General features: G+C 33.5%; 31 protein-coding genes, 2 long non-coding RNA genes and 2 pseudogenes across 61 annotated transcripts; 17 read left to right on the top strand and 18 right to left on the bottom strand.

Moving 5' to 3' along the window:
- Nucleotides 1-10,462: 10,462 nt before the first annotated feature.
- Nucleotides 10,463-14,594, bottom strand: LOC8281776 (ADP-ribosylation factor). Of its 2 annotated transcripts, none has more exons than XM_015720719.3 (7): nucleotides 14,435-14,594; nucleotides 14,161-14,318; nucleotides 13,782-13,852; nucleotides 12,854-12,973; nucleotides 11,375-11,493; nucleotides 10,855-10,936; nucleotides 10,463-10,683 (listed from the first exon to the last, which is right to left on the bottom strand). In XM_015720719.3, exons 2-7 carry the CDS (start codon nucleotides 14,306-14,308, stop codon nucleotides 10,678-10,680), a joined length of 546 nt encoding a protein of 181 aa, XP_015576205.1. In that variant the 5' UTR covers nucleotides 14,309-14,318; nucleotides 14,435-14,594; the 3' UTR covers nucleotides 10,463-10,677. The 2 variants fall into 2 exon arrangements, with proteins under 2 accessions (XP_015576205.1, XP_002521452.1); XM_002521406.4 differs by having other exon boundaries at nucleotides 14,161-14,315; nucleotides 14,435-14,576.
- Nucleotides 14,595-17,026: 2,432 nt separating this feature from the next.
- Nucleotides 17,027-20,974, top strand: LOC8281775 (peptide deformylase 1B, chloroplastic/mitochondrial). 4 transcript variants are annotated; one of them, XR_001535372.3, is made up of 8 exons: nucleotides 17,028-17,377; nucleotides 17,462-17,600; nucleotides 18,265-18,457; nucleotides 18,797-18,907; nucleotides 19,506-19,568; nucleotides 20,313-20,445; nucleotides 20,544-20,702; nucleotides 20,847-20,974. XR_001535372.3 is itself a non-coding variant. In XM_015720665.3 (7 exons), exons 1-6 carry the CDS (start codon nucleotides 17,116-17,118, stop codon nucleotides 20,412-20,414), a joined length of 870 nt encoding a protein of 289 aa, XP_015576151.1. In that variant the 5' UTR covers nucleotides 17,027-17,115; the 3' UTR covers nucleotides 20,415-20,445; nucleotides 20,549-20,974. The 4 variants fall into 4 exon arrangements, 3 of the variants coding, with proteins under 3 accessions (XP_015576151.1, XP_015576150.1, XP_002521451.1); XM_015720665.3 differs by having other exon boundaries at nucleotides 17,027-17,377; nucleotides 20,549-20,974; XM_015720664.3 differs by having other exon boundaries at nucleotides 20,544-20,974.
- A 117-nt stretch (nucleotides 20,975-21,091) lies between these two features.
- LOC8281774 (polygalacturonase At1g48100) lies at nucleotides 21,092-24,361 on the bottom strand. Its single transcript, XM_025157770.2, has 7 exons — nucleotides 23,532-24,361; nucleotides 22,821-22,952; nucleotides 22,490-22,660; nucleotides 22,322-22,366; nucleotides 22,008-22,215; nucleotides 21,664-21,854; nucleotides 21,092-21,584 (listed from the first exon to the last, which is right to left on the bottom strand). Exons 1-7 carry the CDS (start codon nucleotides 23,820-23,822, stop codon nucleotides 21,213-21,215), a joined length of 1,410 nt encoding a protein of 469 aa, XP_025013538.1. The 5' UTR covers nucleotides 23,823-24,361; the 3' UTR covers nucleotides 21,092-21,212.
- Nucleotides 24,362-31,906: 7,545 nt separating this feature from the next.
- LOC8281773 (DNA (cytosine-5)-methyltransferase DRM2) lies at nucleotides 31,907-42,373 on the top strand. Of its 6 annotated transcripts, none has more exons than XM_015720688.3 (17): nucleotides 31,907-32,104; nucleotides 32,261-32,312; nucleotides 33,250-33,314; nucleotides 33,464-33,523; nucleotides 35,903-35,941; nucleotides 36,070-36,207; nucleotides 36,589-36,688; nucleotides 36,824-36,870; nucleotides 36,988-37,087; nucleotides 37,167-37,213; nucleotides 38,236-38,349; nucleotides 38,555-38,654; nucleotides 38,874-38,962; nucleotides 39,077-39,823; nucleotides 39,949-40,306; nucleotides 41,777-41,880; nucleotides 41,977-42,373. In XM_015720688.3, exons 5-17 carry the CDS (start codon nucleotides 35,939-35,941, stop codon nucleotides 42,028-42,030), a joined length of 2,001 nt encoding a protein of 666 aa, XP_015576174.1. In that variant the 5' UTR covers nucleotides 31,907-32,104; nucleotides 32,261-32,312; nucleotides 33,250-33,314; nucleotides 33,464-33,523; nucleotides 35,903-35,938; the 3' UTR covers nucleotides 42,031-42,373. The 6 variants fall into 6 exon arrangements, 5 of the variants coding, with proteins under 5 accessions (XP_015576174.1, XP_025013539.1, XP_015576177.1 ...); XM_025157771.2 differs by having other exon boundaries at nucleotides 32,210-32,312; XR_007215783.1 differs by having other exon boundaries at nucleotides 31,910-32,104; nucleotides 41,740-41,880.
- A 131-nt stretch (nucleotides 42,374-42,504) lies between these two features.
- LOC8281772 lies at nucleotides 42,505-47,024 on the bottom strand. Of its 3 annotated transcripts, XR_001535379.3 has the most exons (4): nucleotides 44,465-47,022; nucleotides 44,142-44,373; nucleotides 43,441-43,640; nucleotides 42,505-43,346 (listed from the first exon to the last, which is right to left on the bottom strand). It is a non-coding gene; the product is annotated as an uncharacterized LOC8281772 (long non-coding RNA). The 3 variants fall into 3 exon arrangements; XR_007215784.1 differs by having other exon boundaries at nucleotides 43,441-44,373; nucleotides 44,465-47,024; XR_001535378.3 differs by lacking the exon at nucleotides 43,441-43,640 and having other exon boundaries at nucleotides 44,465-47,010.
- Nucleotides 47,025-47,275: 251 nt separating this feature from the next.
- On the top strand, nucleotides 47,276-54,184 carry LOC8281770 (DEAD-box ATP-dependent RNA helicase 46). The gene is made up of 9 exons (XM_002521400.4): nucleotides 47,276-47,472; nucleotides 48,199-48,533; nucleotides 48,772-48,924; nucleotides 49,865-49,933; nucleotides 50,458-50,727; nucleotides 51,223-51,573; nucleotides 51,759-52,036; nucleotides 52,583-52,972; nucleotides 53,339-54,184. The coding sequence occupies exons 2-9, from the start codon at nucleotides 48,225-48,227 to the stop codon at nucleotides 53,862-53,864; spliced, it is 2,346 nt and encodes a 781-aa protein (XP_002521446.1). The 5' UTR covers nucleotides 47,276-47,472; nucleotides 48,199-48,224; the 3' UTR covers nucleotides 53,865-54,184.
- Nucleotides 54,185-65,133: 10,949 nt separating this feature from the next.
- Nucleotides 65,134-68,415, top strand: LOC8281768 (transcription factor MYB98). The gene is made up of 3 exons (XM_002521398.3): nucleotides 65,134-66,250; nucleotides 66,418-66,544; nucleotides 67,692-68,415. Exons 1-3 carry the CDS (start codon nucleotides 65,277-65,279, stop codon nucleotides 68,262-68,264), a joined length of 1,674 nt encoding a protein of 557 aa, XP_002521444.3. The 5' UTR covers nucleotides 65,134-65,276; the 3' UTR covers nucleotides 68,265-68,415.
- Nucleotides 68,416-69,923: 1,508 nt separating this feature from the next.
- LOC8281767 (phosphoenolpyruvate/phosphate translocator 2, chloroplastic) lies at nucleotides 69,924-73,589 on the bottom strand. Of its 2 annotated transcripts, none has more exons than XM_002521397.4 (9): nucleotides 72,749-73,589; nucleotides 72,420-72,542; nucleotides 72,155-72,307; nucleotides 71,341-71,426; nucleotides 71,089-71,173; nucleotides 70,808-70,927; nucleotides 70,613-70,690; nucleotides 70,203-70,332; nucleotides 69,924-70,111 (listed from the first exon to the last, which is right to left on the bottom strand). In XM_002521397.4, exons 1-9 carry the CDS (start codon nucleotides 73,109-73,111, stop codon nucleotides 70,029-70,031), a joined length of 1,221 nt encoding a protein of 406 aa, XP_002521443.1. In that variant the 5' UTR covers nucleotides 73,112-73,589; the 3' UTR covers nucleotides 69,924-70,028. The 2 variants fall into 2 exon arrangements, with proteins under 2 accessions (XP_002521443.1, XP_015576210.1); XM_015720724.3 differs by having other exon boundaries at nucleotides 70,658-70,690.
- Nucleotides 73,590-73,931: 342 nt separating this feature from the next.
- LOC8281766 (tRNA (adenine(58)-N(1))-methyltransferase catalytic subunit TRMT61A) lies at nucleotides 73,932-77,415 on the bottom strand. 3 transcript variants are annotated; one of them, XR_007216036.1, is made up of 5 exons: nucleotides 77,257-77,415; nucleotides 76,094-76,589; nucleotides 74,854-75,098; nucleotides 74,316-74,666; nucleotides 73,932-74,203 (listed from the first exon to the last, which is right to left on the bottom strand). XR_007216036.1 is itself a non-coding variant. In XM_002521396.4 (4 exons), exons 2-4 carry the CDS (start codon nucleotides 76,540-76,542, stop codon nucleotides 74,425-74,427), a joined length of 936 nt encoding a protein of 311 aa, XP_002521442.1. In that variant the 5' UTR covers nucleotides 76,543-76,589; nucleotides 77,257-77,415; the 3' UTR covers nucleotides 73,932-74,424. The 3 variants fall into 3 exon arrangements, 1 of the variants encoding a protein (XP_002521442.1); XR_007216037.1 differs by having other exon boundaries at nucleotides 73,932-74,198; XM_002521396.4 differs by having other exon boundaries at nucleotides 73,932-74,666.
- Nucleotides 77,416-89,680: 12,265 nt separating this feature from the next.
- Nucleotides 89,681-90,704, bottom strand: LOC8281764. The gene is made up of 4 exons (XM_002521394.3): nucleotides 90,548-90,704; nucleotides 90,317-90,422; nucleotides 90,151-90,225; nucleotides 89,681-90,058 (listed from the first exon to the last, which is right to left on the bottom strand). The coding sequence occupies exons 1-4, from the start codon at nucleotides 90,605-90,607 to the stop codon at nucleotides 90,003-90,005; spliced, it is 297 nt and encodes a 98-aa protein (XP_002521440.1). The 5' UTR covers nucleotides 90,608-90,704; the 3' UTR covers nucleotides 89,681-90,002.
- A 7,705-nt stretch (nucleotides 90,705-98,409) lies between these two features.
- LOC8281762 lies at nucleotides 98,410-100,036 on the top strand (annotated as a pseudogene).
- Nucleotides 100,037-102,797: 2,761 nt separating this feature from the next.
- On the top strand, nucleotides 102,798-103,901 carry LOC8281761 (germin-like protein subfamily 1 member 16). Its single transcript, XM_015720682.3, has 2 exons — nucleotides 102,798-103,005; nucleotides 103,148-103,901. Exons 1-2 carry the CDS (start codon nucleotides 102,879-102,881, stop codon nucleotides 103,699-103,701), a joined length of 681 nt encoding a protein of 226 aa, XP_015576168.1. The 5' UTR covers nucleotides 102,798-102,878; the 3' UTR covers nucleotides 103,702-103,901.
- A 6,340-nt stretch (nucleotides 103,902-110,241) lies between these two features.
- On the top strand, nucleotides 110,242-118,946 carry LOC8281760 (B3 domain-containing protein Os07g0563300). Of its 2 annotated transcripts, none has more exons than XM_015720709.3 (14): nucleotides 110,242-110,652; nucleotides 111,750-111,831; nucleotides 111,950-112,048; nucleotides 113,098-113,419; nucleotides 113,572-113,911; nucleotides 114,083-114,179; nucleotides 114,777-114,951; nucleotides 115,227-115,306; nucleotides 115,586-115,633; nucleotides 115,728-115,988; nucleotides 116,475-116,524; nucleotides 116,923-117,036; nucleotides 117,479-117,549; nucleotides 117,777-118,946. In XM_015720709.3, exons 1-14 carry the CDS (start codon nucleotides 110,516-110,518, stop codon nucleotides 118,544-118,546), a joined length of 2,646 nt encoding a protein of 881 aa, XP_015576195.1. In that variant the 5' UTR covers nucleotides 110,242-110,515; the 3' UTR covers nucleotides 118,547-118,946. The 2 variants fall into 2 exon arrangements, with proteins under 2 accessions (XP_015576195.1, XP_048229699.1); XM_048373742.1 differs by having other exon boundaries at nucleotides 110,519-110,652; nucleotides 111,718-111,831.
- A 525-nt stretch (nucleotides 118,947-119,471) lies between these two features.
- On the top strand, nucleotides 119,472-121,307 carry LOC8281759 (syntaxin-124). Its single transcript, XM_002521389.3, has one exon. It carries the CDS (start codon nucleotides 120,236-120,238, stop codon nucleotides 121,142-121,144), a length of 909 nt encoding a protein of 302 aa, XP_002521435.1. The 5' UTR covers nucleotides 119,472-120,235; the 3' UTR covers nucleotides 121,145-121,307.
- Nucleotides 121,308-121,906: 599 nt separating this feature from the next.
- On the bottom strand, nucleotides 121,907-123,959 carry LOC8281758 (vacuolar protein sorting-associated protein 28 homolog 1). 2 transcript variants are annotated; one of them, XM_002521388.4, is made up of 2 exons: nucleotides 123,736-123,959; nucleotides 121,907-122,938 (listed from the first exon to the last, which is right to left on the bottom strand). In XM_002521388.4, the coding sequence occupies exon 2, from the start codon at nucleotides 122,823-122,825 to the stop codon at nucleotides 122,196-122,198; it is 630 nt and encodes a 209-aa protein (XP_002521434.1). In that variant the 5' UTR covers nucleotides 122,826-122,938; nucleotides 123,736-123,959; the 3' UTR covers nucleotides 121,907-122,195. The 2 variants fall into 2 exon arrangements, with proteins under 2 accessions (XP_002521434.1, XP_015576218.1); XM_015720732.3 differs by having other exon boundaries at nucleotides 123,607-123,743.
- A 583-nt stretch (nucleotides 123,960-124,542) lies between these two features.
- Nucleotides 124,543-131,166, top strand: LOC8281757 (pre-mRNA-splicing factor SYF1). Its single transcript, XM_002521387.4, has 5 exons — nucleotides 124,543-126,401; nucleotides 126,894-127,078; nucleotides 127,171-127,341; nucleotides 128,756-129,208; nucleotides 130,515-131,166. Exons 1-5 carry the CDS (start codon nucleotides 124,916-124,918, stop codon nucleotides 130,968-130,970), a joined length of 2,751 nt encoding a protein of 916 aa, XP_002521433.2. The 5' UTR covers nucleotides 124,543-124,915; the 3' UTR covers nucleotides 130,971-131,166.
- A 2,122-nt stretch (nucleotides 131,167-133,288) lies between these two features.
- LOC8281755 lies at nucleotides 133,289-135,115 on the bottom strand. Its single transcript, XM_002521385.4, has 2 exons — nucleotides 134,402-135,115; nucleotides 133,289-133,996 (listed from the first exon to the last, which is right to left on the bottom strand). The coding sequence occupies exons 1-2, from the start codon at nucleotides 135,018-135,020 to the stop codon at nucleotides 133,599-133,601; spliced, it is 1,017 nt and encodes a 338-aa protein (XP_002521431.1). The 5' UTR covers nucleotides 135,021-135,115; the 3' UTR covers nucleotides 133,289-133,598.
- A 6,216-nt stretch (nucleotides 135,116-141,331) lies between these two features.
- Nucleotides 141,332-146,339, bottom strand: LOC8281754 (ADP-ribosylation factor GTPase-activating protein AGD5). 2 transcript variants are annotated; one of them, XM_015720681.3, is made up of 11 exons: nucleotides 146,046-146,339; nucleotides 144,503-144,561; nucleotides 144,209-144,299; nucleotides 144,034-144,088; nucleotides 143,833-143,923; nucleotides 143,500-143,731; nucleotides 142,790-143,006; nucleotides 142,515-142,687; nucleotides 141,854-142,087; nucleotides 141,711-141,769; nucleotides 141,332-141,624 (listed from the first exon to the last, which is right to left on the bottom strand). In XM_015720681.3, exons 1-11 carry the CDS (start codon nucleotides 146,094-146,096, stop codon nucleotides 141,474-141,476), a joined length of 1,413 nt encoding a protein of 470 aa, XP_015576167.1. In that variant the 5' UTR covers nucleotides 146,097-146,339; the 3' UTR covers nucleotides 141,332-141,473. The 2 variants fall into 2 exon arrangements, with proteins under 2 accessions (XP_015576167.1, XP_048229974.1); XM_048374017.1 differs by lacking the exons at nucleotides 144,503-144,561; nucleotides 146,046-146,339 and having other exon boundaries at nucleotides 144,034-144,105; nucleotides 144,209-144,282.
- A 3,012-nt stretch (nucleotides 146,340-149,351) lies between these two features.
- On the bottom strand, nucleotides 149,352-152,182 carry LOC8281753 (transmembrane protein 184 homolog DDB_G0279555). Its single transcript, XM_002521383.4, has 5 exons — nucleotides 152,025-152,182; nucleotides 150,936-151,229; nucleotides 150,722-150,844; nucleotides 150,327-150,617; nucleotides 149,352-149,894 (listed from the first exon to the last, which is right to left on the bottom strand). The coding sequence occupies exons 2-5, from the start codon at nucleotides 151,197-151,199 to the stop codon at nucleotides 149,688-149,690; spliced, it is 885 nt and encodes a 294-aa protein (XP_002521429.1). The 5' UTR covers nucleotides 151,200-151,229; nucleotides 152,025-152,182; the 3' UTR covers nucleotides 149,352-149,687.
- Nucleotides 152,183-156,094: 3,912 nt separating this feature from the next.
- On the top strand, nucleotides 156,095-162,627 carry LOC8281752 (beta-galactosidase 8). 2 transcript variants are annotated; one of them, XM_048374015.1, is made up of 20 exons: nucleotides 156,095-156,517; nucleotides 156,773-156,878; nucleotides 156,997-157,278; nucleotides 157,377-157,489; nucleotides 157,867-157,933; nucleotides 158,097-158,189; nucleotides 158,379-158,522; nucleotides 158,724-158,812; nucleotides 158,916-159,021; nucleotides 159,139-159,226; nucleotides 159,410-159,528; nucleotides 159,697-159,861; nucleotides 160,221-160,420; nucleotides 160,577-160,671; nucleotides 160,848-160,957; nucleotides 161,046-161,153; nucleotides 161,249-161,359; nucleotides 161,534-161,745; nucleotides 161,840-162,167; nucleotides 162,347-162,627. In XM_048374015.1, the coding sequence occupies exons 3-20, from the start codon at nucleotides 157,255-157,257 to the stop codon at nucleotides 162,455-162,457; spliced, it is 2,283 nt and encodes a 760-aa protein (XP_048229972.1). In that variant the 5' UTR covers nucleotides 156,095-156,517; nucleotides 156,773-156,878; nucleotides 156,997-157,254; the 3' UTR covers nucleotides 162,458-162,627. The 2 variants fall into 2 exon arrangements, with proteins under 2 accessions (XP_048229972.1, XP_015576173.1); XM_015720687.3 differs by lacking the exon at nucleotides 156,095-156,517 and having other exon boundaries at nucleotides 156,536-156,878; nucleotides 156,997-157,092.
- On the bottom strand, nucleotides 162,553-165,346 carry LOC8281751 (quinone oxidoreductase PIG3). 2 transcript variants are annotated; one of them, XM_048374018.1, is made up of 6 exons: nucleotides 164,994-165,346; nucleotides 164,474-164,653; nucleotides 164,233-164,290; nucleotides 164,009-164,116; nucleotides 163,719-163,877; nucleotides 162,553-162,978 (listed from the first exon to the last, which is right to left on the bottom strand). In XM_048374018.1, the coding sequence occupies exons 1-6, from the start codon at nucleotides 165,243-165,245 to the stop codon at nucleotides 162,782-162,784; spliced, it is 954 nt and encodes a 317-aa protein (XP_048229975.1). In that variant the 5' UTR covers nucleotides 165,246-165,346; the 3' UTR covers nucleotides 162,553-162,781. The 2 variants fall into 2 exon arrangements, with proteins under 2 accessions (XP_048229975.1, XP_002521427.1); XM_002521381.4 differs by having other exon boundaries at nucleotides 164,209-164,290; nucleotides 164,994-165,344.
- A 2,464-nt stretch (nucleotides 165,347-167,810) lies between these two features.
- LOC8281750 lies at nucleotides 167,811-171,491 on the bottom strand. Of its 3 annotated transcripts, XR_003079422.2 has the most exons (6): nucleotides 171,163-171,488; nucleotides 170,778-170,857; nucleotides 170,421-170,478; nucleotides 170,191-170,326; nucleotides 169,927-170,070; nucleotides 167,843-168,555 (listed from the first exon to the last, which is right to left on the bottom strand). It is a non-coding gene; the product is annotated as an uncharacterized LOC8281750 (long non-coding RNA). The 3 variants fall into 3 exon arrangements; XR_007215859.1 differs by having other exon boundaries at nucleotides 167,811-170,070; nucleotides 170,677-170,857; nucleotides 171,163-171,491; XR_007215858.1 differs by having other exon boundaries at nucleotides 167,843-170,070; nucleotides 171,163-171,487.
- A 779-nt stretch (nucleotides 171,492-172,270) lies between these two features.
- Nucleotides 172,271-176,279, top strand: LOC8281749 (endonuclease 4). Its single transcript, XM_002521379.4, has 9 exons — nucleotides 172,271-172,590; nucleotides 172,771-172,945; nucleotides 173,074-173,184; nucleotides 173,288-173,343; nucleotides 173,705-173,788; nucleotides 174,252-174,344; nucleotides 174,715-174,782; nucleotides 175,265-175,338; nucleotides 175,818-176,279. The coding sequence occupies exons 1-9, from the start codon at nucleotides 172,474-172,476 to the stop codon at nucleotides 175,934-175,936; spliced, it is 897 nt and encodes a 298-aa protein (XP_002521425.1). The 5' UTR covers nucleotides 172,271-172,473; the 3' UTR covers nucleotides 175,937-176,279.
- Nucleotides 176,280-176,359: 80 nt separating this feature from the next.
- LOC8281748 (endonuclease 1) lies at nucleotides 176,360-178,793 on the top strand. Of its 3 annotated transcripts, none has more exons than XM_048374019.1 (9): nucleotides 176,360-176,494; nucleotides 176,979-177,149; nucleotides 177,248-177,340; nucleotides 177,412-177,467; nucleotides 177,542-177,625; nucleotides 177,769-177,864; nucleotides 177,941-178,005; nucleotides 178,092-178,165; nucleotides 178,278-178,793. In XM_048374019.1, exons 1-9 carry the CDS (start codon nucleotides 176,386-176,388, stop codon nucleotides 178,400-178,402), a joined length of 873 nt encoding a protein of 290 aa, XP_048229976.1. In that variant the 5' UTR covers nucleotides 176,360-176,385; the 3' UTR covers nucleotides 178,403-178,793. The 3 variants fall into 3 exon arrangements, with proteins under 3 accessions (XP_048229976.1, XP_002521424.2, XP_048229977.1); XM_002521378.4 differs by having other exon boundaries at nucleotides 176,969-177,149; XM_048374020.1 differs by lacking the exon at nucleotides 176,360-176,494 and adding an exon at nucleotides 176,501-176,689 and having other exon boundaries at nucleotides 176,969-177,149.
- Nucleotides 178,794-179,427: 634 nt separating this feature from the next.
- On the top strand, nucleotides 179,428-184,230 carry LOC8281747 (internal alternative NAD(P)H-ubiquinone oxidoreductase A1, mitochondrial). Its single transcript, XM_048374016.1, has 9 exons — nucleotides 179,428-179,755; nucleotides 181,154-181,821; nucleotides 182,191-182,404; nucleotides 182,617-182,777; nucleotides 182,878-182,943; nucleotides 183,024-183,187; nucleotides 183,272-183,386; nucleotides 183,471-183,650; nucleotides 183,754-184,230. Exons 2-9 carry the CDS (start codon nucleotides 181,237-181,239, stop codon nucleotides 183,907-183,909), a joined length of 1,641 nt encoding a protein of 546 aa, XP_048229973.1. The 5' UTR covers nucleotides 179,428-179,755; nucleotides 181,154-181,236; the 3' UTR covers nucleotides 183,910-184,230.
- A 6,715-nt stretch (nucleotides 184,231-190,945) lies between these two features.
- On the top strand, nucleotides 190,946-191,583 carry LOC125370005 (annotated as a pseudogene).
- Nucleotides 191,584-200,682: 9,099 nt separating this feature from the next.
- On the top strand, nucleotides 200,683-204,535 carry LOC8281743 (PAP-specific phosphatase HAL2-like). The gene is made up of 3 exons (XM_002521373.4): nucleotides 200,683-201,344; nucleotides 203,107-203,794; nucleotides 203,984-204,535. The coding sequence occupies exons 1-3, from the start codon at nucleotides 200,975-200,977 to the stop codon at nucleotides 204,285-204,287; spliced, it is 1,362 nt and encodes a 453-aa protein (XP_002521419.2). The 5' UTR covers nucleotides 200,683-200,974; the 3' UTR covers nucleotides 204,288-204,535.
- A 2,402-nt stretch (nucleotides 204,536-206,937) lies between these two features.
- Nucleotides 206,938-207,724, top strand: LOC8281742 (5'-3' exoribonuclease 2). Its single transcript, XM_002521372.4, has one exon. The coding sequence runs from the start codon at nucleotides 207,108-207,110 to the stop codon at nucleotides 207,549-207,551; it is 444 nt and encodes a 147-aa protein (XP_002521418.1). The 5' UTR covers nucleotides 206,938-207,107; the 3' UTR covers nucleotides 207,552-207,724.
- A 1,174-nt stretch (nucleotides 207,725-208,898) lies between these two features.
- On the bottom strand, nucleotides 208,899-214,538 carry LOC8281741 (secretory carrier-associated membrane protein). Its single transcript, XM_002521371.4, has 13 exons — nucleotides 214,242-214,538; nucleotides 213,416-213,481; nucleotides 213,100-213,207; nucleotides 212,931-212,993; nucleotides 212,130-212,163; nucleotides 211,696-211,818; nucleotides 210,809-210,871; nucleotides 210,605-210,698; nucleotides 210,198-210,243; nucleotides 210,041-210,108; nucleotides 209,833-209,881; nucleotides 209,372-209,437; nucleotides 208,899-209,217 (listed from the first exon to the last, which is right to left on the bottom strand). The coding sequence occupies exons 1-13, from the start codon at nucleotides 214,299-214,301 to the stop codon at nucleotides 209,131-209,133; spliced, it is 927 nt and encodes a 308-aa protein (XP_002521417.1). The 5' UTR covers nucleotides 214,302-214,538; the 3' UTR covers nucleotides 208,899-209,130.
- Nucleotides 214,539-216,918: 2,380 nt separating this feature from the next.
- On the bottom strand, nucleotides 216,919-217,512 carry LOC8281740 (secretory carrier-associated membrane protein 5). The gene has a single exon (XM_002521370.2). The coding sequence runs from the start codon at nucleotides 217,510-217,512 to the stop codon at nucleotides 216,919-216,921; it is 594 nt and encodes a 197-aa protein (XP_002521416.2).
- A 752-nt stretch (nucleotides 217,513-218,264) lies between these two features.
- On the top strand, nucleotides 218,265-219,242 carry LOC8281739 (cationic amino acid transporter 1). The gene is given in 3 exon segments (XM_025157762.2): nucleotides 218,265-218,923; nucleotides 218,925-218,986; nucleotides 218,989-219,242. Coding segments are annotated over 3 exon segments (975 nt in total).
- A 1,076-nt stretch (nucleotides 219,243-220,318) lies between these two features.
- On the bottom strand, nucleotides 220,319-226,275 carry LOC8281738. Of its 2 annotated transcripts, XR_007215953.1 has the most exons (16): nucleotides 225,833-226,275; nucleotides 225,137-225,223; nucleotides 224,913-225,023; nucleotides 224,781-224,816; nucleotides 224,385-224,579; nucleotides 224,191-224,309; nucleotides 223,474-223,575; nucleotides 222,869-222,985; nucleotides 222,726-222,791; nucleotides 222,213-222,279; nucleotides 221,763-221,816; nucleotides 221,576-221,606; nucleotides 221,380-221,475; nucleotides 221,263-221,289; nucleotides 221,108-221,143; nucleotides 220,496-220,653 (listed from the first exon to the last, which is right to left on the bottom strand). XR_007215953.1 is itself a non-coding variant. In XM_015720701.3 (15 exons), the coding sequence occupies exons 2-15, from the start codon at nucleotides 225,182-225,184 to the stop codon at nucleotides 220,513-220,515; spliced, it is 1,215 nt and encodes a 404-aa protein (XP_015576187.1). In that variant the 5' UTR covers nucleotides 225,185-225,223; nucleotides 225,833-226,246; the 3' UTR covers nucleotides 220,319-220,512. The 2 variants fall into 2 exon arrangements, 1 of the variants encoding a protein (XP_015576187.1); XM_015720701.3 differs by lacking the exon at nucleotides 221,576-221,606 and having other exon boundaries at nucleotides 220,319-220,653; nucleotides 225,833-226,246.
- Nucleotides 226,276-229,491: 3,216 nt separating this feature from the next.
- LOC8281737 (bromodomain-containing protein 8) lies at nucleotides 229,492-234,673 on the bottom strand. 3 transcript variants are annotated; one of them, XM_002521367.4, is made up of 5 exons: nucleotides 233,258-234,673; nucleotides 231,942-231,991; nucleotides 231,748-231,825; nucleotides 230,719-231,331; nucleotides 229,492-230,238 (listed from the first exon to the last, which is right to left on the bottom strand). In XM_002521367.4, the coding sequence occupies exons 1-5, from the start codon at nucleotides 233,405-233,407 to the stop codon at nucleotides 229,708-229,710; spliced, it is 1,422 nt and encodes a 473-aa protein (XP_002521413.1). In that variant the 5' UTR covers nucleotides 233,408-234,673; the 3' UTR covers nucleotides 229,492-229,707. The 3 variants fall into 3 exon arrangements, with proteins under 3 accessions (XP_002521413.1, XP_048229607.1, XP_048229606.1); XM_048373650.1 differs by having other exon boundaries at nucleotides 231,942-232,005; nucleotides 233,258-233,374; XM_048373649.1 differs by having other exon boundaries at nucleotides 231,748-232,005; nucleotides 233,258-233,374.
- An 873-nt stretch (nucleotides 234,674-235,546) lies between these two features.
- On the bottom strand, nucleotides 235,547-244,539 carry LOC8281736 (katanin p80 WD40 repeat-containing subunit B1 homolog KTN80.1). Of its 2 annotated transcripts, none has more exons than XM_015720715.3 (18): nucleotides 244,104-244,539; nucleotides 243,357-243,487; nucleotides 242,880-242,997; nucleotides 242,329-242,555; nucleotides 242,142-242,244; nucleotides 241,765-241,835; nucleotides 240,868-240,942; nucleotides 240,642-240,785; nucleotides 240,303-240,483; nucleotides 239,128-239,652; nucleotides 238,275-238,352; nucleotides 237,625-238,184; nucleotides 237,368-237,493; nucleotides 237,059-237,133; nucleotides 236,830-236,942; nucleotides 236,572-236,688; nucleotides 236,395-236,463; nucleotides 235,547-236,043 (listed from the first exon to the last, which is right to left on the bottom strand). In XM_015720715.3, exons 1-18 carry the CDS (start codon nucleotides 244,126-244,128, stop codon nucleotides 235,983-235,985), a joined length of 2,799 nt encoding a protein of 932 aa, XP_015576201.2. In that variant the 5' UTR covers nucleotides 244,129-244,539; the 3' UTR covers nucleotides 235,547-235,982. The 2 variants fall into 2 exon arrangements, with proteins under 2 accessions (XP_015576201.2, XP_015576202.2); XM_015720716.3 differs by having other exon boundaries at nucleotides 238,275-238,331; nucleotides 244,104-244,533.
- A 2,319-nt stretch (nucleotides 244,540-246,858) lies between these two features.
- Nucleotides 246,859-254,727, bottom strand: LOC8281735 (protein STRUBBELIG-RECEPTOR FAMILY 3). Of its 2 annotated transcripts, XM_015720730.3 has the most exons (17): nucleotides 254,181-254,727; nucleotides 253,854-253,980; nucleotides 253,694-253,765; nucleotides 253,296-253,361; nucleotides 253,079-253,150; nucleotides 252,906-252,977; nucleotides 252,751-252,822; nucleotides 252,601-252,666; nucleotides 252,327-252,392; nucleotides 251,762-252,126; nucleotides 251,271-251,674; nucleotides 250,503-250,774; nucleotides 250,097-250,235; nucleotides 249,823-249,959; nucleotides 249,577-249,733; nucleotides 249,232-249,343; nucleotides 246,859-247,650 (listed from the first exon to the last, which is right to left on the bottom strand). In XM_015720730.3, the coding sequence occupies exons 1-16, from the start codon at nucleotides 254,272-254,274 to the stop codon at nucleotides 249,281-249,283; spliced, it is 2,244 nt and encodes a 747-aa protein (XP_015576216.1). In that variant the 5' UTR covers nucleotides 254,275-254,727; the 3' UTR covers nucleotides 246,859-247,650; nucleotides 249,232-249,280. The 2 variants fall into 2 exon arrangements, with proteins under 2 accessions (XP_015576216.1, XP_015576217.1); XM_015720731.3 differs by lacking the exon at nucleotides 246,859-247,650 and having other exon boundaries at nucleotides 249,010-249,343.
- Nucleotides 254,728-264,431: the final 9,704 nt, after the last annotated feature.

The raw sequence follows: 264,431 nt of genomic DNA, 5'->3' as shown, positions 1-264,431 counted from the left end.
TTCTCATGAAGCATGATGATTGTAAGTTTTTTGAATGGTTATATTGTACCTTGACTTAAAGCAGTTGGTATTGCATAACTTGGGACCTGAGTTGTAGGAGCATTTGGTGTCATTGCTGCTTTACCAGTTGTTTTTGAACGAGTTATAAACTTGATTCTCTTATTCTCAGGCATCTATACGGAGGTGCATAACATAATAATTACATATAGAATTTAAATAAGTTACAACCAATCTCAAGAATATTAAGATATCAAAGATGCATACCCTTATATATATGTTACCACTTTCTTCAAAAATTCTAACCCTATATCCTTGTCTGGTTTGTAATTTATATATCATTAAAAGAAATCAATATCCAAGCTTATAGAACTCACTTAAGTAACAAAAATGAAGCAATTTTAGTACACTTACCATCCTTTTTTCTTTTTCAATTGTTTCAACCTTTGTGGCAGACATTTGAGCAGACTTTCCCTTGGTTGATTTTCTACCTCTCTTAGTATTGGTTTGTGTCGCATTAGAAATTGTAGAAGTTGAACTAATTTAACTAGCTGTAGCATTAGTCCCCTCAACTCCAATCATTTTAGGTGATCTTTTTCTTCTTACCTGTACAAATACTTATATTCGAAAGAACTATCCAATGCAATTAAAAATGACAAATTCATAGCAATGCAAACATACTGGCAGTTTTGGGGGCCTTTGGAAAATAGGACCATTTTTCATTTGACAACTTCTTTTTTTGTGTCCAATTACACCACAAATTGTATAAGTCATTTGAATTCCATATCTAGACAGCTTAGTTAGATTCTTGGGTTCTCAGCAATATCCTTTCTTCTATTTTTCTTTGGCCTTCCAATCATTTTTTTAAATACAAGAGGCTTGATTGGAAGGCCTTCAGCTTGTGGCCACATCTTCTTCCCATTAGGTGGCTTTAAAGCTTGTTGGTAAGTGTTAATGTAGGATTAAACACTAAAAAAAGTGTCCACATATGTTGCAGAATCCATATTCATCTAGTGTATACTTGAGCAGGCATGCATGCATGGAATCTCTAAAATTTTCCATATGCCCTACAACTATAAGTTCTCTTACTCAAATTAACTACAAATTGGTCTTCCCCTATGTGCACTTAAAACTTTCCACCAACAGCTGGTTTACATGTGCATAGCCTACTGTTATACTTGATTTCCACTAGCTTAATCCTAATTCTTAGGCAAATAGAGTCTATAAGACCACTAGCACGCATTAACTTTGTATGCATCCTCTCCATCAAAGCACCCCTAATCTCCTCTAACATATCTATGATTGGTCTACCTCTAGCTTTAATAATATAACCATTAAAGGTCTCACTCACATTATTACCAATCATATCATACTTAGAGATCTCACAAATAAAGGACTTACAAAACCTAGAAGGACCTCTTTCAAGAAAATTGACATAAGCTGCCTCATTTCACCCTTAATTTCGTCCACTACTTCTCTATATGCAGCTTCATTAGTGGCCCTAGCTGCTCTTTAAAATATGTTTTTCAAAACCTGTCCCTTGTATTCTTTCTTCTAATTGTAGTATACATGGCGTGCACAATTTCTATGTTTAGCACAAGGTGACAAGTTGATGATAGCATTAATTAGCCCTTGTGTTTGAACAAATAAAATCATAAATAAAGAGAATAAAGAGAACTATGTGATTAACAAAAATAAAAAGAGTTAAGGTTAAAAGGCAATTTACCTTCTATTGATAAAAAATAAAGGTCCAACATAGTCCTTGCCTAATTTTTAACTCCTCGAGCACAATATTTAAAAACCAAGTCCAGTAATAGTTATTTTCAAATTCAACCACAGGCTAAAAGATGGGGAACATTTGATTGTTCCCATCTTTAACCACAATACATAACAGTGCACCACCTAAGAAAGTCTTTAAAAAGCACCCATCAAATCCAATGATGGGTCTGTAACCTTTTAGAAAACCTTCCCTCAATGCACTAAAACCAATAAAAAAAGCCTTTGAGAGTTTGGTCATCTTCAAGTAAAAAATCAAATCTACCATGTTTATCAAACCTCTTTAATTTAGCCTTATAAGATCTCAATTATGAATAGTGTTCATGGATGGATCCTCTAAGCATATACAATGTCTTCCAGTTAGACCTATAGCATTTAGATTTAGAAATTGAAACACAAAACTTATCAAGTAAATCATCTTTTGAATCCTTCACACTCTAGTTAGCATTTTTTCAAAATCTGTGAACATTATTCCTTAGCTATCCATCCAGAAGTTGTTTGTTTATTCTTCATCACCCTATTACATTTGTGCTCACGATTAAGTGACACAATGTCAAATGTTTTGTCACTCTTAATCATGCTGCCATATAGTCTCCATATACAACCCTTGTCACACCTCATCTCTAGTTGTTACTTGCTACTCCTTATTACTTGCACATTATGTCCATTATTTATTATCCACTTCTGTACTGCTGCTTTGCACTAGTGTGCATCTTTAAAACGTATGCCAAGGACAAGTTGTAAGTATTTATGATCACACCTTGAATCATAAACCACCCTCTTTTTTCTCTTAATTTTTTCCTCTTCCAAATCATCCTCATAACTACAGATAGAGTTCACATCACCTTAAGAGTCCTCATATTCACTTATAAGACCATATTCTTCCCCAATAACATCATTTTCTACCCTATTACCAGTACAAGTAGTTTGTTTTCCAAATTGCAAACTAATGTTGTTGTGTAGTCGATCAGCAACCTCATCAACTGGTACATAGTTCATGTACTTTGCTCTATTTTGTTTTGCTTTATTATATTCTTCATCATTTGAAAGTTCATTATTCTCAAGGCCATCATTCGTGTCACTCTCATAAACTCGTTGATAGTCAGAATCCTCCTCTTCCTCACTAACATCCACACCCAAATTTTGTACATGTACTTCATGTTTAACACTTACATTAAATACATTATTCATACAGTCATCACCATTGTTTTCAGATGTAGCTTCATCTAAGTTAATCTCATCCATTTCATTATTTTCACTTATAACACTCATTCCAGGTCCCTCAATATTCCCAACACCTAAGACTTCATTACCCTTATTAGTACTAGGTGATGATTCCACATATAGTTGTATAACCCTATCACCAATATATTGCATCATTTCCATTAGTGTATCATCCACCATGGTCCTCAAATCATCATTTAAGCTTAAACCAGGTACTTTGTAGCTCAACTTAGCTCTAGGGAATCCTAGTTTTTCAATCTCATCCTCAAGGTCTAGAAATCCTATCTTATATGGATCTATGTCGTGTTTAGGTTTAATGTCTTCTCCCACGTAAACTACATTACCACCGACTGAAGCAAATCGACCACCATAATTAATGTACACAAAAACGTGCCCATTCTGTTAAATGCAACAAAACTAATCACAATGTATATAGAAATCCTAACTAATAAAATAAACAAATATATTTTTGCAATCTTCTATGGATCACTAACTATATAAACAATGTTTAATACAGAACCCTAGAACCCTCCAAAATCAATTTTTTAACTAAAAACCCTAATTAAAAATCATTTGTAATCACAACCCTAAATTAAGAATTCATTTTATGCCTAACCCAACATTTATAATACAAAATGTTGATAATGTCAAAGCATTGTCATATACTTACTTATTAGTGGCAGTACAATTAGTTGCTCAGGACCATACAAATACCCACTTGCTTTAACCAATAGCTCTAAAACAAGAAGGTTTGTCCTTACCAAAATGTGAGTCAATATAATAAAGGGGAAAACGTCTATTATGAAACACACAGATGTCCACTTGCTTTCACTCTCTTACTCCTTTCAGAAAACGGCTATCTCCTTCTTTTCCCATTTTCTCTTTCAATTAGGTTTAGTTGTTATGAAATAATTACAAACATCTTTTATTTGTTGATTTTTATTCTTAAAGAATCCCTAAATAATGAAACGTATCGTTTATGACATGTCTTTATATGAGTCGTAAATGTTTAAGTTATCAGAGCTCCGATTGCCACATCAAATCAATTTCACCAAAATCCTCTTTGGTGTATTAAATTATAAAAATATTAAAAATAGTATATAACATTGTTACAATTAAAAAGGCATGATTGAATTGAAAAAGAAACGTCAAAGGTCATATATTTTTATGTAATTAAGCCTTAAATCAATAACGTAAGAAGAAAAACCACTTATTTAATGGAAGAAAGTGTTCTGACTTTTGATGATGTTGAGATCATATATATATGTAGAATGGTGACAAAACAAGTAATGATTACACTATGATTTATGATCAAAGCCATAACTCCTAGGGTTTCCTGTCTGCGAATAAATAAGGATGATTTTGACACATTTCTAGTTGAGGAATTGGAATTTTTTACGGAAGTCGTGTGAACCCAAACTTTAGAGCATAGCAGTTTTAATTAATTAGAAATAAGACCATCAACAAAGTAAAATCGAAATTAGAAAAAGAAAATCCTTATTTTCTAAATGGGGTTAGTTTTTAGAGGTGGCAAACTGCCAATCAATTTAGAAATGAATGCTTTGTTTTTGTTTTTTTTTTTTTTTTCAAATTATGTTGAATTTAAATACCTCCAGAATTTATAATCCAAGTTATAAATTCAGGACATTTTCCTTATTTTATGATTATATTATGATCTTTATGACTTATTAAAAATAATCTCTGTGTACTAGAATAATGCTTAAATTGTAAAAATTAAAAAGTTTCATGTATAATATTGTCAAAAGTGAGAAATCATATTGAATTTACATTAAAAAAGCACATATCATATAGTATATATTTGCAATTAAAGAAACAGTACAACACATTTTTATATATAAATATATTACAAAACGCATAGCTATAAAAAGAGCAATATTCATATATCTTGAGGAAGAATCTGCTGCAGACAGCCATAACTCTGCTGCAAAGTAAAGTTTCTAACCCAGTTAGACCATCTCTACCTATTATTTTATTTTAATTAGTCTATTTTGTTTAATATAAAATAAAAAGGATTTTTACTTGTATTTAGATATAAAAAATAGAAATTCTTTTTAGATCTAATAATCTCTTTATTTTTATTTTATTTTATCCAGCAAGTATTAATATTTTAAATCTTTCTTCTCTTTTCTTAAACAAAGGGAAGCAAAAATTATTTTTAAGGAAAAAAAAATTAAAAATAATGGATACCAATTAATAAAATATATAGAAATTTATAATATATTAATTACAATAAAGATAAGAGTTAAGTTTACTCTCTAAAGATAGAGAGTCAAATCTACTTCTTATTTAGCTCTTTATATTAAAAAAGTTTAACTTATACCTCTTTAGAGATGATAGATATAATGATTGTGGACTAATTAGTATTATATTGAGTTTAGCACTCATTTTATTTTATACTTATTTATTTATTTTTTAAATAAAAAGTTTGAATTATTTTTTTATTTTTATATATTCAATAAGTCATTAATTTTTTCTTTTTTTATCTTATTCTTTGTTTACCCGATTTATAATTGATTTTAAAAAAATTTATAAATCTATGGAAAGGTGTAGAAAATTTTAAAAATTTTATAGAATAGTAATTTAGTCTGATTTAGCTTCTTTTCTTTTTATAATTAAGCTTATTAGATATATTTTTAATAAATATTAAAAGATGTCAATTAATGTGTAATGGGTGAAGTAATTATATTATTGTTTAATGAATAATTTTATTTTTCTTAAAAGCAAGAAAGTGAGAATTACAAAAATAAAAAGAAAGGGTCACAAGTGGAACAAAACGCCACTTAATCATAGCTAATATGTTTTAATAAAAACTCTTTCCATAGCTGCTACCATTCAATTATCTTACTAAAAACGGAAGTCTTTGAAAAAAGTGGCAGCCAAAGGCAACTTCCACAGTTCTATATTAAGTGGAAACACTACACTGGAATATGTTATACGCATGTATTGTAATAAACAAATAATACGAAAATTGTTGTGTAAAGTGAATAATTTCGAGTTAAATTGAATACAAATTAAATAAGTAAGAAATGTGTAAGGAGAAGAATTCCTAAACTTGATTTTGAATTCATGACTATCATTTTCTCATAAAACCCTGATCCTGTATTTCTGTTTAGCATATGGTGGGTTGTATTAATAAGATAATTAGTTTTAATTACTCAAAAGTAAAATAAATTTAATATAATTTTAGTTATAAGTATTACAAATTAATAAAAAGAAAATTGTGATTTGAGAATGTTGTGATCCCCTTTTCCTTTTTTTGCTAAGCCACTCCACTTTTCTGAAACCCATATGATATAACTTCTTTTTTTCCTTTTCATAATGCTATTTACGCTTGAATTCAAGATATAATTTGCCAACAAATGCGAATTCAATCTTACATTATAAAAAAATTAACAAACTAAGCTAGAAAAATGAGCCATGATTATCAATGCTTAATTTGAGCTAAAGTTTTATATATCTATTAGAGCCGCATCGATATTTTAATAATATTATTATTTTATTATTTAAATAGTTATTAAATAATTTTATTTTAAAAGTCATCATTTGCAGTATAGGATAATTTCGGATTGTTGATAATGCTTGTTATCGTTCGATCGAAATATTCAGGAAAAATTTACTTTAATATGTTTGAGATATTGTTAAAGATAGGGATTGACCCTCCTTAATCCTTGTTAAAAAAACATAAAGTATAAGACCAATTGATAATGAAAACGACTCAAATAAATAAGTGGCTCATAGCCCACTTAAAACACTCCTCTCGTTAGATGATGCCATATGTCACCAAGAACCAGTGTCATCCACTCACCACTATAAATACCTCTTCATTTTCTTAAATAAATGGTTTATCTTTCCAACTTTCTCTTTCTAAGTACATTACATCCAAAGTGCACCTCTCCTACTGCTACTATACTGCCCCTACTGTTTTCATCTATCACTTGGGCTATCCCTTTAAAGGATGTTACTACATATATGTGTGTTTTCAGATATTGCTTACCTTTTCTCCTTGTGTAATCTTTTTATCCCAGTTTACTCTATCTAATAAAAATATTATGGTAAAAGCATGGGCTAAAGACACTAATTCTCGCCTCACACAAACTAAATCACCTGACAAATCTCCTCTTCTACACGTACCAAATAGGGTTGTCGAAGATTTAAAAACTAATAGTAAAGGCATGCCGCGGGGTAAATGTATATATTATTTGCAACAATCATTGACTTTTAGAAATGGAATAAGACCTTTTCTAGCTAAAAGAATATGTAACAGTTGGCATAGATAAGCCAATAGTTTGAAAATTCTAATATTATTTTCATCTCAAACATAATTAATCTCTTCAATTAAAAAGCGAGAAAGATCCTTGAAACAAAAAAAATAATAATATAACCAGAAATTAGATCATTTGATTCCAAAAGATAAGAGAAGTTTGAACAAAGAAAACGTACACTTTCATAAGTAAAAAGATTCGAGTCTCCAAACTAATATGCAATTTTTAATAAGTATTATAAATAAATATAAGAAAATCACTAAATCCAAATGGAACCAGAATATAAATTGTAAACATTCAAAAGTAGTGTCAAATTAAATCATTAAGATCGATTAATTATCATTGAGAGAAAGTTTTGGAGCCTAGGGCTAGCATGGCACATGATTAGATATAAGATAAAGTAGAAATTAGGTATGGCATTGGCAAGCTCTTATCTACACAAATCTTGAAGGAGTTCAAGAATGGACAAAGAGGCAAATAAGCATGGAGTCTTTGGCTTTGTCCAAAACACTAAAAAATCTCAACAAAAATAAGACCAACTCCTAACCAAAAAAAAAAAAAAGAAAGAAAGAAAGAACTAAAAGCAATTAATGAATTAGAACCACTCATTATCAGATTATGGAATTCCTTAATTTTCCATATTCATAAGCAAATGCAGTGTGACACTTATGCTAAAGCTACACTTGGTTTATACTAATCATAGAAAACCCATGTTGTGGCCATTATCAGTACATGCTTAGCTTTTCAAAGTCCTTAGGAGAAAAAGGAAATTAACCCTTCTCTTAACTTAAGCTCCTATAATCTAGTGATTAGGTTCCAAGTACATGGGTCCTAAATTTTCCTTCTTTTTTTTCTCTCTTTATGAATTAAGGGAAAGGCTTAAAACAATCATCTAATCTCTCTGCTACTTAAATTGAGAAAAAAAGAATGTGATCGTAACTAATTAATAACCTGAAACATTATTTTCAATCCGATTGCCAAACTTTAATTCATGACCACATATAATTTTGTGCCTAATATGTTTGGATTAGGTTGTCCTCAAGTATGAAAAGTTCAAGACAAGTGGACAACACCATAATATCAATTAATGATTTTTGATGATTAAGTACATACATTTCTTAATTTGTACATTTTGACCTTGTGAGTCATCACATACCCATAAACACAAATAGATAATTAGTGCCCATGTGCTTTAAATGCTACTTTTTTTAGTCATTAAAAGCACTCACCATGTGGCTATAGGCATTCAAATCCCTTACATTAATTGTTAAAAAAAAAAAAACCCTTACATTAAGTTTTTCTTTAAGTTATTTCAAGAATTAATTTGACATTAAGTTTGGTGGGATTCTAATGAATTTAGAGTTTGTTTTGGTTAAAAATTTAAATTTGTAAATAAATCTTGATATTTAGTTGTTATATAATAAATTAGATCATTTTTCTTCCCTTTCTTGCTTTCTTTCCCAAAAAAAGAAATAATTTTTTCTTTTTTAATTAATATTCTTTTTTTTTTTAGAGAAACACCAAAGTTGTGACATAATTTATACAATTGTATACCAGTTACAAAATTGACTTCATCTTAAATTATCTCAAACTTATTATATAATATATTGAAAACCAAAATTCATTTATAAGATTAGTTCACTAAGATCTCATTTGTAATTGAAATAAGTTGCTTACAAGGTTTGAACGAAGCACAATATGATAGAATTTAGTTTACTAATTTTATAAATTTCATGAGAAGGATTTTTAAAATAAATTTTATTTATACAAACACTAAATTTAAAATTAAAATAGAACCATATGAAACTTGTTTATAACAATTATAGCGTAATTCTTTCTAAAGAGAAAAAAGAAAAATACATAACCTCTTATTATACTCAGCAAGAAAAAGTTGCATTTATTCAATTTTGACTGAAGACATATAAAAGCTTAGATTTGTAAATTTTATAACTCTTAAATATTAGTACTAATTTTAATAATAAGCCCCTTTTTTTTTCAACCCACTTGTCTCACCTTTAAAAAAAAGAAATCCACTCCCGTACTGCTCTGAGAATAAATTAAAAAAAAAAAAGAAAAAACCACCCTCCTCTGAGAGGCGGAAGACAGAAGTGGATAAGACTGTTTTGCTATGGGCAGACATCATCAATTTCTTAAACTTCTTTCCATTTAAAGAGCGGAAAAGAAAAAGAATTTTGAAGTTTAATTGCGAAACAACCTTTCTTATATTAAAAAAGAAGTTAGAAAGTAGAAGTTATAATAAAATTTAATTAATAAGGTAAGATTTTATGATGATAAAAATATATTTAAGGTATCGAATTTAAATTTTAAATAATATTATATACACTAAAAAAATTAAACGGAAATAAAGGCAGTTTTGGCTAGAAGCACGAGCCAATTAATTAGAAAATCTAGGAATATAAGAAACTTAATAAGACTAAATTGGTGCATTAAGTGGAAGGTTTTGAAAAAATGGGTCAAGGAAGGAAGGAAATAAGGTCTAGGAAGGAAGGAGGAAGGTCAGGTCACTGGTTGTTGGCATCCAACGCTGAGGCCTGCTACCTGCATTCATCCAATCCGGATGTGATAGAGGAATGCTAACTGAACTGATGGAGTATGCTTAGACTGAGAAGCCTCCAACAAAACTAAATTAAACCCATGAATTTCTTTACTTTATTACCTATAAAGATTCAGTACTCCACTCGTTCCACAAAATCAGACTATTTCTTGCCTTCCAATGATTATCAATTAATTTTAGGAAAATTCCTTCTTCACCAGCTAAACTACTGGACCCGCAACCAATCCTAACGAGTTTATAAATATAGTAAAAGAAAAATAAATCTCTTTAAAAATTGACTCTCCATTCTCTCTTATTTCTATTTTCACTTTCAAAAAAGAAAAAGAATAAAAGAGTTTTCAGTTAAAATTCAAAGAAAATTTTTCTTTACAGTAGGAACTGAAAAATTAAAGGGTTTGCGCCAGAGCCAACCATAAGAAAAAGCCCACTCTTAAAAAATTTGATTAACTAAATAGGACTTAAACTAATTCTCTATCTATCTATTTGTTTCCCTCGCATCAACCTTCATCCATACTGTAAGAAAAATAATCAATGAAATGAAGCCCGTAACCAGACGTACATGTGAACCATTCGAGGAAACACTCAGTCTAATGACTAATACCTAAAATAATCCTCAAATAAGCCATGATATATAATATTAAATCTGTTTATAAGTAGTAGCTCAGACAAATTGCACAAACCCATATAGAATATAAGCAAATCTAAACCAACATTCTGCTATTACAACGCCAATCTCTGAACAAAAGATGAACCAGGCTTCCCAGAATTGCAAGTATTACAAGTCTAGACAACGACCAAAATTCCTTAAGAAGAGTTTATTTTTCAAGCCTGTAGAAATGAGAAAAAAGAAAAAAGGCGGTCACCACATAGGACGAAAATAAATTCAGCATTCAAGCTAAAAATTATCACCTAGTTTTATTCTTTTCATCCACTATTATAACTTCCAACAACTTCACAACATTATTCTTAACAAAACTTGGGGCGTTTCACATTACTTACCTTGCTAGCAATGTTGTTCGACAGCCATTCCAGCCCCTCATAGAGACCCTCTCCAGATGTTGCACATGTGCTCTGAATGTACCTGATTTCAACCACCAAGATATCAACATAAGTTCCAAGCCCATAGTTCTTCTCCATTGTTAATAATATTTAGTAATCACAATAGACTCTTCACATAAACTTCACAAATATGTCATTCAAAATTGCTATTTAGCCAATTCCAGTTTCTGGAATTTGCCAAACCTCCAAATTTAGCAAAGAGAGACGCTGTAAATTTTTCTACCAAGCAAAACAAATAAGAGGTGCATGTGCATCTTGGGAAAACAAAACAGAAACGGATATACAGAATAAACCAAAAATGTAATGTGATTAAAGCACACTTGCACCATTGCTAATTTATCAAAATGTTAAAACTAGTCAATTAACTTGAGAAATGAAAAATGATCCGCTTTGTACCCTACGTAGATGCAGTAGGCAACCTGACAAGCACTTAGCTATGTAAATCCAGAAATGTATTTACCAGTGGCGTTGACGGAGAGAATTAAGCCCAAGCTTGTCAGTTATTTCTGCAGCATTCATTGCATTGGGAAGATCTTGTTTGTTTGCGAACACAAGCAAGACAGCATCCCTCAGTTCATCCTACAACCAAAATTAAACGGGCTCAGACCAGAATAGTTCTTTCCATTAATACTTACGCTAACCAGTATGATGAAATTCTGATTAGTTAATATAACAGCTTCTAGAAGCTTAACGTCAAAGGATTAGCAGACAGACTATAAGTAAGCTAGTATAATGGAAGAAATTCGAGCATTAACCTTGGTAGCACATAGATCTATATATGTAAGGAAAAAAAAAAGAAAAAGAGAAGGAGATACTGTGATTACTCGTCTTGGTTTGAGCAAATTCATTCATCCTTTCTACAACGGATTCAGCTCATTCATCAGAATCCATATCTACCTGTGACCTTTAGCATGACCATTAACATTGTACTGATAGTTTTAGCCACATCGACCAGCATAAACTGTAGCTATATGTATTCTAGTTGTGGCAACGCCCAAATCCAACACCAAATGGAACATTCCCCCGTTTATATAATAACTGGTAAGTGGAGAAAGAAAAAAAGAGTGCACACCAAGACTAACATGTGGCCTGAAGCATATGTCCACCGGCCAAGATCATCAATGAATATTTGCGGCAAGTTACATTATCACTCAAGGTATAAGAATATTAAAGCATATTTTAAAATAAGAAAGCAAACCTCTCTCTAGTCCTTTATCTATCAAACGCAAATCTCACTCAACAAAGCTTAAACTCACTAGCCCTTTATCTATCAAACTGGAATCTCACTCAACAACTACCACCCTCAAGCTTCCCTAATTTTGCTTGTGATTTTACTCTCAACCATGAGTTTTTGCTTTTTTCTCATTTCATTGCAGACTTTTGGAGCTGTTCCCCAGGCATGCTTAAAGCTATAAAAAGTGTAGCCTGATAGCTTTAATCAACATGAGGCTGCCCAAAAATGTCAAACTATTGTGGCAACCCAGATGGATTTGTCAACATGTGATGTAGCAACAAGTCTACTCTTTCATTACAAAAGTTCAAATCCACTTTCACAATAGCATTGATCTTTTGGAAAATGGCCAAGGGAAAAGGCAACAAAAAAACAGAATGCTTGGGAAAGCTGTAGTTACCTTTGCAATGCATCGACAAATAAGATAGAAAGCATTAGTTATTATCACTTCTTAAATTAAAACAATATAGAATCTAATCATAATTTTGACTTGAAAAGGAATCAAGACAAGTGAGTTAAATGTAAGGCGGAGATGAAAGCCACTTGGAACTCGGTGAGTAAAATGAACAATAACTGTAATGGCAGATGCCATATCAGCATATTAGTTAAAACTCATCTACTGTTGATATCATGTGCCATTCTAACTGAATGTATAAAAGCATAATGTGCAAAGTTACAGAAATGGAGACATACGAAATGGTATCATACCTCATTCAACATTCTATGCAACTCATCCCTGGCCTCAACAACACGATCCCTGTCATTACTATCCACCACAAATATAAGACCCTGAGTGTTTTGGAAGTAATGCCTCCACAAAGGGCGGATCTGTACTTGTAAAACAAAATAAATATATCATATTCAGATACAATAGAAACCAAGTAAATAGAAGATTGTAACGTGAAGCAAAAATACCAAAAACATATGGAGTATGCTCTTTCATAAGCCAGTGCAAGTCGTGCCATCAGTTCTCCAAAGAGTGTAATCTCATTTGTTTTTGCAAAATGCTAAATCCGAGTTTCAATTTTTCTCAATGCTCCAAAAACAAACAATATCATGCTAATAATTTAAATCAGTATAACCTAAATTCAAGACCACTTCTGGCAATTTCAAGAATCTCTACTCTTGATGCATGCTGGATAGTATTGTTAAGAAAAAAAAATGCCTCTTCCTGTTTTACTCGAGGCGAAATAAAGAAAAAGCTTTCAGGCAGAAAATTTCAATCATCTTTAAATTAAGAGCTTAACCAAATCAAGGAGGTATACACAGTATCTTCCAACTAAGATGCCATTTTCAACACTAAAACAAAATTCTCAAGGGACTACCAGTTCCAATATAATTGTAAGGTTTATCATCAGACAAACAATAGAAAAGATCAAGAAATATCCTGAAAACCTACACACATATTGACAAAGCAATCCCTCAAGTTGAATATTTCATTACTGAAGTACAGAAGCAGTACTCACGTTCAGTAATCATGGAAGGAAATCAAAGGCGTGTTCAGATAGATTTCGAGGATATGCAAAATTTTAACATACGAGTACCCTAGTAGCATAAAGGTTTTTGTCCTTTTATTTTATTTTGCCTTCTTCTTTTTCCCTTTTTATTATTATGTATTAGGGGTAGACGAGCATACCTTGTCTTGACCACCAACATCCCAAACAGTGAAGCTTATGTTCTTATATTCCACGGTCTCCACATTAAATCCTGCAAAGAAGAAAATCAATTTAGTTATAAATATCAAATGAAAAAAATAAGATCATATTGGATGCAATTTTGATAAAAGAAGTGCATATAAAGAAATCCAGATTGCCCGCATTTAAGGAAAAATCCTAGAGTGTGATATAACTAAGAATTCCTTGTTTGGAACAAACCATTTGCAGGAATTAAATTCAAACGCAAATTACAATAGGCTCAAATAGAAATCTTGAGATTTTAGACTTTCCAGAGGAGAAATAAAGATAATTAATTTGTGAATTCCTCAAATACTGAATTAACAAAGCATAAAAGCTCACCGATGGTAGGGATAGTAGTGACAATTTCACCAAGCTTGAGCTTGTACAGAATAGTAGTTTTACCAGCAGCGTCGAGACCTACCATCAGAATTCTCATTTCCTTTTTGGCAAAGAGCCGGCTAAACAGTTTTGTAAAGCTAAGCCCCATTTTTTGGCTACTGCACACAAATAAATCAAATAATATCAAAACATGAAATAATTTTCGTTAAAAAAATAGAAAATATCGAAATTGATAGATCGAATGCAAAATTAAAGGATCTAGAGAGGCGATTACCTGATTTGAAGAAGGATGTAAAAAAATCTCTCACCTTCCTTTTCTCTCTTCTGAATATTGCTCGATTTTCAAAGGGAGGGAGAGGGAGAAGAAGAAGGGGATGATACGCCAGAAGAGGTTGTTTTTATTGTGTTAAGGTGGTGATTATTGCGCCACGTAGATTAATACGTCAGCTATACAAATATGTATGATTTATATGTATGTAAGAACTTGTATGTTAAATCTCAATTTTATCTTTTATATTAAAATTTTTAAATAGATTATAGTGAATTAAAAATATCGGTTTCCTTTTATAATGTTAATTTATAAAATGGTATCATTTAAAATGGAAGCCTTTTTTATTAATAATATTTTTAATTTAGTCTTGATTTATATAAATTAAATATATAGTAAAATACAAATATAAAATATAAAAATAAAATTATTATTTAATGGCATATAGTATTAATTTCGTTAAAATTTTATCTATAAAAAAATTAAATCAAATATATTTTTCTCCTAAACTTATATAATCAATAGAATAAAAACAACCATTTTTTGTAATCTTGGTGTATCCTTGTCCTCCGTCTTTCCTCTCAAACGGTTAATTTTTACATTTATTATCTCATCACTTCGGAATTAAACTACTCAATTATATTTCTTGCTAATTTTTATATTTAATTTAATATAAATAATGGTAAAAATGAGTTTAATTCTATTCGATTAAAGTAAAATTTCTATTTCTAGAAAGATAATTGTTAAAAATAAAAAAAAAATTATTTAAATATTATCTTTATTTTTTATATTAAGATATATTTATTAATTTTTATTAATAGAATATTTTTTTTCCAAAAAATTTAATTATCTGATCGAATGAAAAAAGCTACTCACAAATATTATGAAAAAATTAATTGAAATACTTTTCTAGATGCAGTTAACAAATTTCAAAGAAGAAGATTTCTACACCTAATTAACCTTCTGGTCAGTTTAATCCTATGCTTTTATTTCTTTTTGTTATATTGTTATTATTTGGCATTGATTTAAAAAATAAACTATATGCCATTTGAAGTTCACAATAATGGCTTCTTCTTCTACTCCTTTAATACTATTATATAAATTTTGCTTTTCCAAGTGTTTTCAGTATTGCTGGATACCTAATTTATATTGCTTATTATTTGTGAATAGAGTAATTTATATTCCATTAGCATTAAATTTAATAATTTTTAACAATAATAATATGTGTTATATTATATTAAATCAATCATCCTATAGATAATAAAGGAATAATTTTATAATTACTCTGTTTAAAAATAAAATAATTATATTTTATATGATAAGTAATTTATTTTTATACAATTAAAATTTTTTAATTTTAATTACTTGTTGTTACATGTTATTAATTACAATAAGATATGTTAAAATAATATAACATAGTTTTAAAGATTCATACATTTTCAAAAATTACAAAAATTAGTATAATTTATAAAGAAAGGCAAATAAATAGTCACTTTTTATAATTTAGCAATTATGAAAAATATTTTTTAAAAAAACTTCTCAATTTTCATAAATTATTAAATTTTATAAAAATAATAATTTTCATAATATCATTTATTTACTCACAAATAGTAACATTTATGAAAAACTAATATAATTTATAAAAAAATATAAAAAATTATCATTTTTTATAATTTTACAATAAATTTTACAATTATAAAAAGATACTATTTTTTATAAATGATTAAATTTCACAAAATTAATCATTTTTTGCAAGTAATAACACTAAAAGAAAAATACAATTCACAAAAATATATGAAAAAAATCAATCCTTTTATATTTTAGCAATAAATTTTACGATTATAAAAAATTAGTATTTTTCTTATAAAATTTATCATTTTCTCATAGATCAATAAATTTCATAAAAATAATTATTTTTTATAATATTATTTATTTTTCTCGAACAGTGACACTTACAAAAAAAGATTAATATAATTTTTTTAAAAATATAAAAAAATTATTATTTCTGTAATTTAGTAATAAACTTTACATACAAAAAACTAATATTTTTATAAATTTGTCAATTTTATAAAATTATCAAATTTTATAAAAATAATTATTTTTTATAAGATTATTTATTTTTCGTAATAATATTTACAAAAATAATATAATTTATAAAAGTAAGAACTTAATTGTTATTTTTATAAAATATTAATTATTTTTATATTATAAAAAAATTAAAAAATTTAACAAATTACCAATTATTTATAAGTATATATTGTAATGGATAAAAAGTTAAAAAATAATAATATCTAAAATTAAAATTCAATTACTTATTTAAAATAAAATAATAGCTGTAGTTATTTATAATTGAGTAAAATTAGGTCATAAGAGGGGGTAAGATAAAATAATATTATTTTAATTTTTTATTTTTATTTTTGTACTACGATATCTTTCTTTTTAAAAAGAGCTATGGAAAAATAATGATTTTTAATCTTAAACAATAGAAATAATTATGATAATAATAATAATAATAACTCTTATCAATATTATTCTCTTTTTCTGAGAATATAAATATTATTCTCTTATTACTATCATAACTTAACCAAAAAAAAAATGGCATTATTTTCTACGATAAAAGGAGAAGAAAGAAAGAGTGAGATAATTTCGTCGCTGAAAGACTTAGCTCTGCTATACATTGTGGTGCCATGGCGGCTCGTGCAGCAGCGGCAGCTGCTTCCCTCCACCATCGCAACCCATCTTTACTACTGCCACGAGCTCTTCTGCTTCCAGTTCTCTTCCGCCAAACAGGTTTCTCATGTAACAATTTTCGGTTCAACCAATTATCCTCAACTGCCCGGTTCTCTTCCATCGCTAAACCTCCTTCAATTCCGGTTCGTGCTCAAGCTAAGCGAAGCTTTTCATTTAAAGAAGAAGAAATAGCTACACGTAAGCACACCTCAAAAAAAAGTACTAGGCTTTTTAAATTCTTTAAATTGGCTGTGTTAACTAAACTTTCATTTTTATTTATTTATTTGCTCTGTTCTATAATAGCTGCTGATCTTTGTTTCGAGGAGCCGCTAAAAATCGTGGAATATCCGGACCCAATACTGAGAAGGAAAAACAAGAGAATAGATACATTTGATGATAATTTAAAGAAGCTTGTTGATGAGATGTTTGATGTTATGTACAAGTAAGTGGTTTTTCTTTTTCGAGTTTTGATACAAGAATATACTTTTTTTAATTCATCATTAGGGATTCTTGCAAAAATGCCTTTGATTTCTATTTAGGCAATTCTCGTGTTTTGGAAAGGTTATAGTTCTCTAGAACTGTCAACTGAAAAAAAAGCAAGATATGGTATTAAGACAGTTTGAAAAACTAAAAATTGAAATTATGCAACAAATGACATGAGTGATTCATTCCAAGCAAGACTTAAAATTATTTTTTTCTAAAAAGAGCTAAAAGAATTAAATTCAGCGACTATAATATTTACAAACCTGACTAAATAGAATTTAATTCATTTGAATTTCTGCAGTTTTAGACTTTCCAGAGACTATGCAAGTGTTCTTGGATTGCAAGACTGTTATTTATTAAGCTGCTATAAGACATTCTGAATTGGAAGTTAAGGTTGGAGTTGCTGATGGTTGGCTAGTTATGCTTTGTGGTTTGTTGAATAGAAGAGTTTTATTTATATTTTAGTTGGAAATTTTTTTGATTATTTAGGAAATGAACATTACCGTTAAATACTGTTACATTAAAATTGAATGGTTCCATAGTCGGAAGTTAGATGATTATTAGAGAAAAATCATTGCCACTTACGGGTTGTGAAAAATGGTTTTTGGCTTCCTTTTTAACAGAACTGATGGGATCGGACTCTCAGCACCACAAGTAGGAATTAATGTTCAACTTATGGTGTTTAATCCAGTTGGTGAACGTGGTGAGGGAGAGGAAATTGTTCTCATTAATCCAAGGTTAAACAAATATTCAAAGAAAATAGTTCCTTTTAATGAAGGATGCTTGTCTTTTCCTGGGATCTATGCTGATGTGCTGGTACTTATATTGCAAATTTTTTTCTTCAAGTGTTTCTTTTCCAGTTTATCCATTAAAATTACTAATTTCTTGCCAAAAATGTAAAGTTTGAATTTTCTGCCAGATAATTATTGTGTTCTAATTTTGCTTTTGCCCTTCTTCTTTTGTTGAAATCATCTAGCTGTATTCTTATTTGAATTCTTACTCAAGCTTCTATTTTCAAAATACTTGTTATTTTTTAATCAGTTTATATACTTAAAAAATAGTCTTGAATGCAATTTACTTTGTCTTAAATTGTCATGTTTTGATTCAGTATAATCTTCAAATTAATTAATAATGTCTCCCATTTTATGCTTGCAGAGACCAGAATCTGTGAAGATTGACGCAAGGGACATTAATGGTGCAAGGTTTACTGTTAACTTGTCCGGTCTTCCTGCACGGGTTTTCCAGCACGAATATGATCATTTGGAGGTCATCTCTTAACTCTAGATCTTACTCAGAACTGCAGATTAGATATTAGGATTAGCTACCTTCCGAGTTTTGCATTCTGATATCTTTTTTTTTTTTATTTATTTAAATTTAGTTAAATGCTGATAATTGGGGCATGTGAAATGAATGTGGTTACACTAGCATGCATATATTACCGGTTTCAGATCGATTGCTACCTAAATGGTTGGCGTTCTATGAGATTATGTATAAATGCAAGATCATTTTATTTCGTTCAGTAGAGAACATTTCTTGCAGCATTAATTTATAGTTATACTTCCAAATATCATGATTTCACACCTGTAGTGTTCTCATTGCCCTTTGTCATTCAAAACTTTATTCCAATCCTACCAGAGAAGCAAATTCCATGTTACAAGAAATACGATGTCTGACATAGGAACACAGTTATATAGCTCAAGGGATTGCAGTGTAGTTCATCAAGTCTTCATATCCTATGGATGCAATATTGTATTTGTTGTCTATACCAAAACCAAGCTTCTAATTGATGGGAATCTGTGTTATTGTCTCTAGGTATGGATGTCAAGCGTAATTCTTTTTGCTAAAGTATTTCATGATCTTGCAGGGCATTCTGTTCTTTGATAGAATGACTGATGAAGTTCTTGACAGTATTCGTGCACAGCTACAGGTGAGTGGAAGTGACACAGATCATAACTGCTAATCCTATAAGAGAAGTTGGTTCTTTTCTTTGCTATCCATAGAGTGCAACAAAGCTTGTACATGCCTCCCAGTTGTTTCTGGGAAAAAAACTGCAGCTATAGCATAACAATCACACAGTGACCACCTAAACTACTAATTTCCATTTTAGCACTGACCTTTGCAATGTAGCATCTTGCCTGCAATTGCAAACTGATTTATAATGGTGAATCGAGCATCTCGGTTATTCACTTTCTCCATTTAGTTGAATCTAAAATATCTGTGATATGAATTAAAAAGGCTAATATTAGTTTGTCCATCCCATAGGATATGGAAATATATAAAAGAACAACATGAAAATCCTGTACTTCATTGATATGAAATAAGAATGTTTTAGGAAATTGATTAGATTTCAGGAGAAGCAGTTAATGAGTGCTTTGAATTATGAGATTTGCACTGCAAGTGGTTCATGCCATCAGTTGCTCATTGTTTGAGCCTAGATAGTTAATGTTTGTATCTGCTGCAGCAAGACAAAGCATTTCTCTATTCAAGTGAAAATACAATTGGATTTTTTTTCCTATTTTGACATTATGCAAATAAAATGTGTTATGATGATTTTTCCTTTTTGTTTCATGATACATTTGGTTTGTCATTATTTTATGTTGAAGAATTGCATACTGGGTTCTTACTGGCTCTTTTAAGGACTGGGTAGACTATTGCTTATTGGTGATGGCAGGCTTTGGAAAAGAAATTCGAGGATAAGACTGGATATGCAAGCCCTGAAAAGATTGAAACGCGCAAAACAAAGAAGGCTGCTGCTGGTTTTGGAAAGTCATGATTGCAGACATTGGCTTCTTCAGATGCATCAGGTACCAAATTATGGAATAATTGATTTTCTTGGTTTCTCATTGATTCATTCTTTTACTAATTGGCCTCTTTTTATGAAATTTTGATGCATTATTTGCAGAACAGATGAAAGTTAGGGCAGTGCTGCATATAATGTGCTTCTTCGAATTTGCTGAGCTAAAGTTTCGGGTTGAACATATGAACATGTATTTCAAGGCAGCTGTTGCACTGGATTTGGATGCTTGCTTTGGCGATTATTGACAATAGAAACTTAAGAAATGTGTGTATAAACATGGATATTTAATAGAATGTTTTGTTTGTAGAGATAAGATATCTTCCATTATCATTGCATAAACATGTGCTGAAAAATAATTTCTGTTTTTCTACCCTATTTCTGGTTCCTGATGTCATGACACTTGTTCAGGGTTGCAGAAATGTGGAGCTTTAAGTGTTGGTGTATGAAGATTGGTTTATTTGGCAATTAAATTCAGCATAAGTTGTCTGGAGACAATCTCAGTTCCTTAAATACACTTCTGAAGTTATTATTTTGTATCTCTTGCTCATGCTTCAATTTTTATTTTTATGCAATGACTTTTTGTGATTAAGACCGATTCAGTGAGTACATTAAACCCATAAGTATGTATTTAATTATATTCAGGTAAAATGAAAAACACTAAACATTGTTGTATATATTCTACTGGAATTGAAATTGAGCACTTGTTACATGTCTAGAAAGTAGTTCTTCTCCTGAGGACTGCACGTATTTGTCGTTGGCTACCTATGTGAAGGCTCAGCAATTGACAATATATGGCTTCCTTGATTTTCCAGTTTGCAAACAGTTGACTGGAGGGACAGTTGCACTTCTCAATTCTCCATATGTGTTCCAGCAGAAAGGTTGGCTGTTTTCACCAACTGATTTTAGCTCTATAGTTTCCAGGGAGACACCAGTGCAAGGCGAGTTATCACTGCATGCTAGATGTAGAGGGTTTCTTGTGTATGTGCCTTTTATGTTCATATAGTTTATGCCAGAAACAGCGACAGCTGAAGATTCATTTCGGCACTTGCTTCCATCACAGTAGAATTGATCGATCATAATTGGAGTTTCAACTCCAGAAACTTGAATGTTTGAGAATGTTACTCCTTGTACTGAGCCAGAGCCACCCTGCAGTTTGCTAACCAAAAGACTATTAGATAGTTTGAATCTTTAAGAAGAAGGATCAGGTAGTTACTAGTATTCATGCCTGCCAGGTCTTTATTCGGACACCAGTTAATGTGTTCTGCATCTGAACATCCCGGACAGTAACGTTTGAAACGCAGGCCTTGGTGTTATCTTTTCCCAGTCCTCCAATGCTAATGCCATGTCCAGGTCCACAATTTACATTATGTATATAGACATTTGAGCATCCAGTCTGAATAGATACACAATCATCCCCTGCAGAAAGCAACAGGATATAATCATTTAATGAGTTCCTTATGTTCCTTTCAGTAGAAATATCCTAGGGAAGCTTAGCATAATGGGGATTGCTTCTTGTAAAGACTATACTCCTTATGTATAAGTAAGCTAGTTTGATTTTTGGAGAATTACCACAAGAAAGATCGCTGCTGTAAATGACCACATCTCTAGAGTTCTGCAGGTGAATTCCGTCGGTGTTTGGGCTGTTCTCAGGTGATGCAGCAGTGAATTCTGAAACCTGAACGCCTGTGCAGTCATCAAATTTGAGGTGGGTTTGAGGGCTGTTTTGAATTGTTATGCCGGTTACCGTCACATCAGTACTTCCATAAAATCTCAGAGCCTGCGTAGTACGTAGATCACGAGAAACACCACAAATAAGAGAAATTATTAATCTCAACACCACTAATAGACTTTAAAAGGAGGCCTTATAATGAGAAAGTACTTACTGTCGGTTTGGTGCCTGGCATTTTGGCATTGAGCTCACCAGCTACCTGATAAATATCATTTGCAAGAGAGGGTTAGTCTTGGAGGAATTTCAAGCAGTAACGAGAATGAAATAAAAAAGGATTGAAGATGAGCACTGAGCAGTGGAGTTGTCGGATTTATTAATTTACCTCCGAGTGTGGACTATATGCGGGCAGGTCATTCCACCAGACTGAACCCTGTCCATCAATGATTCCTTTTCCTTTGATTGTAATACCTTTTAGTTTTGTAAATTCAATCCACTGTAAAAGCCCTGATCCCCAAGCAGTAGCACTAGTAGGAGCTATGATCTTGCCATCCAACTGCATCGCATTTGGTAAAATTATTTCTGACAAAAATATCAAAGCATGCAAAACAAAATCTTATTCCCAAGTCTAAAGTAATACGATTTTTTGTCTTCTTTTGGCAATTTATTTTAAAAAAGATGGGCGGTCATAAGATAAGTCGTTCATCGAAATTAACCTGAAATACAATATTTTCTGCACAAGCAGGACCTGAAAAAGATATTGGATGCACAAGGAACATAGACCCGGATGGTACCACTATCGTCGATGCCTCTACTTTACAAGCAGCTATCCATGCAGCTTCAAATGCCTGGATCACATTAGCTCATAGTAGTTTATTTTTTGAGGAAAGAATTGCAATAAATATCAATATTAATAATGTAAATAATTACATATCCTTCCACTATTACTGTCTAGGCTTAAGTGCCTCATGGATAAAGCAATAGTTTTGGTCCCTCGATAACTTTTAGCGCTAGTCTACATCTTAAATTATTAAAAATAATTTTATCCGGTTTAAATATATATTTTTATTTATATACTAGAATGATGGTTACATAATTATGTATCTGTCAATATTATATATATTATTGCGGTGTATATATCTAATACGTAAAATATGATTTGTGAAATATTTGACGTCACTGACTGACTGCTGCTCACGTTCACAACAGGTGCTGCTAACAAATTGGCTATAGTGACTGGCATTTTCCATGTATGGAAGTACACGAAACATGTTTCCTAATTAAATTAATTGGCCTTCTGAAGACTCATCAAACTCGACACCTCAAAACTAATGACAGAGAATCTAAGATATTAAGCGTACAGCAGATTCTTTCAATGCAACTTATAGGAAAACTAAGCATATGAAAAAGCTTCAAGAAATAATCACCTTGGTATCATCAGTGCGCCCGTCACCTTTAGCACCATAGTCAAGTACATTAAAGGTGGCAAGGCTTTGTCCTTTTTCATCAGACCAAGTGTAATTAGAATCCATTACCATTGACAAGCTGCGGCCATCGTGAGCTTTTTCTTTATTCATCATCAGTACATCTCTGCTTTGCCTCCAGTATTTCCCTTCTCTTGCGTAACAAGTTTCAAATTTCGCTGACAAAAGAAACAAGGCGATGAGGATAATGATTAGTGAAAGTTTTTCAAGAGTGAAGCAGCCCATTTTGATCATGGGGAAGATGGCTCTTTTCTTTCAGCTAAATATTAGATGGCTAATGAAGAGATTCTTGGGGCTTCTATTGATAAATGTACAAAGTTGGAGTAGTATTTATAGGGAGAAAGCAGGACAAGGTCATGACATGGTATTATTATGCCTGAAGATGGACTTTGTATAATGCACGAAAATTGGTCTGTGGTGGTACTATATTATTTGACCATCAAAATTATACTATGCAGACATATGACGAACAGTTATATGATTTGGACTTATTCTTTCTTACATCTTCTCTCAGGATTGATTTAATTAGCTGGAGACTTTCTTTTTTTTTTTTTTATACAAAATATATATATTTACAATTTCAACCAAATATTAACTGGGAAGTGTCCGATTTCAACCTTCTATTGTCAATTAGTTAACACTATTTCATTCATTTGCGGCCCGAGTAAAATAAGTGTGTCCTTGTTGAGGGTTATTGCTCAATGGATCTAATTTTCTTAATAACCGAACAGTCCTTATTGGGACCATCTCACACATATAAATGACTATAGTACATAAGCTATTTATTGAGATAATTATATTTTTGATGTCTAAATTTGTCAAAAAAATGACAACCGAGTGATTGAACTTGTAAGAACTAATAATTAAGTGCGGCAGTCTGTAAAAAAAATAACAAAATAACATTATAAATACTGATGTCGATATTTTCTTTTATGTTAAAAGAGATGAGAAATAAAAGACATGTAGTAAAGATGTCTTGTAAAAATAATAAAATAATAAACTTGTTCGTTATATACAAACATGCTTTTATTAAGTCATTAAAATTTTATAGTGCAATAAATATTAGAATCATGAATTGGGGATTAAGAATTAAGACTACTAAATTAAGGATTAATAGATGTTAGAGAAAGAGAGTTATATAAAATAAAATTTATCTTAAGGCTATATCAATAATTAATTTGTTATGAGTTATTTTTTGAAGAGAGATATATTTAATAATTATACATTGATATAAAAAATTAAATTACATATCAAACACATAGTGTATATATATATAATCATTAATTATATTGTCCAAGAAATACATTCCACTTGATGATACCAAACTATATATCAACTTCACAAGTATTTTTTAGTGAGTCCAATTATTTGAATATTATATCTTTAAGAGGAACTCATTGCCTTATAAAAGAATGAACCATATAACCCTAATTAAAAATGTACCAATATTTATTTATCAAAATTGATTAATATATAAAAAAAAAGGAACTACTATTTATTCAAGAGAATATCAAGAGTGGGCAAAAAAATAAAACTTTAATGAAGAATAAAAGAAATAATAAAAACAAAAGAAATGAGTCATTTCCATTAATAATACGTACTTAATGGGAATATTTGTGGTTTATTAGATTAATATTATCAGTGACGCCACATATGAAAAATAGCATATGCTTGAATCATTTGCGTAAAGTAATTTCCATACTTAAGCTAGCCATCATTGGATGAAATGAGGAGTTAATTTAGGAAAATCACATGCAATTGATGACTCTTAAGTAAAAAAAGTCCATCAATTGGCCGTAATGTCTGAAATTAAGCCTTAGTTTATAGCCTTGAAAAGTGGCTACAGAAATGGCAAAATGGTTGATTTTAACATTAGGGATATAATAAATTGCTGACATGAGACAGATGGACCCAGAATTCGTACCATGGGATTGAGAATGACTGGAAATGACAGTTACATGCGGATGTTGTTCTTAACCGTTAAGTCAGTTAATCCCAGATTTCATGCCTTGGCTTTAGGGATTGGCTGGCTGCTCCATACTCAGAATTTTACAAGTGTGGAGTGTTGGTAGTTTTATATTTCGAAAAACCCATTTATATTAAAAAAATAAAGCTGCAATATTTGAAAATATAATCATCCAAAATGTCAATTCTCACTGTATCTGCACATGAGAAGGATAATCCACAAGAATTAGAGGAAACATGTGAGAGAAGTACAGAAGCAAAAATAAAATAGAATAGAATTGGAAGATCATTTTGTAGAAGACATGGAAGTTGAAATCAGCCATAGATCATCAATGGCTATAGGGTTTGTAGGTTTGCAGAAAAAGTCAGTGTTTCTTCTAGCAGTAGCCCTCCCTTGCCCCCTGAGTTCTCCATCTCCTGTTATGCATGTGTAGAGAGATGTAGAAATTTTCTGCCAAATTCATTGGTGATGTCGACTCTTCTCATTTTAATTTAAGCTTTAATCAGCATATATTAAATAAGAGTTGGCTGGCTAGACAGAGTGAGCGACTTTTGTAATCTATATCCACTGTTTGTTTGTTTCCATGGATTCTAAAAGAAAATATAAAAATAATTCTGCCAATCTCACTCTTCTGCCTCTGTTTACTTTGATAATGATCCAATATATGACTTCCTCCAGTACACAAATTGATTTTTAATTAAGCAAGTGATTACCCTTTTTTTTCTTAAGCTTTTATTTGAGTTCAACTTTTGAAGCCCTGGAATTGAAACATATTTTATTATTTAAAATTAATAAATATATATTAATAATAAGATTGCATAATATATTACACTGGAGCGACATACATAAATGAGAATGTAGGGAAAAAAAAAATTCTTATTTAGAATTTATGCATACATAAAAATAAATAGAAAAATTAACACATATGTTTATGATCAGAGTCATTAATCATATATTGAGTTGGTGTATAGGGGATGACATATACCAAATATTTCGGACAAGATTTTTTAAAAAAATATTATTAATTATTGCATGTACAGCTGTTTTCTCGAGAATGATCAGAGTGATTAATGAGGTAAGTTATATTATGGACCCGACTAAACTGTGCATTGTATATTCAGTGTCCAAAACACAACCATTTTATTTAAATGAGAGATCTGAATTTTAAAATATATGTGTGAGAGAGTTTCATTTCAAATATAACGTATACATTTAAAATAAAATCATTAGCTTTTTTCAATAATTTGATTTGATTTTGTCTTTTCTGTTCTCGATTCTTCATCGTTTAAAGCTTCAAATTGAATCCTGCAAGCCGTTTTATTAAGCATCTAATATAAACTGGATTTAAAATTTGATATATATGTATGTATAAAATATCATAATTTTATGTCAAGGTTGCATGCAGGTTATAGGATCACCTATTTTGATATTTGAAAATGCAGTGGTTCGCATACTTGCTTCCAATGCAAGTTTGGATATTCTAAATGATTGATAATTTCCCTAGTTCTTGTTCTAATGCTTTGTCATCAGATTCTATTAATACAACGAGCATTTTATAGAAAAACACTAAAAAGGTTCCAAGATTTTAAATAAGCTTAGTATCACAAAACTTAGACATATGTTGGGCATATTTCTGCACATGAAAAGGCCTGGCTTTGCCCAAAATGAGATGGATTGTGACATTAGGCATTAAATTTAAACATATAATATTCAAGATTCAAGGTTAAAAATATAATATCGGTTCATTATATGTAAGATGCAATTAAATCCTTTTTCTTTTTATGATTGGTTACATAAGATCTTTTATTAAAAAATTATATTTATACTAGAAATAGGAATAAAATAATTTTTTGAAGTTTTATTAGAAAACATAGAAAAATTGATTTATTAAAAGAATTTATTAAGAGAATAGAAACGAGAGTAGAATTAATTTGTGATTAATAAATAATTGCTAAATCATAAAATAAATTTTATAAGTGAAGCCCAAACAATTTAAATTAGAGTAGCCTATCGTCTTATTTAATTAGTAACATATTTAGCCCATTTAATTAGTCCAACCCATATTATTTATTAAATTAGTCATATATTATAATATAAATAGGACCCACTATAACTTAACCAACTTACTATACATGATATTTATCTTCAATAGCATGTCAATCTCTAATTTAATTAGTAACATATTTAGCCCATTTAATTAGTCCAACTCATATTATTTATTAAATTAGTCATATATTATAATATAAATAGGACCCACTATAACTTAACCAACTTACTATACATGATATTTACCTTCAATAGCATGTCAATCTCTAGCTGCATACTGCACCCAGGTGCAGTACGGGAAAAGCCTAAAATTTTAGGGAGAAAAACCATCATTATTCAAAGAAAATCAAGAATTAATAAATTAATATAAATGTAAAAACGTATCTAAATTTATAGCGATTAATTGCTTTCTAGAGGCTATCAACACTTATTTAGCAAAAAGCTCTTTAATTTTTTCTATATTTTTCCAATAGACGATGGAATGCCAGTTTAGAATAAAACTATACTTGTGACATAAAGACTATATATATATATATATAACAAAATCCTAATTTTATTTTTAAGTATTTCAATTTTAGCTTATTATAAAAATAGAAATTATCTTTATATCTCTATACATTAAAGACTTACATCTTATCAGACATATTAAAACTCAAATTATTTAAACCTTATTAGACTATTTTTAAATTTTAATTGAATTCAATTTTATATGACAACATGCAATACATAATTATTGATATATAAACTCAATATTAGATTAAGAATCCAACAGTCATAGCTAGAGGCTCTTATTATCTTTTTTTTTTTTTTTCCTTTTCCAATCAATTATATGATCCAAATGGCCGTCTCCCCTAATGGAATGCCCCATTCCCTCCAATTTTTTGTTGTTCAACTTTTATTTATTTATATATGAATTGTTTTCTTTAAATGTATTTTTGAGAAAAAATTTATTTTTTTTATTTTAAATAATATTTAAATTTTAAAAGTAAAATTAAATAAAAATTAAAGTTGAGAAAAACATTTTTCTAACTTTAATGGCAAACCATCATAATATTACTATTTATGAATATGATTTTGTGAGCTCTTGGGGAAACCGAAACCAAAACCAAAACTAAAACCAAGACATATATGCTCGAAAGCAATGCCTTCGTCTTGGTTTCACTGCTAAAACAAGGGACTTATCTTAACAAGCTTTTCCTTTTCTTTTCTTTTTTCCTAGCGACGCCTTCTAAAACAACTCATTTTTTTGGACGCCACAAAAATTGACGCAGTGCATTTGTGTTTAGTAGCTAGTGATTACGGGTGCCGGTAAGGGCTGTTTTTCCCGAGTTAGGGCTTTCGAGTTTGAATTTTTTTTTTATATAAAATTAATTTCTATAAAGTAGAGATTAAAATAAAAAGTATAGAATTTATAGTAGCACATTTAAAATTTTTTTGTCTCCTTTAACAATAACAATTGATATTTACTAATCATGATTAACAAAAATAGCTAGATGTATGTGTAACATTTTTAGAACCCTTTACCCACTTTCATCGAATTTTTATTTTTATATTGAGTACTATGTATTTGTATATATTTTTAACATTTTTTTAGATACTTATTATATTTTTCTCATTTTTTGTAAATATAAATATTGATACAAAATAAACTTTTAATAAAATAGGTACTTTTTAAGTAAATTAACATATGGTTAAATACTTTGTGGGCCAAAAAAATAATTTAATTAGATATTTTTATTTTTAATTAAATTCAGAAAATAAATTTAAGTAAAATAAGTATATTTATAAACCTAATAGTGCATTCTTAGTTCCCATATTACTTGTTGAATTATATTCTAGTGATGATCTATGTTAGATACATGTAGAATTAAAAAAAAAAAGAAAAAGAGCCAAGTATAGTGTATACCTAAAAGTACAAAAGTGATGTTTGATTGAGAATTTTTTTTAGCTGATAGTTTTTTTTTTAGTAAATAGCTATATTAAATAATTTAGAATGTGTTTGATCTAGCTTATCATACTGTATGACTGATAAATTAACTATTTGGTAAACTGTTAATGTATTAAATGCTATTAAGAGTTTAATTTTTTTTTGATATATTTTATTTTATTTTATTTTATAGTTTTCAATGATATAAATTGATAAAAATAATTAATAATAATTAAAGATATTGTAATTAATTTTGTTTAGCTCAATTATTTTTACTATTTAAAAATAAAAATAAAAATTTAAATTATACTAATAGAAATTTCCAATTGTAAATACTATAATTATTTAAATATAATTATTAATCATGAATTATAAAAATTAATTATATAAAATCAACTTAGAATAAGTTACGGTTAATAAATTTTAATAAAAGTAATAGTTTCTAAATAAATAAAGATAATATCAGGTATTCGCTGATAACAAAAATTTTAAGATAAGGTTCAAACGTCTTACTCAATTTACTCTAAATTAGTTAAACTAGCTCTAAATATTAGATAAAAAATATAATAAAAAATTTATCAGTTTTATGATGAATTATAAAAAATAAAGTTATTGTGCGGTAAAATAAAATAAACTGCAATAGATTTCCAAATCTCTAATGTAATTCCTCACATAATGATTTTCATTAATTAATATGTATATTATTATTTACCCGTAATTTATAAAATCTTGATTAAGATTCACAAGATTCATTTATTTTTAAGAATATTTTATTCTTTATATATTTAATTTTATTATTACATTTTTAAAATGAAACAATAGTATAATTCATTATTTTAAATTTTATTATAAACAATCAAAAGTTGTATTCTTGGAGTATAAAAATAAAAATTAATGTATAAACTCAAGTATTTTGAAGATAAATGCAACATAATTAATAAAATGAATTGAAAAAAATAAATGATTTTATAAAATAACAAAATCAAGTATTCAGATTTGTAATTGCAATTTATTCCAATTTAGTTAATCATAAATAATCAATTTAGTATTCTTAACATGTAAGAATAAATGTATTTTATATTTTTAGTTTAGCATTTATTAAAAGTTATTATATATAATTACAGATGAAAAAGTAATTACTTCCATTACATTATTCCATATGATTTAGTGCAATTTGCTTTGTCAGTCTACTCTGTTATATTCTTCCAAGTCAAATAATAAGACAAAAAAGTTGAATCATTACTTTATCAATTCACGTGATATTTAAAAAGTTAAAGGTATGTTTGGTTAAGAGTTTAAATATCGAATAATTAAAATATATTATATTATTTAAATATTTAATTATATTAAAATAAAAAATTTTTAATTTTTCTTTTTTATAAAAAAATAGTACATTTTAGTACTTTTTATCTTTCAAAAGTTATTTCACAAGTACCACCATCAATTATGCTATTATGAAAAGTAGTTTCCTTTCTAATTTATAAATGTGAGATGAAATGGTTATAAACATAGTTATTAATTATAAACATATTAATTCGTAGTCATTAAATTACTTCCGAACACATTTATGGTATTTGGAGTTTCCCCGTCTTAGATTTTTTTTCTTTATCAAAATAATACTTAAAATTATAAAGCATTAAATGCAACATAAACCAAAAGAAAGTAGCAGTAAAATATTTCACTTGAAATTAATTCAATTTAAACTTCAACTTTTGCCATATAACACGTGTTTAATATAGAATTAGATTCTTTTATATTTATATTAAATATAATCTATCATGTTTTACAACTTTTACCATTAAATGCCAATTGAATGGTTGAAATTTAATAAAAAATTAATTTAAATTTTTTATAATAGATGATTATTTATTAAATAATAACATTTCAATTATTAAATATAAATTTAACAATTAAAATATAAAAAAAATCTCAATTCTGATAATATATTTATTTGCTGGAAATTTCATTTAATTTTTTACATTAATTTTATAATTTTTGACTATAAGATTTCTACGATAAAATCTAAATAAAAATAGAATTTATATATATATAATACTTAATATGGTGTTGTTTGTTTGGTAAACCAAACAGGTCCAAAACTCACCATAATAACAAGTAAAAAAGTTATATTAATAAATACACTGTATTATTATTTATATAATATCCGAAGTAAAAATTATAATAAGAATTTTAAAAATAAAGTCAGATATGCTAATTTAAACTAAAAAAAAATAAGTAAAATACTTTTGTGATTTTCTTTTATGTTTGAGCTGGTGCCAGAAAATAGAATCAGGATAAAAGAAAACAGAGAAATAGAATCAGGAAAAAAGAGAAACGGCAAAACTAGATTGCGCGGCCTCACTTAGTACGCGCAGAAGCGAGTGAATGTGTAACAGAATGAAATATTGGCGTTAAATATTTATTTTTTAATAATTCTGTCATCATAATTTCTTAAAATTACGATTTCTTACTATCTTAAACTTCACAAGTTCTATCGCTTTCACCTGCCTCCCTCGCTCTTTCTCTCTAGAATTTGTATCTTCCTCTCTCTACTGTAATCTGCCTCACTTCCTGCATGTAAATTCCTTTCTATTAATTTCTTTCCATTTTATTCTAACCTTCATTTTTGTTTTCAAATTGAGGTTAAGCGACTTTAATTTGTTTTTTTTTTTTCTTTTTAAGAACTTTCTCGATTCATGCTAGAAGCGATTCCTTTTTCCTTATTACTTGCAGGCAGGAGGTATAATGTTTATATCGGAGTTATGATAAAATAATACTTGTTGAGGTAATTTCTTTTGAAATTTTGAATGTTTACAATCTTGATCATCGTGTTATATTTAACTGTTTAATTCATTAAGTTTATGATTCTATTTCTGTTTGGTTTATTTGGCTGTATATTCTACTTACACTTATTTATTTAGAATTTGATGTTAAAGTTTCTTTCTTTCTTCGACTTCCCATTCCTTCTTATAAAAATGACACCTTTTTGTGTTTCCTTTTTTTTTTTTTTTTAGTCTGTTGTTTTTTATTTTCCTGTTCTTTTGCTTTAGCAATGTCGATTCTGAGGTTTAGGGTTCTGCGATAAATAGACTTGTTGCTTTATGTTCAATGATAAATAATGCCTGTTTGTTGCTTTTCTTCCAGAATGGACTGCTATATATATGTTGAGTTATTATTTGTTTTGTATTGATTTGATTGTCATTGCTAATTAAGGCATTACAAACCACATATTCTCTCCATAAGTGCTCTCCAAGTTATGCATCTTATTTGTCTGTTTCTAATGTATGCTGCTAATAGGTGAGATTTTTAACATTTGGCATGTGAAGTCTTTGTTAGTTGATAATTTTTTGCTAGGAAAGTAATATTTCTTGATCTGTTTTATATACGATGGCAGTCTTTAAAAGTCCAGTTGTCAGCAGTGCTATTAATTTGGTTGCGACTTATATCATGTCAAAAATCTTAATCTAATTATTTTGAGACATTTGAAGTTTATAAATGTAAAATTTTGTTGGATAGGTGGAAAATTTTAGTAAAATCTTTTGTTTCCAAAGGTTTGAATAGTACAATCTATATAGTTTAGAAACATTATATGCAGCAGTGGCGAATATCAAGTTTTCTGATTTTTCATTTATCTCTTTTTAGCCTTAATAAATCTTTGTTGTGCTTCCTTACTTTAACCATCCACCATCATCAGCTCTGATATCTCGCTCTTCCTCTTTCAGATCCTCTATCATAAATTTCTCAGATTCTTTTTCTTTCACAGTTTTATCTACCTTGATTCGTGCCTGTAAGTTCATTTCCTCTCTTTGTTTCTTTTGACCTCCAGTTTCATTTGAAAGTAACTTTTTTTTTTTGAACACAAGTAGCTCTAATTTGATTTCCAGTTCATGCCATAAAGACTTCTTCTTTTTCTTTTTCTTTTTCTTTCCTCCAAAGGAGGAGGTATATCATATGTAGTATTGGAGGCAGTTTTGGGATCAGAGACTACTTGTAGAGGTAATTTTCTTTGAACTTTTGAATGTTTATAATCTTGTTTGCGCTATAATTCTATTCTTATTGTTCTTTGTTGATTATTGTTATATTCCACTGTTTAATGTAAGTTTATTGTTTTTCCTTTTTGCGTCTCTGTTTGGTTTATCAGGCTCTAGATACACCCTATTTATCTAGGATTTATCTTAATGCTTTTATCATTTTTCTGTCCCTCTTCCTTCTTATACAAATGGCATCTTTTGTTTTCTTGGAAATAATTTTGGTTGCTTTCAGCATTTTCAGTGTTTTATTTTCCTTATAAAGTTCTTGGTCTTCTGCTTTGGTTATGTGGATTGTAGGGTCTAGAGTACTGGTATAAGCTGATGTTGTGCTTTGCTCAGGAAGAGCTGGGAGGTGTTTGTTTTGAAATTATTCAGTTGTTATATATGGAATCTGTCATATGGAGACTGTGTTTTCCAAATAACTGTAATATTTCTTTATTAGAAATGTTGCTTTACATTGTATGACAAAAAGAGTATGAAAATAAAGAGTTTGGATGAAATTCTAACGACTGTTTTTCAGGAACATGCTATTTATGAGATTGATTTGTTTTGCAAGCTTTTATTGGTTAGGTGTCATTGTTAATCCATAATAAGCTCAGGTCCTCCACATAAGCTTTCTCTAAGTTGCACAATTTGCTTCTCTGTTTCTTTAATGTATCCTAATAATCTGAGAGCCTTTTTACAATTGGCTTGCGAATTTTTTTATTGGAATAAGGTTCAATTTGCCCCTCTTAACTTTTTGAAAAAGATCAGATCAACCATTTTGACCTTTTTTATTCAAATCAGCCCAGAACTTTACTAAATTAGATCATTTAACCTTTTTTTTCCCTATACATGAGTACGTCTAAACCACTCTCATTTAAATAATTAAAATAATAATAAAAATACTATCTTTCTTATTTAGTTAGTAAAGAAATGATAAACAACAACATCAAAAACAAGAACACCACCATCAGCTGTGACCCTCACCATCGATGCCTAACACCTTTTGCAACATCAGAAACAACATCAACTACAAGAACCCAACATCAGTATTAAAACATAAACCAAAAAAATTATATCATCTTTCTATTTTCATCTTCTCATTAATCATATTTCCCTAAAACACCACAAACACATCTCCATTGCCATCAACCTCCATCTCCATCGCAACATTTATGATAACAGTAAAAGCTACACCAGGTTTATGCTTTCTCGAAGTGCAGCTTGTGATTTGCTGGACAGGTGTAATGCCATTAAGTGATATATGGATAAGGCAATTTGCTATCAGTTCAAACGGGTATCTAAAGATGGCAGCCTTAGTTATTTCAGAGACTCATCCCATCACCAAACCCATGCCAATATTACCATCTCTTTCCCTCATTCCTTCCTCTTCTCCATCTTTACTAAACTGAGTTTAAATTTCAGATTTGGGTTTGATTTGGGATTGAATTGATTTAATAATATCAGGTTTTATTTTAATTAAACAACTAGAACTTTGAATTGATTTGGGATTTCATTTAGATTTCCAGAAGCAAGGATGAATTTAAATTGACAATTGTTGGTTTGTTGGTTTGTTTTAAAATTGAAGATTGTTGTGTTGTGATAGTTGTAAATTAGAGGAAGTGGAATAAGATGAAAAGGAAATGGGATATAATGGTAAGAATTATTATTTTACACAACTCACGCACTATCTACCGAGATTGTCAAACACTCCTTGAATTGTCTAAAATAGGGGTTATTTGAGCCAAAGTGCAAGTTGTGTGCTAAATTGATCCAAAAAGCTCAAAAGGGTAGATTTGATCTTTTTAATAAGTTTAGGGGGTAAACTGAACCTTATTCCTTTCTTATTTGATAACTTTTGCTAATAAAGTTTATTTAGTGATCCTCTAATACATGATTGGGGTTTAAAAAGACTGTCGGTTGTTACCATTGCTTGGATTGCCAGACTGGACTCTATGGGCAGCCCCATCGAATTACATTAGGGGGTTTAGTCAATGTTACTGTACTAAAGAGAAGTCATTGACTTGGAAGCAGCTTCAAGAGGCCCGAAGTCCTCCCCAAAGTCCTAAGCAGAAAGACTGATTGTATGATTGCGGTTTAATTTGTTGTTAGCTTCCTGCTGTATAGTTTTTGAAAAATTGAGTAGAGTCTATTGTTTCCAAAGTCCTTTGTTGTTTTTATTGCTTCCATGGGAGTCATTGTTTATTGTTTTCGGATCACTACTTGTAAGCCAGTCTATATGGAGCACAAGACACTCTATGTACTTAATAGTTAATATTTTGTGTTGCTTAAATATTAATAATAATAAGGTTCTAGCAATTGGTTTTCTTTTGAACTTAATCCCTCATTTATCCTTGAACAGCTTGAAATCTTGGGCATCGCTGTAGCTTCCAAGGAAATGGTACTTGATTTTGTACCTGACTCTAATTTTATATTCTTATTCTTGTTTATTTGTTGGCATTTCTTTTATATTCTGGCAAACCAAATCTTTGTGGGTAATAAGTATGTGTTTATGCATATTTTGTATAGGACGGGGATTCATTTTGTGGCGAGGGTGACAATTTTGATTGGGACAGTGAAGATGAGCGGGAAATTGAGAATTTTGGATTGACTAACTCTTCGTGTTTGGCAGTTCCCGCTGTGGAAGCTACGGCACGCTCAGTAGAGGTAATGATTTGTGTTTACTATTTCTCTTGCTTTATAGAACAAGGTATAGGAGTTAATCCCAAACGAAACTTGTTCATCTGTTTTCACTTTTCTCCAATTGTGCCTTACATGTGATGCTGTGTTCTTTCTCCATTTCAAAATTATGTGGTTATGCTTGTATTGAAGCTCATGCCTGACTCGATGTTCGTCACCTTACAATTTATTCTTTCTCCCAGTTAACTTTTTGTTCATGCAGAAATGTCTTATGGGATTTTCTTGTATTCTGAGGCATGTATGTTTAATTGTATTTATTCATTATGGCTAAACAAATCTGTAAATATGTAATCAGCAATAAATATTTATTTTGCTACTAAGTCTAGCAATTCTATTTTTTGAATCAAGGCAAGCTCGTCAGTACGTTCTTCTGGTACCAAGGTTATGGATCATTTTGTAGGCATGGGGTTCCCAGAAAAAATGGTTGCTGAAGCAATTCAAGAAAATGGTGAAGGACCTTTCTTGTTCTGCTCTGAATTACTCAGATACATGCATGAGTATACTTATACATATAGATACACTTGTCTGCACAAGCACACACTTTGAGAGCTTCATTTATAACCCCGTTGAGTTAATTATTCAGGAGAGGAGAATGCAGATTTGATACTTGAAACACTTCTTAAATTCTCGGTGAGTTTGATTATTGGACTTTCCCACATTACTAGTGGTTATGAATTTAATCATCCATTTGGTATGTAGGACAATTCTGTCACACTCTGATGCTCGGTTTTATTTTCTGTCTTGAAGACAATATCGTCTCCAAGTTCTTCTGGCTCCAAGCTAATTGATCATTTTGTTGGGATGGGATTCGATGTGGAAATGGTTGACAGAGCAATTCAGGAAAATGGTAAAGGTTCTTGCGTACTTCCAAACATCATTTGTCACCTAGAAATTTCATCTATTACCATGTCTTATTAAATGTGTAGGAGAGGAAAAAACAGATTCAATTTTGGAAACTCTCCTCACATACTCGGTGAGACATCCATCTTTTCTACCACTTTATCTTTGTTAGTTGTGATTGCTAAATAGTCTTGGACTGGATCTATTAATATTTGTGACCGGGTTTTTCTTTACATCTTAAGCAACAACAAAATGATAGCCCCAGATTAATCTGATGTGATTAAATTGTGCTAACTTTAATGATATTATTGAAAGAGATATTGATTTGACCATGTTGCCATCAGAACTGAAATTGGTTAAATATTTCGATGAGCAGCTAGCTGCTCCTGGTGTATGATTCTGTGGCAAGCAGAACTTTTAAATTAAATTGTGGGTTTTTTTTTTGATAAGTACTATGTGACTGCTTTAGCGTGTATTGAGAATAGCCTTTTCAATCTCTCTTCTCCTGTATCTATAATTGATTTCTTTTTAAGATTATTTTTATGAAGCTTGGTAACTACTTTAGCTTCTTGGTAAAAGGATCAAACTAGCACTCTGTACACCTTTCTGGTGTCAAGATGAGCTAATTTATTTGTGCTGCAATAGTAATGGTGTTGAAAAAGGTGGCTGGGTGTAGATCAGCTAGTGAAGTCGGTTGAAATTTTCTCAAGAGACCTACATTTGTTAGGTTCAAGGGAGCATAATAACTTTTCATTATCTAGCTCTGCCATGGAACCAGAAAGGGATTCTTTTTACTATTTTAGTATTGTTGCACCTTTATTGAGTCATTGCTTTATCTAATTATTTATCTTTGAGCTTGTCTTTCCCACTATTACTTATTTCTATAATGGAAGAGAAATTGAAGAGAATAAAGAAAGTAAGATAAAAAAACTGCCATAGGTATTTAGTTGTATCCTTGTTTGAAATGAGCAAATCAGCAATGACATTTAATTTAAAATGATTTGAAATCATGCCTTTTGTGAGTAGGCTAATCAATGGCATGTTCAAAAAGACAAAAACTAGTTTTATCATTACGTAAGTCAGCACCTATTTCTTTTCTTTTCTTAAAGATTTTAGTTTTTATTGTTTATTATTGATTTTTTTCTTTTCTGGCAGGTGATTGAAAAGTCTCATCAAGAACAGCCACATGTTGACTCTGATCACTGGTCTTCAGAATACGAGGGGAGCTTTCTGAATGATTTTTCTGATATAGATAGTTCTGAAAACGAGGTAATCTATCATTTTTTCATTGTTAATTAGTTGGATTGTTGTTATATGGACATATATGAATATTCTATAGACTTGAGGAATACCTATTTGTTTAACATGTTTGAAGTTTGAGCCAGTCAAAATGCCCCTGAATCCCATATTGATTCTTACTTCCTACCTGCCCAATGCATTTACTTTTTTATCATTATAATTGATCATCTGTCAGGAAAATGGCAAATCTCAGCCTGTTGAAGGGAACACATTGCGGTTCTTAGCAAGGATGGGTTACACAACAGATGAAGCTTCAATAGCTCTAGAAAGATGCGGTTTGTATTATAACTTGTAACTTTTTTTGCAATGGTTTAGCCTGTTTCTTCCTGCAACTTGTAAGAAGCAGTTTTCGTGGGTGTTCAATGATGTGCCATAAAAATTGCTTGGCTTGATGAGCCATAACTAGTATCAAATGAATTGAGGGCTTTATGAAATTTTCTTGAGTTTCATGGTTGTTTCGTGAACTGAGTCTTTCTATTGTTCAAATGTTGCAGGACCAGATGCCAATATTGCAGAACTAACTGATTTCATCTGTGCTGCTCAGATGGCAAAGGCAGCTGATGCTTCCTTTCCGGAAGAGAAGGTAATTTCTTTCCCCTTTCGAGAAATATCTTTATTAGAATACCTTATGCTTGTTCTTCTTACAGATCTTACGTTTGTGCTGTTTCTGTAAAATTGTCTTCGCTAATTTTAACAGCCAAAGATCAGACATTTTGATGATGACTATCCTAAAAACAAGAAGAGGAATTATGCTGAATATGATATGTGGAAGAAGAAAAAGCAAATGAAGTTGGATAAGAAGTTATTGAATGGAGATGATGAGCTGATTCGACTCCCAAATCCAATGCTTGGATTTGGAGTTCCTACTGATCCTGCAATTGTAACTCATAGAAAACTTCCAGAAGCCGCTCTTGGACCTCCCTTTTTTTATTATGAGAACGTAGCTCTTGCTCCTAAAGGGGTTTGGCAAACCATCTCAAGATTTTTATATGATGTCGAACCAGAGTTTGTTGATTCAAAATATTTCTGTGCTGCTGCTAGGAAAAGGGGCTATGTGCACAATCTTCCTATTCAGAACAGATATCCCCTTCTTCCACTACCTCCAAACAATATACATGAAGCACTACCTTTGACAAAGAGATGGTGGCCTTCATGGGACACAAGGACAAAGCTAAATTGCTTACAGACTTGTGTTGCCAGTGCAAAACTAACTGATAGAATTCGTAAAGCCCTTGAGGACTACGAAGGAGAACCTCCTTTAAGCATCCGGAAGTATGTTCTCGATGAATGCCGCAAATGGAATCTGCTCTGGGTAGGCAGGAATAAGTTGGCGCCGCTTGAGCCAGATGAAGTAGAAATGCTTTTGGGTTTTCCTAGGAACCACACCAGGGGAGGTGGAATAAGTAGGACTGACAGATATAAATCTCTTGGTAACTCGTTCCAGGTGAGATGATTGTGTAATTAATATAATTTTTTCTTCTCATCAATCTTATATAGTTTCTTCTTGCATGATTCTTGCAATTTCTTCCTGTATATAGCATTGTGCTTAGAGAGTATGACTTATTACAGGTCGACACCGTGGCTTATCATCTATCAGTTTTGAAAGACATGTTCCCTGAAGGTATCAGTCTTCTCTCTCTTTTCTCTGGGATCGGTGGTGCAGAAGTTGCTTTACACCGGCTTGGTATTCGTCTGAAGCGTGTGGTGTCGGTTGAGATCTCAGAAGTAAATAGGAACATTATGAGGTGCTGGTGGGAGCAAACCAACCAGACAGGGACATTGATTGACATTGCTGATGTGCATGACCTGAATGCTGATCGGTTAGAGCAGTTGATGAGCTCATTTGGCGGATTTGATCTTGTTGTTGGCGGAAGTCCGTGTAACAATCTTGCCGGTAGCAACCGACACCATCGAGATGGCCTAGAGGGTAAAGAATCTTCTCTTTTCTTTGATTACTGTCGGATTCTGGACTTGGTCAAGTGTATAATGACTAGAAATTGATAATTCATGCATGGAAACCTGTACCGTATTGAGATTTTTCTAGTCATATTTTCATTTTTTTGCCATGAATTAAATATTTGATACGATGGTTCAGCACTGGCCCCCAGATTAAATTAAGCAATGGTGGTGAATTACTGGAACAGATGAAGTGTTTCTTCTTGTTCTAGTTCCATCATTGTTGAAGCATTATGAAATTGAGATTAATGAACCGAACCTTCTCCTAGAAGGAATTTGCTTTATTTTATTTTATTTTATTTTTTAAGGAGGGCAATGCAATTTAGTAAATTTTATCTGTTGTATGTTTGACCTAAAAGCACAATTATGCAAGAGAGATGGTAAATCCATTTTCTGAATTCCCTTGAATACTATATTTACCAAATTTGTTAATTTCCTCACCATGAGTTGTGATTGTTGTCAATTATGTCACTCTGCATATGAGTTGATGTATTTGCACTCCTAGATAGCTGTTTTTAGGTCAAATGATTCCCATCTTCTGTTCAATTTGTCTTCTGTTGATAACTAGTCTTTTTTGAAAAAAAAAAAATTTAAAGAAAATGTTGATAATTGCTTTAACAGTATAGGTTTGTGAGTTTGGAGACTACATTGAATGAAGATATATATATATATGTGTGTGTGTGTGTGTGTGGGTGGGTGTGAAAATGATGAAAATATATATATATATATATATGTGTGTGTGTGTGTGTGTGTGTGGGTGGGTGTGAAAATGATGAAAATATTAAAGTGTACTAATTGTATTGTCGAAATTAATCGGGTTGATCTTATTATTTTGCTTATAAATATTTTAAACTAAATTTAAATTGAATTTTGTTTAAAAATATTTATATAATATATTAAATTTAATTAAATACTATATTAAATATATATAATAACAATTAAATGAAAATTGTAGTTGATAATATGTATAAGATCAGAAAACTTTGTTAAATTATTAATTAATTTATTAATGGTCTAATTGCATATTAAATCCTGACTTTTCGCGTATTTTTATTTTTTAAGACATCTTTTTAATTTTGGCAATCAAAATACTAACCTTATTAATTTTTGCAAATCGAATTACATGTATATATTCCGGTATTAATTTGTCTACGTGACCGACGATATAAAATGGAGCATTCAGGTCACGTATAAAATGGAGCATTCACCTGTGGATTAATTAATAGACACGTCGGTTTTATTTCGAAATATACCGTTTGAGCTTTATTTTTTTTTTCCCAAATTCGAGACCAAATCCTAAATTTCAAATTCATTTTTCTTTGTTCTTCTTCTTTGTTGCTCTTCTTCTTTTTTCTTACTTTGGCAATGTCTTCTTCATCCAACTGAAACACAAACTCACTTCAGTTTGGGTTGCGTGCTTCTTACAACAACTACTTAGCAGTTCCTTCAATATATTGCCCTGGACATGACATGCATGCTGATTTGTTGATACCGATGACAAATGACAACCCAGCAAGGACATTTTATCATTGCCCAGTTAGGAAGGTTGTCATTGCATCTTATTGTTAGTTCATTTTTTGTTAACTATTTCATTTTTTTGGGATGTAATAAAACTAACTTGCTCTCATGTTTGTGCATTAGAACGATGACTTTATGTGCTTTGAATGGGTTGATCCTGAGCTTCCACCTTTCTAGAAGGGATGCTTCATTGAAGGCAGAAAGTGATAACTTACAGGAGTAAGTAAGGTGCAAGTATGAAATGAAGAAGATTCTTGCTAAAAAATTGAATATAAAGAATGTTCAAATAGCTAGGGAGAAGGAACGCCATGAACAAGTACTGAACAGGGTAGAAAAAAGAAATTTTGATTTGGACAGGAAGATTGAAAAACTCGATGGCAAGAGAAGGCAACTTATGGAGGATGAGAAAAATCTCAAGGAGAAATTGAGAATCTCTAAAGCATTGGCTTCTGGAATGGTTGTACTGGTAGTTATTATGTTTGTTCATGCATTAGCTTGTTCACAAAGTAGTGGTAAGAGGGGTTTAAGCATAACGAATGAGCTAATGCTCAATTAGGCTTGTTTTTGTTTTTCTACCTTGAACTAGTCTGTAATGTAATGACCAGTAACTATGTCAGTGTATTGGCATATAATGAAATATGGTTGACAGTGTTAGCAAAAAAATTCTTTGTAAAGATTTAGAACTGTGCATTGGCATAAATGATATACCTTGTTCATATACACAACATTGATAAAAGATTGACAAAACACGTTATGTGCCTATTATATGTTCACATACAAAGTTTGAGAAGTGAATGTGACAAAAAACTGGTTTACATACAAATGACCTAAATGAATCTAAGTAGCTTAACTCTCTTGACTTCCAATTATGTTGGGAACTCCAATTGAATAGTTTGTAGAAGTCTGCGAAGCATTTTCAGTTCTCCCTCGCCTAGAATTCCCTCTTCCTCTTGCAACTCTTCCATTCTAACAGCAGGGAATGTGGCTTGAGAATGAGCTGTAAGTCTGGCATATTAAGGTGTAGAGCTGGCAACAACAGTTGTCATAGCAGAAGCTGCCTTTGCTGCTTCTCTAGCATTATGAACATACTTCACATTAGTTTGACCAGGCATCCTTATAAACATGTTTCCGAATTCTTCAAAGATTCTAACACCATATCCCTGCTTGGTTTGGCAATAAAATAAACAGTCTCATACTTAGAAGAATTAACAAACATTAATAATAAACGAACACAATTGTACAATTGACATTAAAGTTAACATAGCCCTTTCTCTATGATAATGTTTAGATGCAGTTAATTGACTTGATTGTGCTGAAGATGACTCGACAGGATTCTTGGATAGTTCTTTTAATTGTTGGCTCTTCTACCCAGTGGTCTTATGCTTGACATATTTCTTTCTTTGGTTGAGTTCTGGCATAGTTTTGGGTGCTGAGGATTCTCATATTGGTGGTGAAATTTATGTTGGCTTCTTTACAGGTCTACCTCTTTTACCCTACACATCAACAATTAAAAATTCAGATACTAAAAAGAGAATTTTGAAAAGATTTATCAGAATTACAAAGATTGTACATATCACTTATAGGAACCTTTGGTGGCCTTTCAATCATTGGATTCACACAACTGTGTTTGTTATGCCCAGTCTTGAAACACCTCTGGCATGTCATTTCAATTCCATTTCTTGACAGCTTGTTTAGATTCTTCGGCTCTTCCTCAAGTGCCCTTTTCTTATTTTTTAGTCTCCCTGGCATCTTCTTATGAGGATGAGGCTTAATTGGATTGCCAGCAGCTTCAAGCCATATCTTTTTACCATTAAGTGGTTGTAGACCATGCTAATATGTGTCTATATACCTTTATACACTATAATAAGAGTCCATAAAGTTTGTGCAATCTTTTTTCATAAAGTGAATACTGGAGCAAGTATGCATGCATGGTATTCCAGTAATATTTCAGGCCCTACAACTACATGTCCATGCATTCAAGTCAACAACAAAGCAATTATTTCTATTTGAAACTTAAAAATTCTAACCTACTGCAGGCTTAGTCACACACAATCTACTGTTATATCTATTTTGTTCTAGCTTGTCTCTAATCCTAGGGCATATATGATCAGTGATGTCACTCATTTGCATTAACTTAGTGTGTTCTTTCTCTGTAAATGCACATCTTATATCTTCAAGCATATCAATTAAGGGTTTGCCTCTAGCCTTAGGTATATACCCATTAAAAGTCTCACTCACATTATTGTCTATCATATCACATTTTTGTAGTTCAGAGACATGGGCCTTACAATATTTTATGGGGTTTCTGGCAAAGAAGTCACTGTATGAAACTTCATTTTCTGCCTTTAATCCATTCAAAGCTTGTTTCAGGGAGGCTTCAATTGTACACCTTACACCTTTCCAGGACATGTTTTTAAGGACTTGTCCTTTGAACTCTTTCTTCTAGTTGTAGTAAACATGTCTGGCACAGTTTCTATGCTCTGCAAAAGGGGCCAATTTATGGATGGCATTGATAAGACCCTGAAATAGTCAATATGACAGTAAAGAAGTTAGCTCCAACAATTTAAAATTAGCTTTTTGTATGTAAATAACATTGAGAAGCTCACATTACCTTTTGCTGATCACTAATGAAGGACCAACCCAACCCATATGTCATGTGTAGCTCTTCCATCACTAGTTTTATAAACCATGTCTAATAGAATTCATTTTCTGCCTCTATTACAGCCCAACATTATTAGGAACATCTTATTATTTCCATCCTTAGCAGTTGCACATAATAAGGGTCGACCCAAAAATATTTTGAGGAAACATCCATCAAAACTAGTAATATGCCTATAACCTGTTAGAAATCCCCTGGTTAAGGTACTGAAACCCACAAAGAAACCTTTAAAAACACAATCTTCTTCAAGCATGAACTTAAATCTCCCATTCCTATCAACTCTCATAAGCTCAGCTTTTTAAGATCTTAAACTTCCATAATGGCCCAACACAGATCCCCTTAACATCTCAGGAGCTTTCCACTTAGCTCTATATGCTTTCCAATTACTCCATTCAAATGAGTGCTTGTCCAAGACATCATCTTTCAAGTCCATGGACAAGTTAGGGTTTCTTCTGAACCTATGGATATACTCTTATGCTACCCAAAAGGCAATAGCTTGTTTATTCTTCATCTCTCGACTACATCTGTGATCTCTGAAGTAGGTCTTGATGGCAAAAGTCTTTTCCTTACTAATCATAGAACTATATGACCTCCAATGGTAGCCAAGTAAAATCTTGCTTCCATTTTTATACTTTTGCATCTCATTATTTGCACATTATGCCATTCATAATTGCATAGCTCTACACAACAAGCTTACACTGAACTGGACTCTCAAATCTCATCCCCAGCAGAAAATGTAAAGACTTTTAATCACACTTAGGGTCATAAGTTACCTTTTTATTTCTCTTTGTACTGCAAGCTTCATCTTCATCACTGATGCAGTCTGAATTAACATCACCTTCAGAATTTGCAAATTCACTATGCATCGCATCTTTTGATTGATTGTTTGCACTTGTTCCTCCAGTCCTCAAACCACTATATAAATTGAACCTCTCTGCCACTTCATCAGCTGGCATATATCTTCTAAACTTAACCTTATTTTGCCTTGCTTCAATATATTCCTCATCATCTGAGGCCAACTCATCATCTGACGGTCCACCATCTGGGTCACTTTCCTGCATGGGACAGTAATCACCATCTTCAGTATCAGCTTCTCATGTTCTTCATCAGCATCAGCAGGTCTAACCTCATCTCCTACATCATCAAAGATGACTTTAAGCCCATCATAATCATCAACAACTTTCTGATCACCATGACCATTGTCCACATTCACACTCACTTCCTTCACTCCTTGTTCGTTCCTATCATCACAAGCAACTTCCTTCAAGCAACTACCCCCATCCATATAACAGTTAATTATACCATTCCCTAGCCTTATATGGTCTAATATCTCCATAACACCAGCATCATCCTTTGACTCTCTCAACCCATCACATATTCACAATTTAGGAACTCTATAACACAGTTTATCATATTTGTTATAACCTAACTTCTGAACCTCATCAACCAAATCAAAGTAACCAAACCTATCAGGATCTATCTTATGTATAGCATTGATTTCACCACAACATACACAGCGTCTCCACCAAAAGAGAATAGTTTTCCACCATAGTTCAAATAAATCGAATTCAATCTTTTCTAGCAAATAGGCCTAAAACATTTTATTTCAAGTCATTTAACTCTTAAGTATTTGCAGGTGTGGCGCCTGTGCAAGTATAGTTTTTCAAAAATTCATTCAATAGATCAAAAATTCAAAAAACTTATTTATTAACATTAACAAAACTAGTAACTTTTGGTTTCTATTATTAATTTCCTTTTAAAAAAATAAATAACTTAAAAAATTAAATAATTAAAACCATATGCCATTTAACCACCGCGCCCATCGCCAACGTCTTCACCATAGACACCACTGCAATCGCCACCATCTTCCTAATAGACACCCCTATCATTACTTCCATCTTGATCACTAAACCACTACCATCAATTCCATCTTCACCATTGATCATATCAAGCTCATCAAGCACTTTACATATATTTCAACAAATTAATTACAAAAAAATACACACCATAGCTAACTAGATACAAACCCATTGTCATGATTTCTCATGGAAAAAAAAAAATATATTTGATTCATAAGCATGCCGGTAGAAATAAAAAAAGTTTTTCATGTCAAGATCAAAACCCATAAAATCAAAAAGTACACGTCATCTCCATATCAAAACCCATATCAAAATCAGTTCCTTGTATAAAGTTCATCTTATTGACATAAACTTAGGTTTTTCTGTGAGGGTTAATGGTGGAATGACGACAGTAATAGAGGGCAGCTTTAGAGGCGAGGTTGTAATGAGCAGTTTTGCCAAAATCAGGTGCTGCTACAGGAGTGGTGAGACTAACAACGGCGATGGTGTGATGACAGCGGCGGTGCTGGATGGCATTCTAATAAAGTTGAAGAAGTGAAAGGAAAAAAAAGATTTGGAGAAAAATGGATAAGAAATGCATAAGCAAAAGAAGAAAAGAAATAAATGGATAAGAAAGAAAGAGATTAAAATAACAAGTAAAATCTGTTTCAATATTTTTATGCTAAATTCCTAGACTCGCGCGCCTTTAGACTTTATTGCAATATACGCGTGGACTGAAATCAATATTTGAATCTATTTGATCTGAAAAATGTAAGTTTTATGGCCTATTTGCTGAAAAAGTTAAAATTTAGTCTATTTGACCCATTAAGACAAGTTTAAGGGCTAAGATGACCCTTTGTCCATAGTATATTCCTTTAAGACTATTTTCTTTTAAAACTATTTATATATTAAAATATTAAAATGTATTGAGGCGAAATTCATTTCCTGTCTGCCCACTTTCTCTCTCAAGGCTTCTCTACCCTCCATTAGACGCTTTTCTCTTTGCGAGGGTTAGGGGATCATAGAGAGAGAGACACACACAAACACTACATACATTTATTTATACGCCTTCAGAGAACCTGAGCTTTTATCGCTTCTATTTAATTAACCCATCACCTTCTGGTAAATATCCCTCTCTTCTTTTTGATCCTTTTTTTTTTTTCTTTCTCTCTTTCTTTAATTTCAGATCTGATTCTAGACGGAAATTCTAGGGTTTTCTTTTTTAACCTTTTGTTTGGTTGCCGGCTATTAAATACCGTACGACACATCGGAAAAGCTTCTTTTTTTTGCATGTTTGCGTTTTTATCTTCTCTGAGATCTGAGAGAATTTAACAATTTTTCTGGTGCGATTTCAGCTTTTTTTGTTAAACAAAAAAAATTGATTTGATTTTATTACTGGCTTTGTATAAAATTTGATTTTTTTTTATTAGATGGTAGTATTCTTATCTTGATTTCACTTCTAGGTTTGTTTCGCTGTGTTGGCGATAAGTTTGTTTAGATTTTGCATGTTACTGTTGTTAGATTATGCTATGTTTTGTTAATTAAAAGCACCATTTTTGTCATGCTGTTTGTGGTTACTAGCTGCAATACGAAGTTAAAAGGAAGTGCTTATGCTGATGGGGCACTCTAAATTGAATGTTTCCCTAATTTGTTGCCTAGACAACAGTTTTTCTTTTTGGTTCACTGTTTTTGGGTTTTCTCAATACTCATGCATTTACCTGCAATTATTTGTTAACTAGACGTTACTTGGCTTTAATGGATTATTGTGTGGACTGATAGGTTTATTTGTGCTTCAAATTTTATGTCTAACTATTTGTCTTTATATTTGGTTTATTTATTTTATTGTAGATTTGTCCTTGGTGGGTTTGTTTGCAATGGCTGCTACTGCTACTGCTGGTCCGCGGTATGCACCGGAGGATCCTACTCTACCAAAACCATGGAGAGGACTAGTTGATGGTAAAACTGGGTACCTTTATTTCTGGAATCCAGAGACAAATGTGACTCAATATGAGAGGCCTATTGCCACAGCTCTTCCATCAAAGTCTTCTTTAGTGCCCATAAGTTCTTCAGTTCAAGTTCAGCAATCTTCTCGCCGAGGCTATAGCCCTGTTAAAGAAGAAGATAGGTATGGCAGAGGAAATGGCAGTGGATCAAAACCTGATGCTGGGACGAATTTTAATCAGGCATGTATTCTTTATTACCTTTTTTTTTCTTCTTTTCTGGAGCTTGGACCAACTATTTGATCTTGTGAGTAATTTTGATCAAAGTCTATCAAAATTGTGGTGTAATATTGTTCAAAGTTGTCTGTTCATGCATTTATATATATTTTTATAAATAATAATGAGTTCTAAAGTGTGTGATTAGCTTTCCTCCATCTGTATACTACATGGAATGATGCCATACTATTAACTTTTACATCAGAATGCAAAAGGTGGAGGATTTCAATCTCAAAATGTTCCTAATGGAACGGCTAATGGACCTGGTGGCCCTTCTGCTAGGGGACATGGATCATCAGCTGGAGGAAGTATTTTATCTCCAGAGGCTTATCGTCGTCGGCATGAAATTTCAGTTACCGTAAGTTCTCAGAATGTCTTTTGTCACTTCTATTTTCAAGTTGCTTGCTTCGTGTGTTGCTTTCAATTAATAGCAGTACCACTTTTACATCTATGTGATGAATTATGAACCCTTTGTAAATTTTACTTCTTTAAATATAAAATTCTGCAGTTGATGAGGATTTCAACCTAAGCAAAAAAGTTCATTTGCATTAGGTCGAATTAATAATACCTACACACCAGCTAAAGACAGTCGACTATAATGAAAATTAAGCTTTTCTAATCAAGTGCTTAGTGTCTAGCTGGAAGTGCTCTTTTGTCCTTTTGGCACAACCCTTTTTGTAATGTTTTGGGTAATCAAGCTTATGGAATCTGAATGCTGTCCTTCAAACAGTTGAAAAGCATTTTACCATGCAATTTTCATATAGAAACAATATGGGCCTTTTCTTGAGGGCAGGTATAGAGGTGAACTCATAGCACATTCAAAAGTGGGAAAGGCTGACAGATGAAAACTAGCTTCTCAATAGGTGGTAGACGTAGCTAAAGAAAACAAATTCATAAGGAAGAATAAAAAAGTGATCCCCTCGGGGAGCGGGCGTCCTACAAAGAAAATGTATGAGAGACGAAGGAAGAAAGTTCCATTTACAGAACCAATGACCTCACATCAATTGCTAGTCTTGATAGATGTTTGTGATATCCTACGACATGGAATCACAATCTGTTTATGATAATAGCAGTATTCCAAAACCGAGTACACAATTTGGTCATGGGACATTGTGTCATAGCTCTTTCGGCACTTCATTAGCTGATAGTAACCTGAATTCGTATTATACCACACTAATACAACTTGATTTTGATTTATGGGGAGACATGAGATTTGGCCTCTTTAGACCGCTTAGCAATTTGTCTTGATTATCATTTGTCCTGGTCAATTGACCTGTTTCTTTTGATACTAATGTTAGGGAGATGACGTGCCCCCTCCTCTTACTACATTTGAAGCTACTGGATTTCCTTCTGAGATTCTGAGAGAGGTATGGACTTCTGCTTTTAAGTTTTGTTTATGTTCAATTGTTGCAAGCCAGACTTCTTGTAAGTTAGCAAAACTATGAACTTAGTGTTTCTTTTGCAAAGTTCTGTGATTAGAGGTCCAATATGAGTTTCAGATTCGTTAATACATTTGCCCCTGTACTTTTTGTCGCAGGTGCGATATTTGCTCCTGGGAGGAGCTAATGTCGTACGCTGTGCTGCCCTCTCTTTAGGGGCCTTGCATATATTTGGAGCGCCCTTATACGATCAACCATTTTTTGGGAAGGGCTTTCCGAATTACCAAGTTCGTGGCTGGGACTGCTGTTGGTGATGATTTACTCTCTCACTCGGTCCAAACGGAAGAAGATGCCTCCTCCTGCTCCAGCTTGCATCAGCAAGCATTTGCCGACTGCATGTGGGGGATGGTGCTTCTTCTGCCATTAGCCACTCTATAAGCCCAAAAGAAAATCAACCAGAAATGTTGGGGCCAGTATGCTTACGGGAGTTGCTGGCTTTTTGCTTTTTCCAGGTACTCAGTGCAGGCTTCTCTGTCCCAACTCCAATTCAGGCACAATCATGGCCAATTGCTTTGCAAAGCAAAGATATAGTGGCCATAGCTAAGACTGGCTCGGGCAAGACCTTAGGTTATTTACTTCCTGGGTTTATTCATCTCAAGCGCTGCCGTAATGACCCTCAGCTGGGTCCAACTGTGTTGGTATTGTCACCGACAAGAGAGTTGGCGACGCAGATACAGGATGAAGCTGTGAAATTTGGAAGGTCTTCAAGAATCTCTTGCACGGTATGCTGCTCAAGGCTCTAATATTTTATATTTTGGGTGCAAATGATTTGTTTTTATATGAAAAGTATCCTGTAGGTTCTATTTTCGTTTCAGTTGATGTCTTGGCATCTATGGGTGCACTTGCCCAAGAACATTCAGTTTAATGGATAAATCTCTTCTTGACCACAGTTTTGTTTGAGGTGTCTGATTATTTCCCTTAAAAGTACAAATTAGGTATTATGATCTGATGCTTAAGTAATTAATATTCACTTATATTTTCCTCTTAGAATTGTGCCAAAATCCCAATTATTTGTTATTTATACTCTTCTCTTTTAGAAAATGATAAATATCTAAAATGCTTCCAGTAGATTTTGGGATCTGTTCATTTATGGTGATTTAGAGCACCAATGCATGTTCATATATGTATATATAGTTCGTTTAATTTACAAAGCCTTGATTAATTGTTAGATTTTTCCTATCACTATTATATTGACTTTTGGTATGTCATTTTGTCAGTGTTTGTATGGAGGAGCACCTAAGGGTCCACAGTTGAAAGAACTAGACAGAGGAGTAGATATTGTGGTTGCCACTCCTGGGCGTTTGAATGACATACTTGAAATGAGGAGAATCAGCCTGAGCCAAGTTTCTTACCTTGTACTAGACGAGGCTGATCGAATGTTGGACATGGGTTTTGAACCCCAGATAAGGAAGATTGTAAAAGAGGTGCCTTCTCGACGCCAGACCCTCATGTATACAGCAACTTGGCCACGGGAAGTTCGGAAAATTGCAGCTGATCTGCTGGTCAATCCTGTTCAAGTTAATATTGGCAATGTTGATGAGCTTGTGGCAAACAAATCAATCACACAGGTCTGAGCTGCACTATTGTTTTTCTTGATGTATTTTTAAAGCAAACTTTTCTGCTCTAAGCTAGAATTGGTTTTTCTGCTCTCTGCCGAAGAAATTTCTGTAGTTTGTTGGGGTAATCTAATGCCAGGAAATGATCGTTAGATAATCTGATTATTAAATATTTTGCATATGTTGTTGTCTTGTAGTATATTGAAGTATTGGCACCCATGGAGAAACACAGGAGGTTGGAGCAGATATTACGGTCTCAAGAACCGGGATCAAAAATTATTATTTTTTGTTCAACAAAAAAGATGTGCGATCAACTTGCTCGCAATCTTACCCGGACATTTGGAGCTGCTGCTATTCATGGAGATAAATCTCAGAGTGAGAGGGATCATGTTCTAAGTCAGTTCCGCACAGGGAGGTCTCCAGTGCTTGTCGCTACTGATGTTGCTGCTCGAGGACTGGACATTAAAGACATCAGGTTGGTCAAATATGCTGTCTCATTTTTCTATATTTGGCTAGAATTTTGCCAATGTTAAAATTACATTGTCATGATAATTAGCTTAAGGGTACATTTGCGTATCCTAATATTGTGGATCCTGTGCCTTCAAACTGTTATCACAAACATCTATCAACTGTTTTTCTTTCTTCAGTAGCCTTATAAATTGCTCTATCTAGTTAAAATGATTCTACACAGTTGTTTGAAGAGATTTTATTATTTTGATATTAAGATAAAGTGCAGCAGAGCTTCAAAGAATTTTTCCACTAAATTTGGTCTTGGAGAAAGTAGCATATACTAAAAATGGACAGGACATAATTCAGAAAATTTGTATCTTCATTTGCATTGTTAACCTGTAGCTAGTTGAGAATTATGAGAGTATTGTATGCATGCTGAAGCACATTAGCATTCCTGTTGCAATGATCTGTTCTCCTTCTTCTGGTTACTTGAGGCTCAATATGGGGCAACTTTTGTGTAGGGGAAATGAAATAGTAGTCATGGAAATAAGTAGTTGTTGATATGTAACAGGGTGGTTATCAACTATGATTTTCCTACTGGAGTGGAAGATTATGTTCATAGGATTGGGAGGACTGGCAGGGCAGGTGCTACTGGAGTTGCTTACACGTTCTTTGGTGACCAGGATGCCAAGTATGCTTCAGACCTTATCAAAGTATTGGAAGGGGCAAGCCAGCGAGTCCCTCCAGAGATTCGTGATATGGCTTCTCGTGGTAGCGGGATGAGTAAGTTTAGACGTTGGGGCTCTGCCCCCGGCGGACGTGATGGAGGCCGCGGTGGACGCAGCGATTTTGGTTACAGTGGAAGGGACGGTGGAAGAGGTAGTTTTGGAATGTCTAGTTCCTATTCTAGTAGGCCAGAGAAAGGCGGAGGTCGTGGATATGACTATGAGTCACGAGACAGGTACATGTGCTCTCTCTCTCTCTCTCTCTCTCTTGCTCATGTGTGTGTGTGTGGGAGTAGCATTAGTATTTTATTTTTATTTTTTCTCATTTGGCCTTTTATTTGCTCAGCATGGTTATCTTTTTCTTGTTTTTAGAATTATTTTCTTGCCTTTGCTTGTCAAAGTTGAGTTTATGGAAATGGGAATATGATCCTATGTATTTCTGCTGTTCTTTTCATTTTGATGATTTTGAGGATAGCGTTTAAACCAATTGAACTAAATTTATGGGGAATATATGGCTACTATCAGGCTGGGTCTCAACTATATATTATTGCTGTTCGTAATGCTAACTGTAGGAAATTCTTTTTTTATTTGTGTCTGTACAGGAGTGATAGAGGTCGCAGCCGCAGTCGAAGCCCAGATAGGGGGTCAGGTTTAGGTGACCGTAGTAAAAGTTGGAACCGTGATCGCAGCCGTAGTCCTGATAGGAATAACAGGGCTCCACCCACACGCTCTCCTGTGCGCAGTTTTCATCAGGCTATGATGGAAAAAGGTCGGGCATCCTCACCGCCACAAAATCAGCTGGAGAGATCAAGATCTCCTTGTAATGGTGGGGGCAGCAGTTTTTACAGGCCATCTACACGTGAACGGTCTCCAGTCCGCAGCTTTCACCAGGCAATGGTTGACAAAGGTCCGGTATCTCAACCGCCTCGTAACAAGCTTGATAGATCAGGATCTCCCTATGGTGGTGGTGGTCCTGGAAGTGGACATGTGGATAGAGGATATAATGATGGTCCTCGTTCTCATTTTGGGGAAGAAGAGGAGGAAGGCATGATTCCAGCTGATGAAGATGGTATAATACCACCAGATGATGGAGGCATGTACCGGGGAGCAGATAAGGGCACCCATTGATCTTTGATCATACCTTTAATGATGGTTTGCTTTATTCCATGTACCAGCCTTCTCCACGAGTATTTCTTCTCTGTATTTTTTTTTTTTTTTTTTTTTTGGTGTTTTGGGTTGTAGCTGGAAAAGAGGTATAACAAATGGGAGTGGAGGTGGGCAGTTGATTTTTTGGTTGAAGGGTGAATCTAAGCAAGCCGGGGCATCTTTTTTTCTCACTGATACCATTTGTTGTTTTTGCTAGAAAGTAAAAGAAGGGAAAATATCAAAGTGTAAGATAATGAATATTATGATGTAATTGAGGCTTTCGCTAGCATATTTATAGCTAATGTTATAGACCAGTTTAACTCCTAAAATGAAAATGATTGCCTTTTAATTATTTGGTGGTAGTAGCACCTGGCCTTTGGGATGCACTCAATTTGCAGAAGGTTGCTATCATTGACCTTCCTTGCAAATATCTGATGCTTTGATGCCGATCTTTATGCAAGGTTGGTTACCATTTGCCTGCAAATTTTTGTTGCCGTTGCAAGTAAATGCAACAGGCGGGCTCCAGAATACATGCCTTTCTGCAGGTTATTGCATATTAAGATAATCATTTTAACATGTATGTCTGGAGTGACAATTTGGCAATCTGCTCTGGAGCCTATACAGAGCTACATTTAGAGCTCTTTTGGGGTAAAACATCTTTTTTTATCTCAAGGATCAGTGCGGTGCTCGTGCGTATTTTGATCCCTCACTATTTCTGATTAAATTGTCTTCAGAATTATCCGGGTTTGCTCGCTCGACAAAAGCTCCCTTCCAGCATCCACTTTGGGCCTTAAGAAGAATATGCCCGATGACTTCATCACGTCTTATAACTGTACTCCAGTTCTTTAACAGTCAATTTCAATCAGAATTCTGGAGAAACAAGTTTGTAGATTCAACTTGATATAGCCTGTATGGACTCAATTGTACAGAAGATGGTTTCTGGAGAATGAATACCTTCTTGAATACTTGATGCTGCAGTGCCTTAGGGTCTCCTGACAACTTTGGTGCAATTAAACTCTGGAGTTGCCAATAGTTTGCATTGGGTACCATGACCTTGCATTAAATAAAACACAGCATTATGAAGTCTCCATTAACGTTCCAAGAATGAAAATAATCACCACCAGCTCTTCCAATGCTTTCTTTATAGAAACTTAATATAATCCACTCTTTTTTTATCCCCTGTAGCTCAAATTTTGCCTGATTGGCAATCATTGATTTGTTCACCATCAAACAAAGTTGTCCTCTTTGGGTAAATTAATTTTGAATTTCTGTTTTCTTTGAGCTTTGCTGGAGGTGGCAACTTCTAATTGGCTTGTTGAGTGCTTGGCAAATCATGCATCATGGTGATTCTAAATTTAAGTTTCTTTTTATCTTCAACTATTTACTTTTTCTTTTTATACATATATCAACTAATAATCTTAGAAAAGGAAATTTTTGCTATGTGCCAATAATTTTGATACATAAAGCATAATGATAATTTTATATAGATATTTTATCATAGTTCTATTACTAATTTATACAAATATTGTTAATATAACTAATAAATTATTTTTCTAATTAAACAATAATTCTAATTTTAGAAATAAAATATTATTAATATTTTTAATAATAAATTATAAATTTAATTAATATATTAACTAATATAGAGGAGCCTTATTACAATAAGACAAAAAAGATAAGGTGGGAATCTTATCTTTTACACGTGTACACCTAAGAAGAAAAGATGAGATTACACATTTACATAAAGATAGATCTTATCACATGCATAAAAGGACAAAAAATAATACACCTAATAGGACGGAAAAGATAAGATAGGAATCTTATCTTCTTACACCTTTTAATTGTATCATGAATCATGGAGGAGAGAGATTAAGTGTTGTGTTTCTTTATTGCCAACAAAAAGGTGAGTTATCATCATCCAGGAGCTGAGAATCTTGCATAATGACATCTTGTTGTTCAGTGGTCAGACTTGGATCATCTAGTGGTGATGGCAGCGCAGGTAAAGTAGATCGTTCAGTGATGAAGTGTTCAATCCATTGATTATCAGGTTCATTGTAAATGCAGACAAGTGATGTAGAGACATTGGTTTTTCCTAAATCATTTCTTAATTATAGAGTGAGCTTTCATTCCCTTGTTATTGGCCGAGGAGTAAGATGTAAGGGCATTTCAATTGTTCTCCAATAATGACAGATGTATTGGGTGGCATAGGTATCTTCTGAGAGCTTAAAGTAAGGCCTGTGAAGAATATAGATGACATGATATCCTAAAGCCTTGAAGTCATTGTCTATGAACAATTTATTTTCATGAATGATTTTGAGGAGATCCCTTTTCCATTGATATGAGATTTTGAACCAAGTGAGATATTTCGATGGATATGTTCCTGCATTTGTATTAATATTGAAGAAGTATAGAAGGTCCAACTGACACTTCTATAGCATGATAACAAACTGTGGAAAGACACCATATAAACCATAGTTCACTTTCAATTTGTGGATGGGCAGGAGAAAGGTGATAGATTAAGCACCAAGGGTAATCTGGATAAAAGAAATTGGGTTGGATGGTTAGTGAGAAAGTCTGTTGGATGATTGCCAAATAATGGAACATCATATTTTTGGCAAAATTGTTGACTTGTTTCATTGTGAGGTTTGTAGGAAGGTCTGGTGGTGAGGGAGGTTGCAGAGGGTTTTTTGAAGATGCAGAGGTCATGAAGATTATTGGAAGACTAATTGTTGAGGTGAGGAGGACAATAGGTTGGGGTTTTGGTTGTGGCTTTGATAGTCTGGATAAGAAATCCGGGATGAGGTTTCTTGTTCCTTTTATATGCTGGACTTCAAAATCATACCTGCTAAACCATGACTTTAACCTCAATAATTGCGGTTCTGGTAAGGTCTTCTGATTGGACTCGAGGATCTTTGGAAATGAAGAGTTATCCATTAGTACCAAGAAGTGTTGACCGATCAGAAAAAACTCAAACTTTTTTGTCCCATATTTGACTGCCAGAATCTCTTTATATGTTGAATGGTAATGTCTTTCTGATGGAGAAAATTGTCCTGATGCATGCCCACACAATTGTTCCTTGTCATTGAGATTTTTAAGAAGAATTGCTCCTCATGCATAATCTGATGCGTCAGTCTGTAGGATAAGATGTCCTGTAGACGGAATGGTAAGGAGTGAAGGATTGTGAGCCAATTCTTTCAGTCTCTTGACAACTGTTGTCTGTTCTATTCCCCAAAGGGGAGGGTTCTTTTTGAGCATTTTGGTAAGATGACATGTGTAACTGGATAGATGTGGTATGGCTTCCTTGACATAGATGAGTATCCCAGGAAATTGTTGGATTTGCTTTACAGAGAGATTCTCATCTGGGAAGTTATCAAGCTCTTTTGTCAAGTGTGGACCCTACGTATATTGGCCGTCTTTAAAATGCATTCCAAGGAACTCAATCTCTTGCTGGCCAATAACACTCTTCTTCTTTGAAAGCATTATTCTGTACTTTTGGATGATAGCAAGGAATTGCTTCAGGAGTTAATGATGTTCCTCAACCGTTTCTGAGAATAAGAGAATATCATCAATGTAGATTAGGGAGGAATAGAGGATAGGCCCAAAGATTTCTATCATTATTTTTTGGAATTGAGAAGGGGCTGTTTTGAGCCCAAAAGACATGAATGTCCATTGATATTGGGCGTTTGGAATATAAAAGGCTGTTTTGTATCTTTATGAGGGATGGATACTCAATTGCCAAAATCCAGCTTTGAGATCAAATTTTAAATAGAATTGAGCCTTCTGAATATGGACTTTTAGGTTCGAGATGCGAGGAAGAGGAAACTTGTTATCTTGCAAAAAATGATTCAGAGGCTTGTAATCAATAACAAGTCTCTTTTTTCCTTTTAGCTTTTCAAATCTCTTTTCCACGTAAAAGGCTTGTTAGGCCCATTGTGAGGTTGTGGGCTCGATGAGGCCTTGTTGTAGAAGAGTCAGGCACTCGGATCTGGCAAGAGCTAGATCTGTATGAGACATTCCTAGATGGGTGACTTTAGTTGGATTGACATCTTCGTTAAGCTTGAAAGGAAAGTTGATATAGAACTGGGGATTTTTCCATAAGGGTAGTGGATGTTGAAAATGTGAATGGGATTCTGGACAGAAAGGAAGAAATTTTTCCTTGTATTGTAGGAATGGTGGTTCTGTGTCTGTTATGGCGAACATATTAGAAGTATCTGTGTATGGACGGAATTGCCTCTTGAACTTTATTCCATTGTGAAGAATTTGAAGCCTTTGAGCTTGATGATAAACATTAAAACCTATTAAGAGGTCTTTATTTGGGAGATCTGAGCCAATGATGTGCATCTATACCACACAATCAGGAAAGAACTGTATCCCGATTTTTTTATTTTATGATTAAGGCAGTCTTGAAAGTTTGGTCATTTGCCGCTCTGAAAAACTGAATATGAGATTTCCAGTGTTCAGATGGAAGAACTTCAGGATTCATCATGCTTCTTTGAGCTCCAGTGTCAAAGAAAGCTATGACTGAGATAGGTTTTGAATACCTTGAAGGTAAGACTTGTATAGGAACATAAAGTACTAGAGGAACCTTAGTAGCAAGTTGAGACAACTGGAAAACCGGAGATGGAGAGAAAGAATACCGCATCACATTTGCTAGTATGTCCTTTTCTTCTTTTGAAGAAAGACTGATCATCAGGATTGGAATTTTATCAGCATCATAATCTGAGGAGGACTCTTCTAAGGAATCAGTAGAGTCTGAGTGTTCTTCTTCTATTCCAAAGAGACTTTCTGGAGTGAGATCGTCTTGTTCTGATAAGAGAGACTCTATATCTTCTTCAAATGAATTTGGTAGAGATATGGACATGCTAACTTGTTGGATCATTCTTGCTGCTTTTTCCAGATTTTGAGGGCAATCTTTAGTATAATGTCACTTCTTTCGGCAGATGTAGCATCTGTTTGATTTGTTGCCTTGATTTTTCTTTTTCCGGAAGTATCTGAATCTCTTTGTATATGGCTTTTTTCCCTTGAACTCTTTGTTTCTATTATGAGAGTATTTTTAGAAATGGTGTTTGATTTTCTTCTTGTGACTGGAGCAGACACAATTGGAGGACTTACATTTAATCTTGAGATGGCTCTTGTTACAGGCCTTTTGAACAATCAAATCTCGTTGAGCCAGTCTCATGAATAATTCTTGCTGATCACATAATCTTTTGATAGAGGAGAGAGTAAACTGCCAAATTTGTCCAAGAGTAATTGAGGTAACTGGCTTCTTTGTTGCGGCGATCATGTTATTGACTTTTGGTTGTATCTTATCTGTTAATGAGGTGATGAAAGTATACTTTAACGTATTATCACCGTCGTGCCCTCCAATGACATAATACAATTTGGACATTGCAGAATAATGTCTTTCCAGATCTTTGATCTTCAACGAACAACATTTTCGATCAAAGTATTCCTGTTTCTGTTGTCGTATAATGAGATCATAACTTATAAGGAACTGATTATGGAGGACTGTGACCGTAGCTGATGGAGTTGGCAAAGTCACAAATTGGAGCCTGGTGTATTCAGGCTGTGACTGGATCCAATCCCTTAAACTGCCTGTGAATCTTGTTACAAATTTAGCAAGAACCTTTTTGAGTGTGGCACCATCAAAAGTCATTTGAAGATCAATCCATGCCAAAAATTCAAAAAGTTTATCTCTCCATTTTGATGGAGGCAAATCATCAAAAGTAAACCAAGGTCCCGTTCCAGTTGTGGATTTTGACCTTGGGTGTGAAGCTCCAGTAGGAACAAAATATGACTGTGCATCCTCTGTGCCATCTTCAGGCTCTACTACTTCTGGAGAGGGTTCAATAGTGGAGGTGTTCATGAGTATTTCTGTTATATCAGCCATTTCAGAGGTATTTGAAGAAGAATCAAAATCATAAGGGCTGATTAGTGATTGATCTGGCGATTTATTTCCTTTCGAGACTGGAGGATGTGAAGTTTTCTTTTGTTGAGTTGTGGAGCCTTTTGGATAGAGGTGTGAGAAAGTACCAAAGGGTTGGTAAGGAGTTTCTTTTTGTAAAGGTTATGGAAGGAAAGGAAATGCAGAGTAGTATGAGGGAGCAATCGCAGAAGATGTCGAGGCTACTGATGTGAAGGAAGGGACTATAGAAGACTGATCTTTTCTAAGGTCATGTTCAATTTGATCAATCTGCCTTTTGAGCCTCGTAATTTCCTTTTCCTTCTGGATGAAAGCTGGTGTAATCGGTTAAGGTACTCGAAGTTCTCTATCCAAGGCTTGATATTTGGCAGTTAAAGAGGAATACAGTTGGAGTACTTCTTGAGAGAAGGTATCCAACTTGTGAGCCAAATGGAGAGCCTGATCTAATTTTCCATCAATCTTCTTTAAATAAGAGTTCTGGACTATTGAATTAGAAGTGTGCCAATTCAGTACTTCTTCTGGTGGAGTGAGAGGCTCTATGGTTCCTGATGGAGTAACCCTTGAGGGGATGATCTCTGATCTTTTATTTTCTGACTTCCCTAGAGGAGGGAAATCTTCAGGCTGAATCATGAAACAGTTTTGGATTGTCTGGGGTGTTTGGACTGCTGGCAAATCAGAGTAGATCTCCTATCTGCAAGTAGTAGAAGGCTTCTGTCCAAAAATAATTCCTTTTTTAGCCAAAAGTATTTTCATCTCATCAAAGGTAATGTCAAGGACAGTCTTTTCTTCTTTTGTAAGGAGTTCTAAAGCTTCCTTATACATAGGAAGAGGAGATTTATCTTGCTTTTCTTTCTGTTTTTTGTGGATGCCAATCCAAGGACCGTCTGGATCTTGGTCATCTTGCCTTGGTTCCGTGACTGAACATGGAGTTTCTGCAGACATGACTCTTGGGGTTTTCTTAAGGTGTTGAAAGCATGGTTCAGTAAAATCAAGGTCATCTCTGCAGGTGCATCCTGATTTACACATTTCTGGGTCAATATCCTAGATGAAATGTCCCCTAATCCTGGCTGTGTAGATATGATGTCCAGAGGATTGAAAAAAATGAATGGGGATCTTCTCTCTAGGTCTGGACACAGGTTGAATCATCGAAGGCTGGAAAATAGAGGGAGCAGAAGAAGATTCTTCTGTTTTTGTGAAAATTGTTTTCACAGTACCATCCTTTTGTGTGATAAAAAGAGGATCAATAGCCTGAACAGGCTTGGCTTGGGATGCCTGGAGTTTCTCATAATTTGTCACCCATTCAGTTGGAATTAACTTTTGCAGATCTTCTCTTTTCAGCTGCCTTGGGGCTTGGACTATTGTAGGGACTTAGCCAGAATCTGCCATGATAAACAAGGCATCAGAAGTGGCTTGGAAGCCTGGAATCTGTAAATTGAAGACATGGTCTTGGAGTCTGTAGATAATTTGGTGGTGCAGAGTTGCAGAGAGAGCATTAATCACTTGGTTTGCTCCAGTGATCTGAATTTGGACTTTGAGTGCAGTGGACAAATAAAGATCATTAAGAGATAAATTAAAATTTGAGAAGAAAGTTAGAACAACAATTCTAGTGTTAAGCGTTGTGACAATAGTTCCGATCACTGCATGCTCGTATCTGAGATACCTGGTGTCCAAGAGAGATATTCGGGCCGCAACAGGTAAACCCATCCTGCCATGATAAGAAAGTACGAGCCTGACAGCTCCAAGATGGAGATGAGTGTATCCCTGTTTCTTCCATTACTCTATAAAGGAAGTGGGGATCTCCAAAGTAACATACTGCTCCTGAGTGGTAGAAGTAAGGGAACATTGTGAAAGGGAGGAAGATTGAACATACTCCTTAACAAATAAGGGTTGTTTGTGAATGATTTGGTTGAAAGTTTTTCGAACAAAGTTCTGCTTCTTGAAAATGTTATATGGATTGATAATTGGTACAAGGGTATTTTCTATTTGGACATTTTCAGGAATATGAGAAATCTCCACAAGATGATCTATCTTGTTGGATACAATTTTTCTGCAAGAAGGAGAGAGTTCTAGAGTGGAAGTATGAGTAGTGATTTCTGAAGTCATGATAGCTGATTCTCTTCTTTGTCACCCATTGCTCTGATACCATTTGAAGCCGAGAGCTGTTCATTGTAAAAATTCTCATACTGTAAACTTAAGGCTAGATAAATCCTCAAGCTAAGACCAAGTGAAGGCAGCCTTGCCATAGATGGTCTTTATGCTCTTTTGGATTCTTGCAGCCGAGTTAGTCCTTTTGAATTATAGAAGAACAGATCGTGCAAGCTAATAGCTCATAGCCAAAGGATCGAGAGGAAGAGATGAAGAGTTTAGAAAGCCATAAGGAGAATTTTATTTCTTGATAGATAAAAAAAATTGCTTGCTTACATTACCCAAGACTTCTCTTTATATAGAGGAGCCTTATTACAATAAGACAGAAAAAATAAGATGAAAATCTTATAATATTAACTTTATCTGAAAAAACCTCAAAATATTAAATTTAATATATGATATACTTTATTAAATTTATCATCAACAAAATTTCATAAATATAAATTCTTTGCAATAAAAAATGGAGTTTTAGTTTTTTGAATTTTAAGAAAATATATACAATTAAAATAAGAGCGATAATGTTTGAAGCATTAATAATAGTATTGATGACAATTTTAGACAAGAAATAAAATACAATAATAGGATTATGATAATTTGTGTTGTTTATTATTTTTCTTTATTATTGTTATTATCTATTATGAGGTTTGACTACGGTAATGCTGACGTAGCGAATGAGACCCTTAAAAAAGTTTCCTAAGATTACCTTTTACCAACTTCCCATATAAATTTTTATTCAGCATACAATTAAAAGTTTTACGATTTTATACTAAGATAACAGAATATGATTGAAATTATTCATTATTATTTACTTTTTTTATTTCTAAAATTATTTTTTGATCCACCTTAAATTATAATCCATTTTTTATTATTAGTTAAATAATTAATAGTCGATAATGCCCTTCAAAATTATATATTTTATTGAATATTTATTTTTGAGTTCCAAGATAATATTATAAATTTTTATTTATTTGAATCTCAATAATTCGAATTATATAGCAAGAATGGGTGAGTTGCCAAGTCTAACAAAATTAATATGAATAATTGACATTTAAAAAATCTAATAAGGGTATTTCTATAATGAAACATAGTAAGAATTAACATCAATAATACATAATTTACACTTGTATATTGTTTAGCTATAACATATTGCAAAATAAAAGTTGTAGGAATCACAACACTCATAAATCTATTTTAGAGAGTGCAAGGCAAAAGGTTGATGTTAATTAAACAAGGTCAAACTGATAATTACATAAATGAATTTAATTTAGAATTCTTTTTTCTATAGAAAGTAAATACATTAAAAGCTAATCTTAATTGCTATTAGTGGACAAGCAATATTAATGGAAAAAAAAATGTTATTCACGCTCAATTTTTTTACTTCTACTTCTTGGCACTTCAAATGGTAAATATATGACTGCACAAGTCAAAATTAGAGTAGGAAAAAAGAAAAGGGTTGAACAAATTAAGAGATATCATGATAAATTAAAAATCATGAAATGAAAATGTAACCGTATCAAATGTTTAATCAATTTTTACAAAAGTTGGGTCCATTTATTACTCATTAATTGTGTTAGAGTCATTCAATTAGAAGCCAACTAAGAATACAAATAAATGATTCAGTTACAAGAAAGGTTGTTTTTGCTTTTACCAATTTGACAAATGGCTTAGTCACTGCTTCAGACAAGCTATTCAACCTCTTTTAAGGTAAAGACAAAGGTTATGGTTTCAATTTCCATATATGAAAGAAAACCAACTAAATATAAATAATAATAACAATGAAAAAAATGTAATATTCTTGCTTTTCATTTTATTTTTGATATAATAACACCCGGGTCGGATTCTTTTATACATTTTACACCCGTAATTTTTTTCAATCAATATTCATTGAAATAATTTATCGAGTAAAGATCAATTCATAATATTTTTTATCAGAATACTATATTAATTTTATGCATTGACTAATTGACTACTAAAAATAATTAGATTTAGAAGCTTAATGAATGAGAATATGACAAACAAAGAAGGTTACAAAACAATGTTCATATTTGTTTGGAGGAGTAATTTCAGTACCTTTTTTGCCAACAATTTGCAATACAATATGAACTCAATGACTTAAAAGATTTTGACCAGAATTTCTACTAACCACTTTGACTCTCCCAATTTATTAAGAAATTAGCAATTAAAGAAGATTAATTAACACAAAATTTACAATTCTTTTTTGTCCCTAAAATATTATTCCAAAGACGAATTAGTTGGCAAGTTTATATTCACTTGCCATTTTAAAAGCTATGCCCAATTTTGAGCAAATCTTAGTACACTAACTTCCATGTGAGACCCCACAAAAATCTACCTGACCCCACTTAACACTAAATTCTACCAAATTTCTCGACCGTATGCTTAATCTTTTTAGCTTTGTGATCTGGGTTGTGATATCAATCGAACGGCTACGATTTAAAGTTTATAAAAAAAGGGTCCCCCACACACTTTATCTTATAGGAAAGCAGTGAAAGGGTTACCCATGTTTGCCACGTGTCTATTCACCTGACTCAGGATTTTCCTAAAGTACAATACCTTATAACGACCTAATGATTATATGGGGTTTTTCTATTGAATAATTTTAATTTAATTGTGAAATTTAGTGTTAGTAATACAAAAAATGGAAGCTCAACCATCACTAACAACAAGCAATTTTAACCATTGCCTGAAATTATCATCAAGGGCTAACAATTTGCCAAATGTGCACTACTACTTTTTTTGCCTCTTTCGCCCATAGAAAAGAAGAAGAAGATTTAAAGGGATAATTACTCTTTACTCCTTGAGGTTTGAACAATTATACTACTTTGTCCCTGTTGTTTTAAAAATTGTATTGGATGATCCTTCAACTTTGATTTTGTAAATTCTTACATTATTTGCTAATTTAGAAAGACACATTTACCCTTAATATATTTGTTAAATTTGTGAGTCCATTATTATGCCAATCTCTCTCTCCTTTTCTCCTCTTTCTTTCTCCATTTTACTCTTTTTTTTACATTATTAACCAATCACATTCACATAAACACTTAAAATCTCAAAATTAATGTTCCAAAAATATGACAATAACAAAGAAATAAATTTTAGGTTGATAACTATTCAACTTCTTATTATAAGAATAATACTTTAGGACCTAAAAGAAGATAAGGTGAATCAATTTCCAGATTTTCTAGGTTGAATGACACTTTTTTTTTCTATTTTAGTTATAAGGAACAGGAATTTGCGATGTTTTATTTCTTTTTTTGACGGTAATTTCGGTTGTATATTAAATTTGTTTCTCGTCGGCCGTGGGTGAAATGTTTACTAATGGAGAAAAAGTAAACAGAAGGACTTTTTATCAAAATGCTAAGGGACTGTTTAGTACGATGGTAAAAGAGTTGATGCCGAATTGTGTAATTGGGAAAAGCTCAAGACTAAATAGTTTTTATCCAAACTTTAACCACTATTATTTGAAAGAGAATACATTAAACCATCCTTCCTTTCTTGTGCTCTCTATAGCTATCTCTCTCTTTCTCTTTCTCTTTCTCTTTCTTTTTTCTTATTTTTCTTCTCTCTCTCTCTACTCTATGGAGTTTGATAGAAAGTTGAGAGAAGAATTCCCTTACCTTTCAAGCCTTCTTTCTGAATATCCTTTGAAACAAGAGGTTATAGCAAATGAGTTTTCTCATGATACTCCCTTTTCCAATAAATTGTTTTATCACCAAAACCTTGATGATCATCATCACCAACGTCAGCTCCTACCCATTAATAATTATGGGTCATCTTTCAATTCTCATCACCTTAATAATCTCGATCTTTTTACCATTGAAGGGTCCTCAAAGAATCAGATTTTTGGGATTTCAGGGACATGCATTGATCCCCTTGAGGCTGTTGCTAATGGGCTCTCCTTCTCTGCCACTAATCAACATCATCTTAATGCTTTTCCAGCATCATCAGCTCTTTTGCCTGGAGACGGCGGAAATAGGCCTTTGCATGGCTTACAGAGGGGACTTCTTTCTGAGGATAATTGTCCGCAGAAAATGACTGAAGCTCATAACTCATTTGATCAAAACCAGATGTATGAATGCCTGAATTTTGAGGATATGGGATTGATAATGATGAGTGGTGCCAACAAGGTAACAGCTGATGAGGTCTCATGCATAACTGCCGATAATGGGTATAACAAGAAAGTTGATCAAAAGAAGGATAAAAAGTCTCAGGTCAAAAAAGATGGCAAAGTTCACAAGAAATCCCATGTAATCAAAGGGCAATGGACACCAGAAGAAGACTGGTACATATAATCTTTCTTTTTCTCTTTTCTTTATCCGTCTTCGTTAGGGTTTAATACATCTATCTATCTCTATATATATATATATATATATATATCCTGTTTTTCATTATCTCAAAAAAAAAAAAAAAAAGTGATGATGATGATATGAATAACTTCCATTTATACAGTCTACTAGTGCAGCTGGTGAAAGAGTATGGAATAAAGAAGTGGTCAGAAATTGCTAAGATGCTGGAAGGAAGAGTAGGGAAACAGTGTAGAGAAAGATGGCACAACCATCTGAGGCCAGACATCAGGGTTTTTAATTTCCTCCCTTCTTTTTCTTCCTCTAAATACTTCCTTTTCCTTTTTCGATAAATTAAGAAAATAGAAAATTATTACTTAATATGCTGGAAATATATCTCTATATGCTTGTTTTGTTATCTACAGCATAGCATTCTTCTGTTCATACTAATTAATTATTTATATTGTGTCATATATACACATACATACATATGAATTCAGATGCTTACATGTTGGCTTTCAATATATATATATATGTTCATTACCTTATTAAAAAAAATTAAATTAAAGTATATATAATATTTCTTAATTTGAGCCCTCCCGCTGTGTTAAATGAATGGAAATCATTACATTGGGTTTTTGTTGTTATGTAAAATGTTTGTTGACGCGTTTAGTAAAGCATACATATACACTTGCCTTACCAATTACTTGTCTTTACGAACTTGACGACACATTGACATGCATTACGACGAGTGCCAGATTGTACTAAGATTTATCTAAACAAACTTTGTCAGAAGATTAAATTATAAATTGCCAAAGTTAGCCCTTAGAATTCAATCGTTTTCTATATTTTCATGTAACATTTTCTCCATCATGTTATAGTTTTTGGCACTTTTGATATGGTGATACTGATTTGAATTCATTACGTTAAATCTTTTGTATTTGCTAAAGAATGCCAGAAAGAATCAAAATGAAATCTATGGAATGAACTAGAAATTGTTAATCACACTCAGGAATATTGAAGTTTGGAGTGGGGATTAACAACTTTTGGATTTTGTTTACTGATTAATTTCTAGTCAGATAAAATTTAGAACCTTCAACAGACAAGTTAGTTTTTGTTAAGTCTCCAAAAACACTTATTTTTTCTTTGTTGTTGCATATCACAGCTATAGGATTCTTAAGGGTGGAGTCCTCACAATTTAGTTTTCCTAATTAATAGATTATTTAAGAAAAAGAAAAAACAATGTTGATTGACCCTTTATTATTTTTATGATCTTTAATTCTGCCATTGTATTAGGTGATGAAAGCTTCAATTATAATTCAATATACATGTGGATTTTTTTCTGAAGTCATACCTTGCAAAAAGTTATTTGGAAGTACACATTCATCACTTCCTATCAATATGAGCATATGCAAATGACAAGTCGAAAATAACTTGCAGAAAGATGCATGGGATGAAGAAGAAGACGAGGTACTGATCGAAGCGCACAAAGAAATAGGAAACAGGTGGGCAGAAATAGCAAAGAGATTGCCAGGAAGAACAGAAAACACCATAAAGAATCACTGGAATGCAACTAAAAGAAGACAATTCTCAAGGCGAAAAAGCAAGGACTCAAATTCAAAAAGTACCCTCCTGCAAAGCTACATCAAAACTTTAACTTCATCTCCATTATCATCGTCAACAACAACTACTGGAAAGAAAGCAGATCATGTGAAAATCAATCTACAAGAACATCGAACAATGAAAGAGAGCCCATCAGTTTCGTCATCACAGGTTCCAAATTATTACGATGATCATAGCCATGAGGAGTTAATGTTTGATGAAGGGTATGGTAATTTTGTGTCGTTGCTTGATCATGAGATGCCTTGCGCTTCTGTAGTTGATGAGAGCAATCTAATGGGGTTTGAGATGTCAATGGAAATGGATAGTTTGATGATGATGAAGGATGCAGGTGAAGCTAAAAAGGAGATGGATTTGCTAGAGATGATTATCCAACAAACCCAATATAATTAAATTAAGGATTCAACCCTAATTCTGCTGCCAGTTGAATCCATATGCAATGGAACTCAGTTGGAAAATAGGGATTCTGTAAGTAGGGGCTTTACTTTATTATCTCTGATGAACTTAAATTTAAATTGGTATTATTGCTTTCTTTTCTTTTTCATGGCAGTGTTATTTCTGGTTTACATAAGAAATTAATGTTTCTTTGGGCTTATTTTGAATATAATCGTGAAGAATATTGTTAAAGTAAAATAGGCATGTTTATGCATATATGATATTATTTATATTTCTTTAAGGTTTTTATTAGAGCATAATTACTTCATTTTGTATCTCAAATTGTTAAGATAGAATTTAATTCAGCTGATATATTTATCTAGTGAACTATAAATGTATTTGATAAATTCAAATATCAGTAATTGATAATTGGACAATTATATGTTGATAAGTGACGTTAATTATTATATGTAATATTTGTATTAATTTTTTTTAATCATGAATAATTAATATATAGTAATATATAACTTAACCAATATAAATACTATATCTAATAAATAAAGTCATATATAAATATATAATTTGACCTTGTCTATAAATAATATGATAAATTAAGTCAACTTAAAGAAGGTCATAAATAGAAAAATGGTTTCTAATGCAACTAAATATATTTGTTATATGTTTTGACACAATTTCCTTTAAAAGTTTCAAAGGTAGTAATTCGTGAGTTTGTGATTTCGGTCAGCTTTTAAGGTTTATTGGAGCCCAAAACATGCATTGCCTTTCAAATGTTTCAAGTACTTTTGTTCCTTTGTATTTTCTTTTCAGTTATTGTAGTTATAATATTTTTTATATCAAAAGGATAAAAGCTATTAATTTGTAATATTCTTATAATTAAAAAATACAATTTTTACTGACGACTGAATCCATCGCAAAAGCAGAAAAACTTGTCGCCAAAAAGACTCCACAATCAAATATCCCTTATAAAATTGGTCGTCACAAATGCTTTAGCAACGGATTCTTCTGTCAATATCTAATATACGTTTTGTCACTAAATCATAGATAAGAGTCTCTCCATTGACGATATATTGACTGTTTCGCAATGATTTAGTGACAAACTGTCTCTCTTCGTTCAATTATTTATATTTTTCTTCTAGAAAGTACAAAGTCTGTTACTAAGTTTTAAATTTTTTTAGAATGTGTTTTTATTTTAATTTAATTTTCCAATTTTTTGTATTTATTTTAATATTAACATCTTTCTTATTAATAATTTTATTGTTATTGTCTTTTAGCCTTTTTCTTTAAATAGAAAGCATCAAAGTAAATTCAAAGGTAAAAAAAAAAAAATATTTATCCGTAATTCAAAGAATTAGTACTTATTCATGCTTTGTTTGTGAAACATGCTTATGGTTGTTGCTTCTGGAAAATTAGAATTTCTTTTGATCTAAAATGTCTCTGAATCTTAATAAATTGATAACTATAATTGCAAATTGCCAACTTAATTCGAACTGGTAGCCCAATTAATAAATTTTTATGGAAACCTTAGATGATAGTCATGAATTGTATATTTAGCTGCTGCTGCTGTTGCTGGGGTAAGACAAAAACCAAACCTTGTAGCTTTATATGGGTGCTGCCAGTGCAGGAATTTTAGTGGAACTTGAATAAATGTAAAGACGATGAAAGGAAGACCGATGTATGATATATATTTTGCTTTCTTTTTTTTGATGGTAAAAAAAGAAGAAGAAAAACATTCAGACAACAATTTTGTTATGGCACAATTCATTATGAAGCCTTTGGCATTGGTGGTGGCGTTTTCCTCTTTGCTCTTGAATATAAGAATACTCCAGCAAGAGCTATTGCTGTTCCTGTTGTTAATTAGATTAAGAACCAAAGTGATATATCCAGAAAAGGAAAAAGAAAAAAGAAAACTAAACAATCAGCACAGAAGAAATGTACCAAGTGAGTTAACAGGTGATATAGGTATTTGGAAGAAGATGACAGAGGAGACTATCACTACCACACGCTTCACACTATTTCCCACTGCATGAGAAACTGGATTTACCATCTGTAGTATCAAATAAGAGACCTGCACGAGTAAAGAACCAAAAAGAAAAACATATATGCTAATCAAAATAAGGAATATGTTTAATTTATAATTCAACACAGGGGAGGCCACTCATCCTCTTTCAAAGCGTTATCTGCAGATAAAAAGTATGTCTTTCTAAACCATAAGACACTAAAATGAATGGTTATTTAGTTTTGTTCAAGTGGCTACACAATGAATTAATGGTTATGTTTAGTTACTATCTGGGCACTGTTCGAAGAATAGAATGATTTTAGATTCATAAAATACATGGGAAGCTCACTTGTTGATAAGAATGGAAGCAGAAACCAGCTATAAGAGCTCTTACACATAGCTCTCTGACATTCAAACCATGGTTTGCCTGAAACAAGGAGAAAAAGCAGCTGTTAGAAAGGTTTTAGAAAGCATAAACTGTAACTATTTGGAACTGCATTCAGCTTTTTTCTTCTTTCTTTTTCTGTTGGGATTATACACTCACAGCAGACTGGAGATATGAAGGAGTGAACTTGATGCCTTCCATCACAACAGCTGTGGGAGCTAACAGGATAAAAGAAATGATGGTTATCACTGAGAACAGATTGACGTTGTCCAAAGCTTCCTGTCAAGAACATCATGCTAGTTATGGCCTTAATCTTGACTCTTTGTTACTTACAGTGACTGAGATCAAGACGTTGGTTTTTCTTTCTTTTTTCTTTTTGTGTGAAGTTATGATGAGTTGTAGACAATTAAAGAGTGACAAAGATCATTGTGCTTATTTACCTCTTTGCTAACCATGAACTTTTTGCTAAGTACATTTCGAGATTGGTTAGTTACATTGGAAGCCATAGCACTGCAGAATCCAGTCCTGGATTTTCAACAAAATATTAAGGCACATCAAGAACCTATGAAACTAACCCTATTACAATATTTCTTTTCTGTAGAATCTAATCCAAGGTTCCATTCCATGATTGGTTCTTCTTGAACCCAAAAAACGAAAAACGAAAGAAAAAATAATAATAATAATAGTCTTACAAATTAAAAGAGGACTCAGTGAATGATGCCAATGCCACTCCACCTACTATTGGTACTAGGGAAGAAAGCACCCAGAAAGATGGCCTCTGTGCATTAGAGAGGTAAAAAGAAGTCAAACACTGAGTAATTAGCTCTAACAACAAAGGCCTAACATTATTGCTTCTAGACCTTAACATATTTATTACTAATCGAAATCAACACCTATATAGATACACAGGTTCTTGAATTTAGAGGCAATGTATCCTAAATGCATGACAATTGATTAAAAAGTATATGATTTACAAATGCAACATAGTCAACTCTGTATTCGATGAGAACAACATCATTCCATATAATGAATAGATGGCAAGTTAAGCCTTAAACCATAACTCTTCCTTCTCTGCCTGGAAATAGTATGCCATAAAGAAAATTTATCAGATGCTGAAGCATCCAAAAACTATCTTCCTTCTTTCATTTCCAATAATTTTAAAGTATTTGCATCATGTAAAAGAACACAAGACACAATCTACAAGCACTGAGAACTTAGAGCCACCTTAAAAGGCGGAAGGAGAAATTACATGAAGCATATCCTGTCATTATGCAATGGGTTTTGCCTACAGATAACGTGATAGATAGAATCTACTTAAGAATTCCTCTATATGACATTATAATCAAATTATTGATATGCACAGTAATCGAGGGGACACGGATATTAAAATTCAAATTCATCCTCTTTCACGATGAAAGTGATTAGCCTGATTCTACTACTTTTACTGGATTGTTGCACACTGATGTCTCACAAATTACTGAAACATTAGTTACTTTAATTTCTTACCTCGCCAAGAAACAAGGAAGCAAATAAGACAGTGAAGAAGGGTTCCATAGCTTTGATTGTATGCGTGAATGAAACAGCAACTTTTCCTAGACTAATATTAGTCAAAAGGTTGCCCATGGTGTGTGCTACAGCCAATGGCAGGATTGCTGTAAACTGAAAGTTAATTTGTCAAAAGGCAAAAAAGAAAAAAGAAAAAGGGAATAGAATTGCACCCAAATTAAAATTCAAGGCAGGCAAGAAAGACTTGACAAAAACAAAAAAGTACCTGAGAACGAGTCAGCTTAGGTTTATGGTAAAGATTTAATGCCCACGTTATAATAATCATCAAAGTTCCACAGCCACATTGGAAAGCAGTAACTGTTGCTGGAAATGGATATACCTTAAGAACCTACAAACAAATAGTAAGTGCAGGTTCTTGCATTCCAGACAAACTTATAACTTAAAATGCATGCTCTAAAATCCCAAAGTTTAACCATGATTAATGACCTATATTGATTTGATCTGATGCACTAACTCATATTTGGAATTCTCTTGCAATTTTCATAATAATTTAATATCAACCTTGAACCGAAAGTCTCAGATAATTGAACAAACCTGTTTATTAAAAATGTTGTAGTAGATGTTTAGAAGATACCAAATTCCAAACATAGCAGCTAGCTGAATAATCCGAGCCAAATCACTTGTTTCATTCTGACTTGTGCTTTCAGGAACCGAGGCAGCATAGACCTTGAAACTACGATTATTATTATAATATGAACAGAAGAATGAAGTGGGATCTTGGGTCTTGAAGCATCGATATGAATGCAAATAGGCATTTCTACACGGAATGCCATTGTAGCAACTGGAATGAATCTGGAGAGGTCTAAAAGAAGTTGGTCTGGGTTTGGAATTTGCATAAAGAGATTTCTGTGGTTTGAGAAGTGGGGTTGAAAGAGACAGAACTAATGCTGTATGCATTTTGGGGATGGAAGTAACAGAGAGAAAGCCAGAGCAGGAGATCTTTTGTTCTTTCCTTTATTTCTTTAAACGTTGCATGAATGGTACAAAACATGTCTTGTTTTTGTGTTCTTTAGAAAGCTCTACAAAGCTAATTGTTAATCCAACTAACCAATGATTTAACAGTTCGATGTCTCAATTCTAGTTTTTCACTATTCCGAAAAATGCGTTCAAGTCGCGATGTCAATTTTCTGGTAAATGTAGAAAACGTTGCCTCTTAATCCAGGTGCAGATTACAGGAAGATTCAAGCTCGAGTCCCATTTCTCTCCTTAGTTAAGGAGAAAGAACATCGTTTAATCAGTGAATCGCATTTTCTGGGGGACCAATCAAACAACTGTATGTGGATTTGGGGATAATATATAGTGATGAGTTTGCTGTTACTGTCAAGGGGTTGGTGGTACTAAAAGCTAAAAGATCTAAGAAGAAATTTAATAGTGAAATATGGAGATTAGTCATTTTTAACAAATTGGATGTTACTTTAGAACTTGACAGCTAGCAAAGCGTGGAAAAGAAATAAACACCAATGTGTGGTTGGAATTTGTTCAGCTGGAGGCACAAGTTGTGTGGCATGCAATGCTCCAAAGCTTGACCTACATCTTTCAGACATTTATGGAAAATGTCCTGATCCTTTGACAAGATTTTAAGATAATTACCGAATTAATCTCTAATGCACTAGTTCAACATTGCCCTACACCATCTAAACTAGACTTGACAGTTGTAAACTCCAGGAGTTGATCTTCCCTACCACAACATTCTGCTTGAAATTTTACAACTTGAAAATCCAAATAGCAGGAGCCACCACTTGTTTTAGTTTGATAGTAAACAAATAGAATCAGAAAATCTGTATTCAATGTTTTACTAAGTTGAAATACCTTCCAACTTGAATGAATTTCCAAAATTGTTGTTCCAACAAATTTGGACTTGTAAACATTCTCATCTGGCTCTAATCACACCATTTATAGCTTGAATCCAAGTCATGGCCGGCATTTGATCCCAGAAATGACAGCAAATTCGGAGGGAAAAAGATTATCATCCTTCCTAAAATTCCTGGGCTAGGCAATCATCAAGCAGTGATAGAAATCTTAAGATATCTTTAATTTAGATCAACGCACTTGCTTCTTCATAAGAAATAAGGAAATAGAGAATCTACACCAAATGCCATACCGATCAAAATTTTATTCCAAGGCGATGGATGGAAAGATTCCGCACAGAACCAAATATGATCACAGAACTCTTATAACTTGCAGAATGGGTGGGTGACTAATCACATTCTTCACGATAGACATTTGAGTCTTGCAAATGTCAAATAACCAGTGTGACCCCTAGAATCACCACATGGCCTAGCCATGATTACAGGAGAACTGGAGCTGTTCTGCACATTACTTCCTTCGCTTGAACGCTGCCTTCTTTTATAAGGAGGGGACCCAAGAGAAATGCCTTCTTCACCCTGGCCACAATCCATCTTCACCTCGCGAACTTCATATGTTCGAAGTAGCACTTCAAAAGTCCTTATGTCTATATGCCAGAAGAAGATACATATATTATTGCATTTGGATTAAACAAACTGGTTACTAGAAAATTTGTAATCAAGAGATTCCTTTCCAGAGAGAGAGAGAGAGAGAGAGAGCAGATACTATTTAGAACTAGACAAAGTAGATCTTATGATCAGATTGCTCAAGTTAAAAAGGAGACTATAAGTTACCTGTAAAATTAGATCTAAGAGTCTCACAGGAGCGTTGCACTTGCTCAATGCATGGTGAAAAGGAACACAAGACTCCATCTTGTTTCAACATTTTTGCAGCTGAAGGAATGGCTAGCCATGGTTGGGGCAGATCCAGAAATACAGAATCAACCAGCCCTGAGTATTCATCTGGAAATCCTTCACCCTGAATGTCCCTAACTCCAACCGTGACTAAGCTGCTTACTCCAGTCTTTTCAAAATCTTCTCTGTTTATAAAACAAAAATAGAAGTGAACAAGGTTACAATATGTTCGTCTAGAACCTGGATATGAATAGCCTCTTCTTACCCCAAGAAATCCCCTATCCCACCACCCCCTGTTCCCTCAAGACCTCCTTCCAACAAACAGCCTCCTTGAAAAACGGAACTTACTCAGGCGTAGCTTTAAGCAGAGTGGAGAGGTTCAATCCAGGATTTCAGAAAACAGTATCATGAATCATTCTGTTATGAAAAATGGTGCAATGGTATCAGACTGAACAGCCTCGTTACTGTGAATTTTTAAGAACAATTTCCATGTAAATTAGAAGTATAATGGCCAATGACTCTTTAGTGAACAGTTCAATAAGGAAAGCTAAAAAGAATGTATGGAGTTAGAAAACGTAGGTAGAGTTTGAAACACAAAAAGAAACTGAGTTGTTTAGAAATCCCATGTAATGTATCCGGAGGTCAAAATCCCATTAGAGAACGGGTGATACATAACATATCGTACTTATCTAAAACCTTCTAATCTCACTTCAACTAGGTCAAGTGCCAAACAAATGTTGTGCCTTCCCTCTCCTTTGTTTGGCATTTGTCCAATTTCATAACTAAAAGCATGCTTTTCTGAGAAATTGATTAAATGTATGATGTATATAATGATTGTTGTATACAAGAAGAAGAGATATGATGTATATAATGATTGTTGTATACAAGAAGAAGAGATATGATGTATATAATGACTGTTGTATACAAGAAGAAGAGATTGCCTTTTCACGTTATAGTCAATTTGAACTGATAGCATTCAGACGATCAAAATAGCTCCTAATACCCAACCAGATCTTATATCTCAATTAGATGAGTCACCAACATGCTATTAAAACTTTGATTAGAGAAAAAGGCCAGTGTTCCCCATGATAGAAACAAACTGAGAACACACAACTCAATGTCAACATACATAACAATTATACCAAGTAATTCTAAATATCAGGGAAACTTCATTTATTACCTTGCTGAGGCAGCCCTTTGTTCATGGAAATCAAATGTATATACATGTCCTGTAGGAGCCACGGCCCTTGCAAGTGAGGTTGTTAAAGATCCACTACCAGTCCCAGACTCCAGCACCAAACAACCAGGAACTATCTCCAGGTATGTAATTAGAAAGGAAATATCAGCAATATAGAGAATTTGGGTCCTATGGCTTAAAACTAGAGTCCATAATTCAGGAGTTGGAGCCAACAAATAGACAAATCCACCCTTGTTACTAAACACCTTGGACCCAAAAGGCTTTCCAATCCAATCCGAATGTTTAAATACACCAAAACGATTTTGGAGGACTGAAGTCTCACAGACTTTAATGGCCTTCATTGTATCATGCTTCTCATAGACGATAACCAAATCTCCATCTGTGATGCACCGTGTAAATGACAACCTTCTTGTTGGATCAGTATGCAGCATCTCTAAATGTTGAATCTGTCGATGTAGTGTCAGTAGAAGCGAATAATCTGTCATAGATAAAAATTATAAGAGGGTAAGCAGAGTAACTAGTAAAGCCTATCATCAGTATCTGACAGAATTTTGTGTGATAAACAGCAAAAACCCTTCATCATCAACGATGCATCATTTCTTTCCATGATGCTAAATTCAAACACAACATTATAGCATAACTTACAGCCATTGAAAAACTAAAGTGAATCCAATTGCAAATTCCATTATTGTTATGTTAAAGGGACAAACTTTACTTGTACCCACATTTTTCCTTTTTGAAAGGGGGGCAAACTTTATGAGAGCTATAGTAATAAGTACAACAACTGTCAATAAAGCACACACGTAACGGAATGCGTCTAAGGTCAAAATAGAACTTATAGGCAGAGGTATCCATTATACAATAAAGAAAAGTGAAAAAAGAAAAACATAAGGCTCATTGGAAACTCAAAATTAAATGTTCAGCAGCTATATAATAAATTACATTATGATAAACTTGCTACCAAGCAATAAAAACCGCAGAACTTTTAAATCCTAATAAAAATATTACATCAGTACTACTACCAAACTCAAGAAAGGACTTGCATGGTAACTACAATGTACATTAAAGTAGATAAATAACAAGAGCATGAAAGTGCAATAAGAAAATGATTAAAGAAGATAGAGAGAGAAAAAAGAAAAACTCACTTGCAGAGCAGCTAACAGCTCCTCTTATTTTTTTCTTCTAAAGGTTTTAGTTTAGGGTTCGTGTTATCTTCTTTTCCTTTCTCTTTCCGTCGTCTCTTCTCCTGCACTATAACTGTTATTCTCGTCGGCTTTGTTTTGTTTGTGGGCTATTATTGGCTTTGGTCCATATAAAGGAATTAGGGCCTCTCATAGTCCGCCTTTTGCTTCGGTCTGGGCCTCTCAGAGTCTAATGTTAAAATGGGAAGTTTACACAATTACAAGAAAAACAATAAAAATTTGACGTATTCGGTGCCTAAAGAAAATTTGCAAAAATTTTCAGTCTTTTACTTTAGATTATTATGGAAGTATATGTTAAGTAAAACAGTATACATTTTATGAATTTAGGGTATACTTCTTGTAAAATTGAGTTATTTGGTATATATTTAGTATATATTTGGTATACATTTGATAATTATTTGATTTAGACAGTATTTAAAACTATTTTTAATATATATTACAGATAGTGGTAGAGTTATTTAATATATTAATATATGGAAGAAAATAGCTAATAACTAAGTTGCATTGCTATAGTGACGTGACCATAGATGATTGGAGGAGTTAGTTATTTTTAGTAGCATCATTTTCTACATATTTTCGTTATAATTGTCTTTTGTCCTTTTGCTAAAACTGTTGCAACAACTTTATTTGCTGAGTTGTATTTTCCTCTATTAAAATACTAGCAGTACTCATTGAGCATATCATGTATTTGGAATATTAAAATCATTAGCTTCTCAACTTTTCTCTAGATTTTCTTTTTTTCTTCCTCTCTTTCTGGTTAACTAATTCTTCATGCTCCATTTGGAATAGAGTAGTTCTAATCCATTACCCATTTCTATATACAAACTTTACCTTGCCACCACTTTTGACAACCATGTCAATATCAAAAAATACCAGGGCTGTTAAAGTTGTACTTTAGTACGATTCTTGTCCATAAGTACCTTATTTATTTTTCTTTTTAAATAAATGTAATTTCTTTATTTGACTGTTTCAAATAACTTAGTAAGCAGTAGTTTCTGTTATTTAGAGAATTGTTAGTCATGGAAACGTACTCCATGAATAGTTCCTATTTTGACGTTTTTCAGGTTCATCTTAAGCTGTATTTAAAGTCTTCACAGTCTAATAAATTATATAGACTTCACACAGCAATTTCTTTCTTCTTAATCTTTCTTTTCCTTTGAAACTCCAACAAATTGGTATCAGAGCTCTCTTCTTTAAAGGACCTGTGAAATAAAAAAATATTCTATCTTTTTTTTTTCTTTATCAATGGATGCAGAAACACCATTCACTGCATTGGCACCACCAGTGTTTGATGGCGAAGGTTATCACATATGGGCAGTAAAAATGGAGGCCCATCTAGAGGCAAACGATCTGTGGGAAGCTGTGGAGGAGGACTACGAAGTTCTTCCATTGCCTGCAAATCCGACAATGGCGCAGATCAAGACTCATAAGGAGAAGAAATCAAGAAAATCAAAGGTGAGAGCTTCGTTATTTGCTGTTGTTTCTTCTGACATCTTTATTAGAATCATGACGATGAAATCGGCGTTTGAAGTTTGGAATTTCTTGAAAGAGGAGTATGAAGGAGATAAAAAAATCAAAGGAATGAAAGTTCTAAACTTGATCAGGGAGTTTGAGGTCCAGAAAATGAAGGAATCAGAGACGGTGAAGGAATATTTTGACAAGCTGCTCAGAATAGCAAATCAAGTAAGATTACTTGGATCTGAATTTCCTGATTCTAGATTAGTTCAAAAAATTCGTGTAACTATTCCTGAAAGGTTTGAAGCTACAATTGCTTCCTTGGAAAACTCTAAAGATCTGTCAAAAATTAGTTTGGCAGCATTGATGAATGCGTTGCAGGCACAAGAACAGAGAAGGCTAATGAGGTCTGAAGGGTCTGTCGAAGGTGCATTAGCTGCGAAGGCTAGCTCGAGTTATGGGGGGAAAGGAAAGAAAGTTGAAAGTTATAAAAAGGGAAATTCAAGTTTTGATTCTCTCAATACGAATATGGGAACAAAATCTTATTTCTCTCCATGTAAACACTATGGAAGAGAAAACCATCCACCTTGGAAGTGTTGGAGAAAGCCATACCAGCAATGTGAAAAATGCTTGAAAATGGGGCATCATCAAAGAATTTGCAGAAGCAACAATCAACAAAAGACAGTGACACAAGAGAATGTGCAACAAAAGAATGTTGCTCAAGTTGCTAATGAAGAAGAGGAGCAGCTTTTTATAGCCACTTGCTTTGCAACCTCTAATTCAAGTGAGAAGTGGCTAATTGACAGTGGTTGCACTAATCATATGACATTTGATCGTGATCTCTTCAAGGAATTGGATACTTCTGTTGTTTCCAAAGTGACGATTGGCAATGGAGAAAAAATTGCAGTCAAAGGAAAAGGCACAGTGGCAATTGAAAGTATTTTAGGTACCAAATTTATCAAAGATGTGTTATTTGTGCCTAACATCAGTCAAAATTTGTTGAGTGTTGGCCACTTGATTCAAAAAGGTTTCAAAGTTATATTTGAAAGTAATCAATGTTTGATCAAAGATGCAAATGACAATGATGTATTCAAAGTTAAAATGAACGGAAAAAGCTTTGCACTTGATCCATTGGAGGAGGAGCAAGCAGCATTCCCTGCAGCAAAAGTCCATTCAGAAATTTGGCACAAGAGGCTTGGACACTTCAATCAGAAAGCTATTATGAATTTGCAGAGAATGGAATTGGTTCAAGGTCTCCCTTGTCTTGAATCTGAAATTCCGGACTGTAAAGCTTATCAACAAGGAAAGCAATCAAGACTTCCATTCAAACAATCAACTTGGAGAGCTACAGAGAAGCTGCAATTGATTCATACGAATGTGGCTGGACCTCACAGCACACCATCTCTCAATGGCAGCAGGTATTTTTTGATATTTATTGACGATTTCTCTAGAATGTGTTGGATCTATTTTCTTAGATTCAAGTCAGATGTTGCTAGTATTTTTTGGAAATTCAAGCAATGGATTGAAACACAAAGTGGTCACAAAATACAAGTCTTGAGATCTGACAATGGCAAGGAGTACACCTCCAATCAATTTAACCACTTTTGTGAAGAAGCAGGGATAGAACATCAACTCACTACTCCATACACTCCACAACAAAATGGAGTTAGCGAAAGAAAGAACCGCACCATTATGGAGATGGCTAGATGTTTGATGTTTGAGAAAAATTTTCCAAAGTCTTGGTAATGCGCATCATAACTTTGTCATTCTTCTTAACCGACTTCCTACAAAAGCTGTCGTAGAAAAAACTCCATATGAAGTCTGGTATGGTTTTAAACCCTCTCTAAAAAATCTCAAAGTATTTGGTTGCTTGTGTTTTGTTTATGTTCCTAAAAAAAACGGGATAAGTTGGATAAAAAGGCAGAAGCTGGAATCTTTGTTGGGTACAGCTCAGTCTCTAAAGCTTACATGATTTTCCAACCAAACACCAAGAAAATTTTGATAAGTAGAGATGTGCATTTCATGGAGAATGATGAGTGGGATTGGGATAAAAAACAAGGAGTTGAATTTCCTGGTCAAGTTTCACAATTTCAACTTGATCAAGATGAGCTGGTTGATGACATTCCAGTTAGAGGTATGTGGTCACTTTCTGATATTTATGAAAGATGCAATGTTGTTGTGCTTGAACCAACAGATTTTTGGGAAGTAGAAAAGGATCCGAAATGGACTACAGCAATGAAAGAAGAGCTGTTAATGATTGAAAAAAATCAAACATGGAAGCTGGTGAGAAGACCCAAAAATAGAAAAGTGATTGGACTGAAGTGGGTATTTAGAACCAAGTTAAATCCTGATGGTTCAGTCAACAAGCATAAAGCTAGGCTTGTTGCAAAAGGATATGCTCAGAATTTTGGTGTTGATTTTTCTGAGACGTTTGCTCTTGTTGCTAGATTAGATACAACCAGGTTGTTGCTTGCGATAGCTGCAAAAAAGAATTGGAAAGTTTATCAACTTGATGTCAAGTCAGCATTCTTGAATGGTTTCTTGGATGAGGAGATTTATGTCGAGCAACCTGAAGGCTTTGTTGTGAAAGGGAAAGAAGATTATGTGTACTTGCTCAAAAAGGCCTTGTATGGTCTGAAACATGCCCCAAGAGCATGGTACAGCAGAATTGATGAGTACTTGATACAATTAGGTTTCAATAGAAGTCTTAATGAAGCTACCCTCTACATCAAAGGTGATGAAATCAATTTTATTATTGTTTCATTGTATGTGGATAATCTGTTGGTTACTGGAAGCAATGAAGAGCTTGTGAGAAAGTTCAAGGAAGATATAAAGTAAACTTTCGAGATGACAGATTTGGGGAGAATGGCTTACTTTCTGGGAATGGAAATAAAGTAGAAACCTGGAGAAGTGTTCATCTGTCAACAAAAGTATGCAAAGGAAATTCTGAAAAAATTCAGAATGGATGAATGCAAGAGAGTAGACACTCCAATGTGCCAGAAGGAGAAGCTGAGCAAAGAAGATGAAGCTGAACCAGTTGATGAAACTTTTTACAGAAGTCTAGTTGGTTGTTTAATGTACTTAACAGCTACTAGGCCTGACATCTTACATTCGATAAGTCTACTATCTAGATTTACAAATTGTGCAACAGAAACTCATCTTACTACTGCTAAAAGAGTCCTGAGATATGTGAAAGGGACTTTGAGTTTTGGAATTAAATTTTGCACAAGTCAGGATTGTATTTTGCAAGGATATTCCGACAGTGACTAGGGAGGCTCTCTTGATGATTTGAAGAGCACTTCAGGATACTGTTTCTTTTTTGGTTCAAGTGTATTCTCATGGTGTTGCAAAAAGCAAGCTACGGTGGCGCAGTCTACTGCAGAAGCTGAATTCATTGCAGCTAATGCTGCTGTAAATCAAGGTTTATGGTTAAGAAAGGTATTAGTAGATTTGAATATGAAGCAAGAAGGATGTACATATGTATTTGTAGATAATCAAGCTGCTATTTCTATTTCAAATAATCCTGTTTTTTATGGAAAAACCAAGCATTTCAACATCAAATTATTTTTTCTCCGAGAAATGCAGAAGGTAGGTACAGTTAGATTAACTTATTGCAAATCTGAATTGCAACTAGCTGATATATTTACCAAACCTTTACCAAGAAGCAAGTTTGATTTTCTTCGAGAAAAACTTGGAGTTTGCAGCAACCAAAGTAAGGAGGAGTGTTGAAGTTGTACTTTAGTTGTTGCAGTTACTGTCCAGCTAGAGTACTTTAGCTGTTTATTTTTTCTTTTTTTTAAATAAATGTAATTTCTTTATTTGACTGTTTCAAATAACTTAGTAAGCAGTAGTTTCTGTTATTTAGGGAGTTGTTAGTCATGGAAACGTACTCCATGAATAGTTCATATTTTGACGTTTTTCAGTTTCATCTTAAGCTGTATTTAAAGTCTTCACAGTCTAATAAATTATATAGACTTCACACAACAATTTCTTTCTTCTTAATCTTTCTTTTCCTTTGAAACTCCAACAAGGGCCCAAGAATAGAAGAAAATTGAGGAATCATTCAGAGCCATTTGTCGAGGAATGATTCAAGAAAACAACAAACAACAGGATCAATCGACGAGGGAATTAATGAGAGAGGAGTTGAAGACCTTCATGACCTCCTTGCAAGCTAGGCAAGCTGCTTCTTCTGCTAGTAAGCAAGTTGCAGATCCTCCTTGTGCTCTAACTATTGATCTCACTAGTAGGAATGAATACAGATCTCAAAGTAGCAATCACTTATTCACTACTAGATTTACCAAGATTGAATTCTCATAGTTTGATGGAGAAGATTTGGAAGGTTGGTTGTTCAAGTGTGATAGATTTTTTTTGGTTGACAGCACTCCAACAGAGACCAGGTGAAGTTAGCTTCAATTCACCTAGAAGGGAGAGCTCTTCAATAGCATCAATCGTTTATCAAATATTGCAGTAAGAATGAAGATCCTCCATAGGAAGATTATGTGGTTGAATTGAAGGCTAGATTTGATGATAGAGCCTATGAAGACCCAATGGCAGATCTTAAAAGCTTGACTTAAACAGGTATCTACAGACTTATTTAGAAAACTTTGATGTTTTATCTAATACAGGCACTCTTACTGAGGAGTATTCCTTAAGTTGCTTTTTGAGTGGATTAAAAGACGAGATAAAAAATACCAGTAAGGATGTTGAATCCTATTAACTTGCAGCAAGTCTATGCATTAGCCAGAATGCAGGACTCTTACTTAAATGTCACCAAAGGTTACATAACCTACAGTAATAAGCCTCTCCTTTTACCCACTCTAAAACTAGCCTACTACCCACACCAAACACACCACCACCAAAGAATAACACCCTTCAACCTAACACTTGGCCTTCACAGAATTTGAACAATGCTCCACCAACTTATCCTAGAACCAAAAGACTTACTCCTGAAGAACTGAATGACAAAAGAGCCAAGAACCTTTATTTCTTGTATAATGAAAAATCCTCTCCAGCTCATCAATGTAAAAAGAAACAACTACACATGATTATGGTGCAAGACTGTTCTGAGGAGCTTACAGGGATAGGAAATGTGGAGAATATGCAATGGAGTGTTGAAGAAATTGTCAAAAAATTCCCTTAACTATCCTTATATGCTATGGTTGATTTGCTAGAACAACCATTTAAAACTATGAGGGTAAAAGGGACTGCTAAGAGAAGGTCTGTCCACATCTTAATTGATTCAGGAAGTACCCATAACTTCTCTAATCTCTCTTTAGCTAATGGACTAGGATACACATTGACAGAAATCAAGCCATTAGAGATTTCTGTGGCAGATGGGAATCATGTCTACCGTATCTACAGCAGTATTTCATTCACTTGGAAGATCCAGGGAATTGAATTCACTTCTAGCTTCCTAATTATGCCTTCGGGAGGGTGTGAGATGGTCATAGGTATTCAATGGTTGGTTAACTTGGGAGATATAGCATGGAACTTCAGCACACTGAAAATTAGATTTTACTTATAAGGAGTTGAATACCAGCTACAGGGGTTGACCGTCACCAATATCCAGCAAATCTGAGAAGAAATAATGAACCAAATCCTAGCACACTCCCACTCTCATTCATAGCTTATGCAATAATAGTCAACCATTCTTCATCACACACTTGTCAACTTTTTCCTGAGCCTAATGAAAGACCACCCCCTGCTAACCTTTCCTAACTGTTAGAAACTTACTCCATTTTACTTGATGATCCCAAAGAACTACCTCCTCGTAGAACTCATGATCACAGAATTCCTTTAATTGAAGGAACAAAACTAATAAATATCAAACCCTATAAACACTCCCCTATACAAAAGACTGTAATAGAGTAGATGATACAAGAACTATTGTCTAGTGGAGTAATAAGACCAAGTGTTAGCCCCTTTTCCTCACTAATTGTGCTTGTAAAAATCAAGGACAACAACTAGCGTATGTGCATTGACTACAGGGAGCTTAATAAGAATACTATAAAAAGACAGATTTCCTATACCAATCATTGAGGAATTACTGAATGAGTTGTATGGAGCTGCAATCTTCTCCAAGCTTGATTTAAGATCAGGCTACCATCAAATACGAATGCATCCAGCTAATATTTATAGAACTGCATTTAGGTCCCATGATGGCCATTATAAATTTATGGTCATTGCCCTTTGGTCTTAAAAATGCACTCTCTACATTTCAAAGTCTCATGAATGATGTCTTCAGACCCTTTTTCAGGAAGTCTGTACTGGTATTTTTTTGATGATATTTAATCTACAACAAGAATTTGGAGGAACATTTGCAACATCTCAAGCTAGTGTTTGACAGATTGAGAGACCATCTGTTTATCAAAAAGAGCAAGTGTTCTTTTGGAAGCAGTTAGAGTACTTAGGTCATTACATCTCAGCTGCAGGGGTGTCCACTGATCCTAAGAAGATAGAAGCAGTAGTCAATTGGCCAACACCAATCAATATTAAACAGTTAAGGGGTTTTTTAGGGCTCTTAGGTTACTACAAGAGATTTATTAAAGGATATAAGTTTATAAGCAAACCCTTTACTGAACTACTAAAGAAAGATGGCCTTCAACCGGTCCAGCAAAGCTCAAGAAGCCTTTGTAAATCTCAAGAAAGCACTAACTATACTCATGTTTTAGTATTACCTTCCTTGGAAAAATAATTTGTGGTAGAGACAGATGCTTGTGATATGAGAACTGGAGCAGTCCTAATGCAAGACTCACATCCCATTGCTTTTATTTGCAAAGCCTTAGCTCCCAGGCACCTCTAATTATCTGTGTATGACAAGGAATTGCTTGTTGTAGTCTATGCTGTCAGGAAATGGGACCACTACCTAAGCTCGCAACATTTCCTCATTAAGACTAATCACTAGAGTTTAAAATTACTACTAGAGCAAAGAATCACGACTGCTCATTAAGAGAAGTATATTTCCAAGTTGTTTGGGTACGATTTTGAAATTATCTATAAAAGAAAAGGAAGGATAATGTGGCTGTTGATGCCCTTTCAAGGTTGCAACATTCTGAGTTAGATGCCTTAACAGTTTCTACTATCCAATCTAGTTTGTTACCCGAGATTGAGGCTAGCTGGCAAGCTGATGCAAATGTCCAAACCATCATCAATGCCTTACAGCAAGATTAGAATACCAATAGTCCTTATACATGGGCTGGAGGACTACTTAGGAGGAATGGTAGGTTGGTTGTAGGCAATGATTCCTTACTAAAGCTTAAACTGATACAACTCATGCATGATTCTGCCATTGGGGGACATTCGAAAATGCAGGCCACTACCAAGAGAATTCAGATGTTGTTTTATTGGAAGGGGCTTGAGAGAAACATCAGAAACTATATTAGAGCATGTGGAGTTTGCTAATAGTTTAAGCCTGAAAATATGCACATTCCTAGAAAGCTGTAGCCCTTACCTATACCAGAAGGCATATTGAGGGATGTAAGTATGAATTTTACTGAAGGGCTTCCAAGATCTAGTGGCAAGGATATGATACTAGTGGTGGTAGATCGTTTCAGTAAGTACGCACACTTCATTGGATTGAAACACCTTATTCTGTACCTGGGATAGCTCAACTGTTCTTTGATAATGTTTTTAAACTCCATGGACTGCCTGGATCTATAGTCAGTAATAGGGACCCTATATTTGTAAGTTCCTTTTGGGATGAGCTTTTTAAGTTACAAGGGGTTTCTTTATGTAGATCCACAGTATCACCTACAAACTGATGGGCAAACAGAAGTGGTAAATAGATGTTTGGAAACATACCTAAGGTGCATGACAGGTTCTAATCCCTCACAGTGGTTTAAGTGGTTAACTCTTGCTGAATGGTGGAATAATACAAATTAACATTCCTCTACTCATACCACCCCTTTTGAGATTATTTGTGGCATACCACCACCATTACACATTCCTTATTTCCCTGGAGACTCCTAATTGCAGCAGTGGATCAAGTATTACAAGACAGGGAGTTTGGGTTACAAGTGGTTAAATACCATATGTGAAGGGCTCACCATAGGATGAAGCAACTAACTGACAAGCACAGAACTGATAGGGAGTTTTAGATTGGTGATTCAGTTTATCTTAAGCTACAACCTTACAGGCAACAAAGTGTGATTCACAGAAAAGTTCATAAGTTGTGTGCACTATTTTATGGCCCATATTTGGTTATTGATAATGTAGGGGCAGTGGCTTACAAACTACACTTGCCACCTGGTTTAGCTATCCATGTTGTTTTCCACGTATCACAACTTAAGAAATTCATTCCAGTTACAACTCAGATTACCACAGAATTACCTTTGATAGAGCCTCCTCTTATGACTTCTATAGCTATATTAGATACGAAGATGGTGAAGAGGGAAAATTAAGCTGCCACTAAGATGTTGGTCCAATGGTCAGGTTTGTTACTTGAAGAAGCTACATGGGAGTTCCTTTATGATTTGGAACAGAGATTCCCAAGTCTTAACCTTGTGGACAAGGTTGCTTAAGGAGGGAGTATTGATATATGGAAGAAATCAGCTAATAACTAAGCTGCATTGCTATAGTGACGTGACCATAGATTATCAGAGGAGTTAGTTATATTTGGTAGCATCATTTTCTGCGCATTTTCATTATAATTATCTTTTGTCCTTTTGCTAAAACTGTTGCAACAACTTTATTTGTTGATATGTATTTCCTTCTATTAAAATGTTGCCAGTACTCATGAGCATATCATGTATTTGGAATATTGCAGAATTAATCATTAGCTTCTCAACTTGTCTCTAGATTCTCTCTTTTTCTTCCTCTCTTTCCGATTAACTAATTCTTCCTGCACTGTATATATTCAGTACATTCAACAATATTTGATTTAGATAGTATTTGAAACTATTTTTAGTATATATTTCATATAATTGTGATATATCTTATATATCTAAAATTAATTTAGAGATTGCACATGAATTATCTATATTCATTTCCTAAAAAGTACATATTCAATATAAAAATTCCAACAAATACAAAAAGTCTTAATTATCATATTAAATCATCATTAATTGTTTAAGTTATCTGGTTTAAATTTCTCAAATACAAAACTCTATTGAAAGGGTAAGAAATTATCATCTGCTTACACTATTCCTGATTACAAATGCAAATAGCCATCTTTTTTCTTAAACCATTATTGCTGCTTCTATTAATTGATCCCATTAGCTTTCTCGACATGGCTCCAACTTATAGCATATTTGGCCTCTTTAAAGAGGAATCATCCACACACCGTTATGTTATTCTAAGTACCTAACTATTTTCATTAGACCTCTTATGCTTTACCTTCATTAGGTAACATAAAACAACTTTTGGTATATCACTTCCATTTAAATCCCTTCTTCTACCTTTCATTTTTATTCATTCCATCGAATTAGCATCACCAAACCATTTCTCAATTCTCACACCGACACTTTTAGGACAATCCTAGATGGTCCATGATTGACTCATCAAAAAGCATCAAAATATCATTATGTTGTCTTTTTTATCTGTTTATATTTTATCAAACACTTTAATTGCTTTCACTAGTAATATAAAAGACCTACAGTTCTTTTAAGTAATTAAATTCATTTAAGAAAGGCTTTATCTCCGGAGTACCTGCTTGGTTGATGATTGAACACGGAGAAGAAAAATGTCTGATGGTGTTCTGCTTGATATTTGTGGTCAACAACTCATTGCTTAATTCTATGCTACTCGTATCCCATACATTCTAGTCGGTTCAAGTTTGTTCTACTCGGATTTCTTAAATGACAGGAGAGTAAAAGGAAAATAACAAGGGTCAAACAGAAATGATAAATGTCTTCGTACGTTTGTAATTTGTATTCATTTGACATTCTGTTTTCGCGTTGCCTGAGCATGGAATCATTTGCAGTCACAGAGATTCTTTGATTTCAATGATTTTTCTTACTATCATCTTTCTCTGTCACAGCTGATAGAAGAAAAAGATTTTATTACTTGAATTTCATTAGGATAAATAAAAGCAAAATTATCTCTTCATCCAGTGTCTTATATTAGACATTCTCATCAGAATCAGGCATTATATGGTTTGCTTTCTTTACATCTTCTGTTATTTTTAATTCTATCAGACACCAATTTGTTCATTTCATTTTGATTTGATTCACAATGTTTCTATTGAACATACAAATATATCATTCTGTTATGAGGTTTGTCTTTGTGCTGATCATAGAATCGGTAGCAATTCTTTCTACAAGTCTTTATTTGTTTGTCCATTATCCTTTCCAAAAATAAAGAATCAAACGTTAACACCACCAAGAGAGCCTTGTCCTGATCAACCATTCAGGTGCCAAGTTTACTCTCTCCACTGGTAGAAGGCTTGCAAGATAGCTAAGAACGAAATTCTATGGTTGATTTTAAACTCCCTCAGACCCGTGATTTTAAACTCCCTTCATATACCTATGTTTTCTATTGAATGAAATTTTAATTGATCAAAATCCTCCTCACTTTGTAAATAGTAGCTTTTAACAATGCAGGTAATTTAGTGGTTTGTCCTGGAACGGATGTTATGGTGCATGAAGTTGTTGTCTCCATGAACGTGCTTTGCAAAATTGATGAATGTAACCTTTATTTGTTATGTAGTCATTTCATAATCCTTTCTGCAACTTCAGCTTCAGTTTTCTGAAGCCAAAGAAAAACGAGTTCCAACTTAATTGTCAGGCATTGGCGGGGAAAAACGCAAGTGACTAAGGCCAATTTCACTTCGTGATGGCAACGGGCCATGCATATATAGTCTTCACTAACTCTAATTTCTTTGAACTCTTATGTAGATTATCAATACATTATTTTCCTTTTCTTTTTGCCCTTTTCTCAATATCAAAAGTTTAGAGATAAAAGAAAAAGCTTTGAATGAAGCATGTAGAAATTCTGTTTTTTATTTTTCCTTGTTGGATAAATTTACATATGGTGAAGTGCAAGAATTTTGTTGCTCGCTCCAATGTTAACTAGTAAAACTGTTCGATTTTAGCAAGCCACATACATACAGGAATTAACTGGAACAAATCTTTATATGCTTGAGAAGTAATTCTCCATTTATCTCAAACTGTCGAGTCTACAACTAAATATATGCAGCTGTCTATATCAGCACACAAGTCTCCAGCTCTTACTCTGTTTATTAGATTTGCTAATTGGATATGGACCAGCCATTTGGTTAAAGGATCGATGCTGAGATTTCACTTCCATTGCTTTCTTCTCCCGAAGTTGTTGTATTCTTTCCAAGGAAATCTACCTGGAGAAGAAAAGTCACAAATTTAACAATAAAGTTCAGATAAGATGATGATGATGAAGAAAAATTATAACCAAGAGTCGGAAATCGCATACTGCTAAAGGCAGGAGAAATAGCATCAAAATATGCTTGGAAGAAGCCCTTATTCTCTTTAAGTAGCCCTCTCCATACTGCAGTTACAAGTAGCAAAACTAGTCAAGAAAAGGAGCACAAGGAGGGGGGAGAGACACCCCAGAAGAGAGAGAGAGAGAGAATATAGACCTGCAAGAGTGATTACAGGTTGAATGTTAGCATGCTTTTCCAGTGCCTTGATGCAGTCATCTCTACTCATATGAAAAAGGAGGCACCGCTCTATCAAATGTTGAACCTGAAATGACAAATCATGCAAAGTATTGTCAATAATAACAAGAAGGGTAGTGCAGTATACAACCAAAAGCAATGATTCTGAAGAATGTAAGCTTTTGTTAGACAGTTATATATGATTATAATTACCATCCTGATATACTCTTGCGGTTGGCAATGCAAACAAGGGAGGTGATGCTCATGATACATTTTGAGAGAGATGTAAAAAGTGTAGGATATGTATGAGATATTTTTAGTGGTAAGATATTTATGTTGGCTGTTGGCTATATATAAATGTAGAGGCAATGCAAGGCAAGCAGTAGAGGTGGAAGAGAGTGGCTGTTATCCATAGATATCCAAGTGAAGGGCCAAAAGCGCAAGAGAAATCCAAAACAAGGGCTCACCTCATCCTCAAGTGATTTGACTCCTCTTCTCTTGTTCTTATTCTTCCTTTACTTCTTGTTATTATTATTATCATTTTAGGAGAAGGATTTTTCTTGAGATGGGAAATGGTGATAGTGGCCATTTATCATATTGTGATTTGTTAAACCCCCCGTTTGACCCTTCAACAAGCGATATTTGAAATTTGGTTCAAATTTCATAAAACAGGTTCCTCATAGGATGTCTATTTTATCATCTGTGTAAATATTAATTATTTAATTCGATATTATTTAAAAATATAATAATATAAATTTTTAGATTTATATAAACAAAATGATAAGATTTTTAAATTATAATATATTCATCAATAAATAAATTTATTTATAATTCATAATCAATATACTATTTGTTTAGTATTATAAATTATTATATAGTTAGAAAGCTAATCAATAAGATAATATAATATTAAATATATAATTAAATTATTATATTTTAAAAATAGAACTATTGCTAATTCAAAATTCTAATAGAGTTTAATTTTTAAAATTAGACTTATACTAAACAAATTATTAGTTTTAAATATTATATCTCATTAAATTAAATTGATAAATGATCAAATTAATCTATTTAAGTAAAGAATAGCGAGACTTTATTAGATAGTTTATTTGTTCCTCTTTTTTTATACTTTTATATATATTATGATAAAACAGAATAATTTAAAAAATATAAAATTTATTATTTTTAAAAAATATATAAACTATAGTTCAAACTCTAATTAAACCAATTTCTTTAGTTGCTCCTAATAAATGAATTCTTTATATAAGAGAAATTAAGATATATATTTGTTTATTCATGCGTTGCACTTGTCATTATTATTTTGATTATAAATAATAATAAATGAGTTTATAAAAAATTTAATAAATTTTTAATATTCTTATAATTATTTATCATATTTTTATATTAATAACATTAAGTGTCTTTCTTAATAAAATTTCTAAAATCTTAAAATTTTGTCAATAAAATAAATATAAAATTTACTCTAAAATATTTTTATTTAATTTATTAATAAAAATATTATTAATATATTTTTAGTATTAAAAATTATTTTATAATTAAAAACTAACTTATCATGGCACTAAAAATATTATTGAAATACTACTTTCCAAAATCAGAATTATTATCTAACTATGAGAATAACTTTTTAGCTAATATATTAATTATATGATAAATATAAAATTATATTTTAGTATAATACTTTTGTGTCAAAAATAAATATACATATCAAGAGAATTTATATATAAAAAAAACCCCATATTTTAAAATAATGTGTACCTTGATTTATTAATTATATATACAATTAATAGATAACTTTTTAAAATTAGAGATTATTTAAAATTAATTTATTAATTAAATATAATTAGATTACTATTTGATAAGATTAGAATCATTCTTTAATTACGAAAATAACTTATTAATTAATAAATTAATACAAAAACTAAAATTAAACATGAGCTTGAATCTCATGACACGTCGAAATAAAAATTTTAAATAATGATAAATATAAATATATATTCATGAATTTAGTGGTCTGTTTTTATTCTTTTAATTATGAATATTTTTCAAATTTAGAACTGCATTTTATATTATATATATATATATATATTAATAAATAAAAGAAATTATAATAGACATATCTATACAATGTCTTAAATCGTCCATACCAGCAGATGCGAAGAAGATTTGTTTTAAAATTCTCATAGAAAGAGAACTCCTAATAACTTCCGTTAAAACAATTACAGCCTTTGTGTATAATGCCAATCCGGCAATCTCTGGGCCTTTAACCCAACCTAAATTCATTACACACCTGATATTTGATCCATCAGAAGCTTTGCTTTTACTTGGTCGAACCGATAATCAAGCACATCGATTTGTAAACTTTTGGTAATTAAATGTCTCAAGGAAACAAAATAGCCAGCCTCCTTAATTTAATCAACGGTCTAATTAAAATTATTACCGAAAAGAACAGAGGTTAATTAATTAAATGAGAATTGGTTTTTCCTGAGAAGCTGCAGCCGCCCAACAAAGGTTAATTATAATAGATTATTGACACCAATAGCAGTTAGACAAGTGTAAAGCTAGTGAGATATTTTATGTATATGAAACATAGAAAACACTGTAAGAAAACAACTTTTTCAATGTAAAAAAAAAAAAAGAAAACTTTGACATGGTATCAGAGCAACATTTTCCCCTTTTCTTCTCCTCGTTCTGCTCTCTATGCCGCCTGCCTTTAGGCTGTGGAGAGGTTTGAGTGTGAGGCTTTTTCGTTGCCTCCTGCCATTTTTGTTGAGTTAGAGCAGCTGTTTTCCTTGTGAGTATGTGTTTTGGTGTTAGAGCAGCTTGAAGAAAAGGCTCGGATTGAAGCCTAAATCAGAGCTGCTGAAGCTGCCTCACGAAAGAGGGAAGGGATTGAATTGGAAAAACAACGGGAGAAAGAAAGAGAAGCTGCCCGAGTTGCCTTGTAGAAAATGGAAGAAACTGTTGAGATCGAGCAGAATGCGGAGATTGTTAAACGACCTTGAAGAAGCCTTCAGTGCCTACGGCGAGGTCCTCGAATCGAAGATCCGTTCGTCGCAGAGATCGGATCTGATCTGACCCGCTTAGTTCGGGCTGCGTCGATTAAAAAAAAAACTGAGTTGCTATTTTTGTTGCTGTTTTTCTTATTTTTTTTCTTGGTTGCTGACTGTCTGTTTGATTAACGACTACTTTCCCTTCTTAATCGAATCTGAAATTCCCTATCAATCTCTTTGATGGCTACTGAAGATTTTAATTCTATACAAACCTTCAAGATCGATGATCAGAATAGTAAGTACTACATCCACCCAAATGAAAACCCATCTCTCATGTTAACCTCCTCTCAATTAACTGGCAACAATTATCATGGCTGGGCACGATCTATGAAGATTTCTCTGATTTCAAAGAATAAATTTTGATTTGTTAATGGTTCAATTAAGGTTCCTAGGGAAAAAGATCCTTCTTATAATGCTTGGTTGAAATGCAACAATCTTGTGCTTTCTTAGTTACAGAGATCTCTTAATACAAAAATTGGGCAAAGTGTAATGTGGCTGGACTATGCATACGATCTTTGGGCAGATCTATATGATCGTCTTTCACAAGGTGACCTTATAAGGATCTCTGATCTTCAACAGAAATTCTTCTCTCTGCAACAAGGTAACCTTTCTGTTACTGCTTATCATACCCACTTGAAGATCTTATGGGAGGAGATATGTAATTTGAGACCTCTGCATGCTTGTGAATGTTCTGCTAATAAATACAGGAAACAAGATTTTATCCTAAAGTTTCTTAAAGGGTTAAATGAAAATTTCTCTATCCAAAGGTCCCAGATTCTTATGATGAAACCAATGCCCCCTGTGAATAAAATCTTTACTATTGTGATTCAACATGAACGATCTTTGAGTGTTGCTATAGTTTCTTGTGATTTAAATATACTGCTAGTTGGAAAATTCAATATGAATGCTGGAAGTAGAACAACTGGTTTTAATCTTGGACATAATCAACACTTGAAGAATATGAATGGCTTTAGGCCGAAGATAGGAAACTAGCAATTTAACCTTGGTAATAGTCAAAAGAGATTTTTTGGCAATTCTGGAATTTTTCCAAAGAATAGGGCCAAGAAGCCTACCTGCACTTTCTATGGAATGTATGGGCACCCTGTTGACAAGTGTTACAAAAAGAATGGGTTCCCACCGGGATACAAGGGAGCAAGTAAGAATTTTCTGAGTTCTACAAACCTGGTTGCATCTTTCCCTTCTGACAGTCATAATTTTTCAACTACTGAACATATGGCATATCAATTGAATTATGACAATGATAACTCTTTTAACAAATCTGGTGATGATGGTCCTATTACTTTTACAAGGGATCAATATAATAGTCTGATGTCTATGATTCAAGAAAAGGCAGTTGACTCTCAAAATGTAGCCACCTCTCAGATCAATGCTCTATCTTCTGCCTTCGATCCTATTGCTGAAAAAGGTATTGTTTTATGTTGTTATAAGCAATTCCACAATAGTAAATGGATTATAGATTCAGGAGCTACTGATCATATTACTAATTCTCTCAGTTTTTTCAAAAGACATTACAAAGTTTTTGATAAATATGTGAAGTTGCCTAATAATGAATTAGTTCAGGTTACACGTATGGGCACTATTGAATTATCACCCTCTTTGATTCTTCATAGCGTTTTCTACATACTAAGTTTTGCCTTTAATCTCATCTCCACTTCGCAGTTAACCAAAAACAACCTTTACTCTCTCATTTTTCCTCCAACTTTTGTTATATTCAGGACATGAAACTTTGGACGATGATTGGTATAGCTAAGCAAGTGAATGGATTATATCAGCTTTTACAACAAGAAGATACTGATAAGTTTTCAAATTCATTTTCTGTTAGTTGTAATGTCATTGCTTTTACTTTGTGGCATAACATACTAGGCAACTCTTCTAAACAAGTAATGAAATCTCTTGATCAGTTTCATAATGTTGTGGTTAATGATAATTGCTTTGAATGTGAAGTTTGTCATTTGGCTAAACAAAAAAGACTTATTTTCTCTGGTAGCAATTCTTTTTCTACTTTAATTTTTTATCTTATTCATTTAGACATTTGGGGACCATTTCCTGCCAAAAGCATATATGGTCATTCATATTTTTTAACCATAGTTGATGACAAGAGCAGATTCCTATGGATCTATCCTATGAAGCTTAAGTCAGAAGCTAGACATTTGATCATTGATTTTTACCATCTTGTTGAAACTCAGTTCTCAGTCAAGATTAAATGCTTTAGAACTGATAATGGCAAAAAATTTGAAATGACTGATTTTTACATATCAAAAGGGATTGTTCATCAAACTTCTTACACCTACACACCTCAATAAAATAGTATTATTGAGAGAAAACACCAGCATATTCTCTCTGTTGCACGAAGTTTAAGGATTCAAGCCAATCTCCCTCTTTGTTTTTGGATTGATTGTGTTATGCATGCTGCCTTTTTAATTAACAGGACCCTAACACCGGTTTTAAACCAGTCAAATCCTTTTGAGATCCTTTTCAAGGTCAAACCTTTTTATGATCAGCTCAAAGTCTTTGGTTGTTTAGCATTTGCTTCTATTTTGCCTCATCCTAAGACAAAAATGCATCGGAGAGCAATCAAGTGTGTTTCCATTGGTTTTCCTAAAAACACTAAAGGTTACAGAGTATACAATTTAGAGAATAAAAATATTTTTGTTTCTAGAGATGTAACATTTACAGAAAACAGGTTCCCATTTAAAGAGATTTTTGCTACAATACTGTCCAATAATGTTCTTATCCTTGTTTATCAAAATGAAAGTTCACTTGAAGATTTCAAAATGGCAGATTCACAAACAGTTGATCCACTCCATTCATCTACTATTAAAATACAGTCTCCTCCAATCAATTCAGGTATTGTTTCCCAGCCCTCTCCTAGACTTACTAGAAATATTCACTTGCCATCAAAATTTCACGATTTTGAAGTTTCTCTGCCAAAACCTAGAACCACACCACATCATATTTCTCAAGTTCTATCTTATGACAAGATCTCACCTCATTACAAGTCCTATATATGTAATATAGCAATATTACCTAAACCAAAACATTACAATCAGGCAATTTCACATACTTATTGGAAATAAGCAATGGCTGAAGAAATAATTGCTTTAGAAGAAAGTAATACCTGGGAATTAGTTCCTTTACCCAAGGGCAAGCAGACTATTGGTTGTAAATGGATGTATAAAACAAAGCTTAAAGCTGATGGGACTCTAGAAAGATACAAAGCAAGGCTCGTGGCTAAGGGATATACTCAAAGGTCTGGCATTGACTTTCTTGATACTTTTAGTCCTGTAGCAAAGATCACCACAATCAGAATTCTTATGGCCGTAGCTGCTGCGAAGGACTGGAATCTTTGTCAGCTTGATATCAACAATGCCTTTTTGCATGGTGACTTACAAGAGGAGATTTACATGGATTTGCCCCCTGGTTTTCAGCTTAAGCAAACTAATACGGTTTGCAAACTAAAGAAGAGCTTGTATTGATTGAAACAAGCAAGCAGACAATGGAGTGCAAGGCTAACTGTTGCATTGCATACTCAGAAGTTTAAACAGGCTGCTTCAGACTCCTCCCTCTTTACCAAAGGTACTGGATCAAACTTTATTGCTTTAGCTATTTATGTGGATGACACTGTCTTAGCAAGTTCAAACATGACAGAAATTATAAAGGTAAAAAGATTCCTTCATGATACTTTCCAAATTAAGGATCTTGGAGAATTCAAATTTTTTTCTTGGATTAGAGGTTGCCAGATCCAAAACCGGTATTAACCTATGCCAGAGAAAATACACTTTAGACCTTTTGCAAGAAACTGATTTTCTCGGAGCTAAACCAAGTCGACAAGATAGCATCTCGAAAATTGTCAGAAAGTGTTCTTAAAGACATTACAGCATACAGAAGTCTAGTTGGCAAGCTGTTGTACCTAACCCACACTAGAACTGACATAGCATATGCAGTACAACAGTTATCTCAGTTTCTTCAAGCCCCTACAGATGTTTATTTGACCTCAGCTCATAGAGTTCTCTGATATTTGAAAGGGACTCCAGGACAGGGCTTATTTTTCCCAGCAACAGGTGATCTCCAGCTTAAAGCTTTCAGTGATTCTGATTGGGCTTCATGCCCTGATTCCAGAAAATCTACTACTGGGTTCTGTGTTTTTTCTCGGTTCAGCATTGATCTCATGGAAGTCCAAGAAACAACAAACAGTCTCACGCTCTTCAAGTGAAGCAGAGTATAGAGCTATAGCTGCAGTGACATGTGAGATACAATGGCTTCACTTCCTCCTTCAGGATTTGCAGCTCTCTTTTTCTCCAGCAAATCTGTATTGTGACAACTTATCTACCATCAGAATTGCCGAGAATCATGTATATCATGCGAGGACCAAGCATATAGAAATTGATTGCCATCTCATCCGAAAGAAAATTCAACGTGGAGTCATTAATTTTATGCCAGTCCCTTCATTAAAACAATTGGCTGATTCTTTTACAAAGCCACTTCCTACAACTCTGTTCCAAGCTTCCATCTCCAAGTTGGGTATCCAGAATCGGTATGCTCCAACTTGAGGGGGGCTAATAGAATATTGACACCAATAAGAGTTAGACACATGTAAAGCTAGTGAGATATTTTATGTATATGAAACATAAAAAAACATTCTAAGAAAATAACTTTTTCAATATAAGAAAAAGAAAACAAACATAGAAAACATTGTAAGAAAACAACTTTTTCAATCTTGACAAATTATGCTAAACTATGGTTATTTACTATGCAGGATTAACAATTCATAGTGTTATCACTATGCATACATATTGTATTAACACTGTGCGGCATAAATAATTTCGTCATCAGTCTAACTACAATCATTTCCATAAGGATTACACGTTAATTAATTAACTAACTAGCTGCAGCAGCCTTAAGATAAGCTGTGGTTATGTGTGCTGTTTGAAAATGTAGCCCACTTCCATTGAAAGAATTAACTAAGGGAGGTTCGGTATTAGATGGAGGATGCAAATATCAAAGAAGAATCCGAGTCAACAGAAAAAAGATGTGGCAAAATGATGTAGCTGGGAACTCAAGTTAATATTGTGCACTTCCTCAACAGTAATTATTTTGTCATCTATAAATAGCCATGCATGCAAACCTTTTTCTTCCATCTGAAAGAAAGAATCCGATTACACCTTCAAGAATTAATCATAAGCACCCAAAAAGAAAAAAAGAAAGAAAGAAAAGCATCATGAGAGTTGCTAGTTTCCTTGTATCTCTTCTTGTCTTGGCTTTGGCTTCCTCATTTTTAGCCACTGCTTTTGATCCTAGCCCTTTGCAAGACTTCTGTGTAGCAACCCAGAACCCTGATTCTTCTGGTAATTATAATATCATTATGTTAATTATGTTTCGACTTTTTTTTCGAAGGTTTAATTTAGTATTAGTTATTTGGGTTCTGAAGGATAGTTTAAACTGCGAGAGACCTTTAAGATGTGGAGATGTAAATTGTTTTATTTTCTTTTATCATTAACGTAAAATTGTTATATTCTTTTTGATGCAGTATTCGTGAATGGACAGTTCTGTAAGAATCCAAATGATGTAACAGCAGATGATTTCTTCTATTCCGGGCTTAATATTCGTGCAAATACATCGAATCAACTTGGAGTAAATGTCACAATTTTAACTGCTGATGTAATACCAGGACTTAACACTAATGGCATAACCTTAGCTCGTATCGACTATGCGGCAAATGGCGGCTTAAACCCACCACATACACATCCGCGAGCTGCAGAAATCCTGGTAGTTCTAGAAGGAACTGTCTATGCTGGTTTTGTAACATCAAATCCGGATCATCGTCTGTTCAGCAAAATCCTAAAGCCAGGGGATGTCTTTGTGTTCCCATTTGGGATGATTCATTTTCAATTGAACCTTGGTGAAACGCCTGCACTTGCTTTTGCTGCATTGACTAGCCAAAATCCAGGAGTCATGACCATAGCTAATGGCATTTTTGGAGCTGATCCTTCCATTAATCTTGATGTTGTGGCCAAGGCATTTCATCTGGACAAAAGTCTAGTCCGTAAGCTTTCAGGGGCAAGAGTGGGCCAATCCCTCATAAAGTAAACATGTCACTTTATTTTGAGAATGCATTGAGCCAAATTTCCTCATTTGGGTCATCTAGAATGTATTTTTGTATTTATTATTTAATTTAGTATTTTTTTAGTATTTGGTATATTTTTTTATTTCTTATAAAAAATTTGTTATAATTATTTGTTTGTTATCCCTATCAGTCAAATAAAATAAAAGGATGGTTTCTCTGGGAAGAACCAATCAAAAAATTTCATGAATTTCATTATACCCCTTCTAAGATCGTCCCCTTTCGTCTGGTATTTCATAGGAATAAACACTACACAGATATAAACAGCAGAGAATATATATTTTCTATATTTTCTTTTCTGTTATTAAAACGAGCAGCATCAAAAATGCCTATACGAACTCAATTCATTATTTCGGGATAGGAATATAGAACTAAAGGAAAAAGACTTTTGTTTTGGGGTGCTAAAATAAATCGAAAGTTTTTTTTTTTGTTTTGGACAAACAATATATCTTTTTTTCCTTTGCATTAAAATAACAGATAAAAAAAAAATGATATGATCCAATCTCAGACCCATTTGAATGTAGCAGATAACAGCGGAGACTATTTTATTTAAATAAGGAGGATTTTTATTTCTTTTGAGTATCGTTCCTGATCATGTTGTTTTAGTTTTGGTATGGTCAAAGTTGTATCAAATATAATAATAAGGTTGAAGGAGGATGTTTATATGCTTCTCTCACCATCTTTGATTTGTAGTGATAAATTTCCAGATGTTGTTGCCTGTTGCAATTTGTTCAGCACTTTCTCTATCTGTCACAATATGCTTTAGCATTACAATACGATAGTATACAAATGTGTTTGATGCTCTTGAGATGCCCATATGGCAAATTTGGGGTGCACCTTGAATTACATTTTAATTATTTATATTTAAGATAAAATAATAAAAATATAAAATATATTACTATTTGTAAAAAAAATAAAAATAAAAAATAAAACTATAATTGTGAATACTCTTTTAAGCTTGCGAGTTCAATGGAGTACTTAAACATCATGGCATTCGAACCAACTCAATTTGTTTTTCAACTTAACTCGATGCTAACTTTTTTAGTTAATCTTAAATATTTCACTTACAAGTAGAATTCGAATAGCTCAAGTCATTAAGTCCATACATAGCCTAAACATTGTTATGATATTACAATTTCCCAATAAACTGTCATAATATATGCAACAATTATAGCTAATGAATTCTCCAAAAGCATTGACCAGAAGATAATCAAGAATCCAATGTTCACCTAAGGAGGAATTTACTAAAAAATTATCCTGCAGACTTCATCAAGGAATCTTCACATAAATCTAAATAAACCAGTAAAACAAATCAATAAGGTTTTTTTGCAACTTGGGTAACTTAACTACCAGAAATTATCAAACTCTTAATAATGTCTTAGAGAAAAGCTCAGGCCAGGGAACATATTTATCTGGAGTAAAATACAACTTCGTCACTCTATAGCTAAACTGATGACAGATTCAAGTTGCATCTTCTCTACGTAATTGATACCCAGAACTTGGTTATCTTTTAGGTCTAGCTAGCTAACTAACTCCCATCAGAAGGTAAACTTTGTTCTCTTTTTCAACTGTCTGCAGCAGCCGCATTAGAACTAAACTTTTTCTTTGTGAAGTAACATTATTAATTGATAAGGTCTATCTTTATTGGATGTGTTTATGAATAACGTGATAGAGATAATCAATCGAAGAATTTCTCATATATCTTACAAATATGCAAGTGATGTTGTGTATAAGGACATTACTGTTACAGCAGACTAATCAGAATAGGAATAGGATGTAATTAATCGTTTTAGCTACTGAATGAGCTTCGTCCTTATGAAGGCAAGCATGGTCTAAAATGAAGGCGCTTACAACAAAATAAAAAATTTCCACAACAGGACTGCGGGCAGGTTAATTATATAATTAACTAATATATAAAGGCAGGCATGGAGTTCCTTGATAAGATTGAGTTATGGGGAGCATGGTCACCCCCGGCCCCCCCTCTCTCAATCATTGATCAACATATCCATAGCTCGACCTTTGAATTCGACTTGTAACTTGACATTTTAATTATTTATATTTGAGCTAAAATGATTGAGATAATTATAAATTATTATTACTTCATAAGAAAATTTATAAATACAACTCTATTAAGCTTTTGAATTTAATTTAGCTAGTCGCTAAAGCTAGCGCCAAATTAATCTAGCCGCGGATTTTAGTGGTCATTAAATGCAGCCGTTATTCCATCGCTAAATTGTCGTTAAAGCTCATTAATCTTTCTTTTGCTTTTTCCGTTAGTAATTAGAGACAAATGCTATATCCATCGCTAAATGCAGAATTTCTTGTATAATGTTGTTAAGTACCGTAGCATACACTAGATTCACCTAAATTTTTTACTCAAGTTAAGCTTAAATGTTTTAGTAGAGTAATCCAACAGAGTAATGTACCAAATTTTTAATAATGTCTGCCCATGGGACTAATTCATTTGGAGTAAAATTTCACGATTCCGTAACTAAACTGATGAGGAATTCCAGGTTGCATTTTCTGGATGAATTTGATACCTCGAGCTAGGACTAGTTTCAGAGGTTATATTTAGGTTGTCATTATACAGTCAAATCAGAAGAAGGTAGAATTTGTTTGTAGATCAACTGTCTGCAGCAGCACTAAAACTAAACTTTGCTTTGTGATTTTTTATTTGAGAAATGATGAAGGAACTTTTCCAAAGAGAACAAAACAAATAATGAAGGTACCTATTATTGTAGCCCACTTCTTTTGAAAGTTGAATATAAAATTCAGCTTATCACCATGAACATGATGAAAGATATAGCCATGATTATAAGACTGAGCTATGGAGAGAGGTGTACAAGATACAAAGAAGACGAAGGGAGCAGAAATTTGTCTCTTTAATCAAAGTTGCAATAATTTCCACAAAGACTGCAGCTTAAATCATTTATTAATATGAAGGCAGGCATTGAGTTTCTTGATAAGCAGCAGCAGCAGGGTAGCTAAGCTGGATTTTGCTTCAATTATGTTGTTTGAAAATGTAGCCCACTTCCATTGAAAAACTTAACTAGGGGAGGTTTCCTTCAAAACGTCTTTTTAGAAAAAGGGTGGAGCACCAAAATAGAAGATGGCAAACAAACTAGAAATCATGTCAGAAACAAACAAAAAAATAAATTGAGATGTGGCCCAGTTACAGGAAAGCAAGTTAAGCCAGTATCGCGTACTCTTTAACGGTAATTGTTTTGTCCTCTATAAATAGCCATGCATCCCATGCAAATAATTCTCACTGCTGCGAAAATCCAATAGCACATCCAAGAATTCCCTGTAAGCACCAAAATAATTAAGCATCATGGAAGTTGGTACTTTCCTTCTATCTCTTCTTGTCTTCGCTATGGCTTCTTCATTTTGTGCCACTGCTTTTGATCCTAGTCCTCTCCAAGACTTCTGTGTAGCAACAGATGGCTCTGATTCTTCTGGTAATTAATATTAAATGCTTACTGATGTTTCAATTTTTATCTCTTTTTTGAACTGATATGCTTTGAACTCTGAAATCTCATAGACATACAGATTTTTCCATTATCATTTTCCCTTAATATGAATTATATTATTTTAATGCAGTATTCGTGAATGGAAAGTTCTGCAAGAATCCAAACAATGTTACGGCAGATGATTTCTTCTATTCCGGACTTAATGTTCGTGCAAATACATCGAATCAACTTGGAGTAAATGTCACAATTTTAACTGCTGATGTAATACCAGGACTTAACACCAATGGCATAACCTTAGCTCGTATTGACTATGCAGCAAATGGCGGCTTAAATCCACCGCATGTACACCCCAGAGCTGCAGAAATCCTAGTAGTTCTAGAAGGAACCGTTTATGCTGGTTTTGTAACATCAAATCCGGATCATCGTCTGTTCAGCAAAATTCTAAAGCCAGGGGATGTCTTTGTGTTTCCATTTGGGATGATACATTTTCAATTGAATCTTGGTAAAACTCCTGCACTCGCCTTTGCTGCATTGACTAGCCAAAATCCAGGAGTCATGACTTTAGCTAATGGGATTTTTGGAGCTCATCCTTCCATTAATCTTGATGTTGTGGCCAAGGCATTTCATTTAGACAAAAGTTTAGTCCGCAAGCTTCGGGGACAAGAGTGGGCCAATCCCTCATAGAGTTTGTTTAATTTCAAAGATGTGTTGGGTCAAGTCTTATCATTTGAGGTGTCTGAAATGACATTAGTTTGTTTGAATAAGGAGAATGTTTGTGTTCCATTCCTCATGTTGATTAATTAATTAAGGTAGAGGAGGATATGCCTCTTCCACCATCTTTATATTGCAAGTAATAAAGGTCATGTGCTAGTGCAATTTGCTTAGCATCCTCTCTTTCTCACTCTCTCATATTTACATGAACATCTGCAAGAAAAATGACGAGTCCCATATATATATATATATATATGCAAAATATTTCTGCATATTTATGTTTAAAATATACCATCCAAATAATTTTGACTACTCCAAGAATATAGCTAATTTGGCGCTGTCCTACCTTGTTGGTATTCAAGAGCCTTGTGAGTTGAAAACATTGGTTAATGCGGATTGCATTAGCGTGGGATGGCCTAGGGCCATTAATTGATGCATGATTGTGCGTTGTGCTGCTGTTTTTCCTGTTCTTGTGTTTTTTGCTTTTGTTTGTTTTTTCTTTTCTTCTTTGGCTTTTGCCCACCCCTCTATCCAAAAAAGATAATAATTATCTTGTACTCCAGGAATATAGCTCAGTCTATGCTGTAGTTATCAATTTTATTCCATTTCAGCTGGAATTCTCGAAATGCTTCGTTCTAAACTAAAACCTAGGAAATGCAAATTGGGCGGCCCATGAGTTCTAGATGAGAGGCCTATGAACACATATATGAATATGATCATACAGAGAATAGTAAGATCCAAAACAGTTGATGAGCCATTCTAAAACTTAGTGATTTAATTATATTTTGACTGAAAATTTAAGAGTTTATATACCCAGAATCAACAGTTAACACCAAGCAATATAGAAAATTAGAAGATCGATCTACAACCAGACTTTCCGTTACCTGATTAGCATCCTTGTGTACGTGAGAAATGCAATAATGCTTGAACTTTGGCAAAAAAAAAATCTTTGATTCTTACAGATAACATTCCAACTCCTCCGTGGGGGATCTTCGATCTTTACTTGACCCACCCAGCGGCGTTTGCAGAAACATAAATTGGCATATTAACAAGATCAGGTCTAAAAAAGAGCTAATTTCAACAGCTCGTGAAATTACACGCAGCTCAGCTTCATTAGAGTCCGTTGGAGAAGAAAAATAGGCACAAGAAATGTCCATATAATCTCTTAGAATGCCACCAGCGCCTTGCAGGACCCAGTTTAAGGCATCATTTATTCGATAGCTGTGGCGGTGAGCTCCAATTCTCAAGTCTCTTTTGAGAATTTCCAATTGACATGGCATCTTAAAGTCTATCCTTTCTCTTATTTATGAGAAATAAAATCTTTTTTTAATTTGAAATAAAAAATATTTACATATATTTTACGAGATTGCTATTAATTTTATTGAGTTTTTTTTTGTTTTTTTAATAACTATTAAATTCTTAATTAAAATAAAATAAAGATGCTAATAAAATAAAATAAAAATTAAAAAAATTAATAAAATAAAACTAAAAAATTTAAATGCTTAAGAAATAAAGTAATAAATTAAAATTTAAGACAATAATAATATAAAACATCTGTAGTCATAAATTAAAAAACCAATAACTATACACTTGAGACCTACTCCAGTAGTAAGAAAACTTTTCATGTCTACATTAAGTGAGGTTTCGTCTTTATAAAGAGTGTAAGAGGATGACTAATCCTGTTGTATAGTTAACGGCCTATTAAACCTCTTATAAATTAAAAATATTGATAATTATATTACTATCCAAACACATATTTTGGATTAAAACATTTAGAATTTAATTACATGTACACTTAGAACTAGTATATTGGACTACTATCGCTCGGCGTATTAGATACAAATATTAAAATAAAGTATGTTTGATACGAAACTTACTTTTTAAACACTCAAACAATGACCTACATACACACACCGTATCTACTTGTACAAGTTCTCGATAATCCAATGGACAACATTGCACGACTTCACATTCTGGATAGAATTGACTTGACATTCTGATGTAGACTTTTCTATATATATGCCAGCCCCACACACACACACACACATATATATATATATATATATATATATATATATATATATATATAATTTTGGAGATTCAAAATTTGTTGACATGTTTAATTTTTACATCTAAATTTTTTGGTTTTGATATGTATATTTCTTTTTTTAATATATGTATTTATTTTTAATATATAAAATTGAAGCTGATGTATAATTTTTAAATTTTTTATTAATTTATTGATTAATAAATTATATTTCTAATTAAACACTGACTTTAATCTTAAAAAATAACATATTATTTATATTTTAATATTATATTAATTAATAAATTAATTTCTAATTAGATAATAATTTAAAATTTAAATGATAACATCTTAAATAATATTTTTGATATTATATTTATTAATTTTTAATTATATAATAATTTTTAATTCTGAAAAATAATATATCAATTATATTATATTGATAGTATTTATAATACTAAAATTAATTAATTAATATTTTTAAAATTATTTTTATATTATTGCACTAATAAAAATTTAAAATTTTAAGAAAATTAAAAGAAATTTAAAGATAATTAGTTTGCTATTATTTATAAAATATTATTAATTAATATTAAATATTGAGATTTTTGTTAAATTGTATTTATCAACTTTGACTTATAATTGAAATAATAATAACGGCCATATAATATACGGGTAAATAACTAGTATATATTAATTTCTGATATCTAAATTTTTTTTTGACATATATGCTTAATTTTTAACACATAAATTTTATATTTTTATATATTTATTTATTTTTGACACATGATTCAAGCTCATATGTTTTTTTATAGTTTTTTCTATTAACTTATTGTTTCATAAATTATATTCCTAATTAAACACTGATTCTAATTCTAAAAAATAATATATTAATTATATTTTAATATTATATTAACGAATAAATAATTTTGTACTCAGACAGTGATATTAATTTTATCTTACGATACAATATAATTATATTTTAATATTATATTAAGTAATAAATTAATTTTATAATTAGATAATATTCTAATTCTAAAAAATAATAATTATATTATATTATATCTAATTGTATAATAATATTTTAATTCTAAAAATAGTAATATTATAGATATATTAATCTATATAATAATTAATAAATAATTTTTAAAATAGTCTTTATATTATTATATTAATAATTAGTTTATTGTTATTTTCAAAATTCTCTAAAATAATTTTACATATTAAAAAATTTATTAAATTATGAATTTAATTTTATAATTAAAATAATAATAAGAATAAACAATTAATATATATAAATATATAATTCTAAAATTGCGGACATAAAATGATGAAAGGTCAGAAATTATTTTAAAAATATTTATAATTAAAATCTATATATAATTAATTCTGTTTCCAAACAACAAAGTAGACTATATTTATTTAAGAATTTGTTCAAAATAACATTTAAATCTTTTCAACTTAATTTCAAGCTTACAAAGAAAACTCAATTAAGTGCAGGTGACATCACAGTTCAGTCATATGAGTTAAACGTTAAAAAGATTAATGTTGTGGAGTATATATATTTTTCGTTCATGGACACCTAGCAAACACCGAACACTGAAGTAAACACACGGTCTCTTTCAGGCGAAACATCACTGTAAAACAACAGTAAGTCTTATCACTAAAATGTTATTCTGCCTTGTACAATTTTGTTTTTTCTTAGCAATCTTAAATCGAGCCATGCAAATTCGTCTTCCCACAAAATTGTAAATCAAATTACGGCTCCATCTCCTGTAACCAAACGACACTGCAGTTCTTTATATAATATATATATGTTTCAAAGTCAAGTGGATAAATGTTGCCTTAAGATGCTTAATTCTTTTTCATGTGGGAGTCCGTCAACGTTCACTACATTATGAAATAAGAAGTTGGTGTATTACATAGCTTAATTAAGTTGTCCTAGGATTAATCTAGGAAACCAGAACCCAGAAACAAGGAAAAAGAAACAACATTGTTAGATGTGGCCGAGACTGCATTATGAAGAGTCTTTTTGTTTAGTACTTATCATATAAGGATGATGTCCTTAACCCGTATAAAATTTGTCTTCTTTTTATCTTCACCGCACAATTTTAATACTCTCCATAATCATATGCTCTAGAGATTTCCAAGTTTAACTCTTGCTCCCTGGATTATGCATTCCATTGCCAGCCTAGCTTTTCTTCGCCAACCTCTCACTATTCCCTAGCTATTCACTTCCTTCTTCATTCAATTTTTATGCAAACATTAACTTCATAGCCATTTATATCTAATTGATTTTTTTTTTCTCTGCAAATTCAAATACTTCAACCGATACATTTATAATGAAATATTACAATCATCTAATCAAAAATTTGACATTTTTTTTGAATATTTCTATTTAATATGTATTCGTGTGTTTTCATAAAAATATGATTCTTAAATCAAAAATTAAAATAAATAATAGTTAATAATAAAAAATAAATTTGTTTTGTCACATTTTAGAATGAGTGAAAATCCCCTTTTTGTTCTATCTACGTGCGCCCCGAATGTAAAATAAGAGCGTTTTTCTTGTCTCGTCCTATCTTAACCAAATGCAGCCCAAAAGCGGCCTAATCATTTTCCTTTTACGATATTCATAAATAGAGAAGACATATAATCTTTTATTTTATTTTTTTAGGTTTTGTTTCGATTGGAAAAGACAGAATAATATATCATTTTTCTTTTGGTTTACGGAAAAAAAAAAAAGAAGGGCCAATTCACTTATCGTGTGAATATGATACTGAAATTCTAATATCAAGAGAAAGCATAATTAAAAGAAAATGAATTAATTAAGGGTCACGCAAAAGCAGTTCAACCATGTATTTCCCTCCACAGTGTCGTGCTTTGAATTAATCGGGTTCGCCTAATCCTATTTATTTGCACATTTTGCTCGGCTGATAATTTACTTTGGTTACAGTTGCATGCAAAGTTTTCAAACTTGGGTCTGGTTCACATGTCTGTCTGTGCGGCTGCATGCCATGCAGACTGTAGAGGGGAACTTTCCCCCTTCTTCTTGACCACTGTCTGACCCCACAATTAACCAAAAGAAATTTCCTGAGAACTGCATTCTCTTCTCTTTTCCCACCCCCTTGATCCTAGCCGACTAACTACTTCTGTTAAGGAAACATGGATCCTTTTCTCACACTGTATGTTTTCACATTAAACAGTAGTTAACAGTGTAAAGTGTAACCCTTATTCTTTTTCTTCATCTGAGCATCAGACTGCACTCGCCATTCTCGTGCTACATTAATCCAACATAATCTTGCCCGATAATCACGGTTACAAATCATATGTGCATATGTATAAAAATACTAATCAGACCCAAGAGTTATAAATGAGATAAAATAAGATAAGTAAAGTCTTGAGTTTCATCCTCTTGGACACGCCGATGCATTAATTTTTTAAGAAAATATTTTACTGTCCGTAAAATTTCTATCCGGTAAGTTCTAAATTAATTATATATATATATATAATAGATTACCAATCAGACTACTAATTTTAACTGCGTCAGTTACTTAATATTGAATTTGCATATACATGTATAGTAGTATGAGATGGTATTATTGTTTTCTGATAAATAATATATGATGGACGGAAGCTAAAGCTATAGCGCAGAATTGAATAAGGTTAGTAAAAATGGCAACAAAATAAAGGCTCCGTTTGGTTACTAGATTAGGAATTTAGGAACTTCTACGAGTAAGAAAGCGAAGCGCGTGGGCGGAACTTAGGCGGGTTTACGTGATTGCATGAGTCTCGAGGGGGCCATGCATATAATAACATGCATCATTCATCACATGGACTCCAATACTTGCTCATCCTTTTTTTTTTCTTCTCCACACCGTTTTCCCACCCACCTACTCTTAGCACTCAATTCTCGCCACGCGGGGTTATTTTTGTCTAATTGTCTTTTAGTCCAGCACAAGTCAATCTAACATATAATTACAATTATGCCAATCCCCTGTTTTTTTTTTTTTATTTAATCTCTTTTTAACAAATATAACTGTTTTTTTTTAATTCTTTATATAATATAATACATAGCGTGGGTATAAGTTCTTTTAATTCGTATGATAATATATAAATAAGAATTACCAATCAAGAGTCAAAACCCTTTTGAAGCAAGAAAGAATTACCTGAATTAAACATATGCAAACCCTGAACCCAAAAAAGAAAAAGGTCTTTGCTAGTGTAAGCACATAAAATTTGGGAGTTCCAAAAAATCATATCTAAATTGACCAACAAGGACATTAAAATTATTAATTTTTTTTTTTAAGAAAAAAAAAAGAAAAAACGACAACGCCGAAAATGAGGCCGAGACTCGACGTGTTTTTGAAGCCTTACATACACATATAATATATAATCACACGCGCATCAGTAGATGACTGAAATACACACGCCTAGATATTATATATAAAATAACGACACTTTTATTATTATCCCTTATATATTTTGACAATACCCAATTTTCCATTTCCTATTTCATCTCTCTCTTCAAAACCCCTCCCTCTCTCTCTCTCTAACTCTTAAACAGCACCCGCGACATGATTGCATAGATCAGGCCGTATCCACCAGTTCTTTTTTATTAAGCCTTCTTTTTGTGTGCTTTCATCTCTCTTTCTCTTATACTATAACGGCTACCTTCGATTTCGGATTTTTTTTTTAAATAAATCTTTTAGGGTTATGCTTTAGAAATTAATTGAAAAGAGAAGTGGAAGTGTGTGAGAGATGGCTGCTAGTGCTCCTACATCTTCGGTTTCTGCAACGTCGAAGAAATGCTTCAATTCGGATTGTACGGAGTTCAAAATTAGGAAAGGCTGGCGTTTGCGTGCTGGAGATTTTGCTGAGCTTTGTGATAGATGCGCGTTAGTTTCTTTTCTTTCTTTCTTCTTCTTTTTGTTTTTCTTGACTCATTGCTCTCTACTCTTATTTTGGTTATTATTATTATTATTTTGTTTTTTGTCTGTCTGAGCTTGGCTATTAATTTCGAGGTTTAAGCATGTTTGCAGTGGCTTGCTAAATTTAGGAAGTTGTTATATTTTGTTTTTGGAGCTTGAAATTGGGGTTTTCTTGGAGGTTAATTTGGGAATTTTAGCCTCGTTAGCGGAAATGAATGCCCTTTTAGCTGTTTATTAGACCGCGTTCAATTGAATATGGTTACTTTTGGAAAAAAATTTCGTTTATCTTGAAGTATAATGTTAAAGTTCGGATCCTTATTCTATTTATGTTTATATATCTATCCATCTGTATCTAGACATAATATTTGGTAACTGCAGTTTTTTTCTTTTTCATTTTTTATCCCCTTTTGGGTTCTTTATGCTCACGGATATATAGCTTACTTCGAGTTAGTGTCTGGTTGATTAATTAATTACTGCTGCTGCAATTAATACTTTCTAATCTGTTTCTGCCGTTCAGAATAATTAAATTAATTGTCAAAAAAAACGCAGGAAACTATCCTGAAGTTAAACATGGCAGTTATAAAGTTATAGCTTTTCAATGAAAATTAGAGTTTGCCTGAGGCTTCCTCAGGTATTAGCTTTTCTATTATTTTTATTCTTATTGGCCAAATATCCATCTAAAAGCTAAACCTGCTTGTTACCTAGTTTTGAACGTGTAAGTAGATCAATTACATTTTGTTACTGCTACTCTTTTGGAATGTAGAAATAAAGAATCTGTTTTGGATAACTTAATGTGTTTCTGGCTAAGATTTTCGTATAATCTCTGTACATGTTTGCTTTTGAAGTATGTGATATGGTAGTTTTTTGTTACCTTTATCATACAATTTTAATCTCCTTTAGCAATTCAGTGTAGAGGCATTTCTTTGGACAAGTTAAATATCCTTGGCTTGTCTTACCTTCTATTTTTGGTTTATTCACTTTTCGATCATGGTATTATATTTCGAGAATTTGATATCTTCATCTTTCCTTCAGCTTTCTTAATTGTGCTTGGCTTTGTGATTTAGTTCTATGTTTGAGGAGGGGAGATTCTGCGACACGTTCCACTTGAATGCCACTGGTTGGAGATGTTGTGAATCTTGTGGGAAGGTGAGCAGATTAGTCTGCTTGATTTAGATACTTTCTAATGCTAACTGATATGAATTTAAGTCCGCATACATATGCTGTTGTTAGTCTAAACCATATCATGGTTTGTTTTCTGCTGCAGCGAGTTCATTGTGGATGTATTGTTTCAAATAATGCATTTATGCTGTTGGATGCTGGAGGGATCGAGTGCATGGCATGTGCAAGAAAAAATATTGTTTTGGTAAGAATTCCTTATAATCTTTTCCTGGAATCATTACTCTTCTGCATTCTTGATTTCTATCTATGATTTTTTTTCTCCTGATTAATGGGTTGATTGTTATACTATTAGTTGAATAAATGTGCTTCCAGTTGGTCATGACTGATTGTTGTAACATTCTTAGGTTCTACTTGCAGTGAGGAGTGATCCTAAGCTTTCTTTGATTAATAAAATGGGAGATAATGGAAGAACAAGGGTCTTCACATGCATGTTTTGCACAAACTGACAGAAAATTTGGGGTTTTAATTCTATTGATTTCAACTTTTATAATATGGCTTTGTACTGAAATAGACATGGAATCTGCTTAAGAAGACTGGTATTGAGCACTCTGTTTGTGTGAATATGGGTTCAATGCTCTATCTATTGTTATTTTTTAAGCGAGAAATTATAGAGAAATATATATGAATTGCATCAAGAATTTGAAGGGAGAGATGATTTTGATGCTGAATCTGTTGAACTATTTTTACCTAGACTGAAAAGAAATAGAAGTGGGAATATATTATTGTTCCGTGCAGTCAGTGAATTTTGATTAGTGGGTTATTATGGAAAGGAAAAATTGTTAACAATGGGTTATTTATAATAAGGTTTTGTATTTTTATTTGATGTTGATTTTGACATTCATCTATGTGGTCGCCTTTAATATGTTAGAGAGAATATTCTTGTTGATGTTTCAGGGTGAATGGTATCATGTAATACTCGTATTAACCCTTGTCTCCTTTAACCTTTTATCTACTCAGTGTTGTTTTTGTCTTCATTTCATCTTGAATTTTTATATATTCTTCATTTACTTCCGAACTAGTTCCGTTTGTTGCTTTTCTGAAGTCATTCATACAATGTTTTATTGTTCATTCTTTTCACTTCATATTTGTGGCAGAAGAAACCATTGTTCTTTGTGCTATATTCTAATCTCTAACTTTAGATTTGTTAGTTAGCATCGGTTTCTTGCTTTCTACATATTATGCATATTTAGTTGTGCAATTAATTAACTCTTTGCTTAATACTTTTAATGCCAGTCATCTAATACTCCATGGCCTCCTCCTTTGTTCTATAATACTCCATTGTCCGAGAGATTTAAGGACCTTTCTGTCAAAGGTTTGGGTCAATTAGCTGGATCAGGTCCTGTGCCGTGGCGGCAAGCGCCCAGTTTGTTCAATTCCCCTATTTCTCATTCTGAACTGCAACCAAGGGCACTATATGAAATTGACCGGCTTGCTACCGGTGAAAGATCTTCTGCCCCTGCTCTGGAGAAAGGGAGAATGGATGATTTTTCTGAAAGATTGATTAATGGGAGCCTGAAGCTCGGTACACGAGATATACTTGAGAATGGGAATGCAGGTATGAATCTATTACCTGCAAGTCTTATGCTACTTTGACAAAACGAATCTGTGATGGTTTCAGATTTTCCTCTTGTTGTGATAGAGAAAATGATGTGCTGGAAATAAAATCTTTTGATGGCTGCTAAACCTAATGTGATCATCTTGTTGCAGGAGCCGGCATTGAGGAGAAACCTGGTTCATGTTTGGGTATACCACACCAGCCTTCTTCTTTAAGGGAGGATCCATCTACTGCACAAAGAATGGTGATACCTTTTGCATCTCTGAATGAACCAAACATCAGCGCGGTTTCAGGAACTCCTTTACGGCAACCTGCTCCACCACCTTCACTTCCAAAGCAGTTTCATGGTAATTTGCATAATGGAGTTGACTCATCGATTGACACTCATATACGTAATGGAAGACCTCGAGTAGATGCCCGTGCTAGAAGCCAATTACTTCCTCGCTATTGGCCAAGGTTTACTGATGAAGAGCTACAGCAGATTTCTGGGAAGTATCCTTTGATTCAAAAGTTTAAGATTTAAGCAAATTGAGTTTAAGAACCTTTCTCTTTATAAGTTTGTTATTCTGACTCATGAAGAGGTGGGATCGGCCAACCTCTGTTGATTTATGATTCCAGGATTTCCTTATATTTATGCGATCTAAAACCTTAACCATCCCAAAGTTCAAATTCTGTAATCACCCCTTTGTTTGAGAAAATGTTGAGTGCTAGTGATGCTGGGCGAATTGGGCGCTTAGTGCTCCCAAAAAAATGTGCAGAGGTTAGTGCTTATGCTTTCCAGTTTGACCTTACACTTTATCAAGCATTTCTATTCTAAGCCACTTCATTTTAGTGGAGATTGACTAGATTATAGTTTCACCAATGAGCACAACTGTATGATTTTCTAGAGTATTTTAGTACGCCGTTGTGCTCTTGAACGTTCTTAGAGCCTTCCAGATTTGTTAGTTTGTTCCTAGGAACTGTCAGTTAACAGCTGGTTCTGTATGTACTGGAGAGAGAAAACATGAATATGAGTGGAAAAGAGAATTAATGAAACCATCATGCCAAAGTCTTCAGTTGTCATGCCATCACATCTTTTGTCAGTTATTCTTGTGGCTCTTTCTGTGAGCATTTCATAGAGAGACAACAAATGTATTTTTTTTCGGGTTTTATATATGCTTTTGTTTGATGGAAGTGCTACTTCACTCTTGCGAAACCTCAAACCTGGAGGACAGGTTTCATGTCACTGGGATAACTCAAGACTGATTACATGATTTTATTTAGCACACAATTTCAAAATTCTGAATTTCTTGCTCTCATTTTTTATCATTTATTTCTTTTGATTCTTCAGTGCTAATATTCACTCACTTCACAACAGGCTTATTTTCCACCAATCTCACATCCTGAAGGGTTACCTCTTAAGGTCCAGGATGCTAAAGGCAGAGAATGGATATTTCAGTTTCGTTTCTGGCCCAACAATAATAGCAGAATGTATGTCCTGGAGGGGGTGACTCCATGCATACAGAATATGCGATTGCAAGCAGGCGATATAGGTAACCACCAAATGTGTAAGGAATGAACCAGAAGTTTACAACCTTGATTTTTGGAATTAAAAATTGTCCTCCTTGTTCGTATTACAAATTTTGAGGTCCTTTGTTTGCGGTTCCTCTATTGACTGTTTACTTGATTTTCTCAATGATCTGGCTCTTGGTGTTTCACTTTACTTATTTTGTCCTTTAGTCTTTGTGGTGTACCAATTTCCTAGGATTTCAAAATTATGTTTTGAGTACTTTGGTATTGTAACTGAAATTTGATTCTGTTTTCTTAGTAACATTTAGTCGATTAGAGCCAGAAGGAAAATTGGTAATGGGATTCAGAAAGACCTCAAATGTTCCATCATCTGATCAGGTATGACTTTTGTGTAATTGCCAGGTACATTTTTAGGCTGTCTATTTTTAATGACAGTGGACAAGGGCAATGGAAAATCATCTAAAAATATGGAGAGTGAAAACCTCCAGTTTATGAAAATTTGACCTATTTTACCCTTATCAATGGTTTTATCATGGGATACCATGGTTTGCTGTTTATTTGTTGTGCTTCATTAACTTGACTTTAGTCCTCGTAATGTGATGTGTCATGTATACCTTAAGCTAGTGAATTAACTCCACCTTGTGTTTCCATTTACAGGACAATGATACAAGCAAGACCAGTAATGGTGTTTCTACGAATGGAGATGTTAGTATCATGAAGAATTTTATGTTGAAATTGCTTAAACTATTTATCAATTAAAAGATACGCTTGCTCTAACCTGGTTTCATGAACCAAACAGGCTGAATTGGCAGATTCCAGTCCTTGGTCTAAAGTTGACAAGTCGGGATACATAGCAAAAGAGGTTCTTGAAGCGAAATCTTCAATCAGAAAAAGGAAAAGCAGCACATTGGGCTCAAAGAGTAAGCGTCTGAGAATTGAAAATGAAGACATGATAGAACTGAAGCTGACATGGGAAGAAGCACAAGGACTGCTTCGCCCCCCCCCTGACCACATTCCTAGTGTCCTGGTGATTGAAGGATATGAGTTTGAGGAATACGAGGTTTCGATAATTCCTTATATTTGCCATTGATAGATATTCTCGTTTTATCCGCCTTCATTTGTGCCTATGTTTACAGCAGCAGCACTAGATAGATCACTTGGATTTCATGACTCTCATTCTATTGGTTTATTTCTTTAATTATTTGTCCTTTTTAGTAGCTTGAGTAAAATGTATGGCATTTTGCTTATGTAGAATGATATTCCACTTGAGTGATCCCAAAAATCTGGTGATGGGGAAGAGCACTTGAATTTTGGTTAGGTTGGTTGATAACCCTGGCATTGAAGAACACAGCTAAGGATAGTACCAATGGAAGACTCCACTTGTACTGCCAACTCTTGCAAACACCTGCATGCCTTTTCCTTTAGCATTGAAGAATACTTGTGTTTGCTAGAGCATTAAACATTCATGCAGATTTGTATTTTTAGCATGTTCCCACCTTATGGGGCTTCTGTTTTGTTTTTAATGTTCACATATCTACTGTGACAGGATGCACCAATACTTGGGAAGCCAACAATTTTTGCTACTGATAATTCAGGGTAAGTTACCTGAGCACGTTACTTTGTTAGGACACTAATTTCAATGGCCTAGGATGTGTTTGCTAAAGATAATATGTTATCTTCCAACTTTTGTGGGCCCTTGGCATGTTTGTTTTGAATTCTTTGTAATATTGTTATTGTTCTAACTGTTGATAAAACTAGGTTATACTGATTCCATATTGTAAATTTATAATGGACCTTTCTCCTTTGGGCTTCTTCATTTGTTTCTCTTTCTGTGGATATCTGGGGCATGTGCATGTTGTCTGTTGTCAAGTATGAAAGTGAAAAAAATAAACTTCTCATTAGTTTTTCTTTAATTCCTGGTTGTGAACTTTCCTGGATTTTGTCTCTTTAAGGCTTGGGCCAAGAAAATGATCATATGCTGTTTCTTTTGTCAGTCAAAAGGTTCAATGGGTTCAATGCGAAGATTGTTTTAAATGGCGCAAGTTGCCTGCCAATGCTGATCTTCCATCCAAATGGACATGTACTGGAAATTCCTGGGATCCAGAAAGGTAAATTAATGAATTGTTTTGGTATGAGTTTCTCTTTGTATATTATACTTCTATGGTTTTCTGGTGGACCATAATAGTCTTGAAGCTCTGAAGTTTTTTTGAGTGATGGTGTGGTGAAACACCATTTAATTTTCTGTCTCTCTTTAAGATATGAACATTCATTTGAGGGCTAAATTGTTAAAGGAAACACCATCATTTATGCTATTAGATTGCTCCTCCTAAGTTGGGTGTTAAAAGTTTTTGAGACTATTGGACTTTGTTGTATCTGCTGAGGAAAGGAGTTAAGGGGCACTTTCAAATAGGTCGTTGCTTGTTAGTTTGTAAGATGTGTTTATAATGGTAACCGACAAAGAGCTATGTAAACGCTTGGCATTATCTAGTTACTCATAACTTGCAGCCTCTGCGAACTGTATTAATATTGTTTTATATCTGTGTCTTTTAGATCATTGTGTTCAGCCACTCAAGAATTGACAGCAGAACAGATTGAAGATCTGCTACCATCTTGTAATATAGGTACAAATTACTTGGAACAGATTTGCAAATTCTGTGTGTCTTTGTGCAGCTTCACTGTAGTTACTTGGTGGATCAGGTGTGGTACCAAGTACCAAAATCATGTTCTACACTCTTACTATTCTTGATGCATGTTGATGATTTTAAACTGGTCTCTTGTGTGAATGGTGGTGTTCTTGTTTTCTGCAACTACCCAATTCGCAAATGATATTATGATTGTGAACCTGTAGTTGCTTCCAAGAAATTGAAGGCTGCTAAACAGGAAACGGAGAATGTCGAAGCGTTGGAGGGGCTGGACACACTTGCTAACCTTGCTATTTTAGGGGAAAATGAGGCACTCCCAGCTTCATCACAAGCCACCACAAAGCACCCACGACATAGACCTGGCTGCTCCTGCATTGTGTGCATTCAACCGCCAAGTGGGAAGGGCCCCAAACACAAGCAGACATGCACGTGTAATGTGTGTCAAACAGTGAAGCGTCGTTTCAAAACCCTAATGATGAAGCGCGAGAAGAAGCAATCAGAGAAAGAAGCAGAAACTACAAGGAAAAAGCAGCAGCAACCTTTGCCTGAGAAATTGCTGGATGATGACCCCTCACCATCTAGTAACACTGGAAGTAGCAGCCCCAACAAGAAAAAGGTATTCAGTGAAGGGTCTGATGATGATCCCAACAGAATGAAATCTTCCACTTCTCCTTTTAAAGGCCAAATCGACCTTAATATCCAGCCAGAGCGAGAGGAAGAGTTGTCACCTGGTTCTGATTCTGGAAGCATGATGAAGATGATCCAGGGCGCCACAGAGAGGTATCTTAGGCAGCAGCTATTATTGAGCTCTGACGGTGACACTGTTTCAGCAGGGAAACAAGCATTAGCAGGTCATGCAATGGGTGAAGAAGTCGGTAATGGTATTACACTTGGTAGCAGCCTTCAAGATCCTGACAAAGATAACTCTACGACTTTCTCCACAAAAGTGCCTGCATCCTCTCCGGCCATAGGGTAGGTAATGCTTCTTTGTAACAGTGGTATATTGGCCTTCCATGGAGGACTTGGGAGCTGGACACGAGGACACTTGTGTTTGTACATTTCCACAATAGTGTGCTACTTCTTTGGTCTGTACATAAGAGTAGAATTAGGAAGCAGGCAGCAACAAGGTTGAGAAACCAATAATTTTGCTCATTCATATACTATGAGATGTTACTATCTAGTGTAATTTAAGGGGTTGCTAACTAGTTTAGAGTTTAGATCCTGAATGACGACAATTTATTCAAGTGGGTGGTAGGTCGAAGCTATGTAGTTCATTATTAGGAGCTCACCACTACTCTCATTCAGGATCACGGACAATGTAACTAAGCTGTGCCAGTTTTTTTTCACTTGGTAAAATGAGAAATTGTTTTCGGGTATATCTTGTGATTATCCATTAGTAAATAGTATTTGTTTGTTCTGATCATAATTATTTTTGGAGGAACATTTTGGATTTTATGCATGTTAAATTTAAGACATCATTAGACTTATTTACTGTTTTGTCTGGTAAAACATGTGAAACACTCTGCGACATGTCGAGGCAACTGTAAATTGCACGACACAGATATCCTTGCATGTCAAAGTATGCCAAATTAAATCGGTAGCCTTTGTCCCGGAGTTGAAAGGCAGGCAGGGAGTAGAGTTTAATTAACCTGAGGCATCCTTCACATTGATTAATGAGATAATAAACATATGATTGGATAATCTAATTCACAAAAATAGAAATTTATTTTCTCGTTTCGTAATAATTAAATGGCATAATCTATATTTCTACAATAATTTTATACCTGAAGGCTTTATTCTCCTTTTAGTGTCTTCTGTTATGGTGTTTATTACTTGGGAAAAACAATTAATATTTATACATTTGGAGCTCCAATATGGAATTGCTTTTTCTTTTTCCTTTTTGTTTTTAACTGTCAACAGAACGAAAGAAAGCAATAAAATTTGTAACACATTAGCATAGGTCGTAATAGAACCTCAGAATCCTTGTTGATTATCATCATTATATTTCCAAATGTAACCACTCAAATGTTATTGAAGTTTTCTAATGATTAATTACAAGGTGAGATACAATTACAGATTTTGGAAGGAAAGTGAGCATAAGTATAGATTGATTTTGGAACATATGTGATCAATCAATCAATCTCTATATGTAGCTTTGTGGCTGAGAGGAAAGCAAAAGAAGACCAAGTCAATCAAAACCAACTTGGAAAAGGGTAATCCACTTATTAAAACATTTTAGCCACACTTGTAAACAACCTTTCTGTTAAGCTTGGCTGGTCCTAATATCAAAATAACTTCAAGCCTCTCGTACCTTTATCTTCCACACCAAAAATAATCTTACCCCACATCCATTTTCATTTTCTAAGCTTATATTCATTTTCTTGGTAACAGGTTTTTCTTTTTTATTTGGTGTTGTCACCTTTTATCTTCCTCCTCGTTAGGTAGAAGATTATGAAGAGGAAGATGTTAATATAGCTTTTCTTTTTGAACACAGGATTAAATAAAGGCACACTCGGTATTTATTAAGTTTATGCATAGCAGCATTAAGCTTTTATGCTAATTTCATTCACATAAAACGAGTAAAAAGATTTGCAGAAGAGCAAAAAGAAAAAAAGAAGAAGAAAAGGGAGAGAAAAGAAAAAAGTAATTCTTAAGTTTCATCAAGATGAACGATTTATTCTCAAGCTCGTTCAAAAAATACACTGATCTCAAGCAACAAGCATATCTTGACGATATGGAGGCTGGTAAGGAGCCAATGAATCTTGATAAATTCTTTGAAGATGTTGAGAACGTCAAGGAGGATATGAAACTTGTTGAGAAGCTATACAAGAGTTTACAAGAAGCTAATGAGGAAAGCAAGACCGTGCATAATGCCAAGACTATGAAAAACATTCGTGCTCGCATGGACTCAGATGTTGAACAAGTCCTGAAACGAGCCAAAATCATCAAGGGAAAGCTTGAAGCCCTGGAGCGTTCCAATGCAGCTGCAAGAAACGTTCCAGGATGTGGTCCAGGATCTTCGGCAGATCGAACCAGGACATCTGTTGTTAGCGGTTTAGGAAAGAAGCTGAAGGATCTTATGGATGAATTTCAGAATCTTAGAGCTCAAATGACAGCGGAATATAAAGAAACTGTTGAACGTAGGTACTTCACCATCACAGGAGAGAAGGCAAGTGAAGAAACAATTGAGAATTTGATATCAAGTGGAGAAAGTGAAAGTTTCCTGCAGATAGCAATTCAGGATCAAGGGAGAGGTCAAATTCTTGACACAATATCAGAAATTCAAGAAAGACATGATGCAGTGAAAGAGATAGAGAAGAATTTGATTGAGCTCCATCAGGTATTCTTGGACATGGCTGCTCTTGTGGAAGCTCAAGGTCACCAACTCAATGACATTGAGAGTCATGTGGCTCACGCAAGCTCATTTGTCCGGCGAGGGACTGATAACCTTCAGGATGCCAGAGAATATCAGAAAAGCTCTAGAAAATGGACGTGCATTGCAGTTTATGGTGGTATTGTCATCGTCTTTTTGCTATTACTGCCACTCCTACCATCAATTTTGGCTCTCTTGTAGGAAGAAGACGAAGAAAAATGACGTTTTCTTCTTCTCGTAACTCTGGAAATATGTATATGAATTCACTGTAGTGAGAACTTGTTAGATTATTCAGCAACTCTGGAAAAAACTTCAGTTTAGTCTCCAAGGACTGCAATTCCAGTGTTTCAAACTTACATTCTGACTAAAGAGAAAGAACTTGTAAAGGTAGTTAGGGGAAAAAAATAAAATTTCTTTGTAATTAGCTATTTATCCACATCATGGAGCTAAAGAATTCTGCTAATGATCCCAACTTCTTGTATTAATCAATTACTGCAAGATGTTAAAAAGGAAAGAATACCAGGAGAAAGGTTACTATTGTACAGGCATTATACGTATAGTCGTTTCCCAATTATCAACTAAAGAATTAAGATCCTTAAATTGAATCTAGAGAATTTCCAGCCATACCAAGTTCACATTATCAGATCTGCTGAAAATGCTGTCTGTCAGAGATTACAAGGACATTGCCATGAAACTTTCACCTGCAGATTTATCGTTCTTTGCACCTAATATGCAACCCTAGTCCGTTAAACACATAAAAATAGCAAATGAATACAACCCCATAATCCACAAAAACACGACTGCTTTTCTAAACAATGCCAATGTCTGCCACAGGATCATATCAGCCGTGTTAGTCAGACATCAAAATTTACCAAGGTTTGACGAAATCAACTGGACTGCAATCAATTCTTTTACCTATTAATTGACAACTATACACCAACAAATAAACACAATAATTCATTCTTTAGAAGAGAAAAATCATTTTTCATAAGAGAAAAATGAAAAGATGAATGACTATTAGAGAGGGTACTAAATTCAAGTACAGACAATTTACAAAATATAACACAACAAAAAAAGCCTCTGTTTAATCGTTCAGCCATTCCCAAAATGTATATAAGCTGTTACAAAATTAGTAATTTTTCCAACTCGTTGCTGAGGGGTTCTGCCATGTTGCAGCAATAAACAAGATATTATGTAATGCATAATCAAACCAGGACTTTGCCCATTAATTTACAAGCTCACCAACATCAAATCAAGTGCCAGCACTAGGCAAAACTGCCATAAAAGAATTATAGGAGGATTCGAGATCAAAGTGTAGCTGCCGAGCCTGCTGCTCTGTTAACTCATCCGAAGCCCCCATCTTAGACAGCCTAGTAATCCAGTCTTTCATCTTTAATTTCCCCTCAAAATCTGGTGGCAAGATGCTCAATTTATTAAGTGAAGCTGAAAGGTCTGAGAGCAAAGGGTACACTTGATCCACTGCCACCATATTCAATTTCAAGGAATCCATAGCTGTAATAAAGTTCTGCACACACTCTGCCACAATAGCAGCAGAGGTAGTAGCTGAGGAAGCTGCAGCAGCCCGGTGTTCCACTGTCGCAGGCACCCCAGAGGTCACCAAACGGTTTATGGCAGCTGGACAATCCATCTTGTATGTGTCGGCAAAGCGCTCAATGCTAGGAACTATGTCTTTCAATGTGGAGGCTAGGGTTTTGAAATGAGCAATAAGTTTCTGGCACTCAGTTTCATAGTCAGATGAAGAGATTATGTCACGAATGTAGGCCTTTTCAAGCTTCTCTGTGGCTTTAATTATGGCATAGAGCTCAGCAAAATTCTCATACATTTCTCTTTCGCGCTTGTCATTCCATAGTTTGACCTCCATTGAATATATGTATAAGCTTTAAAAAAACTACTCTCGAAGTTAGATATATTAGGGTATGCGTGGAGGATTGGAGAAGAGAACGGGACACGCGCAAAGAGCACTAGCCTTCTTCGCTGTAAAGCAATAAAAATACAAGAAGATGATACCATTATTAGACAAATATTGCTAATTGCATTTGCACCTATCCAAAACACAGCACACAGAATCTCAAAGTCTACAAGCATAATATATAGACACTGACGGGACAGACTTCAGACCATCCTCCGAAGAGGTTACATTAAACAGGGATATATATATGTATATATATATGCCTCCTCTCACATCTAGATCATCAATCCAAATGGTTTTAGCATAACATGGGAGTCATAAAATGCCTAACTAAATAGTTTCCAAATCGCAACGGAACTAAGTAACAATTAGCAAAAGCAAATGAGCAAAGAAAGAAAGAGAGAAATAAAAAGAAAAGCACAAACAAAACCCACAAAGCTGAAAAACCAATTCCTGACTACCAATTAAAACCCAACAAAGCAAAATGCTTAATTTCAACTAATCATACAATCTGTACTACTTGTGCTGTGTATTGATACAGATATCAAACTCTTAATCAGACAAAAGCAGCTCACTTTTCCGTTCTTGCCTAATCATCAAACAGGAATAACACAAAATAAAATAAACAAATAGATCTTCAGAATCAGAAAATAAAAAAACCCAAAATCAAAATCAAAACCCTTTTCGAATCACTTTCTTTTTTTCCAAAAGAAAAAACAAAAACTCATCTTACCTCTAGATCATCTAAAAGGCACAATCATGAATCCGAAAGAGAAAAGAATAAGAACGAACCGACAAGCTTTCTAAATTTTTATACAAGAAAGAAAAATATATGAGGTTAGAGAGAGAAAAGGGTACTTACAGGAAGTGAAAAAACGCGGCTTTGAATAACGTGAAGGCTCAATATTTCTCTCTGGAGTTAGCAGAGACGAAGAGAGAGAGAGAATTAAAGAAAAAAAAAAAAAGGGAAGGAGGGGGAGGGAGAGAGAGAGAGAGAGAGAGAGAGAGAGAAGGGAAGGGGTTGCGTGTGGGCTCGCTTACATTATTATTACTGCTTACGGCATCTACGTGTAGCAGTTGAGATGACCAGAAAAAAAAGAAGAAGAAATTATATGAAAAGAACCTCCGTTACGTTCTGTTATTGTGATATGACGCTACATTAGCTTTCATAGCCTCGCATGCCTTTTGTCCAATCATTCCTATTACTTACGGGCAATCCCAATGTGGATTCACTCTGCCTTCCCCCGCCTCTCCTTGCGCCCATCCCCATCCCCGTGCCCATGCCTCTGCCCATCCATCCAATTATTGAATTTTAGAATTTTAAAAAAATGGATTAATAAATTATCTTTTCAACAAAGAGTCTATTCATTGGATTAGTGACTCACTTTTAATTTAAAGATTTTTTTATGCACAAAGAAAAAGAAAACTCATTTTTAATTTAAATATATGAATTAAATTTAATGAGAAGAGAATGAGTGCACATCATGTTTATGAATGAAACACAAAAGTTGATTTATGTATATCCTATTTAATCTATTTGCAAACATGCATTACCCTATTGCCATATTGAATGAAAATAAATGATTTATGTATATATCCATTTTAAATTACTTGCACAAAAAGGGGGGAAAAAGAAAAGAAGAAGCAACAATATGCATTACCCTATTGGGCCAATTCAAAGGCCCATAGTTAGTAGCTTAATGAGCCCATAGATAGAACAAATCGAATTGTAGATGGGTTTGAACATGGTAATGAATTCGCCACTTGAACCAGTGGATTCGTTTCTTTTCCCTCCCCCAGTCCTGAGTATGCTTTCTGCGATAATAATTATCAACCCCTTCTGTAAATCCATTTAAGCAATCAATCCCATGAATTTGTAAGTTCTCCTGAATCTGCAGTGTTCTAGTCTTTGTGCTTTCTATTTAAGTGGTTTGCTTATAAATTTTTGAATTCGGTACTCTTTGTTTGATATTATTAAGAGGTTTAGGGTTTATCTATCTGCCGAAGATTGAAACTTGGTTGTGCTTATTTGTTGCTCTGAAATGTCAATTCCTAGAGAGCTTTACCCTTCTCAAGATGATCTCCTATATGAAGAGGAGCTTTTGCGTAACCCTTTTAGTCTTAAGCTCTGGTGGCGTTACCTAGTAGCCCGCCGGGAATCCCCTTTTAAGAAGCGTTTCATAATATATGAGAGAGCCCTTAAAGCTTTACCTGGCAGTTATAAGCTTTGGCATGCTTATCTTACCGAGCGTCTTGAAATTGTTAGAAATTTACCCGTTACTCATTCCCAATATGAAACCCTGAATAATACATTTGAAAGAGCTTTGGTTACTATGCACAAAATGCCCAGAATTTGGATTATGTACTTGCAAATTTTGACAAACCAGAAATTGATTACTCGCACACGGAAAAATTTTGATAGAGCACTCTGTGCATTGCCTGTTACACAGCATGATAGGATTTGGGAGCTATATTTGAGATTTGTGAGCCAAGAGGGGATACCCATAGAGACGTCGCTCAGAGTTTATAGGAGGTACTTGAAATATGATCCTAGTCATATTGAGGATTTTATTGAGTTTTTGGTGAATTCTCATCTCTGGCAAGAGGCTGCTGAGAGGCTAGCTTCTGTGCTGAACGATGATCAGTTTTATTCAATAAAGGGGAAAGCAAAGCATTCATTATGGCTAGAATTGTGTGATTTGCTTACTAGACATGCGAAGGAGGTGTCTGGGTTGAATGTGGATGCCATTATTAGAGGTGGAATTAGGAAGTTTACAGATGAAGTTGGAAGGTTGTGGACATCTCTTGCTGATTATTATATCAGGAGGGGATTGTTTGAGAAGGCAAGGGACATTTTTGAGGAGGGAATGACTACAGTTGTTACGGTGAGAGATTTTAGTGTTATTTTTGATGCATATTCACAGTTTGAAGAGAGCATGGTTGCTCATAAGATGGAAAGTTTAGATTTAAGTGATGACGAAGGGGAAGCACTGGAGGAGAGCGGTGATGAGAAGGATGAAGATGTTCGTTTGGAAGTGAACTCTAAGTTTGAGAAGAAGATGCTTAATGGGTTTTGGTTACATGAAGATAATGATGTGGATTTGATGCTGGCCCGATTGGAATATCTCATGGATAGAAGGCCAGAATTGGCCAATAGTGTACTTTTGCGGCAAAATCCACATAATGTGGAACAGTGGCACAGGAGGGTTAAGCTTTTTGAGGGTAATCCCACTAAGCAGATATTGACTTATACTGAGGCAGTAAGGACAGTAGATCCTATGAAAGCTGTCGGGAAGCCCCACACTTTGTGGGTGGCTTTTGCTAAGCTCTATGAGAATCACAATGATCTTGTTAATGCAAGAGTAATTTTTGACAAGGCAGTGCAAGTGAACTATAAAACTGTGGATAATCTAGCTAGCATTTGGTGTGAGTGGGCTGAAATGGAACTTAGACACCAAAATTTCAGTGGCGCGCTGGAGCTGTTGAGGCGGGCCACAGCAGAACCATCAGTTGAGGTCAAACGAAGAGGTACTTCTAAATCTTTCTCATTTACTGATTTTCTCCTTTTATTAAAATAATTTTCTCTGCATTTGATGGCTAGCAAAACTCTGCAGTATTAATTTACAGGAATAATCCTGCAAGGTTGTTGTACCTGCTTCTGACTAGCTTTATTCATATTATCAAATACTTGTCAGAACTTGATTAACAAGTTTTGTGTATCAGTCTCGAGATATGTAAAGCTGTATGTAAATGTGATCTCAATGTATGAATCTGACAGTAAATATTTATGCATACATTTTTACCCTTGTTTAAAATAATTTATGTTAAAAACTGAAGCTTCTTCTTCTTCTTCTTCTTGCATTAATAATATTATAAGAAATTTTCAAAATTGCATGAGAATTTTTTAGATTAGTTAAGAAATTATACATGATTAATTTATGAATAAGCTACATTTGGAGGATCTTAATCAGGAAAACAAACTCTAACTTCTGCCATTTTATTTATCTTCTGCACTTGCAGTGGCTGCTGATGGCAATGAACCAGTCCAGATGAAGGTGCATAAGTGCCTCAGACTCTGGACCTTTTATGTCGATTTGGAAGAGGGCCTTGGAGACTTGGAGTCCACACGAGCGGTTTATGAGCGGATATTGGACCTAAAAATAGCCACACCGCAGATCATTATTAATTTTGCATTGCTTCTAGAAGTATGGACATCTGTAATTCTACTGTAATGTTTCTGTTGGTTGTTACCTTTATTTGTATGAGTTGATAAGCTGTTTTACTTTGGCTTGTGCAGGAACATAAATACTTCGAAGATGCTTTCAAGGTTTATGAAAGGGGAGTGAAGATATTCAAGTACCCTCATGTCAAAGACATATGGGTCACATATCTTTCAAAGTTTGTAAAGAGATATGGGAAGACAAAACTGGAACGGGCAAGAGAGTTGTTTGAACATGCTATTGACATGGTATGCACTTTGCTCTTAAGTTCTCATAGTTTTCAGTAACTCAGATATAATATTGATAATGCCTGCACATCATATGGATAATGACTGCTCGCAAGTTTTGCTCTATTTAGTTGTTTTAGAGATTGCTTCTGGAGTTGGTATCTTTGAAGAAGTTTTAGCTTGGAAGAGTTCGTTTATTATACAACTGTCATTCCTTTCAAATATGTGTATTTGAGACACGCTCTTGAGGTTTATCATTTGTTTTGCACATTCCACCTGCATCATTTGCATCTACATAACAGTTATTGCCAACTCATTAATTAAAAACGGTTGGTGTAAATACGGTTCTGATTTGTTACTGTAGGAACTCTCCAGGACTTATTTGCTTTATGAAGTCTGGTTTCATAAGAGATTGCATAGTCTAAGCGGAGTCTTGAGCTAAGTTATCGATGGATTGAGAATTTATTTTGAACTTAGAATGGCAGTATCTATATGACTATCGCACTCATGGCCCCAATGAAAAGTTTTGAGATTTAATTTTAATAAGTAAAAGAAGTTTTAGGTGATAGAATATGTTTCCTTGTATTTTGGTCCAGGTGTTATCAGACCTGGCTCGGCTCAGTGGGTCGACCCTGGCACTAAACCGAGCTGGGTCTATAATTGAACCAGATGGGATATTGGCCCAGAAAAACCCAAGGACCTGGCTGTGTTTCTCAGTGACCTGGCAGCCCAAGCATTGACCCAGTTCATTATTTAAATTGAAAATAATTTGAAAGAAAAAATTATCAAACTTGAGATTTGAATTTCAAACTTCACATTGTAAGTCTTGAATATGCTTCACACCAAGCTAAGTAAGATATGATGTTATTTTGTTTTTTTTTATTTATTTAATATAAATTCTAAATCCCAAATAATACGATACATTTATTTCACATATTTAGTATATTTTCATAATATTTATTTAATATTAAAAATTACTTTATATAAGACATGTTACACATAATTAATAAATGGAAAGAATTATAATAAAAATATTTTAAAATAAGTTTTAGGATATTAAATTAAATGATATTTATAATAGTAAATTATTAATATTATTATATTGAATTCTATGTGCGCACGTGTGTGTGTGTATGTGACCAATGGTTGAACCACTGACCCACCGGTTGGACCAATGACTCTTTAACCCAGTTGCCTATTGGGTCAAGATCCAGACTGGCTGTCAGAAGTCTTTTAATATAGGGACTTAGAATATTTGCTATTCAGTTTATAATATTTTCCAGGACCAATTTAGCCTAAGATTTGTCTGGTTTTTGAACTTGATTTTGCTAGTATGGTGTTTCTATGTTTTCTGCATGGGTGTTCTGTTTGTCTCTGAAGTAGTTCAGTTTGTGGAGATGCTGACGTTCTTGTGGTTTTCTCTTATGCTTACCAGGCTCCTGCTGATGCGGTGAAACCTTTGTATCTTCAATATGCAAAGCTGGAAGAGGATTATGGTTTGGCAAAGCGAGCTATGAAGGTTTATGATCAAGCAACTAAAGCTGTCCCCAATACTGAAAAATTGGAGATGTATGAAATCTATATTGCCCGTGCAGCAGAAATATTTGGTGTCCCAAAAACAAGAGAGATATATGAGCAAGCCATTGAGTCTGGTCTTCCTGACAAGGATGTAAAAACAATGTGTTTGAAGTATGCAAAGTTGGAGAAAAATTTGGGAGAAATTGATCGTGCACGTGGTATATATGTATTTGCTTCTCAATTTTCTGATCCACGATCTGATGCTGATTTCTGGAATGAATGGCATGAGTTTGAGGTGCAACATGGAAATGAGGATACTTTCCGGGAAATGCTGCGTATTAAAAGAAGTGTTTCTGCAAGCTATAGCCAGGTATGCTTATTATAGTAGTCTTGTGGTACGATAGTAACATTATTTGTTTGTCAGAACTCATTTTGCTTTATTGCTGTTAAGAAATCAATATTTGCTTTTGTGATTCATCTTCACTGTGCACCCAACACAGTTGTTAAAGGCACACCTGAGGCACCAAGCACAAACCTATGAGCCTCAGCGCTTTAAAGGCAGGCGCCTTTTGTGCCTTGCCTTTGTAATATTTTGACCTTTAATGGTTTTTTTTTCTTGTTCAAATACATTATGCAGTTTGAGCTATCTATTTTAAGTTTTAAAATATGTTTTCATGGACTCACCCACACCTAATTATCTCAAGCGAAAAAAAGGAAGAAGATTGAAGATTATTGCAAATTAAACACAACCACCACTCATGATCAGACTAGAAAAAAAAAAAAAAGAAGAAAGGAGAATTGCATGCTAGGCCTAAGGGTTTATAGTAATTGCTTACTAGGTCTAAACAAAAATATATTCTTGAAAGACGGTTTATAGTCATTTAGTACTTAGAGATGAGGAAGAGGCTGATGTTGAAGAAAATGAGGAACTGGAGATTGGAGAAGAAGAAGATGCCTATATAGACCTTACTGATGATGATTTTAATTGATGATTATAATTAGGACACTATAATTATAGTTTTATGGAAGAGGCTTTAGGAATTTTAGTTATTTAGCAGGAGTAGGACTTACTATTATGGCCTATATTGGATGTGTTTTTCTTTAGTTTTATGTCTCTGTACAAGCTAAGTTTATGATTTTATGCATGTTTTATGTTAATGAGCCTTATTAGCTTTATTTTATGATTTTCTTTTTTGCACCTTACTACTATAAGGCGCGCACCTGTGCCTTGCACCTAGGCTCCAGGACACCTTTGCGCCTTGGTGTGCCTTTTGCCTTTAGCAAATATGCCACCCAAGGGCTCGAGCAACTTCAATAAGCCATTCATGGAGTTGGTTTTGTTTCATATAGAATACCTTGTTTTGCTGTCAGCTATTGTCAGATGAAGCCTGAAAGAAAAATGAAAACTTGTAATTAGGTTGAAGTTAGGATACATAGTAATGATATGTGGAGATCCATCATTTATCTTCTAAATTTTCTGCCATTAGCTGGCCACTCCAATTATAATAATGTCTTGAGGACAATATGTTGCTTGATTGAAACTTTGATGGACTTCTTTAGTCTATGTACTAAGAATTGTAATATAGCCTTGTGATATCAGATTGTCATCTTTGTTTTGCATCTTTTGTGGAATTTACAGTTGAATTAACCTTCTTTCCCCATTCCTTTCATTGCAGACACACTTTATTCTGCCAGAGTATTTAATGCAGAAGGATCAAAGGCTGAACATTGATGAGGCAAAAGACAAATTGAAATTAGCTGGGGTCCCTGAAGATGAAATGGCTGCTCTAGAAAGGCAGTTAGCCCCTGTGGCCAACAACAATACAGCTAAAGATAGCAGCAGAAAGGTTGGATTTGTGAGTGCTGGAGTGGAATCACAGAATGATGGAGTGATAAAGGTTAATGCAAATCAAGAAGACATTGAACTGCCAGAAGAAAGTGACTCTGAAGATGATGAAAAAGTGGAAATCACACAAAAAGATGTTCCATCTGCTGTCTTTGGAGGATTGGCTAGGAAGAGAGAAGAGGTTGAATCTGATGAAGCTGGAAACCATGCCACTGCTGCAAAGGACAAGGATGGTGAAGGCCCTCTTGGTGCCCTTGCAAGAATGAAAAGGCAAAGACAAGCATGATTACTTGGAAATTTCAAGTTGAGGCATTTAACTAGGGATGAGGTTTTGACAGATTGTATACTGTTGCTAAGTGCTACAGATTTACACCTGAAGTTGTCTTTTGTAAGTTGTATGATAATTTTTTATTGTATCAGAAAACATGTATATTTCCATCAAATTCTTTACTTGATATCATAATACTTCTTGTGTTTTCTAACCGGAAGGATTTCCATGCGACGTGAACAAATACAGAGAAGTACATGTGGTATAGCCAGGACGAGCACCTGGATCACAACTGGTTTAAATGAGTTATGTTTGATGAATGAGGCTGAATATTCAAAAGTGCATAATGTGGCAATGAATTATTGTGTTTTCCGGTATGGCATTTTTCAAGGCACCGGAGCTATTCAGTCGAATCAGGTTATGAAATTGCTCAAGCTTTGAAAGTATATATACTATGTCTCATCAATAATTGATGCTGAATTCTTTAAAGGAAGCAGGTGTTTGGAAAGAGCTGTAGGCTCTTATGCTGCCTAGCAAAATTCTGATGTTTATTTGGAGGCTGCTAATTCAAGGACTTCCAGTAGGGCATAATTTGAAGAGGAAGCGGAATGCTGCTGATGATTTTTATCTGGTGTGTGGTGCTTGTCAGGATGAAAGGCAGGGCAGTTTGGCTAGCATCGTGCTTGAATGTAAGACCAGAGTTTCTGGTTTGGAACTCAGTGGGTCAAACATGGCAATTGCTGATCAGGGATATTGAACAGGGTCTGAACTCTGATATGGAGGACAAATGTAGCTTGTTTGCTTGCATCCTTTTGGAGATATGAGAGTGGGAATGCCTTCTATTTCGGAATGAAGCAAGCAATCCCATGGAAATCTTGAACACAGCTTCCATTTTGTCTAATCAAGTGCTAGAAGCTAAAAAGTATGCTCACTCGCATGGTTTTGCTATGGGACAAACCAAATTAACCAGAAAACCGACCGAAATTGAATGAAAAGATTGTTCGGTTTTAATTTTTATTTTCAAGAAGTTTGGTTAATCGGTCTCATTTTGGTTGTTAATTTAAAAAAAAGTGATTTACTTAACCGATGGATTATGACTTCTGCCATTAATTTATTTATTATATATATATATATATATAGATAAATATAATTTTAAAATTTCTTTTATATAACATTTCAAATATTTTTTTAAATATTTACATTTTATAATATTATATATTTTTAAATAAAAACTCTTAATAAACAATTTTTAGAATTTTCATCAATTACTGAAAAAAATTAGAGAACGAAACCTTCTTTCTCTCTATTCTTTTTATTATTATTATTATTTGATTAACTGAAAGATTATAGTTAACAAATTGACTTTTTAGTTAATCGAACATTTAGTTTTGATATGTGATCCAGTGCACACTCTCTTGACGGTGTTTCTATTAGTTTTGATGCAGCCTTTTAGTGAAGCTGGTAACTTTGGGTCATTGCAACTATTGGGGAAGCATAATAAGCAAATTCTCTATGCCTCGTGTCAACTGCTGAGCATTTGAGAAGTGTGGCAAAATGTTATTCCGGTCAACTTAAGCCCCCTTCAAATTTAGCAGAGCTACTTTTCTTACTATTATATATCTTTGTTTGCTCTTCTTTCTGTTCTGCTGGTAGGTATAGAAATTTGGCTGCCGGCATAACTGGCCATTACTGCGATGACCCATCTCCCCCATTTCGTGGGATTTTGACAAACTGTTACACTCTTACTCTTTTGATAAGTTTATTTGTAATTGCTTCTTCTCTTTATTATTATTATTATTATCTTCTTCCTTTTCTTTTCCTGATTATTGAACCAACAATTATAGTTTATTTGACTTTTCTTACTATCCAAGCTTACGAGTTTGGGGACAGTTTGCCAAATGTGCAAAGACAACAAGATACCGCCGAATCTACTACTCCAACAATTTCAAGCTCTCTCATTTCATTCCTATCCTTCCAGTTTCTATTTCAACAATTGTATTCATTATTAGAGTTGATTTTACTTCAATATAATTACCGTAATAAATAAAAAAATAATATATTTATTTAATTATTTAAAATTAATAAATATATATTAATTATTTATAAATTTAATATATAAATAATTTAAAATTAATTTAAAAATAGTAAAACAAAAAATAATTGAACTAAATGTAAAATCTATTAATAAAATAAAATTTAAATCTGAATAATATTGATAATGGAAAAAGTTGTAAATTGTAATGGATGTGAGAGGTTTGCCATGCCCTGATAAACTGAACCATAATTTACATTTTGTTTTGTAATGTAAATAATAATATTATCCGACTACTTGCACATACCTAAAATCACGTATTATATTACTCATTCATTCATTCATTAAACATAAACACAAATAACTTTCTTCCTTTACAGACACTATTATATTCAAACAAAACACAATAATTTCTTTTAATCCCAATCTGTATATTATGGAAGCCCCCATTCATCCATACACTTCCACCTTCAAAATTCTAATTCCTATATTTAAAATAAGAATTTCCTGTTCCTGTAAAATCAAACAAACAGACCTGTCAAAAAAACCTTTTTTTTTTTTTTTTTTGTTTTCTCCACAGTGGAAATAGCTATATTTTGGAAATGATAAAAAAATTAATGGCTTCCACGGTTAATCATTTCCTTGTACTGATTCAAAGACTCTTGCCTCTGCATCCTCATTTCATCATTGAACTTCTTAATAAACGCTTCAACCCGCCGATTCAACTCGTCCTGACTCAAAGAGGGTTCTTTCCTGAGCTTACCACCTGATGACGCAGGAGAGTTTCCGTTGCTCCCAGGCGGCAGCTGGTAATTGGTCCTGTCCTTCAACGTCTCTGATTTCTTCGCCAAACGTGAGTCCGCTTCACATACTGGACGGCCATGATAATCGAAAGTATCCGATTTCTTCAAGTGTCTCGTCAATGGCATTGGTCGTCCCTCCGTTATCATTTTCCATGTGTTTTCCAGCGTCTCCTGCCGTTTCGGCTTTGCAACTCTCAACGCTCTTCCACCTAGAATATATATCAACAAAAAATGTTTAATCGTGGAATTACCTATTTGTTCTTAATTAACGGTGTTTCTAACTTTTTAATCTTTCTTTTTTAATATGGAGGGGCTTTTTTGTATTTTCAGATTAAAAGCGTCAAAGAGACGCCGCCTTTGATTTCTATTTTGTCGTATAAAGTTCAAATCAAGTGCAGTGATGGCTAAACGACAGCGTTTCATGTTAAAGCACATATGAGAGCCATAGGTTTCAAATCTTGATACGACACGTTTAACACAAAATCTTCGAACACGGCGCCGGAAAAGGCCCAAGTGGACGCCGACCAAAAGAAAAAAAAAACATGCAATTTCAAAAACATGCTTGAAAATCTAGCCGTTGTGGAGTAAAGAAAGAAAAGCAAAATAATCCATACCTTCAGGACTGGCTTTAACCGGTTTCCGATGACCAAAACGAGCAGAAATCAGAGGTTTCTCAGCCGGAATAAGAAGTTCCGGCTGACTTTCCGATGGATCAATTCTCTTCGAAGGAACCCACGTGGACTTGGAGATTACAAAGTCTTCATCTTTATCCTCAACAACCTCCAAAGAACCGTTCGCCGTAACAGTACTCTTATCCTCAAAGACATCTGCACTGACCTTCTCCACCTCTCTCTGCTCATACACAACCTCCTCCTCCACCGGCAGACCTCCATAATACTCCGCCGTAGAAACCTTTATCTCGTAGGGAAAATGATGATCGGGCTCTGGTAACGAAATTTTGGGTGCAGGTGGTACTTCTTGATGGTGATCTTTATTATTATCGCCATGGCTATGGTGGAACCTTGAAGAGGCAGCGATGGTGATAATGATACAATTGAGTATAACATAAAGATAAGGAGGTTTAAGCCAAGAACAAAGTGAACTCCATAGACTAGGAGCTTGTTGAACAGAGAAATTTATGACTAATGGAACAGAGACTTTACAAACCAAAGCTAGTGATAATATTCCAGTGGAAATCATTACAATTTGAAGTGAAAGTGAGAGCGAACCCATTTTTTCTTCCTTCTTTTTTGTTTTGTTCCAACTTACATTTGGGAAATGGAGGAGTGTGTCTGTCTTTAGTGTGGATTTGGGGAGTGAGGGAGAGAAAGTGGTTGTGGTTATATAGAGGAGGAGTGCGGGGACGCGGCTAGTGGACAAATGTAGGCCGTTGGATTTAGGTGAGGGGTGAATGCGGATGGTTGAGATGTGTGGAGTGTGTGAGAGTTTATATGTACGGGAGCTTCCATAGTGGGTTCTTCATATCTTTTTCTTATTAACGGAATGATTAAAGTAAAATCTGAGGTGGCCTAGTTGTTTAAAAGAAATATTAGATAGATTAAAGCACAATTAAAATATTCTGTTTTTGCCAAAGTTAAGTATGAAGCCTCTAATTCTTTTTCTTTTTATAGTATATATATGATAATGATTTTAAAAACAGTGGTACTCTATTATGGCTTGCTTGCTTAGCAATTATGCCATGACAAATTTGTGTTGCACATCATATTCTGCCCAATCTTTGAATTTCATAAATAATAATTTCATTGTTAATTTTCACAAAGGATGGCATATTTAGTAGCAAGTTGTATTAATAAAAAAAGATATAATCTTTCGTATAGTTATTAGTTTCAGAAAAAAAAACTAAATTAGTTTTAATTTTTACATTATATCTAATGTTTGAACGATGAATATATATATATATTATAATATATGTTAATTATCCCATTATAATTCCAGTGTGGCCACAGAAATAATTTTAATATTGCAAAGGCCTGAAGAAAAGTGAACTTTGGAGATGGGTTATTTATATGCGGTGTGAGCTTTTTTTTTTCTCGAGAACTGCTGGATGGAGGCATTTGGGAGTATATAATTATAATTGCCCAGTGGCCCAGTTATAGCCTTTAGCTGTCAGAACCGAACTTCAATATTTAAAATGGAGCCATCCCCCAACGGTCATATTAGTGACCGTTACTCACGCAACCTGTACCAAGATCGCAGGGCGCTGGTCCTATGGGTGCGGGCTGGCTCGCCATTGGCACGTGCGGCATCAGCTCGGTGGGTGTAACCCTGACCGACCATCCTTTACACTACTTTTGATTTGTGAAAAGGTTTATAACCAAAAATGGAAAATGTAGAAAAGTTGGTACCTTATTGGCTATCCCTCACCAAAATTAATGTGAAAGAATATAAATAAGGATTTGCGCACATTGGTGTTTCTAGCTTCTTTGAAGTCTAATATATATCTCCAACTGATTTATTTTAAGAAATATCATCTCCGGTCATATCACAGTAGTTGGACGACTTTCAACAAATGATTTAAGAATTTGAATTGAAATTTTAAAATTATATTCTTAAAAGTGTTGATGTACTCGTTTTGGTTGGATTTCTATATCTAGTTGTAAAGTTAGTGCTACAACGACGGATTTGAAGTCTATTGACATGTATTGTGATTTTACGAATATTATAATGTAAAGGAGAATTTGTATAGTTACGTATAGTGAAATCTCATTCCCTAATTATTTTGAGAGATAAATAATTGATAAATATGATGTCAATCGCAATATTGCTTGTGTTTTGAAGATGTCTATTGTATATGTGAAGATTTTTCCATACGGTATGTACGCTTGGGCCATTCTTATAGGTCAAGTGAGCTGAAATCAACGTTCAACAATTTTGACTTGAATAGTTTAGTTAGGAGATGCATGTGAATACACACACGTAGAGGGTACATGATTATATTCTAAATTTGTATAATAGGTAACCATCATAATCAGGTAGTTAATTAAATACTACTTGATTAACGTAAACTCAATCTACCAAAAAGATAGAAAGCTTTAGATAGCGTATTGAGCCACTAGGTTGATTCTTTTCTAATAAATTAGTACCACTACTTATTCAACTGTATAATTCTTTTAATTATGATCCAAATTCACTTTTTTTAGGATGTGGTGTTTTTTCTGGACGTGTAAATTTAATAAATTAAATACAGTTTCTTGGAAATATAGGATTTTTTAAAGAATATATCTTCTAAAAACTTAAACTGTTATATGAAATTATAAAACTAATTTTATATTTTTAATACATTTTTGTATGTGAATTTCCATTAAAGACACACCATTTTATGTGAATGTTTATTGAATTTGAAAGGGTAAATGGACACAATATTTAAATGCTCATTAAATTTTAAGAGTAAATAAATACACACTCATTTTATTTTGTATTAAAATATTTAATTGATAATATAACATAACTAATTTTTTGTTCAGTTTTTACATCACTAACATAAGAATAAAGAAAGAGTATTATGTAATAAAAGTATTAATTCTGTTGGCGGTGTTAATTACTTGAATGGTGTAATCTAAGGGTAAACACAAAAAAAATAAAATAAAATGATATTGTCATAATTTTCTAAAAAAAGAGTGATACTAAAAAGATACGAAAAGGACAGCAATAAGATATAAAAATAATAATATAATATAAATTTAAAAAATTTATATAACTAATATTTTAGAAAATTTTAAATTATAAAAAACTTTAAGAGATTGAGACGTAAAAAATAAGAATTTTAAAGCTTATTTTTTCATATATAGATAAAAGAATTTAATAAAAAAATACAAAAAATTTGATAAAATAAAATGAAGAATTAAGAGATTTAATAAAATAAAATTGAAAATATTACATCTCTAAATCTGCAATGAAAAAGGGGACTGAATACCAGTTATCTTATCATTTAATGGGTTTGAAACATTTGAATGTTAGTATTCTTGGCTCCAAGTAAACATCATTAAAATTATAAATTATTTTCATCTTTGGATAGAAAAAGAGATAGAATTCTTATATATATATTTATATTTAAGTGTTTAATTGTGAATATGTAGCAAGACACTTATGGCGTTTGGAATGAAATATGGGATTAGGTCCCACTCCACATTGGCAGAAACTGAACTAACCGTCACTCCATATTGTGGCATTTGCTTCAGTCCTAGGCTTCTTTCTTTTCTTTTGGTCTCAAAAGGTCCTGACATCAGAAGAAATTATATACAAGATAAGTAACTGCATGGTTGGACAAAGATGCATGCTTGTGAACTGCAACCCCACGTTAATCAATCTGGACGGTGGCGCAGGAGCGGTCAACAGATCGGAAAGTTCGTGATCGGTCTGCTCCATTAGAGCTCACTTTCATAAACTATGAAAGCCATCTTGGACTGCTACGACCATAACTGAAACAAAGAAAATCAATAGGATGATTGTCTATTATATAAAGAAAAAAAATCCAAAATATTCATCTGATTACAAAAAAAAAAAGTTGCTGAAGTTTAAGCATAAATGGGGAATTATTAATCACAAACATATGAAATTAACCTATTAACAATAATATAATATTCCTTTCAGCTTAATTTTTCTGGTTTTTTTCCCTTTAATAATATCTACGGCATATAATATGTCTGGTACTATTATTACTTAATGAAGACTCACCAAGTCAACTGAGAAGAATATTGACATAATATATATGGAATCGCATGCATATGCATACAATAGAAGTAGTTATTCCTGGTGCTTAATATATATAATTACCATTTTTTTAGTTAATTAATTAGTTTTAATGAAACTAATCTATGTCTTAATCCTCCGGGCATCCAGGAAAAAAGAAACTAGAAAGCACTCGATTAGGCCAGATGGCATTCAATAGCTCAGCAGTTGCAAGAACAGTTATATATAGATTAAGCTTTGCGTAATTAACCTAGTGATTAAGATTCCTACTGATGGTTTAGTCGTTTTCAAGAAAAACCCTTTTGTGGATATTCAAGCTATGCTTGAAGTGGACATCCAAAGATTTCTTGCTGTAAGTAAAGTATTGCATTACCGTGTGAGAAAAGCTTCGACACAAATGGTCGGTCGGTCCATTAATAGTGTTGTCAAATGGATAAAGTTGACTCGCTTTAATGAAAATCGTAGAGAGGATGAAGAAAATGCATATAGTGTAATATAAAAAACTTTTCTACACTTGTGTGTTTTATTTATATATTAAATAGAAAAATAATTGACACATATTTATTAATTTTAAATAATAAAATTGTGTCAATCATCTAACATTAAAACATAAATATTCATATATACACGTTATTTTTCTATTTATTATGATAAAAAATAGTCAATTTACATGTAAACTTAATAATAATAAGAAGCAGTTTTAATTTATGACCAAGATAAGATATTGAATCTTTTGCGCATTCACAGATGGGGATCAAATTATTATTATAATTATATTTTCTTTTACTTAGATAAAACAATATATATATATATATATATATATATATAGGAGATGGTATATGGGACATATTACATGGTTAATTTTCTGTCGGCAACATAACTTTGTCTAGAACTGGAGGAGGGAGACGTACAAAATTTTATAAATATAGGAAGGGTTTAAATCTTGAGATGATGTGGGTAGGTCCCTCTAACAGGATTAGCAGTTAAGAAAGCCTAACTACCAGTCCCAGATGGGTTACTTAAGGATATATAGTTTTTGTTTTTCTTTTTCTTTTTTCTCATGCATGGCTTTGTCCTGTTTAATATATATGAAAAATATAAAGTTGGAAATTAAACTGAAGGGATACGTGAATGACTAGTGAGGAAGATAATCAATTCTCTGTTTTTAAGAGCCAAGGAAACATCCAGATTCCTGAATTATACTTACTATATGAAGTGGTTTCATGCCACCTTGCATGTGTGGACGGTGGTGTAACCCTAATTGCAGCATCTTCAGGGTTTCCCCATACCGAGTTACTCTTTTTTATTTATCGGACCCATCAGTAGGCTAAGCCATACTTATATATCATTTTTATTATATGAATTAAATGTTTAGCTAAAATGGAACAAACTTGAATTCAATCGTATCCATATAAGATGAACGATTATTGTTTTGTTTATTAATAATGTCAGTAGTATTATGAGGCTACATTTACTACTTTTTTCTTTTATTGATAATTTTAGTAGCGTTAGGAGGCTAATTTTATTCTTTTTACTGCGTTTTGATTAATATTTGCCCACTTTTGATATAAATTAAATCTCAGTAAATCAATATTTTTTATTTTAAGAATAATACCGATGGTCTAATATCAAAAATATAGGAAACCATGCCCATTAACCAATAGTACTACTGTATACTTCAGGTTAAAGCAGATTATTTTTGTGATATTTTCCATTTGGAGAATGGAAAGAGGATGACCAAAATTTGCAAAAATAATTTGGTAAGAACAAGTAGATAACATATATATATATTCAGTGAACGTTAAGATAAGGAGACACCAGAACACAAAATAGAGAGACCCCAAAGTCCAAATCCATTACTATGCACCGCCCATTTCTCAGCTTTATGCCATATGTTAACACCCGCCCACAATTATGTATATTTCTCAGAAGATTCTTACATATGCAGCTCTTATTTTCTTCTCTTTTTCTTGAGTTGAAAATCTTCAACTAGATAACTTATTAGTATTAGTTTAGTGAAAACGTAATTTGAAAAAACTCCTAGATTACTTCTTTATATTCCCACTTTAGGTTACCTAAATGCTAGATTAGGTGAACGTATCATTATAAATTCTATACTGCTTTTGCTTTTTCAATGGCTCCGATTATGGTTCGGATTCAAAATCTCACACTTTTGGAGACGTCATCGATGGGGTGCTACTCGTATTCATATATATTGTAAGAAATATTGAATTGTAAGCTGTTTTAACTACAATGGCAGAACTGATGTGTTTGTATAATCACTTCTTTTTCCTTTTTGGGTTATATTAAACAGCTTGAGCTGCCAAAAGTTGAACTGTTGATCTACAATATGCGCTGAGCCCTTGACTACTGGCGTAGGCAACTGAAAAACAGTGTCGGTGAAATGCATGTGCATGCATTTTAGATGGAAATTCTTTAATTATGCACCTCTGTAGTTGCTACATATAATCTCCAAACCATTCATGATGCTGTGGCTAACACTTTTACTGCTTAGACAGTAGGTCTCTCTAGCATTGAATTTGATACTGTAACATGATTGATTTATTAACTTTATATACAGGTGTAGGTGCAGATGTACATTCTCATTTAGAAGCCTACAGGGACATGACCAAACAACATGATTTCTTTTCCTGCAAAGATATTTCAATTTGGAGATAGAGGGCATTTGAGTTGTTCAATCAGTCGCATAAATACATTAAATACAGCAATAGCGGAAACTTAAGATGTAATGCACCACCATGGAAGTCCCGATTATGATGGACTACAATAACTTCATCTGCTAGTGTAAAGGGAAAACAAAAAACAAATCGAGCTAAAAAAAATATGAATGCAGCTTTATTATATCAAGTACTATATCAATACAAATCAATACAAATGAAAGCAGTAAAAACTACAAGGCAATATGAACCTAAATTTCTTGTGATGTAACTATCTATGATGGAATGATGTAATTGGTCATCGTTTTGTAGACATGCCTTGTTCTAGATAGGATAAATCATAGTATCCTTGAGGTTGAGCTGGAGCCATGGGAAATGACGGAGGCGGCATAGTTGATCTAATATTTGTTACACCATTTATTGGAGCTACTGGCCCTGGGCTATACATGCTGCAAATTGATCCAGGAATATACATGTAAGTGTACATGATAAGCTAGAGCTGATAGCGCAATCAAATGCCCCATCAAACAATTACCTTGATACTGGAATGTTAACCGAGTTCCCTGCTGAATATATATGCTGGTTGTTACCAATCTGGCAAAAGAACATCATAAAAGAATTAAGTTAAAGGGGTTTTCGATCATAATACAGTTTGACGTAGGCTTTTAAGAGTTCAACCTGAATATGTTTTTGTAGATCAGTGGTTGGCATCATCATTCCAGGAAGTTGATAGCCAATGCTTCCCCAATTGTGACTGGATAAATAACTGCCATTGGGAATAACATTTTGTACATTGGGAGGACAGGTTTGAAATCCACCAGACTTCACTGCAGCTGCCATGAGGACTTGCTGCTCTTGGGATAACATAGTGATTTGTTGTTGATGGACAGAAAATGGAGACGCCTTGCTGGACTGTGCAAAATAAACAAGTAAAATGGTAAGATAGTCAACCTAAACTAATAATAACATTACAAGAAAAACAAAAATACAAGGAATTTTAATTTTCTTTTTGTTTCTCAATTCATAACAAGATTTTTCTTTTTTTTCCCCCTCCAATTTTTCCCTCTTTTAGGTTATTGTAAACATTGAATCTTCAATTTCACTTTTTTCACGAACTCTAGTAAACACAAGTGTAAAGCTACCATATATCACACAGATGTCTAGATGCCAAAATTAAACTAGTATCATAATCCTCTTACTGCAATGGTCCATACTGAATTCATTGTTCTTCTCCCAACTAATACCCACTAGATCAGGAAGATGAATCATGTTTTGCTGCAACAACTATCAATGATCATTTCTAGGTCAAATCTCACCCTAGAAACTTTATGATATCTACCTTCTCAAAGAGATTCATAATATCATTCTTTGCCTCATTTTGGGGTTTCCCTGAGAATGGAGCTACTGGCGGCGAATCTTTAATTATTCTCTCAGCTTCTTGTTTGGAATGCATCTTGCTTTCAGATATATTTGGTGCATCACTTCCTCCTGATGCTGATTCAACTTTGGCAGCTGAAAGTGAGGTTTAAGGTCAATGGTAATAACAGAGTTAAAAGCAAATATGAATAGAAACCCACAAATAGAAAACCAGGGAATATCACAAAGGAAACTCACTTTGGAAACCAGCCCGAGCATTATCACCAACAGAAGCCTTGGAGGAATTTCCACTTGAATCATCCATGCAAAGCAAGTTAAAAAGTTCAGTTGCATAATCCACTTTTGCCGGTTTGGCAATAGGGGTTATTTTCTCTTCCTTCTTTACCAATTTAGCTTTTGAGACTGCTGGTTCTGAAATCTGTAGAGGTTCTTGTGGTTTTGGGTCAACGGAGACCTGTTCATCTACTCCATTAGTTCAAATGTATAAAACAGAAATCGAGCACAAAAAATGCAATAAATATATTTGTATATTGTCATAAAAAGTAAATAATTTGTATAAGAAGAAGCATAATGCTTTTGAACTTTCTACAACAATTGGCTCTGTAGGACTCTGACAATCTATTACTTATCTATTTGATTCATCTCCAAACATTAATTTTCATTTTCATGTTCTCAAAACATTTGGATTATCATATAAACAGTAGCATTGAATTTTAATCTCCCGAAAACATTTTCTTCTTGCTAAACAAAAATCTAGCAGGACAAAATTGATAACTTGCATGCATTTTCATTATTGCATCAACACTTGTAACATTTAAACACACAATAATAAAGCGTAAGCTAAGTAAAAACAGTTTCTCATTATCTTGTGTGTAAAATGGCTATACATAAACAGGGAGTATGGATATTTGGATGCCAACTAAGAAGAGAAAGAAAATGGTATCTACCTGTTGGGATGTTTTAGCAGATGCTGGAGTGCAACTCTTGAAAGCAGGTTTGCTATCATTTGTAATGCGTGGAGGGGTGCTTTTCTTCTCCTCAAAAGCATTGTTAACGCTATTCATTGGCTTATGACTACTGCTTTCTGGTACTGGTCTATAAACTGACCCCTTCTCTACACTCCCCCTCGAAGGTGATCTTGCTTGACCTTCCCTGGAAACCCATCTCTTTTCCTCATACCTAATAGATAGCCATCCATGAACAAATGATCCAGTTACTAAAGCTAATAATAGTGACAGTTCAAAAAATAGACTCGAGCAAAATCTTACTCCAGGTCTTACTTTGCATGAATGAAGTTCTCAATTCCAACTCTATCATAATTGGGAGGCAACTCTGCTTCCCAGTAGCTATTTGATTTGTCATTCCCCATAGCTGTGAGCAACAATCATTAGATATATTCTTAAAAACAGGTGGATTAATTTTCAGTGTAAGTTGGGAAGACAAAAATGAATATAAGTCAGATATAAATAAATAGTGCTTACATTGGATAAATGCAATTTGCTCTGGAAGCCATGTGTCTAAAGTGGCAGATCTTACCTGTATTAGAATAACAACTATAATTGAATTAATTTGACATCCCAAAATAGCACCTGTAGTTCATAAGAGGATCTTACTACAAAAGAATGCAAATTGTTTAAATGGAGAGAGATTGTCCACCTTTGATATGTGTACTCCAAGACTTCTATGCACCCCGGAGCACTGCATGCAAATGAAGATTCCCAGATTTACACTAGCCCATCGTGGACCTCTGTATGGCAAACATCACCAGGAGTTAAAACTCTTCAGACCACGTCTAAATAAGATACTGCTAACAAGCCACTACTCAATGGGAACTTGAATATATAATTAATAGCTCAAGATTATCATTTTCATTACTCTTCGAATGAGTTAATATATGAATGCATGAACTGTTTCTTTATAACAAAATGATAAACTGTGTCAGATGCCTACTTGGTTTTGCAATCAGCACACTCCCTATTCTCTGGTAATTTAAGGAGACCTTCCAAAATCTGCAAATAAAAAAAAAGGGGACCAAGCAAGGTGATACAGTGAGGTTTATTTCTAATCATTAAGGTAGACAAAACTAAAGAAGAGAATCACTTAATCAGTTCAAATAAACAATTTGATACAATTGATGTGAAATTACATTACAACCTCAGGAAATAACACATGATTAATAAGAGAAGGAGACAAAGAAAGAAATTTCTTTTACAGAAGGCATAAGTTCCCATACCCTACCAAGACGAGAAAAAGGAATTGGAACAACAATTATAAAACTGCAGTGAAAAGACCGTTCACCTTTTTCTTAAAATATAGCAGTTCCAATTTATATTAATGCTAGAAGATGTTAAGTAGCAATTACCATAGAAGTATACTACATACATGTATTCAACATAATCGTATAAGTTTATTTTCTAGTGCATGAAGTAAAACATAAGTATGAAAGGCATACACCCTATGTTAGACAGTAGAGTTTTATAGAAATTTATTCCACAAAATCCATTATGCATCACCAACTCTTCTCTAGTTACAGCTAACATGGACCTTGGACTGAAACAGCCAGGGATAACCAAACTTCTTCAGAGCACTAAATGAACTTGAAACAAGTTTCTTTACCTAATTACTCAATACAACATGAATAGAATAGCTGCACATGGGGTCATTCATCACATATTTTTGTAAGATCATAACTAAATTCAAATTACTGAAGTCTCACCCTTATCACATAGATTTTGGCATAAGTTTAACATCTCTCATGTAATTAGTAAATTACTCTTTATAATCATAAGCTCCAAATCTTCATAAGCAAGTGTTTTCCTTGTCTAACCTCCCTAAAACCTCATTTTTTACTATAAAATGTCATTTTGTATTGAAAAATCATCTAATAATTTGCGTACATGTTACCCCTCGGTACATTAATGTATTTGGTTCAGGCGTTCTCAGATTCATCGATACCATCAATTACATATGCGAAAAAAAGAAGAAAGAAATGGATTTAATTGTTAGAATGACCAATAATGAAGAAAAAGGTTGTGGAAAAGCGTAGTAACAGTCAAATTTCAGTAATGGCAAGATATTAGGAGCAACTAGTAAGGATCATGGTTGAGAAGCTCAATAATAAAATAGAGAAGATTTGTTTTGTGATCCAAAGTCATTGGGAATTAAATTTAGAACAAGAACACACTCCCAAATAACATATAAATTTGAAAACAAAAATTCCCTTACTTTGCACTATGTTTAACATCTACCAATACAGACACCTAAAAAAACCCAAAAGTTCAATATTCATTTTTTTGCTTAAACTCCTCTTATCAATAAAACAAGTTACAAAGAAAAAGAAGGATTAAAACAGGTAAACACAATAGAATTGAATCCAAAAACAACGAAGACACAGTTGCCATTTAAAGAAAACAATATAAGGTTCCAGAAACAAAAACTTTACAAGCAAGAGAATAGTCATAGATATGAAAAAAACTATAATAGAAGATGAAACCTTTCTATGCTTAGCATTAAGCTCTTTAGAAACGTTAGCCTTCTGGTTCATATTAGGCAGACTCTTGTCTCTATCTCTCAATAAAGAAACAAATTTTATAGTATAAACTCGTCAATTACTTCGTGGGTGGCCTTAGAATCAAAGAGAACGTTTAAAGGAAGGAAGTTAGAGAAGTAGAAGAAGAAATGGCAAAGGTGGGTATCTTTGCTTTTGCTCTTGACTTTCTTCTTCTCCTTCTTTTTGTTCTAATGGAGAATTAGTTTTTCCTTTTTTAAATTTGAGACCAGCGCGTGCAAAGGCCTTGAATTGGTTTTGGTGGTGGCGATTTCAGCGCCTTCTTTAAATTCTTCCGTAGCGCGTCACGCGTGAGTACTCTTTGACGGCGCTTTTCTTTCTCTGTATAATCGTTTTACTTTTAGCCTTTTAAATAATAAAATGTCCATAATAAATAAGTTCATTATGAATGTCAGAATATAACTTTTTTACATTTGGATAATAGGTTTTGAAAATTAATTTTATTTTTATTTTTATTTTTTAAAAATTAGTAATTTTAGATGATAATAATCTTGGAAAAATTATATTTTTTTTATTATTAGAAATGGTATTAAAAAAATATTAAATGTCTATATATAATTTTTCTTTTAATGCTTATTACTTGAATAGTTATAATTTGCTTATAAAATTGAAATCTTAAAATTATCAAATAAAGTTATTTTTTCACACATGTACCCAAAACAATAAAGTAAAATAAAAATTATATTTCTACAGAAAATGTAGTTTTAGAGCATAATTTCTTTACTTGGCAATCAAATATTAGATTAATACTTAAGTAATTAGTTTTTAACTTTTTACAAGCAAAAGGCGTAGGTAAGCTTTTGAAATTTTGGTCCAAGTATAAATTAAACACCTAAAACTTTAGAATTGTTGAATTATATTTTTAAGATTTGAAAAAATAAACAATTATATTTTTGGAGTTAATTTTTTTTAATTAATGGTAACGGTGTTAATTTTTCTTTTGTCAAAATAAAAAAAAATATCATTCTATGATTTTTACCAATTAAAAGTAGAACTAATACTTCCTCACATGTAAAAAAAGATATAATTTTAATGATTAAAACTAATAAAATATCATGTATCAATGAAATGAGCTTAAAAAATATAATTAAACTATTTTTTATAATAGATATTTATATAATAATTTATCAATTTAAATTTATAAATTCAACTTGTTTTGGATACAATTCAGTTTGTTTTGGATACGATTTTTATTAAGGAATATTTCATATTAGATATATTAAATAAGGAAAGAGTTTATAATGTAAAAAGGACAATCTCATAAATTTAGCTTAAGTCGTGTTAATGCTTAGACTCAAATTAAAATAGATTTGTTATGGATTCATTCATACTCCTTTGGGTTCATACATATTTACATGTAAGTTAATATTTAGAAATAAAAATATTCATATATTTTTATTTTTACTGTGTAAAAATATTAAAAATATATTTTTTTAATTTTTTTTATAAATACAGTTTTAGTTGTTTTCTTAATTTTTTGATAAAATAATAAAAAAATTAAAAAATAATTGAAAAAACGAAATACCACTAAACTGTATTTTTGAAAAAAATTAAAAAATAATATTTTTGAAAAAAAGTGTAAAAATGATATTTCTTTTTTATTTTAAAATATTTCTGAAACATTCTCTTAATATCTTTAATATTCAATAAATTTTATCTACCACATGTACCAATGGTAAAAGAGTCAATTATGTATATTTTACTTTAAAAATAAAATACCGTTCGCATCTGATTTAGTTTATAATTTACAAGTCATATTATTTTTTAAATAATTTATTCATATATTATTTAAATCCTGTCTTTATATATACATTTATAAAAGTAAAAAAAAAAAAAGCAACAATCAAAGGTTAAAAATAAAAATCCTATATTAAATAAAAATCTACACAATTTAATTATATTTTATTAAAACGTAATGATTATCAATAGAAAAATAATTTTTTTTTTAATTAGATGTTGATTATTTCTGTTTCTAGTTTCCAAACTTTTAATTGGACAACAAAAACAATGTTATGGAAGCTATGACATGGACGGTTGGTTGGTGTGCCCTTCCATGGCAGAGTCATGCCGTTCCATTTAATTAAAGATAAAATCATAATATTCTTCTAAAAATAATTGATATAAAATGAGGTCAGATTATAATAAGAATAGAAGGTAGAGGACAATTATTTGATGACAGATATTCTTATAGACCAAACACAAGCCGGCACATTTACAGTACCAAACACCTATTCTATGCATCCTAACAACAGTTCCAGTCACAAGTGGTTGGTTTGGTTGTCCATTTTGTTCTTAATCAATTGGCCATTATGCCACTCAACAAAAGTTGCATGGCAATGGAAAATCTCCTTCCAACTTTGACAAACTTGTACTTGGGCCATTTGTTTTGTGTTAATGACCCATCATAGATCTTCCTCTAAATTTTGGTGGGAATTTAGTGGGATCAAATCATAATTTGTCATCTTTCTTTTTCCTCCATTTTTTGTGCTACAATCTCTAGAGTGAATCTTGTGGACTGGACATTTTTTATCCTTGAGTTGTCAACTGATATCTTCTTCTTAATTTGTTAGTGTTTTATGTGGAAAATAATGTATAAAATCTTGTCAATTTTACAAATGTCAAATGTTAGAAGATGCATTCTCAGTGCTATCAAAATTCACAGTTAGTTGTCAACTGCTACACATACTGCAGATTAGTATTAAGAAAAACCCATTTTTTGCAGTAGTTTTTAAATATTCCTGTAGAGCCCTTTCTGAACTTTGAAGCGTTTAAGAAAAATCCATTTTTTGAGCTCAAGGGCCCCTCTACTCTGAAGAGACCACAAGCAGAGTTGTCCAATTGGCCAGCTTATGCCACCGAAGGTGCTTGGTATGCGTCATTCACTTTGAAAAAACAAGTCAATTGCTAAAAAACAATATGATATTGATACTGGGTCTGGTTCAACTAAAACATCATTGCAGAACCAGGAAACGGAATCTGATCCCTATATTGCATCTGACGTGTACAGAGCTGCACTCACTGATGAATGTAGGGGAAAATTCAAAAGGAATGGCACGATCTGTGTTCCACAAGACAATCACCCCAGAAACACATTTCAAGTTGCACCATGCATGCTGCTTGCCATTCTCTGTTTGCTGTTTCAGCAGCCCTCTTACAACACTAATACTATCAATTTCTAACTTCTTACTATGCATTCTGAGTGCAAGATAGAAATAATAACTCGACAGATCCTTCCAGCAAATAGAGTTCGATGCTATACAATAAGAGCAAATTTGTCAAGAACAACATCCATAAAGGAAGGCCAGCCCTTCCTATCAATCCAAGAGTCACAACTTATGATACTTTTATTACAAGCAAAGTATTATAGCTTAATGACAGACGGGTCTTACTTCCTAACCATTAGGCAACACAAGGAGCCATTCTTTATAAAATGTCAGTCTGCGCATCTAAGCAAATTTGGAGGCATCTGCCCTTTTCTCTTTTTAACAGAAGCAGAAAAGCAAATTAGAAAATATTCCATATGCAAATGTAAAAGTGTCCTCTCCAAAGTTTAGTTGTCTGGTCATATCATTCATTTTTATTAAGTTTCATCTTTCTTTCAATATCTCCACTATATGGCGCCACATGGTATGCATACTGTTGGAGAACAGAAAATACAACCATCTCTAGGCATACCAAGACATTCTGAAGGGCTTCCTCAATGTGCTCGACATCCAACCAGAAATGATGAGATCGTATTATACCAATGGCCACAAGTATGTCAAGCACCACCCCCTGCACATGAGGAACATGACACTTGTTAAAAAGTAATGGTATCCAGGTAATATTAAATTAAAACAACCGAAATGGACAGGATAAATTGGGGAAGAAAAACTGCTGGAAACTGAAGTTCCAGTCGATTGCAGGGGAACAATAAGCTCCATAATTTGGAACTGAGGAGACCTATTATACAAAAAATTTAACTACTAGGCATTTATAAATGTACCTATTTTCATGGAATTTGGGAACATTAAGCAACTTAAGTAACAACGCATTGAATTGGCTATGCAATTGTTTTTTTTTTTTTTCCGGTCCAGCACCCTTCTAGGAGGTCATTAAGACCCTTGAAGTCCTCTGGGAGTGGTTTTGCCTCTTTGGCTTAAAACTCCTCCCAAACCCTTTCCAATAAGCAGAAGAACAAGCAAGGGAAAAAGGGCAGGTATCTACCTGCCAAAAGCAAAAGAAGACAATCCCCTTAATGCACAAGAACTTCGCAAGAGGCTTGTGTGGTGTCAACTCCTTTGCAAACACATGGTAAAACACCACCAGAGAATACAGTGCCAGAGAAACTGAAATGTTGAGGATAATGGTGAAGGTCCAACTCAGCCATGTCGGGTATGTGCCAAGAATTTGTAGTGTTATCATCAAGACAGAGCATATTGGTCGAATGATTACAAACTGCCATGTCCAATATTTGAGGAGCCTCAGAGTACGATGGTCCAGCCGGACAGTGTGAGGCTGAAGTTTGTGAAACCACAACATATCCAATATAACAACTTAGATAAAGGTTATGTGCTATAATTTGAAACAGGAAAGTTAAACTGCAGAAATTGTCTCTGCACCTGGAAAAGTGTCATTGGGAAAGAATGGTGAATTTCTCTTCCTTTTATTTCATCTGGCACAATATTTTTGCTAATGGATATATTCAGGTAACTGTACATCAAAGCCAAGAACTTGGCAATAACCTGCAAGAATAAATTGAAAGCTACAAGTGATACGATGCACCAAAGGAGCCACAACATAAAGTCAATTTAAAGTTGAGTATGAGGCACTCACCAAAGCCTCATAACACTCCTTAATGGAATCCAAAAACATGAAGAATGCTTTACTACCCCGGATATCCAACAAACCCACAAAAGAGTCGATGGCATAAATGGGAGCCATAAGGATGATAATAAGTATTGCCTTTTGTTCTTTTGGGTTTTTCCAGTAAAATAGATGTTGTGATAGGAGCTGTACTGTAAAATGCATACTAAGCATTGTACAGAATGCAGATCCCATTAATGTGAGTTGCCCACGATTCAAAGTGGATATATCCATTATACAAGACTGAGTTTGAGAAGTATGAATCTGAAAAAAAGCATTAACAAATCATTAGGATATACACAAGATCAGTACTCAATCTTAGGAATTACGAATTCAACAGTATACCAGCACAAAAGATTTAGAAAAGGGAAATTCCTAGACAATGGTTCTGAACTCTCCTTTTGCCACAAGCAAGTACATTAAAATGCTCCCTGCCTAATGCTGGGGTAAGGGAAGGGTGCATGCGTATACATGCAGCCTTCCACTTGCATCTTTTGCAAAGAGGCTGTTTTCACGCCTGAAACTCCTAAGATACGGGTCACCAAAGGAAGCTGTGCCAAGGGCACGCCCTCAAATGCATATATACATAATTAGCTGATGGATGCTTATTATCTTAATTCGTAATTCTTAAAATGAAGTTAGCCATTGATAACACAAAGACATAATGTTGCTAAAAGAATTATAAAAGTTCATACTACTGTTAAAATTGAACCAGAACTTCATCAATGCATCAAAAGCATTAAAGCTAAATCTGTGCGGGAAACAACATATAAATTTAATTGGGAAATTTAAGGCAAATTGAAACCGTCCTAACAATTTGACTAAAGAAGACAATGCTCACTGCCATCAAGAAAAAGAAAAAGAAAAAGAGTAGTAAGTTCAGTTGACTGGCAAGATTCTATTTCCAGCCTCATAAAAATCACAAGATTTTATCAGAATCAGCTGCGAAGAGGGCGAAAAATTTCCAATTTGAAGATAAAATCATCAATCATTTTCCTCTAATATAGTTTCTTTTCTTTTAAATTAATTTATTGATTGTGGATGGATAATACAACTTACCAGATCAACAAGAGGCAGAGATAGAAGAAGATCGAGTGTACTTAGAGAGAATGATTTGATCAAAGACTAGCTTCTGGAACTAACGCAGGTGGGGATGCAAGAAATGAAAATGGAGATATTACTTTCAATAAACAGAAGTAAAATTCCAATTAATCAATGATATGGGCCACATGACAGGCGGACACGTATTATCTTTATAAATGTAATTGATGTTTATCCGATTTGGGCTCACTCCAACTATGGGCTTTGAGCCTAAAAGTTCAGCATTTTAATGGACAGTAAACATTCTCGTGCCAAACCTGAAAGTCTTGGATTAAATTATTAGTTGGAGAGTTAGTTTTTACCGTTTTTAAAACAAGTTGTGAGTTTCCGAACCAGCAATCAAGCAGTCGTTGACAGAAAGATTGAAGCTGAGAATGGGAAAATTCGTTGATATTTTATCCAGTTTGCATGCTTATGACATTTGAATGCCCACATGTATACTGTCACAGCCCGTATATTTCCCCTTCTCGCGCAAAGGTTCAATGGCCCTCCCGTTCGCCTAAAAGCGAGGAGGATTCTGAACATTCTGAATCAAAACATCCGGACATTTTAGAATAATCTAGAATGCATGTATAATGTATAGATAAGTATGGAAGTGTGTAGAACATTCTAGATACTTAATCTTAGCCATTAGATGAAATGTATCCTCACCGTCCATTGAGGAGGTGGAGGCCTATATATAGCTTAGAGATTTCATTTGTAAGGATCAAGCATCAAGTTGTAATCAAGCTATTCAAGCTTAATAGAAGAGCAAGTAGTTTCTCTCTCTAGAAATTCTCTCTCTAAGCTTTCTTAAGCTTCCTTTTGTTCTTCTTGCCATTCTCGCTAGCATTTTGCCTAGCATAAGGAGGAGTAGGCTGACTAGCTGACTTGTTTCCGCGAGAAAGTAGCTAGTGCCGCACGGTTCGTTGGTAGCAAACACCAAGCCCGTGACAGTTGGTATCAGAGCAAGGTTAGACAATCGTTGAAATGGCAAAGACATCAGGAGCAAGTGAGCTGCTAGAGTTCCGGAAGAGGTAAGGCAACTCCATAGTGAAGTTGTGAAGGACCAGCCGGAAGCGTCCAAGCCACCAAGGAAGGAGAGAGGAAGGTCGAGGGATGTTGTGTCTGACATGGAAGCCAAGGTAGAGCTAATCATGGCCGAGGGACAAGATACGTTCGGGATTTAGAGCAACGACCGGGGAGCTCGAGAATGGAAGAGAGGAGCTTCAAGAGGGATGCAAGCACGCCTTGAACGAGGGGATGTCCAAGTGTCAAGAACAAGCCAAGACCATGGAGAAAACTCTCCTTGCCGAGGTTGTGACGTTGAGGGAGATGCTTGATGGAATGGTTGCTAGGTTGGTGGCAACCGAGGAGGAACTTATCCTTTGTAAGAAGGCAGCTATCCAGGGAGGTGGAAGTGTGCCGATGATAGTCTCCACTTCATCGAAGTTAGATGTTCCGAAGCCTAAAGCTTATAAAGGCTCGAGGAATGCGAAGGAAATTGATAACTTCCTATGGAGCTTGGAGCAATACTTCAAGGCACTTGGCTTAGTAGAAGCCAAGAAAGTTGACGCTGCCGCACTCTTCTTAGAAGATACCGCAATGTTGTGGTGGAGAAGGAGGAGTGGCGACATGGAAAAGGGTACATGCACCATTAGCTCGTGGGGAGAATTCAAGGAAGATTTGAAGAAGCAATTCTACCCCGAGAATGCGATTCGAGATGCAAGGGCCAAGTTGGCGACTCTCGCATACGGGAAGTATCAAGGAGTATGTTAAAGAATTCACCGACACACTTCTTGAAATTCCCAACTATACCGATGAAGAAGCCTTGTTTGCATTCACGGATGGGTTGCAGATTTGGGCAAGGTTGGAGTTGGAGCGCCGTGGTGTCCAAGATCTCAACACCGCCATTGTCGTGGCCGAATCCTTGATAGAGATCAGGAGGCAAGATAAGCACAAGCCTGACCAAGAAAGGAACGGTAACGGAAAGAATGGGGGAGATCGCCACCACAAAAAGGAAGGCTCCTACAGGTTTGACAAGCCCAGAGAGGGAGGTAACCATGGCAACAAGGATGACAAAGGTGGAGAAAAGCCTCGTATTAAGTGTTTCTTCTGCGACGGACCACATAAGGCGAGAGATTGCCCTACGAAGAATAAGCTCTCTGCGTTGGTCGAAGAAAGGGAAGAACACCAACGAGTGCAAGAGGAGTCTAAGATGGGTTCACTACAACTTCTCAGTGCCATCAAAACCAAATTTGAGATGCCCGAGTCCAAAAAGAAGGGCCGATTATTCGTGGAAGCTGAAGGTTGGGAAGCATTGATAGATACCGGGGCTAACAACAACTTCCTCGAGGTAAAGGAGGCAGAAAGACTTGGCATCAAATATGCAAAGGAGCAAGGGTGGCTCAAGGCTGTGAACTCGGCGCCGAACGCAACATGTGGGTTTGCGCGAGATGTCAAAGTAAGCCTCGGTGAGTGGTCTGGCCTCTTAGACTTTTCCATTATTACAATGGATGACTATGAAATGGTGCTTGGCATAGAATTCTTGGATAAAGTGAATGCATTCCCACTTCCCTTTGCCAACACCATGTGTATCTTGGAGCAAGGGAATACTTGTATGGTACCGTTGAAACGAGAAGCCAAGGTAAAAGCCATGAAGATCTCGGCCATGCAATTGTCTCGAGCGGGTAGAAGGCTCGGTAGTCATTCCTTGCGGCACTAAAGGAAGAAGTGGCGATCTCGCCCACAAGATAAAGTGCCGAAAGGAGATAACAGGGGTCCTATATGAGTTTGGGAATGTAATGCCGGTTATCAAGCTCCCACCAAGAAGAGAGGTGGATCGGGAAAATGGAGTTGGTAGAAGGTACAAGGCCGCTTACAACAGCAATCCCTTATAGTATGGCACCCCTTAAGTTCGAAGAGTTGCGGAGGCAACCAAAAGAGTTGTTGGATGCTAGCCACACTAGGCCATCCAAGGCTCCATGTGAACCACCCAGAGTACTCAAGCAAAAGAAGCCAACTCAAGGCAAGAAAGATGGCAAGCATCCCTTGTGGAGTCCGATTTTGCGAAGGAGTACAAGCCGGGAAAGGCAAACTTAGTGGCCGATGCGCTAAGTAGCAAGGCAAAGTTAGCTTCCACCACTAATGCTAACTTTCCTTCATTGGACCAAGGCAAGGTGGAACGAAACAAGCCCACCGAATTGTCAAAGCCATTCACCAAGTACAAGGGATGACATGAGAAAGCCCGACAGGGCATGTGTTCCTCTAACCAAGGCCGCCAAGAGAATGAAGAAGTGGGCGGATGGAAAGAAGAGTCATTCAGAGTTTGATGAGGGAGGCTTAATGATGGTAAAGCTCCTTCCCCATCAAGGCCGAAGATTTGCCAAGAAACTTAAAGGGCATAATCGAGGCATACAGCGGGGACGCGACGAGGGCGTCGCCAGAATGAGTGGGGGAGAATGTCACAGCCCGTATATTTCCCTTCTCAGCGAATGTTCAATGGCCCGAAGCCTCCAGGAGTTCGCTACAAAGCGGGGAGGATTCTAGAACATTCTAGAATCATCTGGAAACATCTGGAACATTTTAGAATAATCTAGAATGCATGTATAATGTATAGATAAGTATGGAAGTGTGTAGAACATTCTAGATACTTAATCTTAGCCATTAGATCGAATGTATCATCACCGTCCATTGAGGAGGTGGAGGCCTATATATAGCTTAGAGAATTCATTTGTAAGGATCAAGCATCAAGTTGTAATCAAGCTATTCAAGCTTAATAGAAGAGCAAGTAGTTTCTCTCTCTAGAAATTCTCTTTCTAAGCTTTCTTAAGCTTCCTTTTGTTCTTCTTGCCATTCTCGCTAGCATTTTGCCTAGCATAAGGAGGAGTAGGCTGACTAGCTGACTTGTTTCCGCGAGAAAGTAGCTAGTGCCGCACGGTTCGTTGGTAGCAAACACCAAGCCCGTGACAATACGCATCTGAAATTAATGGGTTTCAATTAATTTCACAAGAGTAGCTTTTGAGGATTAGTTTGGATATGAAGCACAGTAATTTTATTCAATTTGAATGCTTATGACGATAATTCAATTTGAACCCAAATGTATAACTACAAAGAAAAATCCATAGATTCTCCGCCCTATAGAACACTACAGGGGAACCCCTGATGGTAACTTTGATCCATTCTTGAACAACCTCACCAGCATACAGTTAAATTTACTCTTGTGCACATGGGAAGACCCTCTTCTGCTAAAAGTTACAGTCAAAAAAAAAAAAAAAAAATTGACTGCTATATGAAAAGATTGGATCTTTATTTCCATCCCTCAAAAACTCCAAAATATCTTGATCTTTTCTTTGTTGTCTCATTCTATTTAGCTTGAAAGCAACCTTTCTCCATTTTACAATCATTGGTCATTGATCAAACAATCATTACAAAGCCAAAGCTTTGGATTTACTGTTTGGATAGTCGTATAGGTAGGAATTTTTCGTTTCCTTTAACAAAATACTCTTACATATTCCTTGTTTTCAATTCAAACAAATGAGAAAGAACAAATTCTAGAAATATAATTCTGTTCTTTGATAATGTACCCCACATGCCTTTTGGTCTTTTTCAATGAGCAAACTTGGCTCATTTCATTTTCCATGCTTTTGAGATACTATGGGAAGCAAGAATTCTCTAGTATTGATTTTACTGTTCGTTTCAATTTTTGCTTGTTCTTATCTTGAAAGGGGATGGAGTGGTAAAGTGAGTTATGATCATAGAGCACTAGTTATTGATGGAAAGAGGAGGGTTTTGCAGTCTGGCTCTATTCATTATCCTAGAACCACCCCTGAGGTGGGTTTTTTTTTTTTTTTTTTTTGGGATTTTATTTCAATTTTATATAAACTGAGATTAAGGTCAAGTGATAGTCTAGTTTGATTCTGATGCTGCATTATTGGATATGAAATATCAGGTGTGGCCAGATATTATTCGGAAGTCAAAAGAAGGCGGATTGGACGTAATAGAGACTTATGTCTTTTGGAACTATCACGAACCTGTGAAAGGACAGGTAATATGTTTGTATGAAATTTGATTTTGTTATTATCAGTTCTACTATCAGCGAATATAGAGGATCGCTTGGAACTTGCCACATTATATGTTGGGACTGCAAGCTGATTGTCTGGAAATTTGTATGCAACTTACGCTGTACAGCTTATTCAGATATTCTTGAATGGAAGTTGGCTGGAGAAAACTTGTGAGAGATGATATAATTGCTTATGTAAGCAGAAAAGAGGGCCGTAGAATCACACCTTTGAATCATATCTGATCACTTGTATTTTCCATTTCTTTTAGTACTATTTTGAAGGCAGGTTTGACCTGGTGAGGTTCGTCAAAACAATTCAGGAAGCTGGTCTTCTAGTTCATTTGAGGATTGGACCATATGCCTGTGCTGAATGGAATTACGGGTCTGTGCTTCTGATTACAGTTTCTGCTCATTCTAAATGACATAAAGCTCTTCTTTCTTTTTCCTATTTATTTTATATGCTTCCCTCTATGTTGAAAACTACTAATTACAATATGTGGAAGTGCTTTTTATATGGTAGCTATGGTATAAAATATAATGCATGTATTACCTCAATAATCTCCTGCTGAAATTATCTATCTTCTCTCAGTCTTCCTTTGGTCCATTTTTCTTTTTCAATGTATATAGTAGAACAAGTCTACTCTATTCAGGTTAACAGTCTGAATTATATTGTAGTCTACAACATGTTTCTCTGAAATTATTCAGAAACAATCTCTCAAGCTTAGCATAACCTGATTTCTCAACATGCCCTTACGACAGGGGTTTCCCACTTTGGTTACACTTCATACCTGGGATTCAGTTTCGAACGACTAACGAACTATTCAAGGTGCCTTATGATCCTGAAAGTGGCAATATTTGAACTCTTTTTTACCTATTATTTTTCTTTCACACATTAATTGTGCATTTAAAAGTTTCTTTACACAATTGCTAATTGACCTTATCATTTTCCTATAAAAGATTTATCTCATTTATATCATTGTCACTGGCAGGAGGAAATGAAGCTTTTTCTTACAAAAATTGTAAATATGATGAAGGAAGAGAATCTATTTGCATCACAGGGAGGGCCAATCATTCTTGCTCAGGTGACTGCTTATTTTTATTAGTTTCAGTTAATTATTATTTACTCTTCAGAAAGAAACTGAGAATTATAACTCTGAGCTGTCATCTACCTCCAATGTATGTCAAGTAGGTCAAAGGGTCTACCAAATCAGTATTAAACATATTCATGCGGCAACGGTCTTTGTAATTTCATTTTCGATGTCCTGTAACAGGTTGAGAATGAATATGGGAATGTTGAATGGGCATATGGGGCTGCAGGAGAGTTATATGTCAAATGGGCCGCAGAAACTGCTGTTAGTCTGAATACCAGTGTACCTTGGGTGATGTGCGCACAAGTTGACGCTCCTGATCCAATTGTATGTTTAATTTTTTGTGGGACTCATTCTGTTCCCTGCTAACATATTATAAACATCTTTGAGCTACTTCGGAATTTGAAAGGATAATCATGTGTTTATTATTTCCTTCTTCACCGCAAATTAGGATAGTTAATTTATTCCTTTATCTTTCTTAGACTTAAAATATGTCGCTAGTCTTGTCTAATGGGAAGTTTCATGCAGATAAATACATGCAATGGATTCTACTGTGATCGGTTTTCTCCAAATTCTCCTTCCAAACCAAAAATGTGGACTGAGAATTATAGTGGATGGTAAGAATCTACATCTCTTTTTGTCTATCATTTCCTTATATGTATTACATCAGTAGTACTGCAGTGCTGTTCAAGAAAATAAGTATTCTACTTGTTGTTGAAGGTTTCTTTCATTTGGTTATGCAATTCCATATCGACCTGTTGAGGATCTAGCTTTTGCTGTTGCTCGCTTTTTCGAGACAGGTGGTACTTTTCAAAACTACTATATGGTGAGTCTGTATTCAGCTCTATTGCTTTTCGGGTATAGTTACTATATTACTTTGTGAACATGTGATAGAAAAGCATAATGATGCAGTTCTGAAAATCAAGCTGACATTTACTTGTAGTATTTTGGTGGAACCAACTTTGGAAGAACAGCTGGAGGTCCTTTGGTGGCAACAAGCTATGATTATGATGCCCCGATCGATGAGTATGGTAAAACTTCCAATTGTAAACATTCAGTGACATGAGCACTCGAACGACTTCATATTCTACAGCACCAAAAAGAATTGCAGCTTGGCTACTCAATCAATCCGTTGAGCTGCAACCTTTTCTTTGTTCTTTCTATTAGACATGTCTGATGCAACTGGATAATCACATGAGAAATGTACGATGCAGGATTTATTAGACAGCCAAAGTGGGGTCACTTACGCGATCTGCACAAGGCAATAAAGCAGTGTGAAGAACATTTGATCAGCTCAGATCCAATCCACCAGCAGCTCGGCAATAACTTAGAGGTATTATAGATGTTTCAACAATTCCTGCTAATAAAAAGGATTGTGCTCTATTGATAATGTCTGCTTTGGTTTGTCCAAGTGTCATTTTGCCCTAGAGACACCTAAGTTTCTAAATCAATTTGCTTGTTGCTCCTGATTTTCCCTTTCTTTTGTTTCTGCTTTTCACAGGCACACATCTACTATAAATCTTCGAATGATTGTGCAGCCTTTCTTGCTAATTATGACAGTAGTTCAGATGCCAATGTTACATTCAATGGAAATATATACTTTCTTCCTGCTTGGTCTGTGAGCATACTTCCAGATTGCAAGAATGTTATTTTTAACACAGCCAAGGTACTCATTCTGTAGTTTAAAAATAAAAGCTGACCTTTTAACTCTTGTTTCTTTTCCATGTCAAATAGCCATAAAGTCACCTTTTCTTCATTTCCTATCACTCAAATCTTGTTATGAAAGTTGATTTGAACCTAAACTGATTTCACCAGCCTAATTCTCAGTATTAAATGAACTTAGTTCTGCCTCACCATTTGCAGTAATCTTCATCAGATTTGTCTTTATCTCCATTTCTTGTAATCAACTTCTTCTTTTTTTTTTCTACAAGTTCAAAAGAGTAAGAAAACCTTTGTATTGTTCCCCCTCTCAGCTCATTGGATTTGAAAACTTAATAATTTGATTTGTTATTCTTCATGTTAAAGGTTGTCTCACAAAGGAACCTCGGCGATGATTTTTTTGCTCATTCAACCTCTGTTAATGAAATTCCGCTGGAACAAATAGTGTGGAGTTGGTATAAAGAAGAAGTGGGCATTTGGGGTAACAACTCATTTACAGCTCCAGGTTTATTAGAACAGATTAATACAACAAAAGATATCAGTGATTTCTTATGGTACTCAACCAGGTAATTCATTAACTGCATGTTCATCACCATCTTCTCTCCCGCTATAATATCCCATCTCAAGTTTTTACATCAAGAACTTTTGCTCGCATTTATATCTTTACTTATTGCTTTTTCTTACTTCCGTTTGTCTTTGGAATTGCTTCACCATATTGGCAGTATCAGTGTGAATGCTGATCAAGTGAAAGATATCATTCTGAATATTGAGAGTTTGGGGCATGCAGCACTAGTTTTTGTGAACAAAGTACTTGTAGGCAAGTAGTACATTCGTTAATTTGACTAGAATCTGCATTTCAAGACCAAATTGTCCATGTTGAATTTTCTAACATTTTTCTAGCACGTGTGAGTTCATATTCCTTCTATCTAATAATCTTATGACCACTTCTGTCAGTACGATAACAATGAACTTCACATATTGAATATCTTGCAGCATTTAGATATGGAAATCATGATGACGCAAGCTTTTCACTCACTGAGAAGATTAGTCTTATTGAAGGAAATAATACATTAGATTTATTAAGTATGATGATAGGTGTACAGGTAAAGCTATATATTTGCTTTCTGGAAGAACTTTAACTAATGCATCAGCATTATTGGTATATGTGATTTTATTGTATCCGTACTTCAGAACTATGGCCCGTGGTTTGATGTTCAAGGAGCTGGAATTTATGCCGTTCTGCTTGTTGGCCAAAGTAAGGTCAAAATTGACCTTTCTTCTGAGAAATGGACCTATCAGGTTGGTATTTTAATTTTTCTTTATGCAGTAGCACCTCTTCCTCTGAACAGAACAAGTGAACATCACATAAATCAGTAATGCTTTCTTCTTTCCAGGTAGGACTTGAAGGGGAATACTTTGGACTGGATAAAGTTAGTCTTGCAAATAGTTCACTTTGGACTCAGGGGGCTTCTCCACCTATTAATAAGAGTCTGATATGGTACAAGGTAAATAGATGCAGGCAATATGGCATGAATTCATTGATTCTCTGGTGCTGCTTAAATAAATTACAGATGATACTCATAGTAATTCGACTTTCTGATTGCCTTAGTTGCTTAAATTCTATTTTCTTTCATCACCACTCTGATGCATCCTGGTTTTGATGTTTTGTCCTTTCTTAGGGTACTTTTGTTGCTCCGGAAGGGAAAGGTCCTTTAGCCTTAAATCTTGCAGGCATGGGGAAGGGTCAGGCTTGGGTCAATGGACAGAGCATAGGACGATATTGGCCTGCCTACCTCTCACCATCAACAGGTTGCAATGATAGTTGTGATTATAGAGGAGCGTATGATTCATTTAAATGTCTTAAGAAATGTGGTCAGCCTGCTCAAACACTGTAAGAAATTCGGAACCAGTTAATGTTTTTGGTATTGTTCATAATTACTCCTGCATACTGTAACAATCAATTATGGAAAGCTAATATTTCCCAGGTATCATATTCCACGGACTTGGGTTCATCCTGGTGAAAACCTACTAGTCCTACATGAAGAGCTAGGCGGTGACCCTTCAAAAATTTCTGTGCTAACACGAACTGGACATGAGATATGTTCAATTGTGTCAGAGGACGATCCACCACCAGCTGACTCGTGGAAATCAAGCTCAGAGTTCAAGTCACAAAACCCTGAAGTTCGACTTACCTGTGAACAAGGATGGCACATTAAATCTATTAACTTTGCTAGTTTTGGAACTCCTGCTGGAATCTGTGGTACATTCAATCCAGGAAGTTGTCATGCCGATATGTTAGACATTGTTCAAAAGGTAAAAATGCTTTTCCCGGCTGTAAAATCTGAAACCAGCAATTTGGGTTTGGATCTGATTACCTGCCAACCGATAATCTTGCCTGTTTAGTTTTGTTTCAAGATAAGTGGAAACCCATTATAATTATTCTTAGCTACTAACGTTGCTATGTTCTACCGACTGACATGTTGAAATTATAGGCTTGCATTGGTCAGGAAGGATGTTCAATCTCCATATCAGCTGCCAACCTTGGTGACCCTTGCCCTGGAGTTCTCAAAAGATTTGCAGTTGAAGCTCGTTGCAGTGAGTAATTCCAGTTCCTACTCTAAAGAAGCCACGGCTATGGCCTTTTGATTATTCGGTCAAAAGTGGCATTACTATTTTGGAACCTGTAAAATTCTCGCAGTTCTCCAAACCCAGCCTAGTTTGTTATGAATTCAAACAAGCTAAATAAGTATAGCATTCATGAATTTCTGCACCACATTAAGTTTTATATCCAATAGTCACTCCAAGGATACATTTTATTCCTATATTACAAGAAACTATGAAGAAGCTGAGAATACCCTCCATGTAAACATCCATAAAAATACCACCGCTAATGTCATGATTAACTAAAGCTGCTTGGACCATTAGCATCATGCAAGAAGCAGGATCTTGCCGATGTGCTGACTACTTTCCAGGAGTCGATGAGCCTCTGCCGCTTCAGATAATGGAAAAGATGTATAAACCACAGGCTTCATTTTGCCTTCAATAATTGCAGGCCAAACATTCTTCTCCACCTCATTTACAATGTCTGCTTTGTTTTCTGAACTTCTACCTCTCAAGCCAGCCGCTGCAAAAACAATCATCAATGAGAAAAACATTATTGTTACATTTAAATACAGAACAATAAATCTTTATAAAATGTTTTAACAATTAATATTGAATGGAAATTGGCGCATCACCCAATAGATATTACCAGAGATCTTTCTGCATTTAATGCATGTTCGGTAGATCATTGTGAAATGTAACCAAATCTACTTTTAATCAATACAGCCTGTTACATTACATTTATGTTCTATTGAACACACTCTTAATCCATTGCAACAGCCAAAATGTAAGACATTATACGGAATGATGCATTATCTGAAGTTGGAGGCACGCTTAAGATGAATATGAGGCTACCATGTGCACATACTTCAGTCCTTTACCATCAATAAGAAATGGACTGGTAAAAAGCGAGTTGCCCCAGAAAAACAGAGATTACAATCATAATGCAAGTTTTCCAGGATATCAGTTTTACGTAAGCAATATTCACAAAGTTCATTCAAACTACCATACTACAATTTAGCATATTTTGCACATTCAGAAAAATGAAAAACAAAAAAGAAAATACAAAAATACAAAAAATTAGAATGATGCTCAAACTTGCCCATTAAACTGCACATTGCATTCAATTATATGAACATCAATAAGAATCCAGTAAGAGACCTACTAAAGCATATATCTTAGAAGATGGAGGTCATTAATGATTTCACCAACCCAAAGCCTACCGAATGCAAACCAAGAATAGATAAAGGACTTTGGTATTACCTTGCAATGTGAGGCGCTTCGCTAACAATGAGGCCAGATTTAATTCTGCCACAGCTCCGCCCATGAAGCCAATGATAAAAAGCCTTCCACCAACATTTAAGCTGTCCAGGTTTCTCTGCAGGTAGGATGCGCCCATGCAATCCAAAATAACATCAACACCTGTCATCCAAAACAAACAGTTGCCCTAAGAAAAGAAAGTAGAAGTCTCAAGCCTTTGATTCACTGATGCTATTGACAGATTGCATATACAAACCATTACATTTATGCTGCCTAGAAATAGAAGAAGATACCTTTCCCATTAGTTTCTTCCTTCACCCGTGCAACAAAGTCTTCTGTTCTGTAATTGATGCAGACATCAGCACCAAGTTCCTTACAAGCAGCTAATTTTTCCTGACTCCCTGAAGATCAAGAAATAAAAAGAAAATATATGAACATTAGCTTGAAATATTTCATAGCAAATAGAGGAACCTCAAGAGAAATGCAGCCCAACCTGCAGTGATAAACACTCTAACACCTTGATATTTAGCCATCTGAATTGCAAAAGTGCCAATCCCACTAGAACCCCCGTGAATCTGGAATTCAAATAACCATTAGTTCAAGCAGTAGGCGGTACACTAAAGACTCCATGTAGAAACAAACATATTTAACATTTCTAAGACATAATATAACAAGATAAAACCTACAAATATCCAACCAATACGACAAATTATGCCATAGCAGCACATATCAAAATATAAATAAAGATCAGAAGTTACCAGAAATGTTTCGCCTGCAGACAGCCTACTCATCATAAAAACAGTGGACCAAACAGTACAAGCAACCTCGGGGAAAGCAGTAGCATCCTTTAGGGAAATACCAGGAGGAACAGGAAGAACTTGGCCTGCTGGAACTGCCACTTTCTCTGCATAGCCTCCTCCGCTAAGAAGAGCACACACCTGCATAAGAAGTTGGATGATGTCTACATTACTAGATATCAAGAAAATTGTGAAAAATCACAAGAATATCCAGTGTCTTTAAATCTATAGAACCATAAAATCAAAACAAACAGGCCTTTTTCTCGCTCATCAAATTCTTAAAACAAGAAAAAATCAAGCCATTCGAGTCAAAATTTCAATCTTTTTTTTTTACGAAAGGAATCTTTTTCATGGAATAAGTAGAGTCCTTTCTTTGATATCTGCATAAAAATACAATCTTCTAAGAACTAAACAAATTAGACAACCACCACCGATTTGTTAATAAATTACATTTATGATAGGGAAGTCGGAGAATTTATACCTCATCTCCTACTTTCCAGCGAGAAACAAGTTTCCCAACGGCTTCAATGGTGCCGGAACATTCAAGACCAGGATAGGGACTGGCGCCCTTAGGAGGCGGGTGCTTGCCTAACCTTTGGAGGGTATCGGCGCGGTTAACGGCAGTGGCATGTACCTTGATCAGGACCTCATCATCTTTGATTTGTGGGTCTTCTACTTCTTGCAATTGGAGAACCTCTGGTCCTCCAAGTGTAGTTATTACTACTGCTTTCATTTTCTGAGAATTTTCGACAATGTAATGGAGTAGAGGCGTGTTTATTTCCAATAGATGTCCTACTGGTAGAAGCAAGCAAGAGCAGCTAAGGCCGGACTTTTGTTGAAACAATAATGATTTTTATTTGTTTTTGTTGGATAAAAAAATTACAAAAAATAAATTCTTAATTCAACTATTTCAAGAAATTATGTTTTCTTAATAAAAGAATTATGTAAAACACTCAATATTTTATTTTTTAATTTATAATTAATATAAAATATTATAAAAATGATATAGTTAGAAAATTTGATCCATAACCAGAGCCAACCGTGGCCACCAACAACCTCCGCACCTTAACAAAGATGATTATTAACAGTTAATACATTAATTAAGATATATTTAATTTTAGAAAGAAATAAAAAAAAATTAATGTAAAATGTTGTTTTTTCAATTATTTGCCTAAGTACTGCAAATCGGATAATGACGTACAGATAGAAAATAAGCCGTTATTAAATGCTTCACCCTTTTGAATACAGTTTGACAGCAATCAAACAATTGATTATTGTTGTAAAAAATGAAAGGTTAATTTAAAATATTAAAAAAAAATTTACTTAATTATATTTTAACTATATTTAAAGATGAAAGTAGAATATATGAAAAAAAAATAATTATTAATAAATTGATTACAGTAAAAAAAAAGTTTAATGCCCGTTTTTTGGGAGAAAATCATTTTATACAAATAAAATATGGCTAAATATATAAATGAGTTTCTGAAATTGTCTTATTTTTACAATTGGTTCCACGATCTCAATTTTAATTTAATTAGAATTTTCAATTTTACAGATTATTAGTTTTAACCCTTTAATTACAGACGTTATACACGTATATTTTACGTTATCTAAAACTATATAAGTTTGAATAAAATAATAATGTGTTTAAAATATAAAATAACTGCTAAATACATAAATGGCCTTCTGAAGTTGTCTCATTTTTGCAATTGGTCCTCCGAACTCAATTTTGATTCAATTGGACTTCTCAACTTTAATGATTGTTATTTTTAAATCCTTCAAGCATATACATTAAGGGCGTGTGTTCCACGCCATCTAAAAACGCGTATTCAAATAAAATAATAATATATTTAAAATATAAAATAAATAAATAAAATAAAAAAGTAAAATAATAAATTTAATTCTCAAATAAAACTTATCATTTTTTGATATCTGTTAAATATTTCATTATTATGGTTACTTGTGTGGGCATAGCCTGTGAGAATAAAAAGAACTCGATGATAAAAAAGTTGAAGGATTATAAGATGATAGAAAAGTTGAAGAATTATAATAGTTTATTTTAATCATTTGAAAAATATATTATTTTATTTAATAAAATAACTTCAATCACAGGCACTAGCTCACTGCCTCGAACTAGCTCACAGGCTTGACTTTCCCTGCTACGTACGAGACAGGAGACTGGGCCGACTGCTTAGACGAGAACAAAAAAAGGGAGATGAAAACCCAATAAAATATTATTAATATACAATAAATAATATATTAGAATTAATGGAACACATTTTTCACAAAAGGTTAATCCAAAGCGCTTAATTTCCGTCCGTAAAAGATTTAAGTATAATAACTCATGAAATTCATATGCGCAGTTGAATCAAAGTTAAGTTTATGAAGCTAATTACTAAAATAAGAAAAGTTCAATAGTCTAATTATATATTTTGCCTATTATAAGTAACGTAGTTATGAGCATATTAATTTTTATTACTACTGTGTGAAGGGGTTAAAAATAACAATCTATAAAATTGAGAAGTCTAATTGAATTAAAATTGAGTTCGGAGTACTAATTGTAAAAACGAAACAAATTCAAGAATTTATTTATGTATTTAACTATAAAGTATGTAGATGTAGTGGTTTATTAATCATAAGTTATTTAGATATATATACAAATCTTTACATTGAAATATGAAACTAGAGTTTTTTTTATGAAATCGAACAAAAAATATTTAAAAAATTAAATTAAAAAATATCTTAAAAATCTTAGTATAATTTTTATAAAGAGAGTAAGGAAAAGACTTTGAAATAATTAAATAAATAAGAGAAAATTTATAGAAATTTTTTTATAAAAATAGATTAAATCTATAATTCTAGAAAGTGGATTAAAAATCTTAGAATAATTCTTATGATAATAGGGTGAGGAAAATAATTTAAAGCAGTTAAATGATTAAGTATAAAATTATAACACTTTTTAATACTAATTAATATATATATCTTTCTAGAATAGTTAATGCACTTCTTTAATGCTCATACAATTATTATTTTTTAGTAGTTTTTGTTCTCATATAAATTCTTAAATTCACCATAATTTAAATAGATAATTTAAAAATTATAGAAAAATTCTTATGAAGAGAGAGAAAGCAAGTTAAAACCTTGTTTTCATATTTGAAGGAATAAAAATTAGTAGATTTAGTTCTTATACTAATGTCAATGAAAAGTATGCAGTTACAAGGATTACAAGAATTTTGCAATGTCTCTAAAAAAAGTCAAAATATAATAATTAGGGAGTGAAGTGGTGACAACTTTTACGGGACTAAAATGTAATATAATTTGAATTTAAGATAGTAAAATGAATTTGATTGACAGAGGCACTTATGCTCTTAGCTTCACAACTTCAAAGCTACATGTTTGGATGCAAAACTTAAGTAGCAGAGCAACTGTCTTGCCTGTTTATTTTGCGTCTAAAACTGATAAATATTCCATCTATTACATTACAGATTATACATGTGTGTGGTGATTGTTAAGAGTTTTACTCCTGTTGTCTGTAGAGCTATACAACTGCTCTTATGAATCACCTGATTTCTTCAACTTGTTCTATGTTAGCAGGCCCCTCTCATGTTGGCTTCGCTGGAGATTCGGGTTGATACTGTACCATTAAGCTTTTTCAACAAAATATCCGGCGTCTGTACATAGTATTTCTGTCGTTGTATCATCATTATCAACTGAAGCTGCCATACCAATCATAGCATCATGCAACAAGTATGATCTTGCCGATGTGCTGATTACTTTCAGTGAGTCGGTGAGAGCGAGACTGCTGCTTCCGATAATTGAAAATCTATGTACACAATGGGCTTCACCTTGCCTTCAACAATTGCAGGCCAAACATTTTTCTCCACCTCCTTCACCATTTCGGCTTTGTATTCTGGACTTCTAACTCTCAAGCCAGCCACTCCAAATACGAGTATCAATGACAGACGTGTTATTGTTACGTTTCAATGCAGATAACAACTTTCTATTGAAACCCAAGTTGCATTTGAAGGAAAGAAAAATAGCACCTCATCAAACCAAAAGCAAAACACAACTATAAGGTTGATATCATCAGGAATTAGTTTCAGGGATAAGTATAAAAGAACTGCCCTGTGGGTTCACTCATTCGGGCATGTGTTTTTTTTTGTGACAAAAGATGCTAACAGTGTTAATTGGCTCTCATATGGCTTCATATTTTTGCAATTTCATACCTTGTAATTTTTCTTTGTAACATTTTCATACCCTATATTTTATTTCATTTGCCTATTATATATCTCAATCAAACTTATCAAATTAGTATTTATGATTTGATACTAATATAACATGAACCATCAATCATAAATACTTCTATAATAATATTACATAGTTACATGCCTCAAAAACTCATAAATATTATTTAAAATTGTTTTGAAAGACTACCTTTTCATTTAACTATGAATTATAAAAAAATATATTGTTATCATTTATTTCAAGCCCAAAACAATTAGTTAAGTGCCAAATTATTGTATTAAAATCAAATTTAATTTGAGGAATACTTTATAAAATATCTATCATATCAATTTGATTAGCACTAAAGTATTAAAAAAATAACTCATAAGGTATAAAAATTTTACAAAGAAAAACTACATGGTACGAAATTGCAAAAATATGAAACCACATTAGAGCCAATAAACGGTGTTAGCATGTTTGGCAGTAATTTGTTAACAGTGTAAACCACATGATAATCTTTTGCCACAAAATAAATCACATGCCCATTTTTGCAAATGAGTGAAACTACAAGTAGTATTTTTTTACTTATCCCTGAGTCTTATTTTGGATTGAAACTTATCTCTTATCAACAATATTACCATGGAAAGTAGGGTTCTTTGTGTACGGATGCTTGGTAGATCAAAGTGAAATGAAATGAAAAATACTCGTACTTCAACATATCCAAATACATTCTATGCCATTCTATCAAATGTGTACTTAAATCATTGGAACAGCAGGAATACAAGACACTATAGGTGATGATGCATCATTTAAAGAAGGAGGTACAACTTGAGATGGAAGCATTCATGGAGGCCACATGTGCATATATCTCAGTCCTTTACCATCAAATTGAGAAATTGATTGGTGAAAAGTGAATTACCACTAGAACAGAGCTTATAATTATGATGCCAGTTTTTCAGGATATCAGTTTTATGTACGCAATATTCACAAAGTTCATTTAAACTACCACAAGACAAACTTAGCCTAATTCACACATTTAAAAGGAATTGAAAAAAAAAAAAAAGTAAGAACTGCGCTCAAACTTGCCCATTATGGGATTTTTCCATATGAATAGAAACCTGTTAGAAGGAAAATGAAAGGAAATTTGAAGAAGAGGACAGCTTAGATGCAATAAAGGAGTAAGGTAATACCTTCTTGCACTGTAAGGCGCTTTGCCACTAACGAAGTCAGATTAATTTCTGTCACGTCTCCACCCATGAAGCCAATGATAAAAAGCCTCCCACCAGCATTTTAGCTGTCCAGGTTTTTCTGAAGGTAGGATGCGCCCAAACAATCTAAAATAACACCAATACCGGTCATTGTAAAAATATATTTGGCTTTAAGAAAGAAAAGAGAAGTCTCAAGCTTTTCATTCATTGGGCTGTATATATATAGATTGCATTGCAAATCATTACATTTATGATGTCTAAAAGAACAGCAGATCTTTGCTGCCAGTTTCCTCCTTCACTCGTGCAACGAAGTCCTCTGTTTTATAATTAATGCACACATCAGCACCAAGTTCCTTACAAGCAACTAATTTTTCCTCACTCCCTGAAGATCAAGAAACAAAATACATTAACACCAATTTGCATAAGGATTCCATGAAAGGTGCAGCTCAACCTGCTGTAATAAATACTCTTAACACCTTGATATTTAGCTATTTGAATTGCAAATGTACCATTCCTCTTAGAACCCCCACGAATCTGCAATTTAAATGAGCATTAGTTCAAGCAGTAGGCCGCACATTCAAGACTTCAAGTGGAAACAAATACATTACTAAGACAAAAGATTGACAAGCTATCGATTAAAATTAACATTGACAAGCTATAGATTAAATTAACACAACAAATTGCAATACCAGCACACATCAAATCAAATTATAAAGATAAATCAGAAGTTACTAGAAATATTTCTCCTTCAGACAGCCGACTCATCATAAAAACAGTGGACCAAACAGTACAGGCAACCTCAGGGAAAGCAGCAGCATCCTTTAGAGAAATACCAGATGGGACAGGAAGAACTTGTCCAGCTGGAACTGCAACCTTCTCTGCATAACCTCCTCCATTAAGAAGAGCACGCAGCCTGCATGAGCATTTAAATGGCTACATCATGAGTAAACAATATCATTTTGATCAATCAAGCAACATAAATATTCGATGTCGTTAATCCTCTAAAATCATTAGATCAAAAGTCAATCCTTTTTCTCGTTACCAATTTTTTATTTTTTTAGAAAAAGCAAGTAGTTCGAGTCAAAATTTATTTACTAGGATTTCTGATTAATATCTGCATAAAGATATTATTTTTCATTGATCAACAAACAAATTAGACAAACACCAAATTTTTTTTAATGGATTGGGTTTGTGGAGGAAAGTTGGAAAAGTAGATACCTGGTCGGCCACTTTCCAGCGAGAAACGAGTTTACCAACGGCTAAAATGGTACCGGAGCATTCAAGACAGGGTAGGGGCTGCCGTCCATAGGAGACGGGTAAATGGACTTGCCAATTCTTTGGAGGGAATCTCCGCGGTTGACGGCGGGAGCCTCTATCTTGATCAAGACCTCATCGGTCTTCTACTTCCTGCAATTGTAAAACCTCTGGTCCACCAGCTGCAGTTATTACTACTGCATTCATTTTTCTCTGTTTAAGCTACTCCGATAGTACATGTTTTACTAGCAGAAGCAAGCGCAAATAATAACTAGTATTGGTCAGCATGCAGTGCAGACGACATTGGAGATAAATAATCACCTCTAATTTCTTTTTTAGTTTTAATTAATTTAATCTGATATAAAAAGATTAATATTTTTTATTTTAATTATATTCACTCTTTTTTTAAGATTATGTAAGTTATTTTCTCATATTTTAAGAAACTAGAGCTAAATATATAATAATTTGAATTAAAGTGTTCATAAATTAAAAAAGAAAATGCTGAATTGAATAAAAGTTAGTGGTCAAATTCCTTCTAATTTCTAGCCATTTAACCAATCAGAATCCGCCATGTAACAATTCGGGACGAGTCAATTGTTCTTTTTCTTTCTTTCTAACTGACCCAAACAAATTGTCTTTTTCTTAAAAAAATAATAATAATCCCCTTATGTGAACGGCTATGGTTTTGAAAACGCTATCAGTAAACGACAATGTAAACTCTTTTTTCGTATCGCTTTTACAGTTAACTAGAAGACTGTAAAAGTAAAAACGGTTCTCAACAACGAGAATAATAATAAATAATAATAATTTATTATTTAATTATATTAATCGTATTAAATTTATAAATTAATTTTTAAATATTATTTTCAATTATTTAATTATTTTTTATTCTGTAAAAAGATTAATTTTTTTTCTGAAAAATAAAATTGATTTGAGCTAAATATAATAAAATTTATATAATTAAAAAATTTATAAATTAGAAAAAGAGCTAAATTGAATGCGGGTGAGAAGGTTAGGGGGCAAATTGAATTTTATTCCAAATTAGAACTACAGCAAGCAACGCTGCAATTAGACAAGATTTCACTTGTGGAGTTTATGTAGGTGCGTAAGTTGGTTAGACTTTACTACAAGTAAAGGGCCAGTGGAGGAGCTTATGATTCACTCGAGCTGCTCCTTTTGCCTTGAAATATGCAGTTTTTTGTCCTTTCCCGATCTTCCGTTTTCTAAGAAACTTTGTAAAAATTGGCACTTTATTGATTGATTGATTCTACACTAATGGGTAATGGGTTAAGTCTGTTATGGGTTGGGAGAGTGCTTGTTCTTCTCCAATTCGTTAGTGGAATTCTTGGTTGGGGAAAGGAAGGACATTATGCTACTTGCAAAATAGCAGAGGTGATAATTTATTTCTAGTTGCATTAAGTAGCTATTAGTTTACAATAATCACGATTCCGTCTTTTTCACGAGAACCATTTAAATAGATTGCTATTCTCTATGGGTTTTAATTACTTGGTAGTTGTTTGAAGTCATTGTTATAATTTAATTTATAAGTTAAAAAGTTTGATCCTTATTTAGGGTTATTTAACCGAAGATGCACTAGCTGCAGTCAAGTACTTGCTTCCTGATTCTGCTGAAGGTGACTTTGCAGCTGTTTGCCCTTGGGCTGACCAGGTTCGGTTCCATTATCACTGGAGTAGTGCTTTACACTTTGTTGATACACCAGATTTCAAGTGCAACTATGAATATTGTAGTAAGTTTGCCTTCCCACTCATGTTCCTTGGTTCAGTTATGATGCTGGTATTGTATGTTTAATGCGTCTAGCGATTTCTTTTATAAGTATCCTTTGTTTATTTAATGGTTATTTCTGGTTTCTTATAGGGGATTGTCATGACTCTGCTGGACATAAAGACAGATGCGTAACTGCAGCAATTTTCAACTACACGAACCAACTTACATCAGCTTATCAGAATTTCAATTCAGGGTTTAATTGTAAGCACTACTGTATGATTGAATTTTAATCGTAGAAATGCTATAACTTGACGTTTTTACTTTAACTTTGTCTAATATGGGTACTCTTTGATGTTGACTGCAGACAATCTAACAGAGGCACTAATGTTCTTATCTCATTTTATTGGGGATGTCCATCAGGTCTTTTCTCTATCTGTAATTTGAGAACTTTAAAGCAACACGTAGGATGCAATTTTTAGTAGAAGAACAATGGAATTGTTTTGTTGTAACGTGCAATACTTCTAAGAAGTTAAAAGTAGCCTCTGGAATAGATACCAACCTTTTAAGAATAAAGTAATTTGTACTTGAAAGCCATAATTTTGGTGCATAGAGTAGCTTGCCTGATTTTGGACTTTTTATTTATAAGTTTGCTTCTATAAATGGTTATGCATGTGATAATTCTTAATATTACATGTATCTTTCATCTGCAGAGCCATACAATTGATCTTACTTCTCAACTTAACAAGTCATCTAATTTGTTCGCTTGTCCATTGACTGACAGCCCCTTCATGTTGGCTTCACTGGAGATTTGGGCGGAAACAGGATAATAGTCCACTGGTACCGTAGGAAGACAAATCTTCACCATGTAAGCTTTTATCCTTATTATCTTATTCCTAGGAGGCAAAGGTGTTTCTAGGGTTCCTCTCCATAGAGAGAAATAGTTATTTTCTCAAAGGAGAGGCAAGAGAAACATGGTTGTGCCATTATATTCATCAGTTCATTCAACTTCAACATAGCTATGCAAGAGTGAACTAAAATGAAGTTGTAGGTTATATTGTCAAGCAAATCAATTAGCCTATAGAGCAAAGATTGATGCTCTTTTCGATTATCCCCATCTCATCCTTTTATGCAAAAAAGATAGAGCTCTTTTTAATGTCCTTTTTCTTCACAAGTCCTGGTCGTAGCCCAAAATGGTGTGCCAAAAATTGATTAACTTTTGTATACATCTGGAACAATGAAATAAGCTGGATTCTGTAAATTTCTTTCACCATCAGCTCCATATATTCTCATTTATTGTCATCAGTTCCAACACTATTGTTGTATTCTAGGTATGGGATGACATGATTATTGATTCAGCCCTCAAGAAATTCTATGGTTCAGATCTTGCAATCATGATACAAGCCATTCAGAATAACATGACGGTATGCTTTTTTCAATTTAGTGTATCCAGTTGTTAATATGAGGATCATATGTGCTATAAAGGTGTTTGTCACTGTCGAGGATGGTATATAATATCTACATCTTTCATAGTTCTAGTAGTATTTCTGCTATACTGTAAGAAGGGTAATGGAATAAAATGTATTGAACATGTTAGATTACCATCTGCAATTGACTGTCAAATTTGCATGAAATCTTTTTATGCAATGATTCTGTTGAGAAATGCATATTAAGTGTTTCTATGAATCTTACTTTGGGCTATGAATCTGTTCCTTTACTATATTGTGTTTTTGCTATGTACAGATATTTATCTTTGTACTTGCTTTCTCATTGTTTTTATCTTACTATTTTTAGGAAGGTTGGTCCAATCAACTACCCTTGTGGGAATATTGTCAAAATAACCGCACAGTTTGTCCAAACCTGTAAGTTCATGTCCTTCATTGCTCTTTTCTTTTGCATCTAAAAGAATTCTTGTCTCATACATTGATTTTAAAATATTCATGCCGGTTACAGTGCTATAATATATAGTCTTAAGTATGGTTATATCTCCTATGCTTTGTTATTTGTATTCCTGATATGCTTACAAATGCTCAAATGATCTGACATGGAGAAATGTATGAGAAATGAACCAAGGGCATGGAACTACAGTGTGTTTCTTCTTTGTGCATAAATTATATGTATGGGACAGGGTGTAATTGATTTCACTTCATTTGCTGTGTAAAATAATTCTTTTAACGTCAAAAGTGGTAAAAGAAAAGGACGTGTTGATGCTTACAGATCTATTGCTTGTTTGCTTGATATTTAATTTTCTCTTTGCAAATAAGATAGCAATTTAAAATCAAGTTAAAGCAAGGAAAAGGACATCTATAGAGATGATTTTCTTTTCCATTTTCAAATCGTGCAGGTATGCTTCTGAAAGCATTAGTTTGGCATGCAAGTTTGCATACAAGAATGCCACACCAGGAAGCACTCTGGAAGGTATTTCTTTTATACATGAAACATGCACCTATTTTGTTATTTTGCAACGAGTACGAAACTGCTGGCAAAGCATGTTCAAGCAACCCAATTAATTTGATGTGTCCAAACTTAGTCTGATCAAACTACATTTTGTTTGGACATACAAAATGTATTTGTTTTGTAATGATCCAGTACTCCAATTGATTGGCAATGTCATTGTTTCTTGTACTCAACACTATCTATTATAGTTATTTAAACCATGCTTCTTAAGCATCTTCGGCCGGGGACATGGCCAACTCAATTACACACACACAATCACCATGATCCAGCATGCTAGATAAGCTTCCACTATTCATGCTGAAGTTGCCGATCCACCAAAATCACATTATGCGACATAGTTGCTTTACCAATTACCAGGGGATCATCTGCCTGAATTTCATTGCTGAAAAGGCAAATTCTGTTCCGTATTGTTCTCAAATTCTTGGTATATTGCGATGCAGATGATTACTTTCTCTCTCGGTTGCCTATTGTGGAAAAAAGGCTTGCCCAAGGTGGCATCCGCTTAGCTGCTACTCTCAACCGCATTTTTTCTCCTCAAAGCAAAATTGCTCAAGAATGAAAGTCAAAAACAGATTGAGAAGCATCTTCAGTGCATAACACAGAGGCGGGACCACAACTGTATATATAGATAACTTTCCATTCAAAACACCTCATGTACCTACCTTATTTATTATCTTTCCCCCGTTTCCCAATTCTCTTAAGCATTGTGTAACAATTATACTGTATTAGTTAACTGTTGACTTCATTTTTATATTGTTGTTGGGATAACTTGTGCCTGACAGAATATGCTTGCTTGCTGAAAAATGTCAACTTTAAGGACACTCAAAGGAAGTTAATACTTGTACTCCATGAGAACCTATTGCTTGTTGCATATATGTATATCGTCTTGGCTGTCTGACTAATTTTTGTGGTTCATTTCATTTGTCAATTTATCTGTGATATTTGAGAAATAAAATTCAAGCTGACGACAAAAGAATTGAGGATGCATGGGACTGGTGATCTTTGTAGATGGTCTCCATCCAGGTTCTTAATGTTGGTCAGTTTTGCCAGCATATTTGTGCCTGGAGCTCTAGGCTGGAGCAAGGAGGGCCACATAATGACATGTCGGATTGCACAGGTAAAGTGAAATTCATATTTCTAGGAAGCTGGTCCCACTGTCCAAGTGGATATGTGAGAAAGGCCTGAAATTTACCATCGATTCAAAGTCAACCAATCAAGATTAAACTGTTAGTAAGAGTTGTTTTTATTATCATGATTGATGAACAGAAAAAACAATAAACCAACAGTATCGAGTTTCTTGAAGGGTATCTTTGTAAGTGGTCTTTCTATTCTCTACCCATTTTCCTGTATGCAAAAGCAGTTGATGAGTCTTATTCTTTTGATGAATGCATTTTTGTGTGTGTGTTTTTTTTTTTCCTAATCTTCCATCTCTTAACATAACTCAGTTTATGGATAAAAGCTTGTACATTTTGCCTTCAAGGAATAGTCACTGCAACCCCTTCCCAAAGCCAAGACTATGAGCCATATTAATGCTTCAAAAATAAGCATTTTGTTAATGACTAATGCTTGCCTTCTCAAATTCTAATAACAGAATCTTTTAGGACCTGAGGCAGCGCATGCTGTAGAACACCTGTTACCTCACAATGTTAATGGAGACCTATCGGCACTGTGCGTATGGGCAGACCAAATCCGGCACTGGTACAAGTACAGGTGGACAAGCTCTCTACACTTCATTGATACCCCAGACAAGGCCTGCACTTTTGATTATTCAAGTAAGACTAAAGAAAGCCAAGCCCAATATCGAATGTAATTTCATTGTTATTTTTCTGCTATTGGTGTCCTAATTACAGCTTGTTATAAATTGTTTTAGGGGACTGTGAAGAGGATAGATGTGTGGCTGGTGCTATTCAGAATTTTACATCTCAGCTTTTGCACTACAAGGAGGGATCGACAGATCGCAGATGTAAGGAATTTCCTTATGCCACTTCTTTGATTTAATTTTCTGTATATATCCTAACATTATTTTGTTTGCAGACAATTTGACAGAAGCATTGCTATTTTTGTCTCACTTCGTGGGAGATATTCATCAGGTATATGTGTGGCTGATTTCAGTTTCCTTCTTTAGTTGTATAGTCCATTATATCCAAAGTTAATTTTTCTTCAGCCATTGCACGTTGGATTCACTAGCGATGAAGGAGGAAACACCATCGATTTGCGCTGGTACAGACACAAATCTAATCTTCATCATGTGAGTATATATTCAAGATCACGACCAATGAACTTTAGTTCAGTAGAAGAGACTTCACCATAATTTTTGTCAAAGGAAGAAGTGACCTCTTGGAATTACAAATGCCCCCGTCTTTCATGTACTGAATTTTGTTCTACATACAGGTATGGGATAGAGAGATCATTCTTACAGCTCTAAAAGACTACTATGAAAACGATATGAACCTCCTGCAACAAGCCATAGAAGGGAACTTCACTGATGTAAGTAGTTTCTTTTAGTATTATCTTGTAAGAAGAGTGTTCCTTAATTTTGCTATTATATGTTAATAAAACACAGGGAATTTGGTACGATGATGTATCATCATGGAAAGATTGTAGTGATATCCTTTCATGTCCAAACAAGTGAGTTCCCTTATCACATTTCTTTCTCTTTCAGGACCCATTATTCGGATTTATCATACAAGTATAGCTGTTTCCTTTTTACACAGGTATGCTGCAGAGAGCATAAGCATAGCTTGCAAATGGGGTTACAAAGGAGTTAAGGGGGGTGCTACTCTATCAGGTATATCTTAAAAAATTTAACATTTACCTGACACAATTAAATTATACATTTTGACAGCTTAAGATTGAAATGTTGTACTTTTTCTTTTTCTTTTGTGGGTGATCATATATAGATGATTATTTCAATTCAAGGATGCCAATTGTCATGAAACGCATTGCTCAAGGTGGTATTCGTTTAGCCATGTTTTTGAATCAGATATTTGGGGATTCTGAAGAAGGGATTGCATCACCAACATAATCAAAAAGATTAGGAATATCAGCACAATCGCATCCCATATTCCTTCTTTTCCATAACCAAACTCTTTGGACTGACTCAGATTATCATCATGGAAATTCATTTCTTTATGTTCAGGAATCACTCTTATAGTTGTAAATATGCTGTTTACATGCCTTGCAGTGAACTAATTTTACTTTAATATCCAAGTATTATAACCTATTAGGCTATTAGCCTTGGTAATTGGTGATCAGTGACTTTCTAGTTTGAGAGCAGGCTTTGTAATCAAGATCTGTCCTTTCTAAATGTAATAGTTTATTCCTCATGATAGAAGAATATTCCTCCCTTTAATACTAATAACTAACATATGTAATATTTAAACATATGAATTTTAATTATATAATTGCTTTTAACATTTTAATTCTTTATCTAATCTAATAAACTCTTGCATTATGTCAAATTTAATTTAGACTTAACCAAACAACACTTGAATTCTATTTTTTGGCTATGAATTGTGGTCGATGACTATCGATCGGAGGCGGCAGCTTGATGTTAAATTGCTCGACTTCTTACCAAGTTTTCAAACTTGAAAGCCCAGTGCAAGACGTGGACCCAGGCGGCGGACCATAAAGGGTTGCAAATTTCCAAATCAAAATGGACGGCCCCTATATCATGGGAGGAACTAGGAAGCCAACTGTAAATGACCATTAAAACTAAATGTAATCAGACACGTTACGATAACCAAACCTCCCAAGCATGAGTAGTACTTGACTCGAAAACCTTTGTTTGAATCATTTCATTTTTTTAAGAGAAGAAAGCTGTCGCGCTTTACTTTTCCTCTTCCAGATTCTTAGGAGCATGTGGCTCCCTCATGACATTCTTGGCCGTTGATTTTAGATCGATCATAATATCCATATCGTATTTCTTTCAGTTTCAACCAATAATAGACTTGATTACACCTGATCACATAAAACCCTGGCAACTAGGGTTTTAGGCAGCCACAAAGTACCACACTCTCGCACAGTCAAACTTCAACAACGCTTTGAAAAACCCAAAACTGCCCCTTCCTCATTCCAGAAAAAAATTATATATTCTTTACTCTTCAGGGATACTACCGTCCTTACCACATGTAAAGCATTAAAAACACGATGTCGTTCTAGAAGAAACGTTCTACACTTCTTTCCCTTTCCATTTCCTCTGTTTCCTTCTATTGCCAACTCACACGCACAGACAAAAACAGAACAGGAATATACCCGTACACATGCTTCCTTCCTCGAACTCTGTTTTCTTCTTTTTAACTATCTTTTCTAATATTTTAGTGTTACATATACAGAGATTTCTTCTACGACTTTCTTGCGTCTCAAGCATGCTACTATAGTAAGATCATTTCTTTTCTTGTTAATTCATTGATTTTATAACAAAGTTATTGCTGTTATCTTAAGTGAGGATCCAGAGATCTTGTATACCGATATAAAACCTGAAACCATCAAAAGAAAGTAATTTTCTTTAACTTTCAGCTCTTAGTTGTCTTTTTTTCTTATAGCCAAATGTTTTATGTATTTGTATACGTTTAGTCATGTCTTATGGAGCTGTAAATGTATAATGGGTAGCTGTTTTATCCATTATGTTTGTTTGGTATGCGTTTCATTTGGGTTGGTGAACGTTAGTTCAATCTGACATTTAGTTCTCGTAGAGTATTCATTTTCCACATTGTTCAACCAGATCAATGCAAAGTGAGAATTTTGGTGTTTAAAAGCTTGGTAATGTTATGGTGCAACTAGTAGTCAATAGAATGCTAAATGGATGTATGTAAAGTGAGTTGTTCTAGTAGTTTCTTGCATGTTAAACAATTTAATTTTTCAAGTTTATTTGTTTAATTTAGGAATTTTATATTTTCTCATTAAAATAATGCTCTCTGTTCATGATCTTTAAAATAATTGAATATCCTGAGACTGATGCCAGATCATTTTCATTTTTTAATAAAGAATGAAAATCAGTCTCTTTAAAATCAGATGTTATTTTCATGTTGATTAGAGCAGGGACATTAAGTCCTATGGTGGGTTATTTTCTTCCTGCATAGAAAGAAATACTGATCCTAGGTCAAATGAATTGCATTCGGCATGCAGTTTTAATTAGTTCGGGGTGACTTCTAGCTGTATAAGAGTTATTAATATTAAGACGGATCACCAACTTCTCTTGTCTATCAAAGTTTAATTTTTGAAAGATACAATTCAGTTCAGGAATTTTTCTGAAATTTGGTATTTGAGTATCTATCATCAATCTAGTTAAGTTACAAATTGATTCAATGAATCAGGTATATTCCTGAGTCAGGGTAATTGAAACCTGAATTTGGTTTAGTAGAGACATTTTTGGCGAATTATATTAGTTATTTGTATTGCTTTGGCAGCTTTTACGATTACAAAATGTGCTTATTTTGAAAGGAACGATAGCTTATCGGGCTTTAGCTTTTTCTTAGATTTACCTTTAGGTTTCTCTTTGTATCTACCATCACCTGTAGAGGAAAGCTAGGTGTAGCTGTAGAGGAAAGCTAGGGTTTGGCTTTGTTTCTCTAGTCAATTAGTCTTGGAAAAGATGTTCTGGTAGCCTAGCAGATTTTTAGATTTTATTCGGACTGTAGTTTGGTTGTTTCATCTGCTGTCTTTTTCTCCTCCATATCATTTGGAAATTTCAAACAGTCATCTTCTATATAAGTCTGCCTTGAACTCTTCCTTTCAGAATACATGCAATAAGCTAATTTGTTCACTCTTGATGCAGGTTTAATAGGCTAAAGCTTCTGTGCTGTACTTTGAAAGGGGGCTTAAAGGGCATCAGGCCTTTTGTCTGGAACAAATACTGTCATGGCATTTGCAAGGATTGCCAGGACTGGCTTGAGAAGGACAGGAAGTACCTTTCGTAGTTATGCAAGTGACAAGGGTACATTGTGTGGGGGGTTATCCGTTCATAAATGGTCTTCACCTTCCCTTAAAAATGCCGCAGTAGGCGGCAATCTGTCGTATCTTTCCAGCATCAATAGGGTAAATAATGAGAATTTTTGGAGCAGGGGAATCAGTGTAACCCCAAATTACCAATTTCCTAATGCAGAAAGGATTAGAGATGAGTCTGAAAATGAGTATGCTGAACCAAGGTATCCAGGTCTGGAAGCAACCAAGCCTGGCGAAAAACCAAGGGTTGTTGTCCTTGGCACTGGATGGGCAGCATGCCGGTTCATGAAAGGACTTGACACCAAAACTTATGATGTTGTCTGCATATCACCGAGGAATCATATGGTTTTCACTCCTTTGCTTGCTTCAACTTGTGTTGGAACCCTTGAGTTTCGCTCTGTAGCTGAGCCTGTTAGTCGGATACAGTCTGCATTGGCAACAGGTCCCAACTCATATTTTTATCTAGCTTCCTGCATGGGCGTCGACACAGACAAGCATGAAGTGAGTCTTCGTTTTCTTGCTATTTTTCTGTTTTTCATGTGTTTTTTGGATATCATCCAATGAAAGTATACTTGCATTTCCATCTCTGCAGACTGTAGTGATAGAATATCTTTTTCTTGTCTCAAGCAATAAGTTAATTAACAGTAAATTGAATTAAAAACTGGTATCCAGGAAGTGAGAGAGCATTTTATACAGAAAATTTAATGCTGCTAAAACTAATCTTATACTATTGCTCAACTCTTTTTAATTGAAAAGATGTTTTTGTCAATAACTTCCAAGTTATTTTCTGTAATCTGGATTTTGGTCTTGTACGTAAGTTGCAATCTGAAATTCTAGCAATTATAATGAATGTTTCCTTTCTGTGGTCAGGTGTACTGTGAGACTGTTAGCAATGGCGGATTACCTCAAGAGCCTTACCGGTTTAAAGTTGCATATGACAAACTTGTCATTGCTGCTGGAGCTGAGCCTCTGACTTTCGGAATCAAGGGAGTGAAGGAGCACGCGTATTTTCTCAGAGAAGTAAATCATGCTCAAGAAATAAGGAAGAAGCTCCTCTTGAATCTTATGCTCTCTGAAAATCCTGGTGAGTGTTGCTTTTACAACTCGAGATTTCTCTTCCTGGTTCTAGAGGCTTTGTTTAGACCACAAACATACAGAAACTTATTGGGGCTAAATGACCTATTTTGTTCAGCTAAGCAACAAGGTCTTCCTTTAATTTAGTATCTAGGTGAGTACTTGAGAGCAAGGTTCTGACTAAATCTTTTTTTTTTTTTTTTTTTGACGATGTCGCTACAGGCATACCTGAAGAAGAGAAGAAACGCCTGTTACACTGTGTTGTTATTGGAGGTGGCCCTACAGGGGTGGAGTTTAGTGGTGAGTTGAGTGATTTTATCATGAGAGATGTTCAAGAGCGGTATGCTCATGTCAAGGATCACATCAAGGTTACCCTGATAGAGGTAACATAAAGGCTTATGCATGAACTATTATTTTGTTTGAAAAATATAGTATCGAGTGTCATTTGTTATGTTTTCCTTTTCTTTTGTTCATCTTGAACAGGCCAATGAGATTCTATCATCCTTTGATGTTGGACTACGGCAATATGCAACAAATCATTTAACCAAGGTGAAGTTTACACGTTGTCTTGTGTCCTATGATTTTTTTTTTTTCTTTATTGGACTTTGACATGTGGGGTTTTGTACCAGTCTGGTGTCCGTCTTGCACGAGGTGTAGTGAAAGAGGTGCATCCCAAGAAATTAGCTCTGAGTGATGGAACTGAAGTTCCATATGGCCTCTTGGTATGGTCTACTGGTGTTGGTCCCTCTCAATTTGTGAAATCATTAGATCTTCCCAAGTCCCCTGGTGGAAGGTATTTATAATATTTACAAACAGCATTCCTGTATGTCCTATTTTTAACATCAAATCCAGTTAACTAATCATACTAATGACGCAGGATTGGCATTGATGAGTGGCTGCGGGTTCCTTCAGTAGAAGATGTGTTTGCCCTTGGAGATTGTGCTGGTTTTCTTGAACAGACAGGGAGGCCAGTGCTTCCTGCTCTAGCTCAGGTCAGCCCCTTGTAAGCGTTTAGCCTTCTAATATATTAAGACGAATGAATTTGTTGTGCTAATCAGCCTACAATTCTTAAACAGGTTGCAGAAAGGCAAGGGAAATATCTAGTAGGATTGTTTAATAAGATTGGAAAGGAAACTGGAGGCAAGGCTTTCAGGGCAAAAGATGTTCGTCTAGGAGATCCTTTTGTTTACAAGCATATGGGCAGCATGGCATCGGTAGGACGTTATAAGGCACTGGTTGATTTGCGCCAGTCAAAGGTAAAAACATAAGATAGCTCCAGAAGCATGTCTAGATACGTTTCAATTTTTAATTCTTTGTCATCGGAGTAATGAAACAGACATTATGGTATATCTTTGGCAGGATGCTAAAGGGTTATCACTTGCTGGATTCTTCAGCTGGCTAATCTGGCGCTCTGCTTATCTTACACGAGTAGTTAGTTGGAGAAATAGATTTTACGTGGCGGTGAACTGGGCAACCACCCTGGTTTTCGGCAGGGATAACTCCAGGATTGGATAGACTGAAACAGCATCATCCACTTCTACAATTTTTTATCCTTTGCCCGGTTTGAGCTGGTGATCAGGCTCTGTATTCCTTAAACGACCACGCACTTCGGAGATGGGATTGGATCTAATGTCTACATTGTTAAACACCATTGATAGATGGAAGTTGGATAGAAGCGATTGTTTGTTACACTTCTGTAAATAAAATAAAGGGCACTGCCCCGATTCTTGTTTTGCCATATCCATTGCAGTGGTTTTTAAATTATGATCATCAGTTGTAATACTTGAAGAAATCATTATTATTATTATTATTATAGTATAATCTGGATTATTCTTATGGTTGGATTTCATGTGAATATTGGCTTTGGCAATGCTGTGATCTGGCTGAGTTGGTCGTTAACACTTCAAATTATTTTTCGTTCTACCTCCCTAACCCAGTTCTAAAAGAAGACTAAATGGTTATTCTGTTGAATGCCTTCCAATGAATCTTGATTGAAGCTCAAATTAAATGTGTTCCGTGAATCAATACAACAAGAACAAGGTGTCAAGATTTATCACCAGCTCCATACTATCAAGATTTCTACCAATCTTTTAACTCTTCTTTTCCCCTTTAATGAAAGGATTGCCATAACAAAAAGCATCAAGAAGAAGTAAGCATAAAAAAAGAAAAGCAAGAAATTAGAAATCAAAACTCCATTTATATGCAGAGATAGAAACTTTTCTTTTGTACAACATCATGTCTAGTACTTAAAAACAGACATCTCTCCCACCAAAAAAAAAAAAAAAAACCATAATGACATAAACCATGAAAAGAAGTCCAAAATTGGGTCTTTTTATCTAGGCAGCTAAAAATAACTAGGAAAAGTGAGAAGCAGTTGGTGCAGCTCGTCTACTGCTATGACTATGAGAGAAGATTGAAGCAACAGAATGAGCCAAACCAACCACTATGCCCACCTTCACTTGCCCTCTCTTTGGAATTGGACGCCCTGAAAGCCTTCTCGAAACCTTCCTGTCACTCATCATACCCATTCTTGCCCATTCCATCTTTGTTTTCTCTTAAGAAAGTACTAAACAAATGATACTAGGGAGGAAACTAGTGGAAGAACAATTTTGTGCTGTGTTGTGTCTTGAGATTATTCTCTTCTAGGACTATATAGAGAACTCGTTCTCATTAATGCCCTAAATTTCAGAAAATAATTACGAAAGCTACCCCTAATTATTGACCATCTTCACACTAGACATGCCAGCTGTATCAGTCTTTCTTTGTTAAGAGGATTCAAACTCAACAGCTTGACCGTACTAAAGAATTACGCTTCATTAATCAACAATTCAACATTCTGTTGGCTTTTGTTCTCTTGTTTTCTTTTTTCTCTCTTTTTCTTCCTGTTTGATCTTTGGTGAATTTCAGATCAAAGTTCAAAAATCACTACTTGCATTTATTAAATTATATAAATTTGACTAATTATTACCCCTTTAGTATAATATATATATATATAATACTTTTACAAGGCTATTCTTAATATTTTAAGATTATTTTTTTGATTAACAAAATAATTTTATAGAAATATTATAAACCCCATTAGATAATCAAGAATCAATACAAATTAAAATGTAATATTTGGCTTTTTTATAAATAATACCATTAACTACTAAACTCTCACCCTCTAATTTGTATTCATAAATTATTGAACCATATCTGCTGAGACTCATTTTTTTGCAGATCCCCTCCCATTGAGCCAAAAATTTAATGGCTTATTGTCCTTCAATTGTACTTTATGAGTAAACATTTTCTTAGATTTGTTTTAGCTTTTCTTTTTCTCTAAAAAATGGGAAGGAATTGATAATTGCCATGGTCAATCTGTACAACAACGTACCTGCATATATGACAAAGTCATTCTTTGAATTCAAGAAATCCTATTGTACACATTACTTTTATTCATTTCTGAATGTGAACACTAAAAGATTGTTGTTCGTGTCGGATTCATGAATGTGAACACATTTTTCTTTCTTTTTTCTCTTAGGAAAATGGGGGCAATTATGTCTCAATGTCATGGGACCAAGAAGGGGGGGGACAAGTAGAACCCATTCCAGTGAATAAAATATAAAAGCAAAGTTTTAACAAGTTAAATAATGAAAGGCACTTTTGTTTATGCAATGTGATAAAATATCACGTGCCCAACTTGTGTTAATTATTTATAATGTTTTTTTTTTTTTTTTTTGTCCTTGTAATAATCAAAGGTGGTTTGTCCCTTTTGTTTATGCAAATGTAATGAAAATATCACGTGGCCAATTTGATTCTATCAATTATGTGATGGGTGGCATCATCTAGAAATGGCCCTTCTTTCTTTTATCTCCCATTTGTATTAGATTAATAGGTGATGCTGTGTGAGCAGTCATTTAATTTATTTTAAATAGAACATAGGGTTGCATTAAAATAAAAAGAAATACAAATTAGCCAATAGCTTTGGTCGTGGGGGCTATATGATTAAGGTCATTAGGCGCAAAGGAGAAAGTATAATGAGAGAAAAGTAAGCTACAAATTATTCAAACATATTCCGCCAGCTCACGTCTTCCTTTTGGTGACAGCCTGAATGATACTTAGTGGTAAAAACAACATGCTGCCTATTTCTTTGGAATAGCCCATAGCATGCTAAGAACTCCAATGTTGTTGTAAATCTTGGAGAACGCGTTGTTCTTCCTTCAACATGTCGATGAGAGCCAAAGAATGATTTCTGCAAAACAAACAAACAAGTCTTTGGTTAGTTATCGAGAATTCTCCAATACCTATATTAAAAGGGTTGGAGTGATTTGAGTAAGTTTTATTTGAGGTTGGAAAATAGACACAGCAGTTCTCAGTTGCAAAATAATAGTAACAAGTTGGATAGCCTTAGGTTGGAAAAAGGGTAGACTTGTTCTTTGTGAAAGAAGGGGCAGGGAGCATTAATTCTCCCTTTTTCTTTTGCATAATAAATGCCCATTGTTGTTTATAAGGGGAGGGAGATGCTCACAATTGTGAGGCAGTCATTGCATTCAACAGTGGAAACGTACCTTTGGAGCCGCCAACTCCTTATTTCAAGGAAAGTCAACTTTGTGTTTGACATGTTAGGTGCAAATGGGATTGAATATCTATTCAATATTAGAGCTGTTGTTGTCAGGATGAAGTAGTACGTGGAGCTAAGGAGGTGATTAGATTTTAAAAGATCAGGTATGATAAAAGGCCTCAAATCTTTTAATGGTTAGTCTTATACAAGTAGTCGGAGCGTGATTCAAGACTTTTCAGGTTAGTGGTGACAAGTATTACTTAGTCATTAAATTGACAGATATGCACATCTCTAAATCTCTTACTAAGTGTCTAAAGTTGGCTGTGATCAAAATTAATTTTGGTAAAGTCCAGTTGAGTAAAGGGGTAGATGTTGAAGGATGTTAATGCTAGCTAGATCCTAGTCATCCTCTTTTGATATTAATGTAAGAAGATCATCCAATAAAGGAGCTTTAGTTAGAATATTATTATAGGTCTACACTTTCTTGAAAGACATGATTTTGCATTTGTTGGAGAGATTGCTCATGCACGATAAACATAGACATCAACAACTACCGCCACTACTATGTTGCTGCATCTTGAATCATATCTAGTCGCAGTTGTAATGATAAAGTAAACTAGACACTCCGAGTGAAGGGACTGAAAGATATAGATTACAATTTATAGCAACTTTGAATATGTCATTATGAACTTCTCCAATTGGCAGAGAATTAAAGATAAGGTTCCATAAGAAGATCTTAAGCTTACCCAAAATATAATATTATTTATTGAGTATTGTATTTACATTGATTTATTTTTTTATTATTATTAATCACACATAATCAACCAATATAAAGACAACAACTAATAGATATATTATATATCATTATACAAAAGATTTACTCTACGACGTAGTAGATTGCATCTACCAAAGAAGTTGCCATTTCTAATAGAGGATGGAGTCAACTTCTCCAATTCTGTTGAAGTCCTTTTTCTGATATTTGTTTACCCTTAAGCAATCTGGTCAAAGGGTAAATATTTACCCTTAAGTACTCAATGCAGAAGAGATGATGGATTTTGAAGGATGTGGTAAACTTACTTAGCCAATAAGGAGAGTGTTATAAATCTTTAAATCTTAAAGATTTGTCTTTACACATCTCAGTGCCTCTGTTTTTGTCCTCACCAAAAGATTGCAATCAACTTATTGATAGCACATTACATAAACTAGGATCGCTGAACCCACTGCCAAAGTCAAACTTCCTGCAGTTCATATAAATTTACATATGGTACGACATTCTAATTTGTTATATAAATTTACAGTTGCGATGTAACATTTCTAGCAAAGATGCAGCCTCTTGTTGCTCTTATTTAGAAAAGATGAAGTAAGCTTTAGAGATTAGTGGAATCCAGTCACAATATTTCTTTATCTCATTATAAAAAATGAAGCTTGAAAGAAATGATCAAAGTCATCGTCCAGTCTCTTTTTCTTGGGCAATATGATATTTTCAAGTGTAACTTAGAACAGAAAAGAATTAGAAAAATGTTATTTAAAAAGGCAATGAGGATGTGGTTCAATGCACTTCCGCTCGACACATTAGTTTATTTATATTCATGTCGGATTGTGTCAAAGAAGGAACAGATTCGGATCTAATTAATATATTAAAATTTGATTAAAATACTCTTAAGGCTGCTGTAAACTTATGATTATTATTAATAAATTATCACCGCCTGTATAAATTTAGGGTGCAAACAGACCTGTCGAGGCTTATTTGTGAATTAATTAATTAAGATGATTATCTTTCTTTATCTACTGACTAGTGAGTATCATTTTCTTCTTGTTTACATTTCTAATATTGTTGATCTTTAATATAATAAATCAGGAATTTTACCATTTAGTATAAAAATCAGGTCAAGGAAATATTATGCCACTGTTACGTACGACAGACATAATATTTCTTCTAGAAAATTGTCTTGGAACAGTTTGTGCTAGAATGTTTTTCACATATAAATATCTTGTCCGAGTCACATAACTCTAGTTTTTGTCTTATAGCAGTTTAAAAAAAAAACAAAAAAATTTATTAGTTGATAATAACTAATTCTATCTTAAATAATTAAATTTTTGAATTTAATCCAATAAATAAATAAAATGAGCAACTGAGAGTAACACACAGTTAATATATATATATGAAGATAATTATCATCTTCATACTTTAATAATATATTTTACAATTACGTAAAGACATAATATTTTTTATATATTTATCAATTTTTTTGTAAAATAATAAATTTTGTAAAAATAATTATTTTTTTCATAATATTATTCATTCTTTCGCAATTAATAACATTTAGTGTAATAAAAATAAAATATAAAGAGTTCAATATGTTGTCAATTATTTTTTTATTATAAAATTTAATAAATATGATTTAAGCAAATTAAATATCGATGGTATTCAAAGTAAAATAAACTATATATATATATATATATATATATGTTCTGTGGTCATTGTCCACCCACAGAGAACTTAACTTTAATAATAAAAAATATTATAATTAAAATTGAATAATATATACACTGTATTACAGAAATTTATTAAAATATTATAGATATTAGGTGATTTTATAATTCAATAAATATATATCAAACTTATAGACTATTTGTAAAAACTAATTTATAAATAGACAACTTGATAGTATAAAAGTCATATTCCATTTTAAATGATAAAACATTATTATTAGTAAAATTGCTTAGACATCAAATTATAATATTATACTACATATATAGATTTGATTTTTTAATTATTAATTTATTAGTTTAAATATAAATAATAAGTAATTATTATATTAATTAAAATATTTTTAATTAGTTAATATTATTTGAATATTTTAATAATAATCAGTTTGTAACTCATATGCGTATTGAGTAACAAATAAAAAGAATTGTATGTAAAATAATCAAATTTTATTAAATAATAATAGAAAAGAAGAAAATAAATTTTACACTCTTTCATTTGACTTGATAACAACAATACATTGAAAATATTATTTCACTTTGAATACGAATAAAGATTTAGAATGAAAATTCTTATATCGGAAAATAAAGAAAATAATTAATTAAACTAAAAGGATTTATATATATGTACTAAAGAACATGTTATTTGGATAGTAGAAAAGAAAAGAAACTTTACATAAGCAAGGACAAAACTATTAAAATAAAGACTTTATTTATCTTAAAAAGCAAAAAGAATTCAAATTAACCTCAAGAAAAAGAAAAAGAAAACAAACTTCAATTGAAGAGTTATATATAATCAATCATGTAGATATTCTTTTTATCATTATTGAAATATTTAATAATAAAATGAATTGAATTGGACCATTGCAATAATGGTTATTAGAAGATGGTTACTGAAGAGTCATCTAATTTATTTATTTAAATATTTTTAATAATATTATTAATTCTAATAATCTAATAATAAATTCTAAAAATTAGAATATTTAATTCTAAAAGAATATTTCATTCTAAAATTAAATAATTCTAATAAATATAAAAGAATTAATCCATCATTTACATTTACATTTTTTACATTTCATTTTTAATTCAAAAAATAGATAATTCCTAAAATTATCTTGCATATTCTTTTTTTTTTTTATGAACAAAAAATATGAAAGAAAAAAAATAGAATGGAATAGAAACACGTCCATTGTCTAATGAATAGGACAGAGGTCTTCTAAACCTTTGGTATAGGTTCAAATCCTATTAGACGCAATTTTTTTTCATATAATGTATATATTATAATATAATAATCTATATATAGATTATATAGATTTTATATAGATTATAAAATATAAATATATAGATTATAAAAGGTCCTGGTCTCGGGCGAGATGCAGCATTAAGAGCTATTCGTAGAAGTGGTATATTATTAAGCTTCGTCCGGGATGTAACCCCTATGCCACATAATGGCTGGAGGCCCCCTAAAAAAAGACGTGTCTAAATATAAATATTGAAGAGATTTTAAGAGAAATAAATAATTCAATGATTTCAATATTATTATTGATTCGAGAGAAAGTTACAATATCTACTCAGACACTGTAGTAAAAACGTGTTGAATCAAGAACTGACAATAAGCGTCTTTTTTATGGACGCTTTATTCTGTCACCACTTATGAAAGGCCAAGCAGACACAATAGGCATTGCGACGCGAAGAGCTTTGATTGGAGAAATCGAAGGAACATGTATCACACGTGCACAATCTGAGAAAATACCACACGAATTTTCGACTATAGCAGGTATTCAAGAATCAATACATGAAATTTTAATGAATTTGAAAGAAATTGTATTAAGGAGCAATTTGTATGGAACTTGTGACGCGTCTATTTGTGTCAAGGGTCCTGGATATATAACTACTCAAGACATCATTTTACCGCCTTTTGTAGAAATCATTGATAATACACAACATATCGCTAGCCTAACGGAACCAATTGATTTGTGTATTGGATTATAAATCGAGAGAAATCGCGGTTATCGTATAAGCCGACAAATAATTTTCAAGAGGGAAGTTATCCTATAGATGCTGTATTTATGCATGTTCGAAATGTGAATCATAGTGTTCATTCTTATGGAAATCGTAATAAGCGAGAAAATTACTCGTTTGATCGAGTATGCTACCAATAAATTTTTACCTCATATTTTAGTGTGTGCTTCTGGAGGAGTACGCATGCAAGAAGGAAGTTTGAGCGTGATGCAAATGGCTAAGATATCTTCTACTTTATATGATTCTCAATCGAATAAAAAGTTATTTTATGTCTCAATTCTTACACCTCCTACAACAGGCGGGGTGACGGCTAGTTTTGGTATGTTGGGGGATATCATTATTGCTTATAAAAGTTCCCAAGGAATTCATTAGAGGAATGTTTCCAATAAAAGTAGTTTGTTCTTGCATATCCTTACTAGTTTTTCAAATTAATCCCGTGGATATATATAATTCAGAAGAATATGTAAGAAAACACCCTCCAATCAAGATGATTCCAAAATCCAAGGATCTCCTCAAGTGAAGTTAGGAAAAACTAGTTCCAACAATGAAACTAGCACTTGAATTCAACTCCAAACGCCACAAACCAAGTATGATTTGATAAGTTATGAATCAAACACAAGGTTTTGGTTAGAGAACGCCATAAACTAAAAATAGTTTGATAAGTTCAAAGTTCATGCAAGAACTTAAGCAAAAACACTTACAAAGAGCAAATAAAGATTATCATTCATCAATTCTATATTTACAAATGAATTTGGCTTTGATATTTATAGCCAAAACAATACAAAGAAAACCTAAATGGATGTCTTTTGAACTTTCCCGCGTTTTCCCCTTTAATTCCCCTTAAAACTCATTAAAATTGCTGTTTTTTTACATTGATAGCATTCATTTTGTAACTCCCAAATGACAACTAAACATATTTGCAACTCCACACAACACACATATAACTCACACCTAATAAAATAATCCTTAATTAATTAAAAATAAACTAAAATAATTACTTAAGCTAAAACCCAAAAGATAAGAACCCATATAAATATTAATTAAGCCTAAAGGCCTAATCATAGCCAAATGGTTTTTATTCTTCAAAATGGACTGAATGCTTCATTATAAGGTTGGACTCTTGTTTTCATACATGAGTTGCATTTCCATTTTGGACCTTTCGATGCATACCTTTGCAATGGAATCTCATGGCAGCATTGATTCATATCATTATGCATGGATCAGATATATCATGGCGAATTCTTCAGAAAAAATTGTGTCTTCCACAATGGAATCTGATAAGTGAATTCGAGTAAGTGTTTACATAATCTTCTTCTGTCCGAAGAAATGATTCATCGGAATAATGAGCCACCATTGATATCGACACATCTGAGATCGCTAAATGTTCGGGAGTTCCTCTATTCAATCCTTTTCTTTCTTCTTGTTATTGGATATCTCATTCGTACACATCTTCTCTTTGTTTCCCGAGCCTATAGTGAGTTACAGACAGAGTTCGAAAAGGTCAAATTTTTTATGGATTCATCATACATGATGGAGTTGTGAAAACTTCTGGATAGGTATCCTACATCTGAACTGAATTCTTTGTCGCCAACTTTCTTATATTTTCTTTTTGCCATTTTTGTTATATTTCTTTTTCCTTCAGATAAAATAAATAAATAAAAATCAGAATATTTTATAGGTTAAAGCAAGAAAGACGCTTCGAATATTTTTTTCTATTTACTTGACTTTATATCTGTCAGAAAAGAAGAAAGAGAATGAATTTTCCTATTATTAAATTCAATACAATATTAAATAAATAGAAAACTTTAAATGAAAGTATTTTTCTCACACCTATTCTATATTACATTGTCAGAATAAAAATATTGTATGTATCAATATGAAAATATTTGGTACAGAAAGCCATGATCTGATAGATATATCAATCTTATTATATATAAATCTTATATACGTATAAATAGCAATATAAATTGATTTTGTGTCCTGGAATCAAAGAAAAATATTTAAAAAGTATCTTCTATGTCTTATGTTATGACTTTGAATAAATTTTTCTATGGAGGAGGGAAATAGTTATTTACTCCTATAGAATAACTAGGAGCAAGAAGATTTAATCAGAAATGTCGACAAAAAATTTTGGAGTCCAAAGAAAATGAAATATGAAAAGGAAAGAAAAAGCAGAGCTACTGTTTCAATTTCATCTATATCGAATTTTACTATCGGAATAGTAGATATAGTTATGATGCAATAAGTTAGGTCCACTTACTTTTTCTTTTATTGATTTCTAATATAATTTTTAGAATTGATTTGATTGAAATAGAATAATGGAAAATAAGAAAATTTTGCAATTTAAAAGCCAATTTTTCATTATTCTGTTTAATATAATAAATAAATGTTCAACTTTATAATTATATTCTATAATATTATATATATATATATATATATATATATATATATATAAACACACTAAAGCATCTTAAATTTATTTTTTATATATGTTAACTTTTTTATTTAAAGAATTACTTTATAAAATAGAACCCTAATAGATTCGTTACTTTAAATAGAAAATAAAAAATTAAAAGAGTAAAGCTTTATTATCTATTTTGATTTTAATTAATACACTATAAATTTTTATATATTTTATTAATTAATATTTTTAGTTCTATTTTTATTGACCAAAATTAAAACAAAAAGAGAAAAAAATATAAAAATCATTAATACTTATAAAAATAAAAAGTAAGATAAATTAAAATATAAAGAGAGTCAAAATAAAAAAAAATTATTTTTATATTAAATATTTTTAGATATTATTTATTATATAAATAATATTTTTTAAATAAAGAACACTATCAATAATGCTTTAGCGTTTATTAGATTAACATATATAAATTTATTTGAAGAAGAACAACTCCTTTGTTTAGCAATTTAAATCTCTAGATTATTACAATTTAAATTAAACTTATAATATAAGTGTAAGAAAATAAATTTTAAAATTAAATCACTATAGTCACATTTAGTTTAATTTAAATTTAAATTTAATTTTTCAATTAAAAAGAGAAAAAAAGTGGACTTTATAAAATCATTATAAATAAATAAAGTAAAAAATCAAGACCACTTTAGAAATTAAATTTCATTATTTATCATATTAGTAATTATATTGAAGATGACTCAATAAAAATATAGAGACTTTGATGTCAAATAAGGCTGATTTCATGGATTAGCTAAATTTTTAAAATTGTTAAATTGACTTATATTATATAATTATTTATTAATACTATAATTTAGTTAAGTAATTCTATAAATCAAACTAATTATTATTTCCTAATCTTTTAAGAATCAATTCATTTAGAAGAAAAAAGAAAGAATCAATTCATTTAAACTTTGTAATCATGTCAACAAATATGCAAGTTGCAAATAAAGATGTAAATAGCCTGTTGCGTAATCATGAAGATTAATTAAAGCATAAATAAATAAAAATCAGCCAAAACAGCACAAGAAATGAGATTATCGGAAGAAAAGTGGGAATATCATTAGACACCCATATTTACAAAATGATCAAGAAATTAACAAAATGATCTAAACATATAATTATTTATATATATGAGCACATGACAAAAAACAAACTGCTCATTAATTTCTATGAGTTTCATTTCCTAAATCCTTCGTCTGGCTCCTAAAATCTTTGAGATTCCGCAAGGGTTTAAGTTCAACTAGTGGGCTATTTAACTGGGTACGCCACCACGTCTGCTGCGAAAAGAGAAAATGGAAGCAAAAGAATGAGCCAGACCCAGCACTATAGCCACCTTAACTTGACCTCTTTTGGGTATCAAACGCCCATACTGTAACTGTGAGAAACTTCTACTGTTCATCATACTTCTTCCAGCACCGGCTGCTGCCATCTTCAATTTCTTCGTTCCTTTTGAGGGATAGAGAGAGAGAGAGTAAGGAGTAGCGGTGGATAAAGCTACTTTGCTGTTGCTGGTGGTGGATGGTCTGTTTGATTCAGGAATGATAAGTTGGTTATATAGAGAGAGAGACATCAGGCGCTTTGCTCTTTATTTTGTGTTGACTATAATGACCTTGCTTTTAGATAAGAATCTGTCGAAAAATGTGACTCTGTAATTTGGTTTCTCGAGGTTCTTGCCTTGCCCCCCCTTTGAGTAAAAGAAAGTGCCAAAGAAGAAAAAAGGAATGAAACAGAACATTTGTTGGTGAGATCAAATTGATTCATTTATTTACGAAAGAAACTCCTAATTTCATTTACTGATGAAAGGGATCACAAAAGAGGGAATTTATAATAATACTTCATCTTAATGAAAAGAACATTGTATAAATTTGTATAAGCTGAATAAGGGTAATATAGGTATTTGGGAAGTAGAGTTAAAGCAGCCAATGCCAAGGAGGAGAGGATAGATCTTGCTTTTAAGATTTTGATGAAAAAAAGAATCCTGATTTGGCAATTCCTAAATTATTTGTCTTTTCTTTTTGGTTGAGCAAGAATTCGTAAATGAATTTGAAAGTATTTGCATATGGTTAACGTGGGTATTAGGCATGGGCCAGAGTGTCACAGTCCTGATGTCCTGCTCCTGTCCCAACTCCTGAACTGGTCCACCTTAACCTCAACGATTCATTATTCATAGCTCAATTTATACATTTACTTAAGTGCTTCATACATTGAATCAGGACTAAATCTTCTTATATCTTATTCAGGTTCAGTGATGGAATTGAGACTTCAGTTAGGATTCCACTAAAGTGCCTCTTCTAATAATTGCAGTTAGCAGCCTCAAGGTCCCAACCCATATTACCTTGTATAATAGTTTTCTCCACTATCAGTTGATTATTATTATTATTATTTCTTTTTCAATAGGTTCCAAGTTGAAGGCGTCATCTTCAATCTCCAAGGGATCATGAGATGGTCATATTCCAAGTTCCAAACTGTAGCATGTTTCTAACTGCCACCTGCAAAATTGACTAGTGCTGCAGTGAACAAATTTACAGGATCTTGAATTTTGTGCAGCATGCAAGAGAATAGAGCTTCTTCTGCTCCGGGCTCCCTCGTAAGGACCCTACTAATGTTTTCGGTTTTGCCTTGTCGATTTACTCATGTAATTTATTGGATTTACCTTTTGGTTTGATGAAAATAAATTGAGAAAAGTACTTACCTTTTTAAGGTGTATTTTCTACTCTATATACTGTATGCAAAATTAATAAATGAGTGTTATTAAGTAGATGTCAATCCAAACGCTAACTATAAAATTTTATTATTTGATTTTCTTCTAATCGAACATATTAAAATTATTTTTTAATGCAATTCTAAATATCATTACCTATTTATACGGAAAACTATATCAAACTTATATTGTGTGAATAAAAGAATCAAACTATAATTGGTTTCGACGTAATACATAAGATTAACTCTAACCAATTAAATTTAAATGTAAAAATACTTAATAAATAAAGTAATTTTAGTCTAATAAAATAGTAAATTCATTAGCTCAAATATAATAAATATAAAATCACAAACATTATTTATAGATTCTAATTTCATAAAATTTATCTCCATTAAAAGTGAGCAGGTAATATATCATTTTACTATATACGTAATAATCGAAGAGAGAAACTATCTAACATGTAATTCTATAAATTTTTATTCTCTACGTACTTTACATACAATTTTGAGATTTAATTTAAAAATTTAAAAATTTATTTTGATCTTGAAAATTTTTCAATCTTCAAATTCCTTCCAACTATGCTCGGCCTATTGTCGTGAACTTAGGCTTAGAAGTTAGCCAAGTCGCGCGGCACTTAATTAACTTGTATGTTAAAGTCGAACTAAGTAAGCCTAGATGTGAGTTAGAATGGATTTCATATGAGCAAAGTAGGCAACAAGGGTTTAGGACTAGTGTAGCTTAGAAGTTAGCCAAGTCGCGCGGCACTTAATTAACTTGTATGTTAAAGTCGAACTAAGTAAGCCTAGATGTGAGTTAGAATGGATTTCATATGAGCAAAGTAGGCAACAAGGGTTTAGGACTAGTGTAGAGTAGAGTTAGGAGCACTTAAGCTTAGGAAATTATAGAGCTTTATTGAAATTTTTCAACGATCTTTACAAATATATGGGGCGACCTTTCTAGACCTTTGTTTGGCTACAATTATTTCATTTAGATCTTTCTACAAATGTCTTATGTACATGGTTTCCCTAGCAAGCTATTATGTTTACAAGAGTATGGGAAGTTTCTAGAAGGCAGCTATCCTTACTTCTACATGGGAAGCTTTTAGGCCATTAGCTAGGCTTGCTAGCACACGGCTTTGCCTATTTCCGCAGCATTTCAGCACCTTCTAGAGTCTTCTCTTGTTTCTCTAGGCACCACACTTGGGTTAGGCAAGTAACAACCCACCTTTGGCACTTGCTAAGCATATCTTTGTCCATGTATACTATCATGGACAGGCCTTGCTAGCCCAAAATGAGATAAGCTGTAATACTATGCTGAAATGAGATTAATTTTTTTCGGTTGTCGTGTTCACAAATAAATCATTCAATTCAGCCCATAAAAAAGTATGCACAATTCATTTTTAGCCCTAGAACATAATTCTGCTTAAAAATAGAGGCCCACTGGCACTTCATATTGTATCCCAAGGCCAATGAATTGAGCTAAGAGAGAAACCCATTAATTCTTGAACTAGAAATGATGGTGGGTCAAGCTGGTTACCATTCAAATTAAGACTATGCTGAGGAAAAATTGAGCGTAAATCAGGGGCTAATGGATTTATATTTTTGTGACCAAGGACTCTTAATTTTGTTCTTTTTGCCACCTAAACATTTAAATTAACTCTTTTTTTTTTTTTTTAACTACGTGAGCATTTATTTATATATGTCTATACTCTCGCTAATATTAGCTTTCAAATGCCTACTAACCCTTTTTTAATTTTTATAGATATCTTTTACCTCTATACATTTATTATTATTTCATAATTTTAATAAGATACCATCTAGGTTCCTATAATTCTTACAATTTTTATTAATATCTTAGGATATATTTATTTATTAAATGTGTAAATTTGCAGAGGATTTAAACAAATATTTGCAGAGGTCAACTAAAGCCTCAATATATGCTGAAGTTTTCATGATTTTCAAGCACTTGTACACGTCAAAAGTAGGAGTTTAACAGAACCAAGCTAACTCAAAAATTATTGGCGTTCGATTCAACAAATATTCGATATCTATTGAACTGTTTGAACTCAAACTTACTCGAGACTGACTCCATGTTAATGGAGTCGCTCAAGCTCAAATATAATTAGGCATGAATTAGACTCAAATAAGCTCGATTTCTTAATTTGACTTGAGTTTCAGTTCGAATTTGAATTTTTCACGGCCTGGCTCAAGCGCGGCTTATTTATAATTCAAATTCAACTTAACTCGTTTATATTTTTAGCCATAAATTTTATAATTAAGATATCTAAGTGATAAATATTAAGATTTAGTGTACCAAGTGACAAGAAGTGTAAAGTTCAAATTGGTAATTCTCTCTCTCAAAAAAGAAGAAGAAGTTCAAATTGGTAATACATTACCAGAAAAGAGAAGAAGGCAAATTTTTGTATACTATAGCTGGTAGAATTGTTGTCTTATGTCATGCTAACCAAGTGCTGAACAAAGCCTCGCCCAAAACTTTCTATAAGTGTTCAATTCACATGATACAGTGAAAAAATCAGATTTGTTTCAATAATATCCTGTAATGAATGGGTAAAGATGATAGGATTGGTATCTGGATAGCAACATTTCAGTTGAAGTCCTGTAAAGTCTCATCTCCAAGACTCTTCTTGAAAGGGCCTGTTTGATGTAGATCTAAAAATAGTATCCCATATTATAGTGATAGATTTTCCCTTATCATCCCATTAGAGAAATGCACATCTAACTCACATCAACTCCCCATCAATGTCAACTAAATCAGGCAGTGCATAGGATGATTTGCTATAAGTGGGGAAAATGCCAATGACAACGCAGTTTGTCCATTGCTTGACGTATTTGTTATTATCAAATCATCTATCTCACAACCCTGATTGTCTTCCTTTTCCTATATGGAAGAGAGAAGAGAAAGGTTTTCAATCAATTTTGGCCCTTCTTAAATAGACATACTTCCAGAGAAATAAATTATTGGCTATCTAAATATGAATAGCGGACTACAGACGAAAAAACGAGAATTCGAATTTAAAAATTAGCTTAAATTGAAATATATAAACTAAGTTTATGAGTATAAAATTAACTTGCTATATCATTTAATGAGACGGATGGTAATTAAATATTAAAATGATATGTGAACAAGAAGGAAAGTGATTATAATAGTCGATTAAAAAGTGAGAAAACAGTTTTTTCTTTGTATCGACCATTTTCTTATTTATTTAGTTATTATATAAAATTTAACTTTTTTTCCTCTTACTATTAGTTTGTTAGTGTTTATTGTTACATATATATTTATTATTTCAAAAATTTATCTTATCATAATTTAAGATATGAGATTGTAAGGGTTTCATTTAACTTAACTAAAAAGTTTTGTTTAGATATGAAATTGCGTTAAAACTCTTAAGATAACGCTTTTTGGTATAAGAGTCATGTTCATCATGCTCTAAATTAATTTTAGATCACAGTCTAATAATAAAAAAAAAAGTGTCTTACCCATAGGATGAAAGGCTTTATGTTAACTTATAACTAAACTTTTCTATTGAATTTGCGAGCCTAATTAAAGTATTGGACTCATGTACACAGAAATTGGGTACACCTCAAAATCCTCTTATTTTGCATTAATTTATAACAGTTTTCTAACATTCGATTGACTCTACATAGTATATCTTCTCTTTTCTGTACTAATTTTTGAACTCATCATACATAACGTATTGGTGAAATCATCATCAGAGTTAAAACGTAGCGATGACCTCACAAATGACTTGATTGTTTGAACATCACATATGATTCTTTTATGATGTAAATAATAGGCCAATCAAGGTAGTAAAGGATGGAGACTTTTTAGGAGGGCAACTGTAATTTTTACAATTTTCTCCTAATTTTTACGCCATAGAAAATTATCCTACAAGAGGTAAAGTATTGAGACTTCTATCTCAACAGGAGTTATTATCATCTCAGCTAGGCCGGGATCGGTTGTTTTATTCTCTTTTATGGACCTTTGGCTTTGTATAAATTGAATCCGCGTGCAAGCTCTAGCAAAGTAAAAGGAGAAAAAAAAAGGTTAATAATAATCTTGCAGTTATCTCGAAAGGGGTTGCTATCAAGTCTTGTGCTTGCAGTAGAGTAAATAAAAGGGTCTCTCCAATCATTGCAATTTGTATCAGAATTCAGTGTTCACTATTCATGGATAGAGTGGGGCTAACTGCTTAATGCCTTAATTAAATAGTCAGTTTCTTCTTCTTGTCCCCTTTTTATCTTTTTGTTCGATAAAGGGTCTCTCTTTCTAAATTCTACTCCCTCTTATCAACATCACATAATCTTACGAACCCATTTTAGAGGTGGATAAATTAACCATAAATCTGATGCCTATAAATTGCTCAAGCTTGGCCACCAAATTCCCACTTGTCTTCTTGGGACAAAGAGGAAGATACCCTCCTAACTATGCAGACAAATTTATCTACTTATGCCCGTATAGTAGAAGCTATAAGAACAGTTCTCTGCAAGCCAAGTTAGACCACAGCCAAAGCCTTTCTTCTTCTTCAGTAATGGAGGACCCAAAAAGTTTTGGTCTTCCTTATCAAGAATCAGAAAAATACTCTAAAGAATTGGATATTGCTGTCAGAGCTGTTCAGATGGCATGTTCTCTTTGCCAGAAAGTGCAGGACAGTTTGATTTCCAAAACCAGCGCTCACGTCCAAGCCAAGGATGATAATTCTCCTGTCACCATTGCTGGTAATTACTTTTTATTTACTGCTGGTCTTGAATTTTGTATTGCTAAATTAACTTTGTATTGTTTGACTAAGAGTCTGAGAGTTCATTAATCTGAATTTGGGATTTACAGTGGAGTTAATCTTTCGATGTTGCTTAATCTTTATTTCTTTTCTTGAATGTTGTTCAATTAATTGTTTTATAATGTTTGATTTAGCCGTTAGTATCTGTTAAACTTCATATTTATGGCTGATAAGGAATCTGACCCTAACATGCTATTCCTTGTTATTTTCTTTTTAATATTTGATGGTGAGAGTGATAGTTGCCCGCCTCAATTATGGTGGCGAGGCTTACTGAATGAGAGATTATACAGCCCATGTTACTACTAAAGTTAAGGTAACTTCATCAACTCATTGATGGAAATAAAGCAAGAATTGATGGCTTGATATACGGAAAAATGAGGGCAAGTGAGTTTTTTGTTAACAACCAGCTAGCACGAGCAACTAATTTTGAAAAATGTTAATTTCCCAGAAATTGTTTTTACTTTTTATATATCTAGATCTTTTCTTAGATTAAATAATTGATAAAGCCCAGAATTGTCGGCAGAGAAGGAATTGTGGACTTTGAGCATCTTTCTCAGATTATTAACCAGGAAGCTGGAATAAGTTTATCAGGATAAGCACTGTAGTCGACCTGGTGGTCTCAGTCTGTCTTAAATTCTGCATAAAAAGGCCATATAGGTTATGCTGATGAGCTGCATCTTTTGTGCATATAGAAGCATTTATGGGCTTCTTAGTCACCACTGCTAGAAAATTTTCATTAAATTACTCCATAAATGTCAATTGAGCATACCCTGGTAAAAGTATATGTTTTCTTTTTCTGGTGACTAAGTGCTCAAAATTGTGCTCTGCTATCAGTAAGTAGTGCTGAAAGCAAAACTTTAACCGACAAATATCTTACAGTCACAGCAAATATAAATCTACTGTCTGCAGAGAATGCAGTCTGCCTTTTGTAAATGGAAGATATAATATGCTTGTGGGCCAATCAACTTGGTAATAGTAAGGCTATCATCCCCTTTGTATATTCCAGTTTGTGTTTTTTTTATTGCAATAGACCAGTAACTAATTGGCTTTATATGAAAAGCATATTCTAGTTCAATATAATGTGCATCTTCTTTATTTAGCCTTCATGTTATGCTTCTTGTCTGGTTTTTATTTTGTGAGCTCATTCATTTGTGGTTTTCTTCTTGGACATTAGCGAAATCTTTGTACCACTTACTCCTTTCCAGGATGAAAAATACCCTACTGATTTGATTTTTTTAGAATGTTTGGTAACTTCTCATAATAATACTCAGTCGTATTGCAAGCAAATTAGGTGTTTTCCGTATTAAGGACTGATGTTTGAAATTGGTGGGTTTAAGATTCATCTTTAGGCCCTTGATATTGCCCCTCCAGCGATTTAGTTCTATACTGAAGTTTCTGACAACAGTCCGTTCTGTACCATTAATCAAACTCAATTTTAGATCTTTGTTGCAAAGCACCGGCTTAAGTAGACAAACATGCCAAAAAAATAAATATAATGAAATACTTTTTGTTTTTTTTACAGAATATCATGTTTAATATTCAAGTATCGGTTTATGTAAGTGTACAATTTAGTTGTAGCTCGGTCACTCTTTTTGTTAAATTCATGTCATATGAAATTTACTTATTCTGATATAATATAATTGATGACCAAGTACAGTAAAGAATCCTAGTTGTCTAATTCTCTTTATTACACTAATTAACAGATTGGAGTGTCCAAGCCACTGTCAGCTGGATACTATCCCAGTCCTTCGGAAGTAGGAACATATCAATTATTGCTGAGGAAGATGTTCAATCTTTGTCCAAGGCCGATTCAGCTGGCCTATTAGAAGCTGTAGCTCGAACTGTAAATGAATGTTTGGCTGAAGCACCCCGCTTTGGCGTTAAGGCTCCTGGAAAGTTTCTCAGCAATTCAGAGGTTCTTGAAGCCATCAGTCGTTGCAACTCAACTGGGGGTCCTACTGAACGATTTTGGGCTGTCGATCCTGTTGATGGCACATTGGGTTTTGTACGTGGAGATCAATATGCTGTCGCTTTAGCATTAATAGAGGATGGAGAGGTCGTGCTTGGAGTTCTTGGTTGCCCAAATTATCCAATGAAAAAAGAATGGTTAAATTATCACCATCGCTACCATAGAATTATATCCAAGTTAACCCCACCAACATCTGAATCTTGGGACAAAGGCTGTGTAATTTATGCAAGGAAAGGTAGTGGAAAGGCTTGGATGCAACCTATACTCCAAGGACATAAGAAGCTTGTGTGGCCAAACTCTGCAAGGCCAGTTCAAGTATCCTCCATTGACAATCCGGCATTAGCTACCTTTTGTGAACCAGTTGAGAAAGCAAATTCAAGCCACTCCTTCACAGCAGGACTAGCTCACAGTGTTGGGCTTAGGTAAATAAAGTTGTGTCCTCCTTAGCTGTAATTAAAATTGAACAGTTCGTCACAAAAAAGAGGAAGCAGATATGATGGACTAATTGTGATTTTATTCAATGAAAACTTATATATCAAACAGAAAATACATACATCAATGGGATTTTAATCAGCTGCAGAACAAAGCTTACAGATTATTTTTATTTGCAGGATGCAACCGTTACGCATGTACAGCATGGTGAAGTATGCTGCCATAGCTCGAGGAGATGCTGAGATTTTTATGAAGTTTGCAAGGGCTGGCTACAAGGAAAAGATCTGGGATCATGCAGCAGGTGTTGTTATCATACAAGAGGCTGGTGGTGTGGTTACTGATGCAGGAGGGCGTCCCCTGGACTTCTCAAAGGGCATCTACTTAGAAGGTCTTGATCGAGGCATAATTGCTAGTGCTGGCGCCAAATTGCATGACACGATTATTAAGGCTGTTGATGCTAGCTGGAACTCCTCTAGTCTGTAAGGTTATTGTCACTAGATATCAATAACAGCAAACTAGTTACTTACTAGACGGGGCAGGGGAATAAAAATACGTTATTCTTTTCTTTTCCTCTCATATTTATACAGCAGCAGGCAGGGCTTGTGGGATTTCATTCTATGAATAGCCACTGGGATTTCAATCTATGTATAGCTATACAATAACAAAGTTGTAAAGCATGATAATTTTTTTTTCTTTCGAAATACAAAGTTACAGGAAGCATGTTGCAAGAATACTAGTCTTGTATGTTCAAACAACTCCTGAACCATCGCGTGACAAGTTCTGCCCTGTGCTATGGGAATTATTAATAGAGGTCATTTTGCATTCATGTTTCACAATCCCTTACAATCAAGAAGCTGTTGGTGTAGACACTAAATAGCCAGTTCAGAGGCTACAAGGTTAAGTCCTGATAGTAACTAAATTGGTGCTAGTTTGAGTTGTTTTCCATGGAGATTGGCACCCATATGCAAATGGTCAAGAACTTCAAAAGGATTTAGTTTAGGGGACAGTTGCATCTGTATATATCATGATGCATCTTTATCTGCACGATAAAGAAACCACCGCCCATCATTTGGTCAATGCAATATTGATGAAAGTAAAGGGTTCAATTAATTTTTAGATCTTTAAATTGAATTTTTGATACACTGCATGCCAGCATGTTGCATTACGCCTGTGGGGCAGGACACTTCCACAGATTGTATAGACTAGCTTTTGGTTGGCTGGTCGTAGCCTAGCCTTTTTATAGTTCATGATGCCAAGCGGTTCTTATCCTACATGCAAGAATTTCTGGTCCAAGAAGCATAACCACCAACATTTAGCCAAAACAGTGTTATAGCAAGAACGAGTTGATATAACTTTTGGGTCCTAAAACTTGACATGGGTCATTGCATCATCTTGCCCTTTACAAGGTTGCTAGTGTAGGGCTAATTAAAAGATAGAAGCCTAATGTAAGTGCCCTTGCTATGAGGCTTTTGTTTGTTTTTTCCAACATCAACAGGCAAGAAAGAACATTAAAGTCTAAAGATCATTAATTTCATACAAGTCCTTTCCAATTAAATAATTTTACAGTCAAGGCAAATGTTAGGTGACTATTCTAGAACTAAGCCAAGAAAATAGGGGATGGTGAGAGACACAGGTAGGTTTGGCATGCATTATTCCAAATCAAAATCACTTGAAATTTACTAATGTTCCTTTAATCATAAGGGCTCAACTGTAATAGATGGGACAGCAGATGCTTAAAGTCATAGATATTTTCTAACAAAATAAATTTGTGATAGGGCTACTAATATATGCACAGCTGTGTTGAAAAATAGCCACCATGTTGAAGAAACCACAAGTCAAAGTTACTCTTTAATTGCCATGGATAAAGCCAGGGGAACTTTTGACTTTGAAGTGTAATTAAGGAAACTTGGAAAGTTTCTTGTTCCTGGTACAAAATAGCAATGACCTAATCAAAGATCAGATGCATAATCTCTTTGGTGAGTACTCCCTGAGTAATTGAGGGACACAAAAAAATGTCAAGATTTAGTGGTCGGCCCTCCCTCTTAATTATCCATGCTTCTCTTGCCCATGCTACTTGCTGATTTTGCTACCTAGTTGATAAATGCTGTCCAGGTACGTACCTTTCATGGATGGTGTATGTATTTTGCCTTCTCCGAGCTTGTATCAATCAACTGCCACAAACAAATTTAAAACTACCTTAACCACAGAGATAATTCTAATCTTGAATAAACTAAATGGGTATTAATAATATAAATATATATGTACACAAAGTTAAGCTTAAGTTAATATTTTTTTATTAGAACTTGTGAAAAACTAAGTGCAATTCCAGTTGCCATCTCTACTAAGAGTTTCAATTTTTATAATGAAGTTGAAGATTGGAAGTTGGTCACATTTATGCCACGGCTATGCCACCGAATAGCCCCAGTACGTAAAGAAAAAGAACCAATAAATCTCTTTCTTAATTGCTGTCTGCTGACAGCGAATGGTGCAGTACTTGATGGTACCAAATTTGCAGGTCTAATCCCAATTTACTTCCTTGAGAGAGTTTATCTAGTAGGCTTGGCCAACTTGTGAGAGTTTGGACACCCACCGAGCAGTGTTCAATACTGAATAATCTTTCACGGATGGTTTCCAGGGGTAATAATAATATAAACCATTAACCATTGACACTGTTAACCCATTCATTACCGCAACTTTTATCGCCCTCCAGCTGTTTTTCTAACCACTCAAATTAGTGCTGTGCAAATAAATTAATCAAACACTGGTTTCAGTCAAAATCAGACCCATAGTGGAGCACCAAAGGCTAAAGACTGTAATGGGCAGGGAAGACACACGAGCTACGCCCACTTGCCAATTATGATCACTGATCCACCTTTCGGCCTTTTCTCATTTTCCACTTCTCAAAAACATATACCTCACACATTAAGGCATGACACTTTCAAATACTTCACATGTTTTATACCTAATCAACCAAGTGCCTAAATCTTAATCCCAACATTTTCTTTTTTACCTAAGCTAGATTATTACCCATTTCGACATGAGTCATGAGCAGCTTCTTCTTCTTTTTTTTTCTTTTTCCTTTTTTTTAAGATAAAAGATACCTCCACCAAAAGTTTTATATATACAAAAGGAACCCAAACAAAAAAAAGTGCCATAAATGCACTCAACCTAATCTCCATTTATGAAGGACCCTCCTGCCCAACTGTCCTCTCTACCCTCACTGCATAAACACAGTATATCCCACCTTTAAATATTCTATCTTTATCACTCTTTCAAAAACCCATATCTGAAAAAAGGAAAAATATGAAGACGTTCGCTTGTTTCTTTCTCTTGGCTATCTTGCTTCTTTCAGGATCCTTTTCTTCTGCTACCCGGCCCGAACCCAAGCCAACAAAAGGCAAATCCACCAACAACCCAAAGAACAAAGGCGGTAGCGGTAATGATGCTGGCGGGATGGGTGGGTTCTTTGGACCTGGTAGCGGGTTTGGAATACCCGGGTATGGAAATGGGATAATTGGTGGCGGGTATGGAGCTGGATTTGGAGGTCCAAACGGAGGGTACTCGAAAGGTGGTATAATAAGGCCTACCGTAGTGTGTAAAGAGAAGGGTCCTTGTTACAAGAAGAAACTCACTTGTCCTGCTAAGTGCTTCACCTCCTATAGCCGATCAGGGAAGGGCTACGGTGGCGGTGGAGGCGGTGGTGGGTGTACCATGGACTGCAAGAAGAAGTGTATTGCTTATTGTTAGAGGAAGAGGGAAAGTATTATGGGAACAGGGCAGGCGGTAGCCGGTCATATTTGATGGTATTATATAGTATAGTAGTAGTTTCAAGTATGTGATCTAGTTTTATTTGGACTACATAAATATGGTATGGTATGAGCTTTATATTAATATATAAATTATATCATATATTGCTATTATTTTTCTTCTTTTGTTGGTGTCTGCAAATTTTATGATTTTGATGAAAATAATAATATTTATAGAAATACAACTCTTTGCTTGAAAAGAACGACATGCCTGAAACAGTGGCTGATCTATCCAATTTCTATTTATATGAATAAGATTTAAAAAATAGAACCAAATTCATTTAATTATATAATATATATACACACTTGGATAATATAATTATGTAATTTTGTTATTGGATAACGATATTTGCGTATGTAAACTTGAGTCTTATTCTGCTACACTTAATGAAAAAAGCACTACACTTGTGCACTTCTCTATTGTTGAAAAAGTCACCACCTCCTTTGCATTAGTTTGACAATGACCAAAGTTTATTTTGCTTATACTTTTGTAATTGAGTTCCAAAAACTGTAATAGAGGCTCAACTTGTTGAAGTGCTTAATTACTTAAAATATTTGGTACACGACAGATTGCCATCAGATATCAATTCTATTCATAATCTTAAGTCAAACAATATATATGTATATATATATTCTTATTAATCCCCAATGAATCAAACTTAAAACAAGTTAACAAAGGTATTAATCTCAATATTAAGACCTAATGGACCTTGAATATTGCAGAACTAGAGGGATTTATTCCATACTGGGCCTTTTACCAAATGATTTTTTGTGAGAAATCAACCTCTATTGGGCCGGTTCCAATGTGTTTCCTTTACATCTCTCCAGTTATTGGAAGCTTGCTATTTGCTTCTTGATGCATGACCATTCTTTTCGAATTGATGCCTACTACTACTACCTTGCTGCTGCTGCTAATAATAATAGTAATGCCTAAAATTCCTTTGATTTGTCCAACAGACCTGACCCTGAACTAAACGGATGCGAAGTAACCCACATCTATTAGCAACTGCAATGTTTAGAAACAAAATGAAGAGTCCTCTCATTCTATTCATAATGTGACTAGAATCCTTGGTTATGGATGTTAATCAAATTGAAGTAACATATGCTTTACCAACATGTTTGAATCCCAACAGCAATCTGTAATACTTCATATGGTTACGTCCCATTCGTGATCGGATCTGTTAAAGTAGATGTTTTCAAGCTCATTCCCAACTCTTATTTCCTGCACAACCCTACCTTAGAGCTACTGCAATGGAGAAAAATTAAAGAAGAAACACAGACGCCCAGCTTGTGAACCTATTAATTAATTATTGAGCTAAAGCTTTACAAGGAAATAGCACTCGAACAAAGCTTTAATAACAAGTAAAATGTCATCGGTCCAGCATCCACTCAAGCCAGCAATTTATCCAAAACATACTGTGGCTAAGCGCATATACAACCTAAAAGAAACACTATCACCATTCGTATAATAAGGTCCGAATATTTGCCCCTCTACAGTCGTCAACCATATAGAATCATCATCATATTGCTGCCCGCATTGCTCCTCTTGCAGCCTCTCGCTTCATCTCAGCAGCTTTACCACTGCCGCGGAAATACATGTATACTTGCTGCACATATGAAGGTAAGTAAGTTAAAAAAAGGTAAACGCCTATAAACTTGGGGGGAAGAAAAAAAAAGGAGAGCTGCATAATACGTGCAGCAGTATGACAAAAACATAATCTCATCAACATTCCACAGGGGAAATGGAGGACAAAAAAGGACCTGAAGAACCCAGATGCTGAGCACCAACTCAAGGCAGAAAAATCCAAATCCAATAAAGTAGAAGATCTGTTGGCAAAGAAAACACAATTATTAGACCATGCCAGACAGCATATCAAAAATATTATGTTGATCAATCCCATTGTACAAATCCAAGTTCAGATTACATGTCATAGTAACTAAACATGGCAAAGCCTGACGTGAACTCTAGAAAACGCAACCTGTCCCCAGCCCAGGTTGACTTAGAAAGTCGACAGCCTGGACCTAGAGCTAAAACAACTAGACCTGCTGCATTAATAAATATTGAGGCAGATCCTTTTTCTTTTTCTGGTCCTAACCCAACAAGATATAATAAGCTAAAAGTAAAGCCCAGATTATCTCCTCAGTTGTCAGCTTTAAAACAAGGATCAGTAAGTATCAGACATATCAGCAGCAAGGTATATTATTGAACCCAGAGATCTTACCCCAACTAAAGCATGGTCACCGACGACGTCTATTGCAGACAGGATGCCACTGTTTCACAAACCACAATACGAAACCATCCGTGAATGGGAAGAAACTATCCAGAAAGCTTATTTGTAGTATTATAAAGAATAAGTTTGGTGTAGAAGAGTAGTCTGAAAAAATATTTGACATAAGAAAGGAACATTTGAAATACTTCAAGAAACATACGTGAAAGATTTCCCTTTGAAAATTATAGGAGGAGCAACTGCTGCCAGGATGCAGAAACCAAGGTGAACCTGTGGACAGCAAAACAAAATTATATATATAAAAAAATAGTATTCCTGGGCTCTTAATAATATATCTGTTGTGGGAAAGATGAGTTTACCAAATAAAACAAGAAAAACCATCCAAACTTCAAAGCACTTTCATTCCTGAAAGAAGAGGCATAATTTGTTTGTTACTTGGATAACAGAGAGCACTCAACCAATGAACTACTGAGCAAAGAGCAGTAATTGGATCTTTCTGTATAGGTTTAGGCTTGAAATGAATAGTTATGAATGAATTTACAATCTAGTTATTCCATTTTAAACAGGTAATGATGCACTATAATTTTGTCTGCAATCACGTTAGATTCATCCCAATAATATAAACTGTATAGTCATCGGATCAGAATAAGCTTAGCCATGGAACTGAATGATAAATAGATGTTGAATGACATCAAAACAACTCCTCAACAGTAAATGGAAGGTGAAGAGAAGGGATGAAAATCATGCACAGCAGGGAAATCAGTACCTGAATGCACGATAAAGTGGACGATACCACAAAATATAGGCTCCAGGAACTCCGGCTATGAAGTAAATAACAGCAAGAAACCAGATTTTAACCCCTTCAAAGCAAAAACAAACACACCAAGGTCAGATTACACAGCAATTTATGACATCAAACACGGTGAAAAACTGTCCACAGGAAAAATACAACATAAATATCCAAACCAACCTTCGCCTTTAATCCATGCCGTTGTAACAGCTATAATGTTCCAGAAAAGACAAAGAACCAGTCCTGCACAATATATCATTCATCACTTGTTTGTCCTGTCATGTTAGATGCTACTGCCAATCTAAAAGTCCATCACCACCACCACCCTCCCCCCATATGTTATTCACTAGAGCAAGGGAAAAAAAAGAAGTCGGCTGGTAGTGAACCCCAGTTAGCAGCTGGTGGTGAAGAAGCCAGAAATGTCATAGAAAATGAGACAGAGCTGCAGTTTTTAAATTAGCAAAGCCTAAGTTTCTCAAGCCTAATATTATATAGGACCTGTACGAAACATCTTTGGTACTATATTAAAGTAAAACAAGGCAACTATGACAGAAAAGTTTAGTTTACTATATTGATCATTGAAAAATAATCACATACCAACTAAAAAATAAGCTAGGTATCTTTCAGATGTTTCGCGTGCAAAATTATGGCACCCTAAAATATTATAATAGTTGAGTGAACAAAAAAAAAAAAAAAAAGAATGCTCAATTTTGGCAGGAAAACACAAAATGCACACTTCATCAGCCACATCTAAACCAATAAATCATGGTAACTGGGATTAATTAAAGGCCAAACATACACCTCAAACCCTCTGAATAAAAGTAGACAGCATTACAATGGGCAGCTGGCCGGTTGATCTTCACAAGAACTGTAACAAATCTCTTTTTCTTGTTTGACAATTTTGACAAGTTAAGATGGTAAATTAACCTACTAGAGATCCTCTATCCTCAATATAATATGTCTCATTTCTATCTTAGTAAAATTCTCATAGTTTATTAGACAAAATTCTATAAAGAAGAAACCTACCTGTTTGTGCAGAAACAGAATCCTTACATTTAATAACTTACCTAAAAATGTTGTGAAGGCAACATATTGAATTCGTTGTAGATGAATTGGTATTTCATTTGCAATATCGTGATGGATAATAGGAAAAAATGGTGGCCAATTTTTCTCCTCCAGCACAATTCCAGCTGCAGAAGAGAGAGTTGAAAGTGTGAATTCCAAGTCAAAAATAAAATGGCTATTGCCATTCTTGAAGAAAACAATCAGTCCACAATCTACTGCGTGATCTGGTTACATGCAACTTAGCAACCCAAGTTACCTAAAAATGAGATGGTGTGGAATAAAAATAGTGCAGAATGAAAAATATAGGAAGAGATGGAGAAAATTGACTAGTAAGTACAAAAAGATGGATTTACTAAAAAAAGAATTGAAAAGCCAGCTCCAGGCAATATGAAATGAGCATGGATGACAGATTATTACAAAATTAAGAACATCTTACCTCGTGCAGCTGCATCTTCACGCCGTTTTACGTCCTGCATAGTACCAGAAAAAAGGAAAAAAAGAAAAAAGCAAATTAACACATGTCAAACATAGTGTCAGAAAAATGTTCCTCCACCAAAATGCCACAAAACACAAGTTCAACATAATTAAAACAGATCGACAAAATCACTAATATCCACCAAAATTTTTTCAAATGAGCCTTATAATGTGAAATACAGATATTCCATGTGCACATACATTGCAGAGGAACGTGCATATCCACACTTTGAAAAAATAGTTTTATGCATAAATGATAAAACTGAAAATACTAGTATAAGAAAAATGACAAAGTTATCTAACAAGTAACTTAATGATAAGAATTCTCCTCTTGCAAATCAAAACACTACCGCTAGTAAACCAAAACTAAAATCCAATTCCAAAGCCAAATCTGCCAAAAAAACTATTTGAGAGGTCTTTAACTGCATTCATATCTGAGATTCTAAGAAAAAGCTGACATGCAAAGCTGCTTCCACAGGGTGTTGAAAGTTTTACTACAGCTGAACTCAACTAACTCCTAGTCCCAATTTTGAAACCAGGTGAATTCACATTAGAGCAATTACTATGTAGAAGAGTAGAAGGCTGGAAGTAATCAACAGACTGAAGAGAAGCAATGCAAAAGATGGGCCTATGGCCATCTAGCAAGTGTTTAAATTGTACGTATTCTGCCAATGTTTGGAAGGAGAGGAAATGTGGGGGACAGAGAAATGGGTGGAAGATAACCACAGCCCACAATTATGTCAATAGTATTTCTGACACATACCTGCTCCCGCCTTCTCAGTTCCGCTTCCTTAGCTTGGAGTTCCTTTTCTTTCTTCCTCAAATCCTAAATTCAAACATTAAAAATGAGAAAATCTTCAGGAAAACACACTAAATAATACATGTCGCAAAAATGAATGAGGGCTTTCACCAGCCAGCGGAATTTAACCTACCGTAGCTGAATCAATTGGAATATCAACTGTTGCTCCATGATCATAGCCGAAATCGGCAGGTTCAGGAGGAAGTGGTGAAAGCCTCGAGTTTGAAGGAGGAGGAGCACTCTGAAAATTTGCAGAACTATGCGTAAGAGTTCTAGAAAATAATAGAATAACCAGTTGCTTTCCTTGGTGGCATGTGAAGAAATAACTTGGAACCAAAGTACCAACTGAACTGACAATAAAATCTATCCGCTGATCTAATAAAATAGAGTCTAAAATTAGACAAAATATAGAAGCATTGTGCTAGTATTTTTCAAAAAATTAAGCTTACTGCTGTGTAAAATGCACCTCCACTGAACTTCTGCTGACTACTTGCTTTCCCCCTTACAACGGGATCCTAGTTACAAAATTAGATTATTACTAAAAATAAGTTGCAGAACTTTCCAAAATGATAAAGCACTAGAGGAACAAAATCATATCAAGCAGAAAATAAACAATCAAGTTTCTCTCTATTGATCACACTTCAAAAGAAATCTATAAAGTCAAAAAAAAGAAAAGCAGGCTTGCATGAAGCAGCACGCTGCCCGAGTCTCGAAAATCTTGCTTTAAGCATATATCAAGTATACTGGTATACGAAACAACAGAAGTCACTAAGTCAGAATATCTTTGCTATCACCAGAGATAATTCACACAGGATAAGTAATAGAGCCGCTGATAAAAAATGAAAAAGCGGATTCTCTATGAAACGTTCCCCAGTAAGCTTATCCAGAAACAAGATACTACATCAAACAACCATCCGTATCTTCTTAGACCAATCACAATTTTGCAACAACAGTTCAACACCAACCCAACATCATAAAAGAATTGTGGCAAAATGAAGCCATTAGCTTGGAATACACAGAAAAAGAAAGATTTTTGCAACTTCATAAGCCAAAGCATCAAAAGTGAACCATAAATCCACATCAATAAGCTATATCAATGCATAAAACCATCCCAATTCGCTAGAATTATCAAAATTCCCAAGTTTTTGTATCATCAGTTCTAAAACCCATAACTCACAAAACCAAACAACCAAGAAGTCAACTTAAACTTCAACTATGCATCAAAGAAAACAAAACCCAGAAATAACAACGGGGGCATGAAAGAGAGAAACTCACAGAAAAGGGATTAACTTCTTCTTCATCAAAAGGGTTAGGATCATTATGACGACCAGCCATAATAGCAACAACCACTTAAAGAACACAAAACAACCCAAATAGAAAAGCAAGAACTATAAAGAGAGATAAAGGAGAAAGCCAAAAGCTTTGTAGAGGAAGCAAATTTTGAAAAAAAAAAAAAACAAAAAACAAAAAAGAGTTCAGGCAAATTAGCACAAACAAGAGAAAAAAGAGAGAAAATTTTAGAGAGAGAAAAATATTGGTCTATAGAGAGAGAAGAGATTGAATTGTCTATAGTCAGCTTATGGCAATTTTCATTTTGGATTATTCTTACAAAGAGAGAGAAAAAGATTGAGAGGAAACAGCGGGACAAATTTAATATATAAAAGTACTTTTATTACATGTGAATTGTTTTTCTTTTTCTTTGACAAAAATTATGATCTCAATTTTGAATATATTAAAGAACTTTGTTAGCTAATGTCAACAACTTAACTTCTTTTTTTTTTCTTTTTAAAATTTTTGTCTTTTTATTCTTGGATTTGGAATGTCATGATTTACTTCTTACCATAACTATGGTTTAATTATTATTATATACATATATCTGTAAAAAGTATATAATATTAGAGAAATCATCCTATTTAATTTGTTTTTATTTATACAAATAAGAACAAAGAAATTTGAAATTTAAATTTTAGTTTAGTCGATATTTATAACTTTTCTGCAACACTTAAACTATAATAGAATAATGTAGGGAAAGTAAACCAAACCCATTATTCAGCTTTGGTGATATCTTAATGTGGGTGATTAGTTTAGGGAAGATAATTGAACTGCCATAGATAAATGATTATTCTTCTCTTGAAAATCAAGCTTTTGGAAATTAAGCAGTTCCCATCTTTCTTTGATCATAAAACAAAATGAAGGTCCAAGTTTCTTGATGAGTAAATATATTTTATATATTAGCATAACCTGATAATTAAGTAATAGAATATCTCAAATATAATAATAAATTAAAAAGAAAAATGCAAGCTCTTTCTCTAATTTGTGTTGATATCTGGTGTTCTGACATTTCCAATGAGAAGCTTGTGGACCAACACGGTTGCTTAGTATTATTGTATTGTAGCCTGCCAAATATATTTTGACGATTATAGCAATGGAACTAATATGAATTTTGACTAGCAGCCATTGAAAACATTATATTATATTGATTTTATCATCACCATAACCTATTCTTCTAGACACCCATCTAGCAATTTTGCCAAATTTCATCAGCTCTCTCTCACCCTGCTGCCTAATCCTCTATGACTAATGAGTTAGGGAAAAAGAAATGATTCAAAAGAGACCCAATTTGCTCTTAAGCCCGTTTCCATGTTTAACTCTTAGTTTTGGCATATTAAGAAAGTTCCTTACTGAATTGATGGATTCATATAGAGTGGTCATGCTGGTACCCAAGTTCTTGGTGAAATAAAATAATGTGCAAACCTACCGTGAAGGCACCGAATATAAAATTAAATCATTTGTTTAAGCTGGCCTTTGATGTATATATGATTCCAAAATTACAGCAAATCCTTTCTTTGTTCCTTTCCCCATACGTAATAAGAACATGTTGTATCTGTTACCCCTTGAATTAACCAAGGTAGTGATGAGGGAACCTTTTTTTTTTTTTTTCCTTTCTCTTTTGAATTAAAAGCATGTGATTCTTGTTATTATAGACCAATAAACTATTGGTCCCTTGCTACTAAAATCTAATTATATGATTAAAATTTTATTTTAATAAAATTTAAAATTCATATAATGAATAATAGTTTATTAGATAATAAAATTTAATAATTAAAATTATACCAATAAAATTTATTATGTTATTTAAAACATCTAAAACACAACATACAACTCTTATTTCATTATGCATTCTCCAAGTTTCTTTTTCTCCATTCGATCAATGCGCAATTGCTCTAAAAAAATTTGTTGAAGTTTATTATATTTATTTGTAAACCAAAAAACAAAGAAACTATTTATATATAAATTTAAAACTAAGGAAATTGAGGAAGCTATGCAAGGGTTTAATTATGTTAACTAATAAAAACAACAGTTTAGAGACCATCGGACATGGTCTCTGAGTGGTCGCTAAAGCTAATTAGCAATTACTTAGAGACCACATCTTGTGATCTCTAAAACTTTTGTCGCTAATGAAGAGAGCGGCCAATATTGGTTGCTAAAAATAGCAACTACAAAAAGTGGTCTCTATTCGGCTATCTAAATAAAGTGGTCTCTACTTGGTCTCTAGTTGATCCCTTATTATTGGTGCATATATTTTGATTAGAAGACAAAATTAGGCGTCCAAATTAATCCATTGGATTTATAAAAAAAAATATAAATTATAAATAACTTGAAAGAGGTACATATTTTACATGGCCAAAATCTTTAATTATTTGGTTAGTTTAATACTTTAACTTTCGGTCTAATTTAATAGACACTTAAACTTATTTTTTATAATATTTTAATACTTTTTTACATGTGCTATACAAAGTGTTTAAATATTACTAAAAGTTAAAATAAAATTTAAAAGTGTTTAAATATTAAAAAAATAAAAATTTAAGTATTTATTAAGTTAAATTGGAAGTTAACTTAAATATGCATATGCATGAGAAGCTCTTTCTTTACAATAAAAGATTGAATAAGATCATGGCTCCATAGATGTTAGATCATCTCCAAGACTAACCCCACCATGACGGTAATACATGTATACACTCAACATAACCCAGAAGCTCAGCGCATATTCATAACTGAACAGCACAAAACCAACGAAGTACAACACCCTAGCAAAACCATGATCAGAAGAAACAGCCATTGCACTCAGTACTCCAGTTAGAGATCTTCCCTCAATAGGAGAAATTGAAGCAAACAAACAGAAGGCCAAGTGGAACAAATAAAACACCAAAAACCACTTGAACGTCAAACGCTTCTTTTCTTGGAAAGCAAGACTAAGGGTACGATGCCATGACGAATACGCTGCTGGAACACCAAGTACCAAGTAGGCAACGGCCAGGAACAACGACTCTTGTTCTACTTCCCCGCCTTGACTCCATAACACTGCTACGGCCATTAGATTCCACGAAAGACACAGAATCAGCCCTAAAAATGTTCCATATGCAACATTCTGCAACCGCTGCACGTACTCATGACTTGAAATGTAGGTTTGGATAGTGGAACTGGAAGCTGAAAAGGGATTAACTTTGTCTAAAAAGGTGGGAATACTGTGGTACCGGCCAGCCATTACCTATCAGGAGAGGAATCAAATATGAAGTATGCTGAGAAGAATTGTATATGGAAGAGGAGAAAGCAATTTTTGTTTTTCCAAATAAAGTAAAGAAAATATTTATAAAGAGTCTGCATGCAGACTTTGGATGGTACAAGCTAAATGAAAGAAGAGATTCAAGAATGCGTTAACTGCAGCCACCATGCGCGTTTGACTTAGTTTTATTAGTCACTACACGCATTAGAAAATTATAATTTACAAAAGGGAATGACAAGGAAGAGGAGAGATTGTGAGATAGGTTTAGTCTATCGGTTATAAAATTAATTTACATATTAATATGGTAGATTGGATTATCTATTATCATTAATTATGAGTCATAATTAAAAACTAATTAATATTAATGAATAATGTTATACATCCATATGCAATTAGTCTTGTTTACCAATAAGTTGGTAGACTAAATATTTCCAAGAAATTATCCAAGCCTTTCATTTGTTTGCAAGTCTAATCAATTTGTTTCGTCTACTAAGAGACCTCAATTTACACTTTAAACCCACTTTTATGGGTAATTTGCCAAGCTGGTATCAATTCTTGGCATTATATATCAATTTAATACCAAGATTTTAATTTGAATCAATTTGGTACCAAATGTACATAACAGTATATCAATTTAGTCCAAATGTCCAATTTCTGACAACCGGTGGTGACGTGGCATGCTGAGTAGGTATATTTCGGTTGTTTTGACCTCTCAGCGTGTGCCATGTCAATTAATGAATTTGACTCAGCAATATTCTCAAATTAAATCCCATTCCCCTAATTTCCCCTTTCTATTCCCCTCTCCTATTTCTCGTAACTCCTGTTACCCCCGTTCATGGACATCATATTTCGCCACTCTTTACAACCATGATCTTGATGACTTCAGGATCACAGCCCACAACCTCCCTGATGATTATGGCCACTTAGACCCCAACGTTGTTGTTGTTGCTTCTGTAATCTGTATCCTTGCCGTTCTTAGGATAGAGGGGTCTTCTCGCTTCAATTATGTTGCTTCCATTGTCCACGTCATCACCATCCTCTTCATCATCATCACTGGCTTTACCAAAGCCGATACTAAAAACTATAGCCCTTTTCCACCTTATAACTCTCGTGGTATTTTTGTAGCTTCAACTGTAGTTTTCTTTGCATATGTTGGGTTCGATGCTATCTCTACAATGGCAGAAGAAAGTAAGAACCCAACTCGAGATATCCCTATAGGGCTTGTGGGTTCAATGACAGTAATTGCCTTAGCCTATTGTTTATTAGCTGCAGTACTTTGCCTTATGGTTCCATACAGGCATATCGATCCCGATGCTGCATTTTCAGTAGTGTTTGAGTATGTAGGTACAAGTTGGGCCAAGGCGCGCTGCAGTATGACCTTGCTATGCACAGCAAAGCCAAGCTCATTATCTTACACACATTGCTCGTACTCATATGATGCTGCCATGGTTCGCTCATTCAATGAGAAGACAGGAACTCCAGTTAATGCAACAGTTTTAATGATCATTGCTACTGCTATTGTTGCCTTCTTTACGAAGATGGATATTCTTACTAACCTTCTGTCAATTTCTACTCTGTTCATCTTCGTGCTTGTGGCTGTTGCACTTCTTGTCCGTAGATACTATGTTACTGGGGTAACAACGCCTGCTAATCATGCCAAGCTAGCTGTGTGCCTTGCTCTCATAGGAGAGGGGAATAGGAGAGGGAAATAGAAGAAATGAGAATAGAATTAGGGTTGACTTAAGGAAAATTAGGGGAATTGGGATTTAATTTGGGAATATTGCTGAGTCAAATTCATTAATTGACATGGCACACACTGAGGGGGCAAAACAACCGGAATATACCTACTCAGCATGCCACGTCATCACCGGTTGTCGGAAATTAGACATTTGGACTAAATTGATATACTTTTATGTACATTTGGTACCAAATTGATTCAAATTAAAGTCTTGGTATCAAATTGATATATAATGCCAAGGATTAGTACCATTTGAGCAAATTACCCTCACTTTTACTCTGCTCCTCAACTAGGCTGGACCTGATTAGACAATCTTGGCCGAAGCCTGACTAGATTCTCATTATTTTTGGATATTTCATCTTAAACATTTTATTAACGAATGGATTGCTTTGAATTATTGGACTTGTATGTCTCGAAATTCATGTAAATTGAAAAAATTGGTGAAAACATTAAACTTGGCCTTCTATATGCGCAGTTCCAAAATTGCAGTCAATTCATAGCTTGCTTAAAATCTAGGATAGGAAAATGTTTCGTATCCTTTGATCTTTTGAGGTAATTAAAATAACGTGCATATCATATTTAATTAAAAGTTTACTAAAGAATACACGATACCATTGCAGATTTCCAGAAGTGGTGTTCAAATAAGATCAAGGCTCCATAGATCTAAACTCTGGTAATAAACGTTTACACCCACCACAGCATAATACTGGGCCCAATTTCAAAACCGGGAAATTACAAACCAGCAAAAGTAAAACCAGAATAAACATCAATTGCACTCAGGATTTGTATTGGAAGGTCTTCCCAGAGAAGGATTAACAAAAAGCAAGTACCAATTGCACTCGGTAATGTTTTACTTGGTAAAGTGGCATTAGCCCAGTCAACAAAACAACCAAGCACGAGAGGGACCCGCGTGATAAGAGAACCGGTTATCTATAGCCTTAAGTGAAGTCCTTTGTTTCATCTAAAATCAACATGTAGAACACCTTAAATTGCACTGCAAATTTCTAAAAGCTCGAAAAGCTAAAGGAAAAAAAATTAGCTATAACTAGATACACTAATCAAAATTTGAATTGAAAGGAAAAAACTATTGATGGTCCAAATAATGAAATAATAACAGGCATTGAATGAGGGCTACACAAACTAGATTACATGTATGATGTATGGATATGACTATGTGTGCGGCTGAAGCTGAACTAACTTAACCAAACCAATATATTCAAGTATCTTGGTTAAGTTAAAAGAGTTCAGAACTTAGTGGTGTGCCGTCTTCTTCTCTTCCGTTTCCGGCTCCCTCTGAAGGGATCAACCCAGTCCTCGTCCTCCTTCACAGCTTCATTCCAGCGCTCCTTGAAGATTTGAAGCTCCCAAGTTGATTGTCTTCTAATCTGTTCAATTCATGGTAAAAACCAACTCAATTAATTAAATTGAAGGAAATCATAACTAGCACCGCATTGCAAAACTCTTTCACATCAAGTAATTCTCTAAAGGTAGTCCATCTCAAATACTGATGTATTTCAAAACCTAAAAACTAACCAGTTCATAATTTACACGACTAAACTGATATTCAAGTGATATGCAGCCAGTATTTGCTCATATGGACATATCAGTAACAGAACCTCAGGAAGGCTAGGATACTAATTACACTGGAACCCAGTCCCCAACAAATTTGTAAAAATCAAATATTTAATATAGAATAGGGGTGATGAAAAAGCAAAATGTACTCCTATCACATTTATATATGTTATGCAACTATTTCAGCCTCCAGGCAATCAAACTAGGGTAAAATGGTAGAAAACCTAACTAGAAATGATGGAAGACCAAAAAAATCATTAGTCTTACCTCCGTTCGAGAATCCATGGTTGAAGTGCCATATCTCTGTAAATAAGGAGAGATGGTTAACATGGAAACATAATGGTAAGCTGGTTAGAATAACTATGCTTGTTAATTTATTTGTATGAATGAAAAGAGCCATCTATTATACATTGTAAGTTTACCTTAGTCGTATCTTCACCGTTTGAAGTCTGCGAAGATTGAGAAGAGCGTGTCAGTAATCAAGATAAGAAAGCAAGAAGTATAGTTTTTCTATTAAAAATTCTTGCAGATTGGATGACCTTTTTTCCAGGAGGTCCACCCCCACCCAAAGTTTGTATGCCCTGATGAACAATGTACTCACTATCGATGACCCCTACCTTCTTTGTGCGATCCCCCTGTTCAATGCCATATGGACATATTTGTCCGTTACTAAATTGAATAAAGTTAACTTTCTAAATTACATAAAAGAAGAGAAATGCAGGAAAAGGAAGTTACCAAGCATAAAATTCCAATATACAGTTTCAGACTTATCATGTGAGCATTTCATGGCACGGACGCATATGCAATTTTACACAAGCGACAGAGAAAACTAAGCAATAAAAACAGACTACTGCTTGAATTAAAAAATATTAAGCATATTCTTTACCCAAAAGAGAAAAAGAGCACATCTATGTCATCTTACTTGTGCACAGTATCCAAGTTTCATATCCATTCCCCATCCATGGACCAGATCATTCTGAACAGGAAAAAAGAGTCGTCATTCAGACATGAACTTGGAACATTTTATAACCAAATATTGAAATAGTAGAAGCTTCACCAGACAGTGGTTTTAATATAGAACTTTAAAATTGTTTCCTAACTGCCTGCAGAGGAACATTTGTCTTACAGTTTACACTCAAGCAGAACGTCATGAACAGGCACTTACTCATCTACATTATCAGAGCACTCAAAATTAAATTTAGAGCCAAATCTAAAATCAAGGAATAGTTCTGTACTAAATTTCAGACCTAAGAAAAATTTGATTACCACAAAAATTAAAATAAACAGCGAAATAATGATAATGCTATGTGTAAAATCTTTATTAGCCCTAAGAACTTTCAAAAATTGACTCAAGGTAAAAGAGTAACAATACCTGTATAAGATGCCAAGCACAATACCAAGCTGCTCTTGAAAATACCGGAGCCATACCTTCCACAAACCTACACATGTATTTTTACGGAAAAAAAAAATTAGTATTCCCACACAGCCAGTACAACGGGAACATAGGATATCCTTCAAACAAGTATTGAAGATAGTGTGGATGATAATTGATAAAGTTGAACTAAAAATTTACTTGTCAAATGGTAAATTTGGCAAAATTGGCATAGAATATGAACTACCTACTCTTCAAGATTGGTTTCAAAGATGAAAGTTATTATTCAGCACTCAATTTCTCCTATATATGTTGATTCACAGCTTAATAGCAGATGACAGAGAGGCAAGGACATAAAACTAGGACCACAGTAACCAAAACAATCAGAATCGAAACCATGATGCTTATGCACAAAAGTCATACTAGTTCATTATTTCCCAGCATTCAGTAATATAGCTACTTAAAATAAAACAAAATAGAAAAAAGTGAAAATAGGATAATATATTAGCTTACCCAGTGCATGGCGGTCCCTCACTATCATCCGAACATTTAGTACTGCCTCTTTTGTCATAGACCCTTCTGAAAACAGACATTTTATGCAAGTATTAGAATCATCAAAGTGTGGATTAATTAAAAGCTCCCAACTCACCCATTACCTATGAAATCTTTTTGTTCTAGACCGTATAGTGATTCTATGATGTATGTCGGTTGAATTTGGATCTAAAGCCGGTTGAGATATCTCCAATCCTTCTGATCTTACAATACGCAAGTATCTAGGGGTAAAAGAAGGACTATTAATCAAAAAATGCATGCTTGCACAAAATATGAGCATCATAAAACAAAAAATAGAGGTCAAGTAAATGAGCCATTGTAAATTGTGCTAATATTCGTAAATTTAAGGTTGAAGTGTAATAAAATAATACACAGTATTGTGAATCCTGTAATGTTGCCAGAAAGAGAGATGTATGGATGGAAGCCTTGATGACATGATTAAATGATGGAGAGGTGTCAGAGGAAAATATAAATGATTCTAGGCCAAATACATTTTTGGAAGTATAAGGCATTTAAATAAATGGCCAATTGCACCATTGTCATCAAAGCTCTAGATACAGAAGATAACAATATTATTTGGAGAAACGAGAAGGTCCATGCCATCAAAGCTTTTAAGAGTTGAAACCAACGGCAAACCAAATAGTACATAGCAGTAAGAATAGAGATCAATCCTACTCAGGCCATTAATATGAATACATTTTTAGATTACCTTCCTGGATCAAAATGTTTAACCCCTAAGTCTTCATCCCACAAAAATATGTAATCATAGGTAGACACAACAGCTGGATGCAGAAAGCGTTTCGCAAACCACCTAAGAGGAATATAAAAATTAAAAACAAAACACACAAAGTTGAAAAAAGTATTAATACTGGAGTTAGAATACCAAATTGTAAACGCAAATTAAAACAAACTAAAATTAAATGGTAGGCATCAGCAAATAACTAAAAATAATTCACCCTTCATCAAGCCACCTGGGAGATATGACATGTTAAATATGGATCTAATAAAAAGAGCAAAACCATTTATAATAGAGAAAAGACCCATGCATCTTTTAGGAAACACAAAATCAGTTACTACAAGAGTAATGTAAGCTGCAAACATCTTTTTGAATCTTATTGGAAGTCAAAACTCCATTCTTCTACACTTCGACTCAAAAAGATTTTATTTATTGCAACTGCTTAGAAGCACAAGTATATCAAAATTAACAGCTTGCATAAGATTTCTACAAAACACCATGCTCAAATGGCCTAACAAGTTATCTTCTGGTCATGAGATCTAATGAGTTAGAAATACATCAAAACTGGCCTCTCTATGCAGATGCATGACTTGCTATTAAATAAACACTAGGACAAAAGAATCCACTATTTAGACTAGAAAATAAAACAAGCAAAAAAATGCCCAAGAAAATTGTCAAGGTTAACCTTACCACTTTGTTTGGTTCTGAGCAACTATGTGTATGGCCTCCTTGCTCCATTCAAGATCCCACCACCCGTCCAGATGGCCATCATAATGGAATAAAATAACTGTAAAATTCTCTGGAAGAAACTGAATTCAACAAAATTAGGCAAAAAATGTTCAGCTCATAGAATAAAAAAACTTACACAAGACAAAACAGAATACCTTCTGGACAATAGTATCAACATTATGCTTTTGGTTAATACCAACTGGAATAGCCAGTAAGTTTCGGCGCATAGATGTATCCACCTTCAACCTTGAACTACTTGATGACCACAGAGGCTTCATCTCCAAATCTGAACTAGCTCGTATTATACCAACAGGTAAACCACCCAGTAATCCAGAAGCCAAAGCTGAATCCTAAATTACCAAATCAAAAACACCTTAATATAATAAGAAATAGTCATCCAACAACATATTCAAGTCTCAGAAATCACCAACTAAATTTTAATAGAAGTTCATGTGTTAGCCATAAAATGCAACAGATGTATTTGTTTTGTAACTTGAAAAGATTATAATAGCAATGACCAATTGATGATTTCAATGGTGATTCTGAATTACCTTTAATGTGCCGAATGGGTGCACTTTTGCTTCCATCTAGCAGGAATATCAAATGGAATCAGAAAATACTGCAAGTGCTTGATTTATCTATTCAAGTGAGAATATCTAGAAATGTGAATAGGATTGCAATACCTGTGTATGCTGAAATTGATACATTGTGGTTCTATAAACAACAAAAAACGTTATTATACACAAAACTACTCCCATACATGGCAGCTGCCTCATTTTGAATCCGCATTTCCCCTATGTCAGAAGATAATAGAGTAAGATTAATTATCAAAAATCTAAGTAAGAATCATTTTATCAGCTTTAAAATTACATGGGGGAGGAGTAAACAAAAATAGAGGGATCCATACCGAATCAAAGAAGGCATTCCTTTTCATAGATGATCTGAGTGACATCATAGACACCCAGGAGCACTATAATAATGTTCTCATAACAAACTGCACATATGCATACTAAAGTTAGATATCAAGCGAATTTCAAATAAATGTTTAAACACTTGAAATTTTTTTATATTACCAAAATATAATTTGAATTTTATGCAAAGAATTATGCTCCATAACAAACCTGAAAACTAAACCACTAAAAGAAACTTAGTTTTTTAGGGAAAAAAAGAAACTTAATTTAAACTGACATGCATGAGTGAAAAGTCGGTGCAGATATCTGTCAGAACCTAATAGATTTGTAAATGTAAAGCCCAAAGCTTCATTAAAACAAGAGTAATATAAAAAGAAAAATCTTTAAAAAATTCTTGAAAAAGAAATGGAAAGAAATCAAATATACAGGGAAAAAATCTAAGTATTAAAGAGAGCAGAACATAAAAATAGGAAAAAAAGATTGAACGTTGTAAATAGATCTTGATTATGGATTTAGAAAGCATACATGGAAATGCAATTAAAAACAAAAACAAACATATAAAAAGAAAACAAGAAACAGTACCTCCTACTGCACTGGATCATTTCTAAGCTAACGCAGTTTAATAAAGCAAAATGGCATTCGAACGATTGAAACAAAAATCTAAAAAGACAAAAAAGAAAGAACGAACAGACCTTCAAAATCAGTTAGTGTGTGTATAAGAAATGGATAAGCAGTGATATCGCCGGAGCCACAAGAAAGCTAAGCTCGGTGGCGGAGATGAAACGATGTGCTGTCCGATTCGAAGGCGATTTAACAAAATCCTACACAGATGAAAGAGAGAGAGAGGCACACAGAGAGAACAGAAAGAAAGAAGCAATCAAAAGTGAGAGATTTTGTAAGAGAGAGTCGAAAGACGAAAGTTGAGGAGGCGCCACGTTTTAAGGACCCTCTTATTACCATTTAATCGATTCGTAATCTTAATCAAGCTGCATTAAAATTAATTAATTAAAGTTTTTTTTTTTAAAAATTTTTGACATTCTTTTGTTGATTTACTAATCTCGTACTCTTACGAATGATTCATTTAAAGCCCGCCTGGGACTATTCTTTTCAAAATATATACTAAAATTAAATTTATTTTTTAACATCAAACAACAGTCCCAAAATTCATCGGGTGTTTCTATTTTACTTTCAGAAAAGGATTACAATTTTAAGGTTATTACATGTAATTTGTGATGTCAATTTAAAGTGACGGAGAATGGCGTTGGGTTATATTAGATTTAGTGAATGTGATATTTGAAAGGAGGCAAATTATAGTATAAAGCTAAAGTAGTACTGGCAGCATCAGCTTGCAGTTACAAGACACAAGACGTTACCTTTGTGTAAAGAAAACTATGAACGACTCCAATTTCTTTAATCTTCCCCACACAAAAATATTAGATGTGCTTGTTGAATTGAACTCGTTAATTTTATTTATTTTTATTTCTTTTCGTCATATGGGAATGGGAGCTTAGTGATAAATGTAAATTTATTATGAATGAGACTGTGAAAATTGGTTTGTAAATGCTGATGGCCAGTCTCAGATCACGTGTGCCCTGCTAGCTTGAGCCACTTTTAAATTGATTGCTGCACAAAATCAAAGTTGAGTTAACAAAATCAGAATGCATGGCAATCGATTAAAACCCAAAAGTTAAAAGGCTACAAAACGGTTTCAATCAATTATGTAATATTCACTGGGTAGAGGTTTTGGTTAATATTACCGTTCTATCGTGTTTCATTTGTAACTCAGAAATTCTCTAATAAAAACTTCCATTAGGGTCTCAGAAAACTGTGTTTCTATGAATCCTAATTTAAAACCATCATACAAAAGTGACATTGTCGCGGGGTCACTTATTATCAATTTCGGATTCAAACTCAAAGCACAGACCTGTCACGCAGATCCTTATTTTGGTTCTTTATGGAGTTGGAAGAAACAGAGTAATAATGCTATTGTGTTGCTTGACAGTAACTTTGGTTTATTGTTTCTCTTAATAGAGGAGAGGATTCCTGTATTAAATTAATACAAGTCAAAACAGTTGTAACTTTTAATCAAGTAAATAGAATAATTAAGATTAAGGTTGGCTGTAAGGTTATAAATAAAGGAGCAGGAGCAGCAGCACTAATATGTTTTTCCAGTGAAAAAGGGCAAAACAAACATAAAGACCAATTAGGGAAATGCATGCAGTTACCATCAATTGCGGGTTCAAGGACACGTTGCTTCCTTGGAACAAATACCAAATACCAACTACAACAGCAGCAACACTAAATTGACAAAAGCATTAAGATAAGTTTAAAAATGAATTTATTGATTTCAAACGCGCAGCTGTCATTAAGCGACCATTTATTTTCCTCTTAATTTATTATTAATTCTGAAATAGGGTTTTGTGAGTAGGGATGTTTTTTCTTATATTTAGTTAAAGATGGAGATGGGGCAGGTCGGGTTGATGGTTCCAAAGTTGTTAGGCGTAGGTCAAGTTATATACTTTTATTTTATTTTTAAATACTTATAAAAATGGAAAGATACATAGTCGTGTCATTCCTAGGGATGGGGATTCATTCAGGCAAAAGAACAGATACCTGGCAGCAAAACACTAGGGTTTCTGTTTCTGTCCGAGAACGTGCCTCGCATGCAACCTTGTTGGGAACTTGCTGTCCTAAACATTAATACTCACCAGTATATACTAATATTTTTGTATATAATATATACTACCGTATGATGTTCTCTCTGTGTTTCTTTTATCTCTATTTTAATAGTAGAATTACCATGTATAGCATGTATGATACCCTAAAGGAACTTCCTCAGAAGGATCCATCCAATCCAATGATGGAATTCTAACCCACCAAATCAAACTCCAAGGTTTATTATCATCAACCTGCCCTCCTTCTTCTCACTCCTCACTTCCACCCTCCTCTACCCTTGACCCGAATATATGAATTATATAATATATAAAACAATGACTATTTTTATTCTGTATTCTACACTGATTGGAATACACGGGATATTTTGATATTAATATAAATATAAAAATTAATTAATCATTACTCATAAATATTTTTATTTTACTGAAACATTAAATTTTAATTATTTTTTAATTTAATATTTTAATTTTTAATATAATCTGATAAATATTTATATTTATTATATAGCATGTGCTTTATTTTATATATATACGCGTATTGTATAAAAATATTTAAATAGTAATAAAAAAATAAAATATTAGTTTATATTAAATTAGATATAAAATCTGAAAATATCTAAACTTAAGAAAAATAGATTTAAATATTTATTAAAGTAAATGAAAAATTGGAATATTAAATTAACCCTGGACATAATATATTGTGGTTCTGCTTTCTCATATGTTAGGATAATGAAAATGGCGAAATTTCAAATCCAGAGTTATCGACGGTAGTTGATTTCGTGGAGACAAATACGTTCACGTCACATGCAGAAAAAAGATAATTAAGGCGTAGATTGTCCAATTCCATAAGCAAATTAAGGTAATTGGTTGAGAGGCTGTTCTTGATAAGGATATTTGTTGATAAAAAACCAACAAATCAGATTCAGGCTGTCCAAATGTTTATTAAAATCCAATAAACGACTGAGGTGATTGCTTGATTATAATAAGGTGGCTAATGCCTCAATACCAATAATCAATAATCAAAACATGATTAATTCATAAATCATAGGTAAGATCAAACACTCCCATGACCAAATGCATCTGAAAGGCTTTCTGACTTTTAGTGTTATTTATTATATTCTCTTCTTCTTCAATATTTGTGTGCATTTCTAACCTCAAAGAGTATTTTAAAAAGAAAAGAAAAGAAATCTGTGTGCATTTTTCACAAGTTGATATTATTATTTTAGCCACTAACTCGCTTATATTATTAAATCTTTATTAAACTAAAGCATATGATGTTTTCTTTTCTTTTCTTTTTTTTTAAAAGAAAAGAAAAAGGAAGCAAGCTAGTGATGTTGGAAAAGACAGTCTTAACAGAAAGTGATAAATCAAACATGACTAGAGGATTTTAAAGCTGATTGTTAGATTTTAGTATTTGTTAATTAATTGGCCCGACCAGCTATCTTATGAAGGACTCACTTTGGTTACTTATCACTCACATTTCCTTGTCTTTTTCCTGGGATGCATATTTAGCGGCCAAGGCTTCAAGGACAAATGTTCAATAATAATAAATAATAAGAATAAGAAAAGGGTGACATCTGACCGAGCGTTGCTTGATTGAATTTATCTTAAAATCAAGATGAGCCCAGCAAGATGTGGTAGTCCAGCCCACTACCCCATCAACAACAAGAATGAAATATCTGAAATTCTGCATCTCTTTCAATTCTCCGAGTGTTACAGGATTACAATAATAGTATTTTACAACAGTTAGTTTCATGAAAAAGGACAGATTTTTTGTACATAACGTACACCCTAGCATACACATGTTAAATTGAGAACCTAGTCTACAACTGATTACTTTTTCAAAATGTTTAACAAGAGACCGAGACCAACAATATACAACACTAACACTGTCACCTACCTCGACATCTCTTTCTTCCCTTTGGCAGATTTTCGGGTTGCTGGTTAGCACTTCGGCGCCCGGCTTTTCTTGGGCGGCCATAACCTTTCTTTATCATAGTTAAGGATTCTGCTGAATGAGGAGACTGAACATTACTTCTTGTTTTCGCTGCATTTGCAGTCTTTGCAGGAGTGTTCCCAGCTTTCAACACATTTCCTAATGATGTGCGATTAGCAGGGCGAGCACTGCGAGGTTTCACAGGAGGATGCAGCATTTGTGGCGTGGTTGAGAGGAGAGTAATAGTAGTCTTGCTGATATAGTCCTTCAAATGCTGCTGCAAACTTTTCGTGACTATTTCTCTGAGTTGTAGAGCTGACTTGTATTCCCGAGTAGTCTTGGAATAAAAGACTAGGGCATTGTTAGCAAGTAGGAGCAGATCTCTGAAGACTTCTTTAAGTGTAGTGATGGAGTGACTGGAAATTCTTGACCTTAACGTATCAATATCCATATGCTGCAATATCATTTTCTTGTATCTTCCTCTCTTCTGTTATTCAAAATTAGAGAACAGCAAAAGTTAGCAAATTTGATAAATTACCAAAGGCTTCTTGTGCCAAGGCACAACATAGCAGAAAGAATTTATGTTAACAGAAATTGTAATTAGGTGGCACATGTTTTGGGCAAACAAGCCCTATTCAGTATCTATGGTCCTAAATCAGGCTGTAACTATTCTGTTCCTTTGTTGTAATTCTCAGCCCTGAGTTGTTTTGCTGTCTATGAGAATCTATCTTTGGCCAAAAAAGAAAAAGAAAAAGAGGAGGGCAACAATCAAATAAGTTCCAGGTATCATTGAGCAGCCTCGTACGAGCATGTTGAAAAGAATTCAAATTTACCATCGATTATATAGAACTGATATGAAAATATCAGCCCACACATACTGCATTATAGATAATGCTTTAAAAAGGATAAGAACCTATCTGTAAAATAAATGACAAGCCAACTTCACAAGATAGAGCAGTATCTATACCTGGCTATCAAGCCTTCGTCTAAAAACAGTGGCGCATTTATTCTCTGCGATAGAATCAAAAATTCCAATAATATCAGCATGCTCATCCTTGCTTGAACTTCTGCTTTTATCTTCAATAACAAAACATCTGACAGTTTGACCAGAGGTGCTGGTTGAATTCTCTTTGCATCGTGTAGCTGATAAAACATCGGTTGACCCCCAAAAGTCGCTGTCTCCAACACTCCCTTCCTTCATATCCTTACTACAATCTTTCCTCTTTCTCTTCCCTCTCCTCCTCCTTATACTCCCTCCCTGTCCCATACAAAAGGTCTCTGCCAGATTCCCTATACCTAAAACTTTCTCTTGTTTAGGAGATGCTGAAACTTCTGGCTTAGTCTCAATATCTTCCATTGACACCGAGGCTGGAACCTGACATTTAGGTGACCAACTTGTCCTGGTTTCCTGAGTGAAACTCCCAGCTGAAAGTCCACCTTTTGATGTCTCTTTACTGGAAGACTCAACTCCATCAGATTTCTGAAACCGCATGACTGATTCAGTCTGACTAGAGTCACAACCAACATTGCTATCGATTCTTCTAGCAGCCTTAAGAGTTTCAAGCTTTGTTTCCAGGGACCTAAAATAGAATAAATCTGTAAACTGTAAGAATAAACCTTAGTGGAGACTGGAAGACTCTCATAGGAAAGCAAAAGTAAAATGGATATCAATGTTAGCAAGAATATGAACTACAAGAGCTCCATTAATGAATTCAGGATTCAGGAGTTAAATATTCCTCTCAAACTGCTACCTTCTCCTGATTTCTACTCATCATAATTTCTCATCTTCACCAAATGCCAATTCTTGACCTGCCGTTACTTTGGCAACTTAAGAGAACTATCATAAAATTAGTTAATAATAATATTTGTCTATTGCAGTTCTTGAGAACTCATGTTAAGTGCCAAACTTTTTACTTTATTACACTGGTATTGAATTATTTTGATCTCGAATTGGAACTGTGAATTCATAAGAAGTCTAGATTGGACAGGGACTGACCCAATCGAGTCTTCAGATTTTTCTAAAGCTCGCTTTAACTCTGCCATTCGCTGCTTTCGTAGCTCCTCAAATAATGCTCTGAGAACGCATAGCATGAAAAGATTAATAAGCGAGCAAAGGAACAAGTTTCACATGTAAAATTTGTTGAAGTTGGATTAATGCTATATTTGGCTTCATAATAAATGTCTACGTACGTGCATCCAGAATAATGCTGTTGCAAGTCCTCGTACTTGGCTTTACATACCTATAAATCAAATACTGTTCCATTATGTTAAGTGTGCCGAAATAACATGTGTACATAAATAATTACTCAAAAGAGATCCGTCCATCAGTAGTAAATTTTAAATTCTCATAAAGGAAAATTTCTGATAACCGGCAAACATGATAATGCAAACTTTCTATGCCTTGTTAATCTATCTTGAGGGCGCAGAGGAGAGGAATAATCAGGCTAATGCTAAATGACAATAAGAGGAGAAATTCAAAGGAAGATGGAAGAAAATGATTTCTGTGCTACCTCGTAATCGTATCTTCATCTCATACATATGAAAGAAAATTCCTCTCTTAAATTTAAGGTATTACCAACTATAGTCGTACCATAATGCTATTGAATACCAATATAATTAAATAATTAGTTTTCAGGTATAGCTAAAAAAAGATGGTTGCTACCCTAATACAGTTCCCAAGAATTTAACCTTCTCATAATGATCAGCACATATGTCAATGGCAATCAAGAAATTTGATCATTATACAGTTCTGAGCATTTAAAATTTCCATGAATTTGCGTAACATCTTGATAAACTAATCATATGGCATTATAAGGTAACTACCTTCTCCATCAAATAAAAGAAGAACAGACCTTTTTCCTGTAACACACACACACATATATATCCAACAAGCATATAACCATACATCCACATTGAACAAACAGCATCACACCAATAAAGAAGGGATCTTGGATACTAGCTTGGACCAATACTATGGTGACAGATCACGTGCATGCCACATGACCAGATAATAAATTCTTGTAATTAGTACTTCTAAATTCTAACTTTGCTTGCAAGTCAAAAAGTCAAGAACATGTATGACCAGTCCAACCTCTTTCATGTCACTATCATGTTCTGATTCCAACCAAAACAAGCAGCTCACTTATGCCTTTTCTTTCTTTTTTTTTTTCCTTTCCCCCCCCCCTCCTAAATCCATAAATTATTAGAGAAAATCATGCATTTTTTAATCCCCATTTATTAAATAACTAAAAGAAATATAATGCCTAAAATGTACCCTTCTATGATGGAGGGTAAATTGGACATGTGGGAAAATAAAATATATATTAAAAGACACACATCCAATCAATGTGCGTATCCTTCGTACAATCGTACTATATTCATCACATTCATAACAAAATTAAGAAGCATAATAAATAACATAAACACTAAAAACCAACAAATAAACAACCAATAATCATTTGATCAAAATCTAAGGTAGAATTAATCAATTAATTAAAATAAATAACCTGAGGTGTAAAAATAAACGGGCAAACGGTTCGGGCTCGGAGCTCGGCAGATACCAAATCCCAATCCCGGGTACCGTGACGGAGAACGGCCCCACCCAACAACAATTCTTCCCATGTGCCCCACCTTACTGCCACCACCCCCGTACTCATCTATTTTTCTTTATCACCCTACACGTGTACGCCCGAAATTAATCCTACACTGCCACCCTCCTAATCCTAAGCACCCTGGCGCACTTTAGCAGACGACGCCTCAAAATTTCTTACGGAAAGGAAAAAAAAACTAAACTTTGCAAGAAAATAAATCAAATAATGATATAGAAAGAGAAATTAAAGAAAGAATTGAAAGAAGAGAGGAGACCCAAATGGGATTGTACAGAGTAAAGAATGGAAGAACCACCTTTCTGGGTTGTTTTGAGAGAAACAGCAAAGAAAAAGGCGGTTTTTTGAGAGACAAGAAGGTGGTTTTTCCGTTTATTTTATTCTTTTAATTTGTTTGTTTTGATGGGTCCGGATTCGAATTTTGGAAAAAAGAAATTCAAAGAAATGGTAATATTATTGCGTGAGAAACGGGGTTGACAGATTCTTATTGAGAGAAAGAATTATAAAAATATACAGCGAAGAAGAGATATATAGGTGCTGTTCCGCTGAGAATGAGAGCAGAAAATAAAGATTGGAAGGGAATGTTTGTTTAGTGAGAAAATTTTAGATTTTTCTTTTTCATTTTATTTTATTTTATTTACTCGAGTTTTCCCTCTCTCTCTCTCTCTAAACTATATTGCCTACTTTATTCATGGAATGACATTTTTACCCCTCCCTAATATGGTTTTACTATCTATATAGCATTCTTCAGACTATTTTTAATTGCTCTTTAAAATACTTGAGAGAAGCCTTCAAAAAATGTGACGTACATTATATTAGTACTGTATTTTCTTTTCTATTTTGGTATTTTTATCCTATTTTCTTTGGGAAATACTTGACAATAATTTGTTTATAAGGAAGGGGTAATTTCTTGAGGAGGAGAAAATCGTAAATTAGAAAAGCTTTTGGTTTGTTGGGTTTTCGCTTGTCTTGGTCTTTTCAAAATTTTTGTAATTCGGTAAACTTGATGCTTATTCTAGGTAACAATGGGATCCACCATCTTATTTTCTTTTTATAATGGAAGTTTTTCTTTTTCCTTTTTTTTTTTTTTTTAATCATGGAGGATAAGTCCAGAAAATGGTACCTTTCTTCAGGGTTGTCTCACTTCTGTGTCCTTTTTTTTTTTTAAACCCAGTGAAAAACTTACAAAACAACGTATTTATTAAGTTATAGAAAGGTTTCGTCACAAATTATCATGCATGACTATCATAAGGAGAAAGGTAGAGAAGAGAGAAACTTCTTGGCAATTTTCATCAAGTGTTGATGAAGGAGAGAAATTAAATGGGGAAATTGATGGGTTGACTTGGAGGAGTTTACTTGCCTATATATATATATATATATATATATATATATATATTCTCAAATATTTTACTTTAGAAAAGCACCCATTGACTCGAGAAGCAAACATAATTACTTTGATTTTCATTTTTAGGTTTAATGAAAATATTTATTCTATTCACAACAAAATAGTTGAAATGAAAGAAGTTTTAAGGTTATATGATTGGGTTACGAGACCAGAAAAGGTTTGTATATGATTGGCCTAATCGATGGGCTGGTCCTGCTCATTGCATATATTTATATATATGCATGTAGAATGCCGCATGAAAAAGAACTGTACTACGAACAGAAGAATAATTAAGTGGAGCCAAACAGAGCCAAAAAAAATAAAATAATAAAGTGCCCTTTGTCCACATGGTTTCTTGGACACCACATGTATAAGCTCCATGCATTGTTCCACCAGGACTTGGCGAATTGATCCTTTCTGCTTGGTGCCGTTTTCTAATTTAGTGGCAAGCAGAAGATATGGACCTCCTACTGGCTTATTTTTCAGATTAATTAAATGTCAATTTATACTGGTGGACCACTTTAATAGATTGTGACTATTCACAACCTTAAAACATATATTGAGGTTCATCCGATTGAAAAGTTAGATTGGCCTATCAAAGACGAATCCTCTTTCTTTTTTCTTTTCTTTTTTTTTTTTAAAAAAAAACCATCAAGATAACGATTAGAAAGCTCGTGCCCGATCCGTTATCAGGTAAGGAAAGAGTTCAAATTTGGAATGCAAGTTAATTTTGGACCTTCCTTCTGCTGCAATTCAGAACCAGAAGATACAACCTCAGTCATGCCAAGAATTTTGTATTCGACCAGTCTTGGAAGAGATCTATGCATTTCAATGAATTTGATGAATGTAGTATACAAAATAAATTGCCACATAATTACATTCATTTGAACATTACACAGAAATTACAGACAAGAACGCCTAGAATCAAGACTTACAATGAAAATCTTCAAGGCACACTGCTAGGGCGACCACAGTTTGCGAGATTTCTGTCTTCCATCATTATGCATCGATAATGGCACGTAAACTTACTGGTTTAGTATTTGCCTCATAACACTACCAAGCCGTAGGACTCCGCCGATAGAAGTCAATATTGACAGCAAAAAGTACGAAGCGGCAAGACAAAATTGTGAGATACACAAATCACTTGAAAGTAGTAGCATCGTTTTGCATATATTCTGTTCCGGTATCAGCTAAGCCACTCTCCCACCTGAAATAGAAATTGGCTTTGGATGACAACACTGGCTAGGATTCTTGAAGAACTAGATTTAATTCCACAGCAGATTTTGCCAACACACCACCTTTCCTGCAACAAAATTTACAGCAAGCATTCTGACTGTTAGCTCATATTCGAGACTAGGCTTAAACACCAGAATTACAGATTACAGAGGATAAAACAGGCATTCAGAAGAAACCACAAATGCACTAATCGCCTCCACTGGAATCATTATAAAATTTCAGGAGTTACAAGTAACTGTTATAATGCAGAAAAGAACAGGTTCCTCAAGAATTTCAATAAGGCCATCCTTCATTTAATTGCAAGAATTTAGTCAACATGAATTGTTAATCCTTAAGCATCATTTTCTTTTAAAATCACTGGTTTTAGTTAAATTGCATTGGGGAAAACAAGAGAAGACTACTGAAGTTGGCTTCTTGCCTGATGAGCGCTGGAAGAATTTGCTGGATCTTTTGCAGCTGGACAAAGCATTGCTTGCAGCATTCTAGCCTGCAGTCAAAACATCGATACAAGTAAGCCATACCAAATAACTTAAATGAGGCCATATTACTTTGGAGACTGTTATGCAAGTGACATGCAAATATTAGTTAAAACAACCTTTGTTCTGCATGTAGATTAACACCAACAGGCGGAGGACCTGAAATGGTTGAGCGAATCACTGGGCCAAAGACTGCTACAAGCTTCAGTAACATCTCCAACGAGACACCTGTGTGCCTGTACATTTATCAGTGCAAGTTAAGTGGCAATCCAACATTCCAGCAATCAGGACCAGCTCTGAGTAAAATGGTGCATTATCTTATAAGCCACAGCATCCAAACTCTAGCAATGAAAGTCTGCTATTCATATGAAACCTACCTTTCCATCTTGCTATCCAGTAAGCCCACAAGCACAGGCAGTAAGCAAGAAAATAGGTCTAAGGTAAGGATCTCCATTTTTTCCATGAGAACACTGATTATGTCTGCTTGCACCTGCAGCAAAATTTCGTTGTTAAAATAAATGCCAAATCCAAGATAAAACAGCCACTAGTCACAAGTTGTAACAATAAAAGAACAAAATAATAAAAAGTATTTTCATAAATTCTTACAGAGTGATCTGGCAATTTCCTCAAGGCATTGATAGCACCCTTAATGTCATTCCGTTCCCAAAAATGTCGAACCACCTGCAGGATGCAATAGAGTTAGTACCTGACCAATTAACCCAAGAGAAGGTAAGAAGAAGAGAAACAGGAAAGAAAGTTTATTTAATTGCGACCTAACTGAATTTCTGGAAAATCGGCAAGTGATGCTTCTAATTGACAAGAAACTATATCTATCTCAAGTTGCAGGAAAAACACAGTAAAGTACAGCTATATGCATCATTAAAAATATCAGTTTCTGATATTGGCTAAATTCACCTGTAATTTTGTCAGCCGAGATTTAATGGTACTCAAGAATACATCATGTGCTTGCATCAATTCTTCACTAACATCTCTATAATTAGAAGAATTTGAGTCCCTTCCAGAAATCTGAGGCTCCTCCTTCTGTAATCATTGATAAAAAAGACAAAGGCACATGTGAAATCATTAAATTAAGTCTGAAGATAAACTGATTCTATAAATGGCTAGATTCTGTTTAGATATGGAAATCTTCCTAAAGGGGGTATAAGTCATACCATAGCAGGAAGTGTTCTTCTATCCATCTCATGTACAACATGGCAGGTCATATTAGTTGCTGTGGAAGGTGATCTACCTCTTTCAGATATAGCTTCCGGAGTCATATCAGTTGTTGCAATAGGTGATCTATTTCTCTCAGATATAACTCTACGAGTCATATTAGTTGCTGCAATGGGTGTTCTATCTGTTTCTGGTATAACAAGGGGGATCATATTAGTTGCTGTGACTGGTATTCTATCCATAACACGAGGGGTCACAACAGTTGCTACTGTGGGTGTTCTATCCATTTCAGGAAAAACGTGAGGGGACATATTAGTTGCTATCTCTGGTTTTGTTTTGGTCTCAGGTACAATACGAGGTGTCATACTAATTGCTATAGGAGGTTTTCTACCTGCTTCAGGTAAAGAAAGTGGGGTGACATTAGTTGACATGGTAGGTGTGCTATTTGTTAAACCTGCAGTTTGAGACTCCATACTTGTTGACTGATCTTCATTGCTAAATTTCTCTCGTCTCTCAAACCTCTCAACCAGAGAGCGTGTCCTGCCTGCTACAACAGCAACTGCCAGAATAAAAGCATTCAAGACATGACCAATTTTCGTAAAATACATGTATACTTGGAAATCATAAGTTGTGACAGGTACTGACAAACCTCCATTGATAATTTTAACAGAAGGGATGGCTCTATTGTTATTAACTGATTCATCACCTGAAACAATAGAATCAATCACTACTACCAGTAAATAGATACACTGCAAATCACGAAATGAAAGAAACCAAACTGAGAAACTAAAAACCAGCAGAATAGGGGGTAAAGGCTAATAGAAAGCATGATAAGAAGCCAATAAGAGACTTTTTCAGGGCATAGAATTAGTGATGTGCTTAGTTATTAAGACAGCTATGCACTATTGTGCAGCCATTAGTTCAAGGAGATTTCTAATGGATGAAAGAAAGGTCTGATTTTATCGACATGCAAGGTGAGCAATTGTGATAATGATAACCGATATTTTTAAGTTTGAAGTAATGAAATTCTTAAATACATCAGATGATTATATTTCCTGCTAGCACTGAAAACAGTGGCAAAACTTAAGAGCTGGCAAAATGAATAAACTAAGCAGGGTTATGAATATATTCAAATGGAAGACCAAATGAGATAACACAAGATCATTGGAATCAGTGGATTAAGTAAATCATGGCAAGAAGTAAAACAAAATAGTTTGACAAAATATACTAACAGATTGGCCTGTGCTTTATGTCAATGTGCTTGAGAATTGAATGAACATATGAAATTGGGAACTAAACTGAAAAACTGTCTTGATTAGGCTTTGATGATGCAAGGCATTTAAAAAACATGCAAAGTCCAAATATGCATAATCAAGGACAAAATCTGGGAAAGAGAAGATAAATATAAGGTAGGAGAAGAGTAAGCAGAAGAAGGAATCTTAAGCATACAACAAGAACTGAATCATGAAAAGTGATGCTGCTATCTAAGGATAAGAACTTACAATGTTCCTGACTAGAGGGTTTCTCTGGGGATAAATCTTTTTCAAACTTCTCAGCAACATTCTTGAAATCAGAACTTTTTTCTTCATAGGATTTCTGCACTCCCTCTTCTAATACATTCAACGATTGCAACTTCAGATCCATTGCACTTACCTTTTCACTTGGCATATTGCTAAAAGTCTCAGACTCAAGAGCTACTGACAGCTTCTCGACATCATTCTTGCTATTGGATAGCCTCTGCATATGAGCTGGCCTAAGCAACATGCCTGGTCTTGTCCGTGAAAAGGTAACTGTTTCCCTTCCCGAATTGGACGAGTTCTTTTCAATGGGATTATCCCGAGGTACAACTGTGGGCACAACAAAAGATTTATTAAATGCTTCTCCATCAGCTTTGGCATTCCCTCCTGTTACGGGGATCTTCTTATCTGATGGTGGATTGCTCATTTCTTTTGAATCCAGTGGGAGGACCCTTTTCGGCGAAGTCAAAGACCCAACTTTTTGTGAAGAAACTGGTTTTCCATCAGCAGCTTTAGAGAAAAGATGAAACAGCACATTAGATAGCATGGAGACAATAAAACAGAAGAAAAATGCACATCCTATATATGAATATGAGTATGTCCATATGTACATGTGCTCATGGTAGTATTCCTCTTTGTCTACCTCAAAATCAATACTAACAAGTTCTAAATGGGCAAGAATTTCTATTCATACACTTGGACTGCAAACAAGAACGAATATTATGGAAGATCTAATCAGTCTGAACTAAAAAATCAACTAGGGTTCAACCTCTTTAGTCTACACCAGAATAAGCCCCAGTCCTTTTTCAACATAATCCAGAAGCCCCAGTGTTGATCCCTTAACAGACCATCATGGAAGACGGGTAGAAGATGAGAGAAAACCATGATCATCCATTTCAATCAGAGAATTTCTTCTTAATTCTCACATTCCTCTTTCAATTTCTTAAAAAAACTTTGTACCAAATTTGTCAGCGGAAGCAGTCAATGGAAAACTTACAAGAACTGGATTCTAAACCATAATTGGATTCAGATATGACTCTACTCTAATATGGGGCCAGTCAATTTCTCGAATGGGGATAATAAAGTAGTAACAGATAAATAAAGAAAAAGAAAAATTGAGAAACTAGGAAGCATCAACGTTTACAAAAATAACAACTTACAATCCACATATATGTTCTTTATTTCTTTGCTTTCATAATCAGGAGACAAAGAGCGCAAATGTGAAGTAGACCTCATGCCACTCCTTACTTTGTCAGGAGAATCACTTTTGGGGATGCTAAATTTTTTCTCTATGCAGTCACTTTCTTCCGGTATAAAGCCAACTCCATATGGCTCAATAAGCTAAAATAAAGTAAGGCAAGGTTTAATGGCATGGTTAGTTTTAAAATTAGGGAAGAGAAAAACACAAAAGAAATTATAAGACCTAAAGAACCAAATAATAGGATCACGAAACTTGGAAAAGGAAAAATAAAAAGGAACTGCATAATTGAGAAAATCACCGAAACATCAGCTACCCAAACAGCCACAGAATTTCGATAGTAAGAGCAACCTAAAAGTTTTTCTTCATGAATACAAAGGTCGCCAAGTGTGGACCACCCAATATCAACAGAATCATGGCAAATCACAGGCTCCCAAGAATAAACCTGCAGTTTTTAAGTATAACTTACAACTCATGTTCTATCATAGACACAAAGGACAAGGTTTCAAGATAGCAATAATCCAAACCTTCAGACTATCATCTAATCCACAAAAAAGTGTCCTCCCATCAGGATGAAAGGAAATTGCTCGTACTCCAGTGGCCTGGAAAGAGGAAACGGAAGCAATTTAGATAATTAAATTAATTTACCAATGATCAACATGGAAACTAACAAGAACAAGAACAAGACAGAAAAAAAGGAGCTCAAATCAGAGCTGAATGATAGAAAAACAAAACGGTCTTGGGAAAAGGGAAAATGGAAGCTTGTTTACATGACCCATAATCTTTTCCTAGTTAATTCTAAATAGGGCTTTCACGCCATTGCAACGAATAGCCAAAAAGAAAAGGAATATACATCCCAGTTTGATCAAATAATATTGCTTTGCACTCAGCTTAGTAGGAGATGAAGTGGTTCTTATGTTACAGACATTTGAAAGAGGGGAAAGGAAGGCGGAAACTGGAAAAAGAGGGAACAAGAGGGAAGAACATTTTTATTTGAGTTGTTTCTCTGCATAAAAGCTACAAACTTTAGAGAAAAAAAAAGTCACATAATGTTTACTCTTTGGGCAAAGAAATATAGAAGCCCGAACTAGTTATTAGGCATAAACTCAAGTGACAAACTAACTACATTGGCCCCTTTTCAACTCAAGTGCATATTAGATGACAGGAAAGCAGGAACACTCGGAAAACTGACACATTACACGACACTTATGCTTCTCGAGAAGCAAACAAATTATTCATAACATTAAATGTAAGATACAAAGAAAAGCAATTCAAGAAATATGTTGTTACCTGGAGTTTACAGAATCTTTCTATTTTTCTTATTTCAGACATAAAAGTAATTAGTCATAGAAACCTAAACATTTTACAGACAACTAAATCTTATAGTGCTAAATGATTAATTTCAGTTGAAGTATCTCAGATACCTCAGGTCTGGCAGATCCAATCAATTCAAAAGTTTCCAAGTCCCAGAATTTCACAGTTCTGTCTGCTGAACCTGAAAAATGAAGTTGCATGTTACAATAATTTTCCAGTTGAATCTACAAAATGTTGATGAAGACATGCTTATGGCCGAGCATAAAGGAGGCAGCAACAGGAATTACTTGTACAAATATAACCTTCAGATTGAGTATGGAGCTATAGTAACAACAATACAGATGCTAAGTAAAAACTCATACAATGGCAGCACATTAACAGAGAACCAAAAAAAATAACAGAGTATGGCTGTCATACAGTCAACAATATTCACACACAAAAATCAAACAGAAATCAGAAATAAGCTATGTAGAAATCAAGGGCTCACCTGTGGCCAGGAGAAATTCAAGGGGATGGAAATCTAAGGATCTAATATGTCCTTCATGGAACTTAAAATCATGCAATAGCTTTCCAGCAGTAAGATCCCACACCTGATTAGCAATAGGGGACCCAAATGAGGGTATAGAAATGAACCTTATACTCATTTTCTGCCATTACAGGAGATCAATTAGTACCTTAACAACATTATCCAATCCACCAGAAACTACCCAGCGACCATCAGGAGTGAATCTGATAGTACTAATGCCTCGTGTATGACCCTTGTAAGTATGAAGTGTACCCTTCTTTCTGATATCCCAGAGCTTTAGATTTGTATCAGCAGAACCAGATGCAAAGAACTCGCCAAATGGATGAAATTCAATGGCAGTGCAGTTTGATCTGTGTCCAGTAAGAGTGCGAACCACTACACTTCATGAACAAGAACAAAAATGTTAGAATTTTACCAAGCCATTTTTACAGCAACTCTGCTAATGGAAAGTCAATGGTTTGCTAGCAAATACAGTATGATATAAAAGGGATAATTGCACTTCTAGATTTTCTTACTGGAGTGGGACTCACTACGTCATGTCATTTATATCTCAAATTAAATTTAAACATCCTGATTCAAAACTCTTGTGCTATATTTTCTTTCCAAGTCAAATGGGTAAAGCACACAATAATAGATTTCCCAAACTTTAACGCCAGTTCCAATTAAAATAGTGTAACTCAATCAAACTAATGAACATACTTTTTGCTTCTTCCAAGTCCCAGAGCTTTATCACACCCGTGGAAGCACCACCAAGAACCAAGACTTCTGCTGTGTCAAAAGCTAAAGATTCAACGGGACTTGTATGACCACACAAGCTCTGCACATCAACCATAAAAAATATAGAACTTAATCTCTTAATTGTCACAGAGTATCTACCCCGTGCAACAATTATTTTCCTTAAAAGCTGCAAAATCCCCTTAAGATATTGAATAGCAAATCAAAATAAACCCAAATTGTAAATGAGAAGCTAGATCATATTTGAAACAACGATACAGTCAATAGAGATGATCAACTGCATTTAATGCATTTGTTTTTTTCAACACCAAAGAAAACTCTAAAACAATATGCACATATAAAAACCACATGAGAGAAGCTAAAACCATCTAAAGATTGGTAACGTTTTACATAGGTCCCAAAGATGAAGTAAACAAAGATATAATAAACTCATGGACTGACCATTAAAGAAGTAGGTTTGCCAATTGCCCAAAGATTGACTTTGTAATCATCACCGCCTGTGATATACATTCTACACGTCTTCTTCCCTATATTTAGGCAGTTTACATTGGATGAATGAGCCACAAATTCCTCTAATTTCATTTCAGTCAAGGAACTGCTAAATAAATTTATAAAATTAAAATTAAATTAGAAACTAAGCATTGGATTTATCTTTCCAACGATTCCTTCCTTAGATTTCAAAATTTAATCTTAGTTTAGCATAAAGCATCTTCTGTTGCAATTTACTTAAACTTGGCTTCATCCATAACAAAAACAGAAAACTGAAAAATTCTGTTAACTTTAATTAGTATAAGATCAATCAACCAAATGTGCACACGTACCAAAAAACCTTAACTCCAAAAATAAACAGAAGTCAAGATTCATATATGACCAAACAAGAAATTAGGAGAATGAAAACACAGTTTCAGCTAAAAATCCACACTAAAAACAAATGAAAAAGCTGAAATAAGCTAGCATCCTAAAAGCATATCATTCCAACATTACTAAAAGAATAAAAATAAAAATAAAAAGTCCAGAATCAGTAAAATCACGATTTAGATAAGCAAAATCGGATGTTAACATGCAAATGAAGCTCAAACACAGGTAAAACCCTAAAAATCACACCAAATGCATCAAAATCCAAGCTGATTCCACCTCAGCAATATTACATAAAAAAGAAACAAGAAAAAAAGCAAAACAAAAGGATACGCAGCTTATATCCACGCTTCGCCATTTCATCCACCTTGAATGCCACAGCTAAAAAAAGAAAGATCAGAAAGTAACTAGAAATTTCAGCTGAATAATTAACGAGCTTTGGGCAAGACTTGAGAGAGCTTTCCTTTTCTCTTTTTTTTTTTTTTTTTTTTTTTTTACTTTTATTTTTGCCTCTTGGAGTGGAACAATACAGAAGTGGAAATCCAAAGGTGAAAGGTAGGAATAGGATTCAGAATATCATTTCCTGTGGAGTTTCAGATTCTGCAGTGAAATTAAAAAGTATTTTCTTTAATGTAGAGGAAGCGTATAACAGTGGTTCAAAAGAAAAGAAAATGACTAAACAATCGAATTCAGATTTCAGACCATATGATTATCATTTCAGCTACTTCTATTAAGCCCGTTTGCTTTCTTTCTTTTTTTCGATTTCCTGAAATGCCCTTCTCCGTCACGTACTTGTCTTGTGTTTTATAATTGTACAGTTTGTGGACATAAAAGCCCTCTTTATGAATTAGCTATCTTTTATTTCTTTTTTTCTTTTCTAGTGGGCGTTGATTTTTCTAATTTTCGTTTTTATTTTTTTGTAAGTTCATAATAATTGAACGTCTTGGTTGAAATTATCACAATTGTACCAAATTTCTATTTCTTCTCAAAGTCCCTTTCTAACATAACTTTTACTTGTTCAAATAACAATTAAGGTTAAGGTGAAGGAGGGTCAGGAAGAACAGAGTGACAGATTAAACAATAACTGATGCTTTAAATTGTTTCAAATTAAAAAGTCATTTCATAAATCGGAAAGAGGATTTCTCTTACAAAAAAGAATTCCATTTAGTTGGTGAAAGAAAAAATCTTAGTTTGGATCATATTTGTGATATTGTTATATAAGATTATATAATGAAATTAATTAGTCACTACAAAGACTAATAAGGACTATATACTAAATATATGATATTGATACATGAGATACTAATGTAGAAAATCTTTTGTTTTTTCTGTTTTCTTAAAGTTTCGAAATCCACCTACTGAAATGATTAACATATCACATTATGTAATTTGATTTGATGTGTGAGTGGATGTTGATATTACAGGAAGAAAGAATACAGAAAGAGAGATTCCTTTATAAATAAGTTTCTCTCTTATTCTTAAAAATTTACATATTGTTTTTATAATGGTAAGTAATTATTAATTAATTAAGGAATGTTAATATGAAAGAGACATTTGCTTAGGGATTTAGTTAAACCTTCAAGACTTTGGTTCTGGTACAACTAATTCACATGGCCTCACCAGCTAATTGTTATCTCATTGCTATTATTGTTTATTACTTAGCAACCATTCATAATAAGAATTCAATTCCCATTGCAATTATAAAATAAAATAGTCATCCTATTGTTTTTCTTGTGCTTAATATGGGGTTATATGTAATTAGTATGTATAATTGGCAAAGATTTATGGTCAGAGAAATTTAAATTATGTTATATATAAGGAATGTATGCATATATAATATAATGTTAATTTAGCTAAATACAGCTGGGTTACAATCATAATCAAAGTGCTTGACATGTCTTTCTTCTTCTTTCTTTTTCCATTTTCGGACGAATCAATTCAATTCTTGTACTAATTTCCACATGAACAGCTTTACAAGAGACGAGTGCTTGATGATCCATATCTTATAATAAAGATTAATTAAGTTATTCCTTAGATTCTTTCCATTAATTGACAGGTACATGACAAGCTTCCCCAAACATGTCTTTCCCCCTAATTTGTGAAGATGTGGACAAGCATTTCTTTATCGGGGAAAGTACATGACTGTAATTTTGCGTTTTTACCATTTTAGGTAATATAACTTTTTTAGAAAATAAATAGTAATGTATGCTTCAAATTGTTAGCTAATTTTTAATAATATAAATTAATCCCGTAATTTTTTTTCAACCATAAAATGTTAAAGTTGTACATGATTATTGGAAAAAATAGTAAAGAAATATAATTTATGGTGTTATCGGATTGTCCAAAATATTTAAAATTTAGTTGAAATTAAAAAAGAAATTAATATTTTTCCATTATTTATCATTTCCAATCAAATTACTTGATAATGTTATTACATAATATAAATTTAAATTATGACGAGTTAAATTAAATCAATATTAATTATTATCACTATCGGATTGAAACGCCACTGAGCATAAATTAATATTGTTAGTAAGTATATTAAAAACTGTTAACACTTTAAAACACGTCTATTATTTATTAAGAAAAATATATATGTATATATACCTAGATTGAAAAATACAAAAAATTTACTCATTCAATGCATTCTCCAATAGGTAATTATTACTTTTCTCTATTTTCTTTAATTTGGTGTGCAAACTCTCATTATTAATTCATTTTCCTTTTTGTTTTTCATTTGGTACACATGAAATGGCACAAGAGTCTTTTATTATTATTATTATTTATCATCACATTATATATGCTAGTAACCAAGATATTGGCAACATTATGAATTTTCAAAAAAATTTCCTTTTTTAACAAAGTATTAGTAGTTAATATATTAGATTAGTAGGAAGAGAGGCTTTTAAGTTTTAACCATACGGAGAGATAATTCGAACCTACCACTTTAAATATGGTTTAGAGAATTATAACATCTCTAATGTAAAAATGGATAAGGATATGCAATGTATAGAATTCCCACAAGATTATGGCATTAACTTTCCATTGCTTGAAAGAAAAGGCAAAGAAAAACATAAAAGCAGCTCAGTGCTGGTAAAAAAGGTTGATTGAATTGATTAACAAAAATGAAAATTTGGAAAACAACTAAAAGCAACGCAGGAGCCATGATGCAAAACCCTTTTAGGGGATGTGGGGTTGGAGGAACAACTGGATTCTGGGGCAAAGGGGAAGAATGTCCCAGCACAAAAACATGTATGATGTACCAAAAAGATCACTGTCCCAAAAGGAAGAGAGAAAAAAGTACCACATGAACTACACATTTCCTTATTATTTCTCAAAAGACAGTAACTTATGAAGGAGACCCAAGTCCATAGTAAACTTAGGTAGCATATCCCTACATAGGAAGGAAAGAGAAAGAGGGCCATGGCCATGCAATTTAACCAAGAATCCAAGGTTGATTGGGATTGCACATCAGAACCCATAATTCAGGATTTTTGCATTGGTTTTGTTAAAATAGGGTGTTAAATTCAGTTGCAATGTCACAGAAGAGATGTCTACATCTAGTCATTTTGCTCAAAGAAATACAATCAGGGCAGACCCAGAAGGACCTACTCCTACTGCCATCAAGTTTTCTACTTTTAGCACTCAGCAGCATTTACAGCAGTAGATAAGGGAGAAGTGATGCAGTTATGATAAGACCATCACTTTCAGATTGGGTTAAGATGACTCTGCTCCTCCATATCTCCTAGCAATGGGCATTTAATATTATGCCAATTGCCATCCTTCTAAGTCGATCCAAATTAATTCAACTCCAACATGGGTCTCCAAAACAGATCGATTGCAATGGTGGATTAGTTCTTTCTTGCAAATTAAACCAAACCTTAAAAAGGAAAAATAGAAAGACGAAATTATTAGAGATAATGGAAGTTTAAAGAATCAAAATTATCCGATACTAGAGTAAATTAGACAATCTGATGAACAAAAATCATTTTGCATTATAGAATATTTACAACCTCAAACTTTAAAATCAAGAAAAAGAAAATGAAGAGAACTTTTCTGCTAGTTCGCCATCTATTTTTCACCCTCATTAGCCAAAAATAAAGAACTGTAAAAAGGGCAAGGACGTAGTTATCTAATTTTCAATTTATGCAAAGAAGACCACCGACCTTGTATTCCAATTTCAAGGGTTGGGACTTGAGATTGGTGTTGTCTCGTTTTTCCAGGCAAAAAAAAGAAACTAGAAACAAATTGACACTGTTTGAATATGGGAACAGTAAAAGAGTAAAGAGAGGATTTCTAGATTAGGAGAAGTAGAATTGCTTTATTCTACTATTTTTTTAATCAATAATGAGATTTTTATTTATTAACTGAGAGAACGACGGTCCATTACAAAGCAACTGATTCCATATACAAATTGCATTGGAAGTTAAGTTGGTTTTCATGTGCTTCGGCAGTAAGCTGCTGGTCACTGTTGTCACGTTAGAATCGTTGTTGTATAAGAAAAGAAAAGCATTTGACTGTCAGAAAAGAAGCCGACATCTCATATTTAATTAAGATACCCATAACATCCAAGAATTTGTGTCTCCAACTGTCCTTTCTTTATAAAATATAAATTAATTAATTGATCTTTTATTTCATTTGATTTGCGCTTATGCACTAACCTTAGGCTATAAGCAAGCAACTAACATGATGCATGTGCATATAAATTTAGGACAAAATATTTTGGTAGCTCATTACTTTTTTTTATAAAGTAAATACATTGTAAAATTAAAAGGCCTTTCAAGAAAAAGAAAATTCTCATAAACTCTGATATTAATAAGAGATAAATTCAATAATTGAATTATTAATCTAATGATAGGGCATGATCCATGGCAGTGAACCTAGATGAGATCAGTGTAGACCCATATTTGTGGACGGTGCAAGTGCAAATAGTGGGGCCATAACAACTGCATGTGCAAGACTCTAACAACCATGACCTTAAAAATATATATATACACAACAAGCTGCTTGAAGTAGTTAGGTATTCTAATATATATATATATATATATATATATATATATTCATGAGTTGTTGATCCTGACACAATTATAAACAAATGGCATATTAAAGACTTTAAAAGGTGCTCCTTGGCTGATTTATAGACGTAATTTGTTTAGCAAACACCATAACATTGTTTACAATCCAAAACTAAACTAAAATCCCAGTTATTTCTCTTAAAGAAAAAAGAAGAAGCTTTCAATTAAGGCATGAAGAGAAAATGAGCAATTACATTAGCAAGGCATATTCACACAAGTGGGGACAATAATTATATTAACACATCACCAAAGAATATAAAGAACAATGAATGATAGGGTATTTTTATCTCTAAATATTTCTATCCCAACAAGCCTTCACTATATAAAAGAGAGAATCTTATGCTGTTTTGACATAGACAGTATAAATACTATTGGTGAGTTCCTACCTGGCCAAGCTCTTGAGTCTCAGTTGATTGGGTTCTTCACATTCTCCCTCTACAACATTCGCAAAAGGTCCTGGACAATTTCGGACATTGCTGGCCTGAACTCTGGCTCCCACTGCACGTAGATCATAAAACAAATGGACATAAGGTAAACTTGTGCTACTGCCAGATCAAACAATCAACTATTAAATAGAAAGTTTTCCTAGTCTAATATTTGAAAACAAGAAAAGCTTTTCTAGAGACAGAGACCGCCTCAGGCACCGTTGTAAGGTAGACAGGATATGCATCATATTTAAAAGGATATGCACGATAGGCGGAGAGCTGGATTAAAAGGAAAAATAAACTCACCTGCACACATCTGGCTATTATATCAGCAAATCGTGATAAAGATTTGGCAGGGTAGGATCCATTTAAAGACGGGTCAACCATCCCACACAGCGAATCTATGTCGTGAAGGCGAGGAATTGCCCATCTAACCAAAGATTGCTCCCCTCTACTCCTGGACCTAGATATATTTTTAGATTATAATTATATTAGCTGAATAAAATGATAGCTGACTTGGAAGAAAATAAGAACCTGCAAAGCAAAACTTACCGATCATATGACTTCCTCCCAGTGAGGAGTTCTAGCATCACAACTCCAAAGCTATATACATCACTCTTGCAAGTGTAACTTCCCAACTCAAACTCCGGAGCACCATAACCAGAAGTACTGAGGAGGCGTCCTGATAACTGAAAAATCATATTTACTATCATCAGCAACCAAATATCAATAGCTTGTAGCTCAAGGTGGCTATTGCATTAAATCAAGAGAAGGATATTAAGCTTGGTGATGGTCAAATTAAAAATATGTCCACCAAAAACATTACCTCATTTGCAGAGCTAGAAGATTGTAGGGGGGCCAGACCACAGTCCGAGACACATGCTGCAAGCTTTTCATCAAGGAGAATATTGCTAGATCTGAAATTCTGGTGTACAATTGATGGCTCACAAACTTCATGCAGATACCTTACCGCACAGAAAAGGGAAAGAAACTAAGCATTGATAATTGCTGAACTATAAAGATAGTATCTTTGAAAAATCATGTACACCAAAACAACAGAAGAGGTTACAGAACTTAAGAAATCTCTTAGGTTGGCCTATAAAAATATGAAAAAAGAAACTTAGTCTGCTCATCTAATCTATACTCAACACCCACTTTTAAACTGAATATTTATTAAAAGGGTCATTCTGGGGCTTTAAACTTTAAAGATTAGTCTGGATTGCTCTACTTACTGTAGGGCTCTAGCAGCTCCTAATGCCAGGCGGATGCGTGCATTCCATGAAAGTTTCTTATGAATCTCATCATCCATATGCAATGCATCATTAAGCGTCCCTGTTTCACAAAACTCATAAACAAGTAGCCGTTGCCCATGCTCGTTACAGTAGCCCAAAAGTTCCACAATATTTGGATGTCGAATTTTAGAGACAGTAGAAACTAAATCAAGGAACTCCTTCTCAGTCTGTTGCCTGGTAGCCATACTGTTTAGTTTCTTGACTGCCAGTAGCTATTAAAGAGAAGAAAAAAAAAGGTCAAAAACAGAGAGTTAATAGCTGGAGGTCAGAAGTGAAACTTTCAACTAGCATGAGAAAAAGATAGACAAGCCTGCCTATGAAGCAGGATGAAGAGCAGCCGTGCTATATACAATGCACATGATATGAAATTAAAGAGTTACATAAGCATTGAAGATGAATAATCATCTTCAAGAATTACTCTAAATATTTGTACCCAACATCCGTTCAGATTTTCAATCACTGCAATATACTTGAATGTTTTAATTGGCTGCAAAAGAATTTTGCAACTAATAACTTAATGCAAATTTTGACTATTAGGAAGAGAAGGAAGAGATACCAGGGACAATGTTTTGAAAAGAAGAGCAACAAAAAAGCCAGACACAGCTTCCCCTAATGTTCATCGCAGGCATAACCAAGCTCAACAAAAATACATACAATGGCACAAATTCTTCTTAGGAAATTAGTTCATATTTGCAAAAGGAATCTTGCCTTTCTATCAGGAAGCTCAGCCTTGTAAACACTGCCAAGCGTGCCTTCTCCAACAAAATTTTCTTCTGAAAAACTATTTGTATACTGCTGAAGTGTTGCAATGGTGAAAACTCTCAAAGAACTTGAGGATTTTAGATTCTTTGTTGAACTACTCCTTGTATATATTTCAGCAGGCACAACTGGATTGATAATAACCTTGTCAACAGGAAGGCATGGAGGAGGGGGTGGTGGTGGCTGCAGTGCCATAAAATTCATATCTATCTCATGATCCATATTATTCCTTGACTGTGCAGACATTCTTGTCGGATCTATTCCATGTTTGTCCTGTAGCTTTGGACTTGTCTCCATTTTTTCATTATCTAGTCGAAACTGATCTTGTAATTTGACTACCAAATTTTTTGGAACTGCTCAAAAGGCCATTATCAAGACATATAGAATAGAAAAGCATATGGATAAGTTTGAACCAAAGGATAGGCAATGATAAAGATAACCTTTCTCCTCATTAGTTTGTTGCAAGGAAGCTTTACTATTAGGCTTTTCAATGTGGCCCTTGTAAGGAACAACATGCCTTTCAGCATCTTCCTTCACCTTCTTTCTTTTAGAGCATGACGACACTAAAACACACAACACTAAAATTATGACTATCACCACCACAGCAACAGTGACCAAAATGGCCCTCTTAGTTGTCAAAAATGCCCTTGAACTTTCAGCTTCAGCCTTTGGGGTTTGTGAGATAGACGGCCAGTATCCCTGCTTCTCAGGTGCTTCAGCAGAAGACGGTGGCATGGCAGGAGATGGTGAAAGTGCCAGTGGAGGAGAAGCAATAATGGTTGTATTGAATGGGTTGCCATCTTTTCTGCAAAGTACAAGGGACCAAAATAAAGGGAGACAGAATAAAGGAGTGTGATACAATACATCATGGAATTCCAAAGAAATTGAGTCATAGACATACAAATAACAGCAATCATGTCAGAACATGGAATCAGCAGTTACTATCACATGTAAAATTCAGAAACAAATATTGATTTTCTCAATTTCTTAGTGTACATGATTTACCTAAAATTCGGAATATTCAACAACTTTGCAGGTATAGGCCCGGAAAATAAATTGTTCTCTACATTCCTGTGCAAAAGAAATGTGACAAGTGTCAGCAATGGAGGGCAGTATCTGAGCCAAAACAACTGCAGAATTCCTATGCCAAACACCCTTCTCTCCATCAGGAAAAAAAAAAAACTAAATTAATTAAGGAAGCTTAAAACATTAGAAATTCCAATAAAGTAGCACTAATAGAAAAGAGACATAGAAGTCAAAAAAGTGGCCAGAAAGTTACAGATCCTGAAGCGGAAGATCTTGTAAAACATCCAGGACTCCTACAAATTTATTACTCTGCAAATGCCTGCAATACAAGGAATCATAAGCTTAAGGAAATATTATAATACAAATAGAAATTTGCCTAGAGCAATCTGGTTGAGGTCCTCACAATGAGCTAAGAGATGACAAATTTCCTAATGATGGAGGAAGCTGACCGCTCAAATTATTACCTGACAGGTCCCTACACACCATGATATATGATTACAAGCAAAGTCTAGAAAGATAAAGAGAATGTTTAACTATAAGATTAAGTTAAATGTCTACAAATTTGTCAAACTTGTCAACTGTTGAAAGGCATCTGGCATTTCTCCACTTAGATGATTATCATTTATTGACCTGAGAAGAATAACAGCTAGATTTAAAACTGATGAAATATATTACAAGTGAACAACTCATCAGTCCTCATGTCACTGTAACGAATTTCAATTTGAACTCACAAGTGTGACAATTGAGTTAATGTGGATAACGTATCTGGAATGCTTCCATTGAACTGATTACCAGCAAGAGAACTAAAACAAGGCAAAGAAAACACAGATTTAGTTGATGAAAAGTGTGTGTGAGGATTGATAGCACTTAGCAGCAGCCACTAAAGCCAGCAACTTGCTTGAATTAATTTGACAAACTAATATGAAAGCAAGGCTGAGCTTTACATACAAGATCCTCAAGGTTGGGGGTAAGCTAGATGGAATGCTCCCTCCAATATGATTGTTGCTCAGATCTCTGCATCAGAATACAGAGTAGATAATAAGGGTTTTGCATGAAGAACTAGTGATTGCTAAAATATTTTCAGTTAATTAATAATCACAATGCTTGATGATTATGAATATGATCATTAACCGCTGAGACTTTCAAAGATGTTTACTGGGTGATAAGTAATAGCTTACTGATATTATATGTACAATTCAAGGATCAAACACTAAAAGCCATGATTGAAATATAAATGGCCTAAAAATAGGCCCAAATAATTGAGACATGGTGACTAACAAAAAATGGTACCACTGCCACCCCAGTTCTGTGCATGACCAGCACATTAATAAAAAGAAACCACTTACATTTCTATGATAGATTCAAATAGTGCCAGGTCATCCGCCAAGGTTCCGCCTAAATTCATGCCACTTAACTTCCTGTATCAATGACCATGAAAATCTATAATACAATCTGCCTATCAAAATCAAAGAAACGAACAAATAAAAGAAAAGAAATTGAACATACAATGCAGTAATGTTGGAGAAGACACAGCTGACACCTTGCCATTCCTCTCCACAGGGGTCTCCTCCAGGTAACCATCCAAGCAAGGGCGGGAAGTTCAGTGAAACCCACAAGGAATTCATTGCCACGACTATGAAGAGTAACATGCATGAATTTATCAAAAAAAAAAAAAATCAAGAAGAAAAGCAAAAGTTGAATTTTAAAGCAAGTGAAAGCAATTCACTTTAGAATAAGTAAAGCAAATGCTTAGAACCCAGTAGTTACAGTGAAATGGCAACATACAAAAACAAGAAACTTATAGAAGAAAATGATAATTTAAACAAAAATTACCATCACGAGGATCGGTGATAGCAACACAAAATGATGCAGTGAAAGCCACCAGCACCAACCCAGACAACGTTCCTATCTTTATACAGCCCAGCATTGTTAATCCACCTGAAAGAAGAAAATCAAAAAGGTCCAAACTTTCGACCTTTTCTCTTCTGAAGTTACAGAACAAACAGAAACAAGTGAAAGACACAAACTTTTTGGTGAAAGAAAAAAACGAGAGAGAGGCCTTGAAGAAATCTTGAGAACTGAGAAGCAAAAGGAAAGGGAATCAGTGGAATTGAACGGGAAATAATAGAAAGAAATTTAATAGTTCCTTGAAGAAAAAAAATATCAGTAGGAAAGAAAGTAGAGAGAAACAGAGAGGGGGGTTTTAGGAATTGATGGGTTTGTGTAGCGTCAAAAGAGAGTTAAAAGAAGAAGCACAGACAACGGCATTATTGAAAGAGAAGAAGGCGGTGTGTGAGTGATGTTGTTCTTTGCGCTCTGTGCATACATGTTTGTGTAATCTTTGAAAGTGAAATGCTTTAAATTTTATTTCCAAGAAAAGAAATGCTTTGAATTTGATTTGGTTTATTAAAAGCATAAATTGGGGTCTCCTTGTCTCTTTATTTGTTTATTTATTCGCTCCTTATCTCTTTATTTATTTGATAAGTTCAATCTTTTCTTTAGAATTTATCTTGTAGGTATAAAATTACATATTTTCTTTAAATTGTTTTCTTTGAATTACATATTTTTTGCTAACAATAGGTTGATTCTGATATATCATAGACGTAGGATTTCTTATACACTATTTTGAATTAATATAAAATTAACAAATTAATTGAAATAAATTATATGATGATAAACTAGTAAATAAATTTGGATAGAGTTTTTTTTTTTGGCCTCCACGGTTAATTTATATTATTCATTTATAAATTAAGACAATAATATAGAAATTTAAAAAAGTAATATTTTTCTAATAATATTTATTGATATAAATATGGTCAATTCAATATATTTCTACCTCCTAAACTTTAACAAAAGCACTCACACTGGCAAAGTAAAAATAAATTCCAAATTCTAAAGAGTTTAATCTCACAATTCTTGCTTAAAAGAAAATTTCTTAAAAAAAGAGAGAATAATTTCAATAATCTATTAAATTCACCTTTCATATTGAATTCATGTTTTATTGCTGAGAATTGGAGTCAATCAATAAAATTGGAGCAAACCCACTTACAAACAAATGTAGAGTGCTATATTCTTTGTAATAAAGAAATGTGGCATAAAAGAAGATTAATTTATTAGCACCATTTTTTAGAAAAAATAAAACAAAATCTTAACAAGATAATATATAATTCTTTTTAAGCGATCTTCTCTTACTATATATGCGTAAAAGCTAAACTGTCATAATGTGTTTTGTTTACGGTGACTCTTATAAGATTGTCCTTATAATGAATTGTATAATTATTTCAGTATATATGCATGGAAAGAAAAGATAATCTATTATAATATTTATTTTTAGAAAATTTTTTATTATATTTAATATAAAAAATAAAAATAAATATCAAATATAAAAAAATTGTAAGTAAATAAATAACAATTATCAATTGTGTTGACGGAGCAATAAATTGTAATTCTGTAGGAAGGACCCTCCACTTAGTAGCACTAAGTCATATATCGATTTTATAAATATCCTTTGGCGAATCCGATTGTTTGAATATCAGATTTGATTTATTATCTTCACCACTCCTATAAAGGGAGAACTCAACGTCTCTATAATGGATTATCATAAAATTTCTATAGAAAAACAATAGGAAATAAGAAATACAAATAATTTATAAAAATAAAAATTCAACCAACCAAGTGGCTAGTTCTAATTATTTTGGTGTTGATTGAACCCAAATCTAAATCTAATGCTTTTATTCATTTAATTTTTATTTAATCAAATTAATTCAATATCATGATAATGGAGATGAATAAAGGGGAGGAAAAAAGAAAAGAATTGCCCCAATGTTTTGGGGGCCATTATTTTGTACCCTACTACTCCATTGAATGGGCGGGGGCGTGTCCTCAATTTCTTTACATGTTGCATGTTGATAGGCATCCAACTTTAATTTATTTTCATGATTAAAGGCATGTACCTATTACTTTAAACATGTTAAAATTCTTTTGATCAATGCCTGGAAAAGGGATGTTTCAGCATGTAGGATTCATGCAAGTAACAATTAATTAGAGTTAAACTTTTACACTTCGCAAAAGAAAAAGCTAAAAGAAATCGAATTAGTAGTAAATGAGACGAAGAAGAAGAAGAAATATAAGTACGTTGTGTAGGAAGTTGGTAAAAACTCAATTGTAAAAGCTGAGGAAAACAACTCTTACTGGCTACCGGGTATTATATTTGGTCGGAAAGAATTATATAGTTTTTAAACAAAGACACCATCAGTTAATATACAGCCAAGTCAGGGATTCAACAGTCAGTTCAGTTTTTAACTGTAAAGACAGGTTTTGATAGCCAGATTTTATATATGATAAACTATTTTTTGTGCTTTTTTATTGTAATTAGCTTTAGAAGTGAGAGTTGTTTTATTCTAAAAAAGGAAAATATTGGCAATCGGGTATATATAGGTTTTATCTGAAAAAGAAATTAAAACTTATTCATTTAATTGCTAATTATAATTAAAGGAATAATATATCATCCAAGTGAACGTTAGTTTTATTTAAAAAGAAAAATAGAAGAGAATCCATTTTTTTTCAAAGATTGCTTTCGTTTTGGCGGCTGTATTAAGTAAGCCTCCGCTTATATAGCCGTTAATTTATAGCTTTCAAAAGTTTGAATGGATTTTAGTTAGTTTCATATCAGACAATGGCTGCTTCCACATTATAAAGGATATGTGAAAATGACAATTGTTTTTCTGTTGAATAATAATAATAGGTGATATTGTTTTATTCACTGCCTTCTCGATCAAATATAAACTATATAATAATTATTTTGTATTTGTCATAGAAAAAATATTTAAAAAAATATCTAGAGTGAAAAAGCAAAAAAAAAAAAATTAACTCGAGACCTTTTACCTTAAATAGGTGACCCTTTTGACACGTAAGCTAAAATTTGAATGTAAGAATAATAATAATGTATTGTAATAAAAGACAAAAGAAGAATATATAAAATTAAACATTAGGTAGAAAATAAGTGAAGGAAGAAATAGGTTTATATGATGGAATGTCCCAACCATTGATCACGCAAATATTGTAATGCGACTGCATGCCAAAGATTGTACCTACGTTGGATTGTGTCTGTCGAAAGATAGAACAAAAGTACATGTTAAGATGTTGCCAATAATCCAGCTTTACGCATCTGATGATGCATGTCTGTCCATTTCTCCGATGGAGAACGATGTCTCATAACAACTGCCCACAACTGTCTCTTCTCAAAATTAAGCCTTTCACACACACACGTATGTATATATATATTAAGGATTAAGAGAATAAGAATTATTCATTAAGACAACAATCAATGAAGAAGTGAAAGGACAGAACATCAAAATATATTAACATAAGAAACTAGCCCTATTGCCTCTAGTTCCGCGGTTGCTAAAGGGAAGTGAATTTTTCTTGTTTACATATCTTGCAATTTAAGATATCAAAATAACACTATTATTTTTCTTCTTACCAAACAAAATATAGCAAAAAGATGAAATTGCATGTCGTCTAGCAGTAAGCAACAAAACAAGTTTCAAACAAAAGGCAGGAGAGGAGGGGTATCTCTTCCAGTAGAAGGAAACTGTGATCTACAGGGACCAATCAAACTGTCCATGAAGTTATAATTGAAGTAAAATCATGATATGGTTGGTTAGGCGTATCTTGTCATAATTTAGTGATTATGATATGGTTGGTGCATCTCAATAATCACTTCATAACGTGTATGCCTTATTTTTTCCACAGGGCTACTCCATCATTAAAATGGTTGAAAAACAATTTGCTAATTGTGTAAAAACCAAGCCTTAAAAGCATTCTAATAATATTTTCCAACTTTCTATTAAATTATAATTAATTTATTTTATTTTAAAATGTGTATGTATATTTTTTATTTTACTCATTTTTTAAGTTTTGTTAATAGAATAAAATAAGAAAAAAAGTGAGTAAAAAGAGAGATTTTGGCTCTTAAAAAAAATAAAATATATTTAAGATTCACCTAAGATGTACTTTTTTCCTTAATTTTTTTTTTAAAAAAAGAATATGATTGCAGAGAAGAAAAATGAATTAAAATATCTTAAAAATCTAATTTTTATATATATTTTCTATAATAAAAAAAAATATAATTTAAAAGTTTATTGGAATCCCTTGCTATGTGGATCATTTAGCAGCTTCAATCAATAAACACACATCTTTTTTTTTTGTATGTTTTGGTTCTCAATGATTAAAGTTTTCAACTTTCTTTTTTCTTTTTCTAATGAATCTTCTATACTTTTATATGAGTGATACAATGAATGACATCTATCTTCTTAATAATAAATGTGTTCCTCAGTATTATCTTACGCACATTGGAATTTGGTAAAGAAAGCCCGTTTGAGCTCTATCGGTCTTAATTCTCAATGGGTTGCAATCTTACTTTAATACTAGCCGAAGAAACCCCAAATATCTCGTTTGAAATTAAGACTTGGGCTACAATATTGAAATAGTAGTTGGGCATTCTTTTTTGAATCTGTCTGCTGATATTGGGCCATAGTGCTGTTTTCTTTCCCCCTCGTTCATCTCAGGCTCAGCTCTTCTTCTGCCTCCTTTCATTCTCCCTCTGTAATTCCTATTTGAAAAATTTATAAATACCCCCCTAAACTTTCACCTTTCCTCTTTCAAAAATAGCATCTTTCGTCCCTCGTATTTTACGGAACTCGACAAAATAGTCCTTCAAGTAATCATTTATTAGTTCAAAGTATAGAGAATCCTGAAAGAGACCAATTTATTGTACAAAAGAAATACTAGGAACATACACTAGAATAATCATATTGAAATTTACGAGATTTAAAATTGGGTTAAAAAGAAAAATAATGATGATAACAAAAGAAAAAGATGGGTAGCTAAATGTGATAGTAAGGTGAAATTTTGTATAAGGTACTTAGTTTAGTTGCCAAATATTACATGGACATGCCTACCAGGTACTTGATGCTGGGAAATTTCTGCTATCTTAGGGATGTTTGCACAGAGTCCATGTCCAGGAGCAATACCTTTTTGTTTGTGTTAATAGTACGCTGCTAAAGTTACAAATAGGGTCTGTAACTTTTATTTACAGTCGGATGCTATTTCGTACTCTGTGGCCTGGGGCAATTGGCCGAATCAAATTATCCTGTTCAGCTCAGATCTATATTGTTACATTTATGGATAACACAAAATTAATAAGGAGGAATCAGTGCACAGTTTTTCTATACGAGGTCATTTTCTTGTATGTTTTCATGAGCAAATTAAGACTCATGCCCAATGACAAAAGAAAAGCTAATCATGAGCTGTAATGCCATCAATTTTTAAAGATAAACATGGATTCTTCTATTGCTTTGTCAGGAAACATGAAAAGCACCCATTAATTTGCTCCTTTGTCTAAGCCTAAGGAGTCGGATGGTCAATATCAATCTTTTTATCTAAAATCTAACAGTAGACCATGTCCTCTAATGATGATGATGCCCTTTCTTTCCCTCTCTCTCTCTCTGTATGCTCAATTAATCACTTGAAAATCACTTAGGAATTATGTGCTTAATCTAATTTTATTCTTGCTCCAACTTCTATATGCATACAACAACATCATACCCAACTTTGGTCTTGGGAGCAACTCTTGCAAAGAAAATAACATCACTCTTTTATGTAGCTTTCTAGTCCCATGCATTCTCAAATTTATTAAATGGATGGTCCAACTTTACTCAGTTCTTAATGACTGGTTCAGATTCAACCACTTCACGTCCATTGTGTACTCTTACAGGTCAAACCACGCTTCTCTCCCTCTTTCACTTTCATGTTCCTCACATGTTTATGTTGAGAAAAGAATTGCTCCATAAATTCTGAGTAGCCCTATCACTCTCCTCCCTATGGATTTATTGTCGTGCCTCTATTATTGCCAATTGTTTATGACCTAATTAATTACCCATTAATCCTTTCGGAAACAGTTCATAGATCCCTAATATATATAGTCTGTTCTCAACATTGTATTCCATTTTGCGGCTGTTTATGCTATGGCCCTTTTCAGAATAATGATGCTCCCTCCAATTATAATGGGTGGCCCTAAGTTCTAGTATTATTTTTATATAATGCACATGCACTTATGGATGGGTCAAACTTATGACCCTATTAAAACTGTGTTTGCTATTTGTTGCTGTTTTGTTTTCTTCAGTTTTTGGATCCTATCTGTTGGGGAGAATCTCTGTTAACGAGGAGACTCGCCATCATTCGGATGAATTTCATAATCTGAGATTATTTCATGATTAATTTTTGGACGATGGAAAATTGAAATCATTAGTGATTCTAGTGGTTAAGTTTTCTGTTTATGTGTAAAAAGATTTTGAATTAAAGATGTCTTTGATTGGTGTAATTGGTAGGTGGTATGATTTACCATGCACCTTCTAAATCATAATAATTTTTATTTTTTTAAGATTAATGAAGTTTAAACTCTTGTGTCCCTCTCAACGGGACAATTGTTGTTTTTGAAAGAATTAATGATTGGACTATATCAGCACACTCTCTCTAAAATAAACTCTTCACTTTGCTTTTTTCAATCTAATAAAGTTTTGTGGGTATTACGGCTATTTGGGTGGCGACACCTCTCCCCCCCTTTTCATTATCATGTTTTATAGTTAATTAATTTAATTTAAAATAGTTTTAGTTTCTTTAATTTAATTTATATATTCTACCTGTTTTTTTTCATTTATATTATTTATTAAATATAACTTATTATATTATTGATAAATATATTTAAAAAAACTGAATCATATCAATTAGTAATGTTATATTAATGAGAAAATTGACAAGTTTTTCGTAATCGCGAAATATATTGTTGAATTATAAAACATGACAATTCTTTTTACAAATTATACTAATTTTATAAGTGAAACTAATTGTAAAAAGATGAATGTTAGTATGAAAAAAATAACAACTTTTATAAAATTTAATAATTTATGATAAAAAATATTGGTATTATATCTTGGACTCGGGTACACTGTGTATTATGTACCCGGTGTACAAAATACAACCGTTTTATTTAAACGAGGGAGCTGAACTTTAAAACACATGTGTGAAAGAATTTCATTTCAAATATAATGCCTACCTATTATTGCCGAATCAAAATAAAATCGCGAGCTTTCTTTCAATAGTTTGGTTTGATTTGTCTTCTTCATTCTCGATTCTCTATCATCTAAAGCTTTAAATTAGATTCTATAAACTGTTGTTCTTCATTCTTTTCTTTCTTTTTTGTTTTCTGCTGCATAATATTGTTCTTATTTTTTTTTCTTTCTTTCTTATTCTCATACATATATTATTCATATTTACAGATTTTAAAAACTTATTTTCAACAAGCCGAAATTTTTCATTTTTCCTCCATTCTCCAGATCTTCAAATAAGATTCTACAAGCTTTAATCCTTTTTTTTAAATATGATAACAATTTTATTGCTGAAAAATAATAAGTTTACTATGTAGAACATTGAGGTTCATTATATGTGAAATACACGTTCATTATATATGAACTACAAGTTCATCACATTGTTCATAATTTTGAAAATAAATTTATTTCTGAAATACAATAGATTCATTTCGTAATATAATGAATCTTATATTACTAACAGATGAATATAAAAGTTTTATGTAATGAACATGTCATATATACATAAAAAGAAATTAGTATTCATGAGTTATAATGAACGAATTTATTGTCTATAAACAACAGATTGATTAAAGTATCACTTGAGGTTCATTATATATGAACTACAGGTTCATCATGTTGTTCATAATTTTGAAAAAAAAAATTTGAAATGAAATAGATTCATTTTGTAGTACAATAAACCTTATATCATTAACAAATGAATATAAAAGGTTTACGCAATGAGCATGCAATATGTGCATAAAAATATATCAGTAGTCATGAGTTATAATGAACGGGTTCATTATATACAAACAATAGATTCATTAAAGTATAATTTTGAGGTTCAGTATATATAAACTATAGGTTCATCATGTTGTTTATAATTTTAAAAATAAATTTATTTTTAAAATGGAATAGGTTCATTTTCTAGTACAATGAATCTTATATTATTAAAGATTGATACAAAAATTTTACGTAATAGACATTATGCTATTTGTGCATAAAAATAAATCAGTGTTCATGAGTTATGATGAACGGGTTCATTATCTACAAACAATAAGTTCATTAAAATATCACTTGAGGTTCATTATATATGAACTACGGATTCATTATGTTATTCATAATTTTAAAAATAAATTTATTTTTGAAATGGAATAGTTTCATTTTATAGTATAAAGAACCTTATATCACTAATAGATGAATATAAAAGTTTCACGTAATATATTATATCATATGTGCATAAAAATAAATCAGTATTCATGAGTTATAATGAACGGGTTCATTATCTACAAACAATATGTTCATTAAAGTATCACTACAGGTTCATTATATATGAACTATAGGTTCACTATGTTGTTCATAATTTTAAAAATAAATTTATTTTTGAAATGAAATAAGTTCATTTTATAGTACAATAAACCTTATATCATTAATAAATGAATATAAAAGTTTCACGTAATGAACATTACCATATATGCATACAAATAAATCAATATTCATGGGTTAATAATGAACGGATTTATTATCTACAAACAACAAAGTAATTAAAGTATCACTTGAAGTTCATTAAATTTGTAACACAGTTTTATAGAATAGACTTATTATTCTTGAGTTATAATCAACAGGTTCATCATTTACTAACAACAGGTTCATCAAATATATAACAGAAATTCATTAATTATAGCTTATAATCAAGAAGTTCATCATACATACATAAGATGTTTTAAAAGAATTTTTTTCATATAAAAAATAAATAATATATTCATCAATAAAAAAAATCTATATAGAATGTTGGTCCTTCAATTATAAATTTTAGTTTCATAAAATTTAAACTGTAAATTCTTTAATATTTTTACTACTGTTTGTGCAAGCAATTTATGTGGTTGTATTGAAATGTTACTGCAAATGAATATGAATATGTTTATAAAATAATGAGATTTGCAAAAATTTTAAACCTCGAAAAGATTAAAATCAAAAGTTAATAAAATTATAAAGATTATAATCTTAAGAATTGAAGGGAGTGTGTAAAATAAAAATGCAGAAAAATAAAAGAAGTTGATTTTTAATATTGGAAAAGACAAATGTATATTTTTTTATTTTGATTATGAATATAAATCGTTAATTAAACTTAATATTATTTTAAAACATGCGGACGACACATGTAAGTAATTCCAGGTATATGGGTCGAGGATATAATAACTAAAAAATATTGCCTTGGGCATGCAACCCAAAAAGATAAAAAGACTGCACGCTCGAAGAAAACTCTTTTAGAGCCTGGTACATGCAAAGCCCCTTCCATTCAATAACAAGAGTCGGTTATGAAATATTATTTTGGTCGATTTTCCCATTCTCGGGGACTTCCTGCTTTGCTGACAAGAAAGATACTCCAACTATATTTGAAAATGGATTGGTTATTCATAAAAATAAATATATTTTTTTTTTTTATGTTTCACTTCTTAGTTTAAAAATTTAGAAAAATTTGTCAAAAATTACTTGTTGGGTTGATCCAATCAAGAAAAACATGGGAGTCTCTGGGCATTGCTTGGGCCGAATAAAAAATGGAAAAATTGATAAATTTATGAAAAATACTAAATTTTTTCATAATCGTAAAATTTATTATTAAATTACAGAAAATTACAATTATATTTATTATTAAGAATGCATAAATTTTTAAAACCATTTTTATGTTCTTTTAACATATTTTATTTTAATTGGTAACACATATTACTAAACTTTTTTAAAAAGAAATTATATAGATAAAAATTAAAACAAAATTTGTTTACTTTTTTTAAAAACAAAGTATTATAGAATTCTATTTGTAAAAGAATATTTAAAATTAATTAATTCTAAATGATGTGAAATTAGTAATTGATGTAAGTTATTTTTATTAAAGTGTGTATGAATTTTGAGACATTTAGTTTATTAATAAATGCAGGCT

This window comes from Ricinus communis, chromosome 5 (genome assembly GCF_019578655.1).
Source record: "Ricinus communis isolate WT05 ecotype wild-type chromosome 5, ASM1957865v1, whole genome shotgun sequence".
Taxonomy (NCBI): Eukaryota; Viridiplantae; Streptophyta; class Magnoliopsida; order Malpighiales; family Euphorbiaceae; genus Ricinus; species Ricinus communis.
The sequence above is the reverse complement of the archived record's forward strand: the minus strand, read 5'-3'. Positions and strand labels throughout refer to the sequence as shown.

Bases quoted from the DNA above. Each gene is read 5' to 3' on its own strand.
- LOC8281740 (XM_002521370.2), bottom strand. From the start codon at position 217,512: ATGGCTGGCCGGTACCACAGTATTCCCACCTTTTTAGACAAAGTTAAT.
- LOC8281761 (XM_015720682.3), top strand. From the start codon at position 102,879: ATGGAAGTTGGTACTTTCCTTCTATCTCTTCTTGTCTTCGCTATGGCT. The intron at 103,006-103,147 runs GTAATTAATATT...ATTTTAATGCAG, and splicing joins AGATGGCTCTGATTCTTCTG to TATTCGTGAATGGAAAGTTC.
- LOC8281741 (XM_002521371.4), bottom strand. From the start codon at position 214,301: ATGGCTGGTCGTCATAATGATCCTAACCCTTTTGATGAAGAAGAAGTT. The intron at 213,482-214,241 runs GTGAGTTTCTCT...TTTTGTAACTAG, and splicing joins AAGAAGTTAATCCCTTTTCT to GATCCCGTTGTAAGGGGGAA. The intron at 210,109-210,197 runs GTAAACTCATCT...TGCTGTCCACAG, and splicing joins GGTTTTTCTTGTTTTATTTG to GTTCACCTTGGTTTCTGCAT.
- LOC8281759 (XM_002521389.3), top strand. From the start codon at position 120,236: ATGAACGATTTATTCTCAAGCTCGTTCAAAAAATACACTGATCTCAAG.
- LOC8281752 (XM_015720687.3), top strand. From the start codon at position 156,702: ATGGGAAGCAAGAATTCTCTAGTATTGATTTTACTGTTCGTTTCAATT. The intron at 158,523-158,723 runs GTATGTTTAATT...AGTTTCATGCAG, and splicing joins TTGACGCTCCTGATCCAATT to ATAAATACATGCAATGGATT. The intron at 160,672-160,847 runs GCAAGTAGTACA...AATATCTTGCAG, and splicing joins TGTGAACAAAGTACTTGTAG to CATTTAGATATGGAAATCAT.
- LOC8281773 (XM_015720688.3), top strand. The intron at 38,655-38,873 runs GTTTGTATTATA...CAAATGTTGCAG, and splicing joins AATAGCTCTAGAAAGATGCG to GACCAGATGCCAATATTGCA. The intron at 41,881-41,976 runs GTTGTCATTGCA...TTTGTGCATTAG, and splicing joins ATCATTGCCCAGTTAGGAAG to AACGATGACTTTATGTGCTT.
- LOC8281758 (XM_002521388.4), bottom strand. From the start codon at position 122,825: ATGGAGGTCAAACTATGGAATGACAAGCGCGAAAGAGAAATGTATGAG.
- LOC8281749 (XM_002521379.4), top strand. From the start codon at position 172,474: ATGGGTAATGGGTTAAGTCTGTTATGGGTTGGGAGAGTGCTTGTTCTT. The intron at 172,946-173,073 runs GTAAGTTTGCCT...GGTTTCTTATAG, and splicing joins GTGCAACTATGAATATTGTA to GGGATTGTCATGACTCTGCT. The intron at 173,789-174,251 runs GTAAGCTTTTAT...GTTGTATTCTAG, and splicing joins GGAAGACAAATCTTCACCAT to GTATGGGATGACATGATTAT.
- LOC8281776 (XM_015720719.3), bottom strand. From the start codon at position 14,308: ATGGGGCTTAGCTTTACAAAACTGTTTAGCCGGCTCTTTGCCAAAAAG. The intron at 11,494-12,853 runs GTATGATACCAT...TTTTGGTTGTAG, and splicing joins TGCATAGAATGTTGAATGAG to GATGAACTGAGGGATGCTGT. The intron at 10,937-11,374 runs GTAAATACATTT...GGTTGAAATCAG, and splicing joins TCTCTCCGTCAACGCCACTG to GTACATTCAGAGCACATGTG.
- LOC8281753 (XM_002521383.4), bottom strand. From the start codon at position 151,199: ATGGATATATCCACTTTGAATCGTGGGCAACTCACATTAATGGGATCT. The intron at 150,618-150,721 runs GTGCAGAGACAA...CACAAACTTCAG, and splicing joins TCCCAATGACACTTTTCCAG to CCTCACACTGTCCGGCTGGA. The intron at 149,895-150,326 runs GTAGATACCTGC...CCTCATGTGCAG, and splicing joins TCTTCTTTTGCTTTTGGCAG to GGGGTGGTGCTTGACATACT.
- LOC8281737 (XM_002521367.4), bottom strand. From the start codon at position 233,407: ATGAGTACGGGGGTGGTGGCAGTAAGGTGGGGCACATGGGAAGAATTG. The intron at 231,992-233,257 runs GTTATTTATTTT...TTTGATTTATAG, and splicing joins CGTTTATTTTTACACCTCAG to GTATGTAAAGCCAAGTACGA. The intron at 231,826-231,941 runs GTACGTAGACAT...ATGCGTTCTCAG, and splicing joins CAGCATTATTCTGGATGCAC to AGCATTATTTGAGGAGCTAC.
- LOC8281736 (XM_015720715.3), bottom strand. From the start codon at position 244,128: ATGGCGAAGCGTGGATATAAGCTGC. The intron at 241,836-242,141 runs GTGAGCCCTTGA...TTCATTTTTCAG, and splicing joins TGAATTTCTCCTGGCCACAG to GTTCAGCAGACAGAACTGTG. The intron at 236,943-237,058 runs GTAAGAATTTAT...ATTTTGCTGCAG, and splicing joins GGAAATTGCCAGATCACTCT to GTGCAAGCAGACATAATCAG.
- LOC8281775 (XM_015720665.3), top strand. From the start codon at position 17,116: ATGGCGGCTCGTGCAGCAGCGGCAGCTGCTTCCCTCCACCATCGCAAC. The intron at 18,458-18,796 runs GTACTTATATTG...TTATGCTTGCAG, and splicing joins GGATCTATGCTGATGTGCTG to AGACCAGAATCTGTGAAGAT. The intron at 19,569-20,312 runs GTGAGTGGAAGT...TGGTGATGGCAG, and splicing joins GTATTCGTGCACAGCTACAG to GCTTTGGAAAAGAAATTCGA.
- LOC8281770 (XM_002521400.4), top strand. From the start codon at position 48,225: ATGGCTGCTACTGCTACTGCTGGTCCGCGGTATGCACCGGAGGATCCT. The intron at 48,925-49,864 runs GTAAGTTCTCAG...TACTAATGTTAG, and splicing joins GGCATGAAATTTCAGTTACC to GGAGATGACGTGCCCCCTCC. The intron at 52,037-52,582 runs GTTGGTCAAATA...GATATGTAACAG, and splicing joins CTGGACATTAAAGACATCAG to GGTGGTTATCAACTATGATT.
- LOC8281751 (XM_002521381.4), bottom strand. From the start codon at position 165,245: ATGAAAGCAGTAGTAATAACTACACTTGGAGGACCAGAGGTTCTCCAA. The intron at 163,878-164,008 runs GTATCTTCTTCT...TTTGGATGACAG, and splicing joins GGAAGAAACTAATGGGAAAG to GTGTTGATGTTATTTTGGAT. The intron at 162,979-163,718 runs GTAATACCAAAG...TTGTTTTTGCAG, and splicing joins GAAGCGCCTCACATTGCAAG to CGGCTGGCTTGAGAGGTAGA.
- LOC8281738 (XM_015720701.3), bottom strand. From the start codon at position 225,184: ATGATGTCACTCAGATCATCTATGAAAAGGAATGCCTTCTTTGATTCG. The intron at 223,576-224,190 runs GTAAGGTTAACC...TATTCCTCTTAG, and splicing joins GCTCAGAACCAAACAAAGTG to GTGGTTTGCGAAACGCTTTC. The intron at 221,817-222,212 runs GTATTGTTACTC...TTTCCTGTTCAG, and splicing joins GTGCTTGGCATCTTATACAG to AATGATCTGGTCCATGGATG.
- LOC8281774 (XM_025157770.2), bottom strand. From the start codon at position 23,822: ATGATCAAAATGGGCTGCTTCACTCTTGAAAAACTTTCACTAATCATT. The intron at 22,953-23,531 runs GTGATTATTTCT...AATGTGATCCAG, and splicing joins GGCGCACTGATGATACCAAG to GCATTTGAAGCTGCATGGAT. The intron at 21,855-22,007 runs GTAATTCTCCAA...TGCTTTCTGCAG, and splicing joins CAGCAGCGATCTTTCTTGTG to GGGATGATTGTGTATCTATT.
- LOC8281743 (XM_002521373.4), top strand. From the start codon at position 200,975: ATGCCTATAAATTGCTCAAGCTTGGCCACCAAATTCCCACTTGTCTTC. The intron at 201,345-203,106 runs GTAATTACTTTT...ACTAATTAACAG, and splicing joins TTCTCCTGTCACCATTGCTG to ATTGGAGTGTCCAAGCCACT. The intron at 203,795-203,983 runs GTAAATAAAGTT...TTTTATTTGCAG, and splicing joins GCTCACAGTGTTGGGCTTAG to GATGCAACCGTTACGCATGT.
- LOC8281755 (XM_002521385.4), bottom strand. From the start codon at position 135,020: ATGGGTTCGCTCTCACTTTCACTTCAAATTGTAATGATTTCCACTGGA. The intron at 133,997-134,401 runs GTATGGATTATT...TATATATTCTAG, and splicing joins GGTTAAAGCCAGTCCTGAAG to GTGGAAGAGCGTTGAGAGTT.
- LOC8281748 (XM_002521378.4), top strand. From the start codon at position 176,360: ATGCATGGGACTGGTGATCTTTGTAGATGGTCTCCATCCAGGTTCTTA. The intron at 176,495-176,968 runs GTAAAGTGAAAT...TTCTAATAACAG, and splicing joins TGACATGTCGGATTGCACAG to AATCTTTTAGGACCTGAGGC. The intron at 177,865-177,940 runs GTAAGTAGTTTC...AATAAAACACAG, and splicing joins TAGAAGGGAACTTCACTGAT to GGAATTTGGTACGATGATGT.
- LOC8281760 (XM_015720709.3), top strand. From the start codon at position 110,516: ATGGCTGCTAGTGCTCCTACATCTTCGGTTTCTGCAACGTCGAAGAAA. The intron at 112,049-113,097 runs GTAAGAATTCCT...TTTTAATGCCAG, and splicing joins CAAGAAAAAATATTGTTTTG to TCATCTAATACTCCATGGCC. The intron at 117,037-117,478 runs GTAAATTAATGA...TGTGTCTTTTAG, and splicing joins AATTCCTGGGATCCAGAAAG to ATCATTGTGTTCAGCCACTC.
- LOC8281742 (XM_002521372.4), top strand. From the start codon at position 207,108: ATGAAGACGTTCGCTTGTTTCTTTCTCTTGGCTATCTTGCTTCTTTCA.
- LOC8281768 (XM_002521398.3), top strand. From the start codon at position 65,277: ATGTTTACTAATGGAGAAAAAGTAAACAGAAGGACTTTTTATCAAAAT. The intron at 66,251-66,417 runs GTACATATAATC...CCATTTATACAG, and splicing joins TGGACACCAGAAGAAGACTG to TCTACTAGTGCAGCTGGTGA. The intron at 66,545-67,691 runs GTTTTTAATTTC...AATAACTTGCAG, and splicing joins ATCTGAGGCCAGACATCAGG to AAAGATGCATGGGATGAAGA.
- LOC8281747 (XM_048374016.1), top strand. From the start codon at position 181,237: ATGGCATTTGCAAGGATTGCCAGGACTGGCTTGAGAAGGACAGGAAGT. The intron at 181,822-182,190 runs GTGAGTCTTCGT...TTCTGTGGTCAG, and splicing joins TCGACACAGACAAGCATGAA to GTGTACTGTGAGACTGTTAG. The intron at 182,405-182,616 runs GTGAGTGTTGCT...ATGTCGCTACAG, and splicing joins TATGCTCTCTGAAAATCCTG to GCATACCTGAAGAAGAGAAG.
- LOC8281735 (XM_015720730.3), bottom strand. From the start codon at position 254,274: ATGCTGGGCTGTATAAAGATAGGAACGTTGTCTGGGTTGGTGCTGGTG. The intron at 250,236-250,502 runs GTAAGTAGAGCA...CTGTGCGGTAAG, and splicing joins GGAGCTGCTAGAGCCCTACA to GTATCTGCATGAAGTTTGTG. The intron at 249,960-250,096 runs GTAATGTTTTTG...ATGATTTTTCAG, and splicing joins CTTCTAGCTCTGCAAATGAG to TTATCAGGACGCCTCCTCAG.
- LOC8281757 (XM_002521387.4), top strand. From the start codon at position 124,916: ATGTCAATTCCTAGAGAGCTTTACCCTTCTCAAGATGATCTCCTATAT. The intron at 126,402-126,893 runs GTACTTCTAAAT...CTGCACTTGCAG, and splicing joins AGTTGAGGTCAAACGAAGAG to TGGCTGCTGATGGCAATGAA. The intron at 127,342-128,755 runs GTATGCACTTTG...TATGCTTACCAG, and splicing joins TTGAACATGCTATTGACATG to GCTCCTGCTGATGCGGTGAA.
- LOC8281754 (XM_015720681.3), bottom strand. From the start codon at position 146,096: ATGAACCAGAAGGCTAACGTTTCTAAAGAGCTTAATGCTAAGCATAGA. The intron at 144,300-144,502 runs GTAGGCATCTGA...TTTGCCATACAG, and splicing joins TGTGCTGATTGCAAAACCAA to AGGTCCACGATGGGCTAGTG. The intron at 142,088-142,514 runs GTAGATATCATA...TATTTTGCACAG, and splicing joins TTATGAATCTCTTTGAGAAG to TCCAGCAAGGCGTCTCCATT.
- LOC8281766 (XM_002521396.4), bottom strand. From the start codon at position 76,542: ATGCTGCATACTGATCCAACAAGAAGGTTGTCATTTACACGGTGCATC. The intron at 75,099-76,093 runs GTAATAAATGAA...TTTTATAAACAG, and splicing joins CAAAGGGCTGCCTCAGCAAG to AGAAGATTTTGAAAAGACTG. The intron at 74,667-74,853 runs GTAACTTATAGT...TCTGGCATATAG, and splicing joins TCTTAGATCTAATTTTACAG to ACATAAGGACTTTTGAAGTG.
- LOC8281767 (XM_002521397.4), bottom strand. From the start codon at position 73,111: ATGCATACAGCATTAGTTCTGTCTCTTTCAACCCCACTTCTCAAACCA. The intron at 72,308-72,419 runs GTACTTTTTTGT...ATTAACTTTCAG, and splicing joins CTAAGCTGACTCGTTCTCAG to TTTACAGCAATCCTGCCATT. The intron at 70,112-70,202 runs GTACATTTCTTC...AATTAACAACAG, and splicing joins ATCACCTGTTAACTCACTTG to GAACAGCAATAGCTCTTGCT.
- LOC8281764 (XM_002521394.3), bottom strand. From the start codon at position 90,607: ATGTATCATGAGCATCACCTCCCTTGTTTGCATTGCCAACCGCAAGAG. The intron at 90,423-90,547 runs GTAATTATAATC...TTGTCATTTCAG, and splicing joins CGCAAGAGTATATCAGGATG to GTTCAACATTTGATAGAGCG. The intron at 90,059-90,150 runs GTATGCGATTTC...TTTCTTCTCCAG, and splicing joins TATTTCTCCTGCCTTTAGCA to GTAGATTTCCTTGGAAAGAA.